General features: G+C 41.4%; 2 protein-coding genes across 9 annotated transcripts; one reads left to right on the top strand and one right to left on the bottom strand.

Annotated features, from left to right (window-relative positions):
* The first annotated feature begins 43,096 nt into the window (after positions 1-43,096).
* On the top strand, positions 43,097-154,059 carry arid2 (AT-rich interactive domain 2). 3 transcript variants are annotated; one of them, XM_078567854.1, is made up of 22 exons: positions 43,097-43,598; positions 43,743-43,836; positions 44,509-44,606; positions 82,044-82,177; positions 92,717-92,935; positions 98,146-98,213; positions 109,054-109,123; positions 109,511-109,761; positions 113,134-113,230; positions 113,313-113,522; positions 123,898-124,068; positions 131,428-131,500; positions 133,918-134,052; positions 134,658-134,839; positions 139,096-139,541; positions 140,643-141,911; positions 146,516-146,664; positions 149,346-149,484; positions 149,583-149,671; positions 151,205-151,325; positions 151,442-151,533; positions 152,581-154,059. In XM_078567854.1, exons 1-22 carry the CDS (start codon positions 43,495-43,497, stop codon positions 152,711-152,713), a joined length of 4,344 nt encoding a protein of 1,447 aa, XP_078423980.1. In that variant the 5' UTR covers positions 43,097-43,494; the 3' UTR covers positions 152,714-154,059. The 3 variants fall into 3 exon arrangements, with proteins under 3 accessions (XP_078423980.1, XP_078423977.1, XP_078423979.1); XM_078567851.1 differs by having other exon boundaries at positions 139,096-141,911; XM_078567853.1 differs by lacking the exon at positions 92,717-92,935 and having other exon boundaries at positions 43,398-43,598; positions 139,096-141,911.
* On the bottom strand, positions 128,108-244,681 carry scaf11 (SR-related CTD-associated factor 11). Of its 6 annotated transcripts, XM_078567856.1 has the most exons (17): positions 244,492-244,678; positions 241,204-241,326; positions 239,961-240,048; positions 217,010-217,176; positions 200,422-200,499; positions 199,646-199,728; positions 197,589-197,644; positions 197,097-197,200; positions 194,123-194,226; positions 192,727-192,846; positions 190,273-190,388; positions 184,579-188,037; positions 181,444-181,799; positions 175,992-176,240; positions 175,433-175,552; positions 168,090-168,140; positions 163,744-164,243 (listed from the first exon to the last, which is right to left on the bottom strand). In XM_078567856.1, exons 3-17 carry the CDS (start codon positions 240,019-240,021, stop codon positions 164,103-164,105), a joined length of 5,265 nt encoding a protein of 1,754 aa, XP_078423982.1. In that variant the 5' UTR covers positions 240,022-240,048; positions 241,204-241,326; positions 244,492-244,678; the 3' UTR covers positions 163,744-164,102. The 6 variants fall into 6 exon arrangements, with proteins under 6 accessions (XP_078423983.1, XP_078423982.1, XP_078423981.1 ...); XM_078567857.1 differs by lacking the exons at positions 163,744-164,243; positions 241,204-241,326 and adding an exon at positions 128,108-128,170 and having other exon boundaries at positions 244,492-244,681; XM_078567855.1 differs by lacking the exon at positions 241,204-241,326 and having other exon boundaries at positions 244,492-244,681.
* Positions 244,682-282,462: the final 37,781 nt, after the last annotated feature.

Here is a 282,462-nt window from a genome sequence, read left to right as displayed (position 1 = left end):
TTAAAGGACAGGTTGCACCTCACAGGACTGAGGCTAATGCCCTTGCGTGGTGGTTCACTAAATTAAAGAATTTAAACTAAATTGGGAGGGGATGGGCACTAGCATATAGACGTAGAAAAGAGTAACAAGGTGCATAAAGGGGTAAAAAGTGTTGGATAGTACTAAAGAAGGAAATAGTACCATATTAGATAGGAACCGACTAAGGACTAGGAGGAATACAAAGACGGTTTAGAATGAATATGTGAACACACAAAGTGTGGTGGATAACATTGGTGAGCTACAATCATAGATAGCCTTGTGTGAATATGTAGTGGCAATAATGGAAACATGCCTTAAAAATGGTGAGAATTGGGCACTTAATGTTCAAGATACCAAGTGTTCAGAATGAATAAAGTAGAGAAAAAAGGGTGGTGGCGTGGCAATACTGGTTAGAGAAAATATTGTAATGTTGGAAAGAGAGGGCGCAAGGACAGAATCCTTTTGGTTAGAGTTGAGGAGCAAAAAGAGGATGATCACACTATCAGGGGTACTCTTCACCAGTTCTCTGCCCGAAACTATGTTCTAGGTGATTATTCGTCTAACCATGACAGGTTTTACTACAGGTAGGACAAGGAGGCAGGCTCCAAGCTTACCTCAGCCAGAACAGGGATCGAGTCCCATGCTGTTGGTGTTAATCTGATCCACATGTTAGCTGTCTAGCCAACTGAGCTAACTATTCTAGGGGTAGGTTATGGGCCACCACATTTAAGAAACAATAATCTTGCATTGAAAGTGGTACAGAGAAGATTCACTAAAATGATCCCTGGGATGAGGGGGTTGTCATATGATGAGAGGCTGTAAATTGGGCCTATATTTTCTGGAGTTTAGAATAATGAGGCGATTTCATTGAAACCTACAAAATTCTAAAGAGGCTTGGTAGGGTGGACGCTGAGAGATTGTTTCCGCTGGTTGGGGAAATCTAAGTCATGGGGGCACAGTCTCAGGATAAGGGGCTGATCATTTAGGACTGAGATGATGAACAATTACTTCATTCAAAGGGTTGTGAATCTTTGGAATTATTTACCCAAAGGGGTTGTGGATGCTCCATTGTTGAATACATTTAAGGCTGGGATAGACAGTTTTTTGGTCTCTCATGGAACTAAAGGACATGGGGAGTGGAGGGAAAATGGAGCTGAAGCCCAGGGTCAACCATGATCTTATCAAATGGTGGAGCAGGTTCAATGGGCCGTGTGGTCTACCCCTGCTCTTATTTCGTGTGTTCTTCTGCTTGCTTAGATAAAAAACATACTGGCTTAAGTACAGAAAACGGGCCACGTTAAATGTTTTTTCAAACTTGAGTATGGTAGAGGAGGGAGGGAGACAGCAAGAGACAAAAGAGTAGAGTTAGGAGGAGAGTGGTGCTCTCGAAGGTTCAGTACTAGGAGATATATATGTGTATATATAATAAATATAAAGGTATGAACTATGAAACAGAAGGGTTAGGGAGAGGCAATATAGACCTAATAGCACAGGTTTTAAAAAGTGCTGCACCAAAGGTTGCATAGATCCTTGGAAGGTGGCAGGACATACTGAGAGAGTAGTTAGCAAAGCATATGGGATATTTGGCTTCATAAGTAGAAGTGTTGAGTATAAAAGCAAGTTATGCTGAACCTTTATAAAGCTGTAGTTAGGTCACAAACGGAGAATTACCTCTAGTTCTGGTCACCACACTTTAGGAAAGATGTGAGGGTCCTTGAGAGGATGCAGAGAAGATTTACCAGGATGGTTCCAGGGATGAGGAATTTTAGCTATAAGGTTAGGTTGGAGAAGGTATAATTGGTCTCCTTGGAGTAGATGAGATTATGGGGAGATTTGATAAAAGATGTGCAAGAATATGATAAGATGGTCAAAGAAAAGTTGTTCCCATTGGCTGATGGTACAAGGATTAGACGACACAGATGTAAAGTTTTGTCTGAGAGAGGCGGCGGGGATGCGAAGAACTTTTATGCAGCAAGTGGTAATGACCTGGAACTCACTGCCTAGGAGGGTGGTAGAGCTGATGAATGATTTCTAAAGGAAATTGGGTGGGCACTTCTGGGAAATAAACCTGCAGGACCACAAAGATAATGTGGAGGAATGGGACTGATGCAATTGTTCTCCAGAAAACGGATATGGACTTGCTGAGTCAAATGGCCTCCTTCTGTGCCATATTGACTGTATGACATGAAGACTCCGCTCCAATCTTTTCAATTCACGATCCACCCACATGCAATCCAGACTCATTCCACACCCATCTACTCCTTTCCCAATCAGTCCACCTCCCACCAGACCCATTGCACACTCATGCTCTCCCTACAGACCCCTCCCCCACCCAGTTTACGCCCCCTTCCCCACCTGTCTCGTCTATAGGCCCCTCCCCAATCCTTGCTATCCCTACAGACTTTCCCCCCAGCTATAGTATCCCTCCAGACCCTTCTGTTCACCCAATTTCTCCCTATGGACCCCACCTTACCTATCCAGTCTACAGATCCCTTCCCTACCCATTCGCTCCCTATCCGTTCCTTTACCAAGGTTCCTGGCCCCACAAGAGTTTCCAAAAAGGACACAGGAGTCATTGGGACATGTTTGGCTGCTATTGTGTTGGGGTTTGTTGGTGGGTAGGGTGGTGGATGCCAGTATGACAGCTGTCAAGGTACAAGGATGCCAATCACAAATTCTGCTCCAATTTACACAACAAGAGGTTCAAAATTGCAGGAGCTGACAAAGGAATTTTGAAGCTGGAAGCCCAAGTTCTAGTACAGGCGAATGGCTGGCTCTTGGGTGTTGGTGGTTTCGAGGGGGCAGAGAGGGTAACCATGGTCCTTGGTGAAATCCAAAACCTCCTGTGTTTGAAAGTTCAGGGAGCAATGTTACAAATTAACAAATAACATGAGAAACAAATCATCAACAACTGAAAATGGATAGACAACATGTCTATAAGTCAATGCTTTACACCAACTAGAGTTGTACTCCCTGGAATTTAGATGGTTAAGGGGTAATTTGATCAAAGTTTTCAAGGTAGTAAGGGAACACTTCCTCCTCCTTCAGGTGCCATGCCCTAATGAGGGCATTGATAACCATGGACTATCATTTGGATTAGATTGGTCCACGATTATGCTTGGCAAAGTACTGCAGAGATTTACCATTGCCTTCTGTATTAGTATGTTATAATTGCATTGATTGACCCAGGCAAAGTGTTTTCTAAATTTTCAACAGCCAGTTTCAAGCATAAACAGGCAGGCAGTAGTTGAAAATCATCCCTAATGGCACAGCATAGGCCGCCTTCAAAAATTGTAACTAAAGTAGCACTTTCCATGAAAAGCATTTGGCAATTTTTTTCTAATTTGCTTTACAAATACATGGTTTGACCTAAGTGATACAAAACTCTTCTACCTCCCTAAGTCTAAAAAGAATTGTTGATACTTTTCCACCAAGACAGTGCCCCTTTAACACATTGTTATAGAATAAAGGGAGCTTCGTTCTGCATTTGGCCAATGCTATTGTAAGCAAGAAGCTACATGTTTCTGGCACTGGGTGTTAAATGTGAAAACATGCTTCATTCCAGGATCCTAGCCATAAAGACTTATCCACCTAATGATCACGAAAATTCCAATCAAGTATTGAATAAATGGATCTTTACTTGAGTTATAATGTAAAAAGGCATTATTTATACTCGGTCGTATCACTTGAACTTCACCTTGCTGTTCATTGCAAGGTCTCCTGTAAGATTTGTAAAGAATACTTTTCTTGCCTCCGGATCAGCGTTTGCTTTTTAATATGCAATTATCATGGAAGCAGAAATGCAGCAGTGACCACTACCCTTTTTGCTTAAATGCTATTACCTTGTTGTGATTGCATTTATTATTTTTAAAAATTAAAGCATAACAAAGGGAAGCAATTTCCGTTAACACACTCTAGTCCCCATGAGACTTGAACTGAGGTGATATATTTTTCTTTCTTATCTGTTTGTATTAACAAGTAAATACGGTGTTTGAATGCTCAGTTCATGCACAAAGGCGATAATCTTGTTACTGTGAAACAGCGGGAGCTGCCTATCGAAACATAAGTAGCCCTTCATCCGACTTCCCCCACACACTTTGGTAGGAGATTCAAACTGTTGAAAGAATTCTATCATATTCTGAAGCTGTTTTGATTTGTACGAAATCTAGGAAGAAGCCACACGCTAGTTACGAAATGCAAATATTTTGTGTGCTGCCTGGATAGTAATTTTGCAGTGTATTTTTTCCTCCTTACATTTTCTATTTTGTAAAAAACGGACAGTATTTTTTTCTGTTTCAAAATTACCTTTATGATAATTAAAGAATGAGGAGTTTTTGCTATGCTAAAGACAATGCAAATGAAGCAGCAAATTTGGATGTTAACTTTTGCTCCAAAAACCCTGGATGGAAATGAGTTATACGTGTTGGGCATCGAATCATTGACAATGTATGTGACACCAAGGTGTTAAACTGAATAGCTAGGACTAGTGTCTAAACCCAAACAACTTTTTTGACAATTGAATTACATTTGTGCGCATAAGTCTGTTCAAGTATTTTCATGGGAAAAACATAATAAAAGTTCCTCCTTTTGTAATATGTAACAATTAGAATTTTTTTGCGAAAGGTCAGCAGGGTTCAAGACTTTGTCAGCAACAATGTAATTCATTTCCAACATATTCTAATTCCCTTAACCAAGTTCAGGATCAAGATTTTTTTAGGAAAAAATACAGAAACTCAAATAAAAAGACTGCAGCCTTCTAACCCTTTTGTTAAAATAGCCTGCCCAACCACTGACTTGTTCAGCAAATCATGGTGCCACAAGCAGCAAAGGCATTGCAGGAATGCCATTTGAAGGGCTGATCTGCTCTACCCTCCTAGGCTGAGTTCTTGGGCTTTCTTTGGGCAATTTTCTGCATTTGCTAAGTGTATTTGACACCTGGGAACAACTTTGAGATAGTGCTGGATTACTTAATTGTAAATAGTTATTTTATTCAGGGGTGATCTGCTTTGATCTTGAAAGCAAAGTAGCCCATGAGCATTTTGCATTCGATATTGAATTGAAGGTGGAGGGATGAAGAAAGAGGAATTTAAGGAAGCATTTGGTCATGGAGAAAAGGGTTGTCCTTCCCGTCGGGTTGAGGGAAGTGAAGCATGCTAATACTTACATGGTCAAAATAGATTTGACTATTGATTACTCGGCCAGTTGTGCATCAAGTACTCTTGAATTTCCACTATGACTTGAGGGAGCAAAGACGGGAGATTAAACTGGTGGAGTGATTAACGTAGAAGACAGATTATTCTGATGGGAACATAGCTGCCTGATCTGTCTCTTCACTTAACATGGCCATTTGCTAGGCATGATGCAAGATACTTTTACAAACTACAGTGAGGAATGTGATGTCCACTATCATTACTTCCTAAAGAAGATCAAAGATTGTTAAATCTGGCAGTGACAGACATCCTTGAGACCCATGTCTCCACAGCTCCAGTCAATGTTTGTGAGCATAACTGTTCATGGCTCTGTCCTTTTGGATCCCTTGGATGTGCCGTTGAAATAGCCACTTCCTCAGTGAATACAGTACGTTAAGTTCTCGGCTGCTGGAAAGGCCTTTTGTTCATCAGTTGAATTCTACCAATATGTTGTGCAAACTTAAGGATGGAGAGCTGGGCAATTGTTTGCTGTTCTCCTTAATTGTGAATTAATACTTCACTACCTATGTGTATCAGTCCTATGGCTAGTTGAGTGTGTAACATTGCAAGTGCTCTGATGCTGGCTACCATAAGCTGGCTCTGGCTCGTCTTGGAAGAGACTGTTGGTGGAGAAAAAGATGATAAGTTTTGGGATGGAATTCCTTGCAACAGAGAGAAGCGACACTAGATTGTGTGCCAGGTCAGTGTAGTCTAATATAAGACTGCTACTGAATGAGAGTGAGCGAGCAAAGGTAATAAGAGGAAGAAAAAGATACTTGCTGAGCAATACATTCCTCCAAATTCAGCCTCTATTCCATGGATCTGGAGCTAAATACACCTAGGGCAATTTTCCTAAGATGAGTTTGTCACTTCAAAGGTGGTGATTGTGACTTGCCTTTTTCTAGAAGCATGGAGAAGATATGGATATACCAGAAATTTGGCAGATCATAAGACAGCTTGTGACCTGTGTACATCCCTCCTTGTATGAGTGCATTCCAATGTAACATGTAGGTTCTGGTGAAGATACAAGTTCAGATCACACTTTCAGCAAGTAGAAGGGCCTGTGCCATCCATTGGTTACTATTCAAAAATTGTGTAATGTAGCTTTTCTGTGATTACATAGAAAAGAAAGGAAAACTTGTTTGGTTATTCAGCATGGTACATCCCCAAAGGTTCTACAATGCAATTGAGGTTTATTCCTTAAGTTTTATGCCCTAGTATTAAGTGTAAAGCTTACTTTACTGCTTCTGATTCCACTGTAAGAATTTTTTTGTGTGTACCTGCATCCTATGGATCTGTGAGATTTCTCTCCACTATCTTCATCCCTATACCTTGCACCACTGTTTTTATTGGAAGGGGCCTTTATATTTCAAAGAACTTTATCTCCTGCATTAGTATCTTCACATTGTCTCTTCCTGAAAATGGACAGTTCTCCCTACATTGCTCTTTGATTTCATTTAAATTTTATGACAAAAATAGTGCTAAATCCAAAAAGAAAAGCATTTGTTTAACGGTGAACAGCAAGAGCTGCTGACTTGCTGAAAATTCCATGCTACCCCCATCAATATGCTTTCTAGATCAGTTCATAGTGTTTGTTTTCCAGGTGATGTGAGCCTATTACAGTTGAAGTAAAAGACTAACCTCTCAATTACTAGTGAGACGAGCAAAATTCTGCAGCTACTGGAAATTTGAAATAAAACAAAAAAGTGCCGAAAATACTCAGCAGGACTGGCAACATCTGTAGCGAGATAACATTTCTGGTTAATGACCTTTCATCAGAACTGGGAAAAGGTAGAAATGTAACAGGTTTTAAGCTAGTAGAGGGGCAGTGAAATGGGATTGTGGGGGGGATGGAAAGACAATATAAAAAGGGATGATCTGATATAGGGTGGAAGACAAGAGAGATTAAATGACAGAAGGGTTGAGGGTGCAAGATAAAAGTAATGGGACAAGCAACCTTTGTCAACTATAGCTCATTTGGTAGCATTCTCCTGAGTCAGAATGTTGTGGGTTCAGGTTCTCTACTGCACTGGAGTGTCTGCCTAATGAGGGAGTGCTACACTGTCAGAGGTGTCATCTTTCAGACGAGATGTTAAACAAAATTCCATCAGCCCTCTCAGGTGGAGGTGAAAGATCCCAAGACACTATTTTGAAAAAGAACAGGATAGCTATCCCCAGTGTCTTGGTCAATATTTATTCCTCAGTCAAAATCACAAAAACAGAATATCACATTGCTGTTTGTGGAAGTTTGCTGTGTGCCAATTTGCTGCAAGTCCAACATTACAACGGTGACTACATTTCAAAAAGTACTTTGCTGACTGCAAGCACTTTGGGAAGCCCTATAGCTGTGAAAGGTCCAATATAAATGCAAGTCTCTTTCTTTAAAACTCACCGCTCAAAACATGGTCTCCTCTATATTGGCAAGACCAAATGCAGATTGGATGACCACTTTGCAGAACACTTCTGTTCAGTCCAAACGTGTGACCCCCCAAGGTTCTGGTTGTCTGTCATTTAAATTTTCCACTCCACTCTGACCTCTCTGTCCTTGGTATCCTACAACAGGACATTTTACCCGCCAGCCGCAATGGTGGGTTTTCATGCCATATCATCCCGTTCCCAGTGTGCCCTGCCCCATTAATAATGCATTCACGGGAAACACTGAGATCGCTGGCGGGCAGGCTTGGATTTTCCCACCCATGATTTCAGTGCTTCCTTGCTCTGGGCGCCACATTTAAAGCACACCAAAGCCCATGTCTACTTATGTCTGCAGACTAGGACTGTTCCAAGTGACAGATGGCCCCAAAAGCAAAGAAGACAAATTTAGTGATGCCTCTCTGGGGCACCTACTGGATGCAGTGGAAGGCTGCCATGATGCCCTCTATCCCCGATTGGCCGCAGGAGGTCCACCAGAGTCACCAACCCAGCCTGGAAGGTGGCAGCGGCGGTCAGCATCAGTGGAGCACAGAGGAGGTCAGTCATCCAATGCAGGTAGAGGATGAATGCTGTCACCGTTCCACCAGGGTAAGTCAACTACCTCACCATTCTCAACTCACTCACAAACTCATCACACATCCACAGGGATCTCAGAACTCAAGGGACACCACCACAACTCTCACATACACCCTCACATCTCCATCAGGCTCATATCCTCTGGAGCTCACGTCCTCATCCCGTCTGTGGCGCCACTCACCAAACATTCCATGCAGTGCCATGCATCCTGCTTACAAACACTCCATCTGTTTTCATGCAGGAGAAGCTGGCACACAACAGCAGGGAGAGGACCCAGACTGGGGGTGGAGTGGCCCACTTTAGGCCTCTCACTCACTTTGAGGAGCGTGCCATTGCGCTGACTGGTGAGGATGTGGACCGTGCCTGCGGCAACGGTGAGGTCAGTGGCAAACACCCACATGAGAATCCTGCACTACATCGCTCCTCTCCCAATACAACTGTGAGTGCTCTCCCTCCTGCTTTGGACTCTGCTGCCATGTACTAATTATCTCTACTTTGGTTCACGGGGAGTTCTGCCAAGCCATTGATGCCCTCAGCCAGCCAGTCTTTCAGCTCCATCCACATCCTCACTTCCAGCCAAGAGGACCTTGGCTCCATCAAGCTCCTCACCTCTAGCCAAAAGGACACCTCCATTAAAAAGCTAGAAATAAGAAGCCTGGAAGACCTGTCACAGCACTTACCCACACCCTCCACCAGTGCAGAGATACATATCTTGGTGGGAGCTAGACCTAGAGCAGGTTTGGGTTCACAACCTGGTGGTCACCACATGAACATGTGTCCACAGCAGGAGGAGGAAGGTTCAGCTGAGCTCCACTTCACTTGAAGGACTGCTGGGGAAGAGGCATCTATGAGGACCGAGTCAGATGACGAGCCTCTGGATTCGGCCGTCCAACTCATTGTGGTGAGTCAGAAGGCAGGGGAACGTCACGCAGAGCTGCTGGAAGCCCTCAGAGTGGTACGCGAATCGGAGGAGTGCATCCACCTGCTCTCTGATGAAGTGGTGTCCTGATGTGTGCGTATGGAGGTCTCCATGGGAAGGATGGCAGATGCCATGGAAATCCGGTCTAGCAAAACGTGGAGATATGCACAGACCTGCACTCCATCACGGTAGCCATGGGTGAGTTCCCGCAGTGGCAGCACAAGAGGGAAACAGGGCACTTCAATGACCTTCCAGGTGCTCCTTCCCCTCAAGGAGTCAGGCCTGGGCATTTGGGCACCCAAAGGGAGGAGCAGTGGCAGCTGGACACCCCTGGGTCATCCAATCTGGAGTCTCGGAGACTGTCCATTAGCCACCCCTCCCACCCCACCCACTGAGTCCCCTTTGCCTGTAATCCCCTCATGGCTTCACGGCAGAGCCATGTCCATGACAGTACCACCCAGCATGCGATGCACATGTTTCTCCAAGGTCAGGTAGCTGCAGGGCTCCAGCATCTTCTGCTCCTCGAATGTGAGGAAGGCACTAATAGTAAGCCCCGACTGTTACATGTCACACTTGTCCAGTTGTGTTCTGGGCCAGCCTGTGTTTTCCCGCTGACATTACATTAAATCTGGCATGGGGAGGACGATTAAGGTCAGGCCTTGCTTCGCATCCCAGAGTGATGCAAAGCAGGTTCACGCTGGCTCCCAGTGGGATTAGCATTGCACCATTGGATGACCCTGCTGTACTTACATGTCAGCATGAACACACAACTCAAAACTAAGTATACCCTGTATACCCTTCAAAATTTGCAGACGACGCAGCTAGGAAGTATAGTGAACTGTGAGGAGGTTAATGATAGACATCAAGAGGACATAGACAGGCTGATGGAATGGGTAGGCAGATAGCAGATCAAATTTAATGCAGAGAATTACAAAATGATACCTCCCCTTACTCTTCTTACCAGAATAATATATAAAAGGGTACAAATCTAAATGGGATGTAGGGACAGAGAGACCTGGGGGTATATGTGCACCGATCATTGAAGGAGACAAGAGAAGTTAAGAAATCAGTTACTAAGGCATGAGGGGTACTGGACTTTATAAATAGAGGCATAGAGAACAGAAATAAGGGCTGGGATTTTCCGTGCCTACTGGCGTCTGGCATGTTAGGTGGTGTGAACAGACAATGTGGCGAGAAGGCCAAAAATCAGTTTCACTGACGTCATGAAACCAGTTTGCGATCGTCTGCTCCACCCACCGATGGTGGGCCGTGTTCCCTGCCATTGGACGTTGGGAACCTCATTGTAATACATCAGCATATCATAAGGCCAGCCTGGACTCATTCCCCGTGCCCCCCGCCTGCCCGAGATCGTCCACCTACGCCGGCAGGAAAACACAGCTACGTGTTTCATAGCATATATAAGGCATGCACTTAGCGGGCTGCACTTCACGCCGGACTTCAAGATTTGTTTGCCTACCTTCCTTCGGTCAGCACTTGCAATCATCAGTGCCAGGCTTCACAGTCAGCACCACATTACTTTTAGGGGGAACTCTACCTACCAGATCAGCCATATTTGGGTAGCTTTTCAATAGCTGCAGGGCAAGGTCTTGCTTGGGGAATGGGGGAGAAGTGACCTCAGGCAAGGGAAGAAGCTGCAGGATGAGGGCTGTACTGGGGAACAAAACATGGAAGGAGGGTAACCCAGGGTGTGTGGGGGGCACATGTTGATCTGTGCAAGTGGCCTCAAGATGGTGAGGGCTGAGGAGGCAGTCTGCAGAGGAGATGAGGCCAGATGGACATGTGAGGGTATGTGTGAGAGAATGGTGATGTCCCTTGAGCTGGCAGTGAGTGAGATGCCAATGAATGTGTGATGGACTTGAGTGTGAGAGTTTAAGGTGATGAGATGGTTGCCATACCCATGCAGCCAGGGTAAGATCATTCATCCTCTATCTGCATTGGATGGACCACCTCTTCTGTGCAACATAGGTGATGGCACTGATCACCACTGCCAAACAAGCCAGTGTGGTAATGTAGCTGCCCCTCCTGCAGCTAGAGCGGGGTAGAGGACATCACAGTGGGCCTCCACAGGATCCAAAAGGTGCTTAAGGGCTGCAGTCTTCTTGCCTTTTGGGGCAATGTCTTCTTTGCTGCAATCCTGGGCTGGAAGCACTGAGCACGGCTGTATTTTAAATGTGGTGCCTAGTGTGATAAAGCGGTGAGGTGATGGTGTGGCAGGCAAATCAGAGCCCACCTGCCATCGATGGCATGTTTCCCGGGAACTAATAATTAATGTGGCAGGTTTGGGGCGATACAGCGTGAAAGGTAGGCATTGTGGCTGGCGGGTAAAACCTTACCCGCTACCGCACTTAGTGAAATCTGGGACAATTCCATCCAAGGAGATTATAATGAACCTTTGTGAATCACTGGTTTGGCCTCATATGGAGTAGTGTCCAATTCTGGGCACTGCACTTTAGGAAAGATGTGAAGACTTTAGAGCGGGTGCAGAAAAGATTTACAAGAATGATTCCAAGGAGGAAATTCAGTTATGAGGATAGATTGGAGAAGATGGGGTTGTTCTTGGAGGAGAGATGGTTGAGAGGAGTTTTGATGGGGGTGTTCAAAACCATGAGAGATCTAGACAGAATAGATAAGAGAGAAACTCTTCCCATTGGTGGATTGGTCAAAAACCAGAGGACACAGAGTTCAGGTGAATGGCAAAAAAACCAAAGGTGACATGAGAGAAAAAAAAGATTCTATATGCAAAGTGGTCAGGATCTGGAATGCACTGACTCAGAGGATGGTGGAGGCAGATTCAACCACAGCTTTCGAATGGAACTAAATAAGCACCTAAAGGGGATAAAAATGGAGGGCTATGGGGAAAGGGCAGAGGTTGAGGGGAGCTAAATTACTCTTGCAAAGAACCAGCACAGGCTCAATGGGCAAAAAGGCCTCCTTCTGTGCTCAAACCATTCTAAGATTCAATGATTCATTTATTTATGTGCATGGAATATTGTGAGTGGCAAATAGAAAAGTTGAGATACAGATACAAAATAACTTAGAGCTTAAAGCCTCTTTACATAAATATTTAAGTATTCCAATGACTAAGTTGAATGAAAGTGGCAGCTGGAGACTGAGTGCAGTAAGACCAAGTGCTTAAATCTGGGAATTTGCTAAGTGGGAGTTTTAAGGGTTTCTCTCTTCCTAAAATCTAACCAAGTTTACATTTAGCATTTAGTTGTAACAGTGAATTATAGTTGTTTTTCTGCTTTCCCCCCCCTCCAACCCTGGGAGATTAATTTCATAATAAAACATTGAAAAAAAAATTATTCAGACATGTCCCCTCATGTGACCATGGGACATGTTTATGAATTTTCATGAAAATTTTTATTGAATTAATAAAGCCTTCATGAAACCTCATCCTGCCTGGGCTCTTCACCTGCCCGCCAACCTTAAGGTTGGACGGGCAGCCCTGACAATTATTTCAATTAGTTTATTAATGGCCTTAATAGGCCTTTGACAGTTCGGCAGGGGCACAGCCGACTCCGCTGTGTGCCTGTAGATCTAAAGATCGGAATGATGAGCTGTGAAGTCAGGACACACGCCCGACATCACCGCGAGTCATTTCATGCGTCAGTATGCGGGGTCCACCCCGCACGCCCAACAAAAGATTCTGCCCATGAAGTAAGTTACATAAAGGTGGCAGATGGAGACTGAGCGCAGCGGGTCTGAGTGCTTAAATCCTGGAATTCAGTGCAGCAAGAGAAAAGTTTCTGCCTGGCCTTTTACAAAAAAGGAGTGATCCAAGAGAGGGAGCTGAAGATGATCTGGGTCCAAGGGACAGTTCTGGAGGCAGCAAGACCCAAGGACTGAAACTTGGATGTGTTCAGGTAGATGATTTTATTTTTTTATTTTTTTCCTTGCTCTAAACTGGGGCAGTAGTTTAAACTCGTATTGGGAGCATCTAATTATTATGTTAAATTGATGGCGTAACTAGCTAAGCTCCGTAATAAAACTATGGATAATCTTTAAATAATATTAGGTGGTGTGTCGCAGCTGTCGCCTGGAGACCTTTGTGATCCACAGAAACCACATCTGCAGTTAAGTCTGCAGCTCGAGGAACTTCAGGTCAGAGTTGACAAGCTGGATCCGAGCTTCGGACACTACAATGCATCAGGAAGGGGGAAAGTTATCTGGACATTTTGTTCCAAGAGGTAGGCACACCCCTTAGGTAGATACTTCAGATTGGTCAATGGTCTGGGACAGGAGGTGCAACACTAGGGAGAGGTAAGTATGGGGATCCAGAATGTAGCAGTGTAGGAGCCCAGTCCTTGTAGTTGTCCAACAGGTTCACGGTTCTTGCAGCTTATGTGGACGGGAGCAGAGATTGCAGGGAGGGTGAGCAAACATACCATGGAATTGTGGTGCAGGGGGCCATTCAAGTGTGTGGAGCATAAAGGAATGTAGTTGTAGTCGGGGACATAATAGTTAGGGATGTTCAGAGTTCCGAAGACTCTGCTGCCTGCCCAGTGCCAGGATTAAGGTCATCTGCTCAGGGTGGGAGAGGGAGGATCCAATTGTCATGATCCATGTGGGTGCCAACAACACAGGTAAGACTAAAAGGTTCTGTTGAGTGAGTATGAGCAACTTGGGGCTAAATTAAAAAGCAGATCCAGAAATATAATAATCTCTGGATTACCACCCAAACCATGAGCAGTTTAGCATAGGATAAATAAGATCAGAGAGTTAAATACATGGCTCAAAGATTTGTGTGGGAGAAATGGGTTTTGATTCATGGGGCACTGGCAGTAGTACTGGGGAAAGAAGGAGCTGTACCATTGGGATGGCCTTCACCTGAACCATGCTAGATCCAGTGTACTGGCAAATTGTATAACTAGGGCTGTAGAGGGCTTTAAGATAAATAGTGGTGGTGGTGGGGGTGGAGGTGGTAGTGTTCATGTGAGGGGAGATTTGGACAAGGTAATAGTTCAGGGCATTGATGCAGGTAGTGGTAAGCAGAGTGTAACTGGAAGGGAAATAAGAGTGTACAAACATAAGAATGCACCAGCAAATAAGGTCAGAGGAGGGGGAAAATGGTAAAAAGACAGAATTAAAGGATCTTTATCTGAATGCACACAACATTTGTAACAAGATGGATAATTTGATAACAAATAAAAATAAAGTGTGATATGACAGCCATTACAGAGACATGGTTGCAAAATGGCCAGGGCTGGAACCTGAATATTCATGGGTATTTGACATTACAGAAGGACAGAAAGAAAGGAAAAAGAGGCTGTTAATAAAAGACGAGATTAGTACAGTAGTGAGAAATGATCTCGGATCAAAGGATCAAAATGTAGAATCATTTTGGGTGGAGATTAGGAATAGCAAAGGAAAGAGATCATTGGTGGGAAAAGATTATAGGTTCCCTGACATTTGGTAGGGGACAGAATAAAATAATGGGGACTTCTCAGAAAGATACTGCAATAATCATGGGAGTTTAATCTTCATATTAGATTGGCAAATCAAATTGGCAAAGGAAGCCTGGAGGATGAGTTCATAGGATGTATTCAGAACAGTTTATTAGAACAATATGCTCTGAAACCAACTAGAGAACAGGCTATTTTAGACCTGGTAATGTGCAATGAGACAGGATTATTTAACAACCTCATGGTAAGGGATTCTCTCAGTAAGAACGATCATAACATAATAGAATTTCACTTCGTTTGAGGGTGAAAATTTTGTGTCTTAAACTTAAATAAAGGTAAGCACAAGGGTGTGATGACAGAGTTGACTAAAATAGACTGGGAATAAAGGTTAAAAAGGAAGATGGTAGAGAAACAGTGGCAGACACTTAAGGGGATTAAAAAAAGAGGCTTATAATGTTGCAAAAACAGTAGCAAGTCTGAGGATTGGGAGTGTTTTAGCATAGCACCACCAAAAAGTTGATAAAAAGGGAAAAAATAGGAGAGTAAACTAGCTAGGAACATAAAAACAGATTGTAAAAGCTTTTGTAAGTATATAAAGAGGAAGAGTAGCTAAAGTAAATTGTGGCTCCTTAGAAGCAGAGACAGGAGAAATCATGGAAAATGAGGAAATAGAGAGGCATTGAACAAATATTTTGTGTCTTATACTGTGAAAACAGACAAGTTTCATACCAGAAATAGATGGTAAACTGAGGGCTAAAAAGAGAGAGAAAATTAAGGAAATGAATATCAACAGAGAAAAAGTATTGGCGCAACTTGAGGGACTACATTCCGACAAATCCCTGGGACCTGGTGGCCTACACCATAGGATTCTAAGAGAGATAGATGTCGAGATAGTAAATGTACTGGCTATGATTTCCCAAAATTCCTTAGATTCCATTAGATTGGAAGTTGGCAAATGTTACATCGCTTTTCTCTCTCTCCCTCCTCTCTTGAAAAGTGAACTACAGGCCAGTTAGCCTAATATCAGCTGTTGTGAAAATGCTGAAATCTATTAAGGAAGTCTTAACCATGCACCTAGCGAAAGTATAGCATGATTAGAACAAGTCAACATGGTTTTGCTAAGAGGAAATCATGTTTGACAAATTTTAGAGTTTTTAAAGGATGTAACAATTAGGGTAGGGGAACCAGTGGATGTAGCAAACCTGGATTTCTAAAAAGGCATTTGATAAAGTACCACACAAAAGGTTAACAGGCAAGATAAGGGCTCATGGAATTGGAGGTGATATTGTAGCATGGGTAGAGGATTGGTTGATGGATAGAAAGCAGAGATTGGGCATCAACGGGGCTTTTACAAGTTGGCAGGCAGTGAATAGTGGAGTGCCACAAAGATCAGTGCTGGAGTCTCAGCTATTTAGAACCTATAATGACATAGGTGACAAAACAGAGAGTAATGTATCAAAATTTGCTGATGATATAAAACTGGGTGGGATGGTAAGATGTGGGGGGACGTAGAGGCTGCAAAGAGACATAGACAGGATATGTGAGTGGACAATAAGATGGCAGATAGAGTATAATGAGGTAAACTGGCAGATAATGTAAAAACAGACGGTAATAGCTTCTTTAAATATATAAAAAGGAAGAGAGAGGCCAAAGTGGACATAAGCCCCTTAGAGAATAAGGGTGGGGAAATAATAATGGAGAACCAAGAAATGGCAGAGGAGTTGAATACATTTTGCATCAGTCTTCGTGGTAGAAGACAATAATAGCATTCCAAAAATACTAACAAATCAAGGGGAAAAAGGGGGCTGGGGGTGGGGAGAAATAAATAGAACAAGTATCACTAGAGAAAAAGCACAAGGGAAACTAATGGGGCTAAAGGCCAATAAGTTCCGTGGATCTGATGGGTTGCATCCTAGGATATTAAAGGAAGTAGCTACAGAGATAGTGGATGCACTGGTAGTAATCTTCCAAGAATCCTTAGATTCTAGACAAGTCCCAGAGGATTGGAAAACTGCCAATGTAACACCCTTATTCAAAAAGGGAGGAGACAAAAAACAGATAACTACAGGCCAGTTAACTTAACCTCTGTCATTGGGAAAATGTTAGAGTCTATTATAAAGGATGTAATAGCAGAGCATTTAGAAATGCATAATATAGTCAAGCAGAGTCAGCATGGCTTCATGAAGGGGAAATCATGCCTGACAATTTATTAGAATTCTTTGAGGAGGTAACAAGTAGGATAGGTAAGGGGGAACCAGTAGATGTAATATATTTGGTTCTCTAAAAGGCGTTCGACAAGGTACCGCACATAAGGCTACTTAATAAGATAAGAGCCCATGGTGTTGGGGGTAGTATATTAGCATGGATAGAGGATTGGCTAACTAATAGAAGACAGAGAGTTGGGATAAGGGGGGCATTTTCAGGATGACAACCTGTAACTAGTGGAGTACCACAGAGATTAGTGCTGGGGCCACAATTATTTACAATATATATTAATGACTTGGAAGCAGGAAGTGAATGTACTATCACCAAGTTTGTGGATGACACAAAATTAGGTGAGAAGGCAAGTAGTGAGGATGATGCAAGGAGTCTACAGAGGGATATAGACAGGTTAAGTGAGTGGGCAAAAACTTGACAGATGGAATATAATGTGGGAAAATGTGAAGTTATGCACTTTAGCAGGAATAATAGAGGAGCTGAGTATTATTTAAATGGAGAAAGACTGCAGAAAGCTGCAGCACAGTTGGATTTGGGAGTCTTCATGCATGAATCACAAAAAGCTAGCATGCAAGTTCAGCAGGTAATAGGGAAGGCAAATGGAATGTTGGCCTTTATTTCAAAGGGAATGGAGTATAAAAATAGGGAAGTCTTGCTAAAGCTATACAAGGCACTAATTAGACCACACCTAGAATACAATGAACAGTTTTGGTCCCCTTATCTATGGAAAGATATACTGGTATTGGAGACAGTCCAGAGAAGGTTCACTCGGTTGATCCCAGGTATGGAGGGATTTTCTTATCAGGAGAGGTTGAGTAGGTTGGGCCTGTACTCAGTGGATCTTAGAAGAATGAGAGGCGACCTTATTGAAACATATAAGATTCTTAGGGGGCTTGACAGGGTAGATACTGAGAGGTTGTTTCCCTTTGTGGGAGAGTATAGGACCAGAGAGCATAATCTCAGAGTAAGGGGTTGCCATTTAAAACAGAGATGAGGAGGAATTTCTTCTCTCAGAGGGTCGTCAAATCTGTGGAATTATTTACCGCAGAGGTCTGTAGAGGCCGGGTCAAAGCTGAGATAGATTTTTAATCAGAAGGGAATCAAGGGTTATGGGGAAAAGGCAGGGAAAGTGGATCTGAGGATTATCAGACCAGCCATAATCTTATTGAATGGTGGAACAGACTCGATGAGCTGAATGGCCGACTGCTGCTCGTACGTCTTATGGCCTTTTGGTCTAAGTGTTAAGTTATTCACTTTGGTCATTAAGAATAGAAAGAAGATTTTTAAACTTTTAAGTGTTAATGTTCAAAGAGACTTGAATGTGCTTGTAGAAGGAACGTGAAAAGTTAGCATGTCGGTGCAGCAAGCACTAGGAAGGAAAATGGCATGTTGGCCACAAGAGCAGAAAAGTCTTGCTACAGTTGTGTAGGGTTTTGGTGAGACTACAATTGGAATACTGTGTGGAGTTTTGGTCTCCACATTAAGAAAGGATGTGGTTGCATTGGAGGTAGTACAGCGGAGGTTCACTAGATTGGTCTCTGGGATGAAGGGGTTGTCCTATGATGAGAGGCTAAGTAAAGGGCTTATATTCTCTGGAGTTTAGAAGAATGATAGGGAATCTCATTGAAACCTATTGAAACGTACACAATTCTGAGGGAGCTTGATAGGGTAGACACAGATTATTTCCACTGGTTGGGGCATCTAAAACATGGGGACAGAGCCTCAAGATAAGGGGCTAATCATTTAGGACTGAGATAAGGAGAAATGACTTCACTCAAAGGGTTGTTAATCTTTGGAATTCTCTACCCCAGAGGGTTGTGGATGCTTCATCATAGAATACATTCAAGGCTGGAATAGACAAATTTTTGGTCTCTCAGGGAACTAAGGGATATGGGGGACAGGTGAGAAAATACAGTTGAAGCCCAAGATCAGCCATGATCATATTGAAAGGTGGAGCAGGCTTGATGGGTCATATAGTCTACTCCTGCTCCTATTTCTTCTGTTGTGTTATGGATAAAATCAAATTGAAAGAAAAGATGTACAATGCTGCAAAAATTAATGGTAAGCCAGAGGATTGGGAACATTTTAGAAACCAGCAAAGGATAACTAAAAAAGAGAAAACTAGCAAAATTATAAAAAGACAGTAAAAGCTTCTACAAATATAGTTTGTCCCTTAGAAGGTGAGACTGGGGAATTAATAATGAGAAACAAGGAAAAAGACTTTTGGTAGAAACTTTGAACAACTATTTTGTACCTGTTTTCACAGTAGAAGGCACAAAAAGCTTCCCAACAATAGGCAGGTGCAGAAGGGAGGGAGGAACTTTAAACTATCTCAATCTACAGAAAAAGTACTAGGAGAAATGATAGGACCTAGGGCTGACAGGAACCCTGGACTGGATGGCCTGCACCCTAGGATCATAAAGGAAGTAGCTGCAGAGAAGGATGCATTAAATTCTCTAGATTCTGGAAAGCTCCTAGAATTTGGAAAACAACACATATAACATCACTATTCAAGAAAGGAGGGAAACAAAGCAGGAAACTATAGATCAGTTAGCATAACATCTGTCTTTGAAAAAATGTTAGAATCCATTATTGAGGTGGTAGTAGCAGGTCACTTAGAAAATCACAATACAATCAGGCAGAGTCAACATAGTTTTGCAAAAGGAAAATCATGTTTGACAAATTCATTAGAGTTCTTTGAAGATGTAACAAACAGGGTGGATAAAGAAGAACCAGTAGATGTAATATATTTGGATTTTCAAAAAGCATCTGATAAGGTGCCACGAAGGTTACTGCACAAATTAAGAGCTCATGGTGTTGGGGATGTCAGAAAGATATAATAATTTTCATAATGTGATTGGAATTTATTGTAGAGTAATAGCGGGGTCTGTGTCTTTATATGTGTGTGTGGGGACTGAAGGCTTTGATACATCGGACGGTAAGCTAGGTTTGAAATGTTAAGTAGGTAAGCATAGGGGAAGTTGTAGAATGAGGTGTGAAAGGAACATTTTTAAATAAACCAGACTAGCTTGAATTGAAAAGAGGGGGTGAAGTGTTTTACCTAGCCAGAAGTTAAGAAACAGTGTGTTTATTTTTCCCAAAGATTACTGGTAAAATTGGTACTATAATAGATTTTTTATTATTAGAGAGGTAAAGTCCAGACAGTGAACAATGGGAATTTGTGTTCAAAGGGAAAAATATGTATAAAGGAGTGAAGGCCGTGTGTAAGGGCAGGCATTCTAAAATCTAACGTGTGAAAAGCCTCCAGCATCTAAGCCTCAAGCTGCTATCTAAAAGGAACTGAAGCTTTGAATTCGACTGTTCAGGGTATTGTGTGTTACTTTGCCTGGGTCTTTTAAAATCTTTGTGTTTTACTGTTGCCTTGATGGAGGTGTAACTGGGGTTAGATTAATTAGGGGATTCAGAAGTTATCATAGTAATTTGTAGGTATGTGCTTAAAATCATTTCTTCTATTAATAAAGGTTTAATTTAGTTTTGTAACAAATCTTTAAGACTTGGTGGCCTTTTTACTGAATTCAAAGCCTGCATCTGGAAATATATGCAAATTTTAAAACAGTTCAAGTTTCCCTTTGGGATTTGAGCAGCTCAGCATTTACCACCGGCTGTGCCATAACAGGGGTGATATTTTAGCAAGGATAGAGGATTGGCTAACTAATATGTTGCAATACGGTCACCTCTCATTCTTCTAGATTCCAAGGGGTATAGGCCCAACCCTGTCATTCCAGGATAAAAGCAAAATACTGCAGATGCTGGAAATCTGAAACAAAAACAGAAAATATGGAATAACTCAGGTCTGTGCAGAGAGAAAGAGTTAACGTTTCAAGTACTTATGACTCTTCAGACCTAAAGAGAAGTAGAAATATGATGGAATTCATACTGTTTGGAGGGGGAAGGGGAGGGGGTAGGTGGAGCAGGTGAAGCAAGATAGGTCAGCAGTAGAAGGTCAGTTCCATCATCTTTGTCCTGATGATGCCACCTTCCAAAACAGCACTTCTGATATGTCTTCCTTAACTGAGGCTCTCCCCCACCCCTGCTGTTGTCAACAGGGCCCTTAACCGTGTCCGATCCATCTCCCACATCTCTGCCCTCACCCCGTCCCCTCCATCCCAGAACCATGATATAGGGTCCCCCTTGTCTTCACACTTTTCACCCCATCAGCCTTGGCATTCAAGGATCATCCTCTGCCAACTCCAGCATGATGCAACCACCAAACATCTTCTGCTCAACCCTCATCAGCATTTTGTAGGGACCGTTCCCTCCGGGACACCTTGGTCCACTCCTCCATCACCCCTAACACCTCATCCCCTTCCCATGCATTGCAGAAGGTGCAACACCTGCCCCTTTACCTCCTCCCTCCTCACCATCCAAGGGCCCAAACATTCCTTTCAGGTGAAGCAGCACTTCACTTGCACCTCCTTCAATTTGGTCCACTGTATGAGCTGCTCCCAATGCGGTCTCCTCTACACTGGGGAGACCAAATGCAGACTAGGTGACTGCTTTGTGGAACACAATCGCTCAGTCTGCGTGTATGACACAGACCTTCCTGTTGCTTGCAATTCCAGCCCACCCTCCTGCTCTCATGCCCACATGACCATCCTTGGCCTGCTGCAATGTTCCAGTGAAGCCCAACACAAACTGGAGGAACACCCCATCTTCCAATTAGACCCTTCTGGACTTAACATCAAGTTCAACAACTTCAGACCATGACTCTCTCCTCTATCTTTACCCCTTTTAAAATCCTTTTCTCAAATTTATTTTTATTTTATTTAGTTTTTTCATTTTTAAAAAAATCCTTTTCCCCCAACCACCCTCCAGGGCCACCTATCACTTGTTTCTATATTGTTCTTTCAGAGTGCTGACCCTTGTTCTGCTATTAACACGTTCTGCTTTCTTACCTTTATGCCACTATCAGCACCTTCATTAGTCTTCACCACTATCATTAACTCCCTTTGTCTTGTGTCTATGACATCTTTGTCAATCTCTCTTTAGCCCCCAACTATTGCTGACCTTCTTTCTTGCTTCACCTGCCCCACCCCCCCTTAAATATCCATCATATTTCTACATCTCTTTAGCTCTGAAGTCATATGGACTTGAAATGTTAACTCTGTTTCTCTCTCCACAGATGCTGCCAGACCTGCTGAGTTTTTCCAGCATTTTCTGTTTTTGTTCTCTTCATTCCAGGAATCATCCCAATGAACCCTCTCTGAACTGCTTGCAGTGTAAGTATATACTTCCATAAGGAGATCAAAACTGTGCAGTACTCTTGTGTGTGGTATCACCAATGCCCTGTACAGTTGTAGCAAGACTTCCCTACTTTTATACTCCATTCCCCAACATTCCATTTGCTTTCCGAATTACTTGCTTACCTCCACACTAACTTCTTGTGATTCATGTACAAAGTCACCAAACTCCCTCTGTACCACAGCATTCTGCAGTCTCTATTTAAATATTTTGCTTTTCTATTCTTTCTGCCAAAATGGAAACCTCACATTTTTCCTTATCATACTCCATCTGCCAAAATTTTATCAACTCACCTAACCTATCCATGTCCCTTCGCAGACTTTTTGCATCCTCCTCGCAACTTGTTTTCCTACTTGGCTATAATATAGTCAGTCCCTTTATCCAAGTCATTATTGTAGATGGTAGACCCCTGTACTGATCGTTGCAGCACTCCATTAGTTAGTTTGCCAACCTGAAAATAACCCATTTATCTTGACTGTTTCCTGTTAATGGGCTTGACAGGGTAGATGCCGAGATGTTGTTTCCCCTCATGAGGGGGGAATCTAGAACTAGTCTGCATAGTTTAAAAGTTATAGGTTGCCCTTTAAAACAAATGAGGAATTTTTTCTCTCAGAAATTCGCTAGTCTTTGGAATTCTCTTCCATAAAGAGCAATGGAGGTTGGGTCATTGATTATATTTAAGGCTGAATTAGACAGATTTTTGATTGAGAAGGGAGTCAAGGGTTATGGGGTTAGGCACGAAAGCAGAGTCAAGACCACAATCAAATCAGACATGATCTTTAAATGGTCTGCTCCCATTTCTTATGAAATGTTCATTGTATCTTAGTACCAACTATTCTAAAAACAAGCAAAGCTTTAATTCAAATTGTTTTCAGTTTCAATACATGGAACATTATTGTTGCATGGTATGGGCTAGCACAGTGTATATAAACTGGAAGCACTGAGTGATGCATCTTACAGACAACCCTAGAGGCTGGTTCTGATGAATGGTATTAATTTTTACGGGTGCAATTGTGTTAGTAGGGCCGATCAGCCCCCATTCCAGCTGAGGTGGATCTTGGGACCTGCTTCTTCCACTTGTTCCATTGTGATATTATGACAACATAGAAAGACTGCTAGAGATAGAGATGTATGGCAAGCCATGACTAGAAACCTTCAGACAACTGAGGACATTCTACAGTGATAGTTGTGTTTTTCAATAATATTGATATACATTGGATATCTTATTGGTTGTACCAACCCAACTTCCTGGCAAAATCCATAAAGTTGTGGTGATGCAACCAATAAGATAGCCAATGTATATCAATATTATTGAAAATCCATAAAGTTGTGGTGATGCAAGCTTTTTAACGTGCTGCATGGGTTATATGGGGGTGTTTTTAGTGTTGGCCAATTGTTGACAGCAAATCCAAGAATCAAAAATAGATTAGAGAGAATTTCTCAATTGCGGTTCAAACTCAGTTAGTACATTATTTTTCTCAGACTGGGTTTTCCCTCCCACCCCAGCACTCTGACTGGGCTGGCAACCCACCTAATGCTTTAATGAGCAAGGTGCACTACCAGGTCTTCTGCCTAACTACAGCCAGAGGTGTATCCATATCCATGTCTTAGGCATCACTATTGATAGGAGCAGAAGACAGTGAGCTGGGTCTGGCTGAATTGCTTGGTGATCTTTTAGATTCTACACAAGATGTTTCATCAGCCATTGTGTAACAAAGAATACCAAACTTATGACATAAAATCCATATACAGAAATATCCCAAGTTTCCTCAGTACTGCCAATGTATTTTGAGAATATTACATCAACCATAGCTTTCAGCTGAATTCATAACTCGTGTCAGACACAAAATGCATTTTGGAGGAATTTATTTTTGTTTAAAGCTTTTAATAAAGGTTACTGTCGGGTGCCATGAGGTACTGGTGTACTATATTTGAGTATTTCTACATAATTGCACTGATCATGAGTTTGTTCACATTTTGCCCTGCTTCATACAACCATTTGAAATAAAGGTTCTGTAAATGAGCAAATCTTAACTGTGTCCTACCCATAAATTTGCTATAAGTAGTGCTAGCATCTACAGATCTAGATAAATCCAATGTTACTTCTCTATAGAGGAAGCCACTAAAGTGGAAGCAGTGGATTAAACTAAATTTTTCAGTGCATAAGGAACAATATATAAAACATATTTTACAATAGTCTGAGACAGTAAAATGCAAGACTTACACCATATATTAATGACCATAATGACTATTTTAATTATCATACAGTTCCCATGAACTAATGAAACAGAAACTGTGTTTTCTGCTTCATCTACAAATCTCTGGTTTTGAACCTACCTTCCCTTCTTTTTCTTCCACGTATTTCCTCAACATGAGCTCGTAGGCAATGTGTTCCCTCTAATGGTATTCCAAAACTATCCACTGAGCTGTTCAATTCAATTCATCTGTAGGAACTTTATTTGCTTCTACTCGAGGCCTCTCTCCTCAGGATTGAAACCTCAACAGGTAGAGGACTGCATATGTGGTGTAGACCCATATAAACTATGATATGCAGGAGTCAGTTGTTAAACCCATCCTTTGCCACCAGCCCATCAATGCTTCATTTCAAAGAAGAACCATTTGTTATTTAGCCAACTAACTTGTAAATGTACTTATAATTAAAGGATTCATGAACTGGTTTGCATTGCTGTATGTTTTATTTCAAGTCAAAATAGTAGTCTAATATGGCTCTAAACCAATATTGAGACCAATCACATTTTATGTTTTCTATATTCCTTACTATAGATTGTTTATTAAAATAGCAGAGTAGATTTATGTCTTTCCTGCCTTGATGCTCAGCTTGCCTGAGCAGCTCACAGAAAGCAAAATACAGAGGAGGATCATTACAAGCTGGTAACAGAATTTGCCAGAGCTCCTCTCCATTAAATCCATTACTGTTTACTGCCCAAGCATTATCATCCATTTATTTAAATCTTCAAGTTATATGGTTGGACAGTACTAATAAGAATGTGTAGGTTTTGGTAACACAATCAACTGCATTTATACAGCACCTTTAGCATAATAAGGCATCCCAAGGAACTTGACATGAGCATAATTGTTTTTGTGTCTAAGAAAGAGACATTAGGACAGGTGACCAAAAGCTTGCTCAAATGGGCTAGGTCTTAAAGGTAAAGAGATGAAGGTGGTTAGAGAATTCCACAGTTTGAGAGCTGAAGGCATGACAACCAATGATAGGGTGAAGAAAGTTGGGGCTGCACAAGACAGAATTGGAGGAACAGGTTTTTTTTTGCTGATTTGAATGCTGGAGGAGGCATGAAATTTTATATTTATATTCAGGAGCCAGTATGGGTGAGAGTTAGGAAGTTCAAGTTTATGGAGAGTGAAAGATAGAAGTCAACCAGATCAGTTCTGGAAATAACAAAAATCACGGAAGACCAGTTTCAGTAGCAAATGAAGAAGGGGCAAAGACAGGTGATATTACAGAGATGGAAATAGGCCGTCTTGGAGGAGTGGATTTGAGCATTACTGAACGTAAAACAATTAAAAAAAAACTTTTGGTTGATGCAAAAGCTACAGGGTGACCACGGAATTAATTGTATGGATTGAAATGGTGAGTTCGTCAACTGAAGGACGAGATTGCAGCTTAAGCTCTTCAATAAACAGGACCATTCAGAAGTGTCATTGGAGAGAGAAAAGTAAAATTTAAATTTTTACATTCTGGTGATTTTCTAGTAAATTTCTTTTGGATTTAGTGTGCATATGTGGAGCTGTGGGAGAAGAGAAAGAAAAGGAATCTAGATTTTAAATAAGCATGTTTCAAACAGGTTTAAGTCCAAGATGACCTTTTCCATTTGGATCCAAACCAATAGGTGAAATAGTTGGCACATTGAAATTGAAGTCAACGGGGATCAAAGGAAAAACTCTCCACTGGCGAAGTCATACTTAGCACAAAGAAAGATGGTTAAGGTTGTTGGAAGTCAATCATTTCAGCCCCAGGATATCACAACAGGAATTCTTCACCACAAATATCCTAGGACTAACTATCTGAAATGCTTCATCATAACCTTTTCAACATAAGGTTAGAAGTGAGAATGTCTGATGATTGCAGTGCTCAGTTCAATTCATAACTCCTCAGATAATGAAGCAGTCTGTACCTACATGCAATAAAATTTAGATAACATCCAGGCTTGTGCTGAAAGGTGGCAAGTAACATTTGCACCACACAAGTGCCAGGCAATGGACTATTTCCAATAAGAGAACGATATTAAGATTGTCAACCCCTCCCCTGAATGAATTAAAAAAAACAATGGCTACAAAAGCATGTCAGAGGCTGGATATTCTGTGGCAAGTGATTCAGCAAAGCACTTCTACTATCTACAAGGCACAAGTTAAGAGTGTGATGGAATACTCATTACCTGCCTGGATGTGAGAGTTCCAACACCCAAGAAGCTTAACCCCATCAAAGCAGCCCAACTGATCAGCATACCCCATCTTAAACATTCATTCAGTCCACGCACCACCAGTGTAATGTGGCCACAGTGTGTACCATCTACGAGATACATTGCAACAGCTTACCAAGGTTTCTTTGACAGCACCTCCAAAACCAATGACCTCCAAATTTCCCAAAGTCATTTATTTGGAAATATAGCACAGATCTTTCATTGTCACTGGGTCAAAATCCTGAAACTCCTTGTGGCACTATGAGAGTACCTTAGCCCCATGGACTGCAGTGGTTCAAGAAGATGGCTCACTATCACCTCCTCAAGAACAATACATGCTGGCCTTACATCAAGACTCCTGGGCCAGAATTTTTAGCTCGTTGGGCGGGCGTGCAACCAACCTAAGCTTAAAATGACGCACGATATTTCGGTCGGTGGGCGCGTGGAGTTGACAGCGTGCCCGCCAACAATTAAAAGGCCTATTAAGGCCATTAAAGTTATAATTGAAAGAAATTTTTCGCTGCCCATCCAACCTTGGCAGGCAGGCAAAAAGGTCAAGCAGCCTTTCCATTTTTTAGAAAACCTCATCCACAGGCGGGATGAGGTTTCCAACAGCAAACAAAAATTTTAACATTTCATTTATAACATGTCCCTACTCATGTGACAGAGTCACGAGGGTACATGCTTTATAACATTTTTAATAATCTTTATTTTTAATGTCTTAAACTCTTTATCTCCCTGAGAAGGAGCTCTGTGCTCTCACTGCCCTCCCACCACCAGCCACCGCTCCCCGGACACAGGCAGCGCTGTGTGCTGCCATGTGCGACTCACGCTGGCTGGGCCTTAACTGGCCCGCCAGCGTGAAATCGCGGTCCGGCCCCGACTGCAGGTAGCGGTTGTCTTCCCGATCACCCCCGCCCTATGAGGGAAAAGTCCTCCCCCTGGAGGATGCACAAACCCACCATTCCTGTTATGTGGTATTGCCCACAAGAGCTCACGCAGAGTAAGACGACCTGAAAATCATCTATAGAAAATCTCCAGGACACCTGTGAACTGGAGGACCTACACCTGTTGCTAGGACAGACCAGAGATGTATGGCAAAGACAAAAATACCTGGAAAAACTCAGCAGGTCTGACAGCATCTGCGGAGAGGAACACAGTTAACGTTTCGAGTCCGAATGACCCTTCAACATAACTAAGGCAAAATAGAAGAGAGGTGAAATATAAGCTGGTTTAAGGTGGGGTGGGACAAGTAGTGCTGGATAGAGGGCCAGTGATAGGTGGAGATAACCAAAAGATGTCACAGACAAAAGAACAAAGAGGTGTTGAAGGTGGTATTAGCCTGTTCCTGCCCCACAGAACTCATTTCTTGCTATCTTGACTCCATTCTCTCTCCCCTTGTCCAGTCCCTTCCCACCTACATCCGTGATTCCTCTGACACCCTACATCATATCAACAATTTCAGTTCCTTGGCCCCAACCGCCTCCTCTTCACCATGGATGTCCAATCCCTCTACACCTCCATCCCCCACCGGGACGGTCTGATGGCTCTCCGCTTCTTCCTCGAACAAAGGTCCGAACAATCTCCATCCACTACTACTCTCCTCTGTCTGGCTGAACTTGTCCTCACACTGAACAATTTCTCCTTAAACTCCTCTCACTTCCTCCAAAAAAAGGTGTGGCTATGGGTACCCGCATGGGCCCCAGCTATGCCTGTCTCTTTATGGGGTATGTGGAACATTCCTTGTTCCAGTCCTACTCCGGCCCTCTCCCACAACTCTTTCTCCGGTACATCGATGATTACTTCAGTGCTGCTTCATGCTCTCGTCTGGACCTGGAAATTTTTTTAATTAATTTTGCTTCCAATTTCCACCCCTCCATCATTTTCACATGGTCCATCTCTGACACTTCCCTTCCTTGACCACTCTCTCTTAATTTCTGGTAATAGACGGTCCACCAATATCCATTACAAGCCTACCGACTCTCATAGCTACCTCAACTACAGCTCCTCACACCCCGCTTCCATCCCATTCTCTCAGTTCCTTCGCCTCCATCGCATCTGTCCCGATGATGCCACTTTCAAAAACAGTTCCTCTGATATGTCTTCCTTCTTTCTTAACCGAGGTTTTCCACCCACGGTGGTTGACAGGGCCCTCAACCGTGTCCGGCCCATCTCCCGCGCATCCGCCCTCACACATTCCTCTCCCTCCCAGAAACATGATAGGGTCCCCCTTGTCCTCACTTATCACCCCACCAGCCTCCGCAATCAAAGGAGCATTCTCCGCCATTTCCGCCAACTCCAGCATGATGCCACCACCAAACACATCTTCCCTTCACCCCACCCAGCGGCATTCCGCAGGGATTGTTCCCTCCGGTACACCCTGGTCCACTCCTCCATCACCCCCTACACCTCAACCCCCTCCCACGGCACCTTCTCATGCAACCGCAGAAGGTGCAACACCTGCCCCTTTACTTCCCCGCTCCTCACCGTCCAAGGGCCCAAACACTCCTTTCAAGTGAAGCAGCATTTCACTTGTACTTCCCTCAATTTAGTCTACTGCATTCGTTGCTCCCAATGCGGTTTCCTCTACATTGGAGAGACCAAACGCAGACTGGGTGACCGCTTTGCAGAACACCTTCGGTCTGTCCACAAGCATTATCCAGACCTCCCTGTCGCTTGCCATTTCAACACTCCACCCTGCTCTCATGCCCACATGTCCGTCCTTGGCCTGCTGCATTGTTCCAGTGAAGCTCAACGCAAACTGGAGGAACAGCACCTCATCTTCCGACTAGGCACTTTACAGCCTTCCGGACTGAATATTGAGTTCAACAATTTTAGATCATGAACTCTCTCCTCCGTCCCCACCCCCTTTCCAATCCCCCCCTTTTTCCCCCAATAATTTATATAGATTTTTTTTTACCCACCAATTTCCGTTATTTTTAAATGTATTTCCATTCATTGTTTTATCTCTACCTTTTAGCCTATTTTGATTCCTTCACCCCACCCCACCCCCACTAGGGCTATCTGTACCTTTCTTGCCCTGCTTTCTACCCTTAATTAGCACATTCATTAGAGAATATCACCACCTTCAACACCTTTTTGTCCTTTTGTCTGTGACATCTTTTGGTTATCTCCACCGGCCCTCTATCCAGCTCTACTTGTCCCCCCTGCCTCCCCCCCCCAAACCAGCTTATATTTCACCTCTCTTCAATTTTTACTTAGTTCTGTTGAAGGGTCATTCGGACTCGAAACGTTAACTGTGTTCCTCTCCGCACATGCTGCCAGACCTGCTGAGTTTTTCCAGGTATTTTTGTTTTGTTTTGGATTTCCAGCATCCGCAGTTTTTTGCTTTTATCAGAGATGTATGAGGTAGGTTAGTCGATTCTCTGTGGAACCCTCAATCCTAGGATGATATAAAGACTCTGACACCTCATATTACCTGTTTGATTTCCTGGCACAATGTCCAGAAAGGGGGTAGGCCTGCACAGATAGTAAACCCAGGCTACGTACTTGATCCGGGGCAAGAAAATCACACGCTCTTTGCTGATGGGCACAATACGCCTCAACAGGCTGCCAGAGGAAAACCTCTTCAGCAAAGCAGTGCTAAGGACTTTTTTCCTTGTTTCTGATTGTTGCCCACAGTTGCTCCAGGGGATGCCTGAAAAGATGCCAATGACAAAGAAAATCAACAAAATCATAATCTCCAGCTCCTTTTTCAGGGTTTATAGTGGTGTAAATTCTTCTTGGGTACAGCAGTACAAACCAGCCTATAAGCACACTACACTTGCTTTACGAAACATTGTGCCTTTATCTGGCTAATTTCTAAGAAAACCTAGCAAATCCCAAGGGTCAAACAAAAAAGCTTATCAATGTATTCCAGCTTACTGGATATGTTACTTGCTACCACATGCTTTCCTCAATTTCTCCTGGTGGAAGCATAAAATTGAGATCATGGCTCAGGCTAGGAAAAAAAGAGGCAAACATCAAAAATGTGAAACATTTAATAGAACAGTACTCAATACAAGCAATATATTTGAAATAATTACATTTTTACTATTCTCCAAAATGTCAAAACAACAGATGTTTCTCCTGCATTTAGGCTCAGCATGCTCCTGGTTGTTGTTACACAGTCTTCTGTCCAGCCCTGTATCTCAGTTGGATTCATACTAACTAATGAACTGAGCACATGCAGCCAGACATAAACCTGCAACATGTAGCTCCCGACTACAGGTCTGTTGGTCAAATGATAAAGAACTGTAACCCTGCCTTTCCCACAATCTCAACTGGAATTTTCCAACAGGACATAATTCTCAATCAAACCTATTACTTTAAAAGATGTTCAAGATGTCAATCATCAAATATTTTCACAGAATGGATTGCTCACTTTCTGACCAATCCATTGATCTATTACAATTGGTTGCAGGAAATTAACAGTCAGGGACACTGCTGGTCAGAATGACAGTTATAGCTTTGCACTTTAACAGACATTAGCATATTCAACCATACTTTATTCCTCAGAAACAAGTACAGCAAGACAACAATGCATATATTCTGCAATTTGAAAATTAGCGATCAACCAATAACTAATTTTAACCTTGTATGTACCATGATGCAAGAGAAAAGAAAAATACAGATAAAAAAATGCAATGTTGTCACACCTTCAATTGGAATTGTCACTGCGGATTTTTAAGTCTAAATTTATTAAATGTAAATCTGAACAAACTGATTTTCAGTTGTCAATAAGATTATTGCAATATTTGCAAATTCTAAGGGTGCATTTCTTTTCTCCATTTCAGCTCAGGTGCCTGTTTCTCAGAGCCAGAACCATTGGGGGAAAAGGGCAGATCTGGAAAACTCTTGATTGACTGAAGAGAGAATTTCAACATCATTCCTGTGTATATAAAATCATAATAAAAAATGCTAACATTTTAGCTCATGGTTTCTTAGCTAAGAACATACACTGAAGAAATATTCACTTGCTGAAATACAAACAGATAATGCTGGAAACTCTCAGCAAGTCTGGCAGCATCTGTGCAGAGAAAAACAGAGTTAATATTTTAGGTCGATGACCTCTTGTCAGAACCAATATGTCAGTACTTTCAACATTTTCTGTTCTTATTGCGGATTTCCAGCATCTGGTACTTTGAAACAAAAAACAAAAATTGCTGGAAAAACTCAGTAAGTCTGACAGCATCTGTGGAGAGAAAGACAGAGTTAACATTTCGAGTGCGTATGACTCTTCTTCAGAACTAGAGAAGTAAAAATGTGGTGAAATATATACAGTTTGGGGGGGGGAACAGGTGAAGCTCGATAGAAGGCCAGTGATAGGTGGAGGCAAAGGAGAGATTGCAAAAGATGTCATAAACAAAAGGTCGGAGGGGTGTTGATGGTGGTGATACTGGCTAAAGGTGCATTAAGAGTAGAAAGCAGAATGAGCAAGTGACAGATGGCCTGAGTGGGGTTGGGGTGTGGGGAAAAAAGATCGAAATAGGCTAAAAGGTGGGGATAAAACAATGAATGGAAATAAATTTAAAAAACAAAAAAGGTGGGAAAAAAAAATATAAAAATCAAAAAATAAATATTTGAAAAAGGGGATCAAAAAGGGGTGAGGATGGATGAGAGAGTTCATGATCTGAAGTTGTTGAACTCAATGTTAAGTCCGGAATGCTGTAAAGTGTCTAATTGGAAGGTGAGGTGCTGTTCCTCCAGTTTGCTTTGAGCTTCACTGGAACATTGCAGCAGGCCAAGAACGGACATGCGGGCACGAGAGCAGGGTGGTGTGTTGAAATGGCAAGCGGCAGGAGGGTCTGGGTCATGCTTGCGGACAGACTGAAGGTGTTCCACAAAGCGGTCACCCAGTCTGCGTTTGGTCTCTTCAATGTAGAGGCTGCTTCACTTGAAAGGAGTGTTTGGTCCCTTGGACGATGAGGAGGGGGAAGTAAAAGGACAGGTGTTGCACCTTCTGCGATTACATGGGAAGGCGCCGTGGGAGGGGGTTGAGGTGTTGGGGGTGATGGAGGAGTGGACCAGGGTTTCCCGGAGGGAACGGTCCCTACGGAATGTCCGACAGGGGGGAGGGGGGGGTGTGAAGGGAAGATGTGTTTGGTGGTGGCATCATGTGGAATTGGCGGAAATGGCAGAGGATGATCCTTTGAATGCGGAGGCTGGTGGGGTGAAAAATGAGGACAAGGGGGACCTTATCATGGTTCTGAGGGGGAGAGGAAGGTGTGAGGGCAGAGGCGCAAAAGATGGGTTGGACACGGTTGAGCGCTCTGTCAACCACCTGTGGTACTTTGCTTTTTTTTTTATAAAACCATGCTCCATATCAAAACATTTTCGACTTTGTTACGATCCTGTTAGGGACCATTAACACTTGAAGAGAAATCCGAACACCTTATTTTGAGCAATAAAACTATGTCACAAGATTTTATGTTTCTAAACAAAAGCTTTATTGTATACAAAAGACAAACAAAACAAGCACTATTAACAATAAGGTTTAGCTATAGTTTATAACTATATATACTATTCACTCAGTTTTATGTCTTACTTCCCCCACCTCTCAAGTATAGTAACTTATTTACTTCTTTGGGACAACCCAAAAGTATGCCAGTCTTCTGGATTTTACTTTAATTCTCCCCAGTTCCAGCTATTCTCAGAGGTGAACTCTTTGTTTAATTTCTCTTGACTGTGAATGCCTCAGTCCCTTATTTTGGTTGCCTTCTCAATGCTTCCTAGCTAATTCTGCTGATTGCTTTCTTTGCCACAAGGCTCCGTGAGGACCACTGTAGATTTCTTCCACGGCCTGCAAGCTAGAGTAAATCTTCCAGCTGCTTTTCCCTCAAGAAATCCAAACTGAGATTAAGCATTCCACACAGAACAAATTTTCTTGGCTTAACTGTCGGCCTAACAAACACCCATCGGCTTTGGGTATCTTCTCTCAGTGAGCTTCAGGCTGCCAGAGCCCAAACTGTAACTAATCTGCCTTTTGAGCAAACACCCAGATAAATTAAACAAAAAAAACTTTCCATTTCCCACATTTCCATGATGACGTGGCATGTTCTGGGATGTCCTCAAACAGCCCTTTAGGTGTGATCTGTAGTAGTAAATGGATTTTACAACCACTCCTACTCACAAATTGCTTGCAAGCTTCCCTTTGATTTTAAGATCCATATAAATAATTTATATTGCTAATGAATGGGGCTGTCCTTTCTCCTGACTCTGACCCACAAAGAAATTTCATTTTATACTGCTTCTTTCATCTGAATTGTCCAAACATAATGTAAGTCATCTATTTAAGTAAGTGGAGACCCTTCATCTACACCCAATGTTTAAGAATGGGTAATCCATTGTTTAAATGCTTATACCTTTCTCTGATCTTGCACAATAAATACAGATTAGCCTTTAAGTGTAATTAACTTCAAGCTTGTTTGAATTGCATCTACTTCAGGGTTGTTGATCAGTTTCTTAGCCAGATGTGCCCATTTATTTACATTCAATCATTTAACCGTCAACCTAAAAGTTATATTCCTAAAAACATAAATTATGAGCTAAATGTTCTTGACAACCTACATTGAAGTGAAATGGTATATTGTAAAAGAAATGACGAACTTCAAGGAATGTGGAATGGAGACTGGGTAGCACATGGTTTCAAATATTTGTTCACTGCTTGTAACCAAGGTCAAATACAGTGTATTTATGGTGGTATAAATCCTCTCTGTCAGCTGAGTTTGGGTAATTTCAACTAAGTTTTGAATGCGCACAGTGCAAATAAAATATAATTAGTTTGGCAATTCACTCAAAAGCATGCCTACTGTGGAAAATGGTGCAGAAGGAATATTTTTAATTTTGAGTGTAAAATAGAAGGACTTGCACTTTTAACTCATATTACACTCAACATGAGAGTTGGATAGACACGAAGTGCAAAAAGATGGAAAATGCTCAAATCCCAACATTTTCATCCTCCACTTTGAGCAATACAATATTTTGAAATATGAAGCATAAAACAAAATGCCTCAACCGTACTGGAACAGAATTTAGCTTTATGTATATCAACATGGTATGAGCATGTGTTGGATGCATCAGCTAAAAAAGGCAAATGGAACATGTACAAATAGGAGTAATAGCTGTGGATACTGGACAAGTTTAACTCTTAATTTCTGCAGTCCAGATTTGATCATAAGTCATTTCTAAAGCATTACTAAATAAAAACCTGATTGCCTTAATTGTAATAAACTTATAATTGACAGCAGCCCCAGTAAAAAACAAGACTTGGAGAAATAGAATTGTACAAAGATATTTACAAACAAACTGTTAACTGTAACAATAAAAATTATTGCATATTGTGCTGCTCTTTGGCTGTTTCCACTGTAACTGATCCATGATTATCAATGTCGTTGGATAGCTTCATTACACAACCATAGTTTAGTTTTGCACATTTTCTGTTGATTCTTGAAAGTTACAGCAAATTATTTCTCTGACAAGAACACTGAGGCCAGAATCAGGTAATGGTCAGCTTGCTAAAAGTTCATAATGTACCAAAAGCTGGTTGTCAATGTGATCAATAGGAGAATTGCTTCAATAATTCTTCCCACATTAACAGATGAAGTCACGGGAGAGGTAAAAACGTGCAGGGCATGGACACAAAGAAAGACATAGTCTAGCTCAACAATCCAACAAAGTGCAACAAAGTGAAGTCCCGTAGTTTTAAACCATCCCATAAAAAAAGTGAAAATTTTCAGGATTATTTTTAGTTTAAGTATTTTCAAAAGAATTTCTCTGCTGGATATCCTGCATCATTGTTCTTCGTAAAATCAGCTAAACAAAGCTTTATAATGACAGGAGTTATTTATGATTGAATACAGAACAAACTATTTTGCTGTTCAGGTGAACCTGTATTTAATCTAACTTTAAGAACACAAGTGTAACAACATAAACGGGCACATCCTGAAGTTAACTGTGATTAAGAGTTTTGTAGGTTGGTGGCTGCTTGTAAATTTATACCACCAGGTCATAAGAAATCAACATGGATATATAACTGATATATATGTATAACTCCAATATTTTGAAGAATGACATGAACACATGCTAGATCTAAGGTTTATATTTATATGATTCTACACTCACTGATAGTGAATTTTAAACAATGTATGACAAAAGAGTTTATTTTTAATTATTGTATTCAAAAGAACATTAAATTAAACAAATTGCTGAAACTGTTAAGTGAAAGACAATGATGCTTTACAATAATACACGTCATAATGTATATCAATGCCGCTTAATCTCAGGGTGCTGGGTGAACTGATTGGTTTAAAGAAAGGCCAAGTCTTATGGAGGATGAAGGAACAATGAAGATATTAAGTGCAAGCTTTGCCTCAGCTTGTATGAAAGAATGAGATAGTAGACATAAAAGGATATAAGCAAAAGAGCAATTAGGCTAACAACAGATAAGGAGGTAGCACTGGAAAGGTTGGTGGAACTCAGTGGTAAAGGTAGCAAGCCCTGATAAGAAGCATCTAAAAATACTCAGTAAAGTGAGGGGGGAAAACAGCAGAGGTTCTTGTCACAATCTTTCAAATATCCTTGAATATGGAAACCATGCCAGAGACTGTTGGCTAAAGAACAGAAAACTGACAAGTGATTAATAAATGTCTTTTGTACTGGAAGAATGTAAATGGTGACACCCTCCAGCAATCAGTATTAGGATCACAGTTCTCAATATAGAACTTATTTGGACTTGGATATAGGAGGCACAATTAAAAAAGTGCTGACAGCACAATTATTAGGTGTTTAGGTGTTGTAAAGTAAACTTTAAAATAAATACACATCATGAAAAGACTCAAATGTGTCGGAACCGAATCAAAATGTGAATGGATTCTGCACACGCGTGAATTAGCAGGGTTACAGTAAGGTACTTTTAGACAACCAGAATCTCAGTGCAGAAGAGGCCCTTTGGCCCATCGAGTCTGCACTGACACGTGTGAAACACCTGACCTACCTACCTAACCCCATTTACCAGCACTTGGCCCATAGCCTTGAATGTTATGATGTGCCAAGTGCTCATCCAGGTACATTTTAAAGGACGTGAGGCAACCCGCCTCCACCACCCTGCCAGGCAGTGCATTCCAGACCATCACCACCCTCTGGGTAAAAAGGTTTTTTCTCACATCTCCCCAAAACCTCCTGCCCCTCACCTTGAACTTATGCCCCCTTTGTGACTGCCTCTTCAACTAAGGGGAACAGCTGCTCCCTATCCAGCCTGTCCATGCCCCTCATAATCTTGTACACCTCGATCAGGTCACCCCTCAGTCTTCTCTGCTCCAACAAAAATAACTCAAGTCTATCCAACTTCTCTTCATAACTTAAATGTTTCATCCCAGGCAACATCCTGGTGAATTTCATCTGCACCCCCTCCAGTGCAGTCACATCCTTCCTATAATGTGGCGGCCAGAACTGCACACAGTACTCCAGCTGTGGTCTCACCAAGGTTTTATACAACTCCAACATGACCTCCCTACATTTGTAATCTATGCCTCGATTGATAAAGGCAAGTGTCCCATATGCCTTTTTCACCACCCCACTAACATGCCGCTCCGCCTTCAGAGGTCTATGGGCACACATGCCAAGGTCCCTTTGTTCCTCAGAACTTCCTAGTGTCATGCCGTTCATTGAATATTTCCTTGTCAAATTACTCCTTCCAAAGTGCATCACCTCACACTTTTCAGGGTTAAATTCCATCTGCTATTTATCTGCCCATTCGACCATCCCATTTATATCTTCGTGTAGCCCAAGACACTCACCCTCACTGTTAACCGCCCGGCCAATCTTTGTGTCATCCGCAAACTTATTAATCCTACCCCCCACATAGTCATCCATGTGGCCAATGTACATTGTTAAGTCATCCATTTTTGGAAACGATTAATGCTCAAGACCTGGCTAGGTAACTCGTACCCCACAGGGAAGATAATGTTATAAAAGCTGAGTTACCTTGGTTTATCTTTAAATTACTAAGCTAGATGCCCAGTTTACAAAAAGTAATAACAGTTAAAGTATTCAATTTTAAAGCAGTCACATAATTAAAAAGTCCTTCTTTGCCATGTACACAGCTGATTGGAGACAGTTAAAGTTTTGTATTCAAAAAAATCTATAAGTTGAACTATGCAAAATGTGCATAATGTACAAGTGGTCCATAGCATACAAACAATCTTCCTTTTTGGCCATCAGTCACAAGTAACTTAAGGAAACCCAGAAGATAACACCATGAGTAAATTATTTTAAAACTCTGCTGGCTCAGCTGGTTAAAACTGAGTAACTGAGCCATCAGTTCACAGACCATTGAGATCTGATCTCCAGAATCAGCTGAGTGAGGTCAGTACGATGGAATCAGCAACCCTGGGTTGGAGAGGAAATCTGCATAGAATTTCTTATTTCACTTTGCTATAGAGTAACCCCTAAAAGTACCTGAACGAATACATGAGATGACAAAAAGGACTAGCCTCAGCTCTGACACCCCCACCATAGAATAGTCTGCCGACACTATAAAAGCTAGGTCATGATAAATGCATGGGAATTTATTTAAAAAAAAATGAGAAATGCTCAAAAAATATTAAAGTGTTCTGGGCAACAATTCCCAGTTGAGAAGGCAGACATCTGGCAACGTTACTTTTAAGCCAGTGCTGGAAATGACATTAGAGTAGTCTCCTGGGTGACTTATTTGCTAATTTTTTCCCTCTCATGAGAAAGCAACTGAACAATTGTCGCCCCTGCTCTCAACAGCATATCTTAAAGCAGTAACTTTGTAAATGAACTCTCATGAACATGCAATGCCTCTACATAGGTTATTAAAGTATCACAAAACAAAATTCTAAACCTAAGCTTCTTGAAAAGGAGTTTTCATTTCACACAAATTTCCTCCCCATGACTCCTGAAGAAACTGACTCCTTGCTGCAGAACAGATTCATAGGTACCAGTTACCCTTTAGAACTCGACTCAAGTAGGCACTATTCATGTTTCTGTGATGACAGGAAATGTTGGTAAACAAAGCGCTGGGAAAGTGTGAAGGGAAAAATCACAGCCAAGCCTGAATCTTATCCAAATTCGACAAATGCACACTTCCATCAGGGATCACTGGAATGCAGTCAAAGAGTAGGAACACTGGCTGATTCTCTCCAGCTTAAAAAAGGGGTGCTAAACCTGAATCTGTAATGTTACCTACCATCACCATGGCTAAGATCAGCTACCTCAAAACTGGTTGAAGACAGGGCCTGGCCTTCATAGTCTCCATGGCTTCGCTAATCCCTTGATAAGTTGACTGCAATACTCGGCCACTTATCGTTCTGAACGACCCAGCTGAAAGAACACTTTGCAGGTGTGGAAACCACTTTACACTGATATAATACTCACAATATAAATGCATCCTTAAATATATGGTTTCAAAGTGCATAATTTAGTGTTCATAAGCTTCAAAAGCAAATTAATTTAGTATCATTTAATCACTTTTGTAGATTAACGTAGGTGACTTACTATACAGCTAATTTGTATTTTAAACCATTATTATCTTTACTCAAAAAAATCCTCGAGTCCAAATCCTTGCACCATGACTCTCCATTACCTCTCCAAAGTCCTTGAATGCATCACCTCCCAAATCTATTCCTATTTTTCTTACAATTCTATGTTAAAATCTCTTCAATCTGGTTTCTACCCCAGTCAAATAATCTTGATCAAAGTCATAAATTATGCCCTCCGAGAGAGGCCTTAATGTATTTTCCCTCCTTTTCCTCCCTGCAGGCTTTGACAAAAATGACAAGACCATTCTTCTTCAATGTCTATCCTGCATTATACAGCTCAGTAGGACTGCTTTTGCTTGGTTTCACTCATGTCTAATTATAGCCACAGCACCTCCAGAAATGGCATTTCTTTACACCCCAGTACTGTTAACTGTGGAGTCCCCTAATGATCCATCCTTGGCCCTTTCCTCATCCATATATTTCCCCTTGGCAACAACATCCAAAAAGATGTGCAGTCAGCTTTCACATGTACACTGGAACATCTAGCACTACCTATCGCCTCTTCACTCCCAAACACTGCCTGCATTGTTAGACTGCTCGTCTAACATCCAGTGCTGGATGCAATGCAATTTCCTCCAATTAAATATTGGGAAGACCCAAGGGACTATCCTCAGCTCTTGCCACAAACTCCATAGAACAAATAAGGCTATCTCCTTTCTCGATCAGCATTGCAGGCAGAACAATTCCATTCACAGCCTCAACATCTTATATATGATCCTGGAGGTGAGCTTCTGACTATCACAGCTTCCTAATTCCACCTCTAACATCGCCTGTCTTTGTCCTAGTCTCAGCAAACATGCTGCTGAAATTCTCCACCAGGGAATAGTGACCTATAGATTAGCAACAATGCTCTTGTGGTTAGCCCTCTGCCCTACATGTCCTTAAACTTTACTCATCCAAAATTCTGCTTCCCATTTCTAATCCCGCACCAAAATCACTATTGTCTGGTTTCCTGTCCCCAAATATCTTCAATTTAAAATTCTTGAGCTTAAATCCCTTCATGACTCTGCCCTCACTATCACTACATCCTACTCTAACCCTACATCCTACCAAAATCTCCAGTCTTCTGGCTGCCTTTTTGTTCATTCCCTCCTTTACTCCACATATGGCTGTCCCTCAGCCCTATATTGTGGAATTGGCTTCCTAAACCCTTGTCATCTGCCTTAAAAACCACCTCTTTTTGACCAAGCTTTTGGTAACCCCTAACATCTATATATTCAATTCCCTCTGAATCTGCTTCCACCTCCTTTTCGGGTAGTGTATTCTTGATAAGAACTTACTGCATCAAAAAACTCTTATTTTGCTCCTTGTCAATTATTTTAAATCTGTGACCTCTGGTTATCACCCCCCTGCCAGTGGAAACAGTTTCTCCCTATCCACTCTTACCAAGATCCTTCACAATTTTAAATACCTATTCAAATCTCCCCATAACTTTGAGCTTCAAGGACAACAATTCCAGCTATTCTAGTGTCTCCACAAAACCAAAGTCCTTCATTCTTGGTACAATTTTGGTCAATTTCTTTTGCATTCTCTCCAAGGCTTTGACATGTTTTAAACTTGCATAAGAATATAGGACTTAGGAGCAGAAGTAGGCCATTCAGTCCTTCGAGCCTGCTTCACCATTCAATAAGACCACGGCTGACCTGGTTGTGGTCTTAGCTCCACTTTATTGCCTGCACCACATAACTCTACTCCCTTGTCTAACAAAAATGTATCTACTTCAGCCGTAAATAAATTTAAAGAACTAGCCTCCAGTACCTTCTGGAAAAGACAATTCCACACTCCAATAACCCTCAGAAAAAAATTATCCTCATTTCTGTCTTAAAAGGAAGACCTCTTATTCCATGCCGCTGAGTTCTAGTTTCCCCCACAAGAGGAAAATCCTTCCAGTATCCACCCTGTACAGTCTCCTCAGGATCTTATATGTTTTAATAAGATTACCTCATTCTTCTAAGCTCCAATGGGTAAAGGCCTAACATGTTCAACCTTTCTTCATAAGATAAACACTTCACCCCAAGAATGAGTCAAATGAACCTTATCTGAACTGCTTCTAAAGTAATTATTTTTTTCATGAGACCAAAACTGCACACAGTGCTCCAGATGTGATCTCACCAAGGCTCTGACTAGCTGCAGTAAATCTTCCCCACTTTTATATTGCATTCCTCTTGCAATAAATACCAACACTCCATTTGCCTTCCTAATCACTTGCTGTACCTGCATAGTAACTTTGAGATTCACATACCAGGACGCCCAGATCCCCCTGTACCACCAAGTTCTGCAATCTCTCTCCATTTAAATAATGTACTACTTTTCTATTCTTCCTGCCAAAATGGAAAAGTTCACATTTACCCATGTTATACTCCATCTGCCAAATTTTTGCCCACTCACTTAACCTGTCTATACCTCTTTACAGACTATCTCCTCTTGACAACTTACTTCCCCAGCTACCTTGGTGCATTCGGCAAATTTAGCTACCATACAATCAGTCCTTTCATCCAAATCATTGATATAGATTGTAAACAGTTGAGGACCCAGGCACTAATCCCTGTGGCACTCCACTAGTTCCAGTTTACCAATCCGAAAAAGACCCATTTATCTCTTGTTTCCTGTCAGCTAACCAATCCTTTTTCCATGCTAATATGTTACCCTCTACACCATATGCTTAAATGGGATTCAGTAATTTATCACCAGTACAATTTAAAATATTTTAACTTGACTGTAATTCGTTACATTTAATTGAAATGTATATGTGCTAGTAAAGCAAAAACATAAGCTGTATTTTTTTAAGTTTCAACTCAATTACAAGGCATCTTTTAAAAAACTAACGCTTCATACGAAATACGTACCTACAACTATAAAAACGCAACGATCTAAAAGTGAAGAAACTGTACTATTATTAAGCTTTGCCCAAAATTTTAGATACTTGGCTTAATATCTCCTTACGTGGCTCTGTGCTAAACAAATCCTAGTCGTCACTAGTAAAACTAAAAGCCGCGTCAATAGTATCGAATGATGATCCAACCCGCTCAGAAATGAAACTCAACATATCCCACACCACCATTTAACATTTGCGGATTTCTATCAGAAAGCAGAATAACAGAAATCGGAGCATCGCTAAACCCTGAACACAACGATGCAGATCCTTACTACTTCAGGTCAACTGCTTATTTTGTCTTAAATATGCAACTCCCAAGTATTCAACCATCAACCCATATACAAAATAAACTCCACTGGTACGGGGATATCTATTCGCAAGCCAGCAGCATCCACTGGCGATGACAACCGCCTAGGATTCTCTTCCAACTTTTAGTAACTCGACGCAAACACAGCAACTGAACTTAGCAGAAAGTACCCACGACTGCTGTATACCAACTTGCTCACGTTAAAAAAAAAAATCCTTTATCTCTCAAACCAAACGACTGAAGGAAGAAAACCACCTCTTCTCTCTGCTCTCTCTCTTACAATATTTTCATCAGGCGAGGGCCACCGCCTTCCTTATCTCTTTTTTTTTCCCCACAAAATAGAAAATAATCGCAACCTTCGTCGAGCGGAGTCCGTGTCCTTCAAATAAAATCCCAACCGGAAACAGCGACAAATCAAAAAAAAAAATTTTTTAAAAATTATCTTCCTTCATGTCCGAATTGAGGAAAAGAGTTTAGAGAAGAAAGGCAAACGTCCTCCCTACCGAGGCTGGGCGCCGCCATTTTGTGTGCGAAGTCCGGGCCGGGTGGGGGGGGGGAGGGGAAGGAGGAGGAGTAGGAGAGATTGGGGGGGGGGGGGAGGGGTGTCGTGTAATGGTTGAATAGGGGCACCCCCTCCCGGGGCCCAGGCTGTGGTGGCCGGTTTGGTTGAGACGAGGCGCTATTGTTTCGCTTCTCCGAGGGAGGTTCGAGCCGCCGCCGCCGCTGCTGCTGTTTGGTGTCTCGGCCGCCGCCGCCAGCAGCACCAGCACCTCTGCTGTGTTTTTTTTTGTGTGTATGTCTCTCTCTCTCTTTCCTACATATATATGTGTGTGTGTGTGAGTTAATGATAAGCCGAGCGACTGCATGGAGCCGCTTACAACACTGCAGCCCGTCTAAAAAAAAATATTTACACCATAAATACACACACTTATATTTAAAACCACATTAACATACAATAGAGAACAAGATGTAAGTTTTTTTTGTTCTTTTTTTTGGTTGAAGGGGAGATCGAAAAGAGTGCAGTGAGTGAGTAAAAGCAAGTCGTTGCTCTTTTTTTTTTCTTTTTTTTTCTTCTCTCTTACCCCCTTCTTAAACTTTCGCACTCGCTTCATCAATGACTGAGCCGCGGCGGACCGGCTCTCCTCTCTTGTATTGAATAAGTTTCCAGAGGTTCTTATTTTTTAACACCCACACCATCCCCCCCCCGGACACTCTCTCTCTCTCTCTCTCTCTACCCACACACACACACACACCTACAACAATAACAACAATGAAAAAGATGGCAAATTCGACGGGGAAAATGCAGCCTTCAGACCCGAGGAGAAAGAGGCAGGCGTTCCTGGAGGAGCTGCGGCAGTTTCACCACAACAGAGGGTAAGGAATAGGGGTGGTTGGGGGGGGGGGAGTGTGGATTTTAAACCCGGGAGGGAGGGATAAAACTTTGGGCACTTTCCTGAAGAGGAGGAGGAGGAGGAGAAGGGGGTCTGATTTATTCTTCTTCTTCTTCTTCTTGTTCAGGACGCCTTTTAAAAAGATCCCAATAGTGGGTGGAAAGGAGCTGGATCTTCACGCTCTCTACACCAGAGTCACCAGCCTAGGAGGATTCGCCAAGGTGAATATCTCTCATGTTCTTTTCTCTCCCCCGCCCCCCTTTCTTAAAAATCTCTCCACACTTGGGGGAAAACTTTGGGAGGGCTGTTATTTCTGAAACATAATAGAGGGTTTTTGTGTGGTGTGTTTGTGTGTGTGTGTGGGGCCGGGAGCTGTAAATGGCAGTTGTTGGGTGTCTTGTGTCTGGCCTGGTGTTGTTGCTGCCGCTTCGCTGCGCGCACTTCAGCCAAGTCAAAATTAGCGGGCATGCTTAACATCGATAATCGTGAGTGTGCCTGGGGTAGGAAACGCTCTTCAGGGGACCGGCTCGCACCATTCGTTTGCCTTTTCACTCGTCGCCTCTCGGATGGGACGGACTTCTTCGCTGTGTCAGGCTTCGTGGTTCAGGGGGAAATCGTAGGCCTCGCATAGGCCCACAGGATGGGTAGGACGGTGAAAATTATTAACGTTTTCGACCTTTTTTCTTCTTCTTGGTAGCCGGATGAAACCAGGAAAGTACGAAAGTTTTTCTTTTTGTTGCGCTTTAGGTGCTGCTGACTTTTTTTTTTAAAAAAAAAACAAAAAATGCCGAGCAGGTCGTGTTTGTTAAAAGTGGGTGAAGGGACAGATGGTATATTCCTGGTATCTGATAATATGTCTGCATATTAATCAGGTTTATTGTTTTTTGCTGCAGGTAACTGACAAGAACAAATGGTCACACATAACGGAAGAGTTAAACTTTCCAAAAGGTTGTCCTAATGCAGCGTTTGCCTTAAAACAATACTACTTACGGTAAGATTTATCCTGTATATTAATTAAATGTAACACTCGCTGTATCTGTTAAGAGTTAAGGCAAGGGGTTTAAGCAGCAATTTCAAAAACTAAATGGCACTACATTTCGTTTTTAAAAATGTAACAATAAATCTCATTTTTAAAGAACAAAATAACAAGGAATGTTTGCAATTATTTTCAGACCTTGTTGCTTAAACTGTGGCTTCGTTTTTGGATTTTTTTCAAGTGTACTGGAGGGTTGATTTAAAAAATTTTGAACTTACAGTTCAAAATACTGTACAGGTGTGACCCACTTTTGTGGAATAGTTTACAGTTAAGGCGTTCTGCAGCACTTACAGCCATACAGAAGCTACCTGCAAGGAAGTAGCATAATTGTTTACATGAAAAATCGCAGGTGTTTTGTGTTGGTCAATTTTGTTGCCAAAACTGAACTTTTTAAATGTCCATGTGATATTATGGCACTGTACTTTAATTGTTTTCATTTTTTTCTTCAAAATAAACTTCTTCAGAGATATTTCCACAGTGATGCTTAACATAGTATGTGGCCTGTTAGTTTTTTTTAATTGAAAATTTTACCTTGTAACTCTTAATCAAAATAGTACAGCCAGTTTTGTTGTAAAGAGTTATATTTTGTAAAATGGATGAAAATGTACAGTGGTACAGTATGTTGGTCTTGCTTTGTCCCAATATTTTTACTTTCCTCTTGTATGATAAAGGATGTTGATTGTCCTGTATTTCAAAATTATGGAAGTGAAATAATTCAACAGTAGATTTGCTGATCAGTCACAATTTTATGTTGGGGAGATTTTTCTTGCACATTAGAATTGATGAGCAGTTTGTGGATAAGAATGGGGGTGAGGGTAGCAAGTTCTGTTTAAATGTGTAAGAGGTGTTGTACTTTGGAAGTACTCTGAAGTAGTGAGGTTTGTAGACTATTGGACAGCTGTTATTTAAATATTAATTCCAGTCAACAGTGCCATACACATTTACTGGTTCAAGGTAAAATTGCCATTAAGATGTTTTAGACAAGCTGTGCAAAGGATTTTGTGGTAACTGTAACTTGAGCAATATTCAAAATTACCAGGTCATGGTATAGTTACAATTGCTCTGTGCATTTATAAGCTATTGTATTAAAGCTCCAGCAAAGGCGCATCTGTTGAATTCAGGAAATTAAGCTTGTTTGATTTATTTGGCACCTTTTGGCTAACTTGGTATAATGATACTTGAGCCTAATTTAGCAATATTTAAGTAATACAGCAGGGATTATCACAAATGAATTTGAGAGCATTCTCATGCAGAAATAATCATTGGTAAAATTAAAGCTATGCTGATCACCAATTGGTGTGCCATTTTTTTTTTCAATTCACGTCCAATTGCATGTGCAGAACATCAGGACTATGGTATTCTTGTATACAAGATATGTTTTAAGATTAGACTTGTTCCCAGTTGTTTACCCATATTGTACTCTTTCTCCAGATGATTTATAAAGCAGCAATGCTTATTGCAATATTTTCCTCTATTTGAATTTTACTTTTTTGATATTCTACAGAGACATACATTTCCTTGCTGTTACGGAAACATAAGAAATAACAGTGCATGTGTTGTATACATTTTCACATAATTCATCAGATTTCATTTATAAATGTGGTTAATGTTGACGACAGCCACACACCCTCAGTACCTGAAAGATACTAAATACTTTATTGTAGATTGGTGAAAGGTAATTAATATATTTATAATGTTTAAACGAAACATCTTTGCTGGAAGGCCATATAAAATAAATACCGATTACATGTTCATGAGGCACAAATAGAAATCTTAATGTTTTTATTGCACTGCCAACCTTGAGTTTCCAGTTGGATGAGGGGCCTGCCTTAAAATTGATGGAAAAGGCCAATTAAAAATTAGAATGCAGTAGGCTTTCAGAGTGCAAGCAGTAGTGATTAACAATAACTATAATGTGTGCTTAAGACAATTAAAGATGACTGGAACACTGTGGTACAATATTAAATCATCCTATTTAATTAATTTTTCAGAAGACAACCCCATTTATAGTATTGAGAGATCTTAAAAACAATCTTTTGTTTGTGCTGTCGAAATTTCTTTTGGGAAGCATTGTCTTTGTTTTAAAATTGCAGGATGGCTTTTTGCCTGATATGAATTGTAATCAACAGACTCAAGAAAGTCTGAGCAATATACCATTTATTTTTGCTCCCAGGTTAAAATAAATGAATTTTACAAAGTTTTTTTTTCTTCTCTTTAAGTTCAAGATCATTGCCAAACATCCCACTTTTCAGAAAAATACTATAATTCAAGACTAACAATTATATTGAGTTTAGGATTTGAGAAAGTAAAGTGTACATTTAGTATGTTTTTCATCACTCTAAAAGCAGCATTATGTAAATCAGCATAAAAGGATGTTGAAGCTTTAAGCCAGTTTCTGACAACTACTTTTGATGGGAGAATATTAGTAGCTATAGTCTCCTTTGAATGTCGAATTTGCATAGCTCATGTTTGGTTTAAACTGTCTTAGCTTAGCAAGTATTTGTGTTTCTGACAAATGTGCTATCATCTCAACATGTTGATGGAACTGATAACATTTCTTATGCCAAATGTTACAAAAATATTTCAAATCCTGTCTATATCTTTTGTAAATACAGTACCTAGAAAATTGACAAACGGCATGGTACAGTTGTAGACTTTGTAGCTAATATTGTTGCACAGTTGATTTGCTGCATTAAAAGCAGCTTTTGTACATGAACAGCCCTTCATCCTGTCTCCAGGCCAGATGTGTGTGACAATTTATGGGTAAGGATATTCAAATAGATGTTGATCCTAATCTGGCACAATATGTCATGTATAACGAATTTTCAAATTGCTCATATACCATATGGATCAAATTTTAATAGTGGGTCCCTTACTATATTCAAGTTGTAAAGTTACATGGACACCATGAAATTAGCATTATTTCTTTTTGGGTATGTGCTGCAAATAAATAATGTTTTACGTTTCAGAACTAGAATTGAGCTTTGAAAAAAGTGTTCCAGGATGGGAAGTTTACAGTTCAAAGTAGTCAGTTGACCTACATCAATTATATAATTATCACCTAATATATAATTACCTAAATTTATCTGAAGAGAACTTGTCTATTTAAATTGATATATTCCTAATGCTGCGGCATAATGAAAGCTATTTTTAGCTAAAGAGAAAGTGCAGTTTTTTTTTCTTTACTGTAATTTATAGTAAACAACATATAATGTGAAGCATCATGTCTGATCTCTTTGCCCCCAAAGATCATCTTTCAATCTTTAGCTATGTGCAATAAGTTTTTTCAGGCTGTATGTATGTCAAATGGTCTTTCATGTTAAAATTATTTTAAAAATTATATCATCATTTAAAAAACTATTTACTCATGGTCCTCCCACTGAATTGGTCCTCCCACTGAATTGGTTAGAGTGTAAGTTGTTTAGATAATCAGTTAATTGAGTGAAGACAGTAGCCCAAAACTGATGCATGCTCATTGAAAAAGGGATGTTGCAAGTTACCTGCAACATTTCTGATGTTGAAAGATTTCTTGCAATGAATAAGTATCAGTCATAAAATACCACTTCATACAGCAAGTGCAGTCCTTATGAATTTGTAAAGAGGATCAAATTGTATTTGTGTTTTTGATATCTTGGATGAAAATGTGTAGAATAGTTGTTAACTGTATTGGATGGGTAATGAATGAAAACATACCATAAACCTTTAAAATTATATGCATGTTGAACCTTGTGTGGCATTTTAGGCAATCTTTCGATGTTAGTGTAACATACTACCGAATATCATAATTTAGATCATGGCTTCATTTTAGTAGGTTATGACTGTAATTAATGGCTGCAGTATACACAAATGTTATAGAATCATAGAATGGTTACAGCACTGAAGGAGGCCATAGGCCCTTCATGTCTGTACCGCTCTCTGAAAGAGCCACTCACCTAGTCTCATTCCCTGCCTTAGAGTCATAGAGGTCTACAACATAGAAAAAGGCCCTTCAGCCCATCGAGTCTGTGATGGTCAAACAAGTACCCAACTATTCTAATCCCATTTTCCAGCACTAGGCCCATAGCCTTGTATGCCATGGCATTGCAAGTGCACATCCAAAAACTTCTTAAATGTAATGAGGGTTTCTGCCTCTACCACCCTTTCAGGTAGTGAGTTCCAGATTCCCATCACCCTCTGGGTGGAAAAATTCTTCCTCACATCCCCTCTAAACCTCCTGCCCCTTATCTTAAATCTATGCCCCTTGGTTATTGATCCCTCCACCAAAGGGAAAAGTTCCTTCCTGCCTACCCTATCAATGTCCCTCATAATGTTATACATCTCAATCACGTCCCCCCTCAACCTCCTCTGCTCCAGGGAAAATAACCCCAGTCTATCCAATCTCTCTTCATAAGACTCTCCAGCCCAGGCAACATCCTGGTAAATCTCCTCTGCACTCTCTCTAGTACAATCACATCCTTCCTATAATGCGGATTCCAGAACTGCATGCAATACTCTAGATGTGGCCTAACCGGCGTTTTATACAGTTCCAGCATAACCTCCCTGCTCTTATATTCTAGGCCTCGGAGAATAAAGGCAAGTCTCCCATATGCCGTCTTAACCTCCTTATCTACCTGTCCTGCTACCTTAAGGGACTGGTACACATGCACACCAAGGTCCCTCTGATTCTCAATACTTCCCAGGGTCCTACCATTCATCGTGTATTCCCGTGCCTTGTTTGTCCTGCCCAAGTGCATCATCTCACACTTATCCGGATTAAATTCCATTTGCCCATCTGACCAGCCCATCTATACCCTCCTGTAATCTAAGGCTATCCTCTTCACTATTTACCACCCCACCAATTTTAGTGTCATCCGCGAACTTACTGATCAACCCTCCTACTTTCAAGTCTAAATCGTTTATATATACCACAAACAGCAAGGGATCCAACACCAATCCCTGTGGAACCCCACCGGATACAGGCATCCAGTCACAAAAACACCCCTCGATGATCATCCTCTGCTTCCTGCCACTCAGCCAATTCTGGATCCAATTTGCCAAATTGCCTTGGATCCCATGGGCTTTTACCTTCATTATCAGTCTCCCATTCAAGATCTTATCGGAAGCCTTGTTGAAGTCCAAGTAGACTACATCAAATGCATTGCCCTCATCTACACACCTGGTCACCTCTTCGAAAAATTCAAACAAATTGGTCAGACATGACCTCCCCTTAACAAAACCATGCTGACTGCCTCTGATTAATCCCTGCCTCTCCAAGTGCAGATTAATTCTGTCCTTCAGAATTGTTTCCAATAGTTTCCCCACCACTGAGGTTAGACTGACTGGCCTGTAATTCCCTGGTTTATCCCTTCCTTCCCTTCTTGAATAACGGTACCACATTGGCTGTCCTCCAGTCCTCTGGCACCTCTCCTGTGGCCAGAGAGGTATTGAAAATTATTGCCAGCGCCCCTGCTACCTCCTCCCTTGCCTCACTCAACAGCCTGGGTTACATTACATCCAGGCCTGGAGATTTATCTACTTTTAAGCCTGCCAGACCACTTAGAATCTCCTCCCTTTCTGTGCTAATTTCTTTAATTATATCACAGTCCTTCTGCCTGATTTCCATACCCACGTTGTCCTTGTGAACACCGACACAAAGTATTCATTTAGAACCCTACCTACGTCTTCCACTCCCCACACAAGTTACCACTATGGCCCTTAATGGGCCCTACTCTTTCCCTAGTTATCCTCTTACTCTTAATGTAGTTGTAAAATAACTTTGGATTTTCCTTTTTATTTTACCTGCCAATGTTTTTTCATGCCCCTTTTTTGCTCTCCTAATTTCCTTTTTAAGTTTCCCCCCCTACACATTCTATACTCCTCCAGGGCTTCTGCTGTTTTGAGCCCTCGGTATTTGCCTTAAGCCTCCCTTTTTCTCTTTATCCAATCCTGTATATCTGTCGACATCTAGGATTCCCTAGATTTGTTGGTCCCACTCTTTGTTTTAATTGGAATATGTTGGCCCTGTACTTTCCCTATTTCCTTCTTGAATGAGCCCACTGCTCTGACGCAGATTTACCTAAAAGTAGCTGCTCCCAGTCCACTCTGGCCAAATCATATCTGATCTTATTTAAAATCGGCCTTTCCCCAATTTAGAACTCTGATTTTTGGCCCATTCTTGCCCTTTTCCATAACAACCTTGAATGTGATGGGGTTATGATCACTTTCTGCAAAATGCTCCCCCATTGATAGCTCTACCACTTGCCTGGCTTCATTCCCTTCTCTCTTGTAGGGCCTTCTATATACTGGCTTAAAAAGCTCTCCTGGATGCAGTTTAAGAATTCTGCTCCCTCTAAACCTATCACACTATAACTGGGTTAGTCAATGTCGGGGAAGTTGAAACCCCCCACTATTACTACCCTATTATTTTTACACTTCTCTGAAATTTGCCTGCATATCTGCTCTTCTATTTCTCTCTGACTGTTTGGGGGCCTATAGTACACTCCCAGCAATGTGATTGCTCCTTTTTTTGTTTTTAAGTTCTACCCGTATGGCTTCATTTGAGGAGCCTTCTAAGATGTCATCCCTCCTTACTGCTGTAATTGATTCCTTGACCAATATTGCAATACCCCCTCTTTTACCTCCTTTCCTGTCTCGCCTGAAGACCCTACATCCTGGAATATTGAGCTGCCAATCCTGCCCTTCTCTCAACCATGTCTCTGTGACAGCAATGACATCATACTTCCATGTGTTAATTTGTGCCCTCAACTCATCTGCCTTATTCGTCAGACCCCTTGCATTAAAATAAATACTGTCCATCCTTGCCAAACTCCCTTGTGCCTTAACTGGCCTATAATTTCTATACCTTCCAGACTCGCTTGCTCTCTCTTCTAATTTTGGCTGTGCATCTCCCCCTGCTGAACCTCCTTTCAGGATCTCTGTAGCCCTGCAAATTTTTTCTTTTCAGATAATTATCCAATACCGTTTTGAAAGCTGCGATCGAATCTACCTCCACCAGGCTCTCGGGTTGTGCATTTATGATTTTATAATTTAAATTAATTAGTTCCATGCATTTTATTTTATGGTATTCAACTTCTCATTGCAATGGTTCAAGAAGGTGGCCCATCACACCTCATGGGCAAAGAATGCTGGCCTTGCCAGTGATGCTCACATCCCATAAAGATTTTTAAAAAAGAAATTGGAAAATATTACAAGAATGCACAGTTAATTGAAAATTAGTGGATAATGCTGTGTAACAGCAACTGTTTGACAACTCACATGCTTGACACATGTTAGATCATTTCAGGGAGCAATTGAATGAAAGGATTTAGCAAAGGAAACCTAACTTGTACCTTTGGTCATAGTCAGTCTTCAATGTTTGCAATGAGCAGTGAAGTGGAGTTATTTATATTCATAGAAACAGAGGAATATTCGAAAGGACATGCTTAGATAAAGATAGCCAACAGTGGCAAAGAGACATCTAATTAAATATACCTGTACATTTTAATGAGCCCTAAAGACTACAGTGTCCATGTCAATTTATAGTGAATACTGATTACATCCATAATATTTCACCTACATGCATGAAATGAAGAAGATTGTTATGTGAATACAAATAAGAACTTTGAACTTTAAAAAGCATGATTTATACATATATGCAAATAGCAGTTTTCAAATTTGTCATGACTTTTGTCCAAGGTAAATAGGTGAGATAACCAATATAATAGGATAACAAATCTAACTTGATATGATTTCCCTGTACAAAGTGGTTTATCTTTGCATTCATTTAGCAAGGTCCTTTACTGGTTGGGTGTTCAATTTGTTGTAGAATGATTTTGTTTGGGAAGGACTTCAAATTTTAAAATTCTGCGCCACTTCCTTCAAATTAATCTGTGTGGGATTTGATTCATTGATTTGGGCCAATGCTGCTTATACCCCTATATAAAATCAACTTGCGGACAGTCTTGTAGAATTGGATCCTCGCCGAAAGCAGTCTTTAATTATGACCTCCATGCTGGTGACCATTTCAGCTTGATGACATTCTTAACAATTTGTTTAAATGAAACAATTTTCATTAACGTTGGGGAAAAACTGATGGATGAGTCACTTGGAAGTTGTCCTCCAGTGGCTAATCATGAAGCCTTGTTGACAATTGGAGTTAATTTATTAGCTTTGTCCAACTGTTCCACTTGAAGGTGGGAACCAAATGGATAGAAACATAGTAAAATTATGGCATAGGAGGAGCCCGTTCAGCCTGTCATGTGTCTACTGGTTGAAAGAAGAGTTGCACAGCCTAATCCCACTTTCCAGCTCTTGGTCCGTAGCCCTGTAAGTTGCAGCATTTCAAGTGCAAAGCCCGGGAGTTTTAAATGTAACGAGGGTTTCTGTCTCTACCACCCTTTCAGACAGTGAATTCCAGATCCCCACATTTCTCTTCAACTCCCCACCAATCCCTTTGCCAATTAATTTCAATTTATATCCCTTGGTTATTACCCCTCTGCTAATAGAATGGATAGTAGGGATCTGTTTCCATCTAGGCACCACAATTAAATCTCCCTAGGATGAAGGGGAAAAGAAACCACTGTTCCAAAGAAGGGTCAGATTAGAATTGAAACGTTAACTCTGTTTCTCTCTACAGATGCTGCCATATCTGCTGAGTTTTTCCAGCACTTTGTTTTTATTTCAGATTTCCAGCGTCTGCAGTATTTTATTTTTATTTTCTTGATTAATCCATTCCTTTCTGAATGATGATTTATTCTTTGTCTCAGAATTTTTTTTTCCAATAACTTGCCTGCCACTGAGGCTACTGGTCTGTAATTACCCAGAGTATCCCTAAATAAAGGTACAACATTAGGCATCCTCTAGTTGTCCGACACCACGCTTGTAGCCATAGAGGATTGGAAAATGATGGTCAGAGTCTCCACTCATCTTCTTTTGCTTCTCTTAACAGCCTGGGGTACATTTCAGCAGTGCTAGTAATTTATCTAATTTTATGGATGCTACGCACCTTAATATTTCTTTTCGCACTATGCTTATCCCACACAATATTTCAGACTCCTCCTCTTCAACTACAATGTCTGCTTCATTCCCCTATTTTGTGAAAGCAGATGCAAAGTATTCATTAAGAATCATGTTCATGTCTTCCACCTCCACATACCAGCTACCTTTTTGGTTTATAATTGGCCCTACTATTTCCTTAGTAATCCTTCTCTTTTTGCATTGAAAATATCTTTTGTAGGTAAAATCAAGAAAAATCCAATATTATTTTTTCCATGGGCTCTCTCTACTTTCCTAATCTTTTTAATTCTACACCTTCAATTTCTATACTCTTTCCGTAATATTGAGCTGTGGCATCAGGCAAATGCTGTTTAACATCCAGGGGTCTAGATTTGGAGTCCCACCTGTTTTTCTTAGTGGGAGTGTATTTGTTCTGAACCCTTTCTATCTCCTTCTTGAATGTGTCCCACTGCTTTGATACTGATTTATTTTCAAGTAGCTGTTTCCAGTCCACTTTACCAAATCACTTCTCAGCTTAGTAAATTTGGCCTTTCCCCAATCAAGAACCTTTCCTTCATGTTTATCTTTATCTTTTTGCACAACTATGCTAAATCCAGCTGAATTATGATCACTACCACTAAAATACTTCCCCAGTGATACCCCTTCCACCTGCCCAGCTTCATTTCCTAACATTAAGTCCAGAATTGTCCCTTGTTGGGCTTACTACGTGCTGGCTAAAATAAGTTCTCGTGAATGCATTTTAAGAATTCTGTGCACTCTATACCTTTTATATTGACATTTACCTCAGTCAATATTAGGGTAGTTGAAATTCTTTGCTAATACGCCCTATTGTTTTTTCACTTCTCAGCAATTGTCCTACTCTTTTGTTATTCTGTCTGGCCCAACTCGGGGTATATCGTGTGCTATCAGCAATATGTGTGCTCCTTTTTGTTCCTCAGTTCAACCCATTTGGGCTCATTTGATCCTCCTTGGATATCATCCCTCCTTACACCTGCATTTCTTTTTAAATCAGTACTGTAACTCCCACTCTGTATTTATCCCTCTCTCTATCCTGTTTGAAAACTGCAACTAGAAATGTTGAGCTGCCATTCCTGCTCTTTAAACCCCATGTCATGAGAACAGTTATGGCTGGTTAGGAGACCCTGAGAGTGGTGTCCCTACCTCTGAGCCAGCAGCTCCAGGTTCAAGTCCCACTCTGGGACTTGATGGCCATGGTAGGTGTGTTCGTAATGTGGCCAAACAGGTTAATTATCAGCCTGTAAATCCCTCTAATATGCCTGATAGCAGGTGAGAGTGGGAGACTTTCCTGGTCAGCCATACTGTAGAAGGCAATGGCAAACCACTTTACCGAGCATAATTATGGACCAATCCAGGCATGCCATCTGAAGGAGAAGACGACTCTGAAGTAGTTCAGAATGTGTTGGATTTGGTGCAGTTTAAAAAAAAGAAGAAATTGCATTTAACAGGATGAAATTCTAGGGATTGGGTAGTATTTATAATGCTCTAAAAGAGACAAGAAATTAGATTCTGCTTGTGTGACAGTCATTATGAAAGAATGATGAAAATGAGGGATGTCCTCATCTTTGGCTGTTGCTGATGATTCACATTTACTGCTCATCTTCACTTACTGCATTTTGTCTATTGTGTATATCCAGATAGTGCTCTGTCCAATGGTCCATAATTCCTCGTTTGGAAGTAATGATTTCTCTCATAGTAGTGTGCAGTGGACCCAATCTGGTGACAATATGGCCCAATGCCTCTTTAAGTCTGGCAAACATTCCATGTGCATCATCATTTCCAGCACACGTTTGGTTACGTTGACAGAATTAGTATTCTCTCATTTGTCTAAGGTACCCTTGTTGGACATTTTGGGATTCTTTCCTCATTTGCTGTTTATTTACTCTGCTTGGGGTGTCCAAGTACTGTACGCTTGCTGCTGCCTTTGCCTCAATCATTGGAGCTAAGTCAGCTTTTGAGCATTGAAGCAGCAGAAATCATTTCTTTTCTTTACATCAAGAACGTCTTTTGCTGTTTCGTACATCGTATCCCTGCATGTCCATTGCTCTTTTGGAATCTTGAGGTTCACTTAGAATGGATTTTTCAGCAAAGACATCAGCTAATGCTTGCTGAAATCCTTTCTCTTCTGCCCGTCTTTGAGGAGTTGCACATTTATCTGTGGATTGGCTTGATGCTCTTTTTGAATAAAACTGGCCAAAGACGACTCGCAGTACATCCACTGCATCACGATGCTGGAGAAGATGACGTGTCTTTCGCACTGTATCTTGAGGCTCTGTATCTTGAGGCTCTGTGTCATATGAGGAGCAATAAAGATGTTGGGTGAACTCCTCTTGTGGTGCGTGATGGAGGGTGTGGCCACAAGGGCCAGTTCAAGATAATTTCTTGGGTCCCTTTTGTGAAAACCAGTGGCGCAAGAAGATCCAGGAAGGAGTAATTTGACAAGGAAGTACTCAATGAACGGCATGACACTAGGAAGTTCTGAGGAACAAATGGACCTTGGCGTGTGTGTCCATAGATCTCTGAAGGTGGAGGGGCATGTTAGTGGGGTGGTGAAAAAGGCATTCGGGACACTTGCCTTTATCAATCGAGGCATAAATTACAAAAGTAGGGAGGTCATATTGGAGTTGTATAAAACCTTGATGAGACCACAGCTGGAGTACTGTATGCAGTTCTAGCTGCCACATTATAGGAAGGATGTGATTGCACTGGAGGGGGTACAGATGAGATTCACCAAGATGTTGCCTGAGATGAAACATTTAAGTTATGAAGAGAGGTTGGATAGTCTTGGGTTGTTTTCGTTGGAGCAGAGAAGCCTGAGGGGTGACCTGATCGAGGTGTACAAGATTATGAGGGGCATGGATAGGGAGTACCCCTTAGTTGAAGGGTCAGTCACAAGGGGACACAAGTTCAAGGTGAGGGGCAGGAGGTTTAGGGGGGATGTGAGGAAAAACACTTTTACCCAGAGGGTGGTGACGGTCTGGAATGCACCGCCTGGGAGGGCGGTGGAGGTGGGTTGCCTCACATCCTTTAAAAAGTACCTGGATGAACACTTGACACATCATAACATTCAAGGCTATGGGCCAAGTGCTGGTAAATGGGATTAGGTAGGTAGGTCGGGTGTTTCTCACGTGTTGGTGCAGACTTGATGGGCCGAAGGGCCTCTTCTGCACTATGTGATTCTGTGATTTGGCTTGCAGAGGAGAAGCTATTTGAGTTGTGGTAATGGATGCTAGTTCACTTTTCAGTGAAATCCAGGGATGTTTCTCAAATTCAGGATGAAAATGAGACCCGACTCAGCACTAAACCCCAACCTCAATATTTCAATAAAAACCAACCTCAACATTCAGCCCCACACCTCAGCCCTAACCTAAATTACCTGTATTCAAACACTCTTTACATTGTAACAATTTGTCCCTCTTTCCTCAGAGATGTCTTACTAGGTTATCATGAGACAAGATTTTAGTTCCTGGGTTCTGACCCTTCCATTGAAATAAAATACAGATCAAGCACACACGTTTGAGAGTGGCGGGACCAGAGGAAGATTTTCGCCAATAAAGTGAACAATTAAGTGGTCCATTTAAGGACTGAGGGTGAGTTCCCAAGATTTGGGGCCCAATAGTAGGCTGTCTAAAACTGGAAGATCAGCAGTCCCATGGCCAGAGGTGGATGCTGCTGAAGTCAATGGGCAGCGGCGAGGACATCTCAAGGTGAAGGCCCTCTTTCAATATTTAAAAATAAAAAATGGCCACAGCTGCTAGGCTGTCATTGTGGAAAGGAATCCCTGCACAAGGTTGCCCGCGGCCACAGCTGTGGCCCTCTCGCAATTGCAGCTGTGGGTGGGGGTTTGGGAAAGGAAACTAAATGAGGCATTGCTGGCCTTCTGACCTGCCAAGAGGCTGATTCCATCTATTGGCTAGGCTTCGGCCACAGCAGGAGGGCTGCTTGGAGTGCCCTCAATAGGCACTTTAATTGACCTAATTGGCTACCCCACCTTGCCAATAAACTGAAGGGTGGGTAGCAGTTTGGTGAATAATGAAATGGGGGAATGCAGAATGAGTGTTGCAATTTTTGATCTTGGGCTCATGCTATTTCTAATTTTATACTAATAACCTGGTTCAAAAGCTCTATACAAATCTGACATACAACCGCTAGCATTGGACTTGGGAACATTAGGAACGGGAGGCCATTCAGTCCCTCGAGCCTTCTCTGCCAACTAATTGTGGCAGATTTGTACCTCAATTCCATATGTCCATCCAAAACTGAATACAGTACTCCAGATGGGGCCTGACCAAAGTTCTTGCTAATATCTTTCCAAATGTTTGAGAAAATTAAATAAATTGAAGATTGATTATAAATGTTGTTTTGTTTTATGTGAAGATTTACTTTAAATGGATGCCCTCACTATTACAGTGAATTTTCACAATGCAAGTTGTTGAGTATCTTCATTGGCATGACGGTTGCAATAACTTAGACCATCCAAAAGCGGTTATGCCAGGGATTAAATATGTGTTGCATATCTGTCCATGACACTTATCTTGAAACTAGTCATTTGGTAGTGCAGAGCTTGAGTATTGCTGAAAAAGTGAGACTTTTTTTTTGGTTAAAGCTTTCATCTTGCACTCATCAGGTCAATTCGCAAAAATACCAAATGTAAAGGGAAGAACAATTTATATGAGAAGAGAGCGCTGATTCGTTGGCAAATGGACTCTGGTAGAGACGTTGTCATGGAGAATGCAGTTGACAGTGACTGATGGTTAACTGCTAAGCATTGATTGAAATTTAAACCAGGCAACTTAACTCTGGTCAAGGCATTGCCCTGAGGAATGAACCAGCGAATGGCTGCCACTTATTTTGTTTAGTTGAAACAGGTGCAGAGTGTCTACAAGTTCTTTCTGTCTACAAAGAAGAGGGTCCTGTGTATTAATATTATGTAGCTTCCAGTATATGCGAATGTGCCACATTGCAAGCCCGAATGACGATGTTAAATTGGTTGTCAGCGTGATTCTTAGCACACTGAGTATTTTTTAGCAAATTTAGTCTGTACCTTGCCCATTGCGAACAGTGGAAGGGGCATGCTGTTTGATACGACCCGCCAGACTTTGGGGCATATGGCCTAGATACCTTGCATCACACAGGCACTGAAATTCATACACCACATTACTCATTTGTATGATAGGCAGAACACCTTTTTTGGCTTGACGGCAGCATCCGGTTAGTGGCAAATATACTCGTGTTGCTACTGCATAGTAGCAGTGTGAAACAGCTAGCTTCACCTGTTGCTCAATTTGGGCTGTAGCTTGCAAAAATCAAAACTCCGTGTCCGACATTGGATATGATTGTGCAATTGGACAATTTCTAAATAATCCTCAGTGTGCTAAGAATTACGCTGACAACCAATTTAAGATTGTATGTTGGGGTCGCATTTACATGTCCTGGGAACCGCATATACTAATATGCAGGCCCCTTTTCTTTGCACACTGAAAGAACATGTACACACTTTGCACCTGTTTCAACTAAACAAAATAAGTGATGGCCATTCGCTGGTTCATTGGTCAAGGCATTGTACTGAGGAATCAGAGTTGAGCTGCCTGGTTTAAATTTCAAACAATGCTTGACAGTTAGCTGCCAGTCACCAACAACTGGTGCATTCTCCACGGCAACGCCCCTACCAATCAGAGTCCACTTGCCAATCAATCAACACTTCTCTCATATAGTATAAGTGGTTGTTCCCTTTATATTTGGTATTCTTGCGAATTGTCCTGATGAGTGCAGATGAAAAGCTTCAATGAATGGTGCTGAATATTGTGCAATCATCAGCAAACATCCCCGCTTCTGACCTTATCATGGATGGAAGGTCATTGATGAAGCAGCTGAAGATGGTTGGGCCTAGGACACTACCCTGAGGAACTCCTGCAGTGATGTCCTGGAGCTGAGATGACTGACCTCCAACAATCACAACCATCTTCCTTTGTGCTAGGTATGACTCCAACCAGCGGAGAGTTTTCCCCCTGATTCCCATTGACTCCAGTTTTGCTAGGACTCCTTGATACCACACTCTGTCAAGGGCAGTCACTCTCACCTCACCTGGGGAGTTCAGCTCTTTTGTCCATGTTTGAACCAAGGCTGTAACGAGGTCAGAAGCTGAGTGGCCTTGACGGAACATAAACTGGGCATCAGTGAGCAAGTTAATCTAATCAGTTGCCACTTGATAGCACTGTTGATGATCCCTTTCATTACTTTACTGATGATCGAGAGTAGACTAATGGGGCGGTAATTGGCTGGGTTGGATTTGTCCTGCTTTTTGTGTACAGGACATACCTGGGCAATTTTCCACATATCCGGATTGATGCCAGTGTTGTAGCTTTACTGGAACAGCTTGGCTAAGGGCGTGGCAAATTCTGGAGCACAAGTCTTCACTATTATTGCTGTAATATTGTCAGGGACCATAGCTTTTGCAGTATCCAGTGCTTTCATAGCACCCTCGCCTTTGAATCAGAGGGTTGTGGGTTCATGTCACACTCCTGGAAACCAAGAACTGTGATTGTACTCGAAAAAAAGAGTTGCAATCTGTGACTGTTGATAACTCGAAAGAGTATCCAGTGCTTTCAGTCGTTTCTTGATATCACGCAGAGTGAATCAAATTGGCTGAAGACTGGCATGTGTGACGCTGGGGACCTCCGGAGGAGGCCGAGATAGATCATCCACTTGGCACTTCTGGCTGAAGATTGGTGTGAATGCTTCAGCCTTATCTTTTGCTCTACTGTGCTGGGCTCCTCCATTGTTGAGGATGGGATATTTGTGGAGCCGCCATCTCCAGTGAGTTGTTTAATTGTCCACCACCATTCACAACTGGATGTGACAGGACTGAAGAGCTTAGATTTGATCCGTTGGTTGTGGGATCACTTAGCTCTGACTATCACTCGCTGCTTATGCTGTTTGGCATGCAAGTAGTCGTGTTTTATAGCTTCGCCATTTTTAGGCATGCCTGGTGCTGCTCCTGGCATGCCCTCCTGCACTCTTCATTGAACCAGGTTTGATCCCCTGGCTTGATGGTAATGGTAGAGTGGGGGATATGCCGGGCCATGAGGTTACAGATTGTGTTCGAGGTACAATTCTGCTGCTGCTGATGACCCACAGTGCCTCATGGATGCCCAGTCTTGAGTTGCTAGATCTGTTCAAAATCTAACCCTTTTCGCATGGCGGTAGTGCCATACAACACAATGGGGGATATCCTCAATGTGAAGGCGAGACTTTGTCTCCACAGCGACTGTGTGCAATGGCCACTCCTACCGATAATATGTCTTTCCCTCTTGGTTCCCTCACCACTTGCTGTAGACCCAGTCTAGTAGCTATGTCCTTTAAATTGGGCCAACTCAGTCAGTAGTGGTGCTCCTGAGTTACCCTTGGTGATAGACATGGAAGTCTCCCACCCAGAGTACATTCTGCGTCCTTGCCACACTCAGTGCTTCCTCCAAGTTGGAGTAGCACTGATTCATCAGCTGAGGGAGGGCGTTATGTGGTAATCAGGAGGTTTCCTTGCCATTGTTTGATCTGATGCTATGAGACTTCATGGGGCCTGGAGTCAATGTTGATGACTCCCAGGGCAACTCCCTCCTGACTGTATACCACTGTGCTGCTACCTCTGCTGGGTCTGTCCTGCCGATGGGATGTTCCAGAGATGGTGATGGTCTAGATCATTATCTGTAAGATATGATTCTGTGAGGATGACTGTGTCAGGCTGTTGCTTGACTAGCTTGTAAGACAGCTCTCCCAATTTTGGCACTAGCCCCCAGATGTTAGTAAGGAGGACTTTGCAGGGTCGACAGGGCTGAGTTTGCTGTTCTTGTTTCTGGTGCCCAGGTTGAAGCCGGGTGGTCCGTCCAGTTTCATTGCTTTTTTGAGACTTTGTAGTGGTTTGATACAACTAACTGGCTTGCTAGGCCATTTCAGAGGGCAGCTAAGAGTCAACCACATTGCTGTGGGTCTAGAGTCACTTGTAGGCCAGACCAGGTAAGAATAGCAGATTTCCTCCCCTAAAAGATATTAGTGAACCAGATGGGTTTTTACAACAATCAGCATGGTCATCATTAGACATTTTAATTCCAGATTTTTATTTAATTCAAATTCCACCAACTAGTCCCCAGAGCATCATCCTGGGTCTCTGGATTACTAGTCCAGCGACAATACCACTACGCCATCGCCCCTGCCCCCTCCCCCCGATTACCAGTTCACTTTCACTAGCTCTGTTTTCACACCCTGGTTTAAGTTTAAAATACTAGTCTTAGACCCACTCTTCTCTCCCTCAAACTGAATGTAAAATTCAATGATACTGTGATCACTGCTACCTAAGGGTGCCTTCATTATAAGGTCATTAATTAATCCTATCCCGTTGCACAACACCAGGTCTAGATATCCTGCTCCCTCGTTGGCTCCAGAACGTGCTGACCTAAGAAATGATCCTGAAAATGTTCTATGAATTTGTCATCTATATTACCTTTCCCCATCTGATTGTTCCAGTATATATATCGATTAAAACCCCCCATGATAATCACCATGCCTTTCTGACAAGCTCCCACTATTTCTTCTTTGATACCCTGTTCTACCATATGATTACTGTTAGGGAGCCTGTACACCACTCCCACAAGCGACTTCTTGCCTTTATCATTCCTCATCTCTATCTAAACTGCTTCTGTGTCCTGGCTTCCTGAGCTTAGATCATCCTTCTCAATTGTGATGTCATTATTAATTAACAGAGCCACCCTTCAACCTTTTCCTAACTTCCTATCCTTCCTAAAGGTCACATACCCTTCAATATTCAGTTCCCAATCTATGCCATCCTGCAGCCATGTCTTTGTAATGGCTATTAGATCGTACTTATTTTTCTCTGTTTGCAATATTAGTTCATCTGCCTTGTTTTGAATCTCCATGCATTCAGGCAGAGAGCCTTAAGTTTTGTCCTGTTATTGTTTTTGAAACTACTTGCCTTACCTGTTGGTTTACTCTTAGACTTGTACTCTGTCTCTTCTTGTCATTGTCTGTTTATCATTTTCCATATTAATACCTTCCCCTCTTATCTGTTTGATACATCACATTTCCCCACATTTGATCCCTTGCCCCCACTATTTAGTTTAAAACCCTTTCTACTTGCTGTTTATGCGGTTTCCCAGAACACTCGTTTCAGCGCGGTTCAGGCGTAGACTGCCCTAACGGTACAGCCCCCACTTTCCCCAGTACTCAAGCCAGTGCCCCAAGAACCGGAACCCACTCCTCCCACACCAGATTTTGAGCCACGCATTCATCTCTCTAATCTTTCTTCCCTCTGGCAATTCGCGCATGGCTCACTTTTGAGGTTCTGCTTAATTTGGTATCTAGCTCGTCATACTGACTATGCAGAACCTCTTTCCTTGTCCTGCCTATGTCATTAGGACCTACGTGGACCACGAGCCTCTGAATCTCTAAATCCCTTTTACAATGTGGAGACCAGAATTGTTTAACTTGACTCCCCTGCCTTTCAACTCTATTGCTCTAGAAACAAATCCCAGTGCTTGGTAAGGTATTTTAATGACCTTTTCAACCTGCAGTGCTACTTTTTGTAATTTGTACGTCTGCAACACAGATTCCTTTGCTTCTCTTGCCCTATTTAGACTTGCATTATCCAAGCCGTATGTGGCCTCCTATTCTTAGCAAATGCTTCACCTCACACATAACTGTATTCAAATTAATTTGTCAATTATACACCCATTGTGCTAGTTTATTAAAGTATTCTTGAATTTTGTCACATTTTTCCTTTTATATTAACTACATCCTCCCTCCTAATCTGGTGTTTTCTTCAAATTTATAAATTATACTTCTGATGCTTGAGAGAAGTGTGGACAACTGTGTCCCAGCACTGATCCCTGTGGAACACTTCCTACCTTGTGCCAGCTTGAATAGAAAGTAAACATTAACTGATGAGTTCACTTTCAACAGGAGCTCCGCTCACTTGCCACTTCAAATGTGCTTTTATTTAAAATTGCAGCTGTAAATGTTTAAATTACTCCAAATTAAAGTCCTGCTGGAAACAAAGAAGTTTAAACTTTTAAAATGCATTTGTATTTCAAGTGCCAGTGAGTGGCATGTATTTTGTTGATTGTGTAATATCCAGCTGGTATTGTGCTCTGCCCACTGTCACTTAAATTAGCCATTCAGAACTCGAGTGTTAAAGGAGTCTGTTGTTGCTAACTGACATACAATTCAACAATATATTCTGTTCACTTGTACTTTTAAAATCAAAATCAGTTTAAAAATCTGAAAAGCCCTTTGTTTCCAGCAGCAATATAGTTGAGCTCCATTTACATTATGGTGTAGGTTTTGGGGCAAGCAGTGCTATACTGGCTTCATGGCTATCATACAAGCCGATGAATTAGGAGCAGGATTGGGCTAAATTTCCTGCTTTCTGTCTTCCTAATTTCTTGAAGAAAGGAATTACATTTGTGATTTTCTGATCTGATGGGACCTTTCCAGAATCTAGGATATTTTGGAAAATTAAAACAAATGCATCTACTATCTCAGCAATCACTTCTTTTAAGGCTCCAGGATGAAGTCCATCAGGACCTGGGGATTGCCAGCCTGCAGTTCTAATTTTCTCAGTACCCTTTCCCTGGTGGTTGTAATTATCCTAAGTTTCCCTCCTCCCTTTCACCTCTTAATTTACAATTATTACAATTAGTTGCCAGAAAGAAGTTAAGCCCGCTGGGTCGCTGGACTAGTAATCCAGAGGCCCAGGCTAATGCTCTGGGGACTCGGGTTTGAATCCCACTACAGTAGAGGGTGGAATTTTAATTCCAGATTTTTATTGAATTCATAGTCTAATGATGACCATGAAACCATTGTTGATTGTTGTAAAAACACATCTGGTTCACAGATTTCCTTCCCTAAAGTACATTAGCCGTCCTTACCTTGTCTGGCCTACATGTGACTCCAGACACATAGCAATGTGGTTGACTCTTAGCTGCCCTCTAAAATGGCCTAGCAAGCCACTCACTCGGTTGTATCAAACCACTACAAAACCTCAAAAGAGGAATGAAACTGGACGGACCACCCGGTTTCGACCTAGGCACCAGAAACGACAATGGCAAACTCAGTCCTGTCGACCCTGCAAAGTCCTCCTTACTAACATCTGGGGGCTAGTGCCAAAATTGGGAGAGCTGTTCCCCCAGACTAGTCAAGCAACAGCCTGACATAGTCATTGTCACAGAATCATATCTTACAGATAATGTCCCAGACACCACATCACCGCCCCTGGGTATGTCCTGTCCCACCGACAGGGCAGACCCAGCAGAGGTGGCGGCATAGTGGTATACAGTCGGGAGGGAATTGCCCAACATCGACTCCGGACCCCATGAAGGTGGTGAGGGAACCAAGAGGGAAAAGCATCCTTGACCTCATCCTCACCAACCTGCCAGCCATAGATGCATCTGTCAATGACCGTATTGGTAGGAGTGACTGCCGCACAGTTGCTGTGGAGACAAAGTCCTGTCTTCACAAAGAGGATACCCTTCCATCATGTTGTGTGGCACTGCCACCCTGTAAATAGGATAGATTTCAAACAGATCTAGCAACTCAAGACTGAGTATCTATGAGCTGCTGTGGGTCATCAGCAGTAGCATAATCGTACTCAAAACACAATCTGTAACCACATGGCCTGGCATATCCCCCACTCTACCATTACCAGCAAGCCAGGGGATCAGCCCTGGTTCAATGAAGAGTGCAGGAGGGCATGCCAGGTGCAGTACCAGGCATACCTTAAAAAAAAGAGGTGTCAACCTGGTGAAGCTATAACTTGGACTACTTGCGTGCCAAACGGTATAAGCAGCAAGTGATAGACGGAGCTAAGCAGTCCCACGACCAATGGATCAGATCTAAGTGCTACACCCCTGCCACATCCAGTCGTGAATGGTGGTGGACAATTAAACAACTCACTGGAGGAGGAGAATCCACAAATATCCCCATCCTCAATGAAGGGGGAGCCCAGCATATCAGTGCAAAAGATAAGGCAGAAGCATTTGCCACAATCTTCAGCCAGAAATGCCGAGTGAGTGATCCATCTTGGCCGCCTCCGGAGGTCCCCCGCGTCGCAGATGCCAGTCTTCAGCCAATTCGATTCACTCCTCATGATATCAAGAAATGGCTGAAGACGCTGGATAGTGCGAAGGCTATGGGCCCTGACAATATTCTGGCAATAGTACAGAAGACTTGTGCTCCGGAACTTGCCGTGTCCCTAGCCAAGCTGTTCCAGTACAGCTACAACACTGGCATCTACCCAGCTATGTGGCAAGTTGCCTTGGTATTTCCTGTACACAAAAAGCAGGACAAATCAAATCCGGCCAATTACTGGTCCTTCAGTCTACCCTTGTTCATTGGTAAAGTAACGGAAGGAGTCATCAACAGTGCTATCCAGTGGCACTTGCTTAGCAATAACCTGCTCACTGATGCTCAGTTTGGGTCCCGCCAGGACCACTCAGCTCCTGACCTCATTACAGTCTTGGTTCAAAGATGGACAAAAGAGCTGAATTCCCCAAGGTGAGGTGAGTGTGACTGCCCTTGACATCAAGGCTGCATTTGACCGAGTGTGGCATCAAAAGGAGCCTTAGCAAAACTGGAGTCAGTGGGAATCAGGGAGAAAACTCTCCGCTGGTTGGAGTCATACCTAACACAAAGGGAAATGGTTGGTGGTTGTTGGATGTCAGTCAGCTCTTCTCCAGGACATCACCACTACAGGAGTTCCTCAGGGTCGTATCCTAGGCCCAACCATCTTCAGCTGCTTTATCAATGACCTTCCATCCATCATAAGGTCAGAAGTGGGGATGTTCAGCACCATTCGCGACTTCTCAGATACTGAAGCAGTCCATGTCCAAATGCAGCAAGACCTGGACAATATCAGGGTTGAGCTGACAAATGGCAAGTAACATTCGTGCCACACAAGTGACACGCAGTGACATCTCCAACAGGAAAGAAACTAACCATTGCTCCTTGACGTTCAATTGCATTACCATCACTGAATCCCCCACTTATCAACATCTTGGAGGTTACCATTGACCAGAAGCTGAACTGGACTAGCCATATAAATACTGTGGCTACAAGAGCAGGTCAGAGGCTAGGAATGGTGCAACTAGTAACTCACCTCCTGACTCCCCAAAGCCTGTCCACCATCTACAAGGCACAAGTTGGGAGTGTGATGGAATACTTAGCACTTGCCTGGATGAGTGCAGCTCCCAAAATGCTCAAGAAGCTTGACACCATTCTGGACAAAGCAGCCCGCTTAATTGGCATCACATCCACAAACATTTACTCGCTTCACCACTGATGCACAGTAGCAGCAGTGTGTACCGTCTACGAGCTGCACTGCAGGAATTCACCAAGGCTTCTTAGACAGTACCTGCCAAATCCACAACTGCCACCGATCTAGAAGGACAAGGGCAGCAGATAGATGGGAACACCACCACCTGGAAGTTCCCCTCCAAGTCACTCACCATTCTGACCTGGAAATATATCGCCGTTCCTACACTGTCGTTGGGTCAAAATCCTGGAACACCCTCCCTAACAGCACTGTGGGTGTACCTACACCACATGGACTGCAGCGGTTCAAGACAGCAACTCACCACCACCTTATCAATGGCAACGAAAGATGGGCAATAACTGCTGGCCCAACCAGCAAAGCCCACATCCTGTGGATGAATAAAAAAAGATTTCATGTTGCTTGTAAGAACCAGAAGAAAATGGGTCTTTGCTGCCAGCAAAGTATCTTGTGCAGTTAATGCTTTTAAATGCAGCTGGTGGTTGCAAAAAGGCTGTTGACTGCAGTTTTAAATATATAAACACCTTTGTACAACAAACTTAGTCACTATGCACTAACTGCAGTTGTCTGTACCCCTAGAACACAGCTCATTTGTGATTTTTTTTTCCAGCCTGTACAGAGCAATAGACTATTAGATGTACTGTACTACTAACCTGATTAGCACAAACAAAACTCATTGATTTAGAGAGTGCTTTTAGCTTTTATAATTGCTAGCAATGGTAAATGAGTATTTTTTTTTGCCGTTGGGTATAATCAGAAACGTAAACTGTCAGCCTACCTTATTCTAACTGCTGCTGGATTTCTTGCACCTAACAAGGTACTGGGTGGAAATGTAGGTAAGGACAGCAGTATTGTTTGACCAGTCGAATGCCACTATCCTGAAATGGGCAATGCAATATAAAATGCCAACAAATTAATGCAATCCCACTTATGGGTTTTTTTTAGAACTTTGGATATGGGCAACACTGGTTCACTTGCATTTACTGTTCATCCTTGGATTCCCCGAGAAGGTGGTGGTGGGCTTCTTGCTTCATGGTGATTGTTCATACAACGGACTGACTTGCTAGGCAACTTCAGAAGACATTAGGAGTTAACTGCATAGTACGCAACTGGCCTGATCGGCCAGGTGTGATGGGTTACCTTGCCTGCAGGACGTTGATGCACCGGTTGGATTTTTAGTCTGGCAGCTTATGTGGTCATTTTGCAGGTGCTACATTTAATAATTTCCATTTCACAATCTGCCATGGTGGGATTTGAACTCTTAACTTTTAGGTTGCTCATCTGGTACTGTAACCAGTGCACTACCATGCCTGGTGTTTTACTTGAGAATCTTCCAAGATTGATTTCATTTTTGAAAAAGGAATTCTGATTAGAACCAGGAAAGATTCACTCACCCTCTGTTGTATACATGTTCAGTCACTGGTTGGCGAGTTATTTCTGACTCGACTTGCCTTTCAACTAAAAGTGCAACATTTAATTAAATTATGAAACTTGATCTGAAAATTTCTTTCTGCAGGTTGTTTTTAAATAATTTGCAGAGACTTAAATTCTATTATATTACCCACTTCTGGAATTGGGACCTAACTCCAGAGTCTTTCTGTTGCTTGTGCATCATCCTTAAAAGCATAATTTTAGAAATTTGTTAGATATATATGTGGTAAATTTCTTGTAATGAATTCTTGCTCAGTTGTTAAAAGTTGAGTAGTTGAGGCAGAGGGTATTCCATGTGCTAAGGGAGAATTAGATCACTATTTGAAGCAGAGGAGGGTATAGGCTTTAAGGAGAAAGTAGAGTAGCGGGACAAGTATTGAACTGCTATTGCAATGAGCTAGTAGCGTAGCTATGATGATCTCAATGCCAGCCTTTTCTGTTGTAAACTTTCATGGTCCTATGATTCTAAATATCAAAATATGTAGAAGATGGCAAAAAATGTGGAACTGGCCTCAAAGAATACCACTGTAATTGTTGATCAGTAATTTGCTGCTGAATTGCTGTGTCCTGTGAAATGGCACTAAAGATGAGTGTGATTTACATTCTATCTCAAGTAAGATCCTGAGAAAGACAACTTTTCCTTTTTGTCCAACAAGGTGATGTATATTGGGGAGCGGACCTCTTCCTGTTTCATGTACCCAGTGACATAAGCACTTCCTGCTCAATACAGAATAAAACTCTTTCTTCTCTACCCTAATAGGACCTCAGCCCTAACTTGAGAAGAACCGAATTAGGAGCACCAGTATGCTGCTTTTAAAAATTATTAACATGAATCATCCAATGGCCTTTTGGGTGAGATCTTAAAATTAATGCTAAATTAAGGACCATTTTGTGCTATAGGCCAGAGATCAGTAGGAACTGGGTTGTAACTGCCCAAAGTCTGCTTAGTTAGTACCCTAAGAAACACTATTTTAACAACACATGACTTGTTGGCTCTTTTTCCTAGTAAACTTAAATATTTATTAAGTTATAGGTACTTGTCAATTCTTGCCCCCCCCAATTAAATGAATGTAGTCAGTGGAAAAAGTCATTATTGTTAGGTGTCATAGGAAGAATTGCAACCATTTGCCATCTCAAAAGAAACAAAGTCATTAAATGGTTAGGCATAAGGTGATCCATATGAGGTTGTGGCTGAAATTTACTTTCATATGTTGACTAAATTATTTTAAAAATTGAACTGCAATTGTGCAAGATGTGTTTATGTTAATTGTCTTGAAAATAAATTGAGCCTGCATTTGTGATGTGCAAAATCTACAATTCAGCATGAGCACATTATGTAGTGCGATAATTGAAGCCATTTACATTGGGTCACCAGAGAGCAGAAACAGTATTCAATTCCAATCTCCTGACAACTGCAGAAAGTGGTTTCCCATTATCAACCTCTACCACAATGTGAAGATTTGGTGCCTAATGATATGCTTCCTTATGATTTAAAACTAAAAATTATTTTTTGAGGTAATAATATTTCCTGGCAAAATATCAGGTTGTGAAATAGGCAGCTCTATCTATTCAGGACTTTAGCACTGGATTTCACCTGATAAGTTGTTCTATAACTGCTTATCCCTGTATTATCTAGTGGTAGAACTTGGGTTCTGAAGCATTTTATTATATAATTGCCATTGGCTTGTCTTGACTCTTTATATTTATAGTTGTTCATGTCCCATGGACAGTTGAAACCAAGAGTGCTTTCAGGTCAAGTGGGCATAAGAGAGTGGAGGGGGATAACTGGGCTGGCAAATGAGTTAAAGGACAGATGAGATTGGTGAAAATAGGCAGAGGATGTGGTTAAGAGTAGGAGTGGGGGACAGCTAATATGCAGGAAGAGAGGCTGACAGGGTCACAGCAGGGTGCACAACCTGTGGGGACAAAAAAGGCAGGTACCTATGATATCACATTAGGATTCTTTCTTTTAACGCTACAATTCAACGGAATTTTTTTCCCAGGGTGGTGGTAGGTGGAAGGTACAATTTGAAAAAAATGGAGATGAGCAATGTGAGATATCTATGGGCACAATGGAAGCCAATGGAGGTAGGATGGGTGCCTCAGGAAGAGGAAGAGTTCGGAATGGAGATACTACACCACCGCAGCACTTGGTGGCCAGTGCCTGCGTCAGCTATCAATCAGCTTTTTAACCATATAAAATGTCTACAATAGTAACTATTGTTTTAAACATTAGTTAGCATTTAACACTTAATTTCTATCACAGTGCCACCTACAGGAGTAACAGGTCCAACAACCACAACAGCAACTTGCATTGTTATTGTGCCTTTAATCTAATTTGTGAGGGGAGGAATTCTAGTGAAGGAGAGCCTGTGGAAGGATTTGAGTATTCACCTGCAAGCAAAACTGTTACCTGTTGTGCTTATTTATTTCACCCCAACTGTGAAAAGTTGTTGCAGCAGCTAAAGGAAAGAGTAGTTGAAGACCTTCCACTTTCCCTCCCTTTAACCGATGGAATACACTATTCTCTCCAAAACAGTGCAGTAAAAAATGTTTTTGGATTTTCTTCCAGCACTTTGTGTGATATGCATAATTGGACTCCTTCCAGTTTTAAAACATTTCCTTAGTAAAGTAAATAACCAAAAGTAAAATCCATAATGGTGAAAAAACCTGCAACTTGGTTTTTAATTTAATCAAAAAAAAATTACTTAAAATGGCCAACGTAACCCCCAAAAACCTCAAGAGATGATGTGTTCTGAAATGGCCATGAGCTGACCTGCATTTAATTGCAAGTTGATTGTTGTGGTCCTGCAGCAGCTAGTAAAATACATTGCTCATCTCCATTTCTTTCAATTTGTACCTTCCACCTACCACCACCAAAAAAAAATTCTGTTGAATTGTAGTGTTAAAAGAAAGAATCCTAATGTGATATATGATAACATAATAAGTCACTTGCCTTTGCACATTGTCCACCTGTCCATATGGCCTTTCACCTAAATGTAAGACTAGAGTAGTCAAAGATAACATTGTCGCCCCCTAATTGCCTTCTCATCCAATTAGTTTTGTCCTGTATCTTGTGCCATAATTAGTGTCTCCACATACACATCCATCTGAATAGATTTGAGTGTTGCTGTTATATTGGTGACTAGGCAACTGAATTATAATAAAAGCCATTTTACACACAGTTCGTCCATGTTTGCAAAAAGGCGTACATCAGTTCTGTCGGTTGCCTGTTCATGGCTGGAACATAATTACTAACAAAGTTTTCAATGGTTTTTGAATTTATTATAAATTGATAATTTTAGCAATGAGGTTACAATGATGTATACAGTTATGATTGCCAAGACTGGATAAATATAAGAAAGGTACATGAACTTGTGTTTTAGTGACTTCTTTAACGTATACATCAAGTACTGTTCCATTCAACTTTTATTCAAGATTTTCTTTAGAAACTGGGTCAGTTACAAGAAGCTGATATAAGGTACTTGTTTAGACCCAAGACAAAACTTTCTCTTTGGCAAGTGTATTTTCAGCAAAGAATAAGCCTGAAACTTGCTTGTCAGATTTTGTTAAAAGTTTATACCTGTAGTCATTTTCAGTTTTCTGTGGCAATTTACTGATTCATGATTTGAGGCCTGAAATATCAAAGTATATTTGAATTCCACGTTTTCGAGATTTAAAATGATTTACTTAAGTTGCTTCATATATGCTACCTAATCTTTATAGCTATTTTCTTTCTCGCCCTCCCAGCCCCTTATATGTAAATACACTGAGAACAACTGAGACCTGACTCCAAAAAAGGGCAGGACTGGATACTAAATATTCTTGGATACAGAGGATTCATGAAAGATGGGGAAGGAAAGAAAGGAAGAAGGCTGATGGTATTAATTAAAGAGAATAGTACAGTCCTGGAGAGAGAAAATGTTCTGGAGGGATCAAGGGCAAATTATATTTGATTAGAGCTAAGATACAATAGCAGTACTATGACACAACTAGGTGCATTGTATCAGAAATCAACTAGTGGACAAGATCTAGAGGAACAAATTTGGAAGGAAATAACGGAGTGGTGTAAAAATGATAGAGTAGTGATAACGGCAGACTTAATTATCCTAATAAAGACTGGTAATGGTGGAAAGGGAAGAGTTGGGGAAGTTTTTGAAGTGCATTCAGGAGAATTTTCCATATTGGTGTGTTTCTGGTACAACCAGAAAGGAGCCATTGCTGGACCTGGTCCTAGGGAATGAGGTGGGTCAAGTGGATAAATTGTCAGGGGAACATGTAAGAGACAGTGATCATAGTATCATTAGGTTTCAGTTAGCTGTGAAAAAGAACAAGAATCAATCCAGAGTAAAAATGATTAATTGCAGGAAGACCAGTTTCAATGGGGTGAGTGTGAATATGGCCCAGGTAAATTAAAATCCAAGATTGGCTGGCAAAAGTCTAAAAAAAACAATGGATTGCCTTGAAAGAGGAGATTGTTCGAGTACAGTCCAGGCACAATCCACCGAGGGAGAAGGATAGGACAAGAAAATCTGGATGACAAAAGTGACAGGGGTAGGATGAAGCAGAAAGAGTGCATGTGATGGATATCAGGTTGATAATAGAAGTGAGAACCAGACTGAATGTAGAAAGTTCAAAGGGGAAGTGAAAATGGAAATGAGAAACAAAGTGAGCGTAAGACTGTCAGCTAACATATACAAGGGAATCTAAAAGCCTTCCATAGGCATATAAATAGTGAAAGGGTGTTAAATGAAGGAGTGAGTCTGATTAGGGACTAAAAAGGAGATTTATGCATGGAGACAGAAGGCATGGCTGAGGTACTAAATGACTATTTTGCATCTCTTTACCAAGGAAGAAGATGCTGCCAAAGTCATAGTGAAAGAAGATGTAGTTGACACATTGGATGGGCTAGAAGTTGATTAAGGGGAGGTGTTACAAAGATTGGCTCCACTTAAGTCACCAGGACTAGACCAGATGCATCTGAGGATACTGAGGGAAGTAAGAATGGAAATTGGGGAGGTAGTGGTCATATTCTTTTCCTCCTTGGATACAAGGGTGATGCCAGAACACTGGAAATTTGCAAATGTTACACCCTTGTTTAAAAAAAGGTATAAGGATAAGGCCAGCAACTATAGGCCAGTCAGTTTAACCTCTGGTAGGAAACCTTTTATAAATGATAATGCGGAACAAAATTAAGTCATCTGGACATTAGTGGATTAATTAAGAAAAGCCAGCATGGATTTGTCAAAGGCAAATCATGTTTAATTAACTTGATTGCATTTTTTGATGTAACGGAGGCTTGATGAAGATCATGTGGTTGATATGGTGTACTTGGACTTCCAAAAGGCATTTGATAAAAGTGCCACATAACAGGTTGGTTAGCAAAGTGAGACAAGTTGGCCTGAATTTTGCTCTGGTAATGACAGCAAAACAGAATTTTGGGGTTCAGACATATGCAGAATATCACAAAAAGACTGCTATCTATCGACAAAAAGGGACATGATCTCCCTTGCAGTCATGAATTGGTGAGAATTTCCACTCTATCGCTGCTAGCCTCACTGTAAGAGCCTTAGAAAAAGTTGCATTTTGTTGAATGAGGCAGAACTGAGTTTTTAACAGTGTACTAACTTCATAATTACTGCCAAACATCCTAATTGGCCTAGAAGGCTAACTTTATATTTGTAGAATCTCAAATATATCCACAATAGTTAAAAATTCCACATTTTAAAATATTTTTTTTTAGAAGTCTGTTTATTTTAGCTTCTATCTTAACATAGTCATACATTTTTTTCACTATCTGAAAAGTGAAGGATAGTTAGTGCTTTTGACTTCTTGGTTTGCTATGTATGAACACTTCAGTTTGTTTGCTGACATGCTTACTGACATCACTGCTGCTGCAGACCAAGACATCCCCTTGACTTGGCGCCAGATTTAAACTGCACTGAAGAAAGGGGAATTCCTTCTTTGTATCACTTTATAGATGCCCTTTGTGGGCAGCTTTCTTCAAAGTCAGCGGAGAGTGCTTTTGCTTTGTTTTGCTGCTAATTGCAAAATCCTGGCCTTTCTTGCCACAGTTACATCTTTTTATCTCTTTTATGTTGTCATCTAAAATACACTGCTCCCCCACCTTGAATTTAAGCTGCCTGAAAAAGCACGAGTAGGTGTTAGTATCTTTTCTCATTTCATTTTACGCTCTTGTGTCTACTTTCAAAAACATTTAATCCAGGCCTTGGAAACAAAAAGTACATATTTTCAGTATTACCGTTTGAAAATGTTCTGCCAGTTCAGCAAACATTCAAGGACTAAAAAAAATAGAACTTATTTATGACCTTCTAAAAATTGCAGCATTAATGATATAAACTGGTTCCAGTTAGAAACTAGAATTAAATGATAAACTCAGAACTGAATTGTCTTAATAAAAGATGCTGTATCACCTTTGTTCTTCTGTATCCCTACCCTCAACCCAAATGTGTATTAAAAAAGTTAGCTGCAGTGCCAATCAACACATGTTTTGGACATTGCTATCAGCATCTTTTAAGAATACTCTCTTAAATTTCTACCCTTAAGCCAAGCTCGAGGGTCCTAAATTTGGAGTGATGCAGCATATCTTCTGCACACTCCTCTGGCCATTATTCTCTTTCTGCCAAGAGAGATATGAAACGGCACATGCTGAAAGTCATCATGCAGTCAGAGTCAGATATGAAAGATGACGAGCAGAAGATAGAGTAGGAACAGAAGAATGATTTCACTGCGGAACTCCTAAGTGGCACTGCAGTATATTTAATGCACAGTGGTTGCATTTTTCATGATTGGAAACTTTAATCTCAGATGTGTAGCAAATTGGTAATCTCTAAGACCAAAGAAAAACACAAATAAAAAAAAAAGCTGTTTCCAGCCACATGGTTTTTTAAACACCATTTAAATAACCATTTCTTTAGAAAAGCTGTGTGAAGACAATGTTTGTTTATTAACATTAAACAGTGCTGTCCACATTTGCAGACATACTTGCTTACATCAACCAATTCAAATGATGCCATTCTTCCTTATTTGGTAACCTTTGATTTTTGCCTAACTGAAAAGACAAAGCATGACCAACATTAAAACGAAAACATCCTCTTCAGAGGAGGAGTGCAGTTGTAATTTCCTGTGGGAAACTTGATTTTAGGCAAAAACTTCAGATCAGGTCTTTTCTAAGTTCTAATTGAATTACAGTGGATTAAACACCAAAATATGATGGTAGCTTACTCTGCATGCAATGGTGAATAGTGTGGTTAATGTAAGATCATATACAACCCTGCTTTAAATAGATCAGCTGCGAGCTTATGAAGGATAAGATTTGGGTTCCTGTCAGCTTAATGGGCAGGTCAGAGGTTTAAAGATCCAGGTGCTTCTCAAAGCCTGGATAACAGTGAATAATGCTCCACTGAAGTCCTCACAAAGGAGTGTGCTAAGTTGAGCCAAAAAATGTCTTTTACATTCAGCATTGTAAGCTTTATCATTTTGTATGTTAGGTAGCATGGCAGCAGGGTGCAGCTGTCAGAAACTAGAAAGAACCAATGTTTTAGAAAATACACCTTGATGGCTGCTTGAAGTGGGTGGAGAAATTTGTATCTGAAGTACCCATTATGAAAGCCTAATCCATGAAATGATGGATAGCTCTACATTTTAACTTGTATGCACAATGACCCTATCTGGGAGACCGTTCCACGGGCGGGAGAAACTATATGAAGCAATGTGAGATTAAATGGTTACAAACGTCATACTTGGTCTGATCTAAAATAGTATTTTTTTACATGTTATATTTTTATTTTCATTTATATAACAAAAATAGAATCGAAAGATATAGTGGAATCTAATGCGTAATGAACAGGCTAAGTCTGATAAGGTAGGAGAACATTGCTGTTTAGGAATTTTGTTAGAACTTGTTCCAGCTTGTTTGCACCTGAGGTTTTAGCCAGTTAAGCTGGATTAGTTAATAGTTCTAAGTTTGAGTATGCACAGCAATATAAATATGGCATGTATATCATATCACAATCTAAAAGATGGTGGTCTTTTAAATGAGACATTTAACCATTAAAAAGCCTGCCATTTTGGAAGGCCAAAAGGGGAACGAGGAAGCTGGAGACTTGCATGTTAACAATGACAGAAAGGAAAGATCCGCTGATCAATTCAGCTTGTCCCAAGCAATTGTGATGCCTTGTGCACCAAAATATATGTACACTTAACATCATTCAGATCTACTTACAACTTCTCCATTAATGAAGCAGCCTGTGGTAGGACCTAAGTAATGTGTGCTGACAGGTTAAGGTAAAATTCTCTGTTCATTAACCACCAACTTCATCCCGCTCCCTGGGCATTGTCTAGGGCTGAACTAGATGGCTTGAAATCTTGATGTCCTATTTGATGTTGAGTTTCTGATGCCATTTTCCCTCTATCATCAAGATCACCTACTTCCAGCTCGGTAACACTGCTTGTTTCCATCCATCTTCATCACATCTGTTAAAACCACATCCATGCCTTTGTTACCTTTTGGACTTGACCATACCAGTGGTCTCCTGGCCATCTTACACACTCCACAAATTTGAGCTCATCCAAAACTGCATCCTAACTCTTTCACCCATCACTCCTGTGTTCGCAGACCTGTGTTGACTCCTCTGGCCCCTTGCACATCCCTGATTTTAATCGCTCTGCCATTGGTGGCTCTATCTTCAGTTGCCTAGGCCTTCAGCTCCTGGAGTTCTCCACTTAACCATAACCTCTCCACCTCTCTACTCTTTAATCTTTTCCTTTAAGATTCTCCATAAACCTACCTCTTTGTCTGTTCTAGTATTTCCTAATGTGCTCTGTGTCAGATTTTGCTGGATAACACTCCTGTGGCATGTTTTGGGATGTTTAATACTTCTAAAAATTGCTGTACAGATGCTTGTTTTTGAACACAAGTGACTGTTTCCAAATGAGGAAATATTTACTCCTGCCCTTTAATGAAAGTATCACAATCTCTTCTGTGTCAAAACTGGGTAGAAGTTTAATTAAGCCAGCTACATCAACAATATGGCGACAATAGCAGGGCAATTGCTCGGTATGCTGCAATGAATGGTTCACTTCCAGACTCCTCGCTGGTCACAGAGGTTAAGTGTGGAATATTCACTACTAGCCTGGATGGGTGCAACCACAACAACTGTCGAAGCTCAACACTATCATGGCAGAGCTGATATTTGATTAGCGGCCCTGCCGCTGGAGTCAATATCCATCAACTTGGTCACTAATGCCCTGAAGCTTCAATATGCAATAAGTATGCATTGCAGCAGATCACTAAGTTTTCTTGAACACTTCCCATCCCTGCAAATTCTATTGCTGAGAAAGACTTAATTGCAATGTCATGGAAATATCATTGCCATTCAGTTCTCTAACTCATGCATTTTCCTGATTTGGACATGTATCTGCATTGAATGATGCCACTGGGTCAATATCCTCTAATTCCCTACCTTACACTATTGTGGGGGCAGCTCCTTCAACATCAGTGGTACAAAAACACAGCTTAGCATTAGATTCCTTGGTTAAATAGGGATGGGCAATAAATGTGGCCTTGCCAGGGTCACTCACACCTTGAGAGCGAATAGTAAGTATGTTGTAGTAAATATTTTAAAACAAATCACTTTATATAATCTCTTAATTCAAAGATACTTAATCTAAATTACTTAATTTTTGCACTAAATACCTACTTATTGGCGTTTACATCATCCAATAATTTGAATTGTGTAGTTACTTTTGTTTAGTGCAGAATTGGCTTTGGCTGATCAGAAATAAACTATGCTATGTTATTTGCAACTCCACATGCTTAGATGGAATTGAAGTATGACTGTAAAACGTCTTTTCCAGTGAACAAGTTTTAAAGCTGTACTTGAAACTTTTAGAGCAACGAGCATAAAATGTTTTATGTTTTAAAATGGAATAAAAACAGAAAATGCTGAAAATACTCAGTAGGTCTAGCAGACATGTGGAGAGAGAAAAAGTTGTCATGATCTTTCTCTTTTGTATACAAATGCAAACAGCCCCAGGCTACTGCTGAATTGCAGATACAGTTTGAAGTACAGAAACAAGAATATCCTACATGTTAACCTAATGATATATGATTCCAAACAGATGGGAGCAATGTTGCCTGTGACTGGATCAGCTGCACTTATTGAAACAGTGCATATAAAGGAATCGTTTCAGTACGGAATATTTAAATATTAAGATGAGTGACCCCCTGTACCTGAGAAAATATTTTAAGTAACTTTGTTACTATCTAGTATGGAAACTAAATATTACATGCTGGAAGATGCCCACGGCTGACCGTGATAACTGCATGTGAAAAGAAGCATTCTTTTTCAAATGCTTAACAACCAAAAGCACCTACATTGATATTTATTTTCAAACCAGCTTCAGACATGGTAATAGAGGTTTGCAGGTTGGAAAATAGCACTCTGGTGCTTCTCTTTTGAACTTATTGAGTGTTTTGGAAGCACCGTGTCTTTGTGCTTAGCTTTCTTAATGCTACAAATCGGTGGGGTAAAGGATGTTCACTGCTGAATCACGATTTTTGCTTGAGGATGAACACTGTAATCTTGGCTCTCGTTGAGAGCACATGTGAGGAAACCACAGCTGTTTTCTTGGCAATTTTCCAAGTGCTGTGGCAAGAATTAAAGAATCGATGAAGCTGGTTTCTTACATTCAATCGGACATGCAGTTCCTTTCTTTCATCAAAGTAAATAATCCAGTTGATTGTTTAGGTTTCACTGATTTCTCTTGAAGCTATTGGAATGCATTTTTTTTTTACTTTGATTTGTGATAATCAATGATTTTCTTGATCATTATTCCTTTAACCTTCCTACTTTTAACTTGTAGGATTATGTTAAATTAAAATAACTGTAGGAAGGACATGAAGGATAGAATCCAACAATTATGTATGGGTTTAAATAGAATCACTACTGTATGGAACCATTTTAAAGTTGTGAAACCATGGCCCTTGCTTGATTTGCAATGGTACTTTAAGTGCATGAAAGGTATGGATGTGTTCAGTTTATACTCTTCATCTTGTAGCTGTGAAAACTAATTATATGATCTTCATGCATCATTGAATGCTTAAGAAAATAATTTTTTTTTAAATTAAGGAACACTGAACTGGTTAAGTTCAAAAGTAATGGATATGTTGAGATTTAAATGTGTAAATACAATTAAATTGCTTCCTGTCCCTCCACGTAAGTAGGCTATTGCTTAAAGCATAGCTTTACAAAATAATTCTTCACCTTCTTGTAGACATTACACTCCAGCGTTTCTTGGGAAACATATTTTGAAAGCTTGACATCTACAATACCTTTACCTTTAAAGCATTATCTTGCTTTTCCTGATATGTTAATAACCTAGACCTTGGCCTACAGGCGCAATGTCAAAGTTTGTAGATGTTACGAAACTTGGAAGTACTGTGAACTCTGAGGAGGATCGTGTAGAGCTTCAAAAGGGCATAGGAAAGTTGGTGGAGTAGGCAGGCAGATGAAGTTCAACGCGGAAAATGTGAAGTGATTCATTTTGGTAGGAAGAACATGAGACAATATAAAATGAAGGTACAATTCTAAAAGGGGTGCAGGAGCAAAGGACCTGGGTGTTTATGTGCATAAGTCATTGAAGGTGGCAGGACAGGTTGAGAGCGTGGTTAATAAAGCATACAGTATCCTAGGCTTTAATAATAAGTGGCATAGGCCTGTAACTTCCGAGCAGCCCCAGCATTGGATTTGGGGGTACCCCAAAGATTCGTTGGGGAATCCTTCCTTGGACGTTCCCAGGTAAGGATTTGCATGGCAATTGCCCAGAAGTGCACATTTCCTCTGGGCAATTGCACTGCGCTGGGAACCATCCGAAAATGCAGTTTAAATCGCAAACTTCAGATGGCTCCGCCGGGGTTATACCAATAGTTACTCAGAAAAAGTTAGAATTAAAACCTCTTCTTACTTCTGAGTAAATATTGTAAAGACCCAAATTGACCCCATGGGACTCCCCCCGCACCCCAGTCCCCCCTGACCTCCGCACCCCCACCCCCTTTGACCTTGGACCCCAGCCCCCTACAGAATTCCAACCCCACCGTTGTCACACCCCTCTCCACACCCTGGGCCTTCGACTGCCTTCGACCTCAGGCCCCTGACCTCCGAACCCCAATTACACCCCCCCCCCCACCCCGACCGCGGCTTGGGCCCCTCCAAAAGCACCCCCGGATATCCAATTGCCATGCACCTCCCCGGATCTCGGACCCAACCCACCACCCCTCCCCCCAGGTACCTCCAACCCTCTTTTCTCATCCAACCCCCCACCCCTCCAAAACTGGACCTCCGACCCACCCCCAAATCCCATTCGCTTATCTTAGACACTCACTATTCCCCTGGCTCTTTAAACTTACCTGTTTTACAGTAGCAGCTGCTGTAAAAAAGGGGGTGTTGTCTCCTTGAATCCGCTGGAGCTACACTTCGCTGGGGGCTGCAAGGAGTCTTCCGATGCAGGCCCCAAGCAGCTCCAATGAACGGAAGTGTCAACGTAATTTTCAAGACTAGGTAAGTAGATATTTATTTCTTCTAATTCCTGTGGGCCAGCACTTTCCGATGCTAGTCAGAAGTTATGGCCCATAGAATACAAAAGCGAGGGGGTTATATTGAACTTTTGTATAAGACACTAGCTCGGCCTCAGCTGGAGTATTGTGTCCAGTTCTGGGCGCTACACTTTAGGAAGGATGCAAAGGCATTGGAGAGGGTGCAGAAAAAATTCAGAAGAATGGTTCCAGGGATAAAGAAATTCAATTATGACGATAGATTGGTGAAGTTGGGACTGTTTTCCTTGGAGCAAAGAAGGCTGAGAGGAGTTTTGATAAGAGATATTCAAAATCATGAGGGACCTGGACAGAGTAGTTAGGGAGTAACTGTTCCCACTTGTGAAAGGATCGAGAGCGAGAGTGCACAGATTTAAAATACTTGGCAAAAGAAGCAAAAGCGATATGAGGAAAAGCTTTCACGCAGCGAGTGATTAAGGTCTGAAATGCACTGCCCAAGAGTGTGGTGGAGGTAGGTTTAATCGAAGCATTCAAAAGGGAATTCAACTGTTATCTGAAAAGGAAGCATGTGCAGGGAGAAGGCGGGAGAATGGTACTAAGTGAATTGCTCGTTTGGAGAACCTGTGCAGACACAATGGGCCGAATGGCACTCTGTGCTGCTACAATTCTGTGATTATTAGTAGTTTTGAGATTTCTATAACACTATTATCTTCAAACACTGATGCTTTTAGAACAGGAGACCTATGATGCCAATTCTGCTGAGAATCATGCTTTATTTAGCTTTGTGTTATATTTAGCAATTGTAAAACGCAAGTTTTTTTTTGGCTCAGTACCAAAGAAGAATAATGCGTAGTAAATGATGAAGTACTTGGTCACTATATCCAGATTAATACAAAAGTGCAATATTGACAGCAAAAGAGAACATTGATTTTGTAATTGGAAAATGTATTGCTTAGTCTTGTAGCTCAATATCCAACCTTGCTAATAATCATGTTGTGTACTGCTGCTCATTGATAATAGCTTGATTTTTTTTTCCCAGTTACCTTGAAGCTTATGAAAAGGTACATCACTTTGGGGAAGATGATGACGAGCTTAGTTCAGGTAGTCAACGGGGACCAGTTCCTGTTGGTGGGGTACCTTCATCGTACAGTTACCAGCAGCATATATTGTCAGGTAAATAATCATTATATTGTGATTCTGGTCCAGTGGTCCTGCACCAAAACTTGAGTTGTTATAACCTTTATAGCTTTTATGAAACATTCTGTGGCACTCCATATTCCAATTTAAAAAATCCAATTTACATCACCAATCATTGGAAATTTTCAGAATCATTTTTGCAGCTGGTGAATAGGCTAGCGATTTGAAAACTTGCTATCCTTTCAGCACTTAAGGGATTGAAATAAAGGCAAAAAAAAAGACTGATGAAGGCCATATGGAATATTTCAGATCAAATTTTCTGAAATTAATTTTTCCTTTTGTGGAGTTCACATATCAGTTACAAAATGTCAACAATATATGTTCGCGCATCAATGACAAAATGTTTTTATGAATCCAAGCTTTATCTTCTATATGAAGGAAAGATCTGGAGTAAATCTTTTTATATGTGACAAATAATACTCTCTCACTCTCTCCAAAACTTTATGGTATCATTTGCCTTTCTTAGCAGTTGTTTTGTCATGTGGTTATCTTCATAAGGAATTTTGCCTCAATATACTATTTAAAAAAAATAATTGCAGCAGTTAAGATATCAATATGTAGGAGTACATCTTCCATGTTGTGGATGGGATGCCACTTCTGAGAGCTTTTTCAGTTGATTTTGAGGAAACTATTTGCCGGCCATGATGCACCAAATAACAGCCACAGTTTCTTTTGAGAATTAGACATTCCAGTGGTATAATAACACCAATAACTATAGTTAATTATCATCACAAATATGAAACAGCAGAAAGTACAGAAATTCTCCTCCATTGGTTTTGTAGGAAATTTGTTGAGACTGGCAAAACACTGCATCAATCCAAATTTTCAGAAAGGCATTTGGAGTTGGGAGAGAAAGTAATGGCTGAAACTATTTGATGCCTACAGAGAGCTTCTGAATTTTGTGACCAGTAGAGCAACACGTGGTGCCTATCGCCTGGCAAGTTTATGTATTATAAAAGCATAGAAAATAGCAGCAGGAGTAGGTCATTCGGCACTTCGAGCCTGCTGTGCCGTTCAATATGATCATGGCTGACCCTCTATCTCAACGCCGTACTCCCATGCTCTCCCCATACCCCTTGACGCCTTTAGAATCCAGAAATCTATCTATTTCCTTCTTAAATACATTCGGTGACTTGGCCTCCACAGCGTTCTGTGGTAGAGGATTCCATAGGTTCACCACCCTCCTGAGTGGTAAAATTTCTCCTCACCTTAGTCCTAAATAGTCTGCCCTGTACCCTGAGACTGTGACCCCTTGTTCTACACTCCCCCTGCCAGAAGAAATATCATCCCTGCATCCAGTCTGTCCATCCCTGTCAGAATTTTACATGTTTCAATGAGATCTCCTCTCATTCTTCTAAACTCCAGTGAATACAGGCCCAGTCAGCCCAATCTCTCCTCATACGACAATGCTGCCACCCCAGGAATCAGTCTGGTGAACCTGTGCAGCACTCCTCCTATGGCAAGTATATCCTTTCTTAGGCAAAGAGACCAAAACTGCACACACTACTCCAGGTGTGGTCTCACCAAGTCCCTCTACAGCTGCAGTAAGACATCCTTGCTCCTGTACTCAAGTCCTCTCGCAATGAGGGCCAACATACCATTTGCCTTAGCTGCTTGCTGCACCTGCATGCTTGCTTTCAGTGATTGGTGTACAAGGTCACCCAGGTCCCTTTGTACATCAACATTTCCCAATCTATCACCATTTAAATAATACTCTGCCATTCTGTTTTTCCTACCAAAGTTGTTAACTTCACAGTTATCCACGTTTTACTGCTTCTGCCATGTATTTGCCCACTCACTCAACCTGTCTAAATTGCCTTGAAGCCTCTTAACACCTTTCTCGTCACACTCATTCCCACCAAGTTTCGTGTTGTCAGCAAACTTGGAAATATTACATTTGGTTCCCTCATCCAAATCATTGATATATATTGTGAATATCTGGGGCCCAACATAAAGCCCTTTTGGAATACCAGAATCTCATTTTCACTCCTAATCTTCTCATTGCCATCTTACCATCTCTCTTCGTATGGCCATGTGCAATCAAATGAAATATATATCAATTTACTTAATATAAACTCTACATGAGTTGGTAACTGTGTTTTTCTGTGAGGAATTAGTATTGAAGGAAGAATGGTTTTATTGCCAGTATTTCTTTAGAGCTGCACTTTGATCATTTTTGGTTCAACTAAACTTCAGCTTCTTCAGCAACATCTGCTATTTACAACTCAAACTACATTCTTCAGCATAGCTGCTATTTCACTTATTTTACAAACATTGGTTCATCTCTTGCACATAAATGCATTTGTGATTTAGTGAAAAGTAGCACTTCAGAACATCAGTCAGTTAGGTCAGTTGTTTTTAAACAAGTCCCCATCAGAGAAAGTTCTCTGTTTCTTCTTGTGCCCTACTGTAAGATTTATCTTCATGAGTGTGGGTCCCTGGAGTCCTAATATTTGAATTGTTCCCATATATGTTTTAAATTATTTACAAGTACATGTCGTAGATTAGATACATAAATATCACTGTTCCTGTGACAGTAATTTCTCTCCCACTTGCCTGCCCTACCTGTTGCCCCACAGTTGTGGTGTTTTCAGCCCAATCAGGTCATCCAAGTGAGGTTATTTGACACTGGACATACATCTGGCACACCCTAAAAATTAATTTTGTTGCCAGGTGGAGTAAACGGGCATGCTTCTCCACTGGAATGAAAAGCCATGCTACTGTATTAAAGTTTAAAGTAGAGCTTTAAGCAGCAGCCCATGCTGTATCTCTCTGCCGCTGGTTCATTCTCGATTAGAATTGTAGCAGAATATGTACTGGATCATTTCATTTAGGATCCTCACAGCCAATTCTATCTATTTGGCCATCGTACAATTTGGAGGATGCCTATGCTGAAAGAAATGAGTTTTGCCGGGGCTTAAATTGTTGCGGAGATAGTTACAGTGCAGGCTGTTGCTTAAAGCTCTGATTTTTGCTTGTCTGCTTGGCCCCCTCCTATTTCTCTTCTGCATGATGTCACTTGGTGACATCATCCGAAACACTGTGTTGGTTTTTAACATATATGCTGACGACACCCAGTTATACCAACATTTCTCAAGATTCTCTACTGTTGCTGAATTATCAGACTGCTTGTCTGATGTTCAGTACTGGATGGACAGAAATTTCCTCCAATTAAATATTGATAAGACTGAGGCCATAACAAGCATCTACATCCTTCTCCTTGACAACTGTCTGGGACTGAACCAGACTGTTCAGAACCTTTGGTGTTGTATTTTACCCCGCTATCAGTAACCGATCACTTTTCCACACAATCATTATTTCCACCTCCGTAACGTTACCTGACTCCCTCTGCCTCAGCTCTATCTGTTGCTAAAACCCTCATCCATGTTTTTGTTACCTCTAGATTTGGCTGTTCCAATAAGTTTTTGGTTGGCCTTCCACATTCTACCCTTGGTAAACTTGAGGTCATCTAAAACTCTGCCTATGTAATAACTTTCATCAATTTCTGGTCACCTATTTCCCCTCATGCTGGCTATCCTACGTTGGCTACCAGTCGAGCAATGTCTTGATTTTAAAATTCTTGTCCTTATTTTCAAATCCCTCCATTACACCTCTCTATCTCTGTAATGGTCTTCAGCCCCACAACTGTCTCAGCTGCATAAGGTGATTATATTAGAGTAGATGGACAAACATTTGTTCAAAAGGTAGGTTTTTCTGAACCGTATTGTAACCTATCAGGGGTAGAGGGCTGCATTAAGGAATACCTCGAAGGAGGAAAAGGGTATTGAGGAGGATACGTTTGAGGGAATTCAAAAGCTTAAGGCCTTGTCAGCACAAGGCACAGCTACCAATGGTGGAGCAGTCAAAATGGTAGATGTTCAAGTACAGCATTAAAATTTTTTTTTGACCAAATGTTTGTCTATCTACCCTAATGTCATTTTATGTGACTCAGTGTCACATTTTGCTTATAATGCTCCTGTGAAGTGCCTTGGAATGTTTTATTACCTTAAAACCATTATATAAAAGCAAGTTGTAGTATTTCCTATATAACAGCTGATTATTATTCATCAAACCAGCTCAGTTCTTGGTAATCTGAACTTTTTTTTCTTGTAAAATCAATTTGCAACTCAATTCTTTCCTTGGAACACATGATTCAGTATACTTGTGCAAGATTTGGATAGATGTAGTAGTTGGATTTTTACCTTCAACATTGAAGGTGGGCAGAGGTAATATTTTTACTCCTGTTTGTTATTCTGCCTGTTTGTAAACAAAAGATCTAAAAAAAAACTAATGAACAGATTTCAATGACACTTGGTACATGGGGTGTGGACTGAGGAAGAACTGATTAGTTTTTGGCAGCTGGATCCTGGATTTTTTTAAAGGATCAATCAACATTGGGCGATAGGGTGAATTGACTTTTTTAAGGTTGTTGTGGGTTGTTTTATTTAGAATGTTGATTGTTTTAGAATGTTGTAAATTGTCTCAGCTGTTGTAGTGGAATTTGCCATAGCTGTTAAAATGTGAGCAGAGTTTGCAGAGCAGGTTGTTGGATGTGGATTGGCCTGAAGGTGCATCAGTAAGATGGAAGCCCTTAATAAAAATGTTTCATTTTTTAGATTTGTTGTTTCAGGGCATCAACCAGGCAGGGATAAGCCTCATGGAAGAGCTGTGTAATTGTAATAATGTTGATTTAACATAGTGTGGCGGAGGTATGAACTCTACTGAGTGCCTTCTTTACTTGTTATTTCTGCTTCCACTGAAGATTTGTGCCATACCTGGACGATATCATTGGACAGTCTCTGAATCACTTGAGATATACCGATTGCAGATCACTAACACATTACCTTCTAGGGCCAGGTGAATGAAAATTTGCTTGTTGGACTGGCCTTCCAAGCAAGAGATTTAGTGCATAAACAGGATAATTTCCATATAATGGGCTATTTGTTCAAATCCATGTAACCAAGATTGGAGGAAGTTTAAGGACCATTTTTAAACCCAAATGAACTGCAGTATTCCTAAAGGATTATGATAGTTATGGTGAAAAATGTAAACCACACCAAGTGCAAACAATGGTGTTCTCATTGGAAGTGACATGATGTCAGTTAATCAAATGCATTCAGCTATCAGGGAAGATTTTAATTTGGATCTTAGGATGACATGCAGACTGCTTAAAACTGTAACGAACATGAGAAATGATATTAAAAGCATTATTTAATTTTGAGGTCGTGTGTGTAGTTAACCCAGTTGATATATTTATATATATCTATATATCTATATTATGTGTGTGAGAGTAAATAAATAACCCATCCAAATGGGTTAGCTAAACAAAGGGAGCTGGGAGTGCAAATATAGAAATTACCAGAAGTAGCAACACCAGTTAACGAGGCCATTAAAAAAAAATCACACTAAAATTTGTTGGCTAGAGGGATAATTGAAAAGTAGAGAAGTTATGTTGAACTTGGATCAAACCTTGGTTACAGTGTACAGTTCTGTTTGCCATAATACAAAAAGGATTCAGAGGTACTGGAAAGCATTCAAAAAAGATTTACAAGGCTGATGCTAGAAGTTCAAGGTTCCAGCTATCAGGAAAGGATGAATTGGCTGGGTCTCTTCTCACTTGGAAAGTGCAGGCTGAGGGGTGACCTAAAATTATGAAAGGTTTTTACAGTCTAGACTCAAGAATGTATCCACTTGTGAGGAAAAGCAAAAGTGAAGGCCAATAATATAAGATAGCCACCAAGAAATCAAATAGGGAACTCAGAAAAAAACTTTGTGGTGAGAATTTGAAGCTCACACCTCAAGGAGTGGTTGAGGTGAATAGTATAGATGCATTTAAGAGTAAGCTAGATAAGTATATGGAGGAAGAGGGAATAGAGGGTTATGCTGATAAAGTTGGACAGGATTGCAGGAGGTTAGAGTGGAGCATAAAACCAGCATGAGCTTGGTGGGCCAAATAGAATAAGCAGTATAGAAACAGACTATGTAAAAAGTTGAGCAGTCACCTGTGAATGCAGACCTTTCTCAGCTGGTACTGACTTCTGTGATGGGTGTTTCACTAATATTCCCCTTGCAGTGAAAAGTTGTAAGGGGAGGGACGTGCATTGACTTTTTAGAAATCAGCTTAACAATCTGTGCAGATGGAAGATCGCCTGGAATGCTCTTGATAATTGGCCAAATCAATAAGATTTTGAAGTTGTGCAGATATTTCAGATAACAGTGGGGGATGATTAACATTGATGCAAATCCAGCTAAAATTCAATTTTCGGTTCAATTTTGAATTTCTCACTTGCTTTAAAAATTGAACTGGGATGTTATAACCGGAGGATTTTCCTTATTCTAACCATGTGATGTGAGAGCTGTTGAAATATAGATTTAAATAACTGATGAAGTAATTTTGCATTTCGTTGCTTCTTCAGTTTTAGTTATTGTAAATGTTTCTTAAACATTTTTCATTCCTCTGTTTATTCAGGAAATCTAGGCTACATGGGTGGCTTTCTTTTGGGTAAACTGCACAAAGATGTAATAGCTCAATATATCTGTGTCTTAACCTGCTTTTTGAAGTCACAAGAAAAAGATTGGCAGTCCAAAGATGTATTTTTGGCACCTTCAGCAATTTATCCCTGCTTCTGGGGTTGATTCCTGATTTTGCACTCTACTTTGGAATTGTTTACAGAACAGGTTATGGATATCCTCTTGTTGTAGTCTGCTCCCTGTGGTTTGGAAAAACATCTATTCTGTCTTAAATTACTTAATTGCAAATGGTTTGCAGTACTATGTGGTGTACAGTGGCGACTGGTTGGAATTGACCAGTCTATAAGACAAATTAAATTTGTCCTCTGCTGCCCTCAAAATAAATTAGGCAAGCTGCACATTAAGGCAAACCACACAGTGCACGTGTTGGGGTATTACCGTTTTTAAAATTCATTCATGGGATGTGGGCATCGCTGCCAAGGCCAGCATTTATTGCCCATTCCTAATTGCCCTTGTCCAGAGGGCATTTGAGAGTCAACCACATTGCTATGGGTCTCATATGTAGGTCAGACTAGGTAAGGAAGGCAGATTTCCTTCCCTAAAGGATATTAGTGAACTAGATAGGTTTTTACAATGGCTTCATGGTCATCATCAGACTTTTAATTCCAAATTGTTTTAAAATCCAAATTTCACCATCTGCCGTGGTGGAATTCGAACCTGAGTTCATTGCATTACCCTGGGTCTTTGGAAAACTAGTCCAGTGACAATACCACTATGCCGCCATCTCTCCTTTGCTCTGTGCTAATCATAGAAAACTATACAAATAACATCCCAGAAATAATTGTGAATGGAGCTGAAAGGCAACTTAAAAGCCCAAACACCAGGGAAAGGGTACTGAGAAAATTATTAGAATTGAAAGCTGACAAGTCCCCAGGTCCTGATGGACTTCATCCTAGGGTCTTAAAGGAAATGGCTGCTGAGATAATAGATGCATTGGTGGTAATTTTCCAAAATTCCCTAGATTCTGGAAAGGTCCCGTCAGATTGGAAAATAGCGAATTTAACGCCTTTATTCAGGAAAGGAGGGAGACAGAAAGTAGGGAACTGCAGGCCAGTTAACTTAACATCTGTCATAGGAAAAATGCTGGAATCTGTTATTAAGGAGGTTATAGCAGGGCAATAGGAAAACCAAGGTGCAATCAGGCAGAGTCAGCATGGTTTTGTGAAAGGGAAATCGTGTTTGACTAATTTATTAGTGTTCTTTGATGAAGTAACAAGCAACGTGGATAATGGGGGACCTGTGGATATGGTGTACTTAGTGTTCCAGAAGGCATTTGACAAGGTGCCACATCAAAGGTTACTACACAAAAAAAGAGGTGGTGATGTAGGGGTAACATACTAGCATGAATAGAGAATTGGTTAGCCTACAGGAAACAGAGGCATAAAATGGGTCATTTTCGGGTTGGCAAGATGTAACAAGTGGAGTGCCACAGGGATCAGTGCTGGGTCCTCAACTATTTACAATCTATATCAATGACTTGGATGACGGGACCAGAAGCATGGTTGTTAAATTTGCTGATAAGACAAAGATAGGTAGGAGAGTAAGTTATGAAGAGGAAAAAAAGAGTCTGCAAAGGTTAAGTAAGTGGGAAAAAATTTGGCAGATGGAGTATTGTGAGAAAATGTGAACTTATCCACTTTAGCAGGAAGAGCCAAAAAATAGCATATTTAAATAGAGATTTCAGAACTCTTGAGGTGCAGAGAGATCTGGGTGTCTCTGTACATGAATCACAGAAAGTTGAAGTGCAAGTTCAGCAAGTGATTACGAAGGCAAATGGAATGTTGTCGTTTATTGCAAGGGGGAGTAGTAGTTCCGAAGAAGAGTCTAATTGATCTTTCTCCACAGATTCTGCCAGACCTGCTGAGTTTTCCCAGCACTTTGCTTTTATTTCAGATTTCCAGCATCCGCAGTATTTTGCTTTTATAAAAGCGGGGATGTTTTGCTACAATTGTACAGGGTGTTGGTGAGATCACTTCTAGAGCACTGTGTACAGTTTTTGTCTCCTTATTTAAGAAAGGACATAATTGCATTAGAAGCAGCTCAGAGAAGGTTCACTCAACTGATTCCTGGGATGAGGGGGCTATCCTATGAGGAAAGGTTGGGCCTGTAGCCATTGGAGTTTAGAAGAATAAGAGGTGATCTCATTGAAACATACAAGATCCTGAGGGGACTTGGCAGGGTGGATGCTGAAAGGATATTTCCCCTTGCGAGAGAGACCAGAATTAGGGGAAGCAGTTTAAAAATAAGGGGTCTTCCATTTAAGACGGGGATGAGGAGAATTTTTCTGGGGGCCATGAGCCTGTGGAACTCTCTTCCCCAGGGAGTAGTGGAGGCTGGATCGTTGAATATTTTTAAGGCAGAGGTAAAGAGACTCTTGACTAACGGGAGTTTAAGGGTATGGGGCTATGCAAGAAAGTGGAGTTGAGGCCACAAGGACCACAATTAAATCAGCTGTGATCTTATTGTATAGCGAAACAGGCTCGAAGGGCCAAATGACCAACTCCTGCATCTAATTTGTATGTTTGTATGTACTAAGCCCTGGAGGTAAGTAGGGGGAAAAGGGAGGAGATGCTTGGGAGGGATGGCGAGAGTGGGCTAGCACACATTGCAAGCTCTGACTGGGACAAATTAATTTACAAATCTGGGTTGGAAATAAGCACAGGAGCCTTATTTCAGTCTTGAAATGGGGCCTGGTGTCATTCCAGGTGATGTAGGCCAAGAGAGGCCTCGACCAATTTATCAGATGGCATATCAGACATGGATCTCTGCCTTGAGAAATTGGTATTGCTGCCCCTGTTTTACACTTGTAAAATTGGCACAACAATATTGGATTCAGACCTAATTAACTCTGCTTTTAGTTGGTGAGAATAAATTAATTTAGTCTATGGATGACGATGTCCCTCCAGAAAAAGAAACGCTCTAAAATAACTTGGCATAACATTTTTGTTTTATTTTGCCATAAAATAATCCTTAGGATGTTTCATTAGAAAAAGATGGAAATGTTGACATTTACCTACATTTCTTTTCAACCATTACCAGCTTTCCCCATGTTTCAATGACTTTAGTGCTATTTTTTCTCACGCCATAATCGTAGATTTTATTTTGTTTTCAGGATGTGGGTAACACTGGGCAGACCACACTTATTGCCCATCCCTAGTTTCTTGATGACTGACTTGTTAGGCTATTTCAGGTGGCATTAAGAGTCAGCCACATAATATTGACTAGGCTCATACATAAGCAATTCTGAGTAGGGGTGACAGGTTCGTTAGCATGAAGAACATACAATGATATGGTAATTTAATGTTTTTTTTTCCCTGGTGCTGGTCACAAATAGCCAGATTTACTGAGTTTTGCTCCACAAGTAGTTATGGTGGGATTTGAGTACATGACTTCCAGGCCATAGTGTTGTATTACCAATTTGCTGGCCTGACCTCATCTTTCTCAATGCAACAATGAATGGGCTCTGACATGGAGCTGGTCATCCTTAACCATCCACTGATCCATATATGGGTTTTCCCCATTATCTGCCACATGGGACAGGATATGGATAGTACAGGCAGTAATGAAACCTGCTGCAATTTAAGTTGTTGATTAAGTTGAAACTCTGTGAAATGCTGTGTGGTTGATTAAATTGCAACCTTTTATTTTCAATGGACAAATGTGAGACTGGTCATTGTCAATTCAAATACAAAAAGAACTCAATGATCCATATTGTAATTCCATGTGATACTCCATGCTCTACATTTGAGACACAATATGAAAATGTATTTTCATTAAATATAACACCCTGTGACAGAAATATCTTGGATTTAAAAACCGACAAAAATAGTTGACAGACTTAAGACATTATGGAAGTAATGCAACTTCGCCTCAATGTGTAGAGTACTTTTCATTAAGGTTATAAGGCACTGTTGACACAATTTTTGCGACGCTAACTATAAACATAATTTTTATTTGTGCTAAATTATTTCCTTTTTCTTTTAGATTATATTCGACAAAGCTATGGACTTAATACAGAGTTTGTAACACTTAGTGACTACAATAAACTGGTGCTTTCCCTTTTGTCTGGACTCCCTAATGAAGTGGATTTTGCAATTAATGTTTGTACTCTTCTCTCAAATGGGAATAAGCATGTCATGCAACTTGAAAAGGACCCCAGAATCACCACCATTTTGCTTGCACATGCTGGAGTTTTTGATGACAGTAAGTTATACAACTAAATGCTATAATGCATGTTGACGATATTTGTTGCGTTATTAACTATTTCATTTTCAAATATATTGTTAAATATTTTTATTGACTATCAAGAGCTCAAAATATGCAAGTTCATTATTTGTTCTTCATAATAGCAGAATAAGATATCATCCAAATGAGTCCAATCTACTGGAAACTCCACCTGTTAAAAAGTTTGATGTGAATTGTGCCATATTATTGATATGATGTTCTTGCACAAAACTTCTGCCAAGTATTTGTAGGTGTTGTTCTGGAATAGCTTATTTTCTTTGCTCCTATTATCAGCAACATTCCTCATTGTTAGAAAATTGGGAATTGCATTCATAGCCATCATATTTTAACAGTCTTTTAATGTCGGTTTGTATTTTTATTATTATGTCTTTTACAAAGTTTTGTGACAATTTAGACTTGGGCCCACCACCACTGCCACCTTAGGGTAATTAGAGATGGGCAATAAATGCTGGCAATGCCAGTGTTGCCCACATCCTGAGAATGAATAAGCATTATTATTCACTACATCTGCTATGGATTTTTCAGTAGCATTCAACATGCACAAGTGCAACGTATCACTCTATAGGTCAGAGTACTGAAACCCTCAAAAACAATGCAAAGAGTGGGGTAACTGAGAGAAGAATCTATATGTTGAGGACATTCTTGAGATGGAGATTGGTTCCTACTGGTCCATTGTACCAAATTTTATCAGGAGCAAATGACCCAAGTTGGTAACACGAGCGCTTGGAGTCATTGCTGCCAAATGAAGACATTAAATTGCTACAAAAAGCAATAATCAAAACCCCAGTGAGATGAGTATATACTACAGGTAAAGAAATGTTAGTTTGCAGACATGCCTGGCTGAGATTATTAGATTTTCTCTTAAGAGTCAAATGATTGATAATTCTCCTACAGCGAAGACCACACCAGTGAAAATTCCATGAAATGCTGCCAAAGTTTGATAGCATTTATTGGCATGGAATCAAAGGCAACTTACACAGCCAGACATACTTTAGGGCACACATGTTTCCTTTTCTAGCAGGAGGAACTTTATGCCCAGCAAGTCTATCACCCGTTGGCTCATCTGGTTAAGGCAGTGAGTAGCTGAGTCATACCGAAAAAGCTATATTGAAACAAACGCACGATTTATTTTTCAACCATCGTGTAATACTTCTGCATTTATCAGTATAAAATTTCATTGGCAAAAAGCCTGCCCAGTTGCAGGACTGATCAAAACACATCTGCACCTTTTTAGCTGCATCCTTCATTTCTACTTCTCTCTTTGTTTTAATGTCATTAACAAATTTGGTTGAGTGAGATGTAACGATTCAATTTGTACACTATACAAATAGGGCGATCAAATATAACTGTACTGGAACTGACTTGCTTGTGCATAGGACTTAGGAGCAGGAGTAGGCCATTTGGCCCTTCGAGCCTGCTTCACCATTCAATAAGATCATGGCTGATCTTGGTCCCAACTCCACTTTCCTGTTTGTTCTCCATAACCCTTGATTCTGTCTATCAAAAATCTCTCTAACTCAGCCTTGAATAAATTCAATGACTTATCCTCCACTGCTTTCTGGGGAAGAGAATTCCACATGCTAATGACCCTTTGAGAGAAACAAATGTTTCCTCATCTCCGTCTTAAAAGGGAGACCTCTTACTTTTTAAACTGTCTCCCCCAAAAGAAGAAACACCATCATGGTATCCACTCTATCACGTCCCCTCAGGATCTTATATGTTTCAATAAGATTACCTCTCATTCTTCTAAACTCTAATGGGTATAGGCCCAACTTGTTCAATCTTGCTTCATAAGATAAGCCCTTCATTCGAGGAATGAGTCAAGTGAACCTTCTCTGATCTTTACATTCATTTGAACTTAAGTTGCTTTGAGTATCCAAGTCATTTTTGTAAATTAGAAATGAGAGTCCAATTACTGACTACTGTGGAACCCATCAATCTGCCTTCTCAAACATGATATTACATGTTTGAGGTAATCTGGGCTTTGATTTTTTAAATCACCTTATCCAAACATTGTTCTGTCCTGGATTCTTGAGACAGACTTTTATAGACCTTGCCAGCGGGTTTGCAGGCAGCGGGTCCTGTAAATTTCCCCATGTGGCCTTTCCGCTGCCCTCACACCTGCCCCAACCTGTCTGCAATGTTATGTGGGATGGGCAGGCAGCCTGCCAGCCCTCGCCCCAATTAATGGCCACTTAGGGACCACTTCCCATCCTGGCCACACTTTTGAGGCCAGTGGGAGGGGACCAGGGATGGGGGAGAAGTGAGGATTATCCTGCTCGAGCTTCAGGTGGAGGTGCCTCCGTTACTGGCCCCCTTTTTGTAATCGGGCACCCGCTTCTAGGTCTGGACCTTGGAGCTCCCTCCCAGGCTGACTTTCAAAGCACGATCTCCTAGCCCCTCACCCCCACACCACGGACCATCCTTCTCCTCCCTGCTATGAGACCCCGCGCTTACCTTTATCTTGGGGCTCCAGTACTTGGACTGGTGGGACTGCTTGTAGTCCCAGTAGCCACCTCTGCTTCCAGTGGCGCTGCTGAGACTACAGAGCTGCCAGCCAATTGCTGTTTGGAGCATTTAACATCTACAGAGCATCCCTGATCGGCAGGGATGCGTACCCTGATGACTTCTCTACCATTAGAAAAGTTCTGCCCTTAGGTTTTTAGGTTAATTTTCCACACGGAACTCTATCAAAAGTATTTAGAATTTTAAAATAATCGGGACGGCATTCTACTTAACTATTTGCTTGAAAAGGTTAAAGGTTTATAGGGTAGAATCTCTTTAATCCAACTGTTTATTATTAAGCTGCTATATAGGAACTCCTACATTTTACCCTCTATCCAAAGATGCTTCTCTCTTCTCTGTCCATTTTGGAGATTGGTATATTTATTTGCAATTGACTTAGAAAAGTGTACTTCTAAAGTACTTTTAATACTTCTGGATTAGTGCAAGTATTTGCTGATGATTCAAATATTCACTTTATTTCTAACCCACTGTGTCTCCTACCAATGCAATATGGCAATGCAAAATGGCCACCGATACCTGTCTGCGTGAGCACACTGGTCCGCATGTGTGCAGAAACCTAACAACGTGTACACAGTTTACCAAACACACTGCCAATTCATTTTGCTTCCCATCTCGGTTATGGCAATATGCTCTTAGCTTGCGGATTCCATGGATCCAAAAAATAATTAATTTGTCTGCGGGTTGCTCGGAATTTCTAGCCCACAAGCTTTTATCGCCACTTGGAGAAAGTGTTACTGAATTTTATGAGGAGTGACGGGGACAATCCAGAATCGTTACTGAACGCCGATGCTTCAACTCACTTTTTTATGATTCCTGTTGTCTCACTATTTATAAGCGCGGTGAACATATGTTGCTGAATATTCAGTGATCTGAAAGATTCAGTCAAAACAGTGACGAGAACTGTTGCAATGTTGTACTGAACTCACTTATAGCGGTTTAGAGAAGGGGCAGAATCCTCTCTTAAAACGCCTGCGTATTCTGTCACATTCTCAAATCCCTTCGGTTTAATTAATCAATGAATTAATAACTTTGCAGAACTAAATATGATTTTACAAAGTACTGGCAGCCACTTTATTTTGATGCATGACACATGGTTCTTTCAAGTAAATAAGCTGAGTTCATGTCTCACAATGCCTCCTGTAAAAATGAAGGCCATGAATGCGCCCTGCTGCCCATTGCTCCCTATAAAGATGGCAAACGTGCATGCATGGTGTTGGCAGCAAGTGCAGTCTTTCTAATCGAATTATCAAATGAACTTTTTGGAAGTGTTTTCATCCTTATTTTGTGTACTGATCTACTTTTTTGTGCAATGTAAATTGACAGCAACGAGGAGATTTGAAATAAAAATGACAAGTCTGCTGATTGTCCCTCTTTAAGTTGTGATTTCTAGTTTTCAGATGGTACTGAAGTGAACATTAATGTTACAGTAATAAACCTATTAAGTTAGTTGCATTAGACATGACCTAGCCATTATTAATGCATGTTGGCTTTCTCTTAAGTGTTCAGTCACTTTGTCCTTAATTATAAATTCCAATAATTTCCCCAAAACAGATGTTAGACTACAAGACCTATACTTTCTGGATTCTCTTTCTCACCTTTCTTAAATAATGGGATTGCATTTGAAATTTTCAAATCTAATAGGACAGCCCCTGAATTGAGAGAATGTTAGAGGATTATGGCTAATAGAGGAAATAGACACTCTAGAGTCAGCTAAATCTTTGGACAGCTTTCCTCAAGGTCTGCAGCAAATACTGTCCCTTGTTACTAATTGCAAAATTGCGTTCATATTGCATTTTGTTTTTTGTTGCATATTTTTCATTTCACTTCCCACTTTCTTTCACTTAGTTTAACACATTAATTGTTCTTTCCCCTCTTCTAATTTACTCCAAGATTTAATTAGAAATGTAGTATTTTTCTTGTGTAATTATTTTAACTAACACTTAGTACATAAAGAAAACTAGAAGCAGTTTTAGTTCTGTTTTGGGGATTGAATTTGGCTCTGTTACTTATTTTTAATAAGACTGCCAGGTTCTTTCACAGACAAATAAGAATCTGTAAGAAACTGCATTGTGGTATTCAGCATTGCACACTTGGATTGTTTGAAATGGTTTAAGCATGCTTTTAAAATATGCATGATTTAGGAACACTGGAAATAGGACTTAGAAGCAGAAGGTGGCCATTCGGCCCTTCAAGCCTGCTCCACCATTCGATAAGATCATGGCTGATCTGGTTGTGGTCTCAACTCCACTTTTCCTGCCTGCCCTTCATAACCCTTGACTCCTTTGTCTATCAAAAATCTATCTAACTTAGTTTTGAATTTGTCCATTTTTTTTTGGTTAACCATTGGAAGAAAGTAGTTGAAAAATAAGGAAGGTACTTGTTGATTCACTTGCAATCATTGACCAACAAATAATTATAAAAATTATTTGTTACAGCATCACTTTTGATGCATAAGCATGCAATATTTTCCTTTTGTTAACTGAAACAGTATAGAGTATTTTTGGAAAAATAATAGCTCTTGTAGTTTTAGCATATTAACAGTAAATGCGAAAGTAATTAATGAATGTTTAAACGCTAATTTTAAGCATTATGACTATACTAGCTGTATTTGTGCTTATTTGTACTGATATGATTGTTTACAGATTTGGGTACCTTGTCTTCTGTATTTGGAGCAGAATGGAAAGAAAAAACAGGCAGAGATTTTGTTAAGGTAAAAATATGATGCTTAATAGACTGATTAAACAATAAATTGCACCTGTACAAATAGTGTAAGATTTATAATGGCAAATAAAATCTGTCAAGCTAATTACGATGGGTTGATTGATATGTACCAATCAGCTGAAATATAACAGCTATTATTTTTGAAATCAACATTGATAAGCAGTGGCAATTGCACTTATTGTAATTTCTTCATTGGTCTGAAGGAAATAGTTATGAGCATGTACACAGTGATGTCAAGTGTGGTTGATAGAATGAATGGTCTAATGGGAAAATAGGAACAGGAGTAGGCCCCTCGCCATTCAGTAAGGTTGAAGCTGATCTTTAACTCCATCCACCCCCTTGGCTCCATATCTTTTTATACCCTTGTCTAGAAAAAAAATCTTTTGATCTTAGATTTAAAATTTTTAATTGAGCTAAGATCTACTGCTTCTTGTGGGAGAATGTTTCATATTTGTACCACCCTTTGCGTGAACAAGTGTTTCCTAATTTCTCTCTGGAATGACCTGGGTCAGATTTTACAGTTATGTTGTCTTGTCCTAGACTCCCCCATCAGCAGAAAATGTTTATCTTTTCTAAAATATCCATCTTTTCAAAATCCTAAAAACTGCAATCAGGTCATCCCTTAGCTTTTTTAACTTTATATACTAGGGAATAAAACCTAGTTAATGTAATCTCTCCTCACAATCTACCCGTTGGAACTCTGGTAACATTCTAGTAAATCTGTGCTGCACTCTTTCCAAGGCTAGTATTACCTTTCCAAGGTATATGACCAGAACTGTACATAGTAGTCAAGATGTGGTCTAACCAGGAATTTATATATTTGTAGAAAAATTTCCTTTCTTTTATATTCTAGCCCTCCAGTTATCCAGGTTGACATTTCATTATGTTTTGTGAATATTATACTAAATTAACAAATGTAATTTTTAAAAAAATCATCTTTATGTTGTTCTGGATCAAGAACCCAGAATTCTGAAGAGTAATCGGCAAACAACAGACCGATTTTTATTCTCCTGAGTACCATAGAAAAGTTATGGTGCAGAAAGAGGCCATTCAACCCATCGTGTCTGCGCCAGTGAAAAAGAGAAAAAAGAAACTAGCTGCTCATTTTAATCCCACTTTCTAGGACCTGGTCTGTAGCTTTGCAGGTTACAGCACTTCAGATGCAAACCCAGGTACCTTTTCAATGAGTTGAGCGTTTCAGCCTCAACCGCCAACTTAGTGAATTCCAGATGCCCACCTCCACTCTGGGTGAAAAAATTTTTCCTCATGTCCCCTCTAATCCTTCTACCAATCACCTTAAATCTATGCTCCCTGGTATCTGACCCCTCAGCTAGGGGAAACAATTCTTTCCTGTCTACCCTATCTAGGCCCCTCATAATTTTGCACACCCAATTAGGTCACCCCTTAGCCTCCTCTGTTCTAAGGAAAACAACGCTAACCTATCCAATATTTCCTCATAACTGCAATTTTCAAGCCCTGGCAACATTCTTGTAAATCCCCTCTGCACAATCTCCAGAGCAATTACGTCCTTCCTGTAATGTAACCAGAACTGTACACAAAATTCCAGCTGTGGCCTAGCTAGTGTTTTATACAGTTCTATTATTACATCCCTACTTTTGTATTTAATACCTTGCCCAATAAAGGAAACAATTCCACATGCTTTCTTGAGCACCTTGTCCACCTGCCCTGCCACCTTCAAGGACCTGTGGACATGAACTCCAAGGTGTCTCATTTCCTCAACCCCTCTCAATAACTTTCTGTTTATTGAGTATTCCCTAGCTTTGTTTGCCCTCCCCAAATGCATTACCGTACACTTTTCAACATTGAATTCCATTTGCCACTTCTCTGCCCACTCAACCAAACCATTGATATAATTCTGGAGTTGACAGCTATCCTCTTCACTATCAGCTACACGGCCAATTTTTGTGTCATCTGCAAATTTCCCAATCATGCCTCCCACATTTAAGTCTAAGTCAGTAATATATACCGAGCCCTGTGAAATACCACAGGAAACCATTTTCCATTCACAAAAGCATCCATCGACCATTACCCTTTGTTTCCTGTCACTGAGCCAATTTTGGATCCAACCTGCCACCTTCCCCTGTATCCCATGAGATCTCACTTTCCTGACCAGTCTGCCACGTGGGACCTTGTCAAATGCCTTACTGCATTCCATGTAGACAACATCCACTACACTACCCTCATCAATCCTCCTTGTTACTTCCTCAAAAAATTCTATTAAATTAGTAAGACACGATCTTCCCCTAACAAAACCATGTTGACTATCCCTGATCAATCCATGCCTTTCTAAGTGACAGTTTATCCTGTGTCTCAGAATTGTTTCCAATAATTTGCGCACCACCGAGGTCAGACTGACCAGCCTATAATTTTCAGGGTTATCCCTCACACCCTTTTTAAATAATGGTACAACGTTCACAGACTTCCAATCCTCTGGCACATCGCCTGTATCTAGTGAAGATTGGAAAATGATCCTCAGAGAATCCACTATTTCCTTTCTGGCTTCCTTCTACAGCCTGGGATACAATCCGTCTGGTCCTGTGATTTACCCACCTTCAAGGATGTCAGGCCCTCCAGCACTTCCCCTCTCACTATGCTTATTGTATAGAACATTTCACACATTTCCTCTTTAACTAGAATGTCTGCATTATCCCTCTCCTTAGTGAAGACAAAGTACTCATTGAGACCCCTGCCCACATCTTCTACATCAACCCACAAGTTACCATGTACATCTCTAATAGGCCCCACCTTTTCTCTTGCTCTTAATGTTCTGGTAAAACATCTTGGAATTTTCTTTGATTTTACCTGCCAATATTTTTTCACATCTTCTCTTTGTTTTCCTAATTTCCATTCTTTCTTCACCCCTGTACTTCCTATAATCCTCTAGGCTTTCGACACTAAGCCTTTTGTGACTGTTATAATGTATAGGAAAAAGATCAGGGATCATTGTAAGGCTTGGAGAAACCCCACTTGCATTGTGCTCAATGATTGATCGAGTAAGGCTTTCAATCTAATCCCTCATACTGCCACCATGAAGTAGCTGGAAGCTAACAAATTTTGGATTTTATCCAGATTGTGTACTCCAGCTCCAAGATCTATGTAAGAATAGATGAGAGACCCACTGAATATCTCTCGAAAGAAAGTGAGTTAAGGCTGTTCATTGCCACCTGCTTTATTCAATGGGAGTCATTTTACCTCTATTCACCCGACAGACACCGGGCAAGTGTGTCATTAATATTGCTCAGGTTAATTACTTACTGGAAAACCGCCAGAATCCCAATGTCTTAGACTGTATCCTGCTGTTCTGAGCAGGTGGCAAAGATACCAGCCAAAAGCCAGCAGGGCCTTTCTTTAAATGTGCTGGTCATAGAACATGGGAGTAGGCTATTAAGCCCTTCGAGTCTGCTCCATCATTCAATAAGATCATGGCTGATCTGGTTGTGGTCTCAACTCCATTTTCTAGTCTGCCTCCCATAACCCTTGACACCCTTATCTATCAAAGATCTGTCTAACTCTGCCTTGATTAAATTCAATGACCCAGCCTCCATTGCTCTCTGGAGAAGAAAATTCCACAGACTCATGACCTTCAGAGAAAAAATTCTCCTCATCTCCATTTTAAAAGGGAGACCTCTTATTCTTAAACTGTATCCCCTAGTTCTAGTCTCCCCCACAGGTGGAAACATCGTCTCGCTATTTACTCTATCAACTCCCCTCAGGATCTTTTTACCTCTCATTCTTCTAAACTCCGATGGGTATAGGCCCAACTTTTTCAACTATTGTTCATAAGTTAAGTACTTCATCCCAGGAACGAGTCAAGTGAACCTCTGAACTGCTTCTAACACAATTATATCCTTTTTCAAATAAGGAAACCAAAACTGTATAGTGTGCTAGATGTGGTCTCATCAATGCCCTGTATAGCTGCAGTAAAACTTCCCAACTTATATATTGCATTCCCCTTGCAATAAATACCTGATAAATAGTCAGATACCAATGACGTCATCAAATCCCAACAGTAACTTCAACCCCAGATTTTGTGTCTTTCCTTTTGTGGGGTTAAGAGCAGCAGGAGTGCCCCGAGGCTCCACACACAAAAAAAGTTTGGGCCTCCGCATCCAAGACTCCACTGTGCACACATTCCTTGAATGCACGATGTCTCTGGAATCTGGTTTTGCCATCAGCCTTGTGTTGGCAGTTTTCTGCTGCATCACTTCAACTTGCTATCTGTTTTGGCATCTCAAAACTGGAACTTTTTGTACCAGTATCTATTGAGGGAGGGGGTGGGGGGGTGGTGAAAAGCACACACTTTGAGGGTTCTAAGTCTTTGGTTTGCCAACTTGTACCCAAACTATCTAGACTCAGACCGGTTATGTGACCCAAAAATGAATGTGTTTCATACTGACCGAACAACACCCCAACTAGTTGGTGTAGAATGGAATAGTGCCAGAGGATTGGTAGACTGTGTTTAACAAGAGAGATAAAAGATCTCCTCTTGGCTTTCTCTGCTCTAAAACAAACTCCAATTTCTCCAGCCTACAACACAACTAATTCCACATCCCTGCAACCATTCTTGTAAATCCCTTCTGTACCCTCACCAAAGCCTTCACCTTTGTAAAGTGTGCTGCCTGGAATTGGACACAATACTCCAGCTGGGGAGGAACTAGTGTTTTATATAGGTTTAGCCTGACTTCCTGGCTTTTGTACTCTAAGCCTCTCTTTTATAAAGCCCAGGATCACAAATGCTTTATTAGCTGCTTTGTTAACCTATCCTGTCATCTTCACACAATGGTGCACAAATCCTCTGTTCTCTTCATTCTTACACCCCCTTTAAAATTGTGCCGTTTAGCTCGTATTGTCTCTTCGTTATTCCTACCAAAATGTATCACCTCATATTCTGCTGCACTGAATTTCATCCACCACACGTCTGTCCATTCCACCAACCTGGTTATGTTGTCTTGAAGTCTTAATACCATCTTACTCAGTGTATGCAATGCTTCTAAATGATAAATTATCTGCAAATTTTGAAATTGTACCCTGTACCCGCAAGTCAATAACATATATCAAAAACAGCTTTGGTACTAGCACTGAAACTTTGGAAATGCTACTCTGCCTCCCTTGATTCCAAAAAACAGCCTTCACCACAACTTTTTTTTCTATCCCATAGTCAATTTTATGTCCATGCTGCTGGTGCCCTTTTTATCCCTTTTATCAAGCAGCTTTTGAAAGTCCATACACACAACATCAGCTGCATTTCCTTTATCCAGTCTCTCACTAAAAAGCATCACTAATAAGTATAATAGGGAATTCAGAAGAAATCTCTTTACCCAGAGAGGTTAAAATATGGAATTCGCTGCTATGAGAAATAGTTCAGGCTACAAGCATAGATGCATTCGAGAAAAAGTTAGATAAACATGAGGAAGAAAGAAATGGAAGGAGACGTTGATGAGGTTTGATGAAGAAGGGTGGGAGGAGGCTGGTGTGGAATATAAACTTTGACATGGACCTGTTGGTTCAAATGGCCTGTTTCTATGATGTAAATACTATGCAGTACTATGTATGTACTATGTCTTCAATTTAATTTTGTACTTGTACATTACTTCATTTAACTTAAATAGTATTTTTCATAAGAGGTAGCTCATTTATTTGGTGGCTCAGTGTCCTATTTTGTCTTTTAGTATCACTGTGAAGCACCTTGGCATGTTTTATTATGCTAAAAGTGCAATATAAATATACAAAGTTATTGTACTCAAGGATTTAAGGTCATGTTTCTGCTCTCCTTTCTCTTCCCCCACCCCACCCAACAAAAGGTACTGAAATCCTAAGGAATTCACTATAAAGTAGTTATAAACCTAAGTCTTCCTGAAATAGGAATTTTGTTTATGTTGAGTTCAGCGTTCAGGGCAAGCATCTACGTTTGTTTCCATTATGCTGGGGTATTGTTCTGTGGCTAACCAGCATCTGGCGTGAAGCTCAGCATGCAGACCCTGGATAATAGCAATACCTATGATTATTATTTTGGGATAAATACGTATTAGAAAAAAACCATGGAATAGTCAAGGAAAAGAAGTAAAAGTTGTGCACATCATGATATTTTGCATAACCAAATTGCCATTCTTTTATCCTCTCTTGCTCCCTTTCAATAGAAATAACTAAATTAATATAACTGTGGCAAAGGCTGATCTAAGTCAGTTTTCATGTATACTGAAGCATCATAAAATCCATCGGCTCTATTCAGTACTTGGTGAAATAGTGTTGTGCTTTGATCTGCAACTGCCTACTAATACCCAGCACCCTGTTGGACCAATAAACTGCCATTTGATGTTGGGCCACTCAATCGCAACTTAGATTCAGGACCTTTAGCTACCCTGCATAACCTCAAATACTGAATTATTTTAAGACAATCATTCTCCTTTCCAAAACCCCTCTGATTTAGTTCAGTGATAAGAGTCAAATTGCAGGTAAGCTCAGAATCAGTGCAAGTGAGATCAACCTTGACTTGCAATGCACTCTATTGTTGGTCCCAGTGGTTACCTAATCTGAGGAATATGTCAGAAGTCCTTTATAAAGCTTCTAAGAAACCCAAGTTCATACCTTTTCTCAGTTTAATTGTCAGTTTTGTGTTTTGTTTGCTGAATTGTGGTATTTGTTATAGAATTAATATTTGAAATTATATCTAGTCGGAGTGACAGCTAACTCCTTACAATGATAGGACCCTTTTCAATTAATTATCATTCAGTGGAGAAAGAATTGACTTTATTTCTACATGTGATGAGTAATCCTTCCCCAAAGTATCCAAAAATATATTTATCAAGCCATTGTACGTCTGTTCTGTTAACTAATGCGAATTATGCAATAGGGTTTTGTAAAGCTTGTTATGATTTCTACAGTGATTTTACCTTCCTTTGCTGACAGTAAATAGACTTCACTGTATGTGCATTTCAAACATGTGTCTCCTTCTTCCCACCCCTTCTACAAAGCGAGGCGGATGTTGATGTCTATTTGTTTGATCAATCCATAAGCAGTGCTGTATGTTTTTAATTGCCCCGTAAATGTATATAGAAAACCTGGACTGGACTACAGTGGTTCAAAAAGGCAGCTCACAACCACCTTCTCAAAGGCAACTAGGGATGGGCAATAAATGCTGGCCCAGCCAGCGAAGCCCAGATCCTGTGAAAGAATATTTTTAAAAAGAGAAAGCTCGTGATCTCTGAATGCTCCAGTTTCTGTGCACACTGACAACACACTCACATAATTTCTGCTAAATGCTATTCTGTAGTTTGTAGACAAGGTACGCACCATGCAGTGAAGATTTGAGTTTTCTTATCTGGAGCATAGTGGCAGATCTAACCCAGATAAAAAATCATTGAAAAAACAGAAGGATTTTCTTGAATTGAATAAGAAAACAACTTTAAGCATTGTATAGTGGCAAACACAAAGGTTATGTGAGCTGTGTAACCATGCCTTTTGGCACATTTGGGTGAAAATACTGCTTTCTCTTCCCACCCCCCCCAGTGAATTAAGTCCCAGATTCTAAGCCAGGAAATACTGTTCGATTTCAATTATGTAGAGAAAGCAAAATGAAGAGAGGAAATAAAAGATGGGATTGAGAGAGAGAGACAAAAAAAAGTTTTTAAAAATTTGTTACATCAGCAGTAATTAAGTTCTGAAGAAATGTGACTCCACACTGGTAAAATTAAATTTTCAGTGTCGGAGAGGCTGGTTGGCAGTAATTGTGACATCACCCAAAAAGAATTCACTTGCACCTGAATGCGCCAGCCCTAGCTTTTCTTTAGCTATGTTTAGTGGACAATTTCATACTCTTAGATTCAGCATTGAAAATGAATGTATCAACAAGGTTCGTTGCACAAGAACACAAGAAAGAGCAGGAATAGGCCACATAGTCTGTCGAGCCTGTTGCGAATACAATACGATGATGCTAATCTTGGATTCAGCTCCACTTTCCTGCCCGCTCACCATATCCCTTGATTCCCTGGGAGATCAAAAATCTGTCTATCCCAGCCTAAACTGTATTCAACAATGGAGCATCAACAACCGTATGTGGTAGAGAATTCCAAAGATTCACAACCCTTTGAGTGAAGTAATTTCTCCTCATCAGACCTAAATGATTGGCCCTTTGTCCTGAGACAAGTGTTTTAGATTCCCCAACAAGCGGAAACAATTTTGCACCATCCACACTATCAAGCCCCTTCAGAATCTTGTTTGTTTCAATGAGATCACCCATCATTATTCGAAATGCCAGAGAATATAAGCCCAATTTACTCAGCCTCTCATCATAGAACAACCCCCTCATCCAGGGGCGAAGTTAGTGAATCTTCGCTGTACCACCTCCATTGTAACTATATCTTTTCTTACGTGTGGAGGTCAAAACTGCATAGAGTACTCCAGATGTGGTCTCACTAAAACCCTGTACAATTGTAGCATAACTTCTCTATTCCTATACTCCAATCCCCTTGCAATAAAAGGCCAAAAAAAGATGGCACCAGCAGCAAGGCAGCACTCCCTCAGTATTGCACACAAGTATCAACCTTGATTTGTGTTCAAGCCCTGTAGCGGGACTTAAACCCAGAACGCTGTGATTCAGAGGTGAGGGTGTTACCTGCTGGGCCACAGCCGACACTTGCAGTTATGTGCAGATTGTGGAGGGGTACAGATTTTCACATTTTACTGGGCATGTGAGAACTCCAGAAGTCGCAGTCCTATTTACTCCATAATAGCGCTGAGCACAGTAAACTTTACTGTTATTTTCAATGCAACACCCAGGCCAATATATTCCTTTTTACCTATTAAGGAACTGTTCTGGCCAATGCTGTTAACAAGCATTTGTGCTAACAATTTTTAATCTCATTAGCTCCCCCAACTGGCCGGCTGTGGGGCAGAGGAGGCCTAAGCTTTCCTTGTAGAGCCGAGGAGCACTGCTACCATTACGATAATGAATGATTTACATATGGCTTTAGATCAGAACTGGAAGTTCTGATATATTTTGAAGGGTGTATGCAAAAAAACTTCTCTTTACGGCTCACCCAACTAATTCCAAAAGCCTAAGTGCTCACCTTATTACTCTGAATAAAGAGATGGGCACAACTGTCTACCTTCAATTTTGCCAAATCAATTAGTTCAGTTCAAACTGTAGCTGCTGTCACTGTGCCACCTGGTATGTACACTGTAGGGTAGAATTCTATATTCCCTTGCCAGCGGGGGTGGCCGTCAACTTTGTCGGGTGGCTTTCCCACCAGGCTCCTGCTCACCCGAACTCTTGGTAATTTTACACTGGGACAGGCAAGGCCTAGGCCAGCCAGCCCGTGCCCCAAGGGGGGGAGGGAGGGAGGAAGGGGGTGGCGGCGGCGGCTGGGGTTGGGGGGAGAGTGGGGGCACAAGGGAGCCTGATGTTGTAAGGAGGCTGATGGATGGAGGTGCCCCACCTAAGGAATGAACAGGGTTACATTTTGAGCTTCCCCACTACCCTACAACTCCTCCCACTAGCCTGAAAGTTGAGGCAGGGCAGGAAACAGCACACAAGTTGAATTCAGTAAAAACCTGGAATTAAAAGTCTGATGATGACCACAAAACCATTGCCGATCGTTGTAAAAACCCATCTGGCTCATTAATGTCCTTTAGGGAAGGAAACCTGGCAACCTTACCTGGTCTGGCCACAGCAATGTGGTTGACTCTTAAATGTCCTCTGAACAAGGATGGGCAATAAACGCTGGTCCAGCCAGTGATGCCCACATCCCATAAATGAATAATTTTTAAAAAAATGCAGAGAACTCCGAGAGGCAGCTTCTTAATTGGCTACCTCTGGGAGGATCATGACTGACGACTGCCACATCCAAGTTCTTGACCTGGAATTGTGCTGGATGTCAGGCTGATGACTATTCTGGCAAAATCCAGCCCTGTATCATCTTCAGTTGGTTGACGAGTCATATTGTTGTTTGCCTTGCTAAAATACACCATAAATTTTCTGTAGAGGATGTCATGCTGAATTAGACCCCTGATGACAGCAGGTCTCTGCTGAAAAGCCTGTGAAATTCTGGCCAGCTGTCAATGTAATGCACAGTAAGTGCTGTTCCTTGGCCACTGTCTGCATAGTTGCAGCTGATGTGTTTTTTTTCCAAAAAGACTACCTGATTTGAAAATTGCATTGCATCTGAGGAGTTATTCATAACCTGCTTTAGCATCCTCATTTCTGGGTTGTGTTGTCCAAGAGTTTCAAATATAACAGTGTCTACAACCCAGTTTTTTTTCCACTGGAACTTTAATCAGTTTCTAAGCTGCAAGGAATTTAAAAAAAAACTCACCTTAAAACTCCTGCTTAACTTTAGAAATTTAAAACCTTCAATAACAGATGAGTATTTGATATGCTTGGATAATTTTGGGATCAGTAAAGTTCTGTAATTATTCAGAATTTAAGTGATGTTGGTTTTGGGATGTGTGAACTATGTTTTAGCTTTCACCCTTGTTCTATGTGTGTATATATGCAGATGCACAAATATATATAAACATTTCAAAGTATGTGTATATGTATCTTCTTTGAAATGTTGCCTAATAAACCTCTATTGCATGATGATTAATTGCCACTCTTCACTTCTATAAAACAAAATTTCAAATGCCCATTGTTATGGTGTTTTTTGTAATGCTCCTAAAGATGATATTTTGAAGAACTATTGTATGAGTTTGTCTTTGCAGTTTAGGTTTCATATGCAGTTTCTATGTGAATACAGTTTAATAACATCTCAATAAGAAATTTGTTATGCATAGTATAATTTAAAATGGCTTCTGTGTTTTGACTTTCATAGTTTTGGAAAGACAATGTTGAAGATAATGAAATACGGGAGCTCATTATTTTTAGGAACAATAGATCACAAGGTTAGTGAAGTAATACATTTCTGAAAGCTCAAGAGCCAGAACAAATATTTAACTGAAATGTTGATATTTATTATTTATTATAATAATTTTAATTGCACTGTGATTTAATACTGAGAGGCGACAGGCGAACTGCAGCATATGAATGTTAAATATGCTGTATGGTAGAATGGTTTTTTAAAAAAAAATTGTCACCCTTCATTTTCATGTGGTGAATTCCCAACCTCTGTTGTATTGTTGAAGAAAATATGGAGCGGAGGTTAGCAACTTTTTTTATGATAGGGAGAGAAGGTTCTGTTTTACTGATTTGTTTTCTGTATGAATTTATATTTTTGTTTATGTAACCAGATTTTTAACCTCATTAAATAAAATTGATTTTTATTAATTTAGGTACGAGTATAGAAATCGATATGGAGACGTCTTTATTCCATCCCTCTCATAAAGTGGGCATCAATGATGTTGAGGGGCAACGTGTACTTCAGATAGCAGTAATCCTTCGCAATTTGTCATTTGAGGAAGGAAATGTGAAGCTAATGGCAGCTCACCGTACATGTGTCCGTTTCCTGTTGTTATGTTCCCATTGTCAGTATGCTTCTCTCAAGCAACTGGGGCTTGACACATTGGGTAACGTAGCAGCTGAGGTATGAAATTATTCCGACAAATAGTGCATTTCAGTCAGTAAAATTGTTTATACTCTTGTGCTGTGACAAACCCTAATTTAAATTGGATGATACTATGGTACTTTAACATACTTATGGAACTTAAATCCAGAGGAAAGATTATTTTGCAAGGCAAATTAGTCCTAATTAGTAAAATTTTTGTGTAACCTGTAAATTTTTTTTGAGTTTAGGGAATAATCAACATGCATGTGGAACTGGTGAGATTTCCTAACATTTACAGATGTTTTGGTACCAACTGTACACATTTTGAGCAAAAGATAAAATAATCCTGTATCTAAATCTTAAAGTAGGATTTTTATGATGTGGCGCACACACAATGATAGCAAGGAAATACTGTAGTCTCAATTTTTTGGAAATATTCTTCTGCCCTGCAAATGCAGCTGTTGCCAACTTCTTGAAAGCTAAAGAACCAGAACAAAAGTTGAATTTATGAAAGCATCACAAGCCTTTTTCATTTCTCCTTAATTGAACCTAGACCATGTGCTCAATTAAGGAACATGTTCAAATCTTCACCAACAATTAAATACTTATTTGCACACCTTAGACCTGGCACTTGGCATGCTACACAAAAAATAGCTATTTTCATTATGTCCCCTTCAGTCATCTCCACTGCTTTCTCTTTTAGTCAAACAATTAAAAATTATTTTTTCTCTGGTTACAGTGCAATATTTGCCACAAGATTTGTTTTTCACTTAAATCACTAATTTTGTTCTCACTTGAACATGTGACCTGATCCTCCCACTATGCTGCGCCTTTTTTCTTCACCTTTTCCCAATCAACCATTTTCAAAGATGTTCAGGCAATGATCGTCTCCAACAAGAGTGATTCTAACCATCGCACCTTGACATTCGGTGGCGTTATCATCGATGAATACCCAACTATCAACATCCTGGGACTGCTATTGACCAGAAACTGAACTGGACCAGCCATATAAATACTGTGGTTGCAAGAGCAGGTCAGAGACTGGGAATTCTGAGGCGAGTAACTCACCCTCTGACTCTCAAAGCCTGCCTACCATCTAAAAGGCACAAGTCAGGAGTGTGATGGAATCCTCTCCACTTGCCTGGATGACTATGGCTCCAATAGCACTCAAGATGCTCAACACCATCCAGAACAAAGCAGTCTGCTGATCGGCACCGTTAAACTTTCACTCCCTACACCACTAATGCACAGTGGCAGCAGTATGCAACATCTACAAAATGCAATGTAGCAACTCACCATGGCTCCTTCGACAGCACCTTCCAAACCTATGACCTCTACTACCTAGAAGGACAAGGGCAGCAGATGCATGGGAACACCATCACCTGCAAGTTCTTCTCCAAGCCCCACACATTCTGACTTCGAACTATATCGCTGATCCTTCACTGCTGTTGGATCAAAATCAAACTGTAGGCGTACCTGCACCAGATTGACTGCAGTGCTTCAGAAAAGTGGCTGGCCAGTACCTTCTCAAGGGCAATTAGGGATGGGCAACAAATGCTGATGCTCACATCCCATGAAAAAATACAAAAAAAAGTGATCTTGGTTGGGGTTGTTTAGTGACGTGGCATTGTTGGAAGCATAATTGGAAAACTTTGAATGTTGAGTTGCAGAAAAATACAGACCAATTTAAGGAATGACAACACATTAAGTTGGTGCATATTTTTCTGTAACTCAATATTTAAAGTTTTTCGATTATGCTTCCAACATGGCTGCATCACCAAAATAGCTCTAACTAAGGCGGTATTATTTTTTGTATTCATCAGATGTGTGCACCAGCATTGATGCCCATCCCCCTTGGAGAGAAAATAGAGGTTAGAGATAGGATATTACCAAGGACGGTGGTATTGTAAGATGGGGGTTTTGAGAAGAGATTGATTTGAAAAAGAGGGAGACAGTACTTAACGAGGGAACCTGTTACCATGTCAACTAGCCTGAGGAAGGAAAGCTTAGAAGTTTGGGGGCAAGATTGGCTTGATGGGAAAGGAAAATTGTGGAAAGCAGCAGAGGCAGCAAAACAGATAATCTCAGTGACAAACCAGTCCATGATTTCCTCGCGCTTACTGGAAGTGAGATGGTGGTGGAGTAGAAAAGCCTGAGGTTCTCATTGTTCTCTAAAAACATTCTGACGTTTCCCATTGATCCTGATGTCAAACTGGAGACAAATAAGATCAAGGGAGAAAGGGATCTGTGTACATTGGTGATTCCGTGTATCTCCTTAACTAATCAATTTGAAAGATTGTAAAATTAACAGCACAAGGACTGAAAAAGAAGCATAAATTAGAGTGGGTAAATTCCATCTAAAAGGTGGTACAGATAGAGAAATAAAAAGAGTGAAAGAAAGACTGAATTTAGAGTAAGAATAAAGAGACAAATGAAAAGCAATTTTTGTTTTTAAATCTCTAGAAACAATAAATAACCTGAAGAAATGAGAATTAATTTTTGGTGCCAGAGAGGTGGATTGGTAGTAAATAACACCAACCACATTGTTAAAAGGATACTTAAGCTTTAAATGGCAGGCCAGAATTTGCTGTCAAAATAATGGTGTGGCTAATGACATTGCCATTATTTATGTGACCTCTGTATATATTTACTCCAAATGCAACAACTTCACACCATTCAATGCTTTTCTGTGGTGAGGCAGACAGTTGGTTTCCTTTTCCGCAAAGCTAACAGTGGAGTGATGCAATTTAGACAGCAACATTTGGATATTGCCATTTAAACAGGCACCTGAAGGTACTGTACCATTGCACAAAATTAATTGCAAGTGCCATTAGCCTCAACATTGCTTTGACAGCAAGTTCTGCCCCAATATATTGCACTTCACTCAATTTGTAGGGGTGGGACCTCTTGTAATAATGATTTGGCCGGCTTCACATTCCCAGTAGAGTTTCCCAATGTAGATCCAATCTATTCCCCAATACACTGTCAATTAATATACCACATTCTTTTATTTTTGTTCCTTCCATTATGGTTTTTATTTTTCTAAAATAATAGTATCAGATGATTTCTGGGTTGAACCCTTATCAGTTTATAACAATAAACAGCAATGGCTGCTGATTTAAAAAAAAATATAATACCAGTTACCAGCCAGCTCCATCTCACATGTGGAAGCTTTAAATTTTTTTACACATTAGCTTCACCGTGAACTTGAACATTGTATGCTACAAAAATGTGGTATTACATGTGGTTGTCTTATAATTTTACTTTTTAATTAGTTTTCCAGCCAAGCTTTTTTCTATTCGTTCATATTGTGAACCATGGACCAACAGTGCGCACCGCTGTCAGTTAATAGGAGATGTTAATATGACATCAAGCATGCAATAATGTAACTTATTGTTTTTAATTTTACAGCTTCAGTTGGATCCTGTTGATTTTAAAAGTATCCATCTAATTTTTCATACTGTAACTAAATGTCTACTTTCCTGTGACAAGTGTTTGAAGATAAGAGGTGAGTAGCTGCTATAATAATGTCATTGTTTCTCTTCGGTTTTACACATTGTTTTCATACTTAATTTTGTATAATTTTGTAGGTATGGAAATACTAGGAAACCTATGTAGAGCTGAAGATAATGCAGACTTGATATGTGAATATGTGGATCAGGAGTCTTACAAGGAGATCATATGCCATCTAACTTTACCTGATATGCTGCTGGTAATCTCTTCATTAGAGGTGCTATACATGCTTACTGAACTAGGAGAAGTACCCTGCACAAGGATAGTTAGCGTGGAAAAAAGTGTGGGTAAGTTTAAAGATTGTTGGAGGTAAAGACGGTAATTTCATTATTTAGACATCTTGGAACTTGATCTTTCACCATTCTAGATTAAGTATAGCAAAGTCACTTGTGGTGTGTTTATCTAAACTGAATTTAAAAAAATCAATGTTCACGTATCTCCTCCCTGGAGAACCCAACTGACATGGTACTACATTATGGAATGTTGTTCCTACAATTCTGTACAGCATGTAAGTTAGAAATTAAGATTTTATAGAAGCTAAGTTCAGAGTATTTAAACCCATGTAATGTATGGCACATTTTCTTTTCTTATACCTGTAGCTTTCCCATTCCCCACATACCTGAAAGCCCACTGCTAAACATATAAAAAAAAACGTTGGATTTAAAATGAGGAGGGATGAGCGAATCTGAACATGCCACAGCCTTCTAATGGGAGCTTAAAGGGAAAAAAAAATACATCTGTCCCAAAAGATATGGAGATCTACAGTAGTTTTGGGGAAGGAACTGTTAGGCTGTGCTGTACTGGGAATAATAACATAGGGTGAAATTTTATGGTCCCCTGCCCACGGGTTTGAAGGCGGAGGGAGTCGTAAAATTAAGCACGTGGCCTGCATGCTGCCTACCTACCACATTCCACCCCCCTAACCTGTCTTTTAAGGGGGACCATGGAGATGTCAGGCAGCCCACTCACCCTTGGGCCTATTGGGGCCCTTAAATGGCCAAATACTAGCAACATAAGTACTTCATCTCTCACCTGCTATATTACCCGCAGCAGGGGGTAATATACGCCAAGTGTGTAGCTCGACAGCTTTTATTGTGTATGCTAGTGTTGGGCAAGAGGATGAGGTGAACCTGCCTTGGGAGTCCTCTGTGCCCATTGGAGGCAGCCAGCCCACACACCATTTCCCCTCCTCCCCTCCCCCAACCCCAGACTGGCCTTGCACCCGCAGACTAGCCAGGCCCTTCCAATACCCCAGACTTACCTGAAATTCGCCATCCATAACCTCCCCGCCATGAGAGACTGCCTGTAGTCCCAGGGGTGGCCACTGCTCGAACCAGGAGCTGCTGGGACTAGAGAGCTGTCAGTCAATTGGATTAGCTGGCAGTTCCCAACAGTGGGACTTCCTCCCCACTTGGGGACAGAATACTTGGCCTAAGGCACTTAATGCCCTGTGGAATGTTAATTAGCTGCAGTGGTAGCCAGAATCTGCGGGGACGCATTTCCTATGACTCTTTGGGTGCTCGGGGCTCTTTGGGAAACCCTGCCATCGGAAAAACCCTGCCCATAATGTTTATATTATATTAGCGGACTGGTAATCCAGAGACCTCGGCTAATGATCTGGAAATTAGTGCAAATCCCACCACGGCAGCTAGGGAATTTAAATATAATTAAATAAATCTGGAATAAAAAGCTAGTATCAGCCATGTGACAGTCAACTTCCATATCTCGTTTAAAAACCCACCTGGTTCGCTAATGTCCTTTAGGGAAGGAAATCTGTCGCTGTTACCTGACCTGACCTACATGTGACTCCAGACCCATAGCAATGTGGTTGACTCTTTATAAGCCCTTTGAAATGGCCAAGCAAACCACTCAGTTGTATCAGACCGCTATGAAGAAGAACAACAAGAATGAAATTGGACAGGCTTACATTCCCTTAAGTACTGGACATGATAAAGACACAGTAAATGTTGCAAAGTCCTCCATTCACATCTGGGGACTCCTGCCAGAATTGGTAGAGCTATGCAACAGACTAATAAAACAACAGCCTGACATAATCACACTCTCAGAAACATGTCCTCTTTTACACCGTCACTGAAAGCAAGCTTGCAGGTGCAGCAAGCAGTTAAGAAGGCAAATGGTATGTTGGCTTTTATTGTGAGAGGACTTGAGTACAGGAGCAAGGATGTCTTACTGCAGCGGTACAGGGCCTTTGTGAGACCACACCTGGAGTATTGTGTGCAGTTTTCGTCTCCTTACCTGAGAAAGGATATACTTGCCATAGAGGGAGTGCAGCAAAGATTCAGCAGACTGATCCTGGGATGGCAGGATTGTCGTATGAGGAGAGATTGGGCCGACTAGGCCTGTGTTCACTGGAGTTTAGAAGAATGAGAAGGGATTTCATTGAAACATATAAAACTCTGACAGGGTTGGACAGACTGGATGCAGGGATGATGTTTCCTCTGGCTGGGGGTTCTAGAACAAGGGTTCACAGTCTCAGGATACGGGGTGGGCCATTTAGGACTGAGATGAGGAGAAACGTCTTCACTCAGAGGGTGGTAAACCTGTGGAATTCTCTACCATAGAAGGCTATGGAGGCCAAGTCACTGAATATATTTAAGAAGGAAATAGATAAATTACTGGATTCTAAAGGTGTCAAGGGGTATGGGAGAGCACTGGAGTATGACGTCGAGGTAAAAGATTAGCCATGATCATATTGAATGGCGGAACAGGCTCCAGGGGCAGAATGATCTATTCCTGTGCCTCTTTTCTATATTTCTAAAGTACCATTCATTGAACATCCTAGACTCCTCCATCACCATTGTTGGTATGCCTTGCCCTACCAGTAGGGCAAACCCACCAAAGGTGGCAACACAGTGGTATAACAGTTACATACGAACATACGGAATAGGAACAGAAGTAGGCCATTCAGCCCCTCGAGCCTACTCCACCGTTCAATAAGATCATGGCTGATCCGTTTGTGTTTCAAATTCTACATTCCCATCTACCTCTAATAACCTTTGATTCCCTTGCCTAACAAGAATCTATCTACCTCTGCCTTAAAAATATTCAGTGGCCTCACTTTTGTGTTCCAAAATTACACAACCCTCAGAGAAAAAATTTCTCCTCATCTGTGTCCTAAAAGGATGACCCCTAATTTTAAAACAGTGCCCCCTAGTTCTGGACTCCCCCACAAGAGGAAACACCCTTTCCACATCCATCTTGTCAATACCATTGAGGATCTTCGATACTTCAATCAAGTCACCCCTCACTCTAAACACCAGTGGAAACAAGCCCACTCTTTCTAACCTTTCCTCATAAGACAAGCTGCTCATTCCAGGTATCAGTCTAGGAAACCTTCTCTGAATTGCCTCCAATGCATTTACACCCTCCTTTAAATAAGGAGACCAAAACTGCACACAGTATTTGAGATGTGGTCTCACCAATGCTCTGTATAACTGAAGCATAACATCCTTACTTTTATGTTCAACTCCTCTCATAATAAAGAATAGCATTACATTGACCTTCTTAATTACTTGCTGTACCTGCATACTAACATTTTCTGATTCATGCACTAGAACACCCGGATCCCTCTGTACCTCGGAATTCTGCAGTCGTTCTGTTGTAGTAATACTCTTTTTATTCTTCCTGCCAAAGTGAACAACTTCACGTTTTCCCACATTATACTCATCTGCCAGATTTTTGCCCAATCACTCAACCTATCTATATCCATCTGCAACCTCCTTATGTCCTCCTCACAACATAATTCCCTACCTATCTTTGTGTTACCTGCAAATTTGGTTACCATGCCTTCACTCCCCTCATCTAAGCCATTGAGATAAATTGTAAAACGTTGAGGCCCCAGCACAGACCCCTGTGGGACTCCATTCATTACGTCCTGCCAATCAGAAAAAGACCCATTTATGCATACTCTTTTGTTTTCTGCTAGCCAGCCAATCCTCTCTCCATACTAATATGTTACCCCCTAGACCATGAGCTTTTATTTTCCAAATTAACCTTTGATGTGATACCTTATCAAATGCCTTCTGGGCATCCAATTACAGCGTATCTATAGGCTCCCCTTTATCCACAGCACATGTTACTCCTTCAAAAATTGGTTAAACATGATTTCCCTTTCACAAAACCATGCTGACCCTTCCCGATTACCTTAAGTTTTTCTAAGTGCTCAGCAACAACCCCCTTGGTGATTGACTCTTCACACCTTCCCCACGACAGATATCAAGCTGACTGGCCTATAGTTTCCTGTTTTCTGACTCCCACCCTTCTTGAATAGAGGGGTTATATTTGCCATTTTCCAGTCTGATGGAACCTTTCCAGAATCGAGTGAACTTTGGAAAATTAGCACCAACACATCTTCTATCTCATTAACCATCTCTTTTAGGACATGAGGATGAAGTTGATCAGGAGCCAGAGATTTGGCAGCCCTCAGCTCTATCAGTTTGCTCAGTACTGCCTCCTTAGTGATTGTTATTTCACCAAGTTCCCCTCTCCCTTCCATTTACAGCTATTACTGGAATGTTTTTTATATCCTCTATAGTGAAGACAGAAGCAAAATATTTATCCATTTCATTTGCCATTTCCTTATTATAAGACGTAGGAGCAGACGAAGGCCGTTCAGCCCATCTAGTCTGGTCTTCCATTCAATGAGATCATGGCTGATTTGATAATCCTCTACTCCACTTTCCTTTTCCCCATAACCCTTGATTCCCTCACTGATTAAAGATCTGCCTATCTCCGCCTTGAATATACTTAACGACTCAGCCACTACAGCCCTCTGCAGTAAAGAATTCCACAGATTCACTACCCTCGAGAAGAAATTCCTCCTCATCTCTGTCTTAAATGGGCAACCCCTTAGTCTGAGATTATGCCTTCTGGTCCTAGACTCTCCCACAAGGGGAATCAACCTCTCAGCACCTACCCTGTCAAGCCCTCTAAGAATCTTATATGTTTCAATAAGGTCGCCTCTCATTCTTCTAAACTCCAATGGGTACACGCCCAACCGACTCAACCTGTCCTCAAGAAAATCCCTCAATACCTGGGATCAACCTAGTGAACCTTCTCTGGACTGCCTCCAATGTCAGTAAACCTTTCCTTAGGTAAGGGGAAGAAAACTGTTCACAGTATTCTAGGTGTGGTCTAACTAGTGTCTTGAATAGTTTTAGCAAGACTTCCCTAATTTTATACTCCACTCTCTTTGAAATAAACGGTCAACATTCCATTTGCCTTCCCTATTACCTGCTGAACTTATATGCCAGCTTTTTGTGATTCATGCGCAGGGACCCTCAAATCCCTCTGTGCTGCAGCTTTCTGCAGTCTTTCCCCATTTAAATAATATTCAGCTCCTCTAATCTTCTTGCCAAAGTGCATAACTTCACATTTTCCTACATTATTCCATCTGCTAAGTTTTTGCCTACTCACTTAATCTGTCTATGTCCCTCTGTAGACTGTGTCATCCTCACCACTTGCCTTCCCATCTATTTTTGTGTCATCCACAAACTTGGCGGATTCATTTCCCTCACCCAAGTCATTAATATATATTGTAAATAATTGATCCCTGTGGCACTGCACTAATTACAGGTTCCTCCTGAAAATGCCTCCCTTATCCCAACTCTGTCTTCTATTAGTTGGCCAGTCCTCTATCCATGTTAATATGCTACCCTCAATGCCATGGGCGCTTATCTTATTAAGTAGCCATTAGAAATCCAAATATATTACATCGACTGGTTCTCCTTTATCTATCCTGCTTGTTACCTCCTCAAAGAATTCTAATAAATTTGTCAGGCATGATTTCCAGTTGATGCTGACTCCCCTTGATTATATTATGCCTTTCTAAATGCTCTGCTATTACATCCTTTATAATAGACTCTCCCCAGTGACATGTTAAGCTAACTGGCCTATAGTTACCTGTTTTTTTTTCTCCCTCTCCTTTTGAATAAGGTTGTTACATTGGCAGTTTTCCAATCCTCTGGAACTTTTCCAGAATCTAAGGATTCTTGGAAGATTACTACCAGTACATCCATTATCTCCGTAGCTACTTCCTTTTTAATAGACTATTAACTCCCCATTGTCACTCTAGAGCGCAACGCCCTTTACTTATTCTTTTCCTTTTTAAATTCCTGTAGAAATTCTTTGCTATCCTTTTTTACATTTCTAGCTAGCTTCCTGTCATACTCTTAATTCTTTATCCTGATTAGCCTTTTAGTTGTGAAGGAGTTGCCCTCAGTATTGATTCTAGACCCCATGAAGTCTCATGGCAGCATGTCATATGGAAAGTTCCTGTTAATTACAACCTAGTGGCCTCACCCAGTACCCACCCACCCCCCCCCACCCCCCGCGCACTGAAGATATCAAGTGCACAGAATGTATTCTGGGTGGGGGGGACCTTCAATGTCGATCACCAAGTTGCTTGGTCATTCTTGACCAAGCTGGTCAAATACTGAATGACATAGCTGCCAGAGTAACCCTGGTGAGAGACAGCACGAGAGAAATACTGACTTGATCCAGTTGCAGTTACAGCTGTCCACAGCGGTAGGCATGACAACTGCCAGTGCACAGTTGTGTAGATGAAGTCCTACTCTCACTCAAGGACACCCTCATCGCGTTATGTGGTGCTACTGCCATGCTAAATGGGATAGATTCAGAACTAGCAGCTCAAAACTGGGTATCCATGAAGCGCTGTGACCGTCATCAGCTGCAGAATTGGATTCTACCACAATCTTTAACCTTATGGCCTGACATATCCCTCACTCTTAATGTCTAGCCAGCAGACCAACCCCGGTTCAACGCCCTTCATCAGTGCCTTTCTTTCATCATAAAGTCAGAAGTGGGAATGTTGTTTGATGATTTCAGTGTCCAGTTCCATTCACAGCTCCTCAGATGATGAAGCAGTTGATGCCTCCATGCAACAAGACCTGGACAACATTGAGGCTTTGGCCTGATGAGTGGGAAGTAACATTTGTGCCACAAAAGTGTCTGGCAATGGGCATTTCCAATAAGAGCAAGTCTAACCATGTTCCCATGGCATTCAAAGGCATTACTCTTGCTGGATGCCCCACTATCACCAACACCAGGTGGGGTGGAGGTAACAGGAGGTGGTCACCATTGAATTGAAGCATAACTGGACTAATCATACACATGCAGTGGCTACAATAGTAGCTCAGAGGCTCAGTATTCTGCATTGAATAACTGACCTCCTGATTTCCCAACGCCTGTCCTTCATCCACAAAACACATGTCGAGAGTGTGATTAAACACTCCCTACTTGCCTGAATGAATGCAGTTCCAACACCACTCGAAGCTCAACACAATCCAGGACACAGCAGGATTGGCACCTCATCCACCACCTTAAACATGCACTCCCTTCATCACTGGTGCATCATGGCTGCAATGCATACCGTCTACAAGACGCACTGCAGCAACTCACCAAGGTCTCTTTGTGCTTTCCAAACCTGTGATCTTTACCACCTAGAAAAAACAGGGACAGCAGTTGCATGGGAACAATCTACAAGTTCCTTCTCCAATTCACACCCCATTCTGATGTTTCTTCTTTGTCATAGTGTAGGGAATTCCAGGATTTTGACCCAAACTGCACTGTGGAAGTGCCTACCTCACATGGACTGTGGTGGTTCAAGAAGGTGGCTTGCCATCATCTTCTCTAGGGCAGTTAGGGATGGGTAATGAATGTTGGCCTTGCCAGTGGTGCCCACGTCCCATGAATGAATTTTTAAAAACTTGTGTGGTTAAATGTTACTAGTATTAACTATATTTGATAAAATGTCATGTTTTACCTAATTATCGATACACTTGAGAGCATTTTGTATGAAGCGTATATAATTTGAATTGCTGATGAAGCACTGGGCTACGGTATAAATATATTAAATTTACTTTTTTTTCATGTCTGTTGCACTTCAGCTAAGTTATGCATTTTTGAGGAATTGCAGCTTTTTTTAAGAACCAGTTCGCACCACTGATGTTTTGATTTTGTTTATTACTAATGTTCTGTAGACTTGTCTGACTGAAGATTTTCATTTCGATGTGGAGAATAAGTTGGGAAAGTGAGAACATTTAGGTGGAGAGGGAAGGAATAGATCAAGACACAGTGAAGAATGGGCCCAGAGAGGCGGTCTGAGTAGTAGAACATGTATTTATATATTGCCTTTAATGTAATGAAGCATCCCAAGGTGCTTCACAGGAACATTATAAAACCCAAAGTATGTCACTGGGCCACATAAGCACATATTAGACCACATGTCCAAAAACATGGTCAAAGAAGTAGGTTTTAAAGAGTGTCTTAAAGGAGGAAAGTGTGGTAGAGAGGAGGAGAGGTATAGAGAGGAAATTCCAGAGTTTGGAACCTAGGCAGCTGGTGGAGCAATTATAATTGCACAAGAAGCCAGAACTGGAGAATATGCGGAAAGATCAAGGACATGGAGGATTTTGAAAACAAGGCTGAGAATTATAAAGTCAATACGTTGCTTGACCGGGAGTCAATGTAGGTCAATGAGAACAGGGGTGATAGGGGAAGGGGACTTGGTGTGAGTTAAGACAAGCAGCAATTTTGGATGACGTTACGTTTATAGGGGGTAGAATGGGGAAGACCAGCCAGGAATGTGTTGGATAGTTGAGTCTAAAGGTAACGGAGACATGAATTAAGGGTTTCAGCTGCAGAGGAGCTGAGGCAAGGGCAAAGTTGGGCAGTGTTACAGAGGTGGAAATAGGTGGTTTTTGTGTTGACACAAATGTAAAGTCAGGAGCTCCTCTCTGAATCAAATTTGACACCAAGGTTGCAAGCAGACTGGCTTATCTCAGACTGTTACCGGGGAGAAATGGAGTCAGTAGCTGGGGAACGGACTTTGGAGCGGGGACTTGAAACAATGGTGCCTGTCTTCCCAATATTTAATTGGAGAAAAGTATTCCTCATCCAGTATCAGGTATCGGACAAGCATCTGATAATTTAGTAACAGTGGAGGAGTTTTCGGAGGAGAGGGATGATGACAGCAGACTGATAAAGATAAACGTACCCTCGTCTTTTTCGGCCATTCTGCAGGCTTTGACACAGTTAACCACACCATTCTCCTCCAATGCTTCTCCACTGTTGTCTAGCTGGGTGGGAGTGGCCTCATCTGGTCCCATTGTTAACTGTCCAATTGTAGCCACAGAATCACTTGCTCCTGCATGGTTCCCTCTTGCGACATCCAATAATCTATCTCCTATTTCTCATCTACGTGCTACCCCTTGGCAACATCCTTTGAAGACATAGCATTGGTTTTCACATGTAATCTGATGACACCCAGCTCTACCTCACTATCACCTCTCTTTTGATTCCTTCAATGTTGCTAAATTATCAGACGGCTTGTTCAACATCCAGAAATAGATGAGCAGAAATTTCCTCCATTGAATATTGAGAAGGCTGAAGCCATTGTTTTCAACCCCCTCTCCAAACTCTGTTCCCTAGCTGCTGAATTGATCCCTTTCCCTAGCAATTGTCTGAGATTAAGTCAGTCTATTTGCAACCCTGGTGGCACATTTGACCCAAAGGTGAGTTTCTAACTTCTTATTTCTGCCATCACTAAGCCTATTTCCACCTCCCGTAACATCGTCTGGCTTTGCCCTGCCTCAGCTCATCTGCTGAAACTCTTACTGATGCCTCGTTACCTCTATACTCAACTATTCCAATCCACTCCTGGCTGGTCTCCCACATCCTACCTTCCATGATTTTAAGGTAATCAAAACCACTGCTGCCCCATCTTAACTCATGAGCAAGTCCTGTTCCCTATCACCCCTGTGAGGCTGACCTACATTGGCTCACTGTCAATTATTGACTTCATAATTCTCATCTTTGTTTTCAAATTCCTCCATAGCCTTGTCCCCTCCCTATCCTTGTAATCTCCTCCAGCTCTATAACCACCTGAGACCTAAGACAACAGTGACCTGATATCTGCTTATGTGACTCAATGTAAATTTTTATTTCATAATGCTCCTGTGAAGCACCTTGGGATATTTCGTTACATTAAAGATGTCATGTAAGTATAAGTTGTTGAAATAATTTTTTTTAACAACAGTTTTGCTTGCGATTCTTTGTCTCTTCTGGGGATTGTAGGGTGAGGCGCGTCATGGCAAATTGTACACAGTTATTAAAGAGCCAAATGAAAACTAATGAACAAGAGAAAAAATAGGTCTTCAGTCAGAAATTAGCCTTACCGGAACTCATCATTCAAAATGTAACAAATAGTACAGTGTCCATACAAGCAACGGCAAAATTTTTGCAACAAAATCCCCCATGATTAAAATCTGGTGTAACTGGTTAAAACAGCCAGAGAATAACTAGTAAATATTCATTCCACATACCTTGCAGTGTAGCATTGTTTCATAATTACTGAAGGAGAAGCCATGTGCTGAAGGTATTTATGAAAATTTTTTTTAAATATGCTGGAAATACACAGGTGAGGCAGTACCAATGGAGGAAAATAGCAGTTAACCTTTCATCAGAAGTTCTCAATTTAACATGGCAAGAGGGTATTAAATTTGTTAACCAATTTCATGATCTTTCAAAACTTGGCCATTTAAAATTAGAAAACGTTTACTAAAACTATATTCGACTTTAATTTTGGACTTGTTTGGTAAACAATTTCTTTTTTCTTATCAGATATGTTGGTGTGTCTTGTGTCGGTGGATATCCAGTCATTTGAGTCTGATACACCTACTGCAGTGAAACTAATTGAATATCAAAGTTCTAACCATCAAGTAATCTCAGAGATCAGACCACAAGCAATGGAGCATTTGCAACATGTATCAACCCCCATCACACCAGCTACAGGTATGTGACTGGTAGTGATTAGAAAATTTCAAAATGCTTGAAATTTGAAATTCAGAATCCTCTTGAGAATCAAACCATATGGATGAATGTTCTGATGTTTCATTGATAATCTTGATTTTTTTATTGGTTTCTGTTTTGGAAAGTGTTAAATAAATTTTGAAGGTAAACTAGCAAGTAATATAAAAATGGACAGTAAGAGCTTCTTTAAATATATAAATAGGAAGAGAGAGGCCAAAGTGAACATGGGCCCCTTAGAGAATGAGGCTGGGGAAATAATAATGGGGAACCAAGAAATGGCAGGGGGGTAGAATAAATACTTTGCTCAGTCTTCACGGTACAAGATACTAATAGCATTCCAAAAATACTAAATAATCAAGGAGCAAAAGGCAGTTGGGGGGTGGGGAGGAAGAAATAATTACAGTAACTAGTACTAGGGAAACTAATGGGGCTAAAGGTCAATAAGTCCCCTGGACCTGATGGGTTGCATCCTAGGATATTAAAGGAAGTAGCTACAGAGATAGTGGATGCACTGGTAGTAATCTTCCAAGAATCCTTTGATTCTGGAAAAGTTCCAGTGGATTGGGAAACTGCCATTGTAACACCCTTATTCAAAAAAAAAAAGAGGGAGACAAAAAACAGGTAACTATAGGCCAGTTAGCTTAACATCCGTTATTGGGAAAACGCTAGAGTTAAAGGGTGGGATTTTCCCCGCCCGCCCGCTGCTGCGATCTTCCGGTCCCGCTGCAAGTCAATGGACATCTAGCTGGGGTGCTGCCTCGCCTGTGGCGGGTCCCGCCCGCGATGGGGCCGGAAAACCCCGGCCAAAGGATGTAATAGCAAAGCATTTAGAAATGCTTAATATAATCCAGCAGAGTCAGCATAGCTTCATGAAGGGGAAATCATGCCTGACAAGTTTATTAAAATTCTTTGGGGAGGTAACAAGCAGGATAGATAGTTAAAGGGTGTACCAGTTGGCTTAATATATTTGGATTTCCAATCGGCATTTGATAAGTTACTGCACATAAGGCTACTTAATAAGCTAAGAGCCCATGGTGTTGGGGGTAGTATATTTGCATGGATAGAGGGTTGGCTAACTAATAGCAGACAGAGTTGGAAAAAGAGGGGCATTCTTAGGATGGCAACCTGTAATTTGTGGAGTGTCACAGGGATCAGTGCTGGGGCCTCAATTATTTACAATATATATTAATGACTTGGATGAGGGAAGTGAATGTACTATCACCAAGTTTGCGGATGACACAAAAATAGGTGGGAAGGCAAGTGGTGGGGATGATGCAAGGAGTCTACAGGGGGACATAGACAGGTTAAATGAGTGAGCAAAAACTCGGCAGATGGAATATAATGCAGGAAACTGTGAAGTTATGCACTTTGGTAGGAAGAATAGAGGAGCTGAATATTATTTAAATGGAGAAAGACTGCCAAAAGCTGCAGCACAGAGGGATTTGGGGGTCCTTGTGCATGATCACAAAAAGCTAGCATACAAGTCCAGCAGTTAATAGGGAAGGCAAATGGAATGTTGGCCTTTATTTCAAAGGGAATGGAGCACAAAAATAGGGAAGTCTTGCTAAAACTATACAAGGCACTAATTAGACCACGCATAGAATACTGAGAACAATTTTGGTCCCCATATCTAAGGAAAGATCTAATGGCATTGGAGGCAGTCTAGAGAAGGTTCGCTAGGTTGATCCCAGGTTTGGAGGGGTTTTCTTATGAGGAGAGGTTGAGTAGGTTGGGCCTGTACTCATTGGAGTTTAGAAGAATGAGAGGTGACATTATTAGAACTTATCAGATTCTTAAGGGGCTTGACACAGTAGATGCTAAGATGTTGTTTCCCCTTGTGGGAGAGTCTCGGACCAGAAGGCATAATCTCAGAGTCAGGGATCGGCCATTTAAGACAGAGATGAGGAAGAATTTCTTCTGAGGGCAGTAAATCTGTGGAATTCTTTACTGCAGAGGGCTGTGGAGGCTGGATTGTTAAGTATATTCAAGGCTGTGATAGACAGATTTTTAATCAGTAAGGGAATCAAGGGTGATGGGGAAAAGGCAGGAAAGTGGAGTTGTGGATTATCAGATCAACCATGATCTCATTGAATGGCAGAGCAGACTCAATGGACTGAATGGCCTATTTCTGCTCCTACGTCTTATGGTCAGGCATGGATATCATTTGAGTATGATAAAATATTTTTGATGCCTCCTTAAGCCAAGTAATCTGTCAACCTGCACCTGGCGAATGGCCACTTAAAGTCTACCATCAACTGTAGAACCTGTGTCGCAGCTTTTCTTAATGAGAGAAGAAAGTTGGGGGAAGTTTAAAATGCTGTGGTTTAAACTGACTGCTGATATTGAGAACATAGAACAGAAGTAGCGGTCATGAACATGGTCATAACCCCATATAAAAGTTAATTAGCTCCTCAAACTATGACTCAATACCTTAACTCTGCTTGTACCTCTCCTTGTATTGCCGGCATTCACTTTTTAAAACAAAAACTTGCAAACACTTAAACTTTTAATAAATGCAATCAAGCATGCTAAAGCTTGTTGGTCAAGTCATAGTGCTTTGCTTCTGCTCAGTTATTAAAGGGGATATTGATATTTTTTAATAAGGATAGCTGATGATTAAAATTAATGCTCAAATTTAAGTGCTGCAATGGGGAGCAGAGTCATATATAGAGTCTCCAATCTTTTGGTTATGTGGATTTTGCAAGAATTAAGTTTAAACTCAACCTCCTTGCTAGTTGCTGCACGCCCACAGCACAATTGCATTTAGTTTGTCACAAATTGACAGACCATACTTTGTGTCCGATTGTGCTTGATGTGACAGAAGATGCCCTTAAAGCAACTGTTTCATTCTCCAGTACTGATGTGTATGTGGACTGTCTTTACAAACCATGTCAATGGATCAGCTTGGATTCCAACTGACCTACAGTCGTCGTCATGGGAGAGAAAATATCTGACTGAATTTATGATGAACTAATGGGTAGAAGTCTTTAGTTTTTAAATACTGAATTGGAAAGTACTTATCTGAGCCTTTCCCTTCACCTAATAAAGTCACAAGAATTTTGCCTGTGTGACATTTGTAAATTTTTGTGTGAACTATTTTATTTCCATGTTTTTTTTATTTTAATTTTTTTCTTTTCAGATTTATATCTTCCACATACAAACACTTGGGTCTCCCTAACTGTACATGTACAACATTGAATAAATAGAAAGTTGCACTTATTTTTCCCCACAGGACCCCCTGCATGGTATGGGTTGTTTCCTCACTATTGGCTTAGATCTTAAATCCATATTGCCCATTTTCTTCTTTCTAATGTCTCATCCTTCTCTGCTCAAGAATTCTGCCTTTCTTTTTGTAGTCGTAACTTTATGCTGCTGGATGGTTCCAAGTAGACTTGATAATTTCCCTTGTTACAAGCCAAGTAAACAGCAGGATCTTCAAATCGTCCCCATGTCCTTGCTGGGTTGTTTTGCCTCAGAACAGCGATTGTAGGGAAGTTCTGGACATGACTGCTATGGGTTCAGTGTAAGGAGATGAAAGTAATGCCTCAGACAATCTAAATTTTAAATAATCAATATAGGTAAAGACATCAAAACTATCCAGTTACGAGCTGGCTTCTGTAGATTTACCTGATAGCTACTTCTAAATTTCTTTGCACTGCTAGCACCTCTTTATCATAAAACTTGTAGTAGTAAAAAGTTGATGGCTGTTAGCTAGAATGATGTTTACAAAATACCAGTGATACCAGGCCATCTTGGGCAACAGCTAGTACATGTCATGTGGATAATAGTCAATTAACATTCGGTCCCTAGATATTCTTGTTTGTCAATCTCCTTTGCAATTTGGAGTTTTTAACTTTCCAACAACTTAATTGGCTTCATCCCAGGCCTGTCACTTGGCCTTTATTCCTAACCAACATGAACCATGGTATGGCTGCTGGAAAATGACTGCCATCTTTCTTTGTTCAACAGCAGAGACCAGGCATATTCTCACAGAGAGGAAGGAAAATTTGGAGGGATGTTTTCCCCGGGGCCATGTTCATGCACTTCCTCGTGACTTGGAGAATGGTCTGTGGCGAGGGGAGACCTGAAAAAGTGTAAGGGGAGAAAATATAAACTTACAACAAGATTTAGAAGCAATGTAGTCTTAAACTGGGCAGTAGGGATTTGTTCACTGTGGTTATTGTTTAATTTGATATTTAGATGTGCACTACTCTGTCCCTGTTGATCTACCTTTTGAAGCTTCCATAGATGGAAGACCTGTATTTGAAGGAGAAATGGAAGTTGCCCACTGTAATTTCTGTTCTCCAAAGAATGGTTTTCTGGCACAAACTTACTGATCCTCTCTTGGTAAAACATTTAGATACTGTTGTGGGGAGGGGGAATGGTTTGTGGTGGAGAGGTGGTGGTTGGGTAGTGTTAAGGAGAATGGGAATTGCTTTAACAGGTAATCAAGCTGAAAAAGAAACAGTTGAGCTGTGATGGAGCAAGTTGCTTTTTATCTTTTGCAAGCTGAAAAGCAAAACACTGGACAGTTTACAAGTGATATCATTGTCTATCCCTTCATTTGCAATCTTTGTTTCTTCCTTTGCTTTCTTACTGATTTTATTTGTGGCTTGTTTCAGCTCTACCCTCACCAGCAGCTACCAAAGGTGTATTTTATTTCCTTATAGAATTCTGTTTTATTTATTTAATTTTTTTGACGTTCAGGCAGATGCACTCGGTGATATAAAGCTAATTTGAATGGCCTGGAAGAATAACTATTTTTTGAGGTCTTAAACCCTTGTGTTCTCTATGCCAAACATCAACTGCAAAAGCGGCAATTTGCATTTGTGTAGCACCTTTAATGTATCAAAACGTCCTAAGGTGCTTTAAAAGTGTTATCCAATGAAAATTTGACACCATGCCATGTAAGCTATTAGGCCAGATGACCAAGCTTTGTTAAAGAGGTAGGTTTTAAGGGTTGCTTTAAAGGAGGAAAGTGAGGCAGAGAAGTTTACAGAAGGAGTTTCAGAGCTTAGGGCCTTGGCAACTGAAGACACAGCCACCAATGACGGAGTAAATAAAATTGGGAATGTTCGAGGCCGCGATTGGCAGAGCTCCAGGGTATGGCTAGAGGAGGTAGCTGTATATCTGGAAGAGATAGGGAGGGGGTGAGGCCATGAAGGGATTTGAAAGCAAAGATGAGGATTTTAAAATTGATGTGTTGCTATCTGGGAGCCAGGGTAGTTCAGCAGGCATAGGAGGGGTGGGTGAGCAGGACTTGGTGTGAGTTAGGACACGGGCAGCAGAGTTTGTGGAGGGTGAAATGTGGGAGACCAGCAAGGGATGTGTTAGAATTGTCAAGTCTAGATCTGGTAACGGCATGGATGCCAGTTTCAGTAGCAGGTAATCTGTGCCCGAGTTGAGTGATGTTATGGAGCTGGAAATGAGCAGTTTTAGTGATGTGCTGGAAAGTTCATCTCAGGGTCAAATTAGCATCGAGGTTGCACACCGTCTGGATCAGCTTTGGATAGTTGCCAGGGAGAGGGATGCAGCCAGTGGCTAGAAAACAAAGTTTATAATGGACTGAAGACAATGCCCTTTGTCTTCCCAGTATTTAGTTGGAGAAAATTTATATTCATCTAGTACTGTACGTCAGACAAGCAGTCTAATAATTTAGAAACGTGGAAGGATTGAAAGAGGTGGCAATGAGGTAGAGCTAGGCAGTGTTCCTACTAATTTCCCTTCATTGTGTGTGGTCTCTTTAAGATTGCCACCCATATCTTAAAGTGACTGCTTCTTTTGCGCATAGTGTTTGCTGCTGCATAGTAAATTCTGGCCTGTTGCGCGACCATACATCTACACAGCTTAGAGGGAACGTTGGCGCTGGGTATCGATGCATATACGTGGAACCTGATGCTGAATCTTCGGATGATGTCGCCCAGGGGTGGCATGCAGATGAGCAATAGGAAGGGACCAAGATAAATTCTTTGGGGACATGAGAGGTAAAATTACAGGAGCAGGAAGAGAAGCCATTACAATTGATTTTCTAGTTAAATAGAATGGAACCAGGCAAGTCAAGTTCCAGCTAACTGGATTCTAATATTCATTGGATCAGAATTTTGTAGTCAATTTTGTGCAGCTAGATCTAGAAGAGAGTTTACTTTTGTTACAGTCAACCAGGATATCATTTGTGACTTCGGTAAGAGCTGTTTCGTTGCTATGTGGGGGTTGGAAATCTGATTCAAGAGATTAAAACAAAGTTCTGAGAAAGATGGGTATGGATTTAGGAGCCACCAACAAGTTCAAGGACTTGAAAAGGAAGTTGCAGGTGGGATGGATCACTAAACCAGTTGTCTCTCAAAGATGTTCAAATTTGTTTCCTTTAAACTTAAATGGTGTGAAGTGTGAAGGGGAACAGCGAGGGTGAAAGTTAATGGTTTTAGTAGTGACAAGGGCGTCAAAGGTGATTTTGCAAAACTAGTATTTGCAGAAATGTCATGGCAAATTGTGGAACAAAGGCTAGATAGTTGGAAATATGAAAATGTAGTGGTAATCAACTTGAGGGAGAGTTTTTTTTTTCTGGAGGGCTGCACAGAATGAAATGAAGTTGGGAGGGAAAAAGGGAATGCTGGTAGAGAATGATGTAAGGAAATTATCAGAGATTGCATTATCAGCGATAGTTATAATAGGAGTAGCAAGGCCATGTGAGATAACAAGGTTGAAGGGATGGCAAGTGAAGAGAGTTAATGGCTGACCCAATTGCAGTTTTTTGCCAGTGCTATTCTGAGCAGGTAGCAATGAACTGAGTGAGAGCAACCAGAGGAGACTTCTGATTTTTAAAAAAAAAAAAAATATTGCTTCTGGTTCCTGTATCTCATCTTCCTTTATTGGCCAAATGATCTCAGGAGCTGAGAATTTTTATCCTACTAGCTTGTGGCACCACCTGCTGGTGCTGAGACTCTACATCACCTCAATGAGTAACTTCAAACTCTTCTCCAGCATTGATGGGAGGGAGCGCCACTTACTATGCAGAAGGTCACATAAGAGCATGTGGGTACATTTGAAAATATCTACCAACATGCATACAATCAGGTAAACCCAAGTGTTTATATGCAAAGTCGTGTTTGGAGAACAGAACTTACAATGAGGCCTAATTTCCCTTTTATTTTCTAGTTGGAAGTACAAGCGTAAAATCTATAACTATATATAGAACAAATGTTTAAGTTATTGTGCAGAACAAAAACTGTCTGTCCCACATGACTTCTTTATATATTATGGTATTCCTTCTCCACCCTTTCCCCCCGTCTCCCCCACCCCAACACCATATCATTGATCTTTTGTTCTTACTCACTTGTACAGCAGCGAGAGTTGGCTCCGCATTAGTAACGCCAGCAGGAATAGAAGTTGACAGTGAAAAGTTTGGCTGCCAATGGTAAGTATAAATGGCCAAGGAAAATGCAGTATAATTATTATATATTTTAACTGTAGTAATTGTGAGAGATGGTAGGGCAGTGTTAATGTCACTGGACTAGTGATCCAGAGGCCTAGCTAATATTCTGGGCACCCAGGTTCAAATCCCACCATGGCAACCAGTGAAATTTAAATCGAGTTAATTAGTAAATCTGGAATTGAAAGCCAGTCTTAGTAATGTCAACCGTGAAACTATCGTTGATTGTCGTAAAAATCTTGGTATGCTTTATTCTGATATTGGATGCTAGATATGGGAATGGGTTAATTTCATACGGCTAAGATCCTTAACCTTGATGGTACACTTGAGATTGACCAAAATTTATTCTTTTAAAAAAAAAAACCCTCCGGATCAATGCAACTCAAATTGTGTTTTTAGCATAACAATCTGTAAAATATGCATGCAGTACTGAAGCACAGAGGTTATTATATGTTAGTTCTTTGCACATCATGGATATGCTCTTTTTCTCTAAGACATCACTAAAGTTTTTGTTTTTATGTTGGCATTTCCTTTCTATTTTGATAGGTAATGTCATGTCAACAATTGGAATGCTGAAGACATAATGGCCAGTTTAATTTTTTGGCTTTTAATGAATTGCTGGTCTTTTCGGCCATTTTTTAGCCCATCCAACCCAAGTTATTTTTACAAGTTGCTCGCATCTCCAAAAAAATGGAGCCAGAAGGAAGCAGAATTTTTTTTTTCAGATAAATGTGATGTAGAGAAATTAAACAGCCAGATTAAGTAAAACAATTAAACTTAAAATAGAATAGCACAGAAGGAATGAAAAAGGAGAAAGAAATTAATTATGGGATAAGTAGAATTTGTATTTGTCATTTTGCTTGCTTGGATATTCCAAATGGGTGGGTTAATGTACTACAGTAATTAAGCAAATCTTGATATTTGAGTAACGTTATTACTAATATTGTTTACTTGAACATCGCCATCATTTTGAGCTGAAGAATTACAAAACCATTGAGCTCAAGCAATGCATATTTTTCTCAAGTTAATACCAGTTTAAAAATGACTGACACTTTTCTCCCACGCTGTTGCCCGTTATAGCACTTGAAATAATCCCTTTTCGCTTCACTTTGTGATGTCTTTCATTCTAGAACCACCTTATTCTATGATGTCATATTCAACTCAAAACATTAGCTCTATTTCTCTCTCCGCAGATGCTGCTGGACCTACTGAGTATTTCCAGCACTTACTGTTTTTTATTTCAGATTTCCAGCACCAGCAGTATTTTGCTTTCATGATTACACCATTTAACTCAGGGTTACAGTGGCTAAGTTACTGGACTAGTAATCTAGGGGTTTGGACTAAGAAGGGAAGTTTGTGGGAGTTGGAGAATTTGAATTCCATTTTTAAAATCTGGCAGTTAAAAGTTGGTATCAGTAAAAGTTACCATGAAGCTTATTCAGGCAATGGCCATAGTCATTAGTCACAGTCTGTAGACAAGTATTTTCTGTAGAAGGAAGATGGCATTGCAACACAGGACAGAACTGCCAAAGGACAAGATTCTCGGAAGCTGTCAAATCGAATGACTAATTCCGAATACTTGGCAAATTAGTCAGTTTCTCTATATAGCAGCCTGCAAGGTAAGTTCAGTGGGAACATGAGTAAGATCCAGGATGAGGCTACAAAACACTTAGAATGAGTCTTCACAATACCCTTTGGCTAATTTTGCTATGTATGGTGCTGCAATATACATCCCACCTTGCAGTGAGCTATATGCTGTTTGCTAATGGCTTACCCTTATTTTGCTCTTAAGGATACAAAATTCCATGCAAAGACCATCCCCAGCAAGAGAGTCTAGCCACTTCTGTTTGACATTTAGTTGAGTCTGTCATAATTAGCTACATACTTAGTTAATTTCCACTCATTATTTCAGCTAACATTGGATTTTGTCTTAATTTATTGTTGCCAGTAGGCTAAGATGTGTATTGGAATATAAGTGCTTACTAAATATATTTCTGTATTGCTGCCTAACTGTCCAAAGGTCATCAGCACTCAGTAGTTCAAAAATAGCCTTCCTAGAAGTGGATAGAGTATGAAATATTAATTATTAGCAGTGAATTGTTAAAACTACTTGAATACTGAAAGGACCTTTTTTCTGTTTCTTAAATTGAGTTTATTCAGAAAATTTAATTGAAAGATTAAAGCTTTTGTAGTATAATTGCCAAAGTTACAGAGCCTAAATGAAATGGTTTCTTTAACCACTTAACTCTGGTAACACTAATGAAACTGCAGCAAGTTAAGAAAGTAATTACTGTTGGAATGAATTTTTCTGAGCTCTGCTCACTGCCACAGTTGAATTATGCAAGGCACCATATTCTAAGTCTGTAAAATTCTTTCTGAAATTCGGTCTCTTGCTTATTCAGGTTAAATGCATATTTTGAGACCTCCTCGGAAGGCTCCGTCTCACGAGTGGATCTGTATTCTGAATATCTTTCTGTGTGCAGTAAATTAGCTCGGGGTGGAATTCTGACATCAACAGGATTTAACAAATGCCTCAAGTAAGTCAAACTAATTGAAGGTGAAAAATAGTTTTTACTCCCTTCACCGTTGACATTGTTAGTGCTTTTTAGGAGGGTATGGAATAAAAGCCTACCAACAGCTTCTCAAGGGCAGCTAGAGGTGGGCAACAAAATGTTGGCATTGTCAATGAGACTCTCAGCCTGAGAATAATAAAAAGAAGATTGTAAGACTTGTTCCTGTTATTTACCAGTTGACTCTCCATGTGCTGGCAGGCAGCTTAGTGCATGGCTTCTGTCAATGCCAGTTCTAAAAAGATCTTGAACAAGTGCACAATAGCTTTTGGGAAGACAGTCTTCTCTGACATTTCTGTTTTTCCCACGAGGAAACATGGCATCCCCTGCTCAGTAATCAAGCTTATGTTGAAAACCCTACCTGCCCCTTGCTATAGTTGCCTATGTTATGCTTTTAATACATGCCTGTGCAAAAAAAATAGATTGGGAAGTAATCTGTCACAGCATCCAGAAATGCCCAATTACCAATCTATGAAGCAACAGTAACATTGTTTAGTCTGAATAGTTTTGGTTAGAACATTGAATTGGTTGCTTACAGAATTTGACATGTTTTCTTTTGTCTTGTATGCAAGGACTCTATTTCCAACCCATTCAGTAAAACGAATAGAAGATCCCAATAATAGTGGGCAAGCACAAATACACATAGTAGGGATCCAGAGAAGGGCTACACCACTTCCCATGCAGACACACTACCAGCAATCACCAGCTGTTCCCTCCGTTACGGCAGAGCTAACACAGAATTCACCTTCCTCAGGTAAGTTGCTTATTCATGAAAATAAATGGCTGAATACTTAATATATCAGATCAATCAGAAAAATACTACATTCAGGTATTCCTACAGACATTTTGAATAAATAATACAGAGAAATTAATGGGACTAAGAGTTGGAAAATCCTGACTCAGAGATTTAAGAGATGTCTACACAGAAGCATTGGTTTTGATCTTCTGGAATTCCCTAGCTTTTAGGATGGTCCCCATGGACTGGAAGGTAGCAAATTGAACCCTACTATTCAAAAAACGGGGGAGGCTATAACTAGCAGGATAGATGAAGGGGAACCAGTGGGTGTAGTATTTGGATTTCCAAAAAGCATTCAGTAATGAGGTTATTGCACAAATTAAGGCCCGTGGAATTGAGGTTAATATGTTGGCATGGATTGAGAATTGCTTTGAAAACAGCAGGAATAAACAGATCATTTTTGGGTTGACAGGCTGTAATTAGTGGGGTACAGCAAGGATCAATGCTTGGGCCTCAGTTATTTACAATCTGTATTAATAACTTAGTTAAGAGGGACAGAGTGTAATCTATCCAAGTTGGCTGCTGATACTTTTTTAGTGAACTTTGTATACACTACTTGCTGTGCAACCCCATCTGAAGCCTGCATCGCCTTGTGGAAAGACCGGCTCGCCAGTCTCGAACAACCCCCAGCGATGGAAATTCTACCAGATGAAAGCCTGTCCCCCAGGAGCTAATTGCAACTGGGCAACCTGGAAGTGCTTTAACAGACTTAGGATTGGTGTAGGTCGTTCAAAGATGTCACTAAGGAAATGGGGATATACAACCAACCCGACAACTTGTGAATGTGGAACTGAGCCACAGACTATGCAACATCACCTACAATGCCTATCGCTAGAGGAACCCTGCACTATTGCAGATCTTGCCAAATTCAACAACAAGGCGCAAAAATGTGTCCGGTTCTGGCTGGGCCATGTATAGACTGTTCGTGGACACGATAAGAAGAAGAAGTGAACTTTGTAAGCTGTACAGCAGGTTGATTGAGTGAGCAAGTACAGTTTGGGGGAGTGTGAAGTTACCCATTTTGGTAGAAAAGTGCAATACTTTTTAAATGGTGAGTGACTGCAAAATACTGGTGTTCAGAGGGAACCTGTGTGTCTTTGTACACGAATCACAAAGTTAGTATTCCGATACAACAAGCAACTAAGAAAGCAAATGGTATGTTAGCATTTATTACAAAATGATGTAGCCTTTTTTACAAAGGGATTAGAGTATGACAGTAAAGAAGTTTTATAAGAATTACATAGGGCCTTGGTGAACTCACACCCTGTAGCACTGTGTACTGTTTTGGTCTACCTTACCTAGGGAAGGATATACTTGCCTTGGAGGGAATGCATTGGAGGTTCACTACACTGGTTCTTGGGATGATGACATTGTCCTGTGAGGAGAGATTGAATAGACTAGGCTTATATTCCCTCGAGTTTAGACGAATAAGAGGTGATCTCATTGGAACATATAAAATTCTTTTAAGGAGCTTGACAGGGCAGATGCTGGGAGGATGTTTCCCTGACTGGGAAATCTAGAACTAGGAGTCAGCTATTTAGGACTAAGGAGAAATTTCTTCACTCAAAGGGTTGTAAATCGTTGGAATTCTCTACCAGAGGGAGCTTTGGATGCACAATCATTTGAGTATATTTAAGACGGAAATTGAAGGATTTTTAGGTACTAAGGAAATCAAGATATATGGGGATGGCGCAGGAGGATGGAGTTAAGATAGAAGACCAGCCAGGTTCTTATTGAATGGCAGAGCAGCTTGCAGAGCCAAACACCTACTCCAGCCCCTAGAAAATGACACGAGTGTGTAACTTATTTTACAGTTGTGCTTCTGACATAACTGTAAGGATTTCATTTTAATGACAACATTCACAAATATTGCTCTCCCCTCATTAACATGATAGGGATTTTAAAAGGTTACTGACACAGAGGGCAGAATTTTCTGCCTGTCGGGCGGGCGGGCCCGACCCAATCTCCGGCGGGCGGGGAGCCGATCCCCACTGGAGAAGCGGGCCCTGCTGCCTTTTCACATGGGCGGGCCAATTAAGGCCCGCCCAGCGTGATGCCAGGCAGGAAGCACTATGCGCTCCCTGTGTTGGGGGGGGGGGGGAGGAGAGGAAGATTCCCCAAAAGCGAGAGTGCGCTCTTTCGCACATGCGCACAGAAGAGCGCACATCTCCCTGAGGATAAGTGCTGCCTCAGGGAGATCGTCGACACTTTTAAAAAGATTAAAAAAATAGAAAAAAAAATCCTTAACATGTCTCCCTCATGTGACAATGACACATGAGATGGGACATGTTCATAAATTACAGTAAAACTTTATTAAACTTTTTAAAACCCTGCATGAAACCTCATCCCGCCAGTGGATGAGGTTTCATGTTTTTTCTATTTGCCGCCGGGGCTCCTGGCCTTAAAGGTTGGACGGGCAGGTCCTTTAATTGTTTAAATGATCCTGACAATGGCCTCAATTGGCCATTGACAGGTTGGCGGGTGCACAGCTGAGTTTGCTGTGCCCCCGTCTACTTGAAAATTTAAATGGGGTGGGATGATGTCGGGGATTGCCCCCGACGTCATCCCGTGTCATTTTACGCGTCGGCGAGTGGGCCCCGCCCCCTGCTCACGACGGCAAAATTCTGCCCACAGATCGAGGAATTATTTGATGAGGAGATGGATTTTTTTTCAATTTATAGCTGGTTGACACTCTCCAGCATGTGACCCAAATGTCTGGGTTTCATGTATGAAACTTAACATGCTGCTGTTCTGTGGATGACATCACAACCAAGCATGATTCTTATCTTGTATTCACATTTGAAATCCAGATTTCGCTGGTTAGTGATCAAAGATGGGAAACATGGCTGTTTTTTTAAAATTCCTCCTTAACCTGGAAATGGTAGTAATGAGGACCCTCCTCTCACTATGCAAACCTCAGGAAATGAGGGTTCTTGAGAAGTTGGGTATTCCCTTGGAGCCAAACCCATGTTAGACCCATAGTGCCCATAGGCTCTAGGGCACGGTGGTCTAGCTTCCAAGTGCCTTAACATTGAGCCTCTGCAGATTTTCCAGAGGCCATTTTCTCAACTTATTTACCTTGCCATTATCCTACAGGACTGTTGAGGGATATGCAACACAATTTTAGCCAAATGCATCAGTGACTTCCAAAATAAACTGGTTGACAAAGATGTGTTGCGAGTGAAAAGGCTTCTGCCAGGTGAAATTCCTGAACTGTTGGACAGGGATTGCCGAATCCTGGATTCTTCATTCATAGATCCTGCCTGCAGATGAACATATGCCACCACCTGCTTCAAGGATTCAGGGCTGCCAGCGCCACATGTTTTCTGAGTGTTGTTACAGAGCAAAATTCTGCACATGTCCTTTGATGTAAAATGTCTTTCGCAGCCAGGTAGACAATCTATCTGAAGTTTACAAGCTTTTGGTAGGCTACCTTAAATGATCAAGCTAAATTCTATGGTTTCACTGCGCTTTGCATAAACCTGTACAGGATTCATTCTAGCAAATCTTTGACGTTTTCTTTTGGCAGAAAAAGTGTTGTTCCAAAGATTTAGGTACTCACAGTCAGAACCTAGTCAATGCACTGAATCCTTAGGGAATTGGGGATGGGAGTGTGGGGGTATGCGTGGAAAGTAACATAGATTTATGGCTGAGTGGAGCTACTTGAATGTATGCATCAGAAAGCCCATTGATTACATTGAGATTTCATGTTCAGAAAAAAAATTAATATTTTTGATTTTTGCTGCTGTCACAGGATGTTAACAAAATACTTATTGATGGCTGCAGCAGTTTTTGTATTATATAATTCGCTGATTGTATCATCGTTGTACCTCATTGAAAGTACTGGTAAATAAATCTATGGTCATGTTTGGGATGACATTTATCCTTAACACATTTCACGTTATGTTTGCATGGTTATTTAGGAACTGATTAATGTGGGGTGTTGGGTAGGGTGGGTGAATGATGAATATCATGTGATAAGTAACTTCAGAGAATATAACATTTCTGAAAGAAGACCTGTTCTCTGTGAATCTCTACTCTCTGATGTTGCATGTTTGGTCTATACTAAAAATAATGAAGCTGTGTTATTCTTGAATAAACTAAACTGAACTATGAAAGGATTGTAATCTATAAAGGCTGTGCTGAAAGTTGAGACTCAGCTGGAAGGACCACAGTTGTATCCATTGTGCTTATCTTATTTTTTCTGATTTCAGCACAGACAGTGGTAAATCACTTTCAAAGGATGCCTGCAGGTAACCTTTCTACTGGTCAGCCAGGATCTCAGATGACCTACACATTTCAACAAAGTGTTCCAGTTCAGAATGTTACCAAGATGCCACAAGACCAAAATGTCCTGGCACAACCACACCAAAATGCTGCAGTGACTCTTGTACAAAGCAGAACTCCAATCGCTAGCGAAGCAGTGAGGTGTACAGTTGTCCAGTCTCCAACTTTTAGCACTCATCCTGCGGTTTCAGTTCCACATTCATTAACTGGAACCAGCATACCACAGGGAACAGTGATCCAAAACCATGCCACAACGACAACACAGCCATCAGTTACAATGACGACTTCTCAGCAAGTGCTTCACCATCCACAGTTCTTTCAGCAGCAGCTTCCTGGTCACCAGCTCTCCTTACCAACAGTATCTTCTAATCAGGTGAATACGTCTGCAACGACAACTGTTACTGTGATACAGCAGGCTGTCTCTCACAGCCATGCAGCAATTGGCAGAGTTCAAAGTATACCAGCCACCACTGTCACTGTTTCCCAAGGACAGCTGTTATCGGGTGCAGTATCCCACTCTGTACAGGCACCACGTCACCAGCCAAAAACAAATAACCAGCAAGACACTGTTCTGTTGGCACCTCAGCACTATTCCTCCACCCCGAGTCCCACTGTTGTATCTGGTGCCGCCGTGCAAAACTTTCAAGTCTCAACAGGTCAAGTGGTTGCAATTGCCGGTGTTCAAAGCCCTCCAGCTCCCAGGATGTGTTTCCAGAATATAGCACCAAAACCAGCAGGAATGCCACCTCAGCAAGTTCAGCCTACCATAATGCAACAGCAACCCCAGCAAAGTGTACGTGTGATTGTTAGTCAGCCAGCTCAACAGGGACAGAGTTTTGCCCCTGCCATTCATCAGATATTGTTGACAAATCCAGCTGCTATTCAGGCTGGCCAAACTATTCATTTGGCTGGGAAGGCAAATGTGACCCCTTCGTCCTCGCCGTCTCCTGTACCTGTCAACAACACGCAGGTACAAGTGGGGTTGGTTACTCAACCTTCCACCCCTCAAATGCAAGGGCCTCAAACAGTGAGTAAGATGCTATCTGTGAAACGGCAGCAACAGCAGCAACAGCTTCCCCAAAAGCAGTTCCAGATGCAACTTCAGTCTCAACAGACAGGTACTGGAGCTAGTCAACCTCCCTCTGGGGATTCTAGCTTAATAAAACAATTACTTCTTCCAAAAAGAGGACCCCCTACTCCAGGTGGTAAACTTATATTGCCTGCTCCTCAAATGCCTCCCCCTTCCAATACTAGAGCTCCTAGTCCTCAGGTGGTCTATCAAGTGACTCACAATCAGGCAAGTAATTTTGGAGTTCAAGCTCAAGGTCAACAGTTAGTAGTTGGCCAGCAAAATGTGCAGCTTGTCCAAGGTCCCATCCATTCACAGGGGTCAGTGCAGACAGTGCCCATTCCTCATATGCAGATTTTACCAGGTCAGTTGATCTCTGCTAGTAACACTGCTGCTCTTCTCCAGGGAACAGCTGGCAACCAGGTTACCATTACTGTTGTGCCAAATAGCACCTTTACTGCAGCAGCTGGGAGTCATGGCAGTGGGACGCAGATCATTGCCCCTGCAGGAATTGCTGTCACTGGGTCACAAGCAGGAGTTGGCCTCCAAGTACAAACATCTCCACCTATCTTGACATCACAGAGTGGACAGGTAAAAAGCTCAGAATCTGGAATTGCATTCACAGGTGACAAAATTATTTGCCAGAAGGAGGAAGAAGCAAAAGATACAACAGATTTACATCTGCATGAACGTAAAATTGAAATTATGGAGAATCCTTCCTGTTCAGAGGGAGCTACACCAAATGGCGGTTTAAAGGAAAGCGAAACGCAGACAACAAAACTTGTAAACGGGAAAAGACATGATAATTCACATCTACCTCCATCTAACTCAGGGATAGCTCAGTCTGAGCCCATCCAGTGCACACTGGCCTCAAATGGACCTTTGACAGGAGTAAGTCAAAATGTAACCAATGGGAAGCTGAATGTAGAGCATACAGGAATGCAGGAAATTAAAAAAGATCTTTTGAAAATACCCATGGTTAATGGGATCTGTGATTTTGAAAAAGGAGATGGTTCACACTTAAGCAAAAACATTCCAAATCATAGAGCTTCCAACCATGTGGAAAATGGTGACGTAGCTGCACAGGAGCAATGGGGCAATATGGACTGTAATCAGCAAAACACTGCCAAAAGTGGTCAATTGACCAAAGTGCATAATGGACCTGTTTCGATAGGAAATTCTAGTGCTAGCTGTACAGTCGTTTCAAGCTCTGTTGACCAGATCAGTGGTACAAACTCAGGATTATCCAATGGACCTATAACAGCTGGCATAGGCTCAGCGATGCCTCAGCTTCAGCAATGTCCAAGTTCAGTTGTTTCTGTGCAGTCTTCGCTTTCTAACGCTCCCCAGGTGCATTACTCTCCAGCTCCACACCAACCTGGACCTGTAGCTATACATTCAGTCCAACTTTATCAGACTCCAACAACCAATGGTTCAACTGATTGTCAGCTTTTAAAAAGGTCAGCTGAATGCAAAGATAATGTATCAGGAATACCAAATAAAGTGGGAGTAAGGATTGTTACCATCAGTGACCCTAACAAGGCTGGCTGCAGTTCAACAATGGTGGCTGTGCCAGTAGGATCTGATTCCAGTTCTATAGCCAAAGTAGCTATGGACAATGTAACACAGCAAAATCAGCATCTGCCTGTTCTTTCACATGGCATAGTTAATCAGGTAAGCAAGTAATTAAATACGCAGTATAGCTAATTTCTGTTTAATTTACTACTTTCATAAAATTGTAATTTAAAAATGATTGAAGTTCCTTGTAAAATTTCCGTTTTGATACTGATATTTTGCTTCAGAATCAGGTTTGTTGACTTTGCAGTTTGTTGACTGGTTTTACATTAATATTATTTTGTAACATTTACAGTTTACTAAAGAACTAAAAAATTGCTGTGTACCATAAAGCTTGAAAAGAGTATTGATGGTTTGAGAATAACTTGTGGATGTCAAGATTCCAGACGTTTGTCTTGTATCATTTTGCATTGAATAGCTTTAAAGCCAAAAAAGGCGATTTATGATTGTTCAGAAAATAATGTTACAGCAGGTTTTCCACTCCATATTCTTGATTTCTCACTGTGTCTACTGACTTCTGCTATCAGAGCTTATTCTAAACTCTTGTTCTTTGCTGTGCCAGATTTCTTCTCACTCAAAGTCTGCCAAGTAGGTGTTTGTTCAAGAGTTAACATTGGGCAGATTTAGAGGGAAACTGTTAGAAAGTTATCCAAGGTCTGAAGTGCTTCGATTTCTGGTGGCAATTCCAAGATTTGTTTTACTCAGGCAAATTATTTAAAGTATTTCCCACTGCTGCTTGCTAGATCACTTTCTTGCAAGTCTTTTAGAATATTGACATCATGCAGCGTGTGTGTGTGTGTGTGTGTGGTCTTAATGCCATTTTTTTCAAAAAAAAAGGATTTGCAAGTAGGTTCAAGTAGCCATTGCATTTTCATTGTACTTTCCTCCAACTACTCTGCAGCAAAAACAATAGCCCAGATTTTGCAGTAGTAATAACTGTAGAAACTGTTATTATTTGCTATCATTACTCCTCTGAAGCTGATGGCAACTTCTGGAGTCCACACATGAAGTAATCCAAAAGTTCCTGTTGGTGATTATATGCTTTCCCTATTGGATGCACTATTGAAGTTCCCTGGACTGCAATCAAGTAGAAATCACTCAACTGATGAGAAGTTGCCCTTTGTATTCTTACTCTTGCTATAAAAATGCTTGAAAAGTTTGCATATTTTTGAATGAGGCGTAACTGGGTTTTTAACAGCGTACTCAATTCATAATTTCTGCTTAACAGCCTCACTGTCCTGAGAAACTAATTTTCTATTTGTGGAGTGTCAAATTTCTCCGTGAAAAAAATCACATTAAAAATTTTTTTTTTACAATTTGTTTTGTATTTCAGCTTCTACCTTTAATCCCATGTGTGTGTCCCAATCATTAATTTTTGCTCTAAAATTTTAATTAGAATTGAAAAAAATGGTGCGTTTTACTTCCTGCTTTGCTGTCCATTAAGATGCTGCTTACTCTGCTTGATGACATAACTTGCTGAATGCCTGCTGATCCCTTTGACTTGATGCCAAATTCAAACTGAAGCCAGAGAAGGGGGAATCCACACCACAGAGATCACGCGAGTCGTCATTTCACTTCTGACCATTAAATCCAGACCCATATATGCACATCATATTCTTTTGTCTGTTACTTTAAATTCTGCACTTGGCTAGGCTTTGTTTTGTTCAGTGGTGTTCACTTTGACTCGTCTAGAGGTTTACAGATTTGAAAAATTTGATCTTCAATTTTCAAGATAACTTTGCTACATTTTCTGATTTTTTTTTAAAGCTCCAGAGACCTTGGGGCGTGAGTTATGTCTAGGAATTATGATGCTTTGTCATTAATTCATGAAAGCACTCATTTAATGTCAGTTTTGGGAAAGTTATAACTGGAATCTATCGCTAGGGTTACAGTGTGACTGAGCACTTGAACAAGTCTGAGCTGATCAAAGATTTGCATGGATTTCTGAAAGGTAGATCATGTTTGACTAATTCAGTTGAGTATTTAAGGTCAGTCATATGCAGGACAAAGGAATGCATGTGTCTGTTTGGACATCCTAAAGGCAATTGGTAAAGTAAGATTACCTACGTGAGATTATTAACAAAAATTAGAACAGAATTGGAGGTAACCTTGTGATATGGATTGATAATTAGTTGGAAGGTTGGAGTAGGGATAAAAGGAATATACTCTGATTGGTAGGTAGTGACAAATGGTGTTCCCCTGGGATCTGTACTAAGTTCTCCATTTGTTATGTATATTGATGACTTGGATAAAGGAGGTGAGAGTTCCGTTTATAAGTTTGCTGGTGACACTAATTAAGGAGGCTCAGTTACTTTCTGCTCCCTTCGACACAAGTAATAACGGGACATAAACCGAATAAGTGAGTAAACAAAACTCGAACACATGGAATTCACTGTGGAGGAGTGTGAGGTCCCCCAATTTGGATCCAATAAAGTTAAATCAGAATATTTTCTTAATAGCAAATGATTAAGAATGGTGGAGGAGCAAAGAGAATTTGATGTACAGGTGTACAAATCACTAAAAGCTGGTACACTGGTACAAAATAATCAAACAGGTAATGGGAATATTTTCTTTTTATCAAGGGGTCTAGAATGCAAAACTGATGACGTTTTGCTTCTGCTGTACAATGCCTTGGTCAGACTGTATCTCGAGTATTGCATTAACCCCTGGACACTACACCTCAGGCAAAACTTATTGTCCTTGGAGGACATCCGGTACAGATTCACTAGAAATATGTCGAGACTTAAAGGATCAAGTCATGAGGACAAGTTGCATAAACGTGGCATGTATTGCCTTGTTTAGAAAGTTGAGAGGTGATCTAAGTCAGCTATTTAAAATGGGGGAAAAAATTGATACAGTAGATATAGCAAAGTTATTTCCTCAGCTAGGCTCATCCAATATGATTTGCACATGACAAATATTTCTGCAGTCTGTTCCTTTTAACAGTATTAACAACACTGCCAGCAGAAACCCAGAAGACCAATTTTTAACCTCTTGAGCACATCAGGCTCTTTCACCGCACTTCCAACAGGCACCACTGAACAGTGCTAAGGAATTGAACATCTGGGGCAGACTTTTGTCCTTGGCTGGTGGGCGGGGGCAGTTGGGAAACCACCCGCAATCGACACCGGACCGCGATTTCATGCTGGTGAGCCAATTAAGGCCTTGCCCAACGTGAAACATGAGTGGCAGTGCTGAGCGCTGCCTGTGCACAGGGTGGGGGTGGGGGCGGGGACGGAGGACTGTGAGCGGGTCGAGCATGAAAGCGAGTAAATGCTTCATAATCTCCCTGAGGCATGGAGCTGCCTCAGGGAGATGAAGAGATATGAAACAAAATGTAATGAAACATGTTCCCTCATGTGACTCTCACATGAACAGGGACGTGTTATTAATGAAAAATTAAAGTTTTTATTTTTATTTGCTTTTGGAAACCTCATCCTGCCTGTGGATGAGGTTTCCAAAAAAATGCAAAGGCCACTTGGCCTTTTTGCCTGCCCGCCAACTGTTAGGTTGGACGGGCAGTGGAAAATTTAAGTTAATTGATAACTTAATGGCCTTACTTCCAACCGAACTATCGCGCAACTGCGCGTTGACGTCAGCTGAAGCCGATGTCAACATTCGCCATTTCACGTTCAAGCAGGTCGGGCGCGCACCCGCATGCTGAGCGAAAATTTCTGCCCCTGGTCAATTTTTCTCTCCTTGTTTTACCACCTGTACTATGATCGCTACTAAGACCAGCTAACTCAGCAAATGCTGTTTTTTTAAATCTGTATTGTCCACATACTGACTGAATAGCTTTGCTCAGTCAATGGAGATGTACTTTATATTTTTGTTTTAAAATTTGCCCACAGCTGGGGTTAGCTGTATTTTTGTCTCATTTAAATGAATGGAACAGAATCAATTGATGGTGAGAAATGGAACTTGCTGCAGTGTTTTATGATTACGTTAGTCATGTTTTATTGCTACATTTTATCATGTTCTCCAGTAGGTTCTGTATGCACGACAATGTTTTTACATTTAGGAGTGGTCAGTAATGTTAAGGTTAATCTTAATGAAAACAACATTTAATATTTATTTAATGAACTAATCTTGAACTCAATTTCATATTAGCTGTAATGTTGCATTCAAATCTACTTGTGACCTTTAGAATCTTGAAGTGTCGTAACCAGCAAGAGCACGACGGCATTTCTTATGATATTTAGAAGTATTAAATTACTTTGCAGATGGTGCATATGATTGGACAAGATATGGTGAATAAAATAGATGCACTTTATCCTACCACACCTTTTATTTTTACTTGAACTTAATGATGATTAAGTTCTACCAAGAGCATAAATTACTGTCGCGTTAGGTGATGACGGGCAAGATTTTGCTCAAAGTAACCTGTTATTATTGAGCACTTGCAGTAACTTTATGGGCAACACATTTTAAACCAAAATTACCATGAGGTACCCCACTCCCAACAAAACCTGGCCTGATGCCTTCAAACTCATGACAGCATCTCAGTCTTGAACCATTAAGTTGCCATAGTGCAAAAAAAAACCTTTGATCGTCTTAGCTAAGTATGTTTTATTGAACCTTCATCGAAGCTCGTCATAACTGCAGATCTCAGTAGTATTAATGTGCAAGGATATGAATATTTTTCAGTTATTTTTCCTGGAAGAGTGTCTGTATTGATTTACTTGTGACAAATATTCCTGCAGTCTGCTCCTTTAGCAGTTTCATCAGCACCAATAGCCGCCCAGATCAATTCTCAGCCTCTTCAACATCAAGTTCTATCATCACATCAACATGGCGAGCTAACAAGAAAACCAGGACAGAATTTCATGTGCCTGTGGCAAGGATGCAGAAGGTGAATCACTTTTGCTAATTAAACAATGATTCTGAAAAATTACTTCTGTATTGAAGATAGGTCTGAACTATGGTTTTGATTTCCTGTATCCCTTTAGAATGATACTTTTGAGCCACACCCTGTTGAGCCACTCCCTGTTTGATGCAATATAAAACTAGGATGGCTAGTTAGTTTGCTCATGAGGTCCTACAGCTCTATGGTCTGAGGAGACGTGCCACCTGGTTTTGCTTCCTTTTTGGACAATGTGTCCTGGTACTGTATCACTTCCCAGTGTGTGGCTCAAAGAGAACTTTTTTATCTGCTTCGTGTTCAATTCCCAGTGCTTATCTTAATTTTATATTCAAATTCAATTTTTCATATGCTCACACAATCCAGTAAAGCAGTCTAATTGTCTTACACTAAAGTGTGTGCCTGAATTGCCCAATATATAATCGTAGGAAGGCATAACAGAATTCTGAAGAAGGGCCATACGGACTTGAAATGCTAAGTTGGTTTCTCTCTCCACAGATGCTGTCAGACCTGCTGAGTTTTTCCAGCATTTTCTGTTTTTATTTCAGATTTCCAGCATCCGCAGTATTTTGCTTTTGTTATTACAGTAGGATTCTATTTTGTCTGAACTAGACATTGTGCCTTCCGCACATGCTGTCATTTGTGCTGCTCTTTTCAGAGATTGAAATGAAAGCAAGATGTGGATAGGTACAAATTGTAAGGCTGCTTTATTTTTATGAAGCAAATAAAACTATTCTTTTATGACAACATATTAAACATAGTTTGTTACAAAGAAAAATTAAAATTACTGCAATGGTGGGAAATCTACATTGCAACAGAGACGACTTCAAAATATTTCATTGGCTGTAAGCGCTTTGGGAGGTCTTGAGATGGTGCAAGTCTATCTGTTTTCCGTTGATATTGGAAACATTCAAATGTGTAAGTTGAATCATATTCATTTACAGAACATTATGTAAATTTGAAGAGAGAGCAGGTTTTGCTTATGCACCAAACTCTGAACTAATCAGGTTTTCGTAATCTTAGACAAAACTGAATTAACATTTTTTACGTTAATTCTAGGCATAATTCCATTAGTATTTTATATAGTAGTTTTTGCAGATGTAATGTGTTGTAAAATCCAGTAAGTTGAAAGCTGAAAATGTCTTTAAGAAAGGCTTGTCATAATTTTAAATTTAGTACCGCTGTAACAGATACTTGCTATTTTAAGGATACTATATAAATGCTGAATTTCCCAGTGCGCTTTACAGGAATGGTTATTGAATAAAAGATTACTCTGAGAGCCATGAGGACATATTGAGAAGAGGTAGATTTTATGGAACACCTCAATAGAGGAAGAGAGCTGAGAGACTTATGGAGGGAATTCCAGAGCCTAGGGTGCAGGCAGTTGAAGGCATGACTGTCAAAGGTAAAACAATTAAAATTGGGATGCCCAAGAGACCGGAATTGGAGAGAGCTGGAGAAGTTTATGGAGATGTGGAGGGGCAAGGCCATGGACAGATTTGAAAACAAAGATGAGTGTGTTGCCGGCCTAAGAGCCAATGTAAGTCAGCAAACATGGTTGATCGGTGAATAGGACTTGGTGCACAGTTGGATATGGGTAGCATATTTGAATGTGTTTATGTTTATGGAGGGTGGAAGATAGGAGGCTGATCAGGAGAGCATTAAAACAGCCAAGACCAGAGTTAATAAAAAGCAGATGAGGTTGGTGGTGTTACAGAGGTGGAAGTAGATGATCTCGATGATGGAGTAAGTGTGTTGTTGGGAAACTCCTATTTGGGGTAAACTCAGCCAAGGTTTCAAAAAGTCTAGTTCAACCTCTGAAAGTGACCAGAGAGAGGGATGGAGTCAGTGACTAGGGAACGTTGCTTGTGTCGAGGACCAAAGACACTGGCTTCAGTCTTCCCAATATTTGGTTGGAGGAAATTTCTGTTCATGGATGCCAGACAATTGGTGTGGCATATCGAGGAGTTGAGTGAGGTGGTGGTAAGGTACAGTTAGATATCAGCATACAGATGAAACTTGACCATGTGCCTTTGGACAATGTTGATAAGGGGTAGCATGTAGATGAGAAATAGGAGGGGAGGGTGCAAGGATAGATCTTTGGTAGAGGTAACAGTGTGGGAACAGGAAGAAAAGCCAATCGCAGATGATTCTCTGACTATGACTGGATGGAATTTAAGGCCCTCAGTCACAGTGGGGTATATACTTAATCTATAGATACATTACTACTTTGAATTTAGGAATACATTCAATTCTTTGTATTGTTTATTAATTTTTAAAATTATTTTTAGTCTTTTACTAGCTTTTTTTTTACCCAATTGTCACTACTTTTTCCTTTCACAGATAAGTGCATTTTTTCTTAGGTTAACAAGCAAATATAAGAAAGGAATTTCTGTGCAGAACTACTGCATGCTAATGTTGACCTCAAATAGGTGAAAAGAATGAGCAAGATAAAATCTAGAGTGGGGTAGAAAGTTACAAAATGAGGAGATGCTGACAGCGGTGGTGCTTTAGGAAGCTACTTTTGGAGGAATCCTTTGTTGGGGCAGAATTGGTGGTCCTCGTCTGCTGGTGGACTCAATTGGCCTGACTAAGAACTAGCAGTTAAGTACAAATAAACAACACTGGAATTGAAATTGGGAAAACTAAAGTATTTTCCTTTCAAATTTTAGATGGTTTGATTCGCCATCTCAGGTGTACTACCATGCAGCAACTGAGCATGGAGGGAAAGATGTGTATCCAGGGGCATGTATGTGGGAGGCCTGTGAACACTTTCCACGGCAGAGATTCTCCTTCATTACTCACCTACAGGTAAGGAACTGCAAAAGTTTGTGAAGTGGCAGCTTGTTTCTTTGCTTTTGTTTTGGTAAAGGTAATACTGTGATGCTTTGGTTTTATATTTTAACTAGGATAAACACTGCACAAAAGAAGCACTCCTTACAGGATTGAAGAAGCTTGAAGAGCAAGCACAAAATGGAAACCAACAAACTTTGAATAAGTAAGGAAAAAAGCACTAATGTTTAAATAAGGGAAATTTAAAGAGTTTAGCATACAGGTAGATATGTTGCTCTACTGAAACAGATAATTGGGATACTAAATTATTGAATTTTAGTCAGCCTACAATGAAGTTAGTTCAGGCCTTATGATATTTTATAATTGAGTGGCTTAACAAGCATCCTCCTCTGCTGCTTCCCCATGTTTCCCTTACCTATCAAGCTAAACTGCGCCCTCGACTGTCCTGTCCCAGCCCTGAACCTATGTCTGCCTTCAGTTTTTCTCCTATCTCTCCTCATGTCCCCTCCAAGTGCATCTTTTCCGTGAGACCCACCTCCTGCTCCTTGACCTATTTCCACTAAACTCTTGCAATTCTCAACCTGATCACCATGTGAGCTGATGTTGGAAGTGGCCTCATCCTGTACATCTCTCTTTCAAAACTGACATAATTGCTTTCTCAAAAAAGCATCACCCTACTGCCCCATCTCAATCCTCAATTTTCTTTTAAGCCCTTGAATCTCTGAAATCTCTGCTCATCTTTCTAACACCTCCATGTTTGAAGTTCTCTGGCCAGGTTTTCATGCTGCCGCAGCACTGAAATGATCCTAACAAAAGTCACAAATTACATCCTCTGTGACTGTGATTATGGTGTATTACTCCTTCATATCAGACCTCTTTGCAACTGCTTTTGACACAGTCGACCCACAACATCCACCTTCAAAAGCTTCCCTTCGCTGTCCAGTAAGACTGCCCTTCCTTGAATCCACTCTTGCCTATCCAATCTGAACCAGAGCATCTCTATCAATGGCTGCTCTTCCCCCATCCCCGCCACTCCTTTTCCCCATCTCTATGCTGCCGCTTAGTTATATTATCCAAAAACAAGAGCTCAGCTTCCACCATGTATTCTATTGCTGTATTCTAACCTATTCATAACTGATCTACATTGGCTTCTGATGCTCAAACACTTTTTAAAAAAAAAAATAATCAAAATTCTCCTTTTCACCTTTAAATCCTTTCATGGCTTTCCCTTCCCTACCTCTGTAATGCCTTAAGCCATACACCCACTGCACCCCAACCACTTCAACCCAAACTTTGATTCTGACCTTTTGTGCATTCCCCATTGTTTGCTTCACTATTGTTAGCCATGCCTTCAGTTGTCTAGGCTTTATGCTCCAGAATTCCCTTGCTAAAACCCTGTTCGCGCTCTCCTCCTTTAAGGCTCTCCTTAAAGCCTATCTCTTTGTTCAAGCATTTGGCCACCCTTCCTAAAATCTCTTCCTTTGTCACAGTGCATATTTTTGTCTGATTATACCACTGTGAAGCTCTTTGGGATAGTTATCTCTCAAAAGGCTATATAAATGCAAGTTGTTTTAAGCTGATTTTTAAAAGTAAACCTTTTCATTCATTCTCCTTGAGTGCATAGCTTTTGGTTTGTCATGGGATTGAGGGGGGGTGGTGTGTGGGAAGGTGATGGTGGATGATGCAGATATTTGATATGATTCACATTCGCCTGGTTAATCTTTTATTATTTCTACAGGCAGTCACCTGCTGGAGTTACTTCCATTCCTAAAGCACAGAAGACGATTGTGAATCATCCTAGTGCTGCTCTAGTGGCATTGCGGAGAGGGTCAAGGAATCTTGCATTTAGAGACTATATGGTGAGCTAAATAAATTATGTTAAGTTTGATTTAAACAGTTAGAGGAAAGTGTTTCCTACTGTCTGGCGTATTTTCTTTGCCAAAACCAACCTAATTTTCTCAATTCTTTTTCCTAGGACGAAAAGGAAGGTCCAATAACAAAACACATCCGGTTAACAGCTGCCTTAATTTTAAAAAATGTTGCTAAGTATTCAGATTGTGGTCGCAGGTAATAAGAATTTTTGTTTCTTCACTTGTAAGCGCGAATCTATTATAGACAATAAGTCATAATTGTCAGTGTCCTGGCGAGAAGTAGAGGGGTCCAGCCGTTTGGTCTCATAAACTTGGAATATCAGGTTACTTGGGAATTCACAGTTGCAATAACTTATATTTACATAGCAGAGAACACACCAAGCAGTAGTAGGAGCATTAGGAGACCAGAATTTTGAGGTGGAGAGAGAAACTTGTCTGTCGTAAAGTGAGAAGCGCTTGGCGAGGAGCTTTAAGAGGCCAGAGCTAGGGGACTATACGTGGGCTGGGATTATAGTGGGGCTTTCCAAATTAGGATGATGCAACTCTGTGGACGATTTGTAAAGGACAAGGAATTTTAATTTGATCACTTAGAGACAAAGCCAGAGAGGATGGATACTTGGAGTGGGACGTAGCTTAGTTCTCAGCACTTTGGAGTATGTATAGGGAGGAGCTCAGTAGTCTGGGGAGAAGTGCACTTAATAAGTTGTAGTTTGTATCTAGGCCACTCTGGCATGCCTGATGTTGTGGTGCTATATGACTCATTGCTCTCTGATTTGAGGGAAGACCATACCTGGGTGGGAGATCACTTGAGCACCTTGTCATTTCCTGAGGCATATCAAAAGTCTGGAAGCATGAACAATATGATTGTTCAGTATATCTAGCCTGGTAATAAAGCTGAAGAATTTGGTGAACAGAGAGCATCAGTAGCCTATAAACAGTTAAGGCTACTTGATGCATGGACTGAAGATGGGGGGCTTTTATCAATGTCCTGCATATAATTAGAATGAGGGACCAAATTGTGGATATTATTCTTCCAGTTTTGAAGTACAACTTCAATAGGTAACTATTTAATATGGAGCCGAGTTTTCCATGGGAACACTAATTCAAAGGATTTCAGGCTAACACAATCATACATTTTCTTATTGGCATAACAGCACTGCATTTTATTGACAGTTGAATCAGCCTGGCCAAAAAGTGGAGAAGTGTTTAAAACCATTGGATTTGTGCTTTGTTTTCCCTGCAGATTGCTAAAGCGGCACGAGAGCCAATTGTCTGTACTAGCCCTTAGTAACATGGAAGCTTCCAGCACACTTGCCAAATGCCTTTTCGAACTGGTGCGTCTAGAGCAATTGCAACAACCAGAAAATAAACTTTGAAATGGTGCGTTGAGATGACGTACGTGGCCAGTGTGTACAGTATTCTAAAATGCCCCGTTACCGGTTTCGGAAGAACGAACAAGTCTTCACAAGAAAAGGCTATTGTGGACATAGTTTTGTTTTAATCTTTTTTTTCATGATGCACAGAAGCTTTTCATTCTGACTGCAAACGGAGTCTGTTGTTGACCAGCTTTTAATAGGAGTACCAACTGTCTGTTCAAAATCCAGTACCATTTTTAAAAAAGTTTGGAAATAGTAAATACTAAAACTGAGAGGCTACACAGTTAGAATAATAGCATTAACTATTTTTACCTGTACCCCATATGAGCACATTTTTATATTTCCTAATTAGTGATTAAGCTGGGTTTAATAGAACAGAAATTGACACACTGGATGTAATCTCTGCCATCCACGAGGTCGCAGCTTATTTCTAGTGATGTGCTTTCCTGTTTAGAAATCAGTAGCTTTTTTTTCATACTTGAGCCAATATATTTTCACTTATTTATTATCACATGATCAATTGTAAATATTTGTGAATAAAATTAACCAACTTTCATGCCACTGCAATCACTGGAAACACAGCTTGTGGTATCATATTAGCATTATTGTTAGGATATAGGACTTTTTTCCCCCTAGTGTTTCCTGTCAAATGTAAGTAATTGTGATATATTCTCTGCAGTGGATGAATGTTCTTTAAGTCTGTGTAAATAATTCTACAATGGTACCGATGCTGTAAAGTTAAAAACAGTTTTGTGGAACTGATTTTTTTGTATTATACACCTTGTAGAACTCATTTGCTGGTTGAAAGAGTATGGAATAATATATCTCATGTCATTTTGTAGAAGAAAACTATTGAAGGTATTTTTGGTTTACCCTAACTTGGACCCACTGAAAGATATCACTTGGTACAAGCGCGGTGCTTGTACAGGATTTTTTGTATTTGTAAATTAGTTTAAATACAAGGAATTTTATACAGGTTTTTCTCCCTGTTATATTTACATTAGATGCAGGTATGGTATTTTCTTCGCTATTCATAACGTTTTATTTCCAATCCAATTATAGTGCAGTATTTTAGTGTTTGTTCTTCCATCTCTAATATTGTACCATACCACATTCCTGTTCAGAATCTTTTCATGACTCTAGGTTATGTCCTGAATGGCGTGTTATGTGATCTTTCATAACTGCCTATTGCCTGATGTATTAGCATCCAGAGGAGGGAACACACTCCTTTCCCATTTCCTGCTTTGTCTGTAGAATGTGCAGTAAAAACATACAAGTTTTACATTAGATGACTTTAATTACTTTGGTGACTGTTTATAGTTTTAAATAAAAGAGACTGGACATTTTTGTTTTTGTTTGCACTCATTTATTTCGAATGTTATACTGCACACATTGTGTTTAAAAAAACCTGCAGTGTTCATAATCAATACTGATGAAACAACGTTGAATGAATCATTTTCATTGCTTTCATGCTGGTGTCATGCTGGAGTTGATTGTTGGAACTGGTGAAGAGTACAATGTTTCAGTGACTCCACAGTACTCTGCCATGGGAAGCTCAACTCTAAGGAGGTAGAGTGATATTTCTGATCAAAGATGCTCCTGTGGACTGTCAATTCAAAGTTTTTTTTGGGACACTCATTGCCAGGAAAATTTTAGTATAATTTGGAGTCAGGTTGGTGAACTTGAACTGAGATGTAACCTCCAAATATCTAATCTGTACAGTGTTACATCAAACCTGTACAGAAACAGGCTAGTTTGCCCAATTGGCCTATGTTTATGCTCCTGCCACCGCCTCCCTGCATCTCCTAACCCTATCAGCATATCCATCTAATCTTTTCTCCCTCATGGTTATCTAGCTTGCCCTCCTTGTGGTAGTGTGTTCCACATTCTTGCCACTCTTTGGATAAATAAGCTTCTTCTGGATTCCCCATTGAATTTATTACTGACTGTCTTATTATTTATGACCTTTAGCTTTTACCTCCCCTACGTTTTTTTGGTTTCTGTACAGGATGCATTTTAATGTCATTTCTATTGCGAAGCCATGATTTACAAAACACCCATTCATCCAAAGAACTTTCTAAATTACCGCTTGAATGTTTTGAATGCTAGGAGAATGTTGTCTCCAAATAAAAATGTGATTGACATGCAGAATACTGTCTGTTTAGATTGGCGTGTTATTGTATTGCTGAAATGTAATTTACTATGGTTTGTGCATTCATCAGAACCTGCACCTTGTCTTTTCTATTTGACTGGCTGTGCTGTGTGTAATTGCATATGTGTGGAGATCCATCATCATTAGGCGGAATGTGGCAGACGGTGGGTAGTGTGAATCTGCAAGCTGCTCATTGCACTCCTTGGAGATCAGGACCTGTACTAAACTACAGTGATATCCGGGTAGTTGTGAGACAAGAATCAAAACTTATGAAACCTGTCAATGAGCAAACAGATGTCAGTCAATAAAGACATCAAATTATCTCAAATTTATAATACTAGAATTTAAAAGTATTGCATTATTTTAATAAAGACCAGGAGACCTTTTCACGTATATCAACATACAGAAGTTTTGGACTGGAAAAGACGCAGCAGCCATGATGCCTTTTTTGGTCATGTTACAGATGCTCCCTATACATCTAGAGTATTGCATTTTGGTAGAGGTGAAAAACCATATAAAATCCTGACCAGCTGGGAAAATAGAATCTGGAAAATATCTGCATTTGTACTGTTTATATTCTTGTAGATTTCAGACTGAAAAATAACTTGGAAGTAAGTTAATACTTGTAGTGAAGTTGCATTGTTCAAAAGGCAGCAATTTGGCACATTTTGCCTGCACTAGCTCTGAAAAGCTACCCACGTAGTCCCACTCTTGTGCCCTTTCCACACAAGACCCTTTCAAATTTCTGACTGTCTCACCCACCTCCCTTTTGAAAATTCTGAATTATTCTCCCAGAATTGTTTGATTGATTTGGACATTCCAAAATCTGCTATTGAAAAAAATTCTCCCAACCTCCCTTTTTTTCCCTTTGATTTTAAATTTATGCCTACTACTTACAGCTCATTATTCAGTTTGAAATACTATTCCATAGAAAGATGGAAGGTAGTGTGAAAGTACACTTAGATGGGCCTTACAGAAAATAATTGGAATCTAAGACCATGAAATGCCAGCCTCCGAGGCAGGTCTAGCCTTCTAGGTTCTAGTAGTGTGGTGGGTTGTTTTGTCAGTTAGCCATCAGCAGTGGCCTTGTGGAACTGGGGACCTACTTGATGGAAGTTCAGAATAATCAACCTTCTGACATATTCAAAGGGCATAATCTTGTAGCAACCTCAATCCCACATATGTTCTGCATCCCTTCCCAACCCAAGGAACATAGTCATTAGTTGATCATCAAATAACTTTATTACATGCTTGAGCTGCAGGGCTCTGGAGTGCCTTGGAACTAGTGTGGTAGGAAATCGCAGAGATAGGAATAAGTTGTGAAGAGGAAATAAGGAGTCTGCAAAGGGATATGGATAGGTGAAATAAATGGCCAAAGTGTGGCAGATGGAGTATAATGTGGGAGAATAGGAATCTGTCCACTTTGGTGGGAAGAATAGAAAAGCAGCATAATATTTAAATGGAGAGAGATCTCAGAACTATGCAGTACAAAGGGATCTGGTTGTCTGAAACATGAATTGCAAACCATTGGTATGCAGGTGTAGCAAATGATTGGGAAAGCAAATGGGATGGAATATAAAAGTAGGGAAGTTTTGCTGCAGTTGTGTCATTTAAGAAAGGATGTAATTGCATTAGAAGCAGCGCAGAGGTTTATGAGTGTGATTTCTGGGATGAAGGGATTGTCTTATGAGGACAGGTTGGGCCTGTATCCCATTGATGTTTAGAAGAATGAAAGGTGATCTTATTGAAACATATAAGATCCTGAAGGGATTTGACAGGATGGATGCTAAAAGGCAGTTTCTCCTGATGGGAGAGACTAGAACAGGGGGCACAGTTTAAAAATATGGGATCTCCCATTTAAGACTGATATGAGGTGAAATTTTTTAAGGGTTGTTAGTCTGTAGAATTGTAACCTAACCAGGATAGACACTGAACTGTTGCTTACAATCTCATATATGGACTTTGGATATACCTTCTGTTTGTAACATGCCAACCATCTTCATGATCTAGATGCCCATGTTCAACATTGCTGACCATGCTATTAATCACCAGCTCTCTAATCCTGCTCTGCCCATGAAACACACTTGTTAAATCCCACTGTAGGCTAGTTAGTGAGCAGTTGTGGTCAACTGGAGCACTCCCTTTTTGGCATGAATCTGTCACATAGGTTAATCTTGAAACTTGCATATGGGGTGAAGTTCTGAAGCATGAAGGAAACTCATTTGTGTGTTCGCAAGCTTAGTCTACTTTAATGGCAGTGAAGTCCCCTTGCAGTGTTCTTTATCCCTTTGCACTTATGAAGTTCAGCCTGCAGTTGGGATCCAGTAGGGGCAGGTGTCTCTTGTAATTTACACTCAAAAAGATGGATTCTTGGAATAGTTTACAGCAGAAGGATTCAAAGGCTGTTAGGTAGTAACATGAACAGTTCTTCTACAGCGGAACTATTGTTATACCAGCCAATAGGTTAGTTGTTTCCACATGGTGGAAGAGTTTTATGGGCTCCCATGAGTGGTGTAATGAGACTGGGGGTCATCCACATCCACTGGATAAAAATATTCCACTAGATATGAACCAAAAATTCAGAGTACTGGTCTTCACTGTCTGGAGTAGGGTTTGAACCCTGCCTCTTCTAACACAGAGCCAGAAAAGTGACCACTTAAGTCAAGAAGCCATTAATTACAATGCATAGGTACTCCCACAGATCTGGTCAAAAGACCATGTAAACCTAGAGTGGTTGAGAATACACTAGTGACAGGAGGTGCCATTTGTGATTAGTGCTGCAAGTTGGACTGAAGGAATTTGGACCAGTAATGGAATTGAAGAGAGAACACTGCATCCACAGAGCTGAGGAAAAAAAAGTTATGTTATAAATGGGGGTGTATACCACACTAGATCCCCAGGAATATCACTATAAATTCACAGGCTTTTAGCCACATGTTAGAAAACATCTTGCATACAATACAGGTAAATACTTCATGATTAATTGAGCATCTATCATCATTCAGTGCAAAACAGCAGACTTACTGCAAGTTTTTGTTCAGCACTTCTGAGGTCTGCCCCATTTTCTATCTGGAACACAGATGAATCATCCTGGCTAATTGCCAGGTTGTGCAGATGTTCTTATATCAAATATTGATTTTAAATTAAAATAAAAGCAAAAAATTGCAGATGCTGGAAATCCAAAACAAAAACACCTGGAAAAACTCAGCAGGTCTGGCAGAATCTGCGGATAGGAGCACAGTTAACGTTTCGAGTTTGAATGACCCTTCAACAGAACTAAGTAAAAATAGGTGAAATATAAGCTGGTTTAGGGGTGGGGGGGGGGACAAGAAAAGCTGGATAAAGGGCCAGTGATAGGTGGAGATATCCAAAAGATGTCACAGACAAAAGGACAATAGAGGTGTTGAAGGTGGTGATATTATCTAAAGGAATGTACTAATTAAGGTTAGAAAGCAGGACGAGCAAGGTACAGACAGCCCTAGTGGGGGTGGGGGGAAGGGATCGAAATAGGCTAAAAGGTAGAGATAAAACAATGGATGGAAATACATTTAAAAATAATGGAAGTAGGTGGGAAAAGAAAAATCTATATAAATTTTTGGGAAAATCGGAAAGGGGGTGGGGATGGAGGAGAGTTCATGATCTAAAATTGTTGAACTCAATATTCAGTCCGGAAGGCTGTAAAGTGCCTAGTCGGAAGATGAGGTGCTGTTCCTCCAGTTTGCGTTGAGCTTCACTGGAACAATGCTGCAAGCCAAGGCCGGACATGTGGGCATGAGAGCAGGGTGGAGTGTTGAAATGGCAAGTGACAGGGAGGTCTGGGTAATACTTGCGGACAGACCGAAGGTGTTCTGCAAAGCGGTCACTCAGTCTGCGTTTGGTCTCTCCAATGTAGAGGAAACCGCATTGGGAGCAATGAATGCAGTAGACTAAGTTGAGGGAAGTGCAAGTGAAATGCTGCTTCACTTGAAAGGAGTGTTTGGGCCCTTGGACGGTGAGGAGAGGGGAAGTAAAGGGGCAGGTGTTGCACCTTCTGCAGTTGCATGGGAAGGTGCCGTGGGAGGGGGTTGAGGTGTAGGGGGTGATGGAGGAGTGAACCAGGCTGTCCCGGAGGGAACAATCCCTGTGGAATGCCGCCGGGAGGGTGAAGGGAAGATGTGTTTGGTCGTGGCATCATGCTGGAGTTGGCGGAGGATGATCATTTGAATGCGGAGGCTGGTGGGGTGATAAGTGAGGACAATTGGCTGGAAACAGGAAATAGACTAAAAAAAAGATTCTTTGAAACAGGCTAAAGTGATTCCAACCTACATCAAGATGGCTGACATTAATTTATGTTACTATACATATTCCAAATTCAAACCCTATGGAGAGGTATCGGCAACTATACAAAACCCACCAAAGACAATGACCATCACCCGCAACCCCCGCCCCCCCCAAGGGGGACCCTTTCTGCCTTATCAAAGACATCTATAGAAGCATCTACAGTATTCAACAACTGAAAACAAACCATTCAAAAGCCGATTGCTTTTGCCAGCATGACCTCTTTCGGAGACAACTCCCAGACTCTATTTAATCAAGTTGCAATTGAAATATACAACTATTGTTTGAATTACTGGCATCTGGAGAAGTCACATAACAAGCCAAGCTGTTTGGTGTGTTTAAGCATGTTTTTCCAGTGGAACTGGACTAGCAGTTGAGTGCAGTGGAAGCTCCTGTCCATCTCTCTCTCTGCGCAACTAAAAGCTTGAAGCCTGTCTACTAATTTGACAGTGTCTCCATTCTGCTGTAGAGAGTGATTTTTAAAGAAAGATTTCAGTTTCACAGCAGAGGCTTGAGAGAGGAAGAAATACCAGCTATAGTTTTTCAAACTGCCTCAGCCCTGTAAGTAAGATCATTGGATTCTACCTGCAGCCAGTGAAGACCAAGCTACAAACTGTGAACTTGTATTTTTTACTAACTCAAATTTGGCCAAATCTAACCTCCTCTGTAATCTGTGTTTGTGTGAGAGAGAGTTTCAAGTGCGTGCACACGCATGCATGCGGAAGTCAGAGTGTATTCCATGATTTTACTTAGATCGGTTTAAGTATAAATAAACTACCTTTCTTTGTTAAACTCAAGAAAACCCATCTGATTGATTCTTTATGATATCACATAAAGTTATGTACACAAATTGGCAAGGATATCCTTATCCAAAAGGAAAGAACCTGTTGCAGTTGAAGATGTCCATTACTGGTTGGATTTGCTTTCTACTGTTGGATACAGCAGGTCACTATGCCACCTCCTCTCTCCATACCATGTTATTAATGTTTACATGTCCAGCATTTTACCTATTACTCACCATTATAGCTGATAAGTAATAAATACAAAAAAAAATTAAAAGGTATTTGCCCCACTCTGCTTTTGTCACTTCTTAAAAAACCAACAAATGCACCAAAAAACACTGCATATACACACATAATGTGCATGTGTATTAAGATCACATGTTCAGCAATGTGTCCATTGCTCATTTCAATTTACTAATAAAAAATGCAACCAACTACTTCTGAGCTCCCAATCAGCCAAGTGTAGCTCGTGCTAATCTTATTGGACAAGACTGCTTTAGATCACATCCTCATGACTTGTAACCAAGTAAATCTTGGCCATGACATCTGCTACTGGAAGTGCATCTTCTCCTCACAAAATAGCAACAGCAGGACATACTAAATTTCTCTCTGAAAAAAAAACATTCTAAGAGCTTATGAAACTTTTTCCAGTAGCCGTTTGAGCTTATCCTTAGTTTCTGATATTTATAGTGTAAGCTGGCCACAAAGAATAATCACTGTTGGAGCAGGTAGTCCTGAGATACATCCAGTATTGGACAGCAAGCCTCATTTAAATTTCTGATCACTACATCACTGAAAGTAGTCCTCAGGGAAGAAAAAGTGTGACCAGGACAGAGCCAACCAGGGGCTGGTAGTACTCTTTAGGACTATTGTGCAGCCAATTGCACTCCTGGATCTCTGAGCGCCACATTCTGTAAATATATTTCATAAAAACCTGCTTGTTAGGTGGCAGCCTCAAAAACATTTGAGGTTCGCCAGCTAGGCTGTATGTAGATTTGGTTATTCTGAATGCAGCCAGTCGTGCAATTTGGAGAAGATGTCCTGTGAACAGGTATTAACAAGCGTCTAACTCTTGTTTCAGGTGCAGACACTGGACACCTAAACTTCAGTCATTACCAATCAAACTTAAAACATTGCACAAAAATTTTACAGTCCACGCTAGCCAGTTAAAAGATGGTGGGTTCAGATCACGTCTATGCTGCAAGGTGCTGTATTCCATCGACGGCAAACATTATATGCAGGCCCCACATTTTTTTTTGACTGTTAAGATGCTCCAGACTCTAGACACTTATCCAGCTCCCTTTTAAATTGTCACATTCTGCCTCATTAATCATAGATGTTAAAGGATTCCATGTTCTAATAACCCTTAATGTTTTAACTTGACCCTTTATTCTTCTGGTTAAGTTTAACCCATTTGTCTTGATTTACAGCTGAGCAGGTATAACCTTGCACTGCTTACACACTAAACTTTCAATAATTTAAAAAATCTCTTAAATCCATCTCCATCCCTTACTCTGCTCAGTGGAAAGTCCCTAATTTTGATACCTTTGACTAGAATTGCTCATTCCTGATGTATTCCAATTCACCTTACCCGAGGGTCATACAGACTCAAAACGTTTACTGTTTCTCTCTCCACAGGTGCTGTCAGACATGCTGAATTTTTCCAGCATTTTCTGTCTTTGTTTCAGATTGTCAGCATCCGCAGTATTTTGCTTTTATCTTTAATGTTCTCCAGGAAATTATTTGTGATCCAGAGCTAACATTTAAAGGGTTGTTACTCCCAACAATGAGGTTCACTCCCAAGCATGTTAAACACTCTCAGAACCATCGAAAAATTACAGTGCAGAAAGAGGCCATTCAGCCCATTGTGTCTGTGCCAGCCGAAAGGAGAAAAAATAAACTAGCTGCTCATTTTAGTCCCACTTTCCAGCAACTGGTCCATAGCCTTGCAGGCTGCAGCATTTCAGATGTAGATCCAGGTACCTTTTAAAAGAGTTGAGCGTTTCGGCCTCAACCACCAACTTAGGCAGTGAATTCCAGATGCCCAACACTCTCTGGGTGAAAAAGCTTTTCCTCATGTCCCCTCTAATCCTTCTACCAATCATCTTAAATGTATGGCCCCTGGTAATTGACCCCTCAGCTAGGGGAAACAAGTCTTTCCTGTCTAACCCATCTAGGCCCCTCAATTTTGTACACCTCAATTAGGTCACCCCTTAGCCTCCTCTGTTCTAAGGAAAACAACGCTAGCCTACCCAATCTCACCTCATAGCTGTGATTTTCAAGACCTGGCAACATTTTTGTAAATCTCCTCTGCACTCTCTCCAGACCAATTATGTCCTTCCTGTAATGTGGTGACCCGAACTGTACACAAAATTCCAGCTGTGGCCTAACCAGTGTTTTACAGTTCCATCATTATATCCCTGCTTTTGTAGTCAATACCTCGTCCAATAAAGGAAAGCATTCCACGTGCTTTCTTGACCACCTTGTCCACCTGTACTGCCACTTTCAAGGATCTGTGGGCATGCATTCCAAGGTGTCTCAGTTCCTCAACCACTCTCAATAACTTCCTGTTTATGGAGTATTCCCTTGCTTTGTTTTCCCTCCCCAAATGCATTACCTCACACTTTTCTAGATTGAATTCCATTTGCCACTTCTCATATATGAAGTTCGCAGATCAGAATTTCGATCCATTATTGTTTTCCATTGATATGGTTCACTTTTCAATTTAGTCATACCATTTATAATGCTAGTCTATTTAATGAATTGCTGCATAAAGGATGAAGTTTCCTTATCTGTGGCAGAACGTTGGTCATTATGTGGGTTTTCAATAGTTTATCACTTTCTCAGCAATAAGTTCCTCAGGGTAGTGTCCTAGGCCCAACCATCTTCAGTAGGTCAAAGGCTAGGAATCGTGCAATGAGTAATTCACCTCCTGACTCCCCAAATATTGTCCATCATCTACAAGGCACAAGTCAGGAATGTGATGGATACTCCCCACTTTCCTGGATGAGTGCAGCTCCCACAACATTGAATAAGCTTGACTCCATCCAGGACAAAGCAGTCCGCTTGATTGGCACCACATCAACTCCCTTCACCACCGACGCACAGTAGCAGCAGGTTGTACCATCTACAAGATGCACTGCAGGAATTCACCAAGGCTCCTTCTTAGGCAGCACCTTCCAAACCCATGACCACTACCACTTAGAAGGGCAAGGGCAACAGATAGATGGGAACACCACCACCTGGAAGTTCCCCTCCTAGTCATTCACCATCCTGACGTGGAAATATATCGCCGTTCCTTCACTGTCGCTGGGTCAAAATCCTGGAACTCCCTTCCTAACACCACATGGACTGCAGCGGTTCAGGAAGGCAGCTCACCACCACCTTCTCAAGGGCAACTAGGGATGGGCAATAAATGCTTGCCCAGCCAGCAAAGCCCATATCCCGTGAATAAGTTTTTAAAAAAAGAGAATTATATCCTAAGACCAGTGCTATAAAAAATTGGTTTGAGTATTTTTAAAATTCTCGTTTTCATTGCAAGAACATGAAGTATAACAATGCAGTTCTTTTTATCAGACCATGGAGCACACAAAATGTGTAACGAAGTATAGCAGACTACATCTATCCCATAAAAGGCCTTCACAGAGAGGGTATTAATTTAAACCCTTCTTCATCCCCACCAAACGAGTGGAGAGACAAGCATGAAGTCAGGAAATAGCCTGAGTTTGATCCAATGTCTTTGTCTTAAAGGGAGCAGAAAAATGTTGGTAAATAAAGTATTTACAATGCAAACCAAAATGGTTTTATTAATTTAAACTATGTACATCAAATAACAGGACTATTTACAAAAATAGGTCAAATATGTTAATTTAGCAACCCAGGAAATACACTGTACCAATCTACCATTCTAGTAGGAAATTGATAAATCACCAAATCAGAGAGAAGGGAAAGGAATACAGAACTTTGTTTATAAAGTTAAACGTAAGCCATTTTTTTCTACATTATTCTATGCAACATATTCTGTATAAAAGGATCATTTTTAAGAAGTTAGGAGGATTCAGTTAACATGTGCTAAGGACTAAAGCTTGTGCAGATAACCATCAACTAAACTGAGCTTACTGCTGAAAAGATCTGCTATTCATTTGTTTGGAAAATTCCAGATGGATGATGGGCCTTTTGGAACATCCTGCATGCATCTTGCAAACTGTATTATCATCCTTACAGTTTGCAACTTCAATCCACTTGACCATGATGTATGTAAAAACAAGATTAATGAATCCTGGTTGCAATGACAAAAAGGGATATATCAACTGCATATCATTGAAACAATATATGACAAACCTACCATTACTACTTCATCAATGCCCACTACTGAGTGGCTTCCACCAAAACCAATGTCTACTTCTACCTGCTGGTGCAGAGATGTACATCTAGAAAGTGCTGTGCCAAGTCAATCCAGTTGTAAGGATTGAAAAAATATGTGGCAAAGATAATCTTTTACATGGTGTAACCGTAAAATCATCTTACTCAATGTTATCATTACCATTGTACCATTATCATTACTAGTACTCCCTGGAAGGCTAGTCAAAATTGACTTTGGAGACTCTGGAATATGTATCTTAAAGATCTATCCTGATTCATTTAGTTTTGAAGATCCTTAGTTTCAATAAACGATTTATCAACAGCTTCACAGCTACCTCCCTGCACAAAGGCAATCATGAAGATATACATCTTCAAGGATCTTGAAGCAGCTTGTCCTCTGGTAGCAGGACTATCTACTTTGGGAATTTAAACTGTGTAGCTATCACTTGCAGGTAATTTGTACAGAAGCTTGGTGAGGACTGAAGCTGACCTATATTAATAACAATTGAGATTCTAACACTGCCTAACGCTTAAAACAGGCACCCTTCTCTAAGTGGCTCAGTTGGTGTGGACATGTACATTTGAGCTGCCCAGATCAAATAGACCCAGGAATTAATTTCAGGTCAGTGTTGAGTTAGCTGATCTCAACCAGGATGGCAACAGATTAACAATTGGCCTAAGCACCCCTTGATTACAGAGAAAAAAAATGGTTCCTATCTTATGACACTGCAGGAAATTTAGTATGAGAACAAGATTAGCATTGGTTATCATTAACCATGCCAAATAACATGTTTAAACTCACCGCAAATGGTCACTATGAAAAATGGGACATGAAAATACATTTTCCCCTCCCCATAAAAACAGCTGTAGTCAATGGCTTCAGAAGGGGGGAAAAACATCTCAGGCTGATGTTTGCCATTAGTCCTAGGATACAATGCATGGATAATAGGGGAATGAACCTGACAATTTCTTTCCTGAGGATTGGTTTAGGTGAAATGAGTCGTGAATGCATTTTGAGCCGGAAGTAATAGGATGTAAAGCTGTCTCTTCTCACCCAACAAAGTGAACAGTTCCCCACCTCTTAATACATTTTCCTACATTGTTCCTCTACAGGGTAAAGAAGCACAATCTCTCTCAATCTGAAGTAGAAATTAAAGGTATGACCAGCAATTTCTTTAATCCAAGAAACCTTATTTTCTTCCCATTGGAACAACAATTAAAGCCCTCTCTTATTGAATTATTTAAGCAAAAAGTATGCATTCCAATGTTACAAGGTATGGAAATTCATCCAAGTCCACTGAGAATGAGCTACTGCTTTAAGGGTTCTTACAAAAGCACCACTTGATAAGCTCAACAAAAGCTTCCACATGTGCAGAAATAATACAAATAACTCTTGTTACTCATATATTCATAAAAATCTAGTTAAACTTCTCCATAATGCCAAATTTTCTACTGCAATGGATAGGCATTCTATAGTACGAGAATGGAGGAAGAATGTGAAATACTTAAGATTCTAATCATCAATACATAAAGCTGCAAATTAATTTATGTTAAGCAACTGTGGGTCTGCACATTTAACTTTCAAGATATTCCATTGTTTAAATATATTTCAGCATAGAATCATAGATTGGTTACAGCACAGGAGGCCATTCAGCCCGTCGAGTCTGTATTAACCATCTAGTTCACCTAGTTCCACACTCTTGCCGTTTCCTCCTGGCCCTGCAATCTTTTTTCCTTTTCAGCTAATGACCCAATTCCATTTTGGAAGCCTCAATTGACTCTGCTTCCACCACATGCTCAGGCTGTGCATTCCAGATTCTAACCACTTGAGGAAAAACTTTTTCACGCAGTACGTCCCCATTGCTTCTTTTCCAAATTGCCTTAAATCTGTGCCCTCTGGTTCTCTATCCTTCCACCAATGGGAACAGTTTCTCCCTATCTACTATATCCAGACTCCTCATGACTTTGAATACCTCTATTAAATCTCCTCCCGATCTTCTGCAAGGAAAACAGTCCCAACTTCTCCACTCTACCACGTAACTGAACGTCTCATCCCTAGAACCATTCTTGGCAATGTTTTCTGCACCCTCTCTAATGCCTCCTCATCCTTCCTAAAGTGTGGTGCCCAGAACTGGACGCAATACTCCAGTTGAGGCTGAACCAATGTTTTATATAGATTTAACATAATTTAATGTGACTATTAGGAGGTTGAAAATCATTTCACAAACATTTTAATTGGCATCTTGAAGGGCATAAACTGACAATCCTCATCTTCCTGGAATCAATGTATTTCCCATGTTCATAAATTCTTAAAATTTGTGCGTTTAAAGCTTTTTAGAAAAATTGATATCTTCAACATAAAATACATAGCATGCCGCCTTCCTGATGAGTTAGCTCTTTTCTCAAAAATGCAAGTATGTTCTATTGTGAAAGTGTCAAGTCTCTTGTAGCAGTAATGAAAGCATTTAAAGGAAAGCCCAGTATAGGGATATTCAAAAGCAGATGATCGAAAAGGGAAGGGAGGCAACAGATATGTATGATGGCTTCTACTGCAAAATTCTATAAGATAATCAAAAACTAGAAGCAACTTTATGGTATTGTTCTACATAATTATTAGTTCCAATACAAATATGGTTAAGCACTGCTGACGGAAGTGATTTGCAATTTGTAGAAACTCAGAATGTGAGCCTTTGAAAATACTGAAAAAAATACATTTCACTTGATAATAAAGTCCTGAAGCTTTATATTTAGAATATATATGTGTGTGACATTTCAATAATAAAGACTAATCTAATCTGGTAAATTGTCTATTGTCATGTTTTATATGAGAATTATCTGAACAAGGTCAGCACCAAAGATGAAATAATTACCTTAAACAGAACATACTACTGTCATTATCAACAGAATATCAACCAAAAATAATTCAACTTTTATAAAGGATATTACATTTGGAGTAAAACTACATTTGCTATCTGAACTCATTAAACCCATACATGTGTCCATCAAGACCCAGAAACTAGTTTGACAAGCAGCAGAAAATTTATTTTGCTGTGTTGGGCAAGTATTACAGAATACTCCTCACATTTTTAACCATTCTTTTCCGCTTTTCTCAAAAATGAAACTATAGAATCAAATCTTTTATCAAACATTTCCCCACTGAGCAACAGTCCTAGCAGTGTTAAGCAATCATCTTTGTTTAGAACCTATATGCACTAAAACAGCTGATCAGCCTCAGACGCCAGTCTTTAGTGCAACTACATGATCCAGATCCTTCCAGTTAAACCTGGAAGCTTTTGTACAGCATACAAACGGTTTACAAAAACACTTAACTAGAGTTAACAAAAAAAAAATCAGCAAGAGATAATTTGATACATTAGGAAATCATCTAACAAATATCACATTTTATACAACTGATCTAGTGACAACCCACATGAGGGGCCAGGACAGATCATATTATACGCAAGTGTCCTTACAACTCCAAATAACTAACAACAGCATGCTTTCATTTCACGTTATTGTGTTGTCTCAAATGTTTCGATCTTAGAAAAACACCTAATCTTTGTAGGGAAAAAAATATATGAACCAATAGATAACAAAGTTCCTACTCATCATTCTATTTTGGGTTCATGTTAACACTTGTAACCAATCTGCTGCAGCATTTTATTATTTAAAAAGATTTGTTCCCAATGATACTGCAATCCTCAGGATTTTGCTTTGGGTTCCCTTTCCTTGCATGTTTGTATTTCTCTACATATGCTTTTACCAAATTGGCTACTTTTCCTGGGATGACTTCACCACTCTTGCTATGGCAAACCTAAGGAACAAATCATACAAGGTACAATGAATCTATTCAACAATTGTGCATTTGTGTATTGGATAGCAATTGTTCAATTTGAAAACAAAATTATTCAGCATGAGATTATACAAAAGGATAAATAACTCTAAGACTCTTAAGATTTTTGATTGACAAGGGAGTCAAGGGTTATGGGGGACAGGCAGGAAAGTGGAGTTAAGTCCACAATTAAATCTTTTTCTTATAATCTTATAAGACAAAGAATAAAAACCGTCAAATATTACTGCACAAATTGTTCCTCCCACAGCTTTCACAGGGGTAATCAAACCTAATTTTAATTTTTCCGGTCAAGCAGGGTTAAATGGTGGGGGTGGTGGGGAGAAGAGGGTGAGCAACAGGACAGGGCACTAGGCAGGGGCAGAGGTCGGGAGGCAAGGAGGATGAGGGGAAGGCTGCAGGGGAAAAAGGTGGGGAAAAAAGTATGTGATGAGGAGGTGGGAGAATGGGAGTCAACAAAGAGGGGTCTTGCCTCTGCCTGGAAATTCCTCTCAATGTAAGGGTTGGGCAGCCAATTACTGTAAAATTTAGCCAGAAGGACAGGAAGAATGCTAACATAAGAAAATATAGACCAGTGAGGACAGGAGGTTCAGGTAGCACATGGGCAGACAACCATTGTGGAGGGAGGTAGAGATTGAAGGTAATCCACTTCCAACTACTCCAGATTTCTGCTCAGCTTGACTGGAGCAATGGGTGGTGAGACAGGGATGTGGGGCCCTAGGGCAGTGACGAAAGATGAACATTGGGGATAGATTTTTCTACGCTACCTGTGTTTTAATCAAATGCTGCAAATTCTAGTGCATCTTTAGATTTCAGCACCTGACATAATTGTTGCCCACTTGGGCGTGTTGTCTTGCACCTACTTGAACATAAGGAATAGGAGCAAGAGTAGGCCCAAACAGCCTGCTCTACCATTCCAAGATGATGGCTGAACTTTTTCATCAATTCTACTTTCTTTTCATATCCCCCGATTCCCTTGGAGCCCAAAAATTGATCATCTCGGCCTTTAACATACTCATCCACAGTCCTCTCAGAATTTTATGTTTCAGTAAGATTGTTTCTGCCATTTTGATGCCTCTTCATTTAATGAAGGGGGTCGAAGGAAAAGAAATTCCTCCATTCTATGGGTGTGCCTGACTTGAGCGACAGTTTCCAAGGCTCTCCCTTAGTTTTCTGCCAGCAGTTCTATTCCTCTCTGGAGGCTGTGCTTGTTACATTTGTTTGCTTACTTTTATGGACATTTTCTTTCTTGCCACTTTCTTTACTTATTTGCAGATTAATTTACAGTGGTGTGCTAACTATGTTAAGTGGTACCTCATTCTGCCCATCTGTTAAATAGTATTTTAATAGTGCCAGCTGAAATGTAGTACGTTCGAAATTCTTGAGAGCATCAATGTATTTAATTCATTAATAGGTTCCAAATTGTTTCAATCTCCATAGAGATTTTATTAAAAAAAAATTGGACTTCCAGTTAATAGCTGAAAGGATAAGACAAAATTTCCTCTTTTAAGACTTTTACTCCAGCAAAAGATTAAAAACACTATTGATAAATACTACTTTTGTAGGCAACTTATACTTTAAAACGCAAAACAGAACTTATCCCTTTTTAGTTTTAGCAGAACCGAAAAAACACACTTCACCAATATACTTTACACTGCCCTTTAAGTAGGCGTTTAATTCTCCCGGAACCAGTCCAAGGTGATTCTAAGCTCCTGAGGGTTTACTTCTCTCTTTTCCTTTCTCAACCTGGTAACCTGTAATCTCAGAACTGTCTTTCACAGTGAGTTCTTTCCCCAGAAATCCTTCCTCTAGGGCAACTAAATGAATCTTCCAGCCTCATTTTAACTCCTCATTAATTTGGTCTTTTCAATCCAAGCACAAGCTCCCACCCACATTCCTGCGTGGTGAACCACAGCACCTTGCTGCCTATAGCTGATATCTCTCTCCCGGATCCTGGCAGACTAACCTTGTGAATCCTCAAGGATATTTTAGACTCTTCCCCCTCTCAAAGCCCGGCTCCATGGCAACGTGAATCACATGAATCCAAACAGAAATGCTATCCTTGAGACCCCAACTCTATCTTCAAAGTAAATGGACAGTTTAAAGCACAACAGTTTACAACCCGACATTCTCAACACTTTTCTGGGATTTGGAGACTCAGTCTATCCACTGTTAAAACACAGGCTGTTGCCATCGTCTCCAAGATTAAACACGTTGCACCTGCCGCTACTAACTCTATTCTCGGGCTAGCTAGCTATTCTATCCCCATTCCTGTTTCTTTCTTTACTTTTGAATACTTTTCCTAAGTGTTTAACTAACTCTTCCTTAAATAAAAAGTACTTGAAGAAAGATGTTGCCAATCAAATCAGCTTTAATCATCACATGTAGTAATATATTTCACATTTGCATAAAAACATTTCTTCTAACCTCCTCCTGTGCCCTTCTAGGAATGACCTTAAATTTTATTCCCCTTTTTACCAATTCACCAACCAGTCAAAGTAAGCGCCAATGTTCAGTTATGTCCTCTCAGAATTTTGTAAACCTCAGACATCTTCGTAATCTTCTCTACTTCAATGATTACAGTCCTGGTTTTTACAATCTCTGGTCATTACTATACTCTCCCCTCCACATTATCCTCAAAGGATCCCTGAAGAGATCAAATATCCTTGCCGACTCAAGAGTCCCTGGCTTGTGACCTACCAAATTGGAGAAGGTTCATTGGGAGGGCAGCAAACACATCACAAGGCTTCATGACGAGCATGCAGAGACCAATTTGAGACTTCAGAGAGAGCACACAAACCTTGAAACACCTCACCCATCCAATCCGCCAAGCACCACCTGTCTTGCATGTGGCAGAGCCTGCAGATTGCTCATTAAATTTATAAGCCATCTCAGAAGCCATCGAACCGGAGTGGCAGGAAAGAGGTTCTGCATAGTCAGTATGAAGAGCTAGGCACCAAATTAAGAAGCAGAACCTCAAAGTTAATAATCTCTGGATTATTACCTGAGCCGTATGCATATTGGCATAGGGTAAATAAGATTAGGGAAACTAATGCATGGCTCAAAGACTGGTATAAGAGAAGTGGGTTCTGGTTCGTGGAGCTCTGGCATCAGTATTGGGGAAAGTGGGGGCTGTATTGTTGGGACTGTCTACGACTGAACTGTGCTGGGACCAGTGTTCTAGTGAGCCACATAACTAGGGAAGTAGAGGGGGCTTTAAACTAAACAATTGGGTGAGGAATCAAGCTTGGGTAGATGTAGCAAATCAGGGGGTAGAGTCAAAGCAGAAGAGCAAAATAGTAATATGGGAAATGAGGGTCAGAGAGTGGCAGGAATAGATGGAAAGAAAAAATCTAATAATACACCAACAGTTAAGACTAGATGTTACAAAGATAACAAAAAGACAAAACTAAAGGCTCTGTATCTGAATGCACGCAGCATTCATAACAAAGTAAGTTAATTGATAGCACACATTGAAATAAATAAATATGCTCTGACAGCCATTACAGAGATGTGGCTGCAGGATGACAAGGATTGAGTCCTGAATATTGAGGGATGTATATGACATTCAAGAAGAATAGGAAGCTAGGTAAAGTGGAGGGGTAGCACTGTTAATCAAGGATTGGTGCAATAGTTAGAGATGACCTTGGTTCAGGAGATCAGGATGCAGAATTGTTTTGGGTAGGGCTGAGGAATAGTAGGGGAAAGAAGTCATTAGTGGGAGTAGTCTACAGGCTCCCTAACAGTAACCACAATGTAGAACAAAGTATGCAAGAAAAAATATTAGGTACTTAAGGGACAGCAATAATCATGGTTGATTTTAGTCTATATCTAATCTGGGAAAAACAGAGTGGCAGGAGTAGCCTGGATGAGGAGTTCATAGAATGCTTTCGAGATGGTATTGCTCTCAAGCTAACCATAGAGCAGGTTATATTAGACTTGCTATAATGTAATGTGACAGGATTAATTAATGATCTCAGGGTAAAGGCACCCCTAGGTAGCAGTGACCACAATAATGATTAAACTTTGCAGCATGGGGGAAGTGGGGTCTAAGACTAGCATTTTAAACTTAAATATGGGCAACTATGTAGGCATGAAAGCTGAGGTAGCTGAAGTGAACTGGGATACTAGACTAAAGGATAGATCAATAGAGAAGCAATGGCAGACATTTAAGGGGATATTTCAAAATGCACAAGTATATTCCAAAATACACAAGTATATTCATACTATAAAGAATAATTCACCCAGCACCGTGGTTAACTAAAGAAGTTAAGGAAAGCATCAAACTTAAGGAACAAGCATATAACTGCACAAATACGAGTGGCGGGTCAGACAATTGGTCAGAATATAAAGAACGGCAGAGAATAACCAAAAAGTTAATCAAGAGGAAGAAATTAGAATAGGAGAGGAAGCTAGTTAGAAATGTAAAAACAGGTAACAAGAGTTTCTACAGGTATTTAAAAAGGAAAAGAGTATGTAAAGTGAGTGTTAGTCCTCTGGAGAGTGACAATAGGAAGTTAAGAGTAGATAATAAGGAAATGGCAGATGAAATGAACAAATATTTTGCTTCTGTCTTCACTATAGAGGATACAAAAAATATTCCAGTAATATCTGTAAATCAAGTGGAAGGGAGAGGGGAACTTGGTGAAATTACAATCACTAGGGAAGTGGTACTAAGTAAACTGATGGAGCTGTAGGCTGACAAGTCTCCGGGTCCTGATGGACTTCATTGTAGGGTCGTCTTATTTTAAAAGAGGTGGCTGAGGTCTTGGATGCTTTGGTGTTAATTTTCCAAAATTCCCTAGTTTCGTGAAAGGTTCCATCAGACTGGAAAGTAGCAACTATAACCCCTTTATTCAAAGGAAGGAGGCAGAAAACTGGAAACTATAGGCCAGTTAGCTTGACCTTCGTGGGGAAGGTGTTAGAATCAATCATTAAGGAGGTTATAGTTGGGTACTTAGAGAAACTCAAGGTAATTGGAAAGAGTCAGCATGGTTTTGTGAAAGGGAAATCATGTTTAACCAATTTATTGGAGTCCTTTGAAGGAGTAGCATGCGCTGTGGATAAAGGAGAGACGGTAGGCGTGCGGTACTTGGATTTCCAGAAGGCATTTGATAAGGTGCCACATCAAAGGTTGTTGCAGAAAATAAAAGCTCATGGTGTAGGGGGGCAACATATTAGCATGGATAGAAGATTGGCTGGCTGGCAGAAAACAGAGAGTATGCATAAATGGGTCTTTTTCTGATTGGCAGATGAGTGGAGTCCCACTGGAGCAAAGGCATGATAGCTAAATTTGCAGATGACACAAAGATAGGCAGGAAAGTAGGTTGAAGAGGATATTAGGAGGTTGCAGACAGATATAGATAGGTTGAGTGAGTGGGCAAAAATCTGGCAGATGGAGTATAATGTGGGAAAATGTGAAGTTGCTCACTTTGGCAGGAAGAAAAAAAGCAGAGTATTACAATCACAGAGAACGAGTGCAGAATTCCAAGGTGCACTAGGTGTTCTCGTGCATGAGTCACAAGAAGTTAGTATGCAGGCGCAGCAAATAATTAAGGTGGCTAATGGAATACTATCCTTTATTACAAGAGGAATTGAACATAAAAGTGAGGATTTTATGCTTCAGTTATACGGGGCATTGGTGAGACACATTTCAGATACTATAAGCCATTTTAGTCTCCTTATTTAAGGAAGGATGTACAATGCATTGGAGGCGGTTCAGAGGAGATTTACTAGATTGATACCTGGAACGAGCAGGTTGTCTTATGAGGAAAGGTTGGACAGACTGGGCTTGTTTCCACTGGAGTTTAGAAGAGTGAGGGGTGACTTGATTGAAGTACATAAGATCCTGAATGGTCTCGACAAGGTGGATGCGGAAAGGATGTTTCCTCTTGTGGGCGAGTCCAGAACTAGGGGGCACTGTTTTAAAATTAGGGCTTGTCCTTTTAGGACAGTGATGAGGAGAAATTCTCTCTCTCAGAAGGTTGTGCGACTTTGGAATTCTGTGCCTCAGGAGGTGGGATCATTGAATATTTTTAAGGCGGAGATAGAGAATTTTTGTTATCGGGAGTGGATGGGAATATGGAATTTGAAACGCAAACAACATTAGCCATGATCTTATTGAATCGCGGAGCAGGCTTGAGGGGCCAAATGGCCTACTTCTGCTCCAATTTTGTATGTTCATCCTCGATCCTAAGGGAATGCCTAAGATCATCCTACATTGCATGTTAATACTATGATGGTCCTAGACTGCCTATAATTGCATACAGTACTCCAACAGGGCTTTGTGTTTTATAGGGATTAATCCTTAATTTTGTATTCAGTACCTCTATGTATAAAATCCAAATCTTAGTTGTCCATGGTAGAATTTTTTTCTACTTGTAATTCTTCATTTAAAAGTCAAGTGTATCTGTACCCATATATCTCTATACCTTCAGTTAATTAAGAAGTTAACCAATTAGGGTATACTTACATTCTCTTTCTTTTATCAAATGTACCAATTCACATTTGTCCTCATTTAAACAGCATTTGCAAAATAATACCACTCTCCTAACACACCAATGCACTCCCATAAAATTTTGCAATTTTCTGTCATTTGCCATATTCCCAAGCTAACTGCAACTTTTATTACTTCTTCGGTGCCCATGTCCAAATCATTTATCTATACGACAGAGGAAAGAGATCCAACTTATTCCTGGGCATGGCACAAACCACATCTTGTGAATCTAAAACAGCTATTTGCTCCTCTCTATCAATCTTGGCATATTATCAAAAACATATATCTACTGAATTCACTTTGTGCATCCAATCAGTAATTTTCTCAATGAATTTGATTAAATAGTCATGCATGACCTCATTTACAAATCCCTGCTGCATTTCCTTGATTAGTCAATACTTTTGAAGTGCTCATTAATGTTATTCTTATTATGTTCTTTGTGTTCCTACTACTGACATAGTCGTAGGTGCAACAAAAGATATTTAGAGTAGCTGACTGGAACTGCAAAAAGATAAATCTCTACAGGTGAAAAACTACACCTATTTATTCTCCCTTACCTCAGTGCACTGGGGCTACCAACCAAAAAACGTGATAACTAAATGAATAACCAAGTAACCAAGTGTTAAAATCCAAGGCACATATTCCTGCGTGGTGGAGTTATCTTAATTCTCTCCCACTAAAAAATATATTTCCTTTCAATCATCATCTTCAACGGCATCAACAATCTTGTGTAAAACTGCAATCCATTTTAAGATGTTACCTTATCTACTGCCTTGCGGACAATTTCTTTATATTCATCCTTGGTAATGTCCTTCTTTTGGTAATAAGGCTTGATGGCTAGTTTCACTTCTTCTACAGCCCTTTCTTGAATAGTACATTTCTATACATTGGGCAGGAAAAGTACTTCAGTTGTTTATTCCACATTAAACATAACTTCAGCAAATATGGAACAGAAGGTTCAAGCATCAGCCACATCAACAACGGGCGGCAGTAGTAATGTAATGTGCATCAAGGAACGATGATACTGTATTACACAAACCCCATGTATGCTTTTTAATTAATGTGTTCAAAAGTTTTAAAAAGATTACAAGCTAAGGTGTACAGATGCAAAAAAACATAAGGGGAAACAAATCCTAATCACTGAATAGGCATGCACCACACAGAACTGAAAAATAAAATTGATATCAATTTATAGATCTCTTGGAAGCTAATATATAACCATGTTACAAAAAAAAACTCACATTCAATCAACAATGTAGCTATAGCTCTCTTATATAGGAACTTAATTCATTGGAAATTAAAAAAGTAATCATTAATACCATTGGACTTGCCTTGTCCTTCTTGGGCTTTTCTGTTTCGAATTCTTCCTTCAAGCTTTCTTTTTCTATTGTAGGTTTTGAAGTTGAAAGAGATGCGAAGACCTGTTGCACAGACTGAAAAGTTGAAGTGGAAATGTCTATAGAAAGTGGAACTTGAACCGTCTTGCCTGACCCTCCAGCTGGAATGGGTACAGAAGCAGTACTGCTCTGCAAATCCACCTCTGGAACACTACACGGAGGAGGGATGATCTAAAAAGTGAAGCAAAATATTAAGCGCTTTGTAGTTATCCATAGAAGCAGGAAGAAGAAAACACCCACAAACACAGTATTTAATGATGAATTTATGTTAATGGTTTTTACAAAAACATGACATGTGGGCATTAATTTTATGATGTGCCAACAGGGCTGAAAAAAAATCAATGGGTTGCTTTCATTCCAACATTTTGGGGCTATTGTGCACAAACTCAGGTCCTCATGTGCAACATTATACCCAAGAAACATGACTTCAATACAAGCAGGCACAACTTAAGAGTAGTCATCTTCCTCCATGTAGGTGGCCGTCCGATGTAGATATGAAACCTTAATCCAATGAATGAAGTCAGTTATATGTGCTGGCGTCACATAACAATTTTGGCACAGAACAAAGAAATCCTCACACAGGCCTTCCAGGGATGCAGCACGTTGACACCATTATTAAAAAAAAACGTATTCACCCAATCTGAATTTATATAAAGACAGTAATCTGCTTATTTCTCATTCGTGTATCCACCTGATAGCAGCACATGGACTCATGCAAATCCTGGATTCAGCCTTTCACAACATGCTTGACAAAATAAGTCTGGACCATGCCTTTATAACCTATTAGTGCAATTACATTGATTCAAAGTAAATCAGTATCTTCACCAGAAATTCAGCAAATGCTAATAGTGAGCATTGCTAATGGGCGAACACCTGTCTTCCTATTTTAAAACTGATCAAACAGAAATTCAATAGCTACATAATCAGCAACCTGAATGTTACCAGCAGGTTTTATGGTGAGCTGTACACCCAAACCCCAGAAAAAACTATACAAGATGAAAGATTGTGCGATAACCAGGAAACCTGTAATGCTGAAAAAAAAGAGACATGCTATCAAAAGCTTTTCGTCCTGCGCTCATCAGGGTAATTCACAAGAAATTAACAACTGTAACAGGGGAACAACAATTTATACTGCATGAGAAAACAGTGCTGATTGATTGGCAACCAATCCTCCGAGTGAAGGTACCCCTAGGTAGCAGTGATCATAATATAATTGGATGGAGAAACGAGTGCATCCAAGATTAGTATTTTAAACTTAAATAAGGGCAATTATGAGGGCATGAAAGCAGAGCTAGCTAAAGTGAACTGGCAAATGAGGTTAAGGGATATGTCAATAGAGGTTTAGTGGCAGACATTTAAAGGGATATTTCAGAATACACAATATATATATTCCAATGAGAAGGTAAAATTCTACTCATCTGTCGTCAAGGGGAGGGCCCACCATCCGTGGTTAACTAAAAAAGTTAAAGATAGCATCAAACTTAAAGAAAAAGCATATGATTTCGCAAAGACAGGTGGCAAGTCAGGAGATTGGAAAGAATATAAAGGATAGCAAAGAATGACAAAAAGATTAGTAAGGAGGGAAAAATTAGAGCATGAGAGAAAGCTAGCTAGTAATATAAAGACAGATAGTAAGAGTTTCTATAGATATTTAAATAAGAAAAGAGTTAACAAACTGAGTGTTGGTCCTATGGAGTGTGAGACTGGGGAATTGATAATGGAAAGTAGAGAGATGGAGGACGAATTAAACAAGTACTTTGCTTTGGTCTTCACTATAGAGGACACAGTAACACCCCGGAAATAGCTGGAAATCAGGAAATGGAAGGGAGGGGGGAGCTCGGGAAAATTACAGTCACCAGGGAAGTGGTATTTATCAAATTGTTTGGGTTGTGGGCTGACAAATCCCCAGGTCTGGATGGACTTCTCCCTAAGGTCTTGAAAGAAGTGGCTGGTGAGATAGTTGATGCGCTGGTTTTAATTTTCCAAAATTCCCTAGATTCGGAGAAGGTTCCATTAGATTGGAAAATAGCAAATATAACTCCTTTATTCAAAAGGGGGGAGGGGAGTCAGAAAGCAGGAAACTATAGGCCAGCCAGTTAGCCTGACATCTGTCATAGAGAAAATGTTAGAAGCTATTATTAAAGATGTTATAGCAGGGCACTTAGAAAAATTCAAGGCAATCATGTAGAGTCAACATGATTTTGTAAAAAGGAAATCATGTTTGGTCAATTTATTGGAGTTCTCCGAGTCACATGTACTGTGGATAAAGGAGAACCGGTGGATGTACTGTACTTAGATTTCCAGAAGGCATTTGATAGAGTGCCACATCAAAGGTTATTGAAGAAAATAAAAGCTCATGGTGTAGGGGGTAACATATTGGCATGGATAGAAGATTGGCTAGCTAACAGGAAGCAGAGTTGGCATAAATGGGTCTTTTTCTGGTTGGCAGGATGTGACGAGTGGTGTGCCTCAGGGATCAGTGCTGGGGCCTCAACTTTTTACAATTTATATAAATGGCTTGGACAAAGGGACTGAAGGAATGGTGGCTAAATTTGCTGATGACAAAAAGATAGGTGGGTAAGTAAATTGTAAAGTAAATAAAGAGGACGTAAGGAGGCTACAAAGTGACATAGATAGGTTAAGTGAGTGGGCAAAGGTCTGGTGAATGCAGTATAATGTGGGAAAACGTGAAATCATTCATTTTTTGGTAGGAAGAATAAAAATGAAGTTGATTATCTAAATGGTGAGTGATAGCAGAACTCAGATTTAGAGGGATCTGGATGTCCTAGTGCATGAATCACAAAAGGTTAGTGTGCAGGCACAGCAGGTAATTAGGAAAGCTAATACAATGTTATAATTTATTAAGAGGGGAATTGATTACAAAAGTATGGAGGTTATGCTTCAGCTGTACAGGGAATTGGTGAAACCGCATCTGGAGTTTTATGTATAGTACTGGTCACCTTATTTAAAGAAAGATGCAAATGCTTTAGTAGCAGTTCAGAGAAGGTTTACTAAACTAATACCAGGAATGGGCAGGTTGTTATATCCGCTGGAATTTAGAAGAGTAAGAAGCAACTTAATTGAAACCTTTAAGACCCTGAGGGGTCTTGATAGGGTGGATGTGGAGAGGATGTTTCCTCTTGTGGGAGAATCTAGAACTAGGGGTCACTGTTTAAAAGTAAGGGGTCACTCATTTAAGACAGATGAGGAGAAATGTTTCCTCTGAGTGTTGGAACTCTTTTCCTCAAAAGGTGGTGGAATCGGAGTCTTTGAATATTTTTAAGGCAGAGTTAGATAGATTCTTGATTAACAAGGGGGTAAAAGGTTATCTGGGTTAGGCAGAAATGTGGGTTTGAGCTTACATTCAGATCAGCCATGGTCTTATTGAATGGCAGGGCAGGCTCGAGGGGCTGAGTGGCCTAATCCTGCTAATTCGTATGTTCGTACAAGTGGACTCTGATTGGTGGAGGCACTGCCATGGAGAGTGCAGCATAGAACAGTTAACTGCCAGCTTTGTTCAAGTTCAGACTGGTCAGGTTGACTGTTTATTCAAGGCATTGCCCTAGGGAATGAACCAGGGAATGCCTGTTCCCTAAGCTTTAGTTGAAAAAGGCGCAAAGTGTGCATGTTCTTTCTGTCTGCAAAGGACAGGGCCCTATATGTGAATGTGTGTGGCTTCTAGTATGCATAAGTGAGCCCCACTGTGGGCCCGACTAACAAAAATTGGTTTTCAGTGTAATTCTTAGCACAATCAGGGTTGTTTAACGTGTGTTGTCCAATCACATCTAATGTTGGACACTGTTTTGAGTTTTGCATGCACAGGCTGTATTTACAATGTATTAATTGCTCATTCTCTCAATGTTACAGCATTGGCATTTACCCATGTTAATGGCTAGATGGCATAAGCAGATCAAGTCTTGTTACAAAAGTAATGCAAATCACATACAAATGTAAGTGTAACTATTCATTTGTAAAAAAACACAAACCCCAAGAATATCAAGTTCAAATATGCTAAGCAAAAACTATTTGAGCTGAAGTAGCGATGCCATTTGTTACTTCCAAAAATGTACAAACAAAACTTAACTGGAAGATTTATGGTGTGTGCCATATTTACTTGATTTACTGAATTCAATTTTACAAATTCAAATGGTAGGTCTTAGTCTATCAACTCTTGGTTACTAGTAAAGTAGCACAATCATTTCATAACTGTGCTTACAAAAACTAAATTCCAAATTCACCTTCTTGCTTCATGGGGTGTAAGTGTCACTGGCAAGGCCAGCATTTAGTGCCCATCCCCAATTGTTCTTGAGGTGGTGGTGGTGAACCACCTTCTTGTACTGCTGCAGTCCAAGTTGTGTAGGTAGACCCACAGTGCTGTTAGGGAAGAAGTTCCAGGATTTTGACCCAGCAACAGTGAAGGAACGGTGACATATTTCTAATTTAGGATGGTGTGAAACTTGGGAGAACTTGCAGGTGGCGGTGTTCTCATGTATCTGCTGCCCTTGTCACTCTAGGTTTGAGGTCCTGGGTTTAGAAGGTGCTGTTGAAAGAGGCTTGGCGAATTGCTGCAGTGCATCTTATATTAGTACACACTGCTGCCATTGTGTGTTGGCGGTGGAAGGAGTAAATGTTTAGTTTGTGGATGGGGTGCCAAAATCAAGCAGGTTGCTTTGCCCTGAATGGTGTCAAGCTTCTTCTTGAGTGTTGTTGGAGCTGCACTCATTCAGGCATGAAAGGAGTATTCAATCATTCTCCTGATTTGTGCCTTGCAGAAGATGGACAGACTTTGTGGAGTAAGGAGGCGAGTCACATGCCTCAGAGTTCCCAGCCTCTGATCTGTTCTTATATCCATGGTATTAATATGGCTGGTCCAGTTCAGTTTCTATTCAATGGTAACCTCCAGGATGTCGCAGTCAATAAAATCCAACAAATTGCTTTGGCTATTTCTCATCATATTTTTAAAAAGTTAGAATGGGAATAGCATACATGATACTGGGACAAAATCAGTGTGTTAATAAGGAGGCTTAAAGAGCTTCTGTTACGACTAGAATGTACCAATGCTTTCCAATGGATTACAAGTCTGGATTAAGTGTGCAGAGGTGAAGTACATCCTTTAAAAAAAAGTTTATTATTCTGGAAGCTCTTTTAACTTTCAATATATTAACTAGTAAAAGAATCCCAGAGAAAAGTGCTGTAACCATGCAAACAAATGAACTGCATTCGCCTAACATTTAACCTAGTCTGCAAACTTTCCAATCGACTGGAAAAGCAAGCCTAGGCAGTCCCTGGAAACACTGACAGAACACTTCCTCCTGCTCTCATTTATCTGCCAGACTTAAACACAGTAAAATGGCATTCATATCTTTTTGCTTACCTGAGGCTGTGCCATGTCATGCTGCTGAATCGCATAGTTCACTGATTGGGCTGGTGGAGGCGGAGGTGGTGGTGGAGGTGGGCTGTTAGGCAGGTTTCCAGCTGCAGTTGGTTGCACTGAAGGAATTCCTGCATGCACATTCAGTGGAGGAGGAGGGTGGATGAACGGATTATGGAAATGCATTAAAGGGGGTGGTGGGTGGACGTTCATTGGATATGGAAAGACATTCATTGGTTGGGGTGGTGCATTCATTGGCTGTGGCAAAACAGGTGGATGCATTATATTAACTGGCTGCTGAGAACCATTCATTTGCTGATTTGCTTGGTCGCTGAAGGCTGGCACCCCATGCGATGAATCTGCCAAATAAGACAGACATAAATTAACAAAGGTTTTGAGGGGTTTCAGATCATTCCTCAGGTCTGTGACATTTCATCCAAAAATATTTCCGATGTGAACATTTGCAGAGTGCCATAAACTTTTTTTTAAGAAACTTCATTAAGTATTTTATTCTGATACACATTTGACCACACTTAATTCAAGAGAATATTGCCTCACTACACAAAGCTGAGTAGACAACACTTGGAGTACTGAGTGTGTTCTGGGCACGACTCCTTAGAAAGGATGTACAGGCCTTGGGGAAAATAACAGCATATATTTAAGACCCTGGAATTTAGATGGTTGAGGGGGAATTTGATCAAAACTTTCAAGATACTAAGAGGAACAGGGCGGAAGGAACTATTTCCTTGGTTAGAGATTTTCAGACTAGGGGGCACAGTCAAAAATTAAAGCCAGGTCTTTCAGGGGTGAAATTAGAAGAGATTTCTTCATGCAAAAGGAGGTAGAAATTTAAAACTCTCTTCTGCAAATGGCAATTGATGCTAAATCACTTGCTCATTTTAAAACTGAAATTGATAGATTTTTGTTGGCCAAGGTATAAGGAATATAGGGCAAGGCAGATATATGGAATTAGATCGCAGATCATCCATGCTCTCATTGAATGATAGAACAAGCTTGATGAATTAAATGGCCTACTCCTGTTCCCAGAAATAGTGGTTATGTTAAATATATACATTTAATTTACACTTCGGACTATTTTGCATAACCCAGCAGCTGAAACAGTTAAGTACTCAAGTCAAAACAACTTCCCTCCAAGTTCATTTGTACACCGTTCTCAACCAGATAAGATCATTAGGAATGAGTTATGGAACCTGATGGAGCACCATAGAAGAGTGAGGTTCTAAACCATAAATGGAGAGAAAGATAGGAAAATTGTCCAGTGGCTCAGATGGTGGGTGTGGATAAAACTGCAGCTTAGGCTGCCCAAGGGTGACTGCAGCTGGAATTGAAAGTACAGGTAAACTGAGTTTGTACAAAAAGAATATATCCATTAAACATCCTACTGAAGCCATGTCACAGATAGAGAGCTCCAATGAAGCACTCAGCAAAACATTGTCTGATGTAACATTTATATAGTGTTGTGGAGCATTTTACCTATATAAATTCCAAGTTGTTGCTGAGTACCCTTTATTTGAAACTCTCGGGGTTCGTTGCATTTCGGATTTCAGATAATTTTGGTTTTGGGATACCACATATTTAGATAAATTACAATAGCCTATGCCTAGGCTAGCTATAGTCTAAAGTAAATAAGAAGGCCAGGAAGGTAAGGTGTATCACTGAATAATAAATACAGGGTTCCTGTAATGAGTTTCTTTTTGACACGTTCAATAAAAAAAAACCACAAGGTAAACAGTGCAGACAAACAACTAGAGTTCCCGCGCTAAAGGTCAATGAGGTTCAAAAAAAGTGTGGTGTTTGGAGGTGTTCAGTTTTCGGAATTATGCACAAAAGATATTTGACCTTTATGTATAGCTATTAGGTTTTCATTTCAACAATATGGGCTTACTTTGAATCAGGTCTTACAGGTCAAAGTTTTAACTTTTTAATCACATTATTTTTCTCCTATTGGTTCTCTTCATACTCTGGAGCAACTAGTGAATGACTTTTTAAAAAGGTATTGTGCCATTCACAGGGACTACATATCCACTGTTGCCCCAATAGGAAAAGCATACCTGGCCACTGAAAGAAAACTACTTCAACCATTAATTTTCAGAATAATTTGATAGGAATTGAAAAATTAAGCTCTGGAAATAATCCAGCATTCATATATGATTGCATCTGAATCATTCTTAAATCTTTTTTATTTGTTCCACATGGAAGAGTTGTGAATCGGTGGTGTTTTGATAACCCAAAGGAATGGATCCCAAGATGTTTGATCTAATCATCTTAATAACCATGTCTTCAGCTTTATCTGAAAACCATAAAGCCACAGACCTGCTTTCAAACAATTCTTTAAACTGTTTGATAGTTTTACAAGTAAATTACCTGGGAAAATGCATATTTAATTGCAGAATTACTTGCCCCATGGAGGAAAAAATCTTCAAAATGATCTTATATAGGACAAATTCAGTAATAAATAAGCCTTTTGTTAGGACTCCAAAAGTAGTATAAAATGCAGTTAATGAATCCCAATTCTACTTAAATAAAAATAATTATCAAAAACCACTAAAGGCTTAAAAGTGCATCTGCCTTCTAAGAACTATATTTTGCATGAGACAGTCAAACTAGCCATCTTATGCATCTCAACCATTGTATGTTACTGGGAGGAAAACCATTATTGTAATTTACTCAAAAAGTATGTGCTCTTGGTATATTCCTTTCTTTAAAATAATTCAATTATGAATTATTCAGATGTAGTACCCATATGCTAAAGGTAACACCCTTTTTGCTGGTGTGGGTTTTCTTAAAGTAATTTGTTTCCTGAGTTAAAAGCTTCACAAAATACAATTCAGTCAAGACAATATTTTGCAGTCAGCATTAAAAATAACACAGCAATCCACCAGTCACTAAAAGCTATAGAAATCATGTTCCTGTGTAAAAAAACAAGTTATCAGGTTTGAATTTTCATTTTCTTCCTCATAATTGTAAATACAGTGTTTGATAGAGTCCTGAATTTTAGCAATAAGCAACATTTTCTCTCAAATGTAGTTCAGCAGTTATAACAATAACCAACACCACACAACTTTTCAAAAGGTTTTTGTAAGCTTTCAAAAAGGAAATGACAAAAAAAATGCATACCTTGCTCTGATGAAGCCTGGTACTGTTCCTCGTCAGGCCCTCTCCAGCTTGACTGTGCGCTTGAAGCCTGCCTTCCCCTATTGGCGTAGTAATTTTGGACATCTGCTGGCAGAGTTTTCCTCGCGTTCCAACTGGAGAAAGATGACCACCCAGAACGGTCGCGGACCTCAGAAGATACATTTGAATCGCCTCGCCACCTATTTTGTTGATGGTCATTATATCTGCGGGGTCCAGTTCCTTGGTATTTCCCTGAATTATTTTGCTCGCCTGAGAAATTTGACCGTCGATTCTGCCATGGCATTTCACTTTGGTCACCATGAAAGGAACCTCCCCGAAAACGTCCACGACCACGTTTCCAACCAAAGTTCCTATTACCCCAAGAATCATCCCTTTCGTATCTATTTTCTTCCCATTTGGCATCATTCCTGTATTCATTTTCTCTCATACTGACATCAGAAGATGTCTGCAATTGTTCCATCACCCATTCAGGATTCCTGTCATCTATATACTCATTAGTACTTACAGTTGGCTGTTCATCTGCGTATCTGTTAGTTTGTTGAAATTCTCTACTCCTGTTATCTATCCTGAATCTATCATATCCTCTTGGCCTTTCCCTATCATTCATTCTGGATCTATCCTTTCCTCGAATATTTCTCCAGCTGTCATCGATGTATCTATCTCTTCTCCCTGGAGAAAAACTAACTTTCTCTTCTTTGTCTCCAGAATGATATCTTTTTCTGGATTTAGATCTTGACCTAGAGCGCAGTCTGCTTTTTCTTCCTTTATCTGCTTCAGCTTCCCTCTTCTCAACTTCACTTGAAATCTCTTCCTTGTCCCCCTCTTTACTGGGAGTCCTGGATCTTTTTCTAGAGGATGGAGAAGCTTGGTTGCTTCGGTCACTATCATCTCCTTTCAAACGGTTTTTTTCATGCACAGGCTTGTCTGAGTGACTATGGTGGTCTTTACCCCATGACTTGGACCTGGATCTTCCCCTTAACCTGGAGCTGGATCTTCCTCGCGATCTTGACCGCCCTCGCGATCTGGACCGGGACCTCCCACGCGATCCGGACCGGGACTTCCCTCGCGATCCGGATCGGGACCGCCCGCGCGATCCAGACCGGGACCGCCCATGCGATCCGGACCGGGACCTCCCTCGCGACCTGGACCTCCCTCGCGATCTGGACCTGGACCTCCCACGCGATCTGGACCTGGACCTCCCTCGTGATCTGGACCTGGATTTGCCCTGTGACTGGGACCGAGACTTTCCTCGTGATCTGGTCGCGGACCCAGATCGTCCCTGTGACTTGGACCTGGATCTCTTCTGTTCACGTTTTCTTTCCCTTTCTGGAGACCAAGTTGTGGTTGCTGCATGGAATCTAGATTTGCGACGCGGTACACCTTTTCCTTTCTGTTCTAACTTTTTCTTAACTTCACTTTCAGGAGGTCCTTGCACTGCGTTTTCCTTATTGGTATTTTCAATAGTGCTATCTGGCATCAATGTCTCGTGATTAGAGCTAAAGGATAAAGCAGAACCTACTTCTTCATTTTCTTTTGAATTTTTTTGAGAATCAAGTTCAGCTTCAGGCATTTGATGGTCATTGATGGGTGAATCACATTCCATAGCCACTACTTCATTGTTGTCCACATTAAAGTCCTCAGCACCACTACTGCCAGTCCCATCAATAAACAACTCGGGTTTGGTCCTTTTATCATCGGAAGCTTCATGTGTCTCTGAAGTCATCTGATTGCGATCACGTTCATCTGAGATTACTCTTTTTAAGCTTTCACCCTCTGTAATTTTTCTAGGACTGTCATCAGGTAACTGCTGAGCAATGTCACTTTTACTATCAGATGTTTGAGATGGTTTTCTTAAATCTCGCCCCAGGTCCATCTCAAACTGCTCAGCTTCGAGATTCACAGAACCTAATTCGCTTTTCAAGTTGTCATTCTCCATGAATTTACCAGGGTCTTCAACTGATGACTGCTGACAAATACCAATCTTACAATCTGGTATTTGCTCATGTGCACCCAAAACTTCTGTAGAACTCATCTCAAATTGCTCTGTTTTTATATTCTCCAAGGCTATTTCACTCTTTGGGTTGTTATCCTCCATAAACATTTCAGGAGTTTCTGCATACTGCTGGCCAATAACACTTTGGGAATCAGATGTTTTCTCAACACTTAACATTTCCAGAGATCCCACTTTTTTAAATATCTCAGGGTTGATATTCTCCAAAGACATTTTGCTCATCAGGTCACCATCATCCATGGGTTTTCCAGGAATTTCGACAAATGACTCTCCAGCAATGTCACTTTTACAATCAGATGCATGGTTTTCTTCATCTGAACTGTCTTTAACTTTTGCAGATTCTGTTTCCTTCAATTGCTCACAATTGAAACTCTCTGAGGACATATTACTTTTGGGATGGGTGCCTACAACACCTTCTCCTGGTCTTTCAACAGGTGACTGCTTTTCGGTATCACCCTCACAAGCAGGTACTTGTTCAGAATTGTCCATTGTTTCTGTAAATTCTACTGCTTCATATTGTTCAGAATTTTGATCTTCTATAAGTACCTTATTTTCTATCTCAGCACTATCTTCATTTGATGGACTTCCAAGGTATTTTACTTGGCCAATGCTTTGATCACTATTAGTCACAGCAATAGAGGTTGTATCTTCACTGAGAGAATAAATTCCATTTTTTGAACTACTCTGTTCATTATCAATAGTTTCTTTGTCTCCATGTTCTGCGGAGTTTCCTGAGTTATGTTCCACACAACTTCCACCATTTTTATCATCAGTAGTTGGTGGAAGATTAGAGTTTCCTGAGTCTTCAATATTAATCTGGTCAGTGATTGGTGCACAGCTTTCTTCACTGACAGAAGAGTTTTTATTTTCCACATGATCATGCTCCTTTTCATTATTTTCCTCCTCACTATCCTTCTCCATTAATGTCATGCCTAAACCACAATCATTAGATGATGCATGGCTTGCATCACTATTATCCAGGTTTGTCAACAGCTCTTCATTGGAAAGAGGAGGTTGAGGCTGATATTCAGTTTCACTGACAAAAGGGCTATCATTTGGATCGGAACTACTAGAACTAGATTTCTTATAGGAACTGCGAGTAACTCTGGTTTTCTTTTTATCAGGGGGAATTTTACTTTGTTCAGTCTCCAATTTCCTTTTTGCCTTTTGCTTTCCAGCCCTTTTAGGTGGAGTTCTTGCACATTCTGGGGGTGTTTTAGGAACTGAGGCACCTGAGCTTGACTGAGGCCTTTGAGTGGAGCTGGCAGATTTGTCCAATTTTTCTGCTTTGCTGATACGCATTGATCTTCTTCTGCCTTGAGAAGCTTCATTATTCCCTGCATTAGTACTACCTGATGTTCTAGATATATTTTTTTTCTCTCCACCTCCTCTGGTGCCTGCAAGTGCACACATCTTGCCAGGAAAATGAACTGGATAAAAATAAATAATATTCAATCAATTATGGTGTCCTGATGCAAACATTACAATATTGCTACTTTACTGAAAGCTAATTTATAAATTGAGAAAATGTCCACTTTCTGATTGTCAGTAAATCTTTAAAACACTAAAATAGGAAACTTTTTTTTAGTTTTTTTTTAAGTAATCCCTCAAAGTTCTCTTCCTCATTCCCCAGCAACGGTAGATGGGGATGGATGTTTGCACTCATCATAGCATGGGATATCAATGCTGGGAAATAAAACACTTTCCAGGTTAGATATAGTCTATGATAGATCTGTATCAGTTGTTTAAACTCAATCTCAGTAGAGTATTCCCACTTACTACTCACACCATCCATCTTTGAGAGTGTGCTATTGCTAAATTAAGGGCAATTTTGTAATGTAAGAACACGCCCTCGAGGAACTGGGTTGAAATTTCTCAAACTTAATTCACCTAGGGCAAATGTATCTGGCAAAGAGAGGACACCTCATCACTAGCAGTTGGAAAAGGAAAACCTATGTCTCAACGGTGAAATGACTGTCTCCTAATGCACTACACCACCTAGCCCTCTAAAATAAATTAATAATCAACACATTAATGCTTATTTATCTAATTTGTTAACTTGCCTTCTGAACACAATTGTGTTCTTGGGAAAGTTGTTAGTTCTCGTGTCTCTGGGTCAGAAGGCTGCAGATTCTAATAGTAACCTAATACTTCACAGCATCATCTAGGGTGACACTCCAGTAAAATATCAAGAGTGCGCAGCACCACTGGTTATGCTAAATCGAGGTCCTAACAGCATTTTCAGATGAGCACCAGATTGCATGTGCTATTTCAAAAGGAACAGGAAAATGGCCTGTGTCCTGGACTACATTCTTCCAGTGGCCATTCCTCTGTGTGATATCCTGTTGTGCATGGGACAAACAGCTGCTACCGTTTGTCTACGCAAAAGCCACATCAATTCAAAATAATACAATCTATGCAAAACACTTTGTAACATTTAAAAGATGTGCCATGGTGCTACATAAATGCAAACTGAATGCATTTACTCAAGGGTTGGATAGCAACTTTAATTTATTTTCTTTATTCTTTTGTGGAATGTGAGCATCGCTGGCAAGGCCAGCATTTGTTGCCCGCCCCTAATAGCCCTTGAACCGAGTGGCTTGCTAGGCAGAGGACAGTTAAGAGTAAACCATATTGCTGTGGGTCTTTAGTCACATGCAGACCAGGTAAGGATGGCAGATTTCTTTCCTTAAAGGACATTAGTGAACCAGAGAGGTTTTTACACCAATCGATGGTTATTGTAATGGTCACTATTACTGAGACTAGCTTTCAATTCCAGATTTTTTATTAACTGAATTTTACCAACTACATTTGCGGGGTTTGAACCAGTGTCCCTAAAACATTAGCCTGGGCCTCTGAATTACTAGTCCAGTGACATTATCATCACTGTCTCCCCATAAATAAAGATATTAAAATTAAGATAACGATACTATCATTGGGTGACAGAGGAAGTTCTACAAAAATGTGCTGCAATCTAGAAGTTAATAAAACATATTCCCTAAACACAACTTCCTGTGTGTCTTTGCAGTTATGTTGATAATAGCCCTTGTGGCTGGTCTACCATCTTTAAATGTCATCATGGTTTCTGTTACTTGACACCCAGACAGTAAACCTGCCACCTGAAGCATGCAACTGATTGAATCTCATCCTCTATTTGAGCAGGTATGATAATAATGTACTTGTAGTTATGCTTCAATTCTTCCATTTGATGGGAAGCATTATATTTAGTATTCACAGGACGGCTTTAGAGAAATCAAGTCATTTTATTTTACAATTAGACCTATAATTACAAAGACTTTAGGGCATTTATCAAATTTGGAAAAATTGAGATTTTTCACTCTCCTTTTATTTTAATTGGACTGAACAGATTTTCCAAAATTGACAACAGGAATGGAGTGAACAAGTTTACATGACTAACTATTCAGCAACCTCATTTAAGGGTTTAAAAAAAATTTGGAGAAGTTGAGAATAAAAAATTCAAAGCAATTAAGCAAAATGAAACTGGAAAAGAACAAAAATTATTTTAAATAGCTGCTAACAAAACAATCCCAATTTTGGGTGTATAAGTTTGAAGCATAAACGTTGAACAGTGCAAACCATAAAGGTTTTAAAATCAGGAAGTACCTAGATAAGGGTTGTCTTTGAGTTGGAAATAAGAATCTCACCAGAACGTCCCAGTGCAAGTGGGTTTGATGGAAAATTCATTTCTGACATCAGATCTTGCAGAGGGAGTGCAGTTGCTGCTTCATCATATCCAACAGAATTGAAGTCTACTCCATATCTGTAAAATAATCAAAAATCTCAACAAAATATTGTTTTTTCGCTTTCTACATGTGGAGCAAAGTAAGTTGCACTGGCTCAAAAACTGTAGATCCAATTAAGTTTCAAATGGTCAAACAGCTACTCTAGATTTACATAAGACATGATATCACTTCCACAAGTGTTACGATCATCAATGATCTTTAAGGCATTGTTAGCAAAATATTTTGGTTTGTGGAAGGCAAAGAGACACGAGAATAAAAAATTCAATATTTTAAACTTCATAATTTGAAGAGACTGCCAGCCACTTAGCTACTGGAGAGACTGGCAAATAGCACAGCACTGAAAAATAAACCTTCTTGGCACACTCACTGAAAAAACACTGCAAACACCATCACATTGTGCACACAAGCATTTTACAGCACTTTACAAAACCTCAGGACATTCTAAACAATTCAGAGTCTTGATAACTATTGCAATCTAGGGAGACACGGCAATCGATGTGCACAAACAGCAATCAGATAATTGACCAGATAACCTGATATAGATATGTTGATTGAGGGCCAGGGCACCCAGGAAACTCCCCTGCTCTTCTCTGAATCATGCTATGGGATCTTTTATACTCACCCGAGATGGCAAATGGGGTCCTCGGTTTAATGTCTCATCCAGTGATGATACCTCTGACAAACTCCCAATACTGCATTGGAGCATCATCCTATTTTACACACAAATCTCCCATGTGGGATTTGAGCCAAAAATCTACACTTACAGGTGAGAGTGCCATCACTGAGATACAGCTGATGTTTTAGCACTTCTCACATTGGATTACGTAGGATTTTTGGCACAGGAACAGGCCATTTGGCACAAACAGTCTATGCCAGCTTATGCTCCACTTGAGCCTCCTCTCATATTTTCTCACCTAGATCTACCATCGTTATTATCCATTCCCTTCTCCTTCAAATACTTATCTAATTTCCCTTTAAATGCATCTATATAATTTGCTTCAACCACTCGGTGTGCTATCACTCTTACCACTCTTTGGACCAGGAACTTTCTTCCGAATTCCCTATTAGGTTTCCTGGCGACTATCTTATATCCATGACCTCTAGTTATTGTTCTTCCCCACAACATGAAACATTCTCTCTGTATCCACTCTATCAAAACCTTTCATAATTTTAAAGACCTCATATTAGTTCAAGAGAGGAGATCCAGCCTCTCAATCCTTTCTTGATATGTATTCCCTCGCATTTCTGGTATCATTCTTTAAGTCTTCTCTGCAACCTCTCCAGCGCCTTTATATCCTTTTAAATCTTCATTATCCTCTTTATCTTGGAGGAGAAAGACAGCTTTAGTTACTTCTTGGGTCAGTACTTCTAGCTGAGTCACAGGGATCAGCTCCAATGAAGATACCCTTCATTATAGAATATAAATCCTGCAAACTACCATTAAGAGATCTAGCTGCTTCTTAAATTAGTGTCAGGGCCTCATTCATCCTTGTTAGCAGCTTTCCAGTAGTAAAGAGGCCTCAGGGTAGTGATAGTGCAGGAGACCTGGCTCATTTTCCCTTCCACAACCCAGGCCTATTATACAAAGCCCCACTACCACATTTATTGAGCGGAACTACCTCAACTTAGGACCTTGTCTGTATGATTAGCTACTCATTTGATAAGCCTGCTTAACCACTGGGGAGTTGTGGATGTGTCTGACAGGAAACTTTGTGCTGGATAATTGGCTGATCAATCAACAATTGCAGCACCAAATGCTCTGGTCACCAAGAACACAACAGGCGGGAATAAAGATAAAAAAAGCTGTTGACAGACCTGACAGAAGTCTCCTATTTCTGCAAAAACTCTTATGGATAATCAAGAACATGGATAATGAAAGGAGGAATAATTGAGCTTGGATTGTGGTAAGACTCTTATTTAATAAAAAAAACATAGATAAGAGACTTGCAAACTGCTGTGCTAAGAACCAGGTAAGGAATTAGAAGTCTTGCAGCAGCTAGTTTGTTTGGCTGAGATAGAACTGAGTCCAAATAGATTGAGAGATTAGGATAATGTGATTTGGAAAAATAACTAATGGGCATATTATCAAAAACAGCTTGCAACTGATAATTTGTCCAACTAACACAGCTAAAACAACAAGGTCAGACAACCCTTCAAGAATACTTTAACTTAAACTATTATCCATTATCAGCAAGGTTTTAAGCAATAAGCAATGCCACTGGAGCTATTGGTTCATAACTGATGCTGCTATCCTTATATACAACACAAACAAAATTGTTATGTTAAAAAGTTGCTTAACTTATTTACAAAAGATACTACACAAGTATGCATTTCAACTTCACCCTGAGTCAATACCTCAATATTCCTGTTGTAAGAGCAGTGGCAGCAGTTCGCCATAGGAATCTAAGTGACTCGGGTCCTCTTCTCTTCTGTCTGATTAGTGATGCAATTTCACACATATCAACAAACTCTGCGCTACAAAAGACAGAAAAAGGTTCAGATGGTTAGGAGTAAAATGTAGGATTCAGTTCAACCTAGTATAGCCCATATTTCTCATCCAGTTGCAGAAACACTAGCTAAATTAAATTTGCACCCCTTTCCCCCCCTCTACACCTCCCACCAGTATACTTCCTCTAAAATAACCATCTGCCACATTTTATTTCTTGGCGAAAATATCCCATTTTACTCCACGTGAAATCTGACAATGCCTAAATGTATAATTCTCAACCTTCTGTTCAAAGTCCTCAACGGTCTTGCCCCTCCCAGCCTCTGTAACCTCCTCCAGCCCTACAACTCTGCACTTCTCCAATGCTGACCTTGTGTACCCTCGATTTCCTTTGTTCCACCATTGGTGGCTGTACCTTCAGCTGCCAAGGTCTTAAGCACACGAATTCTCTCTCTAAACCTCATCTCCTTTCTATATCTCACTCCTTATTTAAGTCACTTCTTAAAACCGACCAATTTGACCAAGCTTTTGGTCCCCCACTCTTTTGGCTCGGTGTCAAATTTTATTTGAAATGTTCCTCTGAGGTACCTCAGCACATGTTCCTGCATCAAAGGTGCTATATAAATGCAAGCTACTGTCGATAAACTTCCCCCATAACTTCACTTACTTATATCCTGACTGCACAATTACACTTAACTCCTATTTTTTCTAAATATAATATTTGCCTTCAGCTTAAGGTGATCTCAGGAATTTACAAATGGCATAAGGACTAGCCTCTAAATTATACTGAAACTAAATGGGCTAGTCTGTCGTTCAAACGATATACTCTCAGTCACAGCAAGAGGTTTATTTTTTCAGTTTGGCTTTTGAAAGCACAATAAAAATTGCACTGACTTCTATTCCCACCGTCCATTAATTTTTCCTTCAAGGCTTTAAAAGGCATCAGGCACCAAGCAAGTTTTACTTGCTTGCTCCCCCTTTATAAAAAGATTTTTGAGACTTTCAGCTGGGTCCCGTTGAAGCATAAGGATAACTCTGAAAAGAAAACACTAACTTGATGGAGCATATCAAGTGAGATGTGCAAACAAATTGTGCAGTTGTCACCATACTTGCTGCATCGTTTTACAATGTACCAATGAAGCAAATTTAGAACACCAGCAGGCTTAATGCATTGGAAAACCAGTTTTACATGATTAATACATCATAAAGTGTTTAGAAACCTTAGCAGGCAAGACTCTTCTCTTTAACTGTATAATTCTGCAACTTTAATGGGCTGCATAACCTTATCTTAGCACTGAGATTTACCTGTTTTCAGCCTGGGAATGGGATATCTCTGACTTCTCATATTGCGGAGAGAAATTGTTGAGGTCATTTCTCACACACGGCTGGTAACATGTTTTTCTGTTGATCTATTGAGGCAAAAAGGATAACTTCATGAAAAGAAAAATCTAATTTCTTGTAACCTGCAAAGTGAGATGCGCAAATACACAAAGCAAACTAGTTTTGTTTCACTCTTTTGAAAAAATTAAAGAATGGTGAGACCAGACTTCAATGTGCCAACTGTTCCCTTTATGAGCCCAAGTCAACTTTCTCAGCTTCTATCCATGCTGCTCACACAGCAGTTACTAAAACACTCTTTCTGGCTATTAGATGAAATTGCCCCTTAAAGGATAGTGACTTGCCTCTACTGCACATGTTGAGAAACATCATGCACGTATACAAACAGTTGAGCTGTGCTACCAGTGAACAGCATAGATAATTAACAGGTATGTGAAGGACAGAGAACAATTAACTTTCTGATCGAACAATGCAGGAAGTAGCATTGAACCTATGGAAACCTGCAGTGTGAAAAAATGACAAGTATCTATCCAAAATTGTGGCAATACAACCAAATCAGGCCATGAATATTCTGGTAATGTATTTCTTCTAAGTATCTATAAATAATGCACTGAATCATATTTTGAATGGTAACACCAGTGAAAATAGTAGCCCAGATATATGATCAGGCTCAGCAATTTGGATTTTTCAAAAAGCATTTAATAAGGTGCCACACAAGAAGTTATTACATAAAATCAGGGCTCAGGAGATTGGGGGTAACATATTAGTATGGGTTGAGAATTGGAACATGAACAGAAAACAGAGATTGGGAATAAACAGGACATTTTCAGGTTGGGGGGCTGCAACTACCAGGGTACCACAGGGATCTGTAAATAACAGAAGCCCAGGTACTATCTATATTAATTACTTTGATGAATTTGCTGACAATACAAAGTTAGGTGGGAAAATAAGTGGTGAGGATGCAAAAAGACTGCAGAGGGATGTACACAGGTTAGATGAGAAGACAAGAACACTGCCGATGGAATACAATTTGGTAAAGTGTGAAGTTATCCACTTTGGTAGCAGATACAAAAAAAAGCAGAATATTTTTTGAATGGTGATTGACTGGGAAATGTTTGCATTCAGAATGACCAGGGTATCCTTGTAAAGGAATCATAGAAAGTTAACATGCAGGTGCAGCAAGCAAATAGGAAGACAAATGTTGTAAAAAGACTTTCTTACAAGGGATTGGAGCATAAGAGTAAAGATCTCCTTTTACAATTATTCAAAGCATTGGGAAGGCCACATCTGGAGTATTGCGTGCAGTCTTAATTCCCTTACCTAAGGAAGGGCACAGAGGGAGTGCAACCAAGTTTCACTACACTGGTTCCTGGGGTGAGGGGATTGTCCTATGAGAATAGATTGAGTAGCTAGGTCTGCATTCTCTGGAGTTTAGAAGAATGAGAGGTGATCGCATTGAAACATATAAAATTTGTAAGGTACATGACAGGACAGATGCTAAGAAAATGTTTCACCCGACTGCAGAATCGAGCACACAGGGTCAAAGTTTCAGAAAAAGAGGTTGACTATTTAGAACTAAAACGGGGAGAGCTTTTCTCATTCGAAAGGTTGAATGTCTTTGGAAATTTTCTGACCCACAGAGCTATGAATGCTCAGTCATTGAGTACATTCAAGATAGAGCTCAATAGATTTTGGGGTACTAAGGGATATAGGATAGTGTGGCAAGGCGGAGTTGAGATAGATGATCATTCATGATCTTGCTGAATGGCAGAGCAGCACTGAAGGGCCAAATGGGCTACCCCAGATCCTATTCTTATATTCTAAGAGCCATTTTAAGACTGAAGTAAATGCAATGATAAAGGAGATCCAAAGAACAGATTTTCCAGAACATAACAGACTCACTGCTTAAAAAATGGGAGGGAAACAGAGGGTCAAAAAATTTCACAGAAAAGTTACAGTAATTTCTTCCCTCCCAGTAATTTAAGTTAAATGTCATTTATACTACTGCAACAAGTTCTTGGTCACTCAGCTGTCAGGCTGTTGCAAAAACCCAGGCTGTTCTCTAATGCCCTTTAAGAAAGGAAACCAGTTGTTCTTCCTAGGTCTGACCTATGCATCACTCCAGCCCCACATCAACATGGCTGACTCTTACATGCCCTCTGAAGTAACCTAGCAAACCTCTGTGTTGCATCAACTTGCTGCTGCAGTGGATTAAGATAGCCAACCACCAATTTCTCAGGGCAACTAGGATATGGGCAACTTAATGGTAGCACTGCCAGTGATGCCCACATCCTGAGATTGAATATAAAAATCTTTCAAAAATGCACCAAAAGAGCATTTTAAAATATGACATTGAACACTATTATTTAAAATAAAGAAATCATCATCTTTGGAACCAGCAACTGTGACTGCTTGACAGCATTTATCATTTTTAATAGCCACAGTTATACTTGTCCTGCAACATATCCTGGCAAACTGCTCCTGTGGCGTGCATTGAAACGAAGTATAGGTATTGAGATGCCGTTACAGGAATTTTACAGGGACATTCAATCTATTTGTAGGGATAATCTGATTTTGGAGAACATCAACACCTTCCAGCTGCAACCTATCATGTAATTATACAAAATACCAGATAGGAAATGGTGGCAGGTGGTCAGAACATGGAGTGAAATATGCTGAGTGTACTCTTATTTTAATAGGTGGCTCGAGACGGAAGTGTTGCACCTAAATTATTTTGTTTTAAAGTCATCATGGTGTTTTTTAATTGCTAGATTCTTACCTCAAACAAAAATAAGGTATATGGGTTGCTTCAATTTAGATAATGCTTTGCAGAATATTTGCTATTTAGCAAATCTCCTAAACGATGTTTAATACCCACATTAACATACCATTGTCCACCACTCTGCAGATTTGATAAGCTTTATACAATCCTTCAACTAACCTTATTTTTCCTCTTCTTGGAAGTGCTGTTCCTTTTGTCACAGGTCATGATCAGTGTGCTTTGTATTTCACAAAATTCTGTTTGTTGCCAAGCAGCACAGTTTCCTGAAGAAAAGAAAAACTTCAATAGCCTTCCTCACTGCATACTATCATGATTTATTGACTAAATAGTCAGCCACGGGGAGCAAACTTTTCTTCAAAGACTATTATGGGACTCAAGACTTTTTGGCTTTTGCATATTTGACCACTTACAGTTTCAGGATTATCTCCAAGAAATATTGCAAGGAGGCTCATGATAGGATAATCATACATGGCCTCAGGATAGAGCAGATTTAATGGATTGAAAGTCCTTTCCACCCTCTGGATTTTATGCTCTTGACATACATCCAGACAAAAATCCAAACCCTTTCCAGAGAATATAAAAAACATTTGCCTTTTCTAAGCAAGTTTCTTCCAATTTACACTATCAATATAAAGCTCATTTGTTACTTACTTTCACATTTTTTCTTTAAGCATGTGCATAACCCATCATTCAAGACAATGTCTCCTCTGTAATTTGTAAAAGAAACAAAACAGATAAAATTTTTTCAAAGATCTGCATTACCTTAAAAGCTAATGAGCTGCATTTTGTTGTAGAAATGGTGGCGAGGCCAACAGTGCACATTGTTATTAAAGTCTCAATTGAATATGAACTTCTGGGAACTGCACATGCACAGTTAAATGCAAAATTGGGAAGCTGCTATCCAATTTGTGCTCTCTCCCAGAAGCTGCACTATACTACTATCTTGCCGAGAGACTTGGCATTGAAACACATGGAATGGTGCAAAGTTACTGCACTAACATGATATATACCCACAAAACTCATCAGCAAAAGTTCATTCTAGTCAAAGAAAACTTTTTGATGATGCAAGATTAATTATTGCCAAATAATCTCTAAAACTGAAAACTAACTTTAACCAAGTGTGGAGTATGTTATCCATATTTCAAAAACAAGAAAAGCTTTTAAAACTTTTTTTTTGTCTCTTTTGTCCATCTCTATATTATCTTTCTTTCCCTCTCTATTTTCTTTTCTGTACTTGATTTGACACTGACTTAAATATTCTAACTTCCTTATTCATACTCTGTGCAGATCATTAATGATTCTTCACTCTGACTGGTTGAGATGCACAGTTACTTGCCCTAATCATACACGTCCCAGATCCCCTGTGGAGAGCCCTGCACCAAGTAGCTTTAAAATTATACTAATTTACAGAGCAAAATCTGACACAGTCTGTGGGCAAGCAAAAGTGTAAAGAATGGTCGGCACAATCAGACCACAGAGAGCAGCCCACTTATTTTTATAAACTAATATAAATCAATTGCAGAAATTCTCATTAACTATGCCAGGTTTCCTTGTGCCAGTGAAGTCAAGTTACTACTTTTAGCTGCAATGATGCAGAGAATTTACTTTGTGGTGTATCCATTATGGTTGTGTATGCGTCTCGAAAATGCTGTCTTGTCTGTGCAGAATAAGCAATGTTGTGCAACAGACGTGAAAACAAACCCAGAGCTACTCAAGATGGACAATATTTGAAGACACAATTAGGCTAGAACTACTGTAGCTTCTGTAACACATGAGGGAACCAGAATTATTTTTCAAACAAACTGAGCCTAAATTAATTCACACCAGTCCAACCACACAAAATCACTATCACTAAAACATCCCAATCTGACTAGTTCCCAGGGTACATTATGAATTCAGAGTAGTATTAAATCATTGGAAACATCATTACAAAAATTCCCAGCACATCCAATTTTAATAAACTGGTAACTAAGTTTTATTTTATAAGATTAACAAGTTACAGCCCCTACATAATTATGAACACAAACACATACTTTTGCAAAACCTCCAAGGTTCCCACATCCTGACATGAAACAGTGTTTCCTGTGCGGCTTTGCAATCCATAAATCAAAACTTACTCAAGTATGGAAACATTCCAGGCACGCCTGCACCTGGGTCTCGACCTGCACATATTCCTCTTCCCCCATTATTTATACGGCACTCTTTAATGGTGGTTGAGCCTTGTCTGTTTGCTAGCGAGATACCAGCAATGGGGGTAAAGCAAAGTTGGGCACTTGGAATCTGATCATATTACAAGCAGTGCAATTCAGTGGCAAGAATGGAAACATTATCCTGGTCTTTTACATATGTATGTACATTAGGTCGAGCCCTTGTCCACTATCCTCACATGCAATGTGAATGAAATATGAAGTGCCATTAGTAAAGGACATACAAGGTTCAAATAATGGTATCTGAAGCAACCATTAAGCTTTGCAAATGCACATCATTATATCTACAAAGCATATCCAAATCTAGTGACTAAACAAAAATGTTCAATGATTGTTTAGACACCAATGAAATCTAATGTCCATTAAGAATTTTACTTTTAGTTAAAACATGGAAAGCTGCTGTGCTATCTAATTTTGGTACTACCTTAACCCACATCCAATACCTTTATTCTGAATTATGAATAAATTTGGCCTCAATTTTAATATTTTGGCAGTACATACCTTGTGACACTATGACAGTGCTCTTCATTGCTGCCTTCCTTCTGTTCTCTTGAATTGTTATTAAAGTTTTGCTTTATGGGGATCTGAAATGCCATAAAAACACCATTTTATAATAAACCGATTTATTTTCCTGTTCCAGAGTTTGAGGGCAGAAAGCGTAAGAGTTCATTGTAAACTATGGGCTGAATTTTATGGGGCGCCATGGTTCCCGCCCCACCTAAAAAGTTGAGGGGTAGGGTGGTGGGGGAGGCAGGCAGGAGCCCACCCACAATCCAAACAGGGTTCAAGAGGTCGGAGCAAGGGGTAAGGAGGAGAGGGTTGCCTTCAATGGGCCCCAAAGGAGATTTCCCAACCTTGCCCAACACCAGCCGCCACAGCTAAAGCTGTCGGGCTTTCTGCATGGCGTGGGCCTACCCCTGCCATGGGTAAAATACCAGCGGAAGCAGGATGAGACCCTTAAGTGGCCACTAATTTGCCGCTTAAAGGCCTCAATAGGCTCAAGGGTGGACGGGTTGCTCGACGCAGCTCCCTGTATAAAATTTCAGCAAGGTCAGGGGTACTGCTGATGGACAGGTTGCCTGCTGAATTTCACGAGCCCTTCCCGCCTTCTAACCCACTGGCAAGAGAGCATCAAATCCAGTCCTAAGAATGGGCATTCTTGTGTTTTATTTCAATGACTGTCCATCAGAATTGCCTTATGCCTAAGTTCATTCTATATTGGATATTCAACCTGTATGCAAATACTGAACTAATAAACATAAATATCTATACCTCACCTTTATGTTACTCTTTATGTTGTCTTGTTTGTAAACCACACTGAAAGGTTTACGGTCTACTGGACAACAACTGCGCTTCTGTAAGACAGATACACTTGCATTTGTATGAGTGATTTTTCTGAATTACTCTTCTTTTTACAGTATGTTCAATTATTATATTCAACCAATATCAGCATTTTAGCCTGAAAACCATTCACTGGTTAATAGGTCTTCATTGCAATCACCCAAATTGTGTCACGGAATGAGATGAACTCTGAACAGTTTTCTAATCCCAGTGGTGCCACTGTGACTTAGACCTTTCCCATAGAATGCTGCATAGGCCATACGGTCCTCTCCTGCTTCTACTTCTCACGATTGTTCTTATGGAGGGATGGGGAAAGGGAAAAGAGATGCAAAAGGAAAGCAATATGAACTTGTCAGAGTCACTACGGCACAGAAGGAGGCCATTCGGCCCATCAAGTCCACGCTGGATCCCTGTACAGCAATCCAGTCAGTCCTATTCCCCTGCTCAATAACCGCAGGCCTGCAAGTTTATTTCTTTTTAGTGCCCTTCTAATTTCCTTTTAAAAGCATTGATTGTTTCAGCTTCCACCACCCTTGTAGAGAGTCAGATCCAGGTCATTACCATCGCTGCATAAAAACATTGTTCCTCACATTTCCCCTGCATCTCTTGCCCAAAGTCTTGTGTACATATGTACAAAACTTTCTCAAAAGCACTTCATAGAAAATTAATTAGTCTAAGTGAAACTGGTAGTTATTTTATGCACATGTTCCTACAACCAACAATAAGATAAATATCCATTTGTGGTGGTCAGGGACAGCTAAAAATAGGAAAAAAATGTAATGTTTTTAGAATATAACTTTATGCTAGCAACACTGTTCTTTTGATGTGAATGGAGAGGTTTCATCCATTCTACTTGAAATTCTTCCAAAATCTGATGTTTGCTCAGAATGAAAAGTCCAGTTTCACAGTCTGCTCGAATAATATGCTGGTGTAGATGGTTTGTGAGAAGACTCACCTGGTTGAAGTTGCAATTCAGAATCAGAACTTTGTAGCTACATTTATCTGCAGCTCTTATATCCAATCCAAAACTATACTTATGCAGGATAATTGACCCATTATAAAATTTCATAAACACACATGTAGTAGTATTCAACAATTCTTCTGGCTCATATTATTTAATTGCGAGTTTTGTAGATTAACAAAAAAAGAGTATATTAAATCCAAGAAACAGAACACAATAAGCAGTGTAACTATTATTGTCTCCAGTGTGCACCTGTGCAAAACTGGGATATAGGAAAAGTATGTCTTCCAGATCATAAGGAACAGTGTCTGCTAACAAGAGGTGTTAAATTAATGGGAGGAGATTGCATGTAACTATAACACTACTCAGTGGCATCAATATTCAGGGATTGGTAACATGTAGGTCAAGTGTGTTAGAATTCCACTCTCCACCCCAATGGCTTCAGACAGAATTTGGGTCCCATCTGAGTTATCAGCTGCAATACAACAGTATTATATAAATCTTTTCACAGAGGAAAAAAAAATACACCAATCCTTAAGGTCTGCAATGTTCTTCCTTCTATGAGCTCCTCGAAATCGTAATACAAATACAGACCTAACTAATTAACACAGCAAAACCTATCGCACTTTCATACAAGTAGAGTTGGAACTTAAGCACTACTATAATTCAACTTATTACCTGCTGGTCGGCACTCCTGAAAATTGAGCGTGACCAACAGAAACACATTTTATTTTTCCAGTTGTTTTAAAGGATTTTCTAGAGGTTTTTGGCACAATTTTAAGGATTTCTGCAATAATTTGCACTTAAAAAGAAAATTGCTTTACTTTTATTCTGAGCATTGGACTTTCATTCATAATACAGTGCATTAGAAATGCGAAGAGATTTTAGCTGCTTCATAATTTAAAATGCCTTTATTGCTCCACAGCTGCTCCATAATTGGGATGCCAAAGTAAAGGCTGAAAGAAGCTTACCTGCTAAATTTCTCTCCAGCATTATTCACCAAGATATTTCAGTTTTCACGCTGGAACTTAACTGACCTCCATCCTTCACCCCAGTGTCCCTGCCAATCTCTCAGCCAGAACCCCTGGGGCAAAGAGTAGACATCAGTGGTACAAATACTGTAAACCAGGAAATATTAGCACATAGAATACACTGTGGGACCCAATATTGCCAGCACGTTCACACAAACATAATTTCACTTAGAGATTTGACTCAGAACATGGGCAAGAGCAAAATAGTTGCTATTGTTCAGCATTGCTCACCTCACATAACATACTAGGAAGCACGCTAGGAATCAGGCAAATTTATAATTCAGACATGACTAATTTAGAATAAAAATGAGTAATTTAAAGTTTCAAGTACTGGGTGTCCTGTTAAAATATCCCACTAGGCAATAGCAAATATTTCCTGATTTACAGCCCATAAACTGCCCTTATCCAAATGGAGCACATTTGATAGGAATACTGCAAGAATGCAATTTAACATGCAAGCCTCTCCAGCTCCAGGCATCAATGTGCCTGGAAAAGTTATTCATTCATGGTGCAACTATAGTATACTCTAATTAAATATCTTTAATAAAAACATTAATCATGCTTAAACTAAAAATGCTTCTTGCAGCCTTATCTCAATACCGTGTCCACAGTTTCTTTTCATATTGCAATGAAATAAACAGCAAAATCTGACATTTGGGTCACCCCAAAAGAACTACTCCAAAATAAAAATATGCATTGCATGTCAGCCAACATCCTTAGTGTGTCATTACTATGAAGGAATCATAGTGGCTAGTGAGAGTGGTGTACAGGCCCCCCAACAGTAACCACAACGTAGGACAAAGTATGCAAGAAGAAATATTGAGTGCTTATGATAAAGGGACGACAATAATCATGGGTGATTTTAATCTACATATAAACTGGAAAAGTCAGATTGGCAGAAGTAGCCTGGATGAGCAGTTCATAGAACATTTGAGGTAGTTTCTTAGACAGCAGGTTCTGGAACTGACTAGAGAGCAGGTTATATTAGACTTGGTATTGTGTAATGTGACAGGATTAATTAATGACCTCAGAGTAAAGGCACCCCTAGGTAGCATTGACAATATGACTGAATTTTATTTACAGTTTGAAGAGAGAAGAATAGGTCTAAGACAAGTGTTTTAAACTTAAATAAGGGCAACTATGTGGGCACGAGAGCTGAGCTAGCTGAAGTGAACTGGGATACTATGCTAGGGGATAGATCAATAGAAGAGCATTGGGAGACATTTAAGGGGATATTTCAGAATATCCAGAATAAGTGTATTCCTACTATGTACAAGCTATGTCTACACTCGAATAGGACCAAGACGAATGTCCTTGCAGAGACATTTGCTAGTGTTGTTGGGGAGGGTTTAAACTAGATTGGCAGGGGGGGGGTGGTGGGAACCTGAGGGCAGATTCAGGTAGGACAAACTCAGAGCAGGGAGCAGGAGACAGAAAATTAGCAGGTGACTCTGAAAGACAGAACCAGCAAAGGTTAAAAAGTTTATAGCACAGGAATTTGGCAATGTTAAAAGGTAATTATTTAAATGCAAGGAGCATAGCAAACAAAGCCGATGAGCTGAGGGCACAGGTAAATATGATATCATTGCTAGAATGGAAACTTGGCTTAAAGATGGGCAAAAATGGCAGTTAAAAATCCTGGATATATAGTTTTCAGAAGAGGGGGATAAAAACGGTGGGGGTGTAGCAATATTGGTTAAAGAATCAATTACAGCTGAGGAGGGATGATATACTAAATGAATCACCAAATGAGGCCGTATGTGTTGAGCTCAGGAATAAAAAAGGGGCAGCCACATTACTAGGAGTGTACTATAAACCTCCAAATAGTAAGAGGGAGATAGAAGAGCAAATATGAAGGCAAATTTCTGAGTGCTAAAATAGGGCAATAATAGTTGGAGACTTCAACTACCCTAATATCAACTGGATATTAACAGAGGACACAAAATACTTCAACTGCATTCAAGAGAACTTTTTTAGCCAGCATGTAACAAGACCAACGAGAGGGAGTGCAATTCTACATTTAGTATTAGGAAATGAAGCTGGGCAAGTGGATGAAGTAGCAGTGGCTGACCATTTTGGGGATAGCAACCATAATACAGTTAGATTTAATATAATTATGGAAAAGGATGAAGATAAAACAGGAGTAAAAGTTCTAAATTGGGGAAAGTCAAATTTTATGAAGCTGAAAGATGATTTAACAAAAGTGGACTGGCTACAGCTACTTGAAGTGACAGATCATCGGGAAGCATTCAAAAGCGAGATTCTACGGGCACAGTGTATACACGTCCCCACAATGGAAAAGGGCGGTGCTGCTTATCTAGAAGTATACAAGGTAAAGCAGAAAAAGAAAGCTTATGACAGTTATCACAAAACTATAAGTTTCATAATATCATTATGGTTTATTGCAAAGTAGGTTTACGGGTGTGAGTGTAGATGGTTCTGTCCATGTGATTTTATTAAATTAGAGTCAGATAGGCTGCAAGCTTGAAATTATCAAAAGAAGTTAGGGTAAAAGGCATCTGAAATGTCAATGAGTTAACATGGATGAGGTCTTAGCATGTAGGGTATAAGGAAATTTGCATTTTTAGATAAATGAAGGAGTTGTTTGGGTTTCAATGGGATGATAGGATATTTACAACTAAGAAGATAAATAGGGCACGGTTATTATGTTTATTCTTCCCCAAAAGGTACTGACCATATGGGCAACACGAAAGATTTTTATATTTATGGGAAAAGTACATTTCCAAAGATATATAGAACAATGGAATTTACAGATTGAAGAGAGAAACATATAAAGAGGAACGGAAGGTGATGTTATGGGGCCACATAAGAACTAAACGGAGTGTGTAAAACAGCCTTGGGGAAACCTCTAGCCATGTTTGTGAAAGTCTGCTGTGTCCAATAACAAGTTGGAGAAAAGCCTTTGGAAAATTTAAAATCTATTTTGGGCTGTTGCCTTAAAGGGGGTGTGCAGTTGGGAGTCAGTTTAATTGGAAATTTTGGTATTTGTTATAATATTAAGTAACTGTAATCTTATATATGTGCTTGAAATCTTTTCTTTGTTAATAAATGTTTTCATTTAGTTTTAAATCTCTAAAGGTGTTAATGGACTCATTACTTCTGAATTCAGTGCCCAAATCATCTCATAATAAATACAAATTGCAAAACAATTGAGATAGCTTGGCCAAGTTTCCCTTGTGGATTTGGTCTGCCTGGCACAAATCACCTGCCATGTCATAACACGGTCACAAAAAACTTAATACTGTAGAAAGCCTAGAGGAGTACAGAAAGTACAGGGGTGAAGTAAAAAAAAGTAATTAGGAAAGCAAAGAGAGGATATGAAAAAATGTTGGCAGGTAAAATCAAACAAAACTTAGACGTTTTACATTAAGAGCAAGCAAATAACTAGGGAAAGAGTAGGGCCGATCAGAGATGTATATGCTAATTGTGCTCTGATGCTGAAAATGTGGGCAGGGTTCTCAATGAGTACTTTGTCTCTGTCTTCATCAAGGAGGGGGTTGATGCAGATTTTCTAGTTAAAGAGGTGTGTGAAATATTAAATACACTAAGCGTAGTGAGAGAGGGTGTATTGGAAGGACTGACATCCTTGAAGGTGGATAAGTTATCAGGGCTGGATGGATTGTATCCCAGACTGTTAAAGGAAGCCAGGAAGGAAATAGCGAATACTCTGAGGTACCAAAGGATTGGAGGTCTCTGAACGTTGTACCATTATTTAAAAATAGTACGAGGGATAGACCAAATAATTATAGGCCGGTCAGTCTGACTTCTGTGGTGAGCATATTATTAGAATCAATTCTGAGACACACAATAAACTGTCACTTAGAAAGGAATGGATTAATCAGGGATTGTCAGCATGGCTTTGTTAGGGGAAGGTCGTGTCTTTCTAATTTAATCAAATTCTTTGGGGAAGTAACATGGGGGATTGATGAGGATAGCGCAGTGGATATTGTCTCATGGATTTTAGTAAGGCATCTGACAAGGTCCCACATGGCAGACTAGTCAGAAAAGTAAAAGCCCATGGGATACAGGGGAATGTGGCGAGCTGGATTCAAAATTGGCTCAGCGACAGGAATCAAAGGGTAATGGTTGATAGATGGTTTTGCGAATGAAAAATGGTTTTCAGTGGCATTCCACAGAGCTCAGTGTTGGGTCCTTTGCTGTTTGTTGAATATATTAATGACTTGGACTTAAATGTGGGTGGCATGAATGGGAAATTTGCAGATGACACAAAAATTGGCCGTTTAGTTGATAGTGAAAAGGATAGCTGATGTCTCCAGAATTATATCAATGGATTGGGTGAGTAGACAGCAAAGTGGCAGATGGAATTCAATCCAGCAGTGTGAGGTAAGGCATTTGGGGAGGGCAAACAAAGCTAGGGAATACACAATAATTACACTGAGCCTTGTGGAACACCACTGGAAACCGTTTTTCATTTGCAAAAACATCAACCATTACCCTTTGTTTCTTGTCACTGAGCCAATTTTGAATCCAACTTGCCACATTCCCCTGCATTCCATAGACTTTTACTTTTCTCACCAGTCTGCCATGTGGGACCTTGTCAAATGTCTTACTAAAATCCATGCAGACAACATCCACTGTACTACCCTCATCAATCCTCGTTGTTACTTCCTCAAAAAATTCAATTAAATTAGTAAGACATGGTCTTCTCCTAACAAAATCATGCGGGCTATCCCTGATTAATCCATTCCTTTCTAAATGATAGTTTATCATGTCTCTAGAATTGATTCTAATGATTTGCCCTTCACAGAAGTCAGATTGACCGGTCTATAATTATTTGGTCTATCCCTCGCACCCTTGTTAAATAATGGTACAATGTTTGCAGGCCTTCAATTCTCTGTTACCTCATCTGTATCTAGTGAGGACTGGAAAATGATCCTCAGAACATCCGCTATTCACTCCATGGCTTCCTTTAACAGCTTGGGACACAATCCAACCGGCCCTGGTGACTTGTCCCCTTTTCAAGGGTGTCAGTCGCTCCAGTACATCCTCTCTCACTGTTGGGATATTGGGAGAGGTAGACAAAGTGACACAACTTGGTGTGCACGTCCACAGGTCCCTTAAGGTGGCAAGAAAAGTGGATAAGGTGGTAAAGAAAGGGTATGGAGTGCTTTCTTTTATTGGACAAGGTATAGAATACAAAAGCAGGGATGTAATGATGGAACTGTATAAAATGCTGGTTAGGCCACAGCTGGAATTTTGTGCACAGTTCCTGTCGCCACATTACAGGAAGGACACAATTGCTCTGGAGTACAGAGATTTACAAGAATGTTTCCAGAGCTTGAAAATTGCAGCTATGCGGAAAGATTGGATAGGCTGGGGTTGTGTTCCTTGGAACTGAGGAGGCTGAGGGGTGACCTGATTGAGGTGTACAAGATTATGAGGGACCTAGATAGAGTAGACAGGGATGCCCTGTTTCCCCTAGTGGAGAGGTCAGTTACCAGGGGGCACAGGTTTAAGGTGACTGGTAGAACGATTAAAAGGGACATGAGGAAAAACTTCTTCACCCAGAGGGTGGTAGGTGTTTGGAATTCACTGCCTGGTTTGTGGTAGAGCCAGAAACTCTCAACTAATTTAAAATGTACCTGGATCTGCACCTAAAGTGCTGTAACCTGCAAGGTTATGGACCAGGCGCTGGAAGGTGGGGTTAAAACTGGCAGCATTTTTTTTATTCATTCTTTTTCGGCCAGTGCAGACACGGTGGGCTGAATGACCTCTTTCTGTGCTGTAGCTTTTCTATAGTTCTATAAAGACATACTCTAAGGGGAGGACCCACCATCCTTGGTCAGCTAAAGTAGCTAAGGAAAGCATCAAACTTAAGGAAAAAGCATATAACTGTGCAAAGATGAGTGGCAGGTCAGGTCATTGTTCAGAAAATAAAGAATGGCAGAGAATGACTAAAAGGTTAATCAGGAGGAAGAAATTAGAGTGCAGAAGCCAGCTAGGAATGTGAAAATGAATAGCAAGAGGTTCTACAGGTATTTAAAAAGGAAAAGATTAAGTAAACTCCTCTAGAGAGTGAAAATGGGGAGTTAATAGTAGATAATAAGGACCAAATATTTTGCTTCTGTCTTCACTACAGAGGATAAAAAAAAATGCCAGTAATAGTTGTAAATCAAGGGGTGGAAGGAGGAGGGAAACTTGGTGAAAGTACAATCACTAGGGGAGCCTTACTGAGCAAACTGTCGGAGTTGTGGGCTGACAAGTCTCCAGGGCCTGATGGACTTCATGCCAGGGTCTTAAAAGAGGTGGCTTATGAGGTAGTAGATGTGTTAGTGTTAATTTTCCGAAATTTCCATGATTCTGGAAAGGTCCCGTCAGACTGGAAAGTAGCGAATATAACCCCTCTATTCAAGAAGGAAGGCAGAAAACAGGAAACTATAGGCCAGTAAGCCTGACGTCTGTCGTGGAAAAGGTGCTAGAATCGATCATTAAGGAGGTCATTTAGAAAAACTCAAGATAATTGGGAAGACTCAGCATGGTTTTGTGAAAGGGAAATCATGTTTAACCAATTTATTGGAGCTCTTTGAAGGAATAACTTGCATCATGGATAAAAGGGAGCCTGTGGATGTGCTGTACTTGGATTTCCAGAAGCCATTTGATAAGGTGCCACTTCAAAGGTTGCTGTGGAAAATAAAAGCTCATGGTGTGGGGGTAACCTATTAGCATGGATAGAAGGTTGGCTGGCAGGCAGAAAACAGAGTATGCATAAATGGGCCTTTTTCTGATTCGACAGGATGTAATGCGCGGAATCCTGCAGGGGCCTGTGCTGGAGTCTCAACTTTTACAATTTATATCAAAGATTTAGATAAGGGGAGCAAAGGCATGGTAGCTAAATTTACAGATGTCACAAAGATAGGTAGGAAAATATGTTGTGAGGAGGACATAAGGAGGTTACAGAAGGATATAGATAGGTTGAGTGAGTGGGCAAAAATATGACTGTTGGAGTATAATGTGGGAAAATGTGAAGTTGTTCACTTTGGCAGGAAGAATAAAAAAGCAGAGTACTACTTAAATGGAGAATGACTGCAGAATTCTAATGTGCTGAGGGATCTAGGTATTCTCATGCATGAGTCACAAAAAGTTAGTATGCAGGTACAGCAAGTAATTAAGGCGGCTAATGGAATGCTATCCTTTATCACGAACATAAAAGTGAAGGTGGTTTGCTTCAATTATATAGGGCATTGGTAAGACCACATCTCGAACACTGTGTGCAGCTTTAGTCTCTTTACTTAACGAAGGATGTAAATGCGTTAAAGGCGGTTCAGAGGAGATTTACCAGATTGATACCTGGAATGAGTTGGTGGTCTTAAGACGATAGGTTGGGCAGGCTGGGCTTATTTCCACTGGAGTTTAGAAGAGTGAGGAGTGACTTGATTGAAGTATTTAAGACCGAAATGCCGTTTTCTCTTGTGGGTGTGTCCAGAACTAGGGGGCACTGTTTTAAAATTAGGGGGTGCCTTTTAGGAAGGAGGTAAGGAGAAATTTTCTCTGAGGGTTGTGCAAGTTTGGAACTCTCTGCCTCAGAAGGCAGTGGAGGTGGGGTCATTGAATACCTTTAAGGTGAATTCTCCGGATTACTACCTGAGCCACGTGTAAATTGGGGTAGGGTGAATAAGATTAGAAGTAAATGCGTGGCTCAAAGATTGGTGTAGGAGAAATGGGTTCTGATTCATGGGGCACTGTCACCACTACTGGGGAAGGAGAGAACTGTTCCATTGGGACAAGTTTCATTTGAACCATGCTGGGGTCAGTGCCCTGGTAAATCGTATAACTAGGGTTGTAGATAGTGTTTTAAACTAATTAGTGGGGTGGGGTGGGGTGGGGTGGTGTGGCGGGTTCAATTGAAGGAAAGCTTAGAAAATCAAAAATAAACAAGAGGGCAGAGGTGCAGGGTAGTGAAGAGGAGAACGAAAATCAAAATGTGACTGGAAGGGGCAGAAAATATAAGACTGTAGCAGAAATCCGAAGCAGAATGAGTAATAATGGTAAAAAGTCAAAGCTTAAGGCTCTTTATCCGAATACACGCAACATTTGTGAGTTGACGGCACGAGTAGAAATAAATGGATATGACTCGATAGCTATTACAGAGATGTGGTTGTAGGATGACCAAGACTGGGAACTCAATATTCAAGGGTATTTGACGTTCCAGAAAAATAGGTAAAAAGGAAAAGGAGTTGGGGTAGCTTTGTTAGTAAAGGAAGGTATCAGTGCGGTGATGAGTAGTGATATAGATGCAATAGATCATGATGTGGAATCAGTTTGGATGGAAATAAGGAATAGCAAGGGGAAGAAGTCACGGGTGGGAGTCGTCTATATGCCCCCAAATAGTTGCCTCACTGTAGGCCAAAGTATAAACCGGGAAATAATGGAGGCATGTAAGAAGGGTACTACAATTGTCATTGGGCGATTTTAATCTGCATATTAACTGGGCAAACCAGGTTGGCATGGGTAACATGGAAGACGAATTTGTAGAGTGCATCAGGGATTCTTTCTTAGAGCAATACGTTGCAGAACCTACCTGGGAATAGGCTATTTTAGATCTAGTAATGTGTAAATCAGGTAGGATTAATAAGAGATCTCGTAGTTAAGGATCCTCTAGGGGGTAGAGATCACAACATGGTGGAATTTCAAATTCAGTTTGAGGGCGAGCAACTCGGATCTCAAACCAGTGTCCTCAACTTAAATAAGGGCAATTACAGAGGTATGAAGAAAGAGTTGTCTAAAGCGGGCTGTGAAAATAGGTTAAGGGGAAGGTCAGTGGATAAGCAGTAGCAGACATTTAAGCAGATATTTCATAACCCTCAGCAAACATTTATCCCGGTCAAAAAGGAGGACTCGATGAGAAGGATGAAACACCCGCGGTTAACAAAGGCGGTCAAGGGGAGTATCCAATCAAAAACTAAGGCATACAAAGAGGCAAAAACTAGCAGTAGGCCAAAGGATTGGGATTTTTTTTTAGGAACCAGCAGCAGATAACTAAAAAGCTAATGAAGAGGGAGAAAATTGATTATGAAAGTAAATTGGCAAGAAATATAAAAACAAACAGCAAGAGCTTCTACGAGTATATAAAAAGAAAGTAGCTAAAGTGAGCGTGGGACCCTTGGAAAATGCGACTGAAGAATTGTTAATGGGGAACAGAGAAATGGCAGACAATTTAAATCAATATTTTGCATCCATCTTCATGGTGGAGGACACTATAAACATTCCAAAGATATCAGATACGCAAGGAGCTAATGAGACGAAAGATCTTGTAACAGTCTCAATCACGAGGGACAAAATATTTGACAAACTAATGGGACTAAAGGCAGACAAGTCGCCAGGACCTGATGGCCTGTATCCAAGGGTTTTAAAGGAAGTGGCTGTAGCGATAGTAGAGGCATTAGTCGAAATATTCTAGAACTCACTGGATTCCGGGAGGGTGCCAGTGGATTGGAAAACCGCTAAGGTTGTCACATTGAACCCCTGTTCAAGAAAGGAGGGAGACAAAAAGCAGGAAAGTATAGGTCAGTCAGCCTAACATCTGCCATTGGGAAAATGCGAGAGTCCACTATTAAGCAAGAAATAGCAGGACATTTAGAAAAGCTTAATGCAATCAAACAGAGTCAACATGGTTTTGTGAAAGGGAAATCATGTTTTGACAAATTTGCTAGAGTTCTTTGAGGACATAACAAGCAGAGTTGATAAAGGAGAACTGGCTGATGCATTGTATTTGGATTTCCAGAAGGCATTCGATAAGGTGCCACATAAAAGGTTATTGCACAAGAGCTCATGGTATTGGGGGTAATGTATTAGCATGGATTGAGGATTGGTTAACACACAGAAGACAGAGATTAATGGGTCTTTTTCAGGTTGGAAAGACGTAACCAGTGGAGTGCCACAAGGATCAGTCCTAGGGCCCCAATTATTTACTATCTATATTATTGACTTGGAGGAGGGGGCAGAGTGTAATGTATCCAAATTTGCTGATGATACAAAAATTGGTGGGAAGGCATGTTGTGATGAGGGCATGAAGAATCTGCAAGGGGGTATAGACAGGTTGAGTGAGTGGGCAAAAAAACTTGGCAGATGGGGTTTAACATAGGAAAGTGTGAGGTCATGCACTTTGGTAGGGAAAATCAAAAGGCAGACTATTACTTAAATGGAGAGAGACTCCAAAAAAGTGCAGCACGGAGTGATCTGGGTGTTCTTGTGCATGAATCACAAAACGTTAGCATGCAGATGTAGCAATTAATTAAGGCGGCAAATGGAATTTTGGCCTGTATTGCTAGTTTTGAGTTTAAAAATAGGGAAGTGTTGTTACAACTGTACAAGTTGTTGGTGAGGCCACCCTTGCAGTGCTGTGTACAGTTTTAGTCCCCATATTTAAAAACGGATATACTGGCATTGGAGGCAGTTCAAAAGGGATTCAATACGCTGATTCCTGGGGTGAAAGGGTTGACTTATCAAGAACAGCTGAACAGGTTAGGCCTTTATTCATTAGCGTTTAGAAGAATGAAAGGTGATCTTATTGAAATGTACAAGATTCTGAGGGGGATTAACTGGGTAAATGTTGAGAAGACGTTTCCACTAGTGGAGGAATCTCGAACTAGGGAACATAGTTACAGAATAAGGGGACACTCATTTAAAACTGAGATGAAAAGGAATTTTTTCTCTCAGAGGGCAATGAATGTCTGGAATTCTCTACCACAGAGCTGTGGAGGCAAGATCACAAAGTATTTAAAGAGGTGGTAGATAGATTTTTGAAATATCAGGAGTTGAGGGCTATGAGGACCTGGCAGAAAGAGGCGTTGAGCCTAGGGCAGAAAAGCCATGATCTTATTGAATGGTGGGGCAGGCTTGAGGGACCGAATGGCTCCTGCTCCTATTTCTTATGTTCTTATGAAGGTAGATATATTCTTGTTTGGCAAGGGAATCAAAGGTTATCAGGGATAGATGTGAATGTGAAATTCGAAATACAAATAGATCATCCATGATCTTATTGAATGGCAGCGCAGGCGTGGAGGGCCGGATGGCTTACTTCTGCTCCTATTTCGTATGTTCGTACATCTTTAACATTAAAAAGCCCAAGAGGAGGAAATCACCATTTCTACCCCTGCCTCCCCATCTCCTCCACAATCGGCTCATCTTTCTAATGAGATAATTGTTCCATTTATGCTTCCAGCTGTTTTTTGAACCCAGGCCACTTGAATGCACCTTCTTTTGGGGCACAATTCCCCCAATAACGGCGTAAATTGTGAAAAAGATCACGGAATTTTAAGCACAAACTTCATGCAGTGCAATCCTGTTTCCACAGTCCTTTGTGCTAGATCTAAAACACTACGCAAGAAGCAGGCCCTGCCCAGACCAGCCACACCCCAAGGGTGAATTAGTCATCATTGGGAGTTCCTGTTAATTGCTTTCATTTTAGGCCTTTGAGGAGGCTCCAAAAAAATAAATTGGAACTTTTGGGCACAAGGACATTAATAGGTGCATTTTGAAAGGTTCTGAATGAGGTTTTATTTTAATTTGCTAAAGGAACTCACCACTGTATCCCAATTTATTTAGAAAACAATTTTGTACATTTTTCAAAGGTAACTTTCAGTCATTTAAACATCTGATTTCTCACAGGTGATGGATTTTCATCAATTTAAAATGAGTCATTTTTTGTGACAAATCCATTTTCAGCTGTGGTAGTCAAACTTTACTAAATTAGCACTCTTGAATGTAATCAAGGAATATTTTTCAAAGCAAAGATTTTTTTTAAAAACCACATTTTAAAATGCTGTCCTTGGCAGATCTTACGTTTGGTGATTTGCCAATGAGTTTGAGCGGAAACCAGGATTGAGGGAGACACTCATGCTTTTCAAAACAGGAGCAACTTGCAGCAGAACCACCGATTGCAGCCATGGTGGAATCTCTACTATCTAATGTTTTTGCGCTTAAAAATCATGCTTGGCAGATTATTCTGGAATAATTATTGCTTGTGATGAAACAAAAATTCTTTCTAACTATTTAGTTTTAAATTATTCACTATGTTCTAATCCTAATCTCTTGGCTTGTTTTAAATAACCATTTTGGGTTTGTCTTGTCCATGTCATTTAATATTTTATATACACATTTCTGTGCAGTCTCCCTCCTTATTACTGCACCATCACCCCTCTTCCACCCACCACCACCCCCTCCTCAGGTTGTGATGGTCAAGCTTTTCCAATATTTCCTTACAACTCATATCCATTTAACGGGTAACCAGTCTTGTTGTGATTCCCTGCATTCTTTCCAATGTGTAGATGTGTTTTTTGGTGACAAAACTGAGGAACACATTTCTCTGAATGTCGTCTGCCTACAGCCTCACCTCTACAGATGTGTACTGTGTGGCTCAGGTTATAAAATCCCAATATTCTATTAGTCTTTTTAAAAGTTATTTTGCCACAGTATACATACAATGAAAATGATATTTCCACCATTACTTTGAGGTACATACCCAAGTGACTCTCTTTTAATTTAGTAGAGCATTTTATAACCAATGCTCAAAGCTCTACGTTTATCAAAGTTTAATCTAAATCCACAAACCATTTGTTGCACCTTGTCTCTATTGCTTTCCCTATATCATTGTTGCCAAAAACTCCTGGAAAACATAATTTGGTTTACCTATTGGGGTCAAAATTGTCGGCCCAAAACAGGAATGTACCAAGCACTAATTCATCAGGAACTTTCCCCATCATGGCACGTCACTTCCCAAGAAGCCTTCTAAAAACTATTGCCAAAAATCTTCTAAAAGTCCAAATATCATGGGGAGATTCACCATCTAATTTACCTGTAAAGTCCTCAAAGAAGCTAAAAGGTGGTTGAGGGGCAGGATCCCTCCCTTCTAAACTTCCCTAGTTGTTAAATTACCTTTATGCAGGGATTCGCTCAGATAACTTCTTAGAATAGCTTCAATCATTTTACCTGTAGTTGATATTAAACTATTTCTCCAATTAGGAAATCATGACTGGATTCTACTTTCAATTTGACTAACAGTTTTTTAAGTGCTTATTTTCATTGAACTTTTCATCAATAATTTTGTATATATAATTCCAAAATATTATTGGGCCAGATCTTGCTAGAGCAGGCAGTCACGGCGCATGACATTTTTCTGTATTAAGTTCATAATTTTTTGGGCTATTAATTGCTGAAAGTATGAGCTGATAACGGGGGGAGAAATAGCAGTGCATCACCTTAACTAACAAGATTTAAGGATTGAAAAAGAAATAGGGACAACAGAGAAGAAGAATGAAATAGTGTGTGAATCAAAGTTAAATCAGGTACACAAGGAGAAATAGAAAGGATAAGAGAGGAGAGACAAATGAAATATGAAAAAAACTGATGTGTTCGATTGTTAGAGATTTGTAAAACATGCAGCAATGAGGCTGAATACTTTAATTGGTTCCTATTCTGGGTCAGGGAAGATTGACATTGCACTCACATTATCATTAAATTGGTACTTACACCTTAATTATCAGATGCAGTTGTGTGTGGTGCAGTTAATGGCAATTAATGCATAACTCCATAGGAACAAGAGTAGCCCATTTAGCCCCTCGAGCCATTCATAGATCATGGCTGACCTGTGACCTAACTCCATATTTCTGCCTTTTCCTTAATACCTTTGGTTAACAAATATCTATCTCAGGTTTGAAATTTACATTTTATCTAGCATTAATTGCCATTGTGGAAGAGAGTTCCCAACTTCTACCACATTTTGCATTCAGAAGTGCTTCCTAATTTCGCTCCCGAAAGGACTGGTTTTAATTTGTAAACAATGCCCCTGGTTATTGAATCCTCAACCAGTGGAAATAGTTTCTCTCCAACTACCTTATCGGTTCCCCTTAATATCTTACAAATTTCAATCAAATCACCATAAAATTCTAAATTCCAAGAAACACAAACCTAGTTTGTGTAACTAACTAATGGGAGAGGTGAAAGGACATTTGTGCAAAACAAATAGCAAAGTGATCTAAATCTACCAACAAATTCTGGAGATTCATAACTCATGGTACATCTCTTAACTCTCTGAACTTGCGCAATAATATGGACATGTGCTGCCAACATGCTGTTATTTTCCCAGCATGACCTGGTCCATTATATCAGCTACTGTCACAAGGAGATACATTTTGTCCTGTCCTGTATAGGACATCAGCATTCAATTAAATGTCACAGCTCATCCTTAAATTCGGGAAAGCAACTCCTTTCACTCTTTTTCCTCCTGCTACACCACATCCCACCAGCAGCCCCACACCATAATTCTGCTAAAGTTTACACCAGATCATACCTTTTGAGCACTACTGTTCACTTGGCTCAATTATTCCATTTTATAAATTCAATGCATTAATTTCATAATAGATTGCTCACCCTATGCAACCAAATTAGATTAACCTTATTCACTATTCCTATATTTTCATTTCACTTCCAAATATGAAGTTTAAAAAAAAATATTTATAATATTGTTTAATTAGGAGTTAATATTTTTCTTACTTCAGCCCACGCAAGAATGCACCTCAGGCAAAAAATGTGAGAACAGCTCTCAGGAACAGCCACTTCTTGTTCCACAAAGTGGCTCAGGCAGATAGGACACCAGTCAATTTGACCAGTTGTTGGAGCAAACAGCCCATTATCAGCACACTCTTGAGCATTTTCTCCACCTGTTAACAGAATCAGAAAAATAGTCTCAAAGAGCACTAACTCATATTATAAAGTAAACAATAATTAACCACAATCAGGCTATAAAAATGAATATTAATTCATGTTAATAATTCAACTCATCACCTTAAACCATGATAATACCAATTAGACAAATAACTTGGAAGTAGTTGATGCAATTCAAACATCTATATATCTTCAGTCACAAGAAACAAATATTTCTTCTTGTATTATAAAATTAAGTTTTACTTTCCATTTTTCATTTACATTCAACCACACTTTCAGTCAAATTGCATTTTCACCATGTTTCCTGTGTTCCTCCAATGTCAATTTCCTTAAATGCCAAGGTATTTCTGCGAGAAGCAACAACTAAATTATTTGTAATTTTTCATTGCCGTGCAAATGTGTACTCAAGTTTACAAAATCTCAAACTTAAAAGCATGGGGAGGGAACGTACGAACAGTATTCTGAATGTATTTAAGCAAGGTTATCACAGAATCACAGAGCAGAAGAGGCCCTTCGGCCCATCGAGTCTGCACCAACACGTGAGAAACAGCTGACCTACCTACCTAATCCCATTTACCAGCAATTGGCCCATAGCCTTCAATGTTATGACGTGCCAAGTGCTCATCCAGGTACTTTTTAAAGGATGTGAGGCAACCCACCTCCACCACCCTCCTGGGCAGTGCATTCCAGACCGTCACCACCCTCTGGGTAAAAAGTTTTTCCTCACATCCCCCTAAACCTCCTGCCCCTCACCTTGAACTTATGCCCTCTTGTGACTGACCCTTCAACTAAAGAGAATAGCTGCTCCCTATCCACCCTGTCCATGCCCCTCATAATCTTGTACACCTCAATCAGGTCGCCCCTCAGTCTTCTCTGCTCCAACGAAAACAACCCAAATCTATCCAACCTCTCTTCATAACTTAAATGTTTCATCCCTGGCAACATCCTGGTGAATCTCCTCTGCACCCCCTCCAGTGCAATCACATCCTTCCTATAATGTGGAGATCAGTTAATATTTTTGTTCCTTTTTTGGAAATACTTTTCATTCTTTTGCTTCACATATTCTTCTGTCCCTTCCTTTTCCTGTTAAGCTATCTTTTAGTCTTTGTGAAGCCTCAAGAGTCACCTTTAAATTTGTGTTTGCATTAACATGCATTGATCACATATTGCAGATACTAATGGACCTGTTCTGATTTATGATAAGGAGGCAACAGTGCTAAAAACAGTCATTCCTAAGCTCCTTGGTACAAAAAAGTTGGCAAAAATATTAGAAACATACAGTCAAAATGATCAAGGTGCCAATATTTCACAGCTGTTTTGCCAGGGCCCAAGCCACAATCTGGATTGTCTGTTGTAAAGTTTTGAAAGGTTTTTATATTTTGAGGATAAGACCCATTGCCCTTTGCAGGGTCAGGGTCCCCAATGATAGCTAACAGACAGCTTACCTCATTTGACTCATGAGCTATTATTATTGCTAATGAATAACATATGCAAATATGTTAGAACACCATTTCTTCGTTTTTAAAAATTCATTCATGGGGTGTGGGCATCGTTGGCTAGGTCGCATTTGTTGCCCATCCCTCATTGCCCTCCAGAAGGTGGTGGTGAGCTGCCTTCTTGAATTGCTGCTGTTCATGTGGTGTAGGAACACCCACTTAGGAGGGAGTTCCAGGACTGGGACACAGCGACAGTGAAGAAACTGTGATATATTTCCAAGTCAGGATGGTGAGTGGGTTGGCAGGGAACTTCCAGGTGGTGGTGTTCCCATGTGACTGCTGCCCTGGCCTTTCTAGGTGGTAGTGGCCGTGGGTTTGGAAGGCGCTGTCTAAGGACGCTTGGTGAGTTTCTGCAGGGCATCTTGTAGATGGTTCACACTGCTGCCACTGTGCATCTGTGATGGAGGGAGTGAATATTTGTGGATGTGGTGCCAATCAAGCGAGCTGCTTTAACAAAAACAAAAATACCTGGAAAAATTTAGCAGGTCTGACAGCATCTGTGGAGAGGAAGACAGAGTTAATGTTTCGAGTCCGTATGACTCTTCATCAAAGCGAGCTGCTTTGTCCTGAATGGTGCCAAGCTTCTCGAATGTTGTTGGAGCCGCACTCATCCAGGCAAGTGGAGAGTATGCCATCACACTCTTAACTTGAGCCTTGTAATTGTGAACAGGCTTTGGGGAGTAAGGAGGTGAGTTACTCACTGCAAGATTCCCAGCCTCTGACCTGCTCTTGTAGCCACAGTATTTATATGGCTAGTCCAGTTCAGTTTCTGGTCAATGATAACCCCCCCAGGATGTTGAGAGTGGGGGATTCAGCAATGGCAATGCCATTGAATGTCAAGCGGCAAAGGTTAGATTCTCACTTGTTGGAGATGGTCATTGCCTGGCAATTGTATGGCGTGAATGTTACTTGCCACTTGTCAGCCCAAGGATGGATATCGTCCAGGTCCTGCAGTACTTGGACATGGACTGCTTGCAGCAAATGGCTCATTCAAGGGAATGGTAAATCCTGCACCATCACTAAGCCTGTATTTGGAGTTAAACAACTATAGAAAATGCCAAGAGGTACGTGCACTCCAGCAAACAGCAGTGAGCAACTAAATCAGAGATCAGAAAAGTGATAAATTCAATCCCTAGCCTGTAGTGAGTTGTCAGATCTCAGATAAAGCAGAGGAAAGAACATAGTAATCAATCTCATTGCCAGTTTTGGTGCAAGGGTATGTGTGAACAAATAGTTATGTACTTAAATGTGGTTTTAAAAGTAGAAGCAAATTCTCATAGAAAGCAAAATCTTGAGGACTCGCATAGGCCTTTAGGCTTTCATGCACAAAAGTTTTTACACTCCTGTATAAGTAATGGAATGTCCCACCTCAATGTATTTCTGGTTGTTTTAAGTTGTCAGTTTTTATGAAGCCATTGGGCAGTTTTTGGTAGTTCCCAGGTGATATGATATAGCAATTGCATTTCCCAAATATTTCTCCAAGGTCCAGTCATCATAAACATACTGCACCCACACCTTATATACCCCTCTATTTAACACTTATGTCAAAAACATAACCGAAATTCAATTCAGGAAAAAAGCCATCCCATCATCCAATCACCATAACAATGCTCCCTTATGCATGGCCTTATATACCTCACCGGATCTTATGAATATCACCAACCTTGGGTACATGCTTTTTGATGCTTCTGGACCACCGGCCACTCAGTTGAATTGTGACAATTATTTTCCAGCTTGTTTCCCTTCTAATTGGTCTGGGCTTTTAAAATCTGGTTTTAAGCCTTTTGCAGATTACACGGTTTCTGAGTGGATTGGGTGATGCACAAGGCATCCCAAATATATGGGACAATCTAGATGGACCAGTTGTCTTTTCCAGTCTGTTATGCTTTGCTACTTTTGTACCCGGAACCAAACATCCATACTGCAAATCTTCCAGGTTACAAAATACATTATACATGGCACAGCTGTAAAGCACAAGGAAGAATTCCCAGAAGACAACACAGTCCTAAATCCCAAATTTAAGATGATGATATACCAGATGATGGCTGTGGTTGGTTGGAGGTCAATCACCTCAGCCTCAGGACATTACTGCAGGCGTTGTTCAAGGCAGCATATGCTAGTCCCATCTATTATCAGCTGTTTCATCAATGACCTTCCCTCTCTAAGATTGGAAGTGAGTTGTTCCATTTGCAACTCCACAGATAATGAACCAGTCTACGGCTGGATGCACCAACATCCAATACCTGAGACGCAAGTACTGAGTAACATTTACACCACAAAAGTGCCAGGCAATTGCTACTTAGAAGAGAATCAACCGTAACAATCAATTACAGTACCATCAATGAATCCCCCCCCCCCACCCCATCATCAACTTCCTGTGGGCCACCCTTGAATAGAAACAACTGGAGCAGCCACATAAATACCATGGCTACTAGAGCTGGCCAGAGGCTGGGAATACTGCAGTGGGTGGGTTCATCCCGGAGTTCCCAAAGCCTTTCACCAATCTACAAGGACGAAGTCAGGGGTGTAGTGGAATACTCTCCGGCTGACAGGATGGGTGGAGCTGCAGCAACACTCAAGAAGCTCAACATGATACAAGACAAAGCAGTCTGCTTAATGAAAACTTCATCCACTACCCTAACCACCCTAGGTGACTCTGTCACCAGCGTATAATGGCTTCAGTTGTACATTGTATGTGTTATGAAGTCCATTCATTCGGTGTGCTAAGTTAGCAGTCTGTGGAAATTGTAACATTTAAAGTACAGGATGTTCTAATGCTTGTTACATTTGTTCCTGCCTAATAACAAGGGCGGGACCCTAATGAAAGTGTTTTGATAGGTCACCAGATCAGTTTAAGGGTCAGTGAATAGCACTTCTTGAACAGTCAGTTGGAGTCAGCTTTTTAGTCAACCAGGAAATGTCCCAGAGGTAAGGAACAAAGATATGGACAGGAAGAGGTCCCAGTTCAGTTAAAAAGCATATAAAGGGCTGCAGTTAGCACATTTTAAGTGAAATGGTCTTGAGGGAAGCCCAGAAGATCCACAAAGACAGCTGAAGCTGATGACTCCATGCTGTGGACCATTGGGGCAAAAGTACACCTTTTGAGCAGTGGTGTTCTGCTTAGCGAAGCTGAAGAGCTGAAATTATGCTTGTCAGGCAGTATGAGTGTACTCGGGAATCCAGGGGAATGTAATTTCAGAAGGCGAGATTGAAACCCTGTGAGGTGGGCCATCGTTGAAGCCTTCTGAAGAAGCTGCTTTTTGAAGACAAATCCAAGGCAAGGTTTTCAACTATGGAGATTGGAAACCCTCTCGAGAAATAAGTTGTTTTAGTGAGATTGGTTGGCTCACAATGTGACAAATGTCTGGGTGGGTTGTTGCGAAATCCATGGAATTGGGTTAGTCGCATCTGTCACTTATTCTGTAGTGTGTTGTGTGCCACCAAGTTTGCCTGTTAATTCAGAGTATGAGTTATATGCGAATGTTAAGAGTATAAGATACATATTGTAAATTGTTTTATCTTCCTGAACTTGTGTAGTAAAGTTTATTTTTGTTTGTTCTAAACTAGTGAAATCTTGTGGCTTTATTCACTTACTAAGCATCTTGAATCTCAAACTTCATATAAAATGTTATTGGTCCGCTAACTGGATCTGCACCCGCCCCCCACACCCTCCCCCCCACCTCCCATAGACAAAAACAAGTGCTGATACTTGCTGAGGTTAAGGCTGATAAGTTTTCCATGCAACTTTTACCATACTGATTGAAAAACAGGATGGCTTAGTCAAGTGCTAAGACTTTTCTGAAGACTTATCCCTGAGTGATTTGTGACTATTAAAGATTAGTTTAATTGCACAAGCAGAAAAGTTGAAGTTAAGAGTTAAAAACGGGCTAAGCCCCTTTCGGAGCTTTGATATAACAGAGTCTTTGTCTATTGCCCAAATTCACTGAAGACCGGGTTGAGAGATATTTATCTCATTTGAAAAGGCAGCTAACCAACAAAAGTGGCCAAAGGATGTATGGACTCTCATTTTGCGAAGTGTTTTGGTTGGGAAGACTATGGATGTATATTCTAGTCTTTCAGAAGAACAATCTTCAGATTATGAGACAGTTAAAGCTGCAGTACTTAATGCTTACGAACTTATCCCTAAAATATATCAGTTGAAATTTTGGACTTTAAAGAAAAGACCGAATGAAACGTTGTAGAGCATGCTACAGAAAAGATGTGGGACCGGCGGTTTCAATCCCTGAAGTTAGAACAAAATTTTGTTCTGTGAGGAAGCTAATGATACTAGAAGAATTTCAAAGTAGTTCTCAATAACTATTAGGTCATACCTGGAAGACCATAAGGCTTCTAAGCCACAGGAAGTAGCAGTTCTGGTAGATGAGTAAAATATATCATATAAGCAGCAAGGGGGCAGTAGATCCCTAGTTGTAAACCCACAGGGAAGCTGGGGGAACAGAAAACAGTCTAGCTTTATGGAGAAGGAAGATGATGTTCCAGTCAAGAAAAATGATAGTGCAAAGAATAAAAAGGGTGAAAATAAAGCAGTAAGCTTTTATTGCCAAAAGACAGGGCATCTCAAAGCCCACCGTTGAAAGCTGAATGGTAAACCAGTGGCAGTGTTAGGAACGTTTAAGGAATCCTCAAAAATGGCTGTACCAGAAAAGGAAATGGGTTTTAAAACCATAGCCGTTGGAACAGGTGAAACGCGTCCCCTCCGAACCTACTAGAAGGGGGGGGGGGATAACCCGGGTAGTCAAGAGAATTCTTCCTCGACTATTGCTAAAGGGAGTCAGGCTACTGGAGGTTCTAAATGTTTTGTTTCGAAGGGAGAAGTGTTCCCTTACTCCTCACAAATTAATATTTTGAGAGATACTGGGGCAGATCAGTCATAGATGGTGGCTGATGACACAATTTGAGTTCCAGATAGTTTGATGGAGGAAAAAGTATTCATGGGGGGCATTAATGGGATTTATGAACCTGTTCCCTTGTGAATTCCCTTCCCTCCTTTACGTATATATGGTCTAGCTCAAATTCATTCTTCCTTGCCTAGACTTCCAATCTTTGGAGATTGAACTTCTCTGTGACATATATTACCACCCACCGAAGCTCATAATGCCCATTTATAATTTTCCCACGACTTCCCGCCAGGATTCCATTTCCTCTTTAATAGAACAAACTGATATCTGCACTAAACTGTCAGTGCTGTCCTAACCCTCCCTAATGGTAACCATAGCTTGCTGCAAATTTTCTTTCAGGTAGAATTTTTTAAAAATTCATTCATGGGATGTGGGCATTGCTGGCTAGGCCAGTATTTCTTGCCCATTCCTAATTGCTTATTAGGTGGTGGTGGTGATGAGCTGCCTTCTTGAACATCGAAGGATACTGAAAGATATATATCCCAATGTCCTGTATAGGAAAACAAGGAGTTTAAACTTGGAAGACCTTATGTTGGAAAAGAATACTGACTTTCAGTTTTGTTAAAATTCAGTTGCCTTTATACTACCTACATCTGTTGTCTCTATCTAGGCAGAATGAGCTCTGCATGCATTTTAAGACAGGTGCCAGGCATTTGGGCATCATTTGTGGAGACTTAACAACCAAATGTGTAATCCTGAGGAATCCCAGTAGAAATCCAAGGATTACTTTAAATCGCATAATAGTTATTAGATGGCATCCAAAATGAACATGTAGATGATTTTAGCTGTACCTCCCCTCAACAAAACAATGAGAAGTTTATTTTAGCAAGGAAATTGCAGACCAAAAAGTTTTGCTTTGTAACAAATACTCCGTTTGCGTGCACGTAGAAATCAGGTTAAATTTACTTTGAAGGAACTAGTAGTTTTAATTAAGTGCCAAATTCAGAGACCCATACTTGCACCCCTACTCAAAAAGATTAGATCCTCCCAATGGTCAACTGGGCAAATGCACCACTTAGTGTAATACTGACATATAGTCCAACAGTGCAGTGAGTGAATAAAGTAACATGTACCTGCTATAGGTTCTGTTGGTGCCTCTTATGGATTCACATCAATGTTTATGGATCTTAACCATCAAAATAGATTCCAAAAACTGGGGCTATTTTCATTAAATTACATCTCTTTGAAGTCTGTTCTAAAGTTTTTAAAATGATGGAACAGAATAAATTTTGTTCAATTGGCAAGTTATTTGAGATCAATAGGTTGGAAGGATACGATTATAAAATATATAAGCAAAAAATGAGGTTGGAGCTTATTGTACAAGGACTAAGGAACTTGAATTTAAGAATTTGGGCAAGAGATGCTGAGGAGATATGAGGAAAAACTTTTTTTTTATGCATGTGGCTGTGGAAGCAGGGACAATCAAAAATTTCAAAAGGAAATTGGATGGGCACTTAAGGGAAATAAACTTACAGGGCTATGGGGGATAGAGTGGAGGAATGGGGCTGATTGATTGCTCTATAGAGAGCCAGCATAGACTCAATGGACCAAATGGCCCCCCCTCTATGCCATAATGACTCTATGTGATGCAAGAATGCATTTCTTCTCACGGACAGTGATTGCCCTGTGGAACAGAGTACTGAAGAATGCAGTGAGTAAGAGTTTCCTGCAATCCTCCAAAGGCAACTGGACAAGTTCCTGAAAGGGTTACAGAACACGAAAAGCAGGAACAAAATAAGAAGGAATATACATATTACACCAGGCAGAATGATGTGCACATTGTGGTTAAAGGAGGAAGTACAAATGCAAGACACCTCTGCCAGATGAGAGTAGCTGTCCTTTATGTCAAGGCAGCATTTGACAGAACGTGGCATCATAGCAAGCCCTAGCAAGGCGGAAGTCAATGGGAGTAAAAAGGAAAATCCTCCACTGGCCCACTGGCTGGAGTCATACCTGACAAAAAAAATGTCAGTGGCTTTTTGAGACCAGCTATCACAAAACCAGGACGTGACTGCAGGAGTTTCTCAGGGAAGTGATCTTAGCAGGACCATCTTCAGCTGCTCATTCAATGGTCTTTCCTTCATTATAAGGCCAGGCGTGTGTTAAATCTCTGATAGTCATATGGTGAAGAATATAATACTGGAGCTAATCTTTATTTACTTATAAGTTTTTACTTAGAGAGAAACATTGCATTCAGTGCACCTCCAACAAAAAAACCCCTTTCAGCCTGCTCCTATATACTCTTTCGAGTTATCAACAGTCACAGATTGCAACTCTTTGAGTACAATCACAGTTCTTGGTTTTCCGGGAGTGGGACATGAACCCACAACCCTCTGATTCAAAGGCGAGGGTGCTATGAACTGAGCCACAGCTGACACCTCTCCTGCTCCTATATATATGAGCTCACACGAGTTCCCAATTAATACCTATCACCTGAATAGAATTAACGCCAATTGTAATTGGGGTTGTGCACTATTAATTCCACACTTTCAGCTCCATTCACAACTCCTTGTATAACGAAGTAGTCCTTGCCAGTCTACAGTAAGACCAGTATAACAAATAGGCTCAGGCTGACAAGTGCCTAGTAACGACCACCTTGAACAAGAGGCATCACCATAGCCGAGTGCCCTGTTACCACATCCTCTGGCTCATCATTAGCCAGAAATTGGAGCAGACCCGTCATATTTGCACTGTGGCTCAGTCCATAGCACCCTCGCCTTTGAATCAGAGGGTTGTGGGTTCATGTCCCACTCCCGGAAACCAAGAACTGTGATTGTACTCGAAAGAGTTGCAATCTGTGACTGTTGATAACTCGAAAGAATATTTGCACTGTGGCTGAGAGAGCAGGCAGGGGCTAGGCACCTTGTGACGAGTGGGTCACTTCCTGACCCCTCAAAACCTCTCTTTCAACTACATGGCCCAAATCATGAATGCAATGGCATACTCTCAATTGCCTTGATGGGCGCAACTGCAATATTCAATAAGTTCAACACCATCTGGAACAAAGCAGTTCACCTGAATGATGCCTCTACCACTGGACTCACTCTACAACGGTCATCACATTACAGCTTTAGTATGTGAAATCCACATGATTTGTTGTCACTGGTCAATATCCTGAAAGAATATAAGTGTGAGGGCACCATCACCATAAGGGCTGCAGCAATTCAAGAACAGTGCCCATCACCAACTTCAGGGTCTTGCCAGTACTGACAACATTCCAGGAGCAAATAAAAAAAAAATAGCAAAACGGTCTCAGCTTCAAGATAAAATTTTAAAAACTCAAATTTATTACCAATGTGCAGGAATTTTAATATTTCAGATGGACTGTGAAAAGGTTTGTGTTCACCTTCTGTTCCAAAGTTGTGGCTGATTAGATTCTTTAAATAGACTGTAGCCAAAAACCGTCAGTACAGTTGTAAATTTTGAAGAGAAAGATTAAATATAATTAATTGCTTACTACAAAACTGACAGTCTGCTTTTGATGTGAATACTGGCTCTGCTACAATGAGATAGTTATCTTTATCCTATCTTGCAACAATCCAAGTCCAGCGGAGGCAAAGCTTGGATATGTGTCAGTTCAAATGATCTAAGCTAAAGGTGCTCGTTATGCGAGTTATGCTGTAGCGTCAAAATGACAACAAGCCGTATTTCAGGTACAGGTGCTGTGGAAACACCAATTACCTCAATGGTTTCTACAGCACCAAGCGCAACATAAAATTGTCCCATATGTGCTGCTGTTTTCTAATCATACACAATCTTTTTTTGTATTCAGTCACTGGATGTGGGCGGCGCTGGTTGGACAGCATTTATTGCCTATCCCTAATTGCCTTTGAGAAGGTAGTGGTGGTCTGTCTTCTTGAACCACTGCAGGCCATGTTGCAGGAACACCCACAGTGCTGCTAGGAAGGGTGTTCCAGGATTTTGGCCCAGCGACAGTGAAGGAACGGCGATATAATTCCAAGTGAGGACTTGGAGGGGGACTTGCAGGTGGCAGTGTTCCCATGCATCTGCTGCCCTTGCCCTTCTAGATGATGGAGGTAATGGATTCGGAAGGTGCTGTCGTAGGAGCCTTGGTGAGTTTCTGCAGTGCATCCTGTAGATCGTACACACTGCTGCCATTGTGCGTCGGTGGTGAAGGGTGTGAACGTTGAAGGTGGTGGATGGGGTGCCAATCAAGCGGGCTGTTTTGTCCTGGATGGTGTCAAGCTCTTCGAGTGTTGTTGAAGCCGCACTCATCCAGGAAAGTGGAGGGTATTCCATCACACTCCTGACTTGTGCCTTGTAGATGGTGGACAGGCTTTTGGGAATCAGGAAGTGAGTTACTTGCCGCAGATTTCCCAGCTTCTGACCTGCTCTTTTACGCACAGTATTTATATGGCTGGTCCAGTTCAGTTTCTGGTCAATGGTAACCCCCAGGATGTTGATAGTGGGGGATTCAGGGATGGTAATGCCATTGAATATCAAGGGGTGATGGTTAGATTCTCTCTTGTTGGAGATGGTCATTGCCTGGTAGTTGTGTGGCATGAATGTTACTTCCAACTATCAGCCCAAGCTGAAATATTGTCCAGGTCTTGCTGTATATGGATAGAGACTGCTTCAGTATCTGAGGAGTCACAAATGGTGTTGAACATTGTGTAATCATCAGCGAACATCCCCAATTCTGACCTTAGGATGGAAGGAAGGTCATTGATGAAGCAGCTGAAGATGGTTTGGCCTAGGACACCACCCCAATCACCATATTCAACATTCAGTCCCTCCACCACCGACGCGCAGCAGCAACAGCGTGTACGATCTACAAGATGCACTGCAGCAACTCACCAAATCTCCTCAACAGCACCTTCCAAACCTGCCACCTCTGCCACCTAGAAGGACAAGGGCAGCAGATGCATAGAAACATCACCACCTGCAAGCTAAGCCAGTCACCACCTTGACTTGGAACTATATCGCCATTCCTTCACAGTTGCTGGGTCAAAATCCTGGAGCTCCCTCCCTACAGCATTGTGGGTGTACCTACACCACATGGACCGCAGTGGTTCAAGATGGCGGCTCACCACTGCCTTCTCTCTCTTAGGGATGGACAATAAATGCTGGTCTGGCCAGCGACGCCCACTTACCATGAAAAATAAAAGAATGCATTAATTACACAACTTTTTTTCTGGATTGATTTCAGACAAAATGATATACCAGCCTCAACATTTTACAAATACAGCAAATACACATGATTATTTTGATGGCTTCAACAATCAACATGCAGTGCTGCTGATCAGTGAATTATATAGAAAATAATGGATACTCGAGCATGATGGGCAGCAACAATACTACATAAATGATGGCTGATTAGAAATATATGTTGTATATTAATCTTACAACTAGCGTGGATGTCACATGTCAAATGTCACTTCAAAATGTGTCAAAGTAAGAGAAAGAAGGACAATCAGTTTGTGCTAGTTTCATCTAACCTAGAACTACCAAATAACCTGATTGCAGATTGGTTATTTTACTTTTGGGGTTAATAACGGAATTAGAACAGAAATATGCTTCACTCTCTATGGGTTACTAAGTAAAGACACCGTCCTGTCTAAACAGATCAGGAACAGTTTTTGGTTGAATATTACAGCCCATTATGCAGCCAGATCACATCTACATTGCAAAATTGATTTTGGATTACATAAGTCAAAAGGCCAATTTGTTCCAGCGTGCCCTGATTCAATACATGGTCACCACTGCATTTGAAATACAGGCATATCCAGGAATTGCAGAAGCTCTGTGCTATATTCAGAAAAAAGGTTTGTTCTACAGAACCTATCAAATGGCCACTTAGAGTACATATATTCAGCAATCTTCTTAATACTTATGAATCTGATCTCCAAGCCATTTTTATACTTCAGCTCCAAAACTTTTGTTGAGGCACAGTGTAAGTCAGATTAACATTAATATTTTATTTTGGTCTTCTTATTTAAAGGAGGGAAATAATTGCATTGGAGGTTGTTGAGAAGATTCACTAGGGTGATTCCTGGTACGAAGGGTAAAAGCAAAATACTGCGGAAGCTGGAAATCTGAAACAAAAACAAAAATAGCTGGAAAAACTCAGCAGGTCTGACAGCATCTGCGCGGAGAGGAAGACAGTTAACGTTTCGAGTCCGTATGACTCTTCAACAGAACTAAAGAAAAATAGAAATGAGGTGAAATATAAGCTGGTTGAGGGGAGTGGGACAGGTAGAGCTGGAAAGAGGGCCAGTGATAGGTGGAGGCAAAGAAGAGATTGCCAAAGATGTCATAGACAAAAGGACAAAGGGGTGTTGACAGTGGTGTTATTAGCTAAAGGATGTCCTAATGGTGACATTAAGGGTAGAAAGCAGGACGAGCAAGTGACAGATGGCCCTAGTGGGGATGGGGTAGGGATCAAAATAGGCTAAAAGGTGGAGATAAAACAATGGATGGAAATAAATTTAAAAATATTAGTAGAAATAAGTAGGAAAAGAAAAATATATTAAAAAAATATATAAATTATTGGAAAAGGGGGGATCGGAAAGGGGGCGGGGATGGAGGAGAGAGTTCATGATCTGAAGTTGTTGAACTCAATGTTAAGTTTGGAAGGCTGTAAAGTGCCTAATCGGAAGATGAGGTGCTGTTCCTCCAGATTGCGTTGAGCTTCACTGGAACATTGCAACAGGCCAAGGACGGACATGTGGGCATGAGAGCAGGGTGGTGTGTTGAAATGGCAAGTGACAGGGAGGTCTGGGTCTTGCTTGCGGACAGACCGAAGGTGTTCTGCAAAGCGGTCGCCCTGGTTTGAAGGGGTTGTCTTATGAGGAAATGTTGAGCAGTTTGGGCTTTTACACTTCGGAATTAAGAAAGGGAGGTGGTCATACATAAACATAAGATTCTGAGGGGGCTTGAGAGGGTAGATGCTGAGAGGATGTTTCCCCTCATAGCAGAATCTAGAACTAGGGGGCACAATTTCAGAATTTGTGGTCATTCATTTAATATGGAGAGGAGGTGAAATTTAATCTTTGAGAAAGTTGTGAATCTTTCTACCTCAAGGGGCTTCAAGGTTGAGACTAACAGATTCTTTCAATTGGATGGGAGTCAAGGGTTATGGGGAACAGACAGGAAAGTGGAGTTGAGGCCAGGATCAGTTCAGCCATGATCTTATTTATTGGTGGAGCAAGCTGAAGGGGCTGAATGGCCTATTCCTACTCCTATATATTATGTTCTTCTAAACACACTGTAGGTGTTTAATTACTATATTTCAGCCAGTATTTCTTTTTTTTTTAAGGGCAAGTCTTTCAGAATTTGTATTCTGTTCCAAAATTTTTAGAACTACTTTGCAAATTGAGAAGAAAGGAAGTCTCTGAAGGTTTGATCTTCAGTAATCAAATCACGAGTTAAAATTTAGATTTCAACCAGCTTAAAGAAACATGAGACAAATACAATATTAGATGTTGCTAGTTTGGACACAATTTACCTTGCTTGAACACGATTAATATTTAAAATTCCACTATAATTTAATTTTCCAGAATAAAGGGTCTACAAAGGTGGTTATTAATAGAATGGAAATAGGCTGTAATCTTGCTGCATATTGGTTCCCAGTCCAAATAGATAAATGTAACATATGGCTGCTTCATGACCCAGATGTCAGGGAAGTCACAAGAGGCAGTGCTTATCTTGACCTGGTAACAATAAGTCACCCAGATAATATAGAGGGAGTGGAAACCATGATACTCTTCAGAGCCAGCAGTCACAATATATTCAATCTGACATGATCTGGGTTCAAAAACGTGATGGAGATAGTCATCCATGTACTTAATATTTTAAACGATTGGTGTTTTGAACACTTCCTATATATGCAACATTTACTTTCTGTAAAACTTTTTTCATTCCACTTTCTTGGTAACACCCTTGCTCTTCATCAAACAGCATGTCCTCTGATTCACTATGTGTAATGTCTTGGAAGATTTGCTACTATTACTTGTCGCAAGGCAATGCCCCTTTATTTTTGAAAATATGATTTTTCAACTTTCAACTGACTGGAAATTTTGCACCTGAACTGAGACAGGGCAAACTGCTTAAAAATGCAAGGCCATATTCCAAGGTGAAGGTGAGAAACAAACAAATCATCCTCAGGGGTGTATGAAGAGAGAGATATTTCCTATAATCCAGAGTCGCATTGAAATTCGTAGCAGTCTAAGGAAGAAAAATGCAAAGTACTGGATATTGAAACAATGGCTGCCACAGACAGGCCCAGCCAAAACCTCTTGGAAATACACAATGGGCGAAGTGCTTCAAGGCAAGGCTACCCAGCGACAAGAGAGAAGTTGCAAGTGGCACAAGCGATATCAAGACTTCAGCAGAAGAAACAGGCTGAAGGCTGTTCCCGCTCTCTTTTGGAATAAGAGTGTTGCCCAGATCGAGAAGCCGACTCTACCAGAAACATACCAGTGAACCGAGATCTTGTAATAATTGCAATATCTTCTACACCTGACCGTATCCAAGAAGCCAACTAACCTAAATCGGCCACGGCATTTAAAATCAATGCCTCAAGGACAATCAAAGAGCACTTAACCGTATATTCTTTTACCTTTATTCAATGGACTCTAACTCCCTTTATTTCTGATACCGGTGTCTGTGGGGGCCTGAATGATTGCACGAGGGCTGAATGCATGACGTTGCGCTTTTATTATTTTTCTTGGGTTTGTTCTTTCTTTGACTCAAGAAAATCTTATTTGATTGGCTCCTTATTGCTCACAGCTTAAATAGTTAAATGAATTATGATTTGGAAAAGGCATATCTTCATGAAAAAGAAACTCAAACATTTGTTGTGACCAAAAAGGTTGAATAGACGGGAGCCAGTTCCCCCCTTCTCACCTGGTCAAAACATACTTTTAAGGGGTTTTGAGAAAATAAGAGCTTACCACAATGACTGGGGGCATTTGATCAACAACACTTCATGATGAACAAGCGGAACAGCTTTAAAGACATAATGCTGAGCACACAGGATTAAAAATGCACACACATGATTAATAATATGCTAAGCAATCTTGACCCCAAACGTTAGCAACTTAATTAGAAAAAAAGAGGTAAAAACCTACATGACGAGAGGACAAAGAGGCTGAAATAGATCTGGAAAATAGCACAATGCAGACCCAAAGCATGAAAGTAAGAAATTCTTTTAGTTTTATAAGGTAAAAAGAGAAATGAGAGCCCTAAAAGATGGTAACATGAACTAAACTGAGGATGAGCACAAGTATATTCTAGTTAATATTAAATGATTGCTTCCTTTCAGTATTCATTAGGGAAGACATGAACATGTCTTCTCAAAACAGTAATATTCTAAGCCGAAATTAATGAGATATAAATGAGGTGGAAATTCTAAACAAGCTGAAAGGGTTCTCAACAAATAAATCCCTTGGGATGGACCAACAAGACACAATAGATGACATTTATGAACCACTGAAGCCACTAAACACCAGGGTGGTCCAGAGAAATTAGAAGTAGGCAAACATTTTCAAAAGGTCCATTTTCAGAAAAGGTAACAAAACAGATGCAAGCAACTGCAAGCCAATTAGTCATGCATCAATGCTCTGCAAAATAATGGAACTGATCATGCGCAATCCTGAGAATACTTGTACTACAATATCGCAGTAAACAGCACCCAATGTAGATTCAGAAAGGTAATATTGCTTGACCCCAAAGTTTTTTTACGATGTGGCATCCCAGGTGGGATATGGAAGGCTCTACTTGTGGTGTGCCTTGACTTCAAAATGGCACTTGAGGGAGCTCCTCATGAAAGATTAGAATATTTAAAGTAGTAAGGATTCTCATGCTGCTAATGAAAAGGAAATTGGTTGGAGGGTAGGGATTGGTCAGCACCTGTTGGAGGAGAATTCCATTGGTGGAGGGGGGTGGTGGGCATGGGGCAAATGCTGAGTGGAATCATTGTTAGAATCTCTCTTTCTAACTTACATTAACTACTTATTGAAGAAGCTTAGTCCAAATTGATCAAATTTACTGATTACATCAAACCAGAAGGGGAAGTTGAGCTTGATGAGGAGGATAAGATACTACAAAATATGCAAAACATGGAAGTATGCAGATAAAATTTCATACAGACAAGTTCAAAGTATAGCACACCAGAAGGCATTGGGGACAAAACCCCTAAAAGTTTCAATGAACTCAACAATCAACATGATCTAACTACACAGAGCTTTAATCAAAGCAAACAGAACACTGGACTACATATCCAAAATAGTAGAATTGAATTGAAGATGGAGAGCATCATGTTGAAATCGTACAGTGCTCTTTTCAGACCATACCTTGATCACGACTTGTTCCAATTCCCAAAACAAAAAGTCATTCGAGCTGGGGGGATTGTTGGAAGAAGAGCCACAAGACCGAACGTACGAACAACAAACGAGGAAGAGAAGGCCATTCAACCCCTCGAGTTCGCTCTGTCATTCAATAAGATCATGGCTGATATGACTATGGCCTCAACTCCACTTTCCTTCCTACCCCCATACCCTTTGACTCCTTTGTCGATCAAGAATCTAACTCAGCCTTAAAAATATTAAAAGACCCTGCCTCCACAGGTCTCTGGGCAAGAGAGTTCCACAGGCTCACAACCCTCAGAGAAAAGATTTCTTCTTGTCTCGGTCTTAAACAAGAGATCCCTTATTTTTAAACTGTGTCCCCCAGTTCTAGTCTCTTCCACAAGGTGAAACGTCCTCCCTGCATCACCCTATCATGTCCCCTCAGGATCTTATATGTTTCAATAAGGTCACCTCTCATTCTTCTAAACTCCAATGGATACAGGTCCAACATTTCCTCATAGGATAACCCCTTCATCCCAGGAAGCAGCCAAGGGAACCTTCTCTGAACTGCTTCTAATGCAATTATGTCCTTTCTTAAAGGAGACGACCAAAACCATATACAGTACTCCAGGTATCCTACACAACTGTAACAAAACTGTAGCCTACCTTATATTCCATTCCCCTTACAATAATCGACAACATTCCATTTGCCTTCCTAATCACTTGCTGTGCCTGCATACTGTTTGTGATTCACGTACCAGGACACCCAGGTCTCTCTGTACCTCAGAATTCTGCAATCTCTCCCCATTTAAATAATACGCTACACTTTTATTCTTTCTGCCAAAGTGGACAAATTCACTTTTTCCCACATTATGCTCCATCTGCCAAATGTCTATATCCTTCTGCAGACTCCTTATGTCCTCTTCACAACTTAACTTTCCCATCTGTGTCATCAGAAAAATTAGTAACCATATATTCAATTCCTTCATCCAAGTCATTTATATATATTGTAAGTAGTTGAGGCCCCAGCACTGATCCCTGTGGTACTCCACTCGTTACATCTTTCCAAAGTGAAAATGATCCATTTATGCCTACTCTGTTTTCTGTTAGCTAACCAATCCTCTATCCATGCTAACATGTTACCCTTACATCATGAGCTCTTATTTTGTATAGTAACCTTGATGTGGCACCTTGTCAAATGCCTTCTGGAAATGTAAGTACATCACATCCACAGGTTCCCCTTCATCCATATTGCTTGTTACTTCCTCAAAGAACTCCCATAAATAATTGAACTAAATGCTTGAATAAAGTGAATTGTAGCATTAAAAGATCAAATTGTGAGGAAAGATGGGAGAAACTTAAGACTTGTCTGCCTTGAAAGAAGGTAATCTGATAGGAGCACATAAACTGGTAAAGGCAAATCCAGAACACTATGAAATTAAAGCATTACAGGTAGGACAGGAGATTCAGGGTTAAAGTAGAAAAAGGCAAATTTAGAATGGTGTAGAGCAGAGTCAGGTGGAATTGAGTAAAACTGTTGGTGTCAATTTGTGGGGAGGGTGGGATTGGGGGAACGGGGGTGGGAGAGCAGTCATACTGTTCTTAAAGAATAAGATTACCTTTCTTATCTGCCTCCAGCACATATTGTACAGAGTTTCAATGAAATTACTTTCTGTAGATGACAAATGAAATTTCCACTCCCAGAAGTGCTTTTACAACCTTAGATTTAAAAAAGTATCACCAAAACCCACATTATAAAAATATGATTCCTTCTGGGATTTAAAAAAAATTTTTGCTTAAAGAGCAAGTGTGGTTGAAATCTGACAGAGTGGTTCGAATTAATGAGGCTTTTGGAAAACTTTTAAAGTGACATAGTCAGGAAATCGGGGATGATTCCGCATCAGCTCTGCACTAATTCAGTTCCCTTACATGGTCAGATTCAGTATCCTAATAAGGGGACTGCAGCAGTCATGGTGCAGACCTAGCAAAACAAAGGTCTTCAGTTCAACTGTGGCCAGTTTACATTTAACAAATCTGATCATTTAATGGGCTGGCAGCAAGAAGAATGATCAAACCTGCTGAATTTTCACCAAAAATTCAAACTGGTCCATTTATATCTTTCAGGGAAGGAAAGTTTTTTTTATTTATTCGTTCATGGGATGTGGACATCACGATTGTCCATCCTTCACTGCCCTCAAGAAATTGATGGTGAGCTGCCTTTTTGAACTGCTGCTACAGTCCATGTGTTGTAGGTAGTCTCACAGAGCTGGTAGGGAGTTCCAGGGTTTTGACCTAGCAACAGTGAAGGAAAGTCGATATAGTTCCAAGCCAGGGCTGTGTGTGGCGTGGGGGAACTTGCAGGTGGTGGTGTTCCCATGCATCTGATGCCCATGTCCTTCTAAGTGGTACAGGTCACCAGGGTTTGGAATGTGCCTTGGTGAGTTGCTGCAATACATCTTGTAGATCATACACACTGCTGCTAATGTACAGTGGTGGTGGGAGTGAATGCCTAATATGGTGGATAGGGGTCCAATCAAGCAGGCTGCTTTGTCCTGCATGGCATTGAGCTTCTTGAGTGTTGTTGGGGTTGCATTCAACAAGGCAAATGGAGAGTATTCTATCACATTCCTGACTTGTGCCTTGTGGATGGTGAACAGATTTTGGGGAGTCAGGAGGCAAACTACTCTCAGAATTCTCAGCCTCTGACTTGCTCTTGTAGCCACAGTATTTATATGGATGGTCCAGTTCAGCTTCTGGTCAATGGTAACCCCAGGATATTGACTTTAGGGGATTTGACAATGGTAATGCCATTGAATGTCATGGGGAGATGGTCAGATTCTTAGTTATTGCAGATGGTCATTGCCTGGCACTTGTCGTGAATGTTACTCATCACTTATCACTCCAAGCTTGAATATTTTCAAGGTCTTGTTGCATATCTAGTATCTGAGGAGTTGCAGATAGTACTGAACACTGCACAATCATCAGCAAACATCCCCACTTCTGGCCTTATGATGGAGGGAAGGTGACTGACGAAGCAGCTGAAGGTGGTTGGGTCTAGGCACTGGGGAATTCCTGCGGTAGTGTCCCTGGACTGAGATGATTGACCTCCAACACCCACAACCATATTCCTTTGTGCGAGGTAGGATTTCAACCAGTGGAGAGTTTCCCCCCCACCGATTCACATTGACTTCAGTTTTGCTAGGGCTTCTTGATGCGGCACTTGGTCAAATGCTGCCTTGACGTCAAGGGCAGTCACTCTCACCTCACACAACTCCAGTACTCCAATACGTGGTCAACTCTGAATGCCCTTTGAAATGACCTTGCATGCTACGTAGTTGTGATATAATTTTAGATCATATCTAACAGTAATAAGCCCCAATAGACTCTGAAATTTCGTCATACTAGTATTTGTACACTGGTGCATTAAGTTGAGAGCTATCCCACAGAGAGGTCAAGCAAGAGCCCGACAAAGTCATTTTCACAGACTCCTCTAAGCACCCCGGTGCATCAACAACTTGTATTTATATAGTACCTTTAACACAGCAAAACAGTCTACGGCGTAAATTTTATCCTGTGCCATTAGCAAAATAGATCCACCGGAGGGGAAGTCACATTCAGGTAGGAGTGCCCTTAGGACTGGAGTCCTCAACACTGGCTCCTGCTCCATTGATGAAGTATCATGGCTTCATATTAAATAAAATCAAAGAAACCTCCAGCTGATCACCTTTTAACCACATCCCCACCAGCTGACAAATCCATACACCTGAATACCATTTAGTGGAGACACAGAGGTAAATATATTCGAGATGGGGAGGGAGATGGAAGGGCAGGTGTTATTATCAATGCCAAGTCAAAGGCTTCTAGACTGGGCCTCCATCAGATGATGAAGGAACCAATGAGTGTAATCCACGTGATATCCTCACTTACCCACATGTCTATCAACCATTGCATTGTAGGAGAATCACACATTGTCTTCATGAAAACAAGGTTGTATTTGTAGCACTGCAGCTAAGAAAGACAGGTGTAGAAGCCCTAAACTGGATGTCCTTGAGACTCTGTGGACCTTCAACAACAAGATTGTATAATACAATCTGCAATCTCATGCTGCTCACATCTCTCTCACTTCTATTACCAACATGCTTGCAGCCTATCACTGATAAGCTTATAGACAAATCATGGTTCAGTGGGAAATATAAAAGGGTATGCCATGAGTTGTACCAGGCTTAATTCAGGATGAGCACCAAGTTACTGAAGCCACAACACAGGACTATCTGTGCGCTAAATATCAAAAGCAATAGTTTACATTCAGGGCTAAGTGGTTCCAAACCAACAGATGGGAGCAAAACATCCTACTGGGTGCAGTCAAGAACAGGGGTGGACAATTAGATAACTAACATAAGGAGGAGGTTCCATAAACACTTTCACAACTGCCAGGCAATGACCATTGCCAGCAAGAAACACACTACTAGCACCATCATTACCAAGTCTCCCACTGTTAATATTATGGGGGGCGGGGGTCACCACTGACCACAGATTGGGTATTCTGAGGCGAGTGGCTTACTTCCTTAACCGTCAAGGCCATTCCCCATCTTCTATAAGGCTCAAAGCACAAGTGTGATTAAATAGAGCCTACTTGCCCGGTTGGGCGCAGCTGCAATAACACCTATGGAGCTTAATATCATCCAGAAAAGGGGATATTGATACCTCTACAACTGGACTCAATGTACACTCTTTCAGTACCAACGCACTGTGGCTGCAGTATATACCATCCACTGGATACACTGATGTAGCTCAGCAAGCTTACTTTGAAAGCACCTTGGGACCTCTATGACCAAGGATGGCAAAAGGAGCAAGATCATAGGAATACCAGTATCCCCAAGTTCTGCTCTAACTTACATCCCATCCTGACTTGATATTTACCACCAAATCTCCACGGTCACAGTAATTTCCTACCCAACACCATCTTGGGAGCACCAGGGCTGCAGTGGCTCAAAAAGGTTGGCCAGTACCATCTCAAGGCAACAAAGAACAGGCATCATGCAAATATATCAAATAAAATATCAGCTATCATCATCATGAAAAACAAGTCATTGAAAACATACAGAGCAAAAGGACGTTAGCCAACCTTAAACAGTTCAGAGCCAATTTTTAAAAGTGCTCATGACAACAGATCCATTTTTAAAATAATAATTCTCAACAAAGTGCCAACCTTGAAAAGCCCAAAGTCCTTGATGGAATTAGGCAGCAGTTATGCCAGTAAGCCATATTGACACCGACTTGAAGAGAGTTTTGAAAAACACTCAAAAAGCTCCTTTATGGCTATTTCAGTAGCTGCTGTTTGTAAGGCCTATATGTCTGCAAATATTTGTTTTCAACAAAAATTACATCTGGCCAAGAACAGTCTTTGCATAAATTATATTATTCACATATCAACTCTGTCTCAAGCCTGTGACATCTGTTAAAGAACAAAGCAATTGACTACCTAGAGTAGAGTGGAACGGTGATTATTCAATATAATGGAGAGGATATCCCAAACTACTGTACACTGCGTATTTCCCTTCTCCAACAGCACTCACTCATACACCCGGAAGCAAGATAGGCCTGCTAAAACTGATCAGCTGATTTACCATTTACACCAACAGAAACCCAAGAGAGTTGGCCAAAAGTACTACACAAACCCTAGCTTTAAGATCAGCATTACACAGTAGCTATTACTCTCCTACCATCCGTCAATAGCCCATTTTCTGAAATAAAAAAGATGACAGACCAGATCATCACTTGATTCCAATTAAATGCAAAAATTCTTAAATAATGGAGATTGCAGTTTACTGGGAGCATAGATAATAATCAAGGTCCCTTCAATGTTTAAAACGCATTTTTCACTGTTACATCAAAATAGTGGGAAACTCCAGGACTACAACCTTTCCCTCAGTATTAAACAAGGATTTATTCCCAGAACAGCAATTGGTTACAAACATAATTACATTGTAAAACATTTCTACTTCACAAAGTTTTCAAAGTTGACAGGCACACATCACAATGCAAATAAACTTACCTTCAAAATCTTCATTGTTATCTGGAGCTGCTGCAGGTTCAGTTAATTTCCGACCTCCCATCTTTTACACTCAGTTGATAATGCAAAACTGCAAATTAAACAAATTTTAAATGCAATAAAAGTTCAAGACTTCTTATACATAATAGTTAAGCTTTCTCAATACAACACGGGTTTCTGATCCAGAGCTAAACAAAGAACATCTGCACAAAACTGTGTTATCTTAATAGCTAGAATGGCACTTGCTACAATTGTCCACCTGAAACTGGGAGGTGCGGGTCCTAATAAAGACAAATCATCAGGTAGTTTATCTGTCAGAGAGGTTTTGGCATAGTTATGGGATTGCTGCACCACCTCCCAACTAAAGGATGGAAGCAGGGCAAAGAGAGACAAAATTATAAAGGTAACAGCTAATGCAATGTAGAGTTTATCATATGGTCCCTTATACCAATCCTCCATGTGTGCAATTAACAAAGAAAGTTTAGATTAATTGTGATTTCTCACAACTGGCGATTAAATACTACTGTTTTCCAAAGTAAAGGGCACTTAATAGCTAAAATCCTAATTAATTCAAATAAATACATAAAAGGAGCAGGCTTCCATTCAAAAAGTCTTGTAAAGCTATCAGTTCTTCCAATAATCGAATCGTTTGTTACAAATGGTCACTGATCTACTCTAATGACACTAAGATGTGAAATATTACCTTCTTCCACTCCAACTGTACATTTTTCTCCAAGAGTGAATCTGTCTTAGAATGTGATAGCACTTGCAACCAACAAGTGCCCCACCCCCTCATTTAAAGGAAGACCCAAGAGCCCCAGGGGAAATATCAGTCTAATCAAATATCACATCTTAACAACCCTGCCATGACCATAAGTTCATTACAGCAAGTGACAAAACTGAATTTGATACACCAGGTAATTTCTATGACAAGACAAAAAGAGATAAAATTACAAATATTAATACTACAAAGATTAGCTAGCTCACTAATGTCCTGCAGAAAGGAACTCTACCACCCCAGGGAGGTTGAGCATACCTGCAGACAGAATGGAAATGCTTAGCAATGTGTATTTGGTTTCTCCGATGAAGAGGAGACCATCTCAGTGCACGAGATTAGAGGCAGGTTGTAAGCTTCTGCATTAGCTCTTTTTCCAAATCCCTCAGGTTGACCACCCACCCAACCTCCAGCCTTTTTATTAGACATAGATTATCGTGAGGTTTTGAGCAGCTGATCCAAAGTGCTAACCTGTCTTTTACACAGATGCCAACTGACCAGATGTGTATTTCCAGCATCTTGTGTTTCTGTCAGGAGAGTCATGATCTGCAATTCTGTTACTCAAGGTCTAAGTGTGTCAGACCATAAATCGCTCTATGCAAAATAAAAACAACAGAATATTCCCTTCATCAGTCTAACAAAAACGATGTAGAATTACAATTTCTTTATTGATAAATGTGTTTAAACATCCAGATTGTGATCAAAACGAACCATTCCAGAATGAATCTATCCTCTTAATAAGACTGAGCTCCTTTAACATCTCACATATATATCTAAGTTACAGCCTTTCTCTAACATGTACATTTAGTACCAAACTTTTACGAATATCAACTGAACTGAAACTGATCTTAAGTCATCGTTCAATTAAGTCCATCGTTCCCACTGTCAAATCAGTCAGTAGTTAAATCATTCCAAATGTACTCTTGGTATGAAATCTTCAGTGAGTTCAGAAATATTTACACCCAAGGGACAGGAAGGAGCTAAGACATGTGCTTTTTATGTGAACAGTCAAAACCAAGTCCTGCTTCTTGCATGAAAAACCATGTTGCCTTAATGTTAACCTTCAAGGTACCAAAATCGCCTACTGCTAAACAGGAAGTGGCAGTACACTCAACTATAAATAAATGGTGATGCTAGGACATCAGAAGTAAGCAAATTTTTGTTAAATAATATCTACAAGTTGTTCATGGAACTTATACTTTTAGTTTTATACCTTTTTGGCTATGCTTTCCTACTGTCAATAGTTGTCAAAATAACAGATAAGTGAACAGATTTTTAGTCTGGTTCTGGTACAAGTGAAAACTAAACAAGAATAGTGAATTGGAAAATTTCTTCCAATGCTATTAAGACTGCAGATTGTTTTGTAACTGAAGTATATTGTAAACAATTGTTCCAAAGCAGTGAACACTTTAGCCAAGGAATGAGTTGAGCAAATTTTTAAAAGGACCTGTGACCAAATAACAATTTAGCTTAAAATGTGTAATAAACCATTGCAATGGTGTGTGTCAATTCCAAAGGATTTAACATCACATTTCAGAGTTTAATGTAGCCTAATAATTAGAATCCTACAGTACAGAAGGCTAACACTCAGCCCATCATTCCTGTTCCAGCTCCTGAAAGAGCTAGCAACTTAGTCCATTCCTCTGCCCACTCTACAAACCATTGTCATGTTATTTGTCAGTTTCCCTTTTGAAAATGTGCTGTGCATTCTTATAAACATAACTAGATACAGATTGCAGGAAATGGTACATACAGAAAAGTGAAAGTATTGAGCAAGAAAGTGGAACAACAAAAAATTAACTGTTGGGAGTTTTATTGCAAATTGGAATTCTCTACAACATAACTGAAGATTATTCCAACTGCTCCACACCACCCCTGGGGTGCAGATTATACCCAATTTTTTCATTCCCCCCCACCCCAGGGGCAGATTATACCCAGACTCCTCTGCACCCGGGGTGTAGACTATACCCAATCTCCCTCACCCCACCTGGGGTGTAGATTATACCCAATCTCTCCCCCACCACCCCACCCGGGGTGTAGTTATACCCAATCTCTCCCACCTCCCCCCCCCCCACCCCCAACCCGGAGTGCAGATTATACCCAATCACCCCCCCCCCACCCTACCTGGGGTGCAGGTTATACTCAATCTCCACCCCCCCCCCACTCGGGGTGCAGATTATACCCAATCTACCCCCCACCCAGGTGCACATTATACCCAATTTCCTCCTCCCCCACCAAGGGTGCAGATTATACCCTATCTCCCCCCCCAACCCGGTGTGCAGATTATACTGAATCTCACCCCCCCACCCACCCGGGGTGAAGATTATACCCAATCCCTCCCCCACCCCAGGTGAAGATTATTCTCAGTTTCATTCCCCCGGGTGAAGATTATTCCCAGATGCCCCCACCCCAGTGAAGATTATTCCCAGTCCCCGCCCGGTGAAGATTCTCAATTTCCCCCCGCCCGGGTGAAGATTATTCCCAATCTCACCCCCACCCCCCCGACCCAGGTGAAGATTATTCCCAATTCCCCCCACCGGGTGAAGATTATTCCCAGTCCTCCCCCCGGGTGAAATTTATTCCCAGTCCTCCTCCCGGGTGAAGATTATTCCCAGTCCCCCGCGGGTGAAGATTATTCCCAGTCCCCCCCCCCCCCCCCCCGGGTGAAGATTATTCCCAGTTCCCCCCCAGGTGAAGATTATCCCCCCCCCCCCGCCCCAGGTGAAGATTATTTCCCCCCCCTCCCCCCCACCCCGGGTGAAGATTATTCCCAGTCCCCCCCCCCGGGGTGAGGATTAGAGGATTATCCCCCCCCCCCCCCCCCCCCCCGGGGTGATTATTCCACCCTCACCCCCCCCTCCTCCCGGGTGATTATTCCACCCCCACCCCCCCCTCCTCCCGGGTGATTATTCCACCCCCACCCCCCCCTCCTCCCGGGTGATTATTCCACCCCCACCCCCCCCTCCTCCCCGGTGATTATTCCACCCCCACCCCCCCCTCCTCCCGGGTGATTATTCCACCCCCACCCCCCCCTCCTCCCGGGTGATTATTCCCAGTCCCCCCCGCCCCGGGTGAGGATTATTCGCAGTTCCCCCCCCCCCCGGGTGATTATTCCCAGTCCCCCCCGGGTGAGGATTATTCCCAGTCCCCCCCCCCGGGGTGAGGATTATTCCCCCCCCCCCCCCCCGGGTGAGGATTATTTCCCCCCCCCGGGTGAGGATTATTCCCCCCCCCCCGGGGTGAGGATTATTTCCCCCCCCCCCCCCCGGGGTGATTATTATTCCCCCCCCCCCGGGGTGATTATTATTCCCCCCCCCCCCCCCCGGGTGATTATTATTCCCAGTCTCCCAGTTGTTTACAGTAATTAATCCGTGTGTTTTTGTTCTTTATTTACAATCAGTCTCTGCCCCTCCCCCTCCCCCGGCACAGCCCGTGTGTCCTCCGGGCCCCGGGTTCCCGCGCTCCCGCCCCGGCCCCGGCCTCGGCCTCTCCCCACCCGGGCCAACCGGAGGCGCAGGGCCTGTTCCCCGGCTCCGCCGCCCGGACAAAGGCGCCTCCGGGCCTCCGCCTCGGCTCTCCGGCGACCGGGCGACCACATCGCCGGGCCTCAGGGCCGCAGCTCACGGCCCCCGAATCACCCCAGCTGGAGGCCCAAGGCGGCCGCACACGCACTTTGTAAAGTCCCCGGGCCCGAACCTCTGGCGCTCTCCCTCACCCCCGCCGCCGCCGCCCCGGGCCGGCCGGCCGGCCCTACCCTACCTGAGTCCGAGGCCCGCTCTCTCCGCTTTAGCTCAGTCCCTGAGGCCTCATGTGATCATCGTCGTCCCGACCCACAACTGATTCCGATGAGAATGCGCCCGTTCTCGGCCCCCAAGCGCCTTGAGAAGCGACTCACTCACTGCGGAAACGCGGGGCCCCGAGCCTCACGGCCACATGTCGCTGAGTGGGGGAGGGGAACGGCAGTCCCGGCCCTGGCCACTGGCGGCGCTGTGTGCCCCTGCAGTCCCGGTACCAGTCACTGGCGGCGCTGTGCGCCCCTGCAGTCCCTGTTCCAGTCACTGGCGGCGCTGTGTGCACTGCAGTCCCGGTACCAGTCACTGGCGGCGCTGTGTGCCCTGCAGTCCCGGTACCAGTCACTGGTGTCACTGTGTGCCCTGCAGTCCCGGTACCAGTCACTGGCGGCGTTGTGTGCCCAGCAGTCCCGGTACCAGTCACTGGCGGCGCTGTGTGCCCTGCAGTCCCGGTACAGTCACTGGTGTCGCTGTGTGCCCTGCAGTCCCGGTACAGTCACTGGTGGCGTTGTGTGCCCAGCAGTCCCGGTACCAGCCACTGGTGTCGCTGTGTGCCCTGCAGTCCCTGTGCTGGCCAGTGCTAGCGCTGTGTAACGCTGCAGTCCCGGCTATGCCTACTGGCAATGCTGCGTCCCGGTACTGGCCACTGCCGGCGCTGTGTATTCCTGGAGTCCCTCCACAGCCATTGGCGGCGCTTTGTGCCTGTAGTGCCGGTACTATTCACTGGCGTCGCAGTGTGCACCTGCAGTTCCGGTACTGGCCACTGTGGCGCCGTGTACGCCTACAGTCCCAATAGTAGCCACTGGCGGCGCTGTGCACCCACAGCTTCGGTGCTGCCCACTGGCGGCCCTGTGTTACCGCAGTCCCGGTATTGGCCATTGGCGGCGCTGTGCGTTGTAGTCCCGGTACTATCCACTGGTGGCGCTGTATGCCTTCAGTACTGGCCACCAGCGGGGAGGTGACGGCGTAGTGGTATTGTCGCTGGACTAGCAATCCAGAGACGCAGGGTAATGCTCTGGGAAATTGGGTTCGAATCCCGCCACGGCAGATGGGAATTTTTAATTCAATAAAATCTGAAATTAAAAGCACCACTACTAAAAGTGTAATCGTGAGCATTGTCGATTGTTGTAAAAACTAATCCCCTTTAGGGAAATAAATCTGTCGTCCTTACCTGGAGGCCTATACGTGACCCACAGCAATGCCCTTTGAAATGGTCTAGTAAGCCACTCAGTTGTATCAAACCGTTACAAAGTCACAAAAAAGGAATTAAACCAGACGTACCACCCAGCATAGACTTAGGCACCGGAAACGACAATGGCATTCTTAGTCCTGTCGACCCTCCTTTAGCTAGTCTCAGAGGCTAGTAAAGCAACAGCCTGACATAGTCATCCTCATGGAATAATATCTTATAGATAATGATATCCAGACACCACCATCACCATCCCTGGGTATGTCCTGTCCCAATAGCAGGACAGACCCAGCAGAATTGGCGGCACAGAGGTATACATTTGGGAGGGAGTTGCTCTGCCTGTCTTCAACATCAACTCCGATGTCTCATGGCATCAGGTCAAACCTTGGCAAGGAAACCTCCTGCCCTCCCTCAGCCGATGAATCAACACTCTTCCAAGTTGAACACCACTTGTGTGATGGACACTTCAATGTCCATCACCAAGAGTGGCTCGGTAGCACCACTACTGTCCAAGCAGGCTGTGTCCTAAAGGACGTAGCTGGTAGAATGGGTCTAGTGAAGGAACCAACAAGAGGGAAAAACATGCTTGACCTCATCCTCACCAACCTGCCTGCCACAGATGCATCTGTCCATGACAGTATCAATAGGAGTGACCACCGCAGAGTTGTTGTGGAGACAAAATCCCGCCTTCACATTGAGAATACCCTCCATCATGTTGTCTGGCACTACCACCATGCTAAATGGGATAGATTTCAAACAGATCTAGCAGCTCAAGACTGGACATCCATGAGGCGCTGTGGGCCATCAGCAGCAACAGAGTTGCACATGAACACAATCTGTAACCTCATGGCCTGGCATATCCCCCCAACTCTACCATTACCATGAAGCCAGGGGATCAATGAAGAGTGCAGGAGAGCATACCAGGAGCAGCACCAGGCATACCTAAAAATGAGGTGTCAACCTGGTGAAGCTATAATACAGGACTACTTGCGTGCCAAACAGCATAAGCAGCAAGTGATAAACAGCTAAGCAATCTCACAACCAATGGATCAGATCTAAGCTCTGCAGTCCTGCCACATCCAGTCGTCAATGGTTTTGGACAATTAAACAATTCACTGGAGGAGGAGGCTCCACAAATATTCCCATCCTCAATGATGGAGGAGCCCAGCACATCAGTGCAAAAGATAAGGCTGAAGCATTTGCTACAATCTTCAGCCAGAAGTGCCGAGTGGATGATCCATCTTGGCCTCCTCCAGAGGCCCCCAGCATCACAGATGCCAGTCTTCGGCCAATTCGATTCACTCCACATGATATCAAAAAATGGCTGAAGGCACTGGATACTGCAAAGGCTATGGGCCCTGACAATATTCCGGCAATAGTACTGAAGACTCGTGATCCAGAACTTGCCGCGCCCCTAGCCAAGCTGTTCCAGTACAGCTACAACACTGGCATCTATCTGGTGTTATGGAAAATTGCCCAGGTTTGTCCTGTACACAAAAAGCAGGGCAAATCCAACCCGACCAATTACTGCCCCATCAGTCTACACTCAATCATGGGTAAAGTGATGAAGGGGTCATCAACAGTACTATCAAGTGGTACTTGCTTAGCAATAACCTGCTGACTGACGCCCAGTTTGGGTTCCACCAGGGCCACTCAGCTCCTGACCTCATTACAGCCTTTGTGCAAACATGGACAAAAGAGTTGAACTCCCGAGGTAAGGTGAGAGTGACTGCCCTTGATATCAAGGTAGCACTTGACCGAGTGTGACATCAAGGAGCCTTAGCAAAACTGGAGTCAATGGGGATCAGGGGGAAAACTCTCCGCTGGTTGGAGTCATACCTAGCACAAAGGAAGATGGTTGTGCTTTTGGAGGTCAGTCATCTCAGCTCCAGGACATCACTGCAGGAGTTCCTCAGGGCAGTGTCCTAGGCCCAACCATATTCAGTTGCTTCATCAATGACCTTCCTTCCATCATAAGGTCAGAGGAGAGGATGTTGGCTGATGATTGCACAATATTCAGCACCATTCATGACTCCTCAGATACTGAAGCAGTCCATGTCCAAATGCAGCAAGACCTGAACAATATCCTGACAAATGGAAAGTAACATTTGTGTCACACAAGTGTCAGGCAATGACCATCTCCAACAAGAGAGAAACCAACCATCGCCCCTTGATGTTCAATGGCATTACCATCACTGAATCCCCCGCTATCAACATCCTGGGAGTTACCACTGACCAGAAACTGAACTGGACTAGCCATATAAATACTATGGCTATAAGAGCAGGTCAGAGGCTAGGAATCGTGTGATGAGTAACTCACCTCCTGACACCCCAAAGCTTGTCCACCATCTACAAGGCACAAGTCGTGAGTGTGATGGAATTCTGCTCACTTGCCTGGATGACTGCAGCTCCCACAACACTCAAGAGGCATGACACCATCCAGGACAAAGCAGCCCGCTTGATTGGCACCACATCCACAAACATTCACTCCCTCCACCACTGGCACACAGTAGCAGCAGTGTGTACCATTTACGAGGTGCACTGCAGAAACTCAGCAAGACTCCTTTGACAGCACCTTCCAAACCCATGATTACTACCATCTAGAAGGACAATGGTAGCAGATAGATAGGAACACCAACACCTGGAAGTTCCATCCTGACTTGGAAATATATCGCCGTTCCTTCACTGTCGCTAGGTCATAATCCTGGAACACCCTTCCTAACAGCGCTGTAGGTGTACCACATGGACTGCAGCAGTTCAAGAAGACAGCTCATCACCACCTTCTCAAGGGTAACTGGGGATGGGCAATAAATGCTGGCCCAGCCAACGAAAACCACATCCTCTGAACAAACAAAAAAAATGTGCCTGTAGTCCCGGTACTGGCCACTGGCAGCGCTATGTGTCTGCAGTCCTGATTCTGGCCACTGGGGACGCTGTGTGCTGTAGTCCCGGTACTGACCACTGGGGGTGAAGAAGGGGTGCTGGGGGAGGGAGGTGGGGGGGGAGGGGAAAGGGGTGGAGCTTTGGGTGAAGAAGGGGTGGAGCCTGGGGTGAAGAAAGGGTGGAGCCTGGGGGGGGTGAAAAAGGAGTGGAGCTTTGGGTGAAGAAGGGGCGGAGCCTGGCGTGAAGAAGGGATGGAACCTGGGGGCGAAGAAGGGATGGAGCTGGGGGTGAAGAAGGGGCGGAGCCTGGGGTGAAGAAGGGATGGAACCTGGGGGTGAAAAAGGGACGGAACCTGGGGGTGAAGAAGGGATGAAGCCTGGGGGTGAAGAAGGGGTGGAGCCTGGGGATGAAGAAGGGGTGGAACCTGGGGGGTGAAGAAGGGGTGAAGCCTGGGGGTGAAGGAGGGGTGGAGCTGGGGGGGAGATGAAGGGATGGAACCTGGGGGTGAAGAAGGGGTGGAGCCAGGAGGTGAAGAAGGGGTAGAGCCTAGGGGTGAAGGAGTGGAGCCTGGGGGTGAAGGGGTGGAGCCTGGGTCTGCAGAAGGGGCTGAGCCTGAAGCCGCGAGGCAGGAGAGAGAATGGGAGCGGGAGCAGCGGTTCAGTGGCTGTATGGAGGAGCCAGGGCCACATATAGGGCAGCCCAAAACCTCTGATGGTGGCTAGGGAACCAGGAAGTGGAACTGGAGTGGGCTGGAGGCCCAGGGTGCTCCACCTGGACAGTACCCCTGAGTCCGAGAGGCAATGAGGAGACACAGATCCCCTTCGTGCCTGGGAGACATGGTAATGTGGGGGACAGGGAGTTAGCAGTAGGAGCTCCACCAGTGGACTCTGCTACCTGGTTAGTTACAGATCAAGAGTTAAGGTCTCGACTACCTCCTCGTGGATCTGGAGCGTCGGCCGTGACTATTCATTGTAAACAGTTTGTTTCCCTAAGTTTGTAAAGATTTGATGCCAGTGGAATAAAGGATCCCTGTTTTATACCCTTTGTGCTGCCCCTTGTGCTTTAATCTCATGTAGCAATTAGAAATCTAAAGGATCATTAAAACGCCACCGGATGCTATTCAGCCAATTTCTAGTGGGCCAACTGGAATGAACCAATCCAATTTATCCTTTCTATATACTCTTATTGATTCAGTATCAAATAGTTCTCCAATTGTACGGCCTCCAGCATGTGGGAATTCTTAGACGCTCCTTGCAGTCTGGATGACCACATGTGCAGGAAGTGCCACCGGCTTGACCAGCCTGAGCAATGGGTTTCGGAGCTCGAGCATCAGCTGGAGACTCAGTGGGGTATCCGCGAGGCTGAGAGTTACATGGATAGCACATTGTTAGATGTGGTCACTCCGCAGCTTAAGGAAGTGCAGTCAGAGAGGGAATGGGTGACCACCAGTCAGAAGAAGGGAGGCAGGCAGGTAGTCAGGAAAGCCCCAGACTGCATCTCACTCAAGAACCATTTTTCTGTGTTGGAAAACGGTGAGGGTGAAGGTTCCTCTGGAGAGTGCAGCCCGAGCCAAGTTTATGGCACTGTGGGTGGCCCAGCTATGCAAGGGGGGAGGAGTAAAAGTGCAAGAGCAGTAGTGGTAGGAGACTCAATAGTGAGGGGTGCAGACAGGCGCTTCTGCGGCTGTAGACGTGACTCCAGGATGGTGTGTTGCCTCCCTGGGGCCAGGGTCAAGGATGTCACAGAATGGCTGCAGGGCTTCCTGAAGGGGGAAGGTGAACAGTCAGAGGTCATGGTTCACATGGTACCAACGACATAGGTAGAAATAGGGATGAGGTCCTGCAACAAGAATTTAGGGAGCTAGGTAACAGATTAGAAAGCAGGACCTCAAAGATTGTAATCTCTGGATTACTCCCTGTGCCACGTGCTAGTGAGTATAGGAATAGAGGGATAGAGAGGGTGAATGCGTGGCTGAAGAGATGGTGCAGGAAGGAGGGCTTTAGTTTCTGGATCACTGAGTCTGTTTCTGGTGAAGGTGGGGCCTATACAAGTCGGACAGGTTGCTCCTTAACCGGAATGGGACCGACATCCTTGCGGGGAGGTTTGCTAATGCTGTTGGGTGGGGGGTGAGGGGGGGGTTGAACTAATTTGACAGGGTAATGGGATACTGAGTGGAGGTACAGTAGGGGATGATGCACAGCCAAAAATAGAAGAGAAGCTAAGTCAGTCTGGAAGGCAGAGCAAATATAACCTGTTAAGGCACAAAGGAATAATACAGAGTTGGATTGCATCTACTTTAACGCAAGGAGTCTTACAAGTGAGGCAGATGAATTGAGGGTGTTGATTAACACATAGGAATATGATATTGTTTCTATCACAGAGACATGGTTGAGGGAAGGGCAGGACTGGCAGCTCAATATTCCAGGGTGTAGAATCTTCAGGTGTGATGGAGGCAGTGTAAAAGAGGAGGTGGCATTGCACTATTTATCAAGGAATCAATTACTGCAGTAAGGAGAGATGGTATCTTAGAAGGTTCCTCAAATGAGGCCATATGGGTAGAACTTAGAAACAAAAAGGGGGCAATCACTTTGTTGGGAGTGCACTGTAGGCCTCCAAATAGTCAGAGGGAGATAGAGGAGCAGTTATGTAGGCATATTGCAGAGAAGTGTAAAAATAATAGGGTAATAATAGGGGATTTCAACTTCCCCAATATTAACTGGGATAGTCTTAGTGTGAAAGGCTTAAAGGGGGCTGAATTTTTAAAATGCATCCAGGAGAGCTTTTTGAGCCAGCACGTAGAAAGTCCTACAAGAGAAGGGCGGTACTGGACCTAATCTTAGGGATTGAAGGCGGGCAAGTGGTAGAAGTGTCAGTGGGTAAGCATTTCGGAGATAGTGACCATAACTCAGATTTAAGGCAGTTATGGAAAAGGACAAAGATCGACCGGAAATAAAGGTCCTGAGTTGGGGGAAGGCCAATTTCAATATGATAAGACAGGATCTGGTCAAAGTGGACTGGGAGCAGCTACTTATAGGAAAGTCTACATCAGACCAGTGGAAGTCATTCAAAAAGGAAATAGTGAGAGTTCCGGGTCAACTTGTTCCCGTAAAGGTGAAGGGTAGGACCAACAAGTCCTGGGAACCCTGATGTCAAGGGATATAGAGGATTGGATAAGGGAAAAAAAGGAGGCTTATGGCAGATACAGAGGGCTGAAAACAGCGGAAGCCCTAGAGGAGTATAGAAAGTGTAGGGGATACTTAAAAAAGTAATTAGGAGAACAAAGAGAGACATGAGAAAACACTGGTGGGCAAGATAAAGGAAAATCCCAAGGCATTTTATAAATATAAGGACAAGAAGATAACCAGGGGAAGATTAGGACCCATTAAGGACCAAAGTGGCAATCTGTGCGTGGAGCCGGAGGACATAAGTGAGGTTTTGAATGATTACTTTTCACCTGTGTTCACTATGGAGAAGGACGATGTAGGTGTATAAATCAGGGAGGGGGATTGTGATATACTTGAACAAATTAGCCTTGAAAGGGAGGAGGTATTAGCGGTTTTAACGGGCTTAAAAGTGGATAAATCTCCAGGCCCAGATGACACGTATCCCAGGCTGCTATGCGAGGCAAGGGAGGAGATTGCAGGGGCTCTGACACTACTTTTCAAATCCTCTCTGGCCACAGGAGAGGTGCCAGAGGACTGGAGGACAGCAAATGTGGTACCATTACTCAAGAAGGGTAGTAGGGATAAACCAGGTAATTACAGGCCAATGAGTCTAACATCAACGGTAGGGAAACTATTGAAAAAAATTCTGAGGGACAGGATTAATCTCCACTTGGAGAGGCAAGGATTAATCAGGGACAGTCAGCATGGCTATCAGGGGAGATCATATGTAACACATTTGATTGAAGTTTTCAAGGAGGTGACTAGTTGTGTCAATGAGGGTAGTTCAGTTGATGTAGTCTACATGGACTTCAGTAAGGCTTTTGACAAGGTCCTGCATGGGAGAATGGTCAAGAAGGTAAGAGCCCACGGGATCCAGGGCAATTTGGCAAATTGGATCCAAAATTGGCTTAGTGGCAGAAGGCAGAGGATGATGGTCTTTTGTGATTGGAAGCCTGTGACGAGTGGTGTATCGTAGGGATCAGTGCTGGGACCCTTGCTGTTTGTAGTGTACGTTAATGATTTAGACGTGAATATAGGAGGTATGATCAGTAGGTTCGCAGATGGAACGAAAATTGGTGGTGTCGTGAATAGTGCGGAGGAAAGCCTTAAATTACAGGATAATATAGATGGACTGGTAAGATGGGCAGAGCAGTGGCAAATGGAATTTAATCCTGAGAAATATGAGGTGATGCATTTGGGAGGACTAACATGGCAAGGGAATACACAGTGAATGGTAGGACCCTAAAAAGTACGGACGATCAGAGAGATCTTGGTGTACATGTCCATAGATCCCTGAAGGCAGCAGCACAGATAGATAAAGTGGCTAAGAAGGTATATGGGATACTTGCCTTTATTAACTGAGGCATAGAATATAAGAGCAGGGAGGTTATGTTGGAGCTGTATAAAATGCTAGTTAGATCACAGCTGGAGTACTGTGTACAGATCTGGTCGCCACACTATAGGAAGGATGTGATTGCACTGGAGAGAGGAGATTCACCGGTATGTTGTCTGGGTTGGAGCTTCTCAGCTATGAAGAGAGTCTGGATAGGCTGGAGTTGTTTTCCTTAGAGCAGAGAAGGCTGAGGGGGGACCTGATAGAGGTATACAAAATTATGAGCAGCATAGATAGGGTAGATAGGAAGAAACTTTTGCCCTTAGCGGAGATGTCAATAATCATGGGGCATAGATTTAAGGTAAGGGGTAGGAGGTTTAGAGGGGATTTGAGGAAATTTTTTTTCACCCAGAGGGTGGTTGGAATCTGGAACACGCTGACTGAGGGGGTGGTAGAGGCAGGATCCCTCACAACATTTAAAATGTATTTAGATCAGCACTTGAATTGCCATAGCATACAGGGCTATGGGCCAAGTGCTGGAAAATGGGATTAGAATAGATAGGTGCTTGATGGCTGGCACAGACATGATGGGCTGAAGGACCTGTTTCTGTGCTGTATAACTGTAAGGCTCTATTCTCTTTGAAATGATGTAAAATGTCTGCCTCCAGTCTGAAAACATTCTTTGTTTTAATAAACTACTAGGAGAATAAAAATTAGATTCCCTGTTTGCTTTTTTATAGATAAAAATCTTGACTTCATGGTTCCCCTATTACTGATTCATAAACTTGTGGAAACAGCTTTTCATTATTTACCTAAGCCTGCCGTAATGTTGAAATTCTTTAGAAAATCCCTTTTTAACCACACTGACAGAACTTGCCGTGCAGGTTTTTAGTTATAAACTAGTGGTCTAAATAATCAAGGGGCAAAAGGGTGGGGGGTGGTGGGGTGTGGGGGAGGGGGGGTGAGGGTGGAAGAAAATGATTACATTAACTATCACTAGAGAAAAGGTACCAGGGAAACTGATGCATTCTAGGATGTTAAAGGAAGTAGCTACAGAGATAGTGGATGCACTGGTAGTAATTTTCCAAGAATCCTTAGATTCGGGAAATGTCCCAGAGGATTGAAAAAGTGCCAATGTAACACCCTTATTCAAATAAGGGAGGGAGACAAAAAGCAGGTAACTATAGGGCAGTTAGCTTAACCTCAATCATTGGGAAAATGTTAGAGCCTATTATGGAGGATGTAATAGCAGAGCATTTAAAAATGCATAATGTAATCAAGCAGAGTCAGCATGGCTTCATGAGGGGAAATCATGCCTGACAAATTTATTAGAATTCGTTTGAGGAGGTAACAAGCAGGGTAGATAAAAGGGGAACCAGTAGATGTATAGTATTTGGATTTCCAAAAGGTTTTCGATAAGGTACCTCGCATAAGGCTACTTAATAAGATAAAAGCCCATGGCGCTGGAGGCAGTATATTAGCATGGATAGAGGATTAGCTAACTAATAGAAGACAGAGAGTTGGGATAAGGGGGGCATTTTCAGGATGGCAACCTGTAACTAGTGGAGTGCCACAGAGATCAGTGCTTGGGCCACAATTATTTACAATATATATTAATGACTTGTTTGAGGGAAGTGAATGTACTATCACCAAGTTTGCGGATGACACAAAAATAGGTGGGAAGGCAAGTGGTGAGGATGACACAAAGTCTACAGAGGGACATAGACAGGTTAAGTGATTGGGCAAAAACTTGGCAGATGGAATATAATGTGGGAAAAACTGAGATTATGCACTTTGGCAGGAAGAATAGAGGAGCTGAATATTATTTAAATGGAGAAAGGCTGCAGAAAGCTGTAGCACAGAGGGATTTGGGGGTCCTTGTGCATGAATCACAAAAAGCTAACATACAAGTTCAGCAGGTAATAGGGAAGGCAAGTGGAATGTTGGCCTTTATTTCAAAGGGAATGGAGTATAAAAATAGGGAAGTCTTGCTAAAAATATGCAAGGCACTAGTTAGACCACACCTAGAATACTGTGAACAATTTTTGTCCCCTTACCTAAGGAAAGATATACTGGCATTGGAGGCAGTCCAAAGAACGTTCACTAGGTTGATCCCGGGTATGGAAGAGTTTTCTTATGAGGAGAAGTTGAGTAGGTTGGGCCTGTACTCAGTGGAGTTTAGAGGAATGAGAGGTGACCTTATTGAAACATACAAGATTCTTAGGGGGCTTAATAGGTAGATGCTGAGAGGTTGTTTCCCCTTATGGGAGAGCCTAGGACTAGGGGGCATAATCTCAGAGTAAGGGGTTGCCCATTTAAGACAGAGATGAAGAAGAATTTCTTCTCTCAGAGGGTAGTGAATCTGTGGAATTCTTTACCGCAGAGGGCTGTAGAGGCTGGGTCGTTAAGTATATTCAAGGTTGAGATAGACAGATTTTTAATCAGTAAGGGAATCAAGGGTGATGGGGAAAAGGCAGGAAAGTGGAGTTGAGGGTTATCAGATCAGCCATGATCTCATTGAATGGTGGAGCAGACTCAATGGGCTGAATGGCCTACTTCTGCTCCTATGTCTTATGTGACCAACAAGCAGAAATCTTCAACAGGTGCTGTCTGGGAAACGATAACATCAAGTTGTTATTTGAGCTTTGATTTGAAGGCAGAGTGTTAAGGGGCTCTGGTATGTGGGGAATTTTCATATCCCAAAGGCATTGGCAACAGAGGGCAGTCCAACATGCTGCTAGATGTGAATCTCCAGTGTAATCTCCTACAACATAAACTTTGTCCTTTGGAGCATCTTTGTGAACCATCCCTGGTTAAGGGGATGCATTCGCTAGCTTTACTATAATTAACCTTGATATACCGGGTGTCCTCCTGGAGATAACCAAGGGAAACAATATTAGGGCCTGAACTGCACTGTTATATGCCGGATTCGGGCCACCATTTTCACATGCAAACCATGCAATCCATTGTCTGATGACCCAGTTCTGACGAAGGGTCATTGAATTGAAAAGTTAACAGATGCTGCCTGACCTTCTGTGTATTTCCAGCATTTAAAAAATCATTCAGACTCCCAGCATCTGCGGTGTTTTGCTCTTGATTCAATTTTGAGGCCCCTGTGGTTTGTTATCTGCAGGCGACTGAGTCAATGGTGCAAGTGGAATGAAGTGAAGCATCCAGCAAGAAAGATTGTGTTTTGAGATCCTGAACTTGCTGCTAATGAGCTGAGTGAAGTCAGTTTACTGCAACTCATTTGATTTGTCAAAAAATTAGGCTTAGGAGGCATTCAAAAGTTACCCGCGCAGTAATCGAGCAAATAATGGGCAAATTAATCCAAATGATTACACATTTTAATTTGATGCAAATTTCATTATGTTTTAAATACAGAAGTAGAGAGAAAGAAAGAAAGAAAGCAGAGGAGATTGATTTGCTTTTTTTCTCTTTATTCTTTCATGGGGTGTGGGCGTTGCTGATAAGGCCAGCATTCGTTGCCCCATCCCTAATTACCCTTGAACTGAGTGGCTTGCTAGGCCATTTCTGAAAGGCAGTTAAGAGTCAACCACATTGCTGTGGGTCTGGAGTCACATGTAGGCCAGACCAGGTAAGGATGGCGGATTTCCTTCCCTAAAGGGCATTAGGGAACCAGGTGGGTTTTTATGACAATCGATGATAGTTTCATGGTCACCGTTAAACCCACTTTTAACTTCAGGTTTTTTTATTAATTGAACTTAAAATCCACCAGCTGCTGTGATTTGAACGCATGTCCCCAGAGCATTACCCCAGGCCTAAGGATTACTAGTCCAGTGACAATACTGCTATGCCATCATCTCCCCCAAATCAATGGTTCTATACAAAGGTCTTCAGGTCCTTATCAATGAGTAGTGTTCTTGCCCACTCTTGGGCTGCTCCCCTGAATTTTACCCTATTTCCTGGGGTCAGGATAAGGTGAGGTGAGGTCTGGCTGGGCGAGGGAATGCTGTCCCATTCAGGGGGCTGGTGGGTTGCCCACCTTAGGTGCAGTGGAGGAGCATTGCTGTAGCATCTGATGTGGTGGTGCCATCTGGGGAATAAAATCTTTCTTAGTAAAAGTTAAACTGTTTAAAATTCCTCCCAAAGTAGGCCTTTCAAATGTAAGCCTCCAGCTTTTGGTCCCTGGGATGAGAGGGTTGTCCTGCGATGACAGGCTGATTAAACAGGGCCCGGAGTTTGGAAGAATGAGAGAGGTGGTCTCATTGAAACGCCCAAAGGTTCTGAAGGGGCTTGACAGGGTAGAGTCAGAGAGATTGTTTCCAATGGCTGGGGGATCTAGAACATGGGGGCACAGTCTCAGGATAAGGGGTTCATTATTTAGGACTGAGATGTATGTAAGGCTGAGATAGACAGAGCTTTTGTTTCTCAAGAAATCAAGGGACATGGGGAGTAGACGGAAAAGTGGAGTTGAAGCCCAAATACAGCCATGATCGTATCGAATAGTGGAGTAGGCTCAATGGGCCGTATAGTCTACTCCTGCTCCTACTTCTTGTGTCCTTGTGACCACAGAATACTGGATACTGGCTAAGCGCCAGCCTCCTCTGTGCTCAGAGTTGTTAAGGTGCAACTGAGAAAAAAACTCACATGAAAGTATTCCCATTACTTCCATCTCATTGTTATACACCCATCCATATTCAGATGGATATATTTTGATCCATAGGTCACTGCTGAAGGAAAAAGCTGGAAAGAACTTTAGGTGTTGGGATCCAGTGGGAGAGTCAACCCGGATTATGTGTGCTGTCTCTGCTTATCCTTACACCCTTTTTATGAACAAGGGTGTAACATGTGCAAATCTCCAGTCCTCTGACGCTAATGCCTCCCCCAATTTCCACCCTTACTACTCTCAGTATCCTCGGATGCATCTCATCCTATCAATTTTAAGTTCAGTCCGTCTTTCTAATATCTCCTCCTTCTCAACTTTTATCAGTGTCTCAAGTACTTCCTCTTTAGCTACAAAGCACCTTCTTTCTTGGTGAAGACAGATGCAAAGTACTCAATTAGTACCTCATACATGAGCTGTACCTCAGTGTGTAAATCCCCTTTTTAGTCCTTAACCAGCTGCACTGCCACTTTTACTACCCTTTTACTATTTGTACATCTCTAGAACATTCTGGGATTCCCTTTTAAGCTAGCTGTCTGTCTCTTCTCAGACTGTCTCTTTGCTTCACTTAATTCTTTTTTCACTTTCACTCTGAACTGTCTGTATTCAATCTGGTTCTCATTTGCATTACCAACCTGACACCTGTCATATACACTCTCTATCTGCTTTAGCTTATTCTCTATTTTGTTTGTCATCCAGAGAGCTTTGACCTCCTCCCCCTCATGGAATTATACCTAATCTGTATTCCAACCAGCTCCTCTTTAAAGGCAGCTCATTATTATGTTACAGGCCTGCTGGTCTTTGATTCCAATTTACCTGGGCCAGATCCATTCTCACCCCACCTCCTCCTATTAAATATTTTTACTCTGGATTGCTCCTTGTTCTTTTCCATTGCAGACCTAAACCTTATGGTACTATGATCACTGTCTCCTAAATGTTCCCTTTTGAAACTTGATCCACTTGACCCACCACATTCCCCAGAACTAGATCCAAAAATCCCTCCTTCCTTGTCAGACTGAAAACTGATGTAGAAAATTCTCATGAACACCCTTCTCTATCCTTTACACCATTATGGTCACAGTCTATATTAGGATAAGTAAAGTCACCCATTATAATGACTCTATGGGTGTCATTAGAGTTTCGTTGCCTCTTTCTAAATTCCTTGCAAATTTGTTTCTTTATATCCTTCTCACTGATTTGTGCCCTAAGGGACACATCTAGCTGTGTAATTGTACCTTTATTGTTTCTTAACTCTAACCAAGTAGATTCTGTCCTTCGACATCCTCTTTCTTTAGACCAGTAATATTCACCTTAATCAATACGGCCACCTCTCCTCCTTTCCTTCCTTCCCTATATTTACTGAACACCTTGGGGCCACATGGAGATGGGATTTGAAAAAAGTGACTGCCGACTGGCGAATGTGTAAATCCCGCCTCTGTTTCCAGTGCTGGCCATTTTCATTCACATGGGAAAGGGGATGGGCTGTGAACCCAACACGGTCCTAGTTATAAGTGTACATTTTAGAACTTCTGGAATTTTCATGGAGATGGCCACATTTTGGAAGTCTTCCTAATTCACGCCTGCAGAGTGGAGCTGTAAACTATAGATTGGAGTGCTGGGTTTGTTTATTGAGATGTCCTGAAGAATTTACTGTCTTTGACAGATTTATGAGCTTCTGCAAAGACTGATGGTTTTCTATGTGCCTATTCAAGGGATGTTCGTTCATTTTGACAGATTTATGAGTTTTTACATGACTTCCAAATGTTGGAGAGCTGGAGATGAAGGAGAGTTAAGGGAGAGGGTACAAAAGCAGAAAATGCTGGAAAAACTGAGCAGGTCTAGCAGCATCTGTGGAGAGAGAAACAGAGTTAACGTTTCGAGACCATATGACACTTCTTCAGAGTTGAAGAGAAGTGGAAATGTGATGAAATTTATACTGTTAAGGGGCGGGGTGGTGTGGAGCAAGTGGAGCTGGATACAAGGCCCCCAGGTGGGGACAAAGGAGGGATTGATAAAGATGTCATGAACTAAAGGACAAAGGGATTGTTAATGGTAGTGGTTAGTGCTAAAAATGTTGCTGATAGTGGCATAAAGGTAAGAAAGCAGAATGTGATTATAACTCTTTCAAGTTATCAACAGTCACAGATTGCAACTCTTTCGAGTACAATCACAGTTCTTGGTTTCCGGGAGTGGGACATGAACCCACAACCCTCTGATTCAAAGGCGAGGGTGCTATGAACTGAGCCGCAGAACAAGGCTGGAATTGTGTGAAAGAACAACATGGAACAAGGAACAGATGGCCCTGTGAGGGATGGGGTGGGGGAGGGGGTGGTGGTGGGGAAAAAAAGGATAGAAAATGGGATAGAAGGGGGGATAAAAAAGGGGATAAAACCATGGATAAATTAATAAAAATAAATATAAGTGGATAAAAAATAAAAATGAATGTAGAAAAATAGGGATTAAAAAAGGTGAGGATGGAGGAGAGAGTTCATGGTCTGAAGCTGTTAAACTCGATGTTAAGTTCAGAAGGCTGTAAAGTGCCTAATCGGAAGATGAGGCAAGCGACAGGGAGGTCTGGGTCATGCTTGCGGACAGACCGGAGGTGTTCCACAAAGCGGTCATCCAGTCTGCATTTGGTCTCCCCGATGTAGAGGAGACCACACTGGGAGTAGCGGATGCAGTAGACCAAATTGAAGGAGGTACAAGTGAAGTGCTGTGAAGGGCCCTTGGATGGTGAGGAGGGAAGAGGTAAAGGGACAGGTGTTACACCCTCTGCAATTGCATGGAAAGGTGCCGTGGGAAGGGGATGAGGTGTTGGGGGTGATAGAGGAGCGGATCAGGGTGTCTCTTCCCTTTCTTACTCTAGTGCTATCTGTCCCTTCCAATTCTTTGTGCACCTTTCTCTTCCTTCCTAATGTAGCATCTGGGTTCCCATCCCCATTGAACAGCTCAGCATGACGAGTGTTAAATGATGTAGTTAAATAAAGGAACCACCAGATGGTGCCAAACTCCAACAATCATGCATGGAACTTGTGAAGGCCAGGGATGGCAAAATGATTGAAATAAAAACAATGGGCTCTAAAATCTCCAGAACAAAAACAGAAAGACCTGCTGAGTTTTTCCAGGTAATTCTGTTTTTGTTTTGGATTTCCAGCATCCGCAGTAGTTTTTTGTTTTCATCTCTAAAATCTCCAGGCTCACTCCACTGGCACAGGTATAGCAGAACAGGAATCGTACTCTTATCACTGACTACTACCCTTGACCCACAGAATCTCCTTTATCAGGGGACCAGTATCTAATAAATACATACGAAGGCTCCAAGAGAAATTTGCAGGACAATAGGCAAAGAGCAGGGGAATGGGATTAATTTGTAGCTCTTTCAATGAGCCAGTAGAATGGCCTTCTTCTGCACTGCATGTTTCTGTGATTCTAATTCATGGATCTTTCAGGCTAGATCGGTGGATACTTGACTACCCAATTCTGCACTGCAAGGACCTGAATGCTGGGTTTCTTCCTGGTGTAAAGGAGGCAGGTGGAGTAGAATTCTAACAGGCAATGGAGGTACAGAGAAGACAAGTCCCATTTATTTACAAGGGTGAAGTTGTTAGCTCCAGGTAAGTGGCTGCAAGACTGTGGTTGCACGATTTCTGGAGTTTGGCACCATCTGGTGGTTCCTTTATTTAACTACATCATTTACAGTTCTTCAATTTGAGCTGTTCAAATCCAATTTCGGAGAACAACCATCATTTCTTTTTCCACGCATCACTGAGACCAAGGCTGGTTGAGCCCCAATAAGTTCATGTGGCCGCAGCCTAACCACGTATCACTGACATCCCTGACTCTCTGCTGTCACCTCAGCAGAGCACCAGGTATAAAAACAGCATGCAGTGATGGAAAACTGAAAGCAAAATATTGCAAATATATATATGTAAATTAAAACTACTGTATGATATTAAAAAGTATGCCTCTTTATTTAGTGTTTGAGAGAAAGTTAGGTGGTGCAGGGTTTCTTTGGTGACTCAATATTGAACCCTTGATTCCTTTGGTGCATCCTCATGGAAACAGAGTCTGGTGGGATGGATACTCACTCCTGAGCTGGTCTTCGGCTTTGACGCAACATGCCTCTTTCATTTCCTCTTCCTCTTGCCCCTGTTCTGCTCCTGTTATGAGAGCATATATAGCAATGATCATAGTGAGTCCTCTGATAAGGTCCGCATGACAGAAGGGGGAGAAACTAAAGATGTTTCTGCCTGAAATTGTTGAAAGACATCTTGTGGAATTTTTGTTTTAAAGCAGCATAGCGGGAAGGGAAAATAGACAAATTGTATCAGTCAAAGGTAATATTTCGGAATACGTTTGCAGACAGTCCACGTCTGGGAACTCAGCCTCTTCCCAGTATGACAAGCCGTGCAGATAACTTACTTCTCTATTTTAATTCCAGCAACTTTGGCTTAAATGTTCAAATTTCTGTATTCTCACTCCTTCACCATTTTCCTCGGTGCACCACTTTGGAGCTGGGCACATTTCCTGCCAGAAGCCACTTCCACGGAATTTTCTGTACTTTAGAAAACATTGAAGCCAGATCTCCTATGTCAGGTTGAACACATTTTTGCTCCCACACCTAAAGAAATCACAGGCCCTTGGGTCTAACAGGTGTCGTGTGTTGGTCTTGAATATAAGGCAGTTGGTACATCTTAACACTTTAATTATTCATTAGGCATCTTGTTAAGAAGCAGAATCTGACCTAGGATATACTCTGGGAATCGATCCCTTGTTTTTGTTAATTTAGTTTATTGTTTTGACTCAAAAGAATTACTCTGGGAATCGAGGTGTCAGCTGTGGCTCAGTTCATAGCACCCTCACCTTTGAATCAGAGGGTTGTGGGTTCATGTCCCACTCCCGGAAACCAAGAACTGTGAATGTACTCGAAAGAGTTACAATCTGTGACTGTTGATAACTCGAAAGGGTTACTCTGGTATTCACATAAATTATAAAGCTGTGGGTGAGCCAAAGAGGGTGATTCAATTGTGGAGAGGCTTGGAAATCGATGTTAAAATGATAGATTAATTAACCAATTTGAAGACAAAAACCCTTCTTCATTATTTCAGAGACCAATGCAAACAGCAAGGGCATTGTGCAATGCAGTTCTAAACATTTCATTATCTCTCTTTAAAAACATGAGCTTATATCTTTCATACTACATGAAGACGTCGACCTATGATATGCTCCTAATGCAAGTGACTGAATGCGCCAGCAATTGCTGTCAAAATAACGGTGAGTTTAATGGCACACAACATTATTATTGGATAAATTGTTCAGCATGTGGCATTGAAGAGATACCCTGTGAATTGTGAATCTCCACCAATTGCTGTGGAAACAGCAGCTCACTTTCAATTTCCCCGTGACTTTCAATAAATTGGTGCCTTTGCACATTATTGCACCCCCACCCCACCCCCCACCGCCCAGTCTGAGCAGCTCCACTCCCTGCACCCTATCCTACATTCCCCCATTCCGCATGGCTCAGTTCCGCTCTGCCTCATTCCTCATGCCCCTGCTCTGCTCTGCCCAATCTGTGCAACCCCACTCAACTCACTGCAAAAGTTAAGGATGGCATTTAACAGTGTTAGCACCTTTTTAATGACAAGATTTATGCTCCTTTATTTATTCATTTGTGGGATGTGAGTGTCACTAGCAAGGCCAGCTTTTATTGCCCATCCCTAGTTGCCCTTGAGAAGGTGGTGGTGAGCTGCCTTCTTGAACCGTTGCGGTCCCATGTGATGTAGGTACACCCACAGTGCTGTTAGGGAGGGAGTTTCAGGATTTTGACCCAGCGATAGTGAAGGAACGGCGATATATTTCCAAGTCAGGATGGTGAGTGGCTTGGAGGGGAAATTCCAGATTGTGGTGTTCCCATGTGTCTGCTGCCCTGGCCCTTCTAGGTGGTAGAAATTGCCGGTTTGGAAGGTGCTGTCGAAGCAGCCTTGGTGAGTTTCTGCAGGGCGTCTTCTAGATAGTACACACTGTAGCCACGGTACACCAATGGTGGACAGTGTGAATGTTTAAGGTGGTGGATGGGATGCCAATCAAGTGGGTTGCTTTGCCCTGGATGGTGTCAAGCTTCTTGCATGTTGTTGGAGCTGCACTCATCCAGGTAAGCGGAGAATATTGCATCACACTCCTGACTTGTGCCTTGTAGATGTTGAACAGGCTTTGGGGAATCAGGAGGTGAGTTACTCTCCTCAGAATTCCCAGTCTCAGTGTCTTGTAGCCAGCAACCACAAGATCTTCCTTTGTGCTAGGTAAGACTCCAACCAGTGGAGAGTTTACCCCTGATTCCTATTGGCTTTAGTTTTGCTAGGGCTCCTTGATGCCACACATGGTCAAATGTTGACTTGATGTCAAGGGCAGTCACTCTCACCTCACCTCTGGAGTTCAGATTTTTTGCTCATTTTTGACCACGACTGTAATGAGCTCAGGGACTGAATGGCTGTGGTGGAATTTAAACTGAGCATTGGTGAGCAGGTTATTGCTGAGCAACTGCAGCTTGAGAGCACTGTTCATGACACCTTCCAGCACTTTGCTGAGGCTTGAGAGTGGACTGATGGGGTGGTAATTGGCAGGGTTGGATTTGTCCTGCTTTTTGTGGACAGGATATTCTTGGGCAATTTTCCACCTAGCCAGGTAGATGCCAGTGTTGTGGCTGTACTTGAACAGCTTTGCTAGGGGTGTGGTTAGTTCTTGAGCACAAGTCTTCAGTACTATTGCCGGTACCTTCAGCCATTTCTTGATATCATGTGGACTGAATTGAATTGGCTGAAAACTGAAAGCTGGGTATTTCAGGAAGTGGCCTAAAGGGATCACCCACTCGGTCCTTTTGGCTGATGATGATTGCAAATGTTTCAGCCTTACCTTTTGCATTGATATGCTGGGCTCCCCTACCCTTGATATTTTTGGAGCCTCCTCCTCTGGTCAGTTGTTTAATTTTCCACCACCATTCACGACTGGATGTGGCAAGACTGCAGAGCTTTGCTCTGATCCATTGGGATTCTCCTAGCTCTGTTTGTCACATGCTGCTTCCACTGTTTAGCTTGCAACATAGCCTTGTGTTGTAGCTTCACCAGGTTGGACATCATTTTTGGGTATGCCTGGTACTGCTCCAGGCATCTCTCCGACATCCTGCATTAACCCAGGGTAGATCCACCTGCTTGATTTTGGTGCACTAACATTTCACACTGAGGAACAACTGTGGTAGCAAATGGACAGACTCCGTCACTCCTGTAGAGTTTGGTTTGAACATCAGCATCAGGAAGGCAAATCTCATGGTCCAGGATGTTGCCATTCCGCCATCTATCAGCATTGACAATGTGACACTGGAGGTTGTTGATAGCTTCACATATCGAAGCTTCACATATCTAGGCTGCACAATCACCAGCAATCTGTCACTCGGTGCTGAGATCAACACACACACCACAAAACCTGCAGCTGTTGTGTCCAAGCTGAGTAAGAGAGTGAGGAACAACAGCAGCAGCCTGACTGAGAACACCAAACTGTGAGTCTGCCAAGCCTGTGTCCTCAGTGCATTGCTCTACAGTAGTGAGACCTGGACAACATGCTGGACTGGAGAAGAGGCTGAACAGTTTCCACCTTCGCTCTCAGACATATCCTTGGCATCTTGTTCCTCACAATGTCCACTCTGGAAAGAGGAGTACTCCATGGTTTACAGACTATCTCAAAAAAAAAGTCCGCCAGAAGGAGGCACTACATACCCGTGCTAAACATTCTTGGTGGGATAGGGATTTCTCAGGGAAGCATGGGTTTTCCTCTGGCCATTGCGCCTTAATCTACGGAGTTCTGGTAGTGGACCCACTTTAGCCATGGCTCAGTTCGTGGCAATCTCGCCTCTGAGTGACAGGGTTCAAGTCCCGCGCCAGGACTTGAGCACAAGAATCAAGGCTGAAACTCCCGTGCGGTACTGAGGGAGTGAGAGTGCCATCAGAGGTGCCATCTTTCAGATGCATTAATCTAAGGGTCTGTCTGTACCCTCAGGTGAATGTAAAGGATCCCATGGCACTCATTCGAAGACGCGCATGTGAGTTATTCCTGGTCAATATTTACCCCTGAAATCAACTGTACATAAATTGGTTGCCACGTTTCCCACATTACAGCAGTGACTACACCTTGAAAGAGCTGCATTAGCTGTAAGGCACTTTGAGATGTCCAGTGGACGTGAAGAGCACTATCTAAATGCAGTTCTTTCCTTTCTTTCTTCTATTTGCTGGTACCCTCTTGATGGAGCAGAATCCCATTTTCCCCTTCACTCTCTCTGAAATGTCTGAGATGCACATGGGAAAAGGACACCATTTCAGGTTCTATGTGCTGGCTAGATTTAGGAGAATTTTTCAGACACAGAGTCCAGAATGTTCCAGCCCCCTCACACTGGCGGGATCTTCTGGTCCTGCCGAGGGGAATGAAGATTTCAATGGGTAGAATTTTCTGGATGGCGTGTGGGTGGCGGAGCCTGCACGTCAGCGCTTAAATATTTTGGTCGGCGGGGGCGCTCAGCAGCGGGACGCGCACCCGCCATTAATGAAAGGCCTTGTTAAGGCCCTTAATTTGCCAATGGACGAGGATTTGGAAGGGCCCGTGTGAACTTTGGCTCAGCGCACGGGCCCAACAGGCAGGCGGGTAGGTGATTTTTTTAATCAAAACTCATGCACTGGCGGGATATGTGGGCTCAGAGGTGTTGTTCATGTTTTTCATGAAGTATTTAATGCAGAAAGTGTTTTAAACTTGCCTGTGTGATTGTTGGAAGTTCAGATCGATTTCCAATAGCTTTCTCTGTACTTTGAAGTTTCAGCTCACCAGTCTGCAGACAGTAATCTTTATTGGGCCTGCAGCTTTCCGGAGGCCTCCATTTAGCCTGGGGTTATGGGTTCTGACATCTCCACTGAGAGGAGGAGGAAGGGAGGGATAGAATAAGGAGGAGGCCAGGAGTGAACAATCAGCCTCCAGGGGAGCCACCTTTGGGAGGCCAGGCACAGACACAAGGGGTGCAGGGCCAAGAGGTTGTCCAAGGTGGAAGGGGCCGCAGAAGATGCCACTATCCTGCTGCCAGGGTATACAGGCGGCAAAGCAGCTACCTCAATATGTCTGAGATGCAGTGCCAAAGGAAGCTCCATCTCTCAAGGGAGACAGTCAACTATATCTGTCAGATGATTGGGCCTGAGATCTCCCCTAACTGTGTGGGTGGACACCCCATGCCAGTGGCTCCGAAGGTCACAGTTGCCCTCCACTTCTATACTTCTGGCTCCTTCCAGGGCTTGGTGGGTGATCTTTGCGGTGTCTCCCAATCAGCTGTCCACACTTGTGTCAAGCAGGTTACAGACGCTCTGTTCAGACGTGCATTGACCTTCATCCACTTCCGCTGCGACCAGACAAGTCAGGCACAGTGAGCCAGAGGCTTCGCGGCCATTGCTGGCTTCCCCCGTGTCCAGGGTGTAATAAACTGTACATATGTGGCCATCAAGGCGCCAGCAGGTGAGCCCGGTGCCTTCGTCAACATGAAGGGCTTCCACTCCATGAACGTGCAGATAGTGTGTGATCACAGGATGCTGATTCTGCAAGTCTGTGCAAGGTACCCAGGCAGCTCCCACGACGCCTACATCCTCAGACACTCCCAGGTGCCGGGGCTCTTCAGTGCTCCAGCCTGGCTGGATGGTTGGCTGGTGGGTGACAAGGGCTATCCCCTCAGAAGGTGGCTCATGATGCCTCTCTGCCATCCAAGAACAGAAGCTGAGAAGCGCTACAATAGGAGCCACGGTACCACAAGGGCTGCGGTGGAGAGATCCATCGGTCTTCTCAAGATGCGCTTCTGTTGCCTGGACCACTCAGGGGGCGCACTCCATTACCCCCCAGATCGCGTCTCTCTGATAGTGGTAGCCTGCTGCGCTCTGCACAATCTTGCGCTGGAAAGGGGGGATGCAGTTGACGATGAAGACCTTGATGCTGTGGATGAGGCTGCACATGATGAATCCAGCAGTGGCTCAGTGGTGAGGAAGCACAGGGCGATGATGAGGGGCAGCACGCCGACCCACTACTACACCAAGGAGGCAGGGACATCTTTAATCCAACAAACCTTCAGCTAGCTCCACACACATGGATCTGCAGGACCAGCATTGCCTGGCGCTTCCACACGTGGCACTTAGGTGCTACATCTTCCACCTCATCAGCTGCAACTAAGGGCTTAGTACAGAAACATCAATGTCCACTCAAACACTCATGATATGTCTGTGAAACATACAAATGCAGCACAAAGGAAACACCCTCAGCCATGGTCAGAAAACTGGATTTCATTCAGTCCAACATCAAACACAAACATCTCTCCTACAAACATAACTATTTGTTCCCTAATCTAAGGCCAACACAAAATCACCAGTGACAAACCCATGGAGTGCCTAACGTGCCTTATGCTTACGTTTGCAGGTGCTACGTCTAGGTGCCACCCCATCGCTCGGAGTGGCTTGTGAGACAGCCTGCTGACTCTGCTGTCCTGTTGGGCTCGATGACCTTGGCAGGCGTCCTCTGGCCCGTGGAGCCTGTGCTGGCCCCGCCTGGGAGGGAGTGGCCAGTTCCAGAACTGGCACCTCCCCAGTTGTCGCAGCCTCAACAGATGCAACGGTCACTGGCAGAGGGGCTGCCCTCATCCGGAGCGCCCTGAGAGGAGCTCACAGCGATGACAGGCAGCTGCTGCGCTGACGTGAGGTCACATTGGACCTCCCTGCTTACCGTAGATGGATGGGCACCGAGTTGCGACACTTGGTGCCCAGAACATCTCCCACATTGTGAATGACCACCTGTGGCCATTAGCACTGTGAGGGCTTGCAGGTCAGGGCGTAACCCAATCAGAAGAGTCTCAATCCGATCGAAAGCCCCTCTCCATGAGAGTCACCAATCTCTCAGTTGAGGAAGCCTGAAACTCTGTCCTGAGGTTCATGCCATCACTGACACTCTGCCTGGATTCCTCCACCACAGAGACCAAGTGAAGCTCATGCAACCCTGCCAGATGCTCCCGCGCACCCTGCCGCTTGTCCTGCAGCTGCTGCGTTGGTGACATCTCCAGAGGAACATCATCACTGCCCGACTCAGCATATGCCTGGTCCCCTGCAGTCATCAGGCTGCTGGCGTCATTGGCATTCTCTGTCTGTGCCATCTCCTCCAGCAATTGTGAAGTGCCCTCACCACTGTGCCCTGGGACCCTAGCCGATGTTACATTCCCCACCGAAGTGTTTGTCGCTGCGCTGGTGCCTGGCTGGCTGAAACGATGTGCCGCAAGTTGCACGTCTTGGCCCTCAGGTGTGGAGGGGGGGCTCTGGACGTGTTGCTGGCGGCCATGCGGTGGTGATGCTGAAATTAACAACAAGAACAGTGCATCAGTTAACGTTCAGTCAGTAACACTATTCATCCCTTTCCCCCCCCCAGCCTCATAATGCGCTCACCATTCAAGAACCAAAGGAGACGAGCATTGGTGGGGTAGAAAATAGTCAAGAGGAGGCCCAAACGTTACACGCGCATACAGACAGGCTGGTCAGATGGCCTAAGGAATGCCACATGGAATGTTATGTGGCATTGGAGTGGGGAGAGTGCAGAGGTTCCTGACCTGGATGCATGCTGGCCTGGAGAGTTGGAGTTATGAGGAAACATTGCAAACACTTGCGACATTTGCCGTGGAACACAGGAGATTGACAGATCACATTATTGACCTTCATACCGTTATGAGGGGCATAGAACGGGTGGACAGAAGGCAACATTTCCCCTTGGCACAGGGATGTCTAACGTGGTGGCATTTATTTAAGTTGAGTGCCATGAGGTTGACAGGTGAGGTGCTGAGGACCTTTTGGACAGAGTAATGTGGGACGCACTGGCTGAAAGGGTGGTGGGGGTACAAACACTCCTAAGATGCAATCAGTCTTTGGATGTGCAGCAGCGATGCCATGGCATGTTAGGCCATGGGGATAGTGGTCACAAATGGGGTAAGGCAACTTTGGAAGGTGCTAGAGACGCTCATCCTCAAGGGGACGAGGGACCTTTGTGTATGACCCACACGTCTGACTATATCAGTCTGTGAATGAGCAGTGTTGCTGCATTAACGATTACAGCAATTATCAGTGCTTTGGATGGTGGGGAGATAGAGTGGATGGGACTGTGGCTGGCTGTACCTGGCTGCTGCACCCCAGCCTCGCCGACACCTGCCGCCCTGGCCGCCTGCCTCCTCCCCAGCGCCATGGCCTGCTCCTCGTAGGTGGTGAGGCGCTGGAGCACGGCGTGCCCACCACCATACTCTGGCGCTCCCTGACATTGTGTTCGGTTCTTGCCTGCAGAACAGAGAAGAGTAATTATTGGGGCTGATCGCTCATGTACTCTGCACCCGCACGCCACACCCCAACCACAGTGGCCCATCTGAGGCCTCCAGCGGCTCCTGATCACACTACTGGTGATCAGTCCCCAGAAGATAGTACGGCTGCTCCCAACCCCCTCCCCCAACGGCCACCTTGGACACATTCGGCATCCATCACTTTGAATAACACACGGGTCTTAGCGCCCATGGCAAGGAGGCGCAACTAGGTGCGCCGCCGAGGCCAGCAGATGGTTCTTGGCCAAAACACCTTGAGGCTCCCCTTCCACCATCTCATCACCATCAATAAGACATGTGTTGGAGTTCTGAGTATGTGTCTAGCTGCCTCCCCTGCAGGTTGCCCCCAGAACACTCAAATGCGACAAACACCAACATATGCTGTGGGGGGAACCCATCTTCTCCTCAACCACTAAGGCTGATGTAAGCATGGTCACTGTCTGTTTGCCCACCCAGCGTGCGACAAATGCCCAATGCAGTAACGACACTAAGATGTGGCGGGGGTGGGGGGGGCCTCAAAGGCTAAGGCTGCCTGCTGGGTAAAATGGCCAAGGCCAACATGGTACTCACCCTTCCAGAGCACAACAAATCATTGAAGCGCTTGCGGCACTGTATTCCTGTGCGCCGCACATCGTCATGGGCGCTTACTGCATCACCCACCTCCTCCCACGCCTACCTGGTGACCTGGGGGGCCCTCCTCCTCCCATCCTCTGGATAAAAAATATCCCGACAGTTGGACACCTCTTCGGGGAGGACAGCAAGGCAGGCATCAGAGAAGCGAGGGGCACAGTGACCCCCCCCACCGCTGGCCTATCCTGCAGCCTGCCCTCCCCCTCCTCCTCCTGTACCCTGAAACCAGCATGTCCTTCTCTGTCAGTGGCCATGGCGCACTGCCTCAACGAGGCTGCCTGGCCATCTTTATACAGACTGCCGGCTCCCCATTGGAACCGAATCGATTTTCCCAATTTCCACGGGAGTCGCTAACCCGCTGGGCACGCCTTAATTGGCCCACCCGCGCAAAATGGAGGTGTGGCCCGTTTCGCCGGCAGTGATTGGCTGTCCGCCCGCCGCCAAGTCAGTCGGGCCCGCCCACCCTTCAAGGGCAAAATTCTGCCCAATGGCTCAACGCCCGCTCCACCGAAGGGACCCAGATGGCGGGTGGGGGGGTGTGGGGGGGTGGGAGGTGGGGGGGAGGTTTGGGGAGGGTGGTGGTTGTGGGGGGTGTGGGGGGTGTGGGGGGTGGGGGGTGGTGGGGGGGTTGGGGGGGGGGGCGGGCGTGTGGGGTTGGTGTTACTGGAAAATTCCGGCCAGAGGACATGACCAGATTTTTCGAATGGAGCTCCCACGTCTGAATTCTGCCTATCAGGAAAGCTTACTTGATAGAAATTTGCATTCGAAGATATACATAAAACGAATGAAAGGAGATGAAAATGCGAACATTTAATATTGTTTGATTGTTCAGATTTGTGCTTTGCCACGGCTGAAAATGCATTATTATTAATAATCTTGCACCACAGGTTGTAAAATTAAAACCTTTGGCTGATTAATACCAGAAGTTGCATTGTACATTTCAACATCTGGTACAATCATAATAAAAAACATAAGGATTAAAAAAAACCCCAGATCAACGCTAATAGACAAATAAATGAGCCATTAATCCGCGCCGTGCTGTAATATTCTGTTGTACTGTTCTTTAATAAGCTGTAATTATCTGATTGTGATTTAAAATCTGTTTATTTAAGCATGTGACACAACTAATATTTTTAATCTCATGCAGACTTCAGTATTTAAGCATACAGTGAAATTGCACTGTTTGAAGAGTCAAGAATGCCTCATGTATGTATGAAATTTCATTGTCTACGATTACAGTGCTACTGCCATGTGGCCCAATTTTATTGTAATGGCATATTGAATGTACATGCATATTTACAAAGAAAACTTAGCATTTGAAGCATAAGAATCACACACTCAAATATCCAGACTCAAGTTTCTGTATTGCCACAAATATTTCTGTCTTACTGTATCAATATCCCCAGCACAAATGTGTAAAGTGGGAACGAGCTTAACCTATTCTTGCTTTTCACTGAAATGGCTTGTTTATCTTCCAATGCAACAACTGAATTTGCAGCCCTTCCCTTGATTAAAAAGAGGTGGGCATGAAAAAAGTCCATATACAGGAAGATTTATATTTAGAGCACAAGGTAATGATGACCTGCTTCATACTATTTATTACAAAAGATCATAAGAAATAGGAATAGGAATAGACCATTCGACCCCTTGAGCCTGCTCTGCCATTTGATAAGATCATGGCTGATCTTCTTGTGTTTCGATTTCCACCTTCCCATTTAACCCCGATAACCTTTGATTCCCTTGCCTAACAAGAATCCATCTACCTCTGCCTTAAAAATATTCAATGGCCCCCGCCTTCATGAGCAAGGTAATGTTATTGACTCTGCTGCTTTACTCATGCACAGTGGTGCAGTGGATGGTGCCCCTACAGCCTGAGGATACGGGGTAGACCATTTGGGACTGAGATGAGGAGAAACTTCTTCACCAAGAGAGTGGTGAGCCTGTGGAATTCGTTACCACAGAAAGTAGTTGAGACCAAAACATTGTATGTTTTCAAGAAGGAGTTAGATATAGCTCTTGGGGCGAAAGGGATCAAGGGGCAAGGGGAGAAAGCGGGAGCAGGCTATTGAGTTGGATGATCAGCCATGATCATAATGAATGGCGGAGCAGGCTCGAAGGGCCGAATGGCCTACTCCTGTTCCAAGTTTCTATGTTTCTATGTTTCTATCTCTGAGTTAGAAGCTCTGGGTTCAAGTTGACAAAGCAGGTTGACTACCAGCCTGAAAACAGAAAGTGCTGGGGAAAACTCAGCAGGTCTTTGGAGCTTTAAAAAATTGGACTCAAAACGTTATCCCTGTTTCTCTCTCCACTGACACTGCCAGAGTTGCGAGTTCTTCCAGCACTTTCTCTTTTCATTTCAGCTCTCCAGCATCCGTAGCATTTTGCTTTTACATTATTGTTTCTCATCCTATAAATCCTTCTCACATGCCAATGGCAGGTGTTAAGAGTGGGCGAGTCTCCTGGCCAGCCATGCCTGATGCGAGGTTTCAAGCTATAGCCTCTGGCGACAGGCTGACGACCTGTTCCAGGAAAAAGTAGCCATGGAAAGGGACGTAGGCATGTGCTTTGTCTGCCTCATGTGCCACTGAGATATGGGAAAGCCTCTTGTAATGTTACTCACGCACCTTACAGGCTCACAAGCTGTGTGAGGACATTGATAACTGACGCAATGTTGCACAGTCTGTAATTGTTTTGAAAACTGGCTTTGCTGCAGAGAGTTGGCTTCAGCTTCAAGGAAAAGTGAAATGAGTCTCGAGGGGAGAAGTTCATTCATGGAATGCCTTCGTGCGATGCAGAGCAAAACAGGCTCAGAATATACAGGGTTTGTCTACTTTAGACAAATTCTGAAGGCTAGAAAATTAGTTCAATCTGATTACTTATGGTTCATGACCCTTACTTATCTTCCAGTCTGCCCTGTTTAAAAGGGGCACTAAAAAGCTCAGGCCTGGGTATGAGTACTTTTGTCCACATCATTAGGACGGGTCCTTTTGACTTTCATGGGATTATCATTTTCGAACCTAGGAAATTGGCTGCGATATTTCCCTACATCCCAGCATATTTCAAAAGTAATTCATTGCCCGTGAAGTGTTTTGCGATGTCCTGAGGATCCGTGTGGATTACAAATGACCCCTGTGACTGTATGATTGACGCCTGTGAATTCTTGTTGCTTTCAGGAATGAAATACATTTGAACTCAGATTTTATGACATTCTGAAGGCATTAATGACGTGGTACTTTTCTAAATGTGCCTTCTAAGTGTTGGTTAGATATATGAAATTAAGTGACATTATGTTAAAATAATCATATACCTTTGATATCACTGAGCTATGAGAATCTTCTGGGTTATTATATTTGCTGCTTCCCTTCCATACTGAAGAGCTTTTCTGAGGTCTGGCATGTTGTTTAAAACAGATTAATGTCCCCTTTCAAAAGTAGCATTCCAATCTTATTATTGCATTCTTCTCCCTATAATCCTTCTTGCATCAGCCAGTCGCTTGCAATTTGAAAACATTTATTTTTAGGTTTCTTTCTGCCCAGGCTGCTTAACACTGGTTGTAATACGCCCTTGCGAGCCTAAGGTACATAATCTGCAAAACTGGAAGGGGCCCGATAACAGGTGCAGGGATTGCAATGCGGGATCAGCATGCCTGTCAATGCCAATGTAGATAGCACACAAATTTTGACCTGAATGCTAATTTAAATGATTGTAGAGTACAGCCAGTATCAAGCACGCTATTGGGTGGCTGCACACCTGGGCAGAGGTGCAAAAATTCTGAGAGACTGGCACAAGTTAAATCTCGCCTGCATTACTTAAAGGCAACCTCCACCTTTTTAAAGAAGAGGGACTGGAATGAGTGCTGAAGTGCTTTGGAAGTGGAGAATACTCAACAATGGCACAACACAACAAGGCTGCAAGACTTTTTGACGTTGCACAGGGAGGCCTTGATGTAGAAGATGGAGCGAGGGAGAGATGTGATCTGCACACAGGAGGTTCACGAGACAAATAAATGGTGTCTGGTTTGACTTGCATCAGGACACCATTTGGACCTTTAAGGCCATTCATAGCATTCAAAATTTGAGCACCTGGCCTCTGAATTTTGGGATATTAATCTGCCTTACTCTATCATATTCCGATTGCTCTGCCATGCATTTTCATTATTTTCTGCTTTGATTTTGTAGAAACGTTTTGGTCATTCGGTGGACTTACTTCATGAACTGATTCATCTTTACATAATTGTATTTTTGCTGTTGGTGGGTCATACAATATTAGATTAACTTAGCTGTTCACATAAACAATGACATCTTACAAAATGGAAATCAATTCTTACATCATAAATGTTGAATGATGCAAAAGTCAAAATCTACTTTAGTCTTCGCATTATCATAGCTATTATCTTGACATATATTAGATTTTCTTTTTAAATTCTATTTACATGATCAGGATTATACTGACTGTGTAAAATATGAAAAAGAACAGCATAACCAAGCCATATAGAGCTTTGGGACTGACAAAGTAATGTCATTCTGCCACTTTTAGGCCAATGTGAAATCATTTTGGGGGACATATTAATCTGTAAGTGACCATATCATTCAGGAATAGTTTAGGGCTCAGCTAGAGTATCTGTCCAATTCTGGGCATTATACTTTAAGAAGAATTTCAAGACCTTGGAGAAGGAGATTTACCAAAACGAGGGACTTCAATTATGTCAAGAGAAACCCTGAACCAGATGGACTGCTCTGTGCATATTAAATGAAGTCAGGGAAGAGATAGCAGAGACACTATTACATATAAATAAAAATTAATTAGAAAAGAGAAACGGCGGTTGACTGACAGACAGCTAATGTGTTCCTAGTTTTAAAAAGAGAGATAGAATAAATTCAGGGAAACAAAGAGCAATGAACTTATTATTGGCGGAAAGAAAGTTAATGGAATCTTTACTCAAAAGGGGTAAGAGAAAAACATCTAGAAACTGAAAATGTAATAAAATGTATCCAGCACAGGTTACACAAGAGAAGGTCATGATAGATTAACCCTACTGAACTCTTTGAAGAAGTAACAGTAGACAAGGGTTTTTTGTTTTTAGTCATTTATTCATGGGATGTGGGTGTTACTGTCTAGGCTAGCATGTATTGCCCAACCCTAACTGCCCTTAAGGCGGCTGTGGTGAGCTGCCCTCTTGAACCACTGCAATCCATGTGGTGTAGGTATACCCACAGTGCTGCTAGGGAGGGAGTTCCAGGATTTTGATCCAGTGATGCGTTAAAGAGGCAATTTTAGCTGAATAGGCTGAAGAGCCTCCAAGGTACCCTTGTACCATGTGGGAAAGGAGTTGAAGTCCATGCCCGGAATGACTGAGGTGTGAAATACCAAGCAGGGGAACTAGTCAGCCTCTGTGGGCCTGCAGGAACCAGTGTCAATGACAAGCTGAGGGGATGGAGCCAGATGCCATGAGGCAAAGGACAACCCTAAGACTTGTGAGTGGCAGTGCTGCAGGAGCCTAGGGCAGCTTGAAGCCCCTGAGAGCAGCTAAAGAGCCAGAAAGGGGAACTAGAGAACGAGTTAGACCAACTGGCAGCACCCCTGAGTCTAAGAAGCCTCATGGGGAAAGAGGAGAGAAGGGCTGCAGCCAGGAGCTGGAGTAGCAGTTAAAAACTAGTGAAATAGTGGAGGAGGAGGTCCTTATGGACAAACAAGCTCAGAGAGGGCATGAGGGCAGACAGGTGAGAAATTAGAGGAAAATGCAAAGTCACGACTCAGGGGGATGGGGTAGTCTTGAGGGAAATTTGGCTTGGTGGGCTAGGGGATGGGAAGGATGCAGAAAAGACATCGGGATGGATGGTCTATAACTAGTGCACAGTTTTGAAAGAGGGAGTTAGGTCCAATAATCCTTGATGTGGTCCAGCCTGATTTGCTGTTGTATATGCTAAGCAATTGTGCTGACATAAATGGTTAAAGTTACGTCCCTTGAATTTCAGAGAGTGAAGATGGTGACTGTACCATGGGGAATGACCAGGGGGTTATTTTACTTAGGGGGATGATTTTCTTCTTCCTGCTCCTGGATTGATTGGATTGCTTTTAGCCAATGCGGGAAAGTCAAGCCTGGGAAACACACATGCCATAGGATCACCTGGTTATCTGTACAATAATTCTAAAGGGATTAAAAACAATCATGTGATTGTGCTCTTTTCCCACCTAATTTTCCTGTATTCACCATATTAATGGATTCCAATAGCCCCAGAAACAGGAAAGTCTGCCCTTGTCTTTTGAGTATCACCTTTCAAAATAAGATATTCTTGATCTTTATTATACATTCAAAACTAGGCGACTTTGCATTACTAATGCTGTGTAACCAAAGAACACTTTACAATCTAATTCTAACTATCGGACTGACTGAAGACTTGGACAAATGTGACTGACCAGAGTTGGCATGGACCTATAAAGTGTAAGGTATGTCTAACAAATCTAATTGAATATATTGAAGAGATTACTGTTGTGACAGATAAAGGACTGTCTGTAGATATTATTTATAAGGACCTCCAGAAGACTTTTGATAAGATTGCACCCAAGCAACTGTTAATGAAAATGAAATTGGAGGCAACCTATTGTTATGGGTGATAGGTTAGGAGGAGTTCTTGTGTTGCAGTGGTAGCACTTCTACCTCCGGGCCAGAAGTCCTGGGTTCAAGTTCCACTTCAGGACTTGATGGCCACGGAAGGTGTGTTCATAACGTGGCCAAACAGGTTGATTATCAACCTGTAAATCCTTCCAATGTGCCCGATGACAGGCGGTAAGAGCGGGAGAGTTTCCTGGTCAGCCATACTGCAGAAGGGCAAACCACTGCAGTACCCTGCCAAACATAATCATGGACTCTTATTGACCAATCCAATGGAAGTCCATGGTCACCGACACCCACTTAGGGCGTGGCCCTGGAGGAGGAATAGGTTAGGATAGTAGGGATAATGGATATGCACTCCAATTGACAGGATGTACTAATGGTGTCCCTTGGATGTCTTTATTGGGTCTCAGTTTTTCACTATATTTATCAATGACAGATAAAGGAATAAAGAACCATGTACCCAAGTTTATTGATGAAACTGAGTTAGGTGTCACCGTAAGTAGCCTCGATGGGAGCAGGAAATTTGCAAAGGAGCATTAATGGATTAGCTGTGTTGGGGTTGAGAAAAAATCAGAGTTCAAAATGGGGAAATGTGAAGTCATTGGAGTTAAGAAAGAGAGAACAGTATTTTCTAAATGGTAAGAAGCTGGGATCTGTGAAGGAGCAGAGAAATTTGTGTCCAAGTACAGAAATCCTTAAAAGCTGGTTGACATATATAAAAAAATTAGTTAAAATGCCTAATGGAATAAGAACATAAAAACACAAGGAATTGGAGTAGGCCATTCAGCCCTTCGAGACCACCTCACCATTCAATGAGATCATGGCTGATCTTATACGTCAATACCATTTTTCTGCGCTATCCCCATATCCCTTGATGTTTTTAATGTGTAGAAATCTAATGATCTCAGTCTTGAACGCACTCAACAACTGAGCCTCCACAGCCCTCTGGAGCAGAGAATTCCAAAGATTCACCACCCTCTGAGGGAAGAAATTCCTCCTCATCTCAGTCCTAAAGGGCCTTCCTCTTATTCTGAGGCTGTGCCCCCTGGTTCTAGACCTGCACAGCCAGAGGAAACATCATTCCTGCATCTACCCTGTCAAGCCCTGTAAAAATATTGCATGCTTGAATGAGATGACACCTCATTCTTCCAAACTCCAGAGAATAAAGGCCCAGAATATTTAATCTTCCTCATAGGACAATTCCTCCATCCTAGGAATTAGTTTGGTGAAACTTTGTTGCATGCCCTCTATGGCAAGTATGTATTTTCTTAGGTATCTTTATCTCATGGGGGTTTGGATAAAAAGGGGTGCAGTTGTATAAAACTCTTGTTTAAGACCACACCTGAAGTATTGCATTCAGTTCTGGGCACCATACCTTCGGAAGGTACTTAACACTTGCCTTGGAGGGAGTCCAGCACAGATTCACTAGAATTATACTGCAGCTAAAGAGTTAAATTATGAGGTCAAGTTATATAGACTAAGCTTGTATTTCCTTGAGAAGATTAACTGATGATCTAATTGACGTGTTTACAATGATTAAAGTATTTGATAGGGTAGATAGAGAGATATGACTTTCTCTGATGGGGGAATTCAGAAAAAGGTTGGACTAACTTTAAAATTAAAGCTGGGTCATTCACAGGGCTGTCAACAAGCACTTCTTCACAAAGGGTAGAGGAAATCTGAAATTCTATTCCTCAACAAGCTGTGGTGATGAGATCAACCAAAAAATTCAAAACTAAGTTGAATAAATCTTTTTGTTGGGTAGGTGGGTAAAAGGATTTGGAGCTAAGACAAATAAATAGAATTGGGGTACAAATCAGCCATGACTTAATTCAACGGCAGAACATGCCGGAAGGGCTGAGTGGCCTATTTCTGTTCCTACATTCCTATTATCCTCTGAACAAAATTAAGTAAAAAATGATTTTTTTTTTTTACAAATCTTTGCATTTTGATGTCAAAATGGCTGCTGGGGTCCTCAAAAGTTAAACTTGATGCAATATAAAGTAACCACTCATCACTTCCTTTAAAATTGTGGTTTTTCTAAGAATCTAAACAGTATAACTTGTCACTCGATTTGGCAAGCTTTCTTCTTGAGGTCTATGAAGAAAAACATACACCCGCATCCAAAAAAAAATTAGTAGTTTGTGAATTTTAAAGTATTGGAAAACAACAGTAGTACCCTGTATTCTCGCATTCAGTGTTAATGGTGCATTCAAGAAATTACAAACATAAATTGTACTGTTTGGTGTAAAAATTCCTCCCATCATTGAAGGTTCAAGAATGACTCCCTCGTCTTATGACAGTGTTGGGAACTTCATTTAACGCTTCCTTTAAGCAGACTTTACTTCATCTAGCTTTACAGAGCCAAAAGGTTAAAAGAACCTCCAGTGAGCAGCTATTTGGTGGCACTGTCTGACTGCCTTGATTTTGTCCTGGTCATTTCCTAATTCTGCAAAGTTTGTCTTGGAAAAAAAAAATCAGCATTGATAGTTGTTGTAGTGATAGACACAGCCATTCCCTACCCATAGGAAGATTCCCTCATAGAGAAAACTGGACAAATTGGAGAAAGGGAGAGCATGAGAGCAAGATCAACAGACTTTGTAAGAGTATGTTTGGACGTAGAAGGCTCTTCAGAGCATTTAGTCTCTCCCTTCCAGAATACCAACCCTAATGCCCACCCTCTGCAGAATTGACCTATTTCTTGAATGATTCCTGTATCCTGGTCTGAACCATATTTCCTGGTAGGCCTCCAGTTGTTGCTTAACATCTATGTGAAAGGGAAACACTCTGGCTTTTCACGGCCCTGAACCTATTTCCCTTGTCTTAAAAACGTAAAGACATAAGAAGTAAGAGTAAGACAATTCAGCCTGTTCTGCCATTGAAGAAGATCATGGCTGATCATCTACCTCAACTCCACTTTCCTGTTTGCTTCCCATATTTCTTGATTCCCTGAGAGGCCAAAACTAGGGCCAGGATTTCACGGCCCCACCGCTGTGTGTCCCCCCATCCCTAGCGGATGTGGCGAGCCGTTTAAATCTCCTTCAGTTCGGCGAGACCATAATATCCCGCTGGGCGGGAGGGGCCATAAAATCTTGGCCTATGTCTTTCTCAGGTTTAAACATATTCAAAGATGAAGCAGCCACAACCCTCTGGGGCAGAGAATTCCAAAGATTCACAACCCTTTGACTGAAGAAATTTCTCCAGTCTCAGTCCTGAATGATTGGCTCCTTACCCTGAGACTGTGCCCTGTATTCTAGATTACCCAATTAGGAGGAACAATCTCTCAGTATCTACCCTATCAAGCCCCTTCAGAATCTTGTATGCTTCAATTAGGTCACCTCTCGTTCTTATAAACTCCAGAGAGTGTAGGCCCAACTTACTCGGCCTGTCATCATAGGACAGTTTCCTCATCACGAACCAATCTAGTGAACCTCTGCTATAACCCGTCCAGTGTAAGTATGTCCTTCCTTAAATATGGAGACCAAAACTGCACACAGTACTTCAAGGCCAGAATCTCTGAGTCGGGGTGCAGGGGCAGGCCTCGCTCACTGATGCGTAAAATGACGCGTGATGACGTCGGGCGTGCGTCCTGACATCACCGCGCGTCACTCCGATTTTCAGTTCGGCAGCCGACTCCGGTGCGCGCCCGCCGAACTGTCATTTAAAAACTGATTAAAATAATTAACGGAGCTGCCTGTCCAACCTTAAGGTTGGCGGGTAGGCGAAGAGCCCAGGCGACCTTCGCATTTATCATGAAACCTCATCCACGGACGGGATGAGGTTTCATGAAGTGTTTATAAATTGAATAAAATTTTGCATTGAAGTTCATTGACCTGTCCTAGCTCATGTGACACTGTCGCACGAGGAGACATGTCTTAAAATATTTTTTTTTCTTTGATAAAATTTTTGATAATCAAGCTGATCTCCCGGAGGCAGCTCTGTGCCTCAGGGAGATTCCTGCACTCTTTGTGCAGGCCCGGACTCAGCCTACACCCCCCTGCCCTCACGGAGTGCTCAGCACTTCCGGGTGTGCATCATGCTGGGCAGGCCTTAATTGGTCTGCCCACGTAAAATGGCTGCGCGCCTGCCTGCGCCCACTCAGCCCCCGCTATGGGGAGAAAATTCTCCCCCAAGTGTGGTTTCAGCAAAGCCCTGAACAATTGTATCAGGACTTCCTTATTTTTGTACTCCAATCCCCTTGCAATAAAGGTCAAAAATGCCATCTGCCTTCCTAATGACTTGCTGTACCTGCATGCTAACTTTCTGGTCCTTGTACGAGTGCACACAAATACCTCTGAACATCAACATTTACAAGAATCAGCTCTTCCATCCTAACGACCAAAGTAAATAACCTCACAGTTCTCCACATTATGTCTCTTTGTTTCCACTCAGTTAACCTGTCTATATCTCTTTGCAGCCTCTCTGTGTCCTCCCCACAGCTCACCTTTTCACCTAGCTTTGTATTGTCAGAAAACTCAGATACATCACTCTCTATCTACTTAGGCAAGTCATTAATATAGACTGTAAATAGCTGAGACCCCAGCACTGATTCTTATGGCACTCCAATAGTCACAGCCTGCCAACTTGAAAATGTCCTGTTTATTTCTATTCTTTGCTTTCTGTCCATTAACCAATTCTTTAACTAATCTGTTACTGTAGTGTGTCTGGCAGTTTTGGCCCACAGTTTATTTTCCCTATTCCATTTAATGGTTTATATACGTCTATGAAGTTCCCTCTGAGATGTCACAATCTTGTCCCTCAGCTACTTTTGTTGCAAAATGAGGTATCACATAAACTTTAATCATAAAATCCGAACTCGTTTAAAACATTACAATAGTAAGACAATAATTGCAATGTCGGTAGTAAACGGATTAAAAAGGGTTAATCTAGGCAGACATTGGAAGTACTCGGATCTGATGAGTGGGCCCCTGTTGCGAGTGCTGTCACCAAAGAGGCAACCTGCTAGGGAGATCCCAGCAGTGATACAGTACGAGAAGAGCTGGGAGCCCACTTTAAGGGGCATAAGAGGTTGTAAAACTTCAGCAATCATTATTTTTATTGAAACCCTGTCCCCCTCACCATTACGTC

Source organism: Cetorhinus maximus, chromosome 22, assembly GCF_964194155.1.
Source record: "Cetorhinus maximus chromosome 22, sCetMax3.hap1.1, whole genome shotgun sequence".
In the NCBI taxonomy this organism is placed as follows: Eukaryota; Metazoa; Chordata; class Chondrichthyes; order Lamniformes; family Cetorhinidae; genus Cetorhinus; species Cetorhinus maximus.
This window is presented reverse-complemented; position numbering and strand designations above follow the sequence as displayed.

What these genes read in the sequence shown, in the direction of transcription:
- arid2 (XM_078567851.1), top strand. Translation starts at nt 43,495, where the DNA reads ATGAAAAAGATGGCAAATTCGACGGGGAAAATGCAGCCTTCAGACCCG. An exon ending in TAGGAACAATAGATCACAAG is followed by an intron (nt 109,124 to 109,510) that starts GTTAGTGAAGTA and finishes TTATTAATTTAG; the next exon opens with GTACGAGTATAGAAATCGAT. An exon ending in AACCAACAAACTTTGAATAA is followed by an intron (nt 149,672 to 151,204) that starts GTAAGGAAAAAA and finishes TTATTTCTACAG; the next exon opens with GCAGTCACCTGCTGGAGTTA.
- scaf11 (XM_078567855.1), bottom strand. Translation starts at nt 240,021, where the DNA reads ATGGGAGGTCGGAAATTAACTGAACCTGCAGCAGCTCCAGATAACAAT. An exon ending in TAACAATGAAGATTTTGAAG is followed by an intron (nt 217,177 to 239,960) that starts GTAAGTTTATTT and finishes TTCTGTTAACAG; the next exon opens with GTGGAGAAAATGCTCAAGAG. An exon ending in TCCGCAAGGCAGTAGATAAG is followed by an intron (nt 168,141 to 175,432) that starts GTAACATCTTAA and finishes TTTGTTCCTTAG; the next exon opens with GTTTGCCATAGCAAGAGTGG.